The 236,432-nt window shown below is 40.3% G+C and overlaps 5 protein-coding genes and 1 long non-coding RNA gene across 23 annotated transcripts; 4 read left to right on the top strand and 2 right to left on the bottom strand.

Moving 5' to 3' along the window:
• Positions 1 to 4,333: 4,333 nt before the first annotated feature.
• On the top strand, positions 4,334 to 17,395 carry LOC310887106 (bile acid receptor-like). 3 transcript variants are annotated; one of them, XM_083812604.1, is made up of 13 exons: positions 4,334 to 4,531; positions 4,861 to 5,051; positions 7,876 to 7,978; positions 9,548 to 9,674; positions 10,942 to 11,307; positions 11,872 to 12,012; positions 12,870 to 13,009; positions 13,100 to 13,204; positions 13,302 to 13,401; positions 14,543 to 14,671; positions 15,176 to 15,292; positions 15,691 to 15,804; positions 15,901 to 17,395. In XM_083812604.1, the coding sequence occupies exons 4-13, from the start codon at positions 9,611 to 9,613 to the stop codon at positions 16,137 to 16,139; spliced, it is 1,515 nt and encodes a 504-aa protein (XP_083668730.1). In that variant the 5' UTR covers positions 4,334 to 4,531; positions 4,861 to 5,051; positions 7,876 to 7,978; positions 9,548 to 9,610; the 3' UTR covers positions 16,140 to 17,395. The 3 variants fall into 3 exon arrangements, with proteins under 3 accessions (XP_083668730.1, XP_083668729.1, XP_083668731.1); XM_083812603.1 differs by lacking the exon at positions 4,334 to 4,531 and having other exon boundaries at positions 4,769 to 5,051; XM_083812605.1 differs by lacking the exons at positions 4,334 to 4,531; positions 7,876 to 7,978 and having other exon boundaries at positions 4,769 to 5,051.
• Positions 16,347 to 45,897, top strand: SYCP1 (synaptonemal complex protein 1). Of its 8 annotated transcripts, none has more exons than XR_014575657.1 (30): positions 16,353 to 16,485; positions 17,474 to 17,558; positions 17,713 to 17,759; positions 19,082 to 19,246; positions 20,071 to 20,138; positions 20,326 to 20,399; positions 21,702 to 21,760; positions 22,871 to 22,940; positions 23,957 to 24,030; positions 25,026 to 25,134; positions 26,526 to 26,620; positions 26,753 to 26,937; positions 28,023 to 28,090; positions 29,264 to 29,325; positions 30,316 to 30,420; positions 31,430 to 31,533; positions 32,138 to 32,255; positions 32,480 to 32,550; positions 33,238 to 33,328; positions 34,011 to 34,073; positions 34,406 to 34,468; positions 35,302 to 35,364; positions 36,574 to 36,690; positions 37,323 to 37,433; positions 38,207 to 38,299; positions 39,221 to 39,295; positions 41,610 to 41,786; positions 42,252 to 42,415; positions 42,745 to 42,831; positions 42,918 to 42,967. XR_014575657.1 is itself a non-coding variant. In XM_083812596.1 (30 exons), exons 1-30 carry the CDS (start codon positions 16,378 to 16,380, stop codon positions 43,059 to 43,061), a joined length of 2,889 nt encoding a protein of 962 aa, XP_083668722.1. In that variant the 5' UTR covers positions 16,353 to 16,377; the 3' UTR covers positions 43,062 to 45,895. The 8 variants fall into 8 exon arrangements, 7 of the variants coding, with proteins under 7 accessions (XP_083668726.1, XP_083668728.1, XP_083668722.1 ...); XM_083812596.1 differs by having other exon boundaries at positions 42,252 to 42,389; positions 42,918 to 45,895; XM_083812597.1 differs by having other exon boundaries at positions 33,238 to 33,319; positions 42,252 to 42,389; positions 42,918 to 45,894.
• A 6,070-nt stretch (positions 45,898 to 51,967) lies between these two features.
• TSHB (thyroid stimulating hormone subunit beta) lies at positions 51,968 to 204,205 on the top strand. Of its 3 annotated transcripts, none has more exons than XM_083812556.1 (11): positions 51,968 to 52,100; positions 52,978 to 53,140; positions 53,935 to 58,854; positions 59,167 to 59,344; positions 90,022 to 90,111; positions 131,167 to 131,354; positions 176,422 to 176,492; positions 199,884 to 200,070; positions 200,150 to 200,245; positions 200,465 to 200,571; positions 201,205 to 204,205. In XM_083812556.1, exons 2-3 carry the CDS (start codon positions 52,979 to 52,981, stop codon positions 54,175 to 54,177), a joined length of 405 nt encoding a protein of 134 aa, XP_083668682.1. In that variant the 5' UTR covers positions 51,968 to 52,100; position 52,978; the 3' UTR covers positions 54,178 to 58,854; positions 59,167 to 59,344; positions 90,022 to 90,111; positions 131,167 to 131,354; positions 176,422 to 176,492; positions 199,884 to 200,070; positions 200,150 to 200,245; positions 200,465 to 200,571; positions 201,205 to 204,205. The 3 variants fall into 3 exon arrangements, with proteins under 3 accessions (XP_083668682.1, XP_083668683.1, XP_083668684.1); XM_083812557.1 differs by having other exon boundaries at positions 52,048 to 52,137; XM_083812558.1 differs by lacking the exon at positions 51,968 to 52,100 and adding an exon at positions 52,432 to 52,483.
• TSPAN2 (tetraspanin 2) lies at positions 62,668 to 84,727 on the bottom strand. 4 transcript variants are annotated; one of them, XM_083812552.1, is made up of 8 exons: positions 84,145 to 84,302; positions 80,791 to 80,893; positions 68,318 to 68,415; positions 67,797 to 67,871; positions 67,153 to 67,251; positions 65,910 to 65,984; positions 65,069 to 65,152; positions 62,668 to 63,377 (listed from the first exon to the last, which is right to left on the bottom strand). In XM_083812552.1, exons 1-8 carry the CDS (start codon positions 84,211 to 84,213, stop codon positions 63,312 to 63,314), a joined length of 669 nt encoding a protein of 222 aa, XP_083668678.1. In that variant the 5' UTR covers positions 84,214 to 84,302; the 3' UTR covers positions 62,668 to 63,311. The 4 variants fall into 4 exon arrangements, with proteins under 4 accessions (XP_083668678.1, XP_083668680.1, XP_083668679.1 ...); XM_083812554.1 differs by lacking the exon at positions 62,668 to 63,377 and adding an exon at positions 63,384 to 64,080; XM_083812553.1 differs by lacking the exon at positions 62,668 to 63,377 and adding an exon at positions 64,087 to 64,683.
• Positions 105,418 to 155,893, bottom strand: NGF (nerve growth factor). Of its 4 annotated transcripts, none has more exons than XM_083812550.1 (4): positions 151,706 to 155,892; positions 126,253 to 126,325; positions 122,704 to 122,843; positions 105,418 to 119,492 (listed from the first exon to the last, which is right to left on the bottom strand). In XM_083812550.1, exon 4 carries the CDS (start codon positions 119,478 to 119,480, stop codon positions 118,761 to 118,763), a length of 720 nt encoding a protein of 239 aa, XP_083668676.1. In that variant the 5' UTR covers positions 119,481 to 119,492; positions 122,704 to 122,843; positions 126,253 to 126,325; positions 151,706 to 155,892; the 3' UTR covers positions 105,418 to 118,760. The 4 variants fall into 4 exon arrangements, with proteins under 4 accessions (XP_083668676.1, XP_083668675.1, XP_083668674.1 ...); XM_083812549.1 differs by having other exon boundaries at positions 126,253 to 126,320; XM_083812548.1 differs by lacking the exon at positions 126,253 to 126,325.
• Positions 204,206 to 208,755: 4,550 nt separating the features above from the next.
• LOC310887079 lies at positions 208,756 to 219,850 on the top strand. The gene is made up of 4 exons (XR_014575646.1): positions 208,756 to 212,976; positions 213,450 to 213,603; positions 213,719 to 213,797; positions 214,420 to 219,850. It is a non-coding gene; the product is annotated as an uncharacterized lncRNA (long non-coding RNA).
• The last annotated feature ends 16,582 nt before the right edge of the window (positions 219,851 to 236,432 follow it).

Below are 236,432 nucleotides of genomic sequence, written 5' to 3'. Positions count from 1 at the left end.
TTTGCAGCCTGTCTTGAGATTTTCAAAGTAGTTTAAACCAGTTTGGCTCTCTCATTAAAATTCAATGTAAGTCAAGTATTTAATTATCCTCACGATTTTTGCAACAACTTCCAAGATTAAGAAAAAATCACCCTAAGAAAATCAGAATTGTTTTTCTTCCTGGTCTGATGTGGTCTCCCATTATTTCATCCCGTTAAAGTATTTCAGAACTTAATGAGGACTTTCATCTTCTAGGCATTTTTTTCTCTACTGATTTTACCATGATAATATTTCTGATACATATGATGTAAAACAGAAGAGTCTTTATATTATTGAACACTAAACTAACATGATGAACACATGCTCTCTATCCTAAACAGGAGCTGTTCACTATGTAATAGATCTCCCTGTCACCCTTTTGGGAGAATAGCTGAATAATAACATGTTTGAAATCTGTATAAATTCAGGTTGAAAGGTACTGCCTGATTAAATTTCCTTGGCTAGTCTCACTCTCATTTCTCTGCTGAAACATATAGTTTTGCTTTATGAAGACTACTACTCCTTAATTTTTGCGAATTACTGTACTGCTTTAAAAATGTGTATGTACAAAAGATAAAAGCTTTGCAAACCAGTGCTCAAAGGAAATGACAAACAAACCTTGTTCCTTGAGGCTACAAAAATTAGTATGTTTAAAACTTGTGAAGTTGTCATACAAATAGATTTTTTTTTAAATGTTTTGCTTCATCATTGGAAGTATGACTTGGATCTTAAGCAATTCAGTCTGGCCGGGGCCCTAGCCAACGGAGGCCATATGTGTATGCAGGAAAAGATAGGCACTGACCTATAAAGATCACAAGTGAACTGACAAAGGCGATATCTCCATTGCAGGCAAAAGATGCAGATACTGACAATAAAAACAATAAAAATAAAATAATTTTTAAAAGGCATGTCAAAAAAGCAAGTCTCAAACATCTAGGTTAATTACACTTTAGGCTAATAATAACATAAATCAAACCAAGTCAAATTTGACAGACAATCCTATGCCTCTTCTGTTCTTTGCAGCCCTTCTCCTAAGTGATGGCTATGTACAGGTTAATACTGTTCCCACACAAGCTTCCTTTGCCTGACCTAATGTTTTGCATACAAAATATTGGTGAATGTGCTGAATACAAAAAGGGACAAATTCTTACTACTGTAGCTTCTGGACCTGAAATTATCTTGAAATGTGTGATCCCACAATCAGAACTACCACATACAACAGATACACATCCTATTCAAATTAAATCTTTCCCTCTGTTGAGAGCCAGAAGGGCAAGATAACACTGACATCCAAAAAAAAAAGGTCAATCATGAGGCTTTGCACTGTTTTTCAGCCAGGACTGAGGTTCATTCATGCCATGCGGGAAATTGTAACAGTGCCAGAACCACTGCACATTTTGAATATCAATAAACAATCCAGAACAGAGGGCAAACAGAAAGCTTGCAGGTTTTTCATTAATTCTTCAATAAATTCTAAATGCAAGTAGCTCTTAGAACACAACATTATTGGTATTAGTCTGCCAGTGTATTTTTTACCTCTAAATGATTTTATTTGTCAAAAATAAGTAAAGCTTGAGTTTGAGCATTTTAGTACATAAGCTTTTTGTTAATATTCTCCTTAATATCATTCAGAACAGTTTACAAGCAGGAGAGACTTAATCCTATAATGAAAATAATCTACATTTCAACATAACCTTTAACTCACATATAACAACAAATACTGTAATTAGCAATTAGTTTTTCAAAGTATCTCAGTTGTTTAGTATTTGACTCTTGCTTTCATCAGTTAATGATTTACAGTAATGAACTGGAACATCAGTATTTTGCACTGAAATGGCCAAAATAGTTGTCCAAGCATCATTGCCCTCATGTGACAGACTTCAGATGTTTTTGTGAGAAGTAAGCCAAAAGCAATAGACAATGCCATCACTTCTGTTTAATTTTTACTGAAAAACAGCAACAAAGTGACCATAATGACTTGTAGTCAGAGTCCCAGTAGCTTTTGAAGGACTGTTACTTTGTTGAGATTTTGCCCTTTGTTTAAGTTTTGTTTGACAAATGCTTAATAAATGAGCAGAAGAGGCGGTTTATGTTTCATTAATGAGGTTGATAGTGGTTAATTACTGAAGTTACGTAAACAATCCAATACCAGATCAAGCTGAATGGGTCAGTTATGTAGAGAAGACCCAGCTGGAGTAGATACAATTTCCTTTAACTATTCAAACACCAAGCAAGTTACAGAGATTGAGAATCGCTAGTTCCGATGAATGCAGAATTCTGCATATCCTGAAAATGAAATCTTTCAACAGGCACGATGTAAGCAAGATTTCTTTGGATCTGCAGTTTCAGCACTCAAAAAAATCTTAGACCTAACTGCATTAAGGCAGACATTCTATGTAGATTAGGCCATGCGTAAGTTCACAGTTTACACTAGTGAAGGAAATCAGACTCCAAAAGCAGTGCAATGTAAGGTGCTCAGGCCAGACTGATCATGCGTACACCTTATTCTCCACCTCAGTGGCACTTCTGGATTTCCACTTAGAACAGGAGCTTGTTCAGATAATATTTTCAGTCTGTATCTATGAGTAACTTTTTTTTTACTTATCTCTAGTAAAGCACATTTGAAGTATCCTATTTAAAAGGCATTAGGCACATTACTGATCAGAGACTTAGAAGACATATCAAAAATCCTTTCTCCTCTTTACAGATCAGAATAACTCTGAGAGAACAATTCTTAATTTGTGATGTAACCCAACTTGATTTTTTAAAGTCTCCAGTGATGAAGATTGTACAGGCAACTTATACTGGTGTTATTTTTGCTGCCATAAATGTTATCTCTAGTACCTAAATTAGATCTTCCTTACTCCTAAATAAGCTTTTTATTTCTTGTTGTATTCTTTAAAAGCATGGAAAAAACATTTATTTTTCTCTTCTTTGCAGCATTTCTTTTTGTGGTCAAGTGGGCTCTCAGGTCTTCCATTTTTATTGTCATGATAAGCTTTAAATAGAACTGATCTGTTAAAATAATTTAAAATATCTGTACTTAAGATGGACTAGTTCTTTGGTCTGAATCACTGTATGACTGTGCAAAATAGTTTTATTCCCACAGTTACTAAGATGGCATGTGGGTTGAAGTAAGTGGCCATGGGCTAATACTTAACGTGGCACGTTAAGTATTACGTAAACGTTAAGTAAACATTAATTTCTACTCCAAATAAGTTTTAGGTTCTTGTATACATATTTTAGCAACTTATTTTACTCCCAATCCACTAGATTTTATAGCACTGAGCAGAATCAGGATTAGATATCTTCTAAAAACCTGTTTTCCAGACTTAAGTCTCTTGAAGTCAATAGGTTTTAAATACCCACATCCCATTAGTATATTTCAATAGCTTACCAGTAAACTATCTTCTATCACAAAATAAAAACAAACAAACAACCAAAAAACTTTAAAAGTCAGTAGTACTTAAAAGCTAAAGATAACATGATAAAGCCTTGCTTGTTTTTCAGCTTTCACTAGGAAGGCTGAAAAGATGGATGAAAAAGCCAATGGTATTTGTGAAAGAAATGCTATGAAAAATATCTGTTTTAACAACTGTAAGCTCTTCATTTTTACTATTAAAGGTGGGTTTGTTTGTTATTGTTGTTGTTTTTGACATCTTAGCTGCTAAGTAAGTTTGCTTTTACTGGGAAGATAAATGCTGACAAATTACATTTGCAAGATTGTTATCTTTGTCCCTACTTCATAATCTATGCATTCCAATTCCATCACCACACATGATCAATACAAATCTTTTGAAAGCTCAAAAAAAAACCCAACAACAAAAAAAACCACCCTGTAAGATGATCAATATAGCATTTGTGAGTCAATCTTTTTTGCTCTTGCAAGCCAAGCTCAGCAATTCCACCTCCAAAGACTCAATCACAGATTCCCAAATGGTGCCAGAATACAGAGAAACAAGTAACATCACTTCTTGGGAGCCTATGGAGTACAAACACGGCTCTCCTTTGAATGGTAATGCCAGTTGGCTGTGTATTATGCCACAGATCTATGAAAACGTGTTGTCTCCAGAAGGCTATCCTAAGTGACTGCAGTAAGAAAACCAACAGGACAGGAATTTTTCCCTTTGCCATGTAAATTGTGAAGTATACAACAGAAACATTTTTTCTGGGGTTAATCAAGAATTGCTCCTATACAGAAGAAAGGTGACCTCCTCCTGGTCTTATTAACTAAACGTTTGCAACCTGCTGTGCATCATGTTAGGCGGCAAGTTTAATGACAGTGTGATTAAAACAGCATGCCCTAACCAAAAGACCACATCTTACATCTAGGACATGATGAAAACCCCAACTCCAAATCATAATGATTAAATGACTAGAAATTATTCATAATGGAAATACTTCTATTTTTTTTAAGAATAAATTTTTGCAAAATTAGTGGCCACAAAATTTGCTAACAAATCATTGCCTGTTATAGAGGCATGCAGGAATCCCGTGTTTTGCATCTGCACAGGTATGTCAGAATTAGAAGACGTAGAGCAAGGTGTTTTGTGTTTCAAAATACTGACCTAATCAACTGTTTCCTAACTCAATTACTATGTCATGTAGATATATCAAAATAATGTTATTGCAATATTTTCCCTGCCAAAGTAATGAACATCATCCATTAACACTCGGGCATGTCAACGTTAAGCAATCAAAATGGAAGAATTTTAAATTCTACCAAGAAAGCAAAATACTTTGTAATCAGACAGGGAGAACTCTGGGAAACAGTGACGTGAAGGTCCCCATGGCCCCTGTCCCTGATGACCCAGTTATTCTTTGATTTATGTGGTCTTGCAGCTGCCCTTGCTTCGACCCCAGGAAAGGCTGTGTGGGAAGTTCGTGTCTCAGAGCCGCAGCATTGCTCTGCAGAGCGTCTGGAGCCAGTGTATGCACAGAAACTGATAAATAGGGAAAAGGCCCAGTTTGCTCCAGCTGGACTCAGAGCTAGGATCACTGCTACAGCCACACGGACTTGCTCTGGAACTACCGTAAGTATTTAATTTACTTCTCGTGATGCTCTGGGATTATAAACTATTGCTATAGCCATGAATCAATTTGCCAGGTGAAAATATTTCAGGCATTGTGGATTTTTGATTTTCTTTTTAAACTACTGACTAAATTAGTTTTGAAAACATGCACTTTTAAATTAAGTATCCTAGTTGTCAAGAACTTGTTCCAACAGTATTTCATTTAACATACAGAATGAAATAACTTTTAAATTCAGTTGTTTGCCTTCTCCAAAGAACTAAGAAAGCCATAGGTTTCAAACAATCTCTCACCTCTTACTTTACAATATACATGTATATTGTAAATATATATATAAATACACCTTTGCAACAAATATTCATGAAGTAATAATTCAAAAAAAACCAACAGTTCAAGAAAATTGGAACATAGTCAATTAGTGAAATAAACCATATCTATTACAGAAAATATTCAGAAGGTTATTTTATGACAAGAAAGGAACATATTTAATGGGAAGAAAAATGGATTTTCTTAAGACAGAAGCTTTGGGGAGCTTCGTAGCACTTTAAATCTGGGAGAAACAGCTGAAATTTTAATAATGTGTATTAGCTGCATATGGGATCAATCAAGTGATCCTAGAACTTTCCCTGCAAAATCACTCTTTAATTACAGATGTAATTAGTGAATTGCTTGAGTGAAGTTGAATCTATCACCTGGCATTGCACATGGTAGCCACTGATTGTGCTCAATTTTTTTTTCAGATTTAGGTGTAAATTTCACAAATTAAAAAATAAAAATAGAAAATTAAGCTATGCTTTCCAAAAGCAAAAAAGTACTGTGATTACAACAGAGATTGAAATGTACTGCCTAGTTACACTACGTGTTCATTAACATGCCACACAGCATGTTAAATAAATATTGTAGACCTTCAGCTTGAGTTCCTAAAATTCCCTGCAAACAAGAAATTTCCCTATGACTCAACTGTCAAAATATTTATGATAGCAGTTAAAGTACTGTCAATACATACCTCTTAAAGAGCTCCTCAGAGCCTCTTATAAAAGCAGTATGTTTTGCATCCTAATAAATTTGATAATAGAGATTGATAATGTCACTTTATAATGGTATTTTATAGAAAAAAGTATAAAAATCATCTTTTTTTTTCCCCCCACAAGTAGTAGTTGTTTTGAAATTCTGTTCTACTTTAATCAATTTACTTTTTTTTTTTTCTTTAATGCCTTCCATAAAGAAGCCTAACTGAAAAGTTTCAGTTAGGACTACTAACAATCTTGATGAATTTCTGTATTAGATGGATAACTAACCCTTTGAATCAATATACATTACAGCTTATATTGAACACTATCAGTTGAGAAGACTGATCAGTGTCAGAACTAAACCTGTGAAAGTGCAACATTTTCAAAAATACTTCAGCTGCTTATACGCTAGGTTACGTCTTCAGAAGAAGGAAAAAATCTCTCAGCTTGTAAAGGCTTTTAACATAATAATAATTAAAAAGTAATCCTCAAACGATCTGGATTTCACAAATGAAAATATAGCAATTCAGAAGTAATTGTGAAGAAGGAAAAGCAGGGCACAGCGTGTCTTTATGCAGATGAAATTTACTTTCAAGTTGGTATGTCTGATAAAGGACTCAAAACTGTATTACTACTTGTGATTCTATGAAACAAGTTATTAAAAATGCAGCTTCTTTTGTTTTCAGTTATTCCCACCTTTTCAAAGAATTTTAAGCTAAAGACCTTTATGTATCATATCTGGGGATGTATTTTTTTTTCTTTCTCTTTTTAAAGCACACATACACAAAAAGTATAGCTATATTTTGAGTAAATATGAAAGACAAAAGCATAAAATATTTTGGTTTGGGAATGGCATGACTGTAATTGACCAGAACACCCAAGGCTCTTCCCCTAATCTGATTTCAATTTTGTCCAAGCTTTATGTTTTGAAAATTACAACTGGGCACGTATACTACGTTCTGTCAAGCATTCCACAACTTCACAGTGCATAACTCATCTGTGTGTGCATGGAGAATTTACTTGCTTGCATGGCAAAGGGTTACTGAACGCATATGTGGGCTGAAAAAGTGTCCTTGAGGTCATGGTTCATTTCTAGCGAGGTGTTAGGGATTAGGGATGGCTACTGAACCTTTGAGAGATTAGTATATAAAAATCACAACAGTTAAGCAATGTCTGAAGTTTGGAGGAGGTTTCCTTACTGCTGACTGACTCAAATATAAAAGAGAGAATAATTCAGTAAGGCAGAAATTGCAATATGTGATTTTGACAGCCAATCCTACAAATCACCAAAGCTTTCCTGTCCTATCTTGCTTTCTATACCTTTTGTTTTAAAAGGCTCCACGCAATTTTATATCAGAACAACAAGCTTGTTAACACTAAATTCTCAAATGTCAGAAAATGAAACGGTTAACATTTATACACATAGGTACTATGATCATTACATCTCATTTCAAGATGGTATAGCATTCCTCAAATAACCACTGGATTTAATATTAATACTGCTATAACATTCTCTTAGTTTAAGTCTCAATTTACAAAATTTCATTCTAAGCTGGGAATTCTGTGGTTGCAGCTGCTATTATTAGTCATAAAAATCAGTGAGAAGGGCTAACTCCTCAAATCCATTATCAGACAATCACCTAAGTTGAGGAAACCTTGCCTTATGAAAGTTTGATTGCAAGATTTAGGGTACTTAATTAACTGGTCAACTTGCATTTGGTAGTATGTCCTTCATACTCCCGATGTTACATTTGTGTTAGAGTGGATCAGTGTAATTTTACTGTAGCTTCTATTCTTTTATTACTTTTATTTAAAGGAACCACTGGAATCCAGAAACACATCTCTCCACACATTTCTGAGGAAAAATGCAGACTTTGCCCAGGCCAAATTGATCTAACTGATAAGGACCTCATGATTCAGTGAGTCATTTCTCTTTCAAACAAATATTTACTAGCAGAGATAACAAAAAAAAAAAAAAAAGCATTCCATCCTCACTGTATCTTTTCACCTTCTGCTGGCAACACAAAGGGAAAGTGTTTAGTTCCAAAGATATGTCCAGTTTTGGGGAAAGGGACATATGTCTTTAAGGATACAACTTCAGTTCAGACTCCCTGAAATGATACATCCATTTTCTCAGCTGTATCTAGGTATAGGTACTGCATAAAATCTAATATGTGAGTCTTTCAAGGAAGATCTTTAAACACAGTTTGCTTTAAATTCTGCAAGGGGCAGATGTAGAGAGCCCTGCTGCTAATGTAAGGATTTGATTTGCCTACTCACTTCCACATACCTACTTGCCTTTTTCATCTTTATTGTCCTTCCCATCTGCTCACGGAAAGCCTATGAATAGTTCACAGGCAAAGTGCCTTGAAAAGTCTTTAGTGGGCAGCAGATACAATATACTTTTAACCAGTGATGCTTGAACACATTCCCCACGTACAGAGGGAAAAGGGGGCAAGGAAAATAATTCCTATTTAATACCTTAACGCATACTCCAGTATCACTTGATTGCTAAAGTAATACCAGAGATTGCCTCTACTCTTATATAAGCTCAAACACAGCTTATGCTAGTGTCCATATAGACCTTCCCACCCCCTCCCCCCCACACACCCCCCAAAAAAAGATTTTTTAAAACACATTTTTAGGACCTTTCTATAAAGGGAAGTTACTGAAAAATAAGATAGTTTTGAATTCAAAACAAAATAGCTATTCTGCACCAACTGCCACTGTGACCTCTTAGTACACTTTGTTATGGTGAATGTCAAAGCATCCAACCAGGAGCTCAGGCTTCTGCAATGATGAAGGGACAGAGAAAAGCAACTCTAGCAGACAATACACCCTACCTCAGATTGATTTTTTTGACCTTCATGGGAGACTTTGAGCTCATGAAGGAACATGGGCTCTTAAATTTGGAATCTAAGTTAGGCAGTGCCTAACTGGGGCAAAACTATGTTTCAGTGCAGATGAGTATTCACCTGGGAAAGAAGAGCTATTCTGTGATGGCCTTTCCAAGCTATTTTCCTGTATTTACTTCAAATGTAGATATAAAGTGAATGAAACAAATTCACTAAAAACCTACTCTTGTGCAGAAACAGAACATCAACCACATCCACTTCAGTGCAAATGGTCTCACTCATTCTGCAAGCAATTTTTTTCTGCCTAGGGAAGGTCCTTTAATCCCTTCCTGAACTAGAAAATCTACCAATGGTTAGTTTCGTTCCCCCATGTGGTTTCACATAAAGTTGGAAGCAAGAGTTCTAAATATACTTTACCTTGGAGATTTATGAACGGATTCTATACCAAATCCCTACTATTAAGACAGTAAGCAACCTCACTGCAACTATTATGTGTCTTTACACATACCTCTAATTTTCTTATGATCTGCAAATGGTTTCATGTTCTGGAATTTCCTGGTTTTAGTTCTGTAGCTAAGCCTACCCAGCAATTCTTTGTCATGTGATGTTTCTCATATGTTTGCATTTTTCCAGGTCTCTTTCTTAAAAGTGTAGCACATAGAAAAGTGAATGAAACAGTGAAACTGGGAGCAGAACATGGCAAATACATTTGTCACTGTGCCTGATGGGTATTGTCTTGCTGAGCCCATTCAGTATTATGGTGAGTAAAGCCAAATTTTAACATCATGAGAAAGCAGTGCAGTGAAAGGAATGTCTGTGGGAATTCATATTAATTTCTTCATTTTAATTGTATCTTTACAAGCTAAGAAGCTACACATTTGACTACCAAGCCCATACAGAGAGTGCATTTCAATATATGACCTATGCTCATACAGATTTTTGCACATGGTGTGATAATGCTGACTGATCGTTTTGTATAAACATTATTGGTGCTGTCTTCTTTTGACTGGCATGAAGAAGATACATGTCTGATTACAGTATTCCAAATGCATTATAAATAGATAATGGCTATGTATCTTATATAATTATAATTGCAATAACTAATTTGATTCTGGGTAAAGGCAGAACTCAAAGTCCATTAAAAACAAAAGGACCTCCAAACTGCCTAAAAAACAAGCAAACAAACACACACCTTGTAACTTGTTTTTACAGAGATTTGAACAATCCAGAGACAAGAATGAAACACGATTCCTGTTGCATGAGCTCTTCAGTACAGCTGTGTACATTTAAGGGAGGGTGGATTAAATTAAAACACTACAACCAGAAGGGCAAGAAAAAGCTTTCCTCATAATACTGTAAATACATTTTGCCTAAAAAAATCAAAACTATAAACGACTATATACGGAAAAATATTAAATAAAACAGGCTTTTACTTTTTACTCTTCTGAATTTTAACTTGAGACTCCTGCCACAGTAAAGTAAATTTTACCACTCTGTAATTTCTGGAACATCCTTCTCAGACTCTTATTGTAACACATTTTCAAAATTATGCCTGAAATATATATCAACAACAAACATTTCACTCATTAACAAATTCACTTCCCTATGGGAAAATATTCTTCTGTAATGCAGACAGGTAAATAAAAACAACTTTAACTGTAAATCTAAAGGTAACTATACACTCGGTTGAGAACTGATATTCAATCATTTACTAACAAGAACCCAGTGGCACCCACATGACATTGCCCGAACAGTTATCAAATCATTTTTACTACATCTAAGATTTAAGTGAAATTTTAGATTTCACTTAAGAAATTTACAGACTTAAATCTTACATTTAACTTAAATCTTAGATTAGTTACAGGTAGCACCTCTTAAAAGAACGTCAGACTGCCCTTAGGAAAATGTGTTCCTCTAATATTTGTGCTTAAATGTTTAATCTATTAAACATTTTAAAACTTTACAGTTGCTGATGTCGAGATATTCCCTAGACTTTTATTTCATTTTCATTTTTTTTCTTTATCTAGATGTTTTACCAGAGCACATCAATTATCAGCTGCAAGACACTGATTTTCAGGCTGCACCTTACTGCCAATACTCAACAGTTCAAATTTCTTCTCCAGTATTACAGTCACAACCGTCACAATCCCAATACAGTACATATACCCTGGACTCCCAATACAACGATGGGCAGTATATAATCAGTAACTGCGAATTAAGTAAGCCCCCTTTCACGGCTTCCCACCTTGATGATAGTGGATATCAAGGACTTAAAAGGCCCAGATTAAACCACTCTTCTTTGAGATTGAAGGGACAGGAAGAACTTTGCGTTGTCTGCGGTGATAAAGCCTCCGGGTATCACTACAATGCACTTACTTGTGAAGGTTGTAAAGGTAAGAGGCAAATAGATTTAACAGTATCTTACCCCGCAGTGCTCAGTGTAATGTTTCACGTCTGTCTTTTAAACAAAGAAATTTCATTAATTTTTAAGGTGACATTTCTATGGAGGATTATAATTTATCTAAGGAACCCTTTATCTCACATGTTTACTTAAGGTTCACATTGTTATAACATTTTTTTAAAGAAACATTTTCACAGTATGTATTTAATAAAATCATTTCGTACAACTAATTTTTCAATGAAGTATTCACTGGTATAGTGCCTGTTTAAGCAGCTGCTGGTTTTCTCATGACCATTTATTAGAGATCTTTATTTATAATTCACTAATTATTGTTCTTAATAGTCATTAGTAAGCTATTAATTCAGTGTTATTAATGCTATATGGGAGCTGTCCTGATCAGGTAAGGAAAACTGTGATCAATACTAGTCAGAAAGAACAAGTCATGTTACATGTTAAATGAAGATAATGCTTTCATGATAAAGAAAATAATTAAACTTTATTTAAATTATGAGATAAAACTCCTTAGTTTCCTTCATAAGCTGATTCTTTTCTGTAGGCTTCTTTCGACGCAGCATAACCAAAAATGCAGTGTATCGATGTAAGAACGGTGGTCATTGTGAAATGGACATGTACATGCGCAGGAAGTGTCAGGAATGTCGCTTAAAGAAGTGTAAAGCTGTGGGAATGCTAGCAGAATGTAAGTGCTCCCTCCATGTTGGCTGTTTTAATACTCTTCATCAATAAAATCTTTTCCAAAGTCAATCCCTCATTCTCAGTAGAGCTAAGTGATAGGACACAAGGCAATGGCCTCAGGTTGCACCAGGAGAGGTTTAGATTTAAGTCAGGAAGCATTTCTTCACGGAAAGGATGGTTTGCCACTGGAACAGGCTGCCCAGAGAGGTGGTAGGGTCCCCATCCCTGGAGGTATTTAAGAGATGTGTGGGTGTGGTGCTTAGGGGCATGGTTTAGTGGTGGACTTATAATGTTAGGCAGATTGTTGGACTTGATGATCTTAAAGTTTTTTCCAACTTCAGTGATTCAATGATTCTAAGTGGTATTGGTCTAAGCTTTATTTCGCCATATGAAAAGTTAACGTTGGAGTCTGGCACCTGTAGCATCATCATCTGCAGAAACCACCAGTACTTGGAAGTATCTCCTGAAGTTAAGAGAGCTGCTCATAAAAGACATTACAAAATAAAAAGAATCTAAATATCCTGCACCTCTACAGGACAGTCATAAGCATATCAGATGCACTTTCGTATTTGGAAAGAAAAACAAAACATTTAAAAAAACGCACAAAGTTTTTGTGAAAAATTCTCATGCTCATGTCACAGAGCCATAAGCAAGATAACATAAGACGGCAAACGCTCAGGCCTTTGGTGGATATTGAACAGTAACTCACCAGTACATTGTCATGTTCTTTAGGAAGCATAGTTCCTTATAGGTGACAGCTCCTGAGATGCAAGACTCGTGTTATCCATAATAACAGTAATGATTTCAAATTGTAATCTGTTTGAAAATATATGCACTCATACATAATTCCATGCCTCACAGGTTTGCTGACTGAAGTACAGTGTAAGTCAAAGCGACTCAGGAAGAATTTCAAACAAAAGAGCAGTTTTCTTTGCAACATAAAACTGGAAGATGAGAGACTGAATAGTAAGCATGTATCATCTACAACAAGATCTGGAAAAGTGGGATATATTTCCATTTAAAATATTTTTTTTTATCATTTATGTTTGCCTTAACTCATTGTCATTTTTTTTTTTTTTTTTTTAAAACAGATTCCAGAGAAGATGGAACTTACTCCAGGGGAACATCAACTTCTTGACCACATTGTAGCAGCACACCAAAAATATATGATTCCCCTTGAGGAAGCAAAAAAGTTTGTACGTATACAGAACGATCAGCCCACATGACTGAGTTAGTATTTTCCTAAGCAATTTATCTTGGTTATATTAAATGTATAAATGCTCTTTCATGCAGCTGCAAGAAACTGCGAGTCCTGAGGAAAGTTTTCTCCGTCTCTCTGAGACGGCAGTTGTCCATGTACAAGTGCTAGTGGATTTCACAAAAAGACTCCCAGGTAAGTTTCTTTCTTTGGGAAATGTTACAGTCACCTGTTTTTTTGTTGTTGTTGTTGTTTTTTTTAGTGCATTAGAAGCCATACTGGTGGCATGAATCTGAGAAAAATATAGGCTTTAAGAAAACTCTCGTTTAACTGACTGTTAGATCTTCCAACACTAACAGTCAGGATTACCATTTATTCATTAAGAGAAAAAGTTAGAAGCATTTTCTTCAAAAGCTTATGATTAGATTTCTTTTCCCTTCCTGACATGGGACCCATTTTTCTGATAGCACTTTGACTTCAAAATGCTATCTTGAGTGAGTTACTGTTTTAACACACTGTCTGAAATCCAATTCAGTTTGCAATTTATTGGAATCAAAGATAAAATAGATGTTCCTTCAAAGGCAAAGTCAGAACAGAAGGAACAAACCAGGTGCTCCTATTCATATTTTCCTATAATACAAGAACAAGAGAACATGCAATTAAATTCACTGCATTTCAATGTAAAGTTGACAAAATAACATTTGACAGGGGGATGATAATTTATTACTCTTTAAGTTGCAAAACTCATTGACAAAAGTCAATCAACATGTAAAGCAAGTATTTGATATAATTTATTTAGTATCAGTGATAGCGCTACTGTAGAACAGGTCTGAAAGAATGGATGACTTGTTTGTTTTCTTATGTTACATTCCCCCTTTGATCAAGATTAAGAAAAGAACCAATGAAGTTCCTTTGTTCTTGAATTATATGTGCAGATAACTAATTCATCAAAAGATGAACATAATTTTAAAAAGATCAACTATCAACAGACGGGGAATATCCACAGTCACTAAGCAACATAATTGCATTAGGGCATATGACATAGATCAGATGTTACAAAGAGATTTTTTTATAAAGTTGTGCTTATTCCCCAAATTGTTACTTGTACCTTCCTGTGATTCTTCTATACACTGTACACTGACAGCAGCATTTTTTTTTCTAACGTGCAAACTAGCAAGATTGCAAGAGCAGTAGCTAGTGTTTCATTCAAATGTCTTTTAACTGTGGCTCCTCCTTTACAGTAAGTGCATTTATTAAAAAATAATTTCTGTCAGCCCATCTTTTGGGCTTAATGGCAGACACAGCACTGATTCTTAACAAGTCTCTCTCTTTGCAGGATTTGAAAGTTTAGCTAGTGAAGATCAGATTGCACTGCTAAAAGGGTCAACAGTTGAGGCAATGTTTTTGCGTTCAGCCCAGATATATAACCAAAGAATCAGTGAGTGCCAATCATCAACAAGTGAAAGTAAGTTGGACTAATAAGCTTTCTGCAAACACCAAAAGGTGTTTGGCCATTTTGAAATAACTTCCATTCATTTTAATTCAGTGAATCTCAAGTAATTCCCTATTAAAGCACAGCAGTACTTGGAATAGCATCAGTAATGCATACATACCTTCTAGAGGCATTTTTTTTACAGAGCATACAAAAAAAAATTAATTGGATCTCTGCCTCCCTCCCATTAGTTGCAAACAAAAACAAACATTTTGAGTGTTTCAACAAATGATGGGGTGGATGGATAACATGAGCTTTATTAACGACAGATTTATTGTGTCAAGTTTGACATGAGATTTTGACCAACAGGAATGTAACAAGCGAACTCAGTGCTGGATGCAAAAAAGACCAATTCTTTATTCCTGCATAGGTCTGATAAAAATATTGCACATCTTAGGTGCCTATCCACAAAGCAGATGTGGATGAACATTTAGTCATATTAAGCTCGGCTGTGAATTGTCATCTCTCTTGTTCCAGGTCATATACGGCTTCCTGATCATGGGACGTGTTGTCATGTTCAAAACCTTGATAAAAACATTTATTCCATTGAAATATCACACAACGAAGAGAGTCCAACTTCCACTACTACCACAGGTACTGGAGGCCTGACTTCAAATACTTGGAAATCCGTTGCATTGCAGGCTGCCTTCTTAGTCACTGCCACAGCGCCAGTGTGCCCACGGCCCCTGCTGCCCTGCCTGGAGCTCGCGAGGAGCCCGCTCGGGCCCGACATCTCCGCGGGGAAGGAGCTGGTGCTCCTGCTTACTTTAGATCCGAGGATAAAATCCTGAGCTATATCAGAAGCTCCACGGTAGAACTGCCATACAACTTTTTCATTACTACTTTAGTAATTAGAATCGTTGCTGCTAAGTCTGCTAGCTGTTCCACATAACGGAACTGCCTGAAACTCTAAAAGGTTAGGACGAATATTCATAATAGCAGTGCCCATCTCTAATGCAACAGTATTCTGATTGTTTTATTTCATTTTCAAGGTATAACCGAGGAGTTTATTACCGCACTGTTTTACTTCTACAGAAGCATGGGGGAGCTGAAAGTTACTGAGACCGAATACGCCCTGCTTGTAGCAACAACGGTGTTTTTTTCAGGTAAGCGGTGAGGCCGCCGGCCCTCGCCCCCCCCCAGCCGCGCCCGGCTGCAACAGCCCCCGCCCGGTAACCGCCCTGCCCCCCGGTGTTCCGCAGACCGCCCCCTCCTGAGGAACAAGCGGCACGTGGAGGAGCTGCAGGAGCCGCTCCTGGGCATCCTCTACAAGTACTCCAAGATCCATCACCCCGAGGACCCCCAGCACTTCGCCCGCCTCATCGGGCGTCTCACGGAACTGCGCACCCTCAACCACACCCACGCGGAGGTGCTGGTGACGTGGAGGACAAAGGACCCGCGGCTGACCGCCCTGCTCTGCGAGCTCTGGGACCTGCAGTAGCACGCGCCGACCCCGCGCGACGCAGCGCCGCAGACGCCTCGCGCTTGCCTCAGCGCCGTTCCCGCCCCGCGCAGCCCGGCGCGCGCTGCTCCCGCCGCCTCCCGTCCCGCTTTGAGCGCGCGCCTTCGCCTCCCGCCTTTGTGTCCTCCCTTGGCGGCCGGCTGAGGGAGGCCGGTTGGGGCGGCGGGGCGTCCGCCGTGAGGCGTCGGCTCCGAGGCCTGCCCTCCCCTCCGAGGCCATGGAAAAAGGAAAGCCGTTTAAATTGTTCGTGCCGCCGCGCCTCAGCGGCGGTCAGGTGTCTGCAGTCAAACCCCAGACCAGCGCTCGGGCCGCGGGGCTGTGTCAGGTAAATGGCGCTGCCGGGCGCCGTGCCGCTCTGCGGGCTGCGGCGGGCGGTGGGGGCTCGGCCCCGACGCGGGGCCCGTGGGCGGTGAGGCAGGGGGAGCGGTGCTCCCGGGGGGCTCCCAGGTAAAGCGCTGAGCCTCCGACGCACAAGCGTACGTATGCCTGAAAGTGTCTGCGCCGACATCGCTTTACTGGAAACTAGAGTGTTAACGTTTTCAAATTAATTTCGAAGGCTTTTACTTTTTTTTTCTGTCAAAAACGGGAAGAACCGTCTTCTCCAGCATCTGCTATGTATTTTAACTCCACACCACCGATGGCAAATAAACGTACATGTTTGATGTGGTAAATTCTGAACTGTAAGTGGCAAATACACCACTCGTACCTTTACTTGCTTTGAATTATTGGTCCCACCAGATCCAAGTGTGCAGTGAAGATGAACTGTTGCTGTGCACTGTTACGTGAATTCTACAAGATACCTTTTCGTGTTGAGGCTTCTTATTAAATACATTTAGATTCAGATACGATGCTGACAGGAAATGAGTTACAGTATTTACAAGATAAATTTCTGTGACTTTCAAAACACCTTGTGAAGTCAAATGTTCATGCTAAAACTTATCTGTTGTGTTTTAGAAGTATTATTGGCAATAAAGCAAAAATAAATGTGAAAAAAAATAGTTTGCTTTAATGAGTCCTTTACCGTACAGCTGGGAACAAGCATGCAGTAGCTAACAAATTCATAGCTGTAATCAGAAGCATCCACTTCTTTAGCCTCAGTATAGTCTATAACATAGCTACAGACCAACAGCTTGAAAAGCCACTGTGAACTAAGAAGCAAGTAGAGTTCCAAAGTCATTACTAATACTTGGGGCTTTCAAAATAGTAGGTAGTTGATTTATTAATGGGAAATCCCATTTTCACATCAGCTGTATTTGTTTTATAGTTCCTCTTTACAAATCTTCCCATAAGAAATTATTCTTAAATTTATGCAGGGTTTTAACAAGTGCCCAGATGATGATTTTAATTCACCTTTTGTAATGACGAGTACACTGAACCATGGTGAAATCACTGATTCAGGTAAGACTAGATTAAGCATCTAACTTAAAAATTTTAAAAAAGTTTTTAATATCTTGAACATTAGTCCTTAGTAGTTATGTAATTTCATAGCTGTAACACTGCTACAGTTGTACTTTTTTTTTTTGAAATTGACAAGAATTTCTTAATATTTCAGATGCAATTTCACAGCAAGTAAAACTTTGCTCTGAGATAGATGAAGAGGTCAGCTAAGTATAAAATTTGCATTTAAGTATAAACTTTGCATAACTAATTTTTTAGGGTCTCTTAATTTGTTCCTGAAACAGTGTCTAAAGCACTATTGAATAGTAGAGGAAGTAGTCAGAGGGTAGTTATCATTTTCTGTGTCTCCAGTTTAAAGCTGTGTCAGTTTGAGGAGGTATTTAATATTCAATGAACGTACCTATAGATAAATCTTCAGATACTAAGGTGATTTCCATATTAATAGAGCCTGTGAAGTCTGTGGGTTTTAATCAGAGTAAGATTTAGGCACTCATCATTGTGAACATATTTCTGAATAGCCTGAGAGAAGGCACAAGGGTTGAAGTCAATATTCTTTGGAGAATCAAAGTAGGTTATTCCAATTACCTTGTCTTTATTTATTTTATCTATAAAGCAGTGAATTTACTGGAGTGGTTTCCTCGAGCATTTGATTCTTCTCATTACCTCTTTGCCCATGTTCTTCTTTAGTGTAACTCAGTAAAGCTAATTTTTTGCAGTAGCTTCCTGTGCTTCCTAGATATGAAATACTGGTTTCTGCAAGAAAATGGAACATATTTCTTGCAGTCCTCTTAATGATTTTCATATCCCTGAGGACTGAACTTCTTTTAGCCCTAGCAGATATTAAAGTACAGTCAGAATTGTAAAGAAAAATAATCATGATGCCACCAAAACAAGGATGGCATTAGATGACATGAAACCTATCTGTAGAACTGCGTTGTAGCCTATTGTTTTACCTGCCTAAACCACTGATCAAGCATGGCTTGTATAGTGCTTTAAAGATAGTCTAAGAGTACAATGTCGGTTGTATTTTTTTCTTGCTTTGTGTATGAGTTAGCTAAAAATAAACATCACAGGTCAAGATCTCTGAAGCTTGTTTTACTTAACCCAGCAGTGTCTATTGTTACAAGAGAGGGGATGTTCTGTGAAGAGCCTTACAGAAGGAATCTTGGCTCTACTGATAATTCTAGCAAAACTTTATTGACTTCTGGTGAAGTGCAGTTAAATATATATCTATCAATTTAGCAGTGTCACTGTATTTGAGGGCATTAGGATATTTTTCACTTGTGTTTATGTCCCTTTCGCATTCCATAATGTCTGTTAATACATACATAATGTATGTTAATACATACAAGTACATGGATACATGAACTTTGTTCCCTGTATACAGAAGTTTGTGTCACCATCTGCGAGTAAAAAAAGAAAAAAATACTTTTGCTGTGATATTTCAATGAGAAATATGTGTATCTAAGATGTTATTAATTAAATAGCATTTAAGATTTAAATTGTGGAACATGTTTTAATAGCATATAGAAACAATGAATGAATTGTATTCAAAACTCTACAAAGAGGCTGAGAAGATCAAGCGGTGGAAAGTAACTGTAGAATCAGAACTAAAGCAAAAGGAAAGAAAATTGCAAGAAAATAGAAAGATTATTGAAGCACAGCGTAAAGCCATTCAAGAATTGCAGGCCAGTATTGTACAAAATATGTTGAATATGTAAATTAAAGAGAAAACTCTTCCTGGTTTAGTATGAAAGTATTATTTATACAATTAAATACTAAAGATTGTTACAGAGGTTGAAGAAATCATTTTGACCAATTCATGGGATGGCTTCAAAGAAGCTATTTGACTAGTTATTAATGACATATGGTTCTACATTTTCAAAAGGAAAAAGTATATTTTCTGTTTTAAAAAGTTGTTTACCATATTTTAACAATGCACATGCCATTATTGTATTATTTACATGCACATCATACTGTGGGGATGCAGAAACCTCCTCAAGATAGAATAAGCTTTCATCCTCCTGGTATGTGTAAACTATGCCCACGCATATTTCTATACTCAGCACATACAGGAAATGGTGGAGTCTTGCTTCATCCACATTTTTTATCTTGCTGGTAGTGATGGAGAGCTTTGTGACTGAAAAACATATTTTAAACAATTTATTGGTCCTTTTATTGTTGTTTGTTCGCATCAACCTGCGTAACCTAAGTCATCTTTGATTGTTTAACTTTTGCCTTGAGAAAATGGTTATTGTGACAAAGCACGCATATCCATAGTGTGCAAATGTATGTATGGATAACATGTCTTTAAGTGCTTAAGTTCATGGTAAATTATTTTTTATTATATTTTCATGCACACTAATGAAAGTTGTGTTGGCATGTAACGTCAGATAAAGCAGATTTCTGTCTTTGGATGCACAGAAATACATTTTCATGTGTGTTTTGAAAGTATAATTGCAGTATATTTTTCAGTAACAATATATTTTGTATTTGTCTCCCATGAAATTAGTTTGAAAATGAAAAACTAAGCTTAAAACTGGAAGATGAGATATGTGAAAATAAAGATCTTTTAAAAGAGTAAGTAATACAGTTAAATATAGATTTGTAAAAATAATGTGGTTTCTTGCTTAGAACTGCTTTGGTATGGAAAGTTAGTTATTGAATTGTAAAACTCAAGAAAGCGTTCACGTTGTTACTACAGGAATGTACGAAGTACCATGCATCCTTGTGACAACATATTATGGTATTTTTTTCCTTCTTTTAGAAACAGCACTTCAAGGCATCTATGTAACCTACTCAAGGAAACCTGTACTCACTTCACAGAGAAGTCCACCAAATGTAAATGCTCTTTATATCTTGATTTATGAAAGTATATTTACTTCTAGCTTTCTCTAAATTCATGAAGGAAAAATCTTTCATTTGGTTCTGAATTAGTTTTCTAGTTGAGATAAACTATATGTGGCTCAGTGCATCACAGTAGAGTTGAGAAGTGAAGCCAGAAGTCTAATACACGTGTACTTTGTAATGCTATATTCTGAGATTTTCTGAAGTTAATGATTGTTTGCTAAAATGTTACATGCCCGGGACCTACTTAGTTGTCTAAATACTGATCCGGGTATGACAAGTGTTAGGTACTGTAAGCAATATTGATTAGGCACTAGCAAACGCTCCAGAGGAGTACACGTCTCCTGCAATCTTGTCACACTTGTCAGTCACATCTATATACCTTGAATATATTAAGATATATTAGGTGGCACTTCTTGCCTGTTTTTAAGCAGTAGAATCTGCTTTAGCTACCATTCCCATCACTTTAAAAATAATTCTGGAGTTGGTATTCTTTTTGGAGCAGTTATAGATTCCTGGGGGGAAAAAAAGTCCAAAACCAGGACACTATGAGTAACTAGCATTCTTCTTACTAAATTGACCAAGCTGACACAAAATTTGCGTTCTTGAGGTTTTCAAATACATTCTTGACTTGGGATTTTAATCTATATGATATTAAAAATTGTGAATAGTCTTTAAAATTTGGCTGACTTGATCCTGGGTACTTAAGAAGTATCTGACTCTTTTTAGCCTTGCTTCAACAAAGTCTTGCATATACGTTTACTGTAATCCCTTGATTGCTGTGTTTCTTATTGTTATCTTCCATAATTGTTTTCTTAAGGAAAAAATAATATCAATTTGGAAACTGGAATTGTTAAAAGATGGAGATACGGAGTATTGTGACAGTTCTCTAATGTTCTGTGATCATGGACATCTCTGCTGATGGAAGGAAATTCATTGTTAAACTTTATCTTACAGTTTTTACAGATGCTAACATTTTTGATGCAGTAATATTCAACTACGTTAATACTGTCAAAATTAATATAGCTATATAAATTGATTGAGAATTATGTTCTTTGTGGAAAAAAATGAGATTGGGAAGGAAATTTGAAACGACGAGGTTGCTTGGTATTTTGATGGAATATGCATTTTCTTCAAGTCGTATAACTTTTGGTGCACCATACTTCGCAATTATTTTTTTAAATAAGAGCCTGTAATTTCTTTTTAAATTCATTATGCTGCTTAAGCTTAATGGCTTGGATAGCTGGCATTATTTTGCAAAAAGGAAAACCTTATGATACATTCTTGGTTTGATAGATGAACACGAAAGAGAAGAAACAAGACAACTACATGTGGAACTTAATAACAACATTGAAGTAAGTGAGTTAGTGTGCTAAAAACATCACATGTGATCCGAGTTATAAGCCCATCTTGAGATATCTGAGTTGCATGTATACATTGAGATATTATTCATACAAAGAACATTCTCTGATAAAGTGATTAGAAGGTTCATGTGGTATGTAGGAAGTCTGATTTTCAGTTGCTTTTCAAGACTTAATTTTGTACTGTATATCATATATTCATTGGGTAAAATGCAACACTGCTTGGGAGCACAGATTTGCATAGTGTTATCTGACTGCTATAACTGCTGTCTTTGTGCTCTATTTAACTTACCTGGTGATTTCACAGAATGACTGAGATTGGAAGGATCCTCTGGAGAAGTAAGTTCTGGTCCAACTTACCCTGCTAAAAGCAGGATCAACTAAAGCAGATTGTATAGGAGTGTGTTCAGTCAGGTTTTGAGTATGTCCAAAGATGGAGATGTGGAATGGGGTCAGGTATATTAGGATTATTTTAGTAGGTGTTTTTGTTTAATGTAAAATGCAATATACTTACATAAAGATAAACAAAGAAGATGAGTTTCAGTCTTGAATATGATACAAAACAAAAAATAATGATGGAAACTGGTAATTTTGTGTAAAATGAGAAGTATAAGGTATGAATATACCTCGACTAAATGAGCATTTTTTCCTTTTTAACTTATAAAGCAACTGTGGTCTTGTCAAAGTCATATTTTTATTAATAATTACTCCAGTGTGGAATATAAGACCCTAATATATTTATAATAGAGAAATGTGAGGCATCATTTTTTGGGATTGATGAACTTGATATTAAGCAGAGTCAGGGAGTACATGTTTTAACTGTTAAATATTAATTATCAATTGTTGTAGCAACTAAGAAATATACGACGCCTTCTCCATTATGGTAGGGATCTACAAACATGGACCAGTAAAAATATCTCATCCTTGAAATTATTTAAATCTTCAGTAGCATTCTGTTAACTCTGACTTTAGATTTTAACAATTTTTTTATCTACAAATATGAATAAGCTTATAATACTGCTTGCTTATAAACCACAAATATTGTTCTTCATTACTGGAAGCACATAGCTTTATATGAACGTACATTTCAAATTTTATTTTTAGAGAATGATAGTGGCATTTGAAGAGCTTCGTGTGCAAGCAGAGAACACCAGATTGGAAATGTGTTTCAAATGTGAGAATTATGCTTACTGTGTTTATGTTGCAGGCTTAACCATTTTGTACTTCTCAGATTTTATTGCTTGCAGTTTCATGCCAGAAAGATAGGATGTGCGAGAATGGTGAACTGTTAACACTGATATTTGTTCTGAGACTATGTCCTGGAATCTCATTACATAGTAATAGAATAGTAAATGCCTTGTACTTTAAGGGAACAGTTGTTGAAGACAGTCAGCTAAATTCAGTGACTTTGATAAGGCGATCTCTTGTCAATTATTTCTTACCTGAGTCTTATTCCTCTGAGTTACGTACTTCCTTGTGGTATGGTCTGCTTCTTCGCAGCAGGCTTAACACTACCTCGGTTTCTCTTAGTTTGGGATAGGTCTTTTTCAAATTTCCTAGAAAAGCTAAATTCACTGCAACATCTTAGGTTTCCTGACAGACACAGTTTTTTACTTCTGGTTTAAATTTTACGTCCGATGAATTGTTCCATCAGCAGCATAACTGTTTTAGCAAAGGTCTGGACCCTGCCTTACTCATGCTGCCTGGACTCTTTATTGTTTTTTTTTTTTTCTTTTTTTCTTCTAATAAATCAGATTTGAAATCTTATTTTACTAGTAGTCACTAAACTTTTAGTTTTGTCCATGAAGTACAGTCTATAGATGACTACATATTTTATGTAGCTGGTTTATTTAAATGATAGTATTCTAATTTATAGCTACAGAAATTTTAATTAAATATTTGCTTTATTTATACCACTATTTGCTTGTCTTATTTTTACATGTGCATTTCTGCTAGTTTCATATAGCAGTCTATCAATTCATATATGCAGTAATGAACTAATTCTATGGAAAGCTGGCAGAAAAGGTGTTTTGTGTGATTAGAAATTTACTTCAAAAATTACCTGAATAATTCCTTTTAAGGAAAAAAATGTATAACTGTACAATTATAAAGCAATCTTAAAATAGAAATTGCATTTAACTTGGAGAATGTTTTAGTTTATTAACTATTAATACTACTGTTTCTCAAAAGTAAAAGAAGAAGCAGAAAAAGTGGACAAGTTTGAAAAAGAATGCAAACTGGAAGTCAGTATGAAGGAGAAGCAGGTGTGCTTATTATTAAAATCTAATATGTAGAACTTTATTTTTGAAACAAATCTTGTTTCTTTAATATTTGAAGTCTGCTTTAATGAATTGCTGATATATCAAATGAAATAATTGTTTTAAAAGTGCTTGGTTGTTTGTGAAATATTTGTATTTTGGAAGGATGGAAATTGTTATTGCAAATTACCTTTTGGCAGATTGTTCATTCTGTGTTATTTGAATAAAATTTGAATTAGTCTGCTCTATCATAATAAGGGACATGTCTGTGACAGGATATAAAAGCACCACATGAACACTGAACACTTATTCTGTTTTCTGTACATAAGTTTGTCTGTATAAAAGTGACTTGTGCAGAAGCATAAAATTAACAGAACAGTCATCACTCCATATACAGAAAGATACAGTTCATATCTGGTAAGAAAGAAGGTGGAAAGAACACTTAAATGAGTATCAGACCACGGGCTCGTAGAAGAGGTTAGGAATCTGAGACTGGAGTGGGTTTTTTGTAGTGGTGTTGAGGTATCCGTGATGGAAGACTAAATTGACAAAATTAATTGTGATAGAAGTTTTTCGTCTGTAAGCAGAAGACTGAAAAGCAGGGTGTCTACCTGTATATGTTTCCAGGAAGGTGAAGAGCTGTTGTTTTTTTTCTGAGTATGTACATGACTTTGTAGAGAGGTAAGGAGTATTTTGGGACATCAGTAATGAATGAAAAATGAAAAAGATAACACCTGAGTCTGCATTTCTGTCAGATTCTGTTAACTTTAGTGATGTTCTTTTATCTGTAGTCTGTTGGTATTCATGTTCTGATTTCGAACTGAAGAGCTTTTCCATCCAGAGTAATATGACTTGATCAATGTTTGTCTAAGACCTGACCACCTTATTTAACTTGAATGACAGCAAGCAGTATGTATACTAAACATACATGATGCACAAATGAAGTTGAAAATCTGTCTTCTTTTTTAGATTTCATTGTGATACTATTTTAATTTTGTTAGATTTCAGTTCTTACCATACAGAGTGGTGAAAAAGATGATGTAATAAAAGACCTTAAGACTCAGCTGCAGGAATCAAAAAATAAGATTGCAGACTTAGAAGAAGCAAAAAGTAAGAGTCCTTCCTACTATATTAAAATGGTGGTACTTAGGGACATGGTTTAGTGGGTGATACTGGTGGTAGGGGGATGGTTAGACCAAATGATCTTGGAGGTCTTTTCCAACTTCAATGATTCTATGATTCAATGAAAATACATTTGTCTATAGAAGTATGGGAAACAGAATGATGATAATTTCATCCTGTTATTAGTCAGCAGTAGAACCTTTGGGACCTTGCAGGTCGTATTCCTGTTTGGAAATGAGCAAGATGCTGCTGATATGGGAACTGGACTTGTAGTGTACTCTCCTTATGTAAAATACAGGCCCTTATTTCATAATAAAGGTTTTCTTTTTAGGTTTAGGCTACACCCTGTTTTTGTATTGACACGAGAGTTCCATTGCGAGGAACTTTTCTCTTACTTTTCCATAAGCTTTTGGGTGAAAATAGTTATGCTACTAAAAAGGTGTCATATACCCTGTAATTTCTTTTCCATAACAGAAGTGTAGATGGATACACCAGGACATGGTACAACCCTGCCCATATTCTGAGGATTGTTCCATTTCAGTTGGTCTTGTATAGTAAACATGGCAAGACAGTAGTGTTTTTCATGGTTAGTGAGTTGATCTATTTTTCAATCAAGTTAGTAAAGTTTTTCACATCTAATAGTTGCTCAGTAGTCTATAAATAGTAGTATTCTCTGTTCAACAAGACATGTTTCCACATCTTAGCCAAATAACACCCCAGAACGTTACAGTTTTCAAATGGAATCTCGTATTTGCAAATAAGCAAAAGTAAAACTATTTTCAAAGAGTTCTTCTGTTTTAAGGGTGAGTCAGGCAATGAAAGCTTTTGAAGATTACAAGGAGAAAATATATTACTTCAGTTTTGCAAACTTAGAGTCAGGTGCAGCTGAGGAAACTTAGAGCTTTAGAACTAGGTTTTCAGTATTTTAAAAGCCATTTATATTGCAGAATATTTATGGTATGTGATGCAAGTAGCTTTGTTCTGTAGAACTGAGACAATTTTCAGCCTCTCCTTCCCTGGGGAGTGGAAAGGCAGGCTTTATTATAGAATTATAGAGTGGCTTGGGTTGGAAGGGACCTTGAAGATCATCCAACTCCCCTGCCATAGACAGGGATGCATTTAGTAACATTTTTATTCCAGATACATATGAGTGACTGCATTTTGTTAAATTTTATAAATACAAGCAATTTTACATTTTAGGTAGTTACTTAATAAGTTGAATAACCATCTTGGAGGATTTTTTCCTTAACAATTAAGTGAGTACATTAAGTAATTAACTGATAAAATTGTAGGAATATATTTATCCGTAAAACACAAATGCAAGCATATTTTAGTAAATGTTGTTTTTCTTAAATGTAAGTTTTTATCTTTTTGCTTAGGACTGGAAGGGGAAATGTTAAAAGAATCCCAGCTCAATCGAGAGTATTTGAGGGCAGAACTGGAAGAAGCCAAAGTTTCATTGCAAAAAACAGAGGTACAGCTTGTTTATAGTTTTCCAATATAAATATATGAGTAATTGCATAAATAACTGCCGATACTTTTTAGATATGGAACAATTGTAGCTGTTTGTTACAACATGTTTAGAAATGACATAATTGTTTTGTAGGCTACTCAAAAGAGCTTAGAAACTGAACTGCAGACTGCAGTGAAAGCATTAATTCAGGTCACTCAGGAGAAAGAAGCACAGATGGAAGAATGTAAAGAAACTAAGGCTTTGCATACATCCATGATAGAAGAGTTCAAGACTTCTACTTCCAATTTAAAAAGCTTGCTGCAAGAAGAACAAAATAGGTAATTTAAACAGTTTACAATCAAAGAATAATTTTATGGGTAAAATACTAGATTACTGAGCTGCTGGGAATAAAACCTAAACATCTTGTGTGATCTGGTGCAATAACTTTTTGTTTTGAATCAGTAGTAACTCATTCACTCATCATCAATGAGTTTAGCTGTAACCACTTTGGTTTTTATTTTTGTATGTCCTTTGTCCGTCTAGACCTTGAAGATGGTTGTAGAATCATAGAATGGTTTGGGCTGGAAGGGTCCTTAAAGATCATCTAATTCCAACCCTCCTCCCATGGGCAGGGGTAGGGCAGGGATACTTTCCACTAGATATCCCTGCTCATGGCTGCGCTGTTTGATTTTGTGTGGATGCAGTTCTTAACTAATAGAGTGGTCATCTCATTTGGAACTTTAAAGTTCTTTAATAATGAAACATTTAGTGCGGAAGATACTCTTCCTCACATGATAACAGTACTATTTAATACCAATCTTTATTATTCCTGTATTTCAGGCCTTCTGTATTTTTAAAAAATACGTAAATGTCAAAGAACCTATTAGCAACAAAAATTAACCTTTCTAAAAATGGGAATAGAACTGTGGATGTATATTTTAAAACATTATCACAACTGAGTTTTTTAATAAACAGTGATTTGGGGTACCTGGCATCAAGACATCTTCCAAGTAGTTGCAGGCTATGATAAACCCAAGAACAAAGGGAGATGAAATTGAAATTCATATTTTGACACACCAGTCTAAATGCAAAGAATTTAATGTATTTTTTTTAATTATGCTGGTTGATACTGGTCTATGAGAAAGTAAATCTTTGCCCTCTTGATTTTGATAAAGAAGTACAGACATATGTGTGCATATATTTGTTTACTTTTGTCTGCTGTTCAGAAGCTGTAAAAGTGGAATTTGATACATTCGATATATCATATGTATCATATATCACATATCTTTGATATGTCATCTACCTGTGGAAAAGCAATATACTTAAAATGCTTGTGGTAAGACTTTGTCTTACTGTCCATAGACTTTCAAAAGCAGTGCTGTATGCTGAACAACAACAACAAAAATAATTACAATTTTCTTAGATTGAAGAAATATGAAGAAGAGTCAAAACTGCTTACCTTGGAGCTCACAAATAAGTCTGCTGAGCTGGGTAAGATTTATAGAAAGAAGGAAAATGAGCTACATAGTAATAAGAATGTTTTCTTCTGTTTCTTGAAAATAGACTATCCCTGTGTTGTAGCTGTTGCTTGAAAAAATAAATTTACCATAGCCTATACCTGCCAGGACTGCTTAAATTTATTTTTACTCATCCTACTCCCATTTCTTTGGTAGTCATTGTATCTGGCAATAGTCGAACAGCAATGCTGTAGAGACTCAAAAGTAAGACCATACATGCATGGATGCTCCTGGAACTCATTTTGATTTCTCTGCATTATCCCAGTTAAGACTAATAGCAGGCCAGACCAGTTTCAGAGGTAGTGTTAGACTGCTGAACAATAGATTCCAAGAATTACTTCTGTAGCTTGTAGTAGAGACAAACCCACCTGCATTAAGCTTTCCTGCAGACCACTGTCCCTGCGTTGGATGTGGAACGACACCTACAGTGGTTCGCTATAAATATTGTTTTGATACCCTGTGATTTTTAGATATGCACTCCTTAGCACCCAAACCTTTGGCATTGTTTTCCCACTGTGCAGTATATGTCTATAGCCCTGATATGATAGATGAGAAATATAGTTTGATATATGTATTGAGGGAATCTAACAATAAAGTTGTTCAAAAAATGCTGATAATGTTTCTCTGGAATAAGGTGAGATGTTACCTGCGATGATAATAAGCAAAAATGAGTCTGGTGTTCAGTACTTGCAAAAAATATCAATAATGTTAATGTACACCTAGAAAACACATTTCAAAGTTACTAATAAGTGGTTTCCTTTTTCAGCATATTCAGATTTTTTTCCAGAAAAACACAGATGCATCAATGCCTTGAGACTACTGCTTTGTAAACATTCATACAGTCCACACACTAAGACTTGAAGCCACGGTTGTGGAAAATATAATAGGTTCTAAATTTTATTTCAGATGAATGATTAGATTAGCTTTTCTTCAGATATATATTCATTAATATCTTTCTGTCTCTCTTTTTTTTTTTACTCTATATTCAGATTAAGTGATAATTTGGGTTTTAGTTTATCTTTAAAATATCTGAACTTAATACAACAAGTTTTGAAAACTAGGCACTGTGAAGTGATAAATGCTTTATGTTGTCTTCTATGTATGTAATTTTTTCTGTTCAATTAATTTTACATTGTATGTGCTGTAGAAGAGATGACTAAACTAAAATGTGACAAAGAAATGCAACTTGAAGAGCTGTCAGAAACACTGGTAAATGTTTATTTTATTAGTTTCATGGCATTTACTTTTTATATGTAGTCTCTCTTGCCGTGTAAGTACCTTATATGCCATATAAACACTGTCTAATCTGTCCTACTGTTGCTTTCTTATCTACCTTTTTGACTATTTTGCTGTTTTCTTTGAAGGACTTACTTCTTTCTACTGTCTTGCTTGTTTTATTTTTCCATGTCAAGATTTTTGGTTATTTCCTCCTTCATTCACACCTATTCAAGTGCCACTCTCTATGATAGGGATTTCCTATTTTTATTTATGCCTAGTATTCATTCCTTCCTCATCCTGAACCTTTCTGAAAAATAATTTTGTGTGTGGGTGTGATGAACATTAGCTCACATCTTGTGAACACAGCATATGATATTTAAGCCTGAAGGATTAATTGACACCACTTGGAAAAGGCAGTAGAATTTGTGAAAAGGTTATGCGTGACAAAATGAGGGATCTAATAAGCAATTTCATACATTTCCTAGGTTTCTTACTTCACAAGTCTGTTGCAATTATTTTGCTGTTTGAGAGGTGTTAATTATGGTGAGGTTTCCTCCGTACTGCAGTGTTTAGTATCTAAAAAGCATTGCCTACTATGTTAATACATGTCACTTTTCAGAGAAAACAATTAGGAGTCTGAATCTGGAGGATGGTCTTACGGGTTATAACACCATTTTCCATGTATTCCCATTAGACTGGGTGTTCTTATCTCCTTATAGGGATGTTTCCTGAGGTAATCAGCTCTGATCTATGTGAACTCTACTAAACCTCAACACAGGCCCATTTTGTTATGGAAGTCTGAGTTATATGAAATACACTTCTAATACAGAATGATTTTAGTTATGATCTTGTATTTACTAGTCTAACAGGAAACTACATCAGTTCAAGTAAGGTAGTGTGAAATGAGGTTTGCGTTTACCAAGTGTATTTGTTCCTTATGCATTTAATTTTCTCAACAGCTTCATTAATGTTCTTAAACAGGGTAAAGCTGAGGAACTTCTTGAGAAAAAGAAAGATCTTGACGCAACTGTTGAAAATTTGCAGGAGAGAGGAAAAGAAATGAAAAATATTCTTCAAATTAGAGAGGTCAGAATAAAGGGTGATCCTAACATTTTTCTATAAATAGTTACACTTTATCGCTTGTATATACATAACATAAGAAACTTGATGTAGTTGGGCCAGTAGTCCACCCAGTGTAGTATTCTGCTTCTGAAAATGACAGCAAAAGGTTCTATGCAGTAGAGTAGCCTGGCTATTGTCTCTGGTCCATCCCCCTTACATTCCTACAGTAACTGTATTAAGGATGTTTGAGGACACATCCTTGTCAGTTCTCTTTGTTACCTGTTTATAGACTTACCCATGTCCAATAGTTTCATCAGTTTTTGAACATCTTCATACTATTAGCATCCATAGCCTTCTGTGATAAGAAATTCCAGAAATCCATTATATGCTGTGCTTAAAAAACTAAGTGTACATTGACACACATGCACTCTCTTTCTCCCTGTTATCAACTGCAATGTAAATGTAAATCAACTGCATGCCAGTGTATACACTGTATCACTAGTTATTCAGAGGAAATAGTATTCAAGGCATTAATGTGATGTAGTTTATAATACATAACAAAGCTTGCCTTGTCTTGTAATGACAACCAGTTTCTGAGCAGTTCAGAAGGCTTGTAGAAAGTAGTAGCTTTGTAGTTCAGAATGCATTCAAAATATGTGCTTATACTATCACGTAGGACTGGAATTCTGTGTGTTTTTTGTTTGTTTGTTTTTATATGTAGGTGAATTCAAAAGCTTATGATGTCTGAGGCAACACCGTCTTTATTTAAATGCCCATGGAAAAGTAGTTTTGTCAGTACTTTTGCAGAGCGTAGTTAGACTATAAAATAGGGGACACGTTTAACATTCATATCAGATTTCAAGATTTCACACTACCACACTACACCAGTGTTACGTAAAGATAAAGTCTGGCTAATTTATGGAGTGTCTGTAGCTTTGTTTAATCATAAAGCTTTGTATCATCAGTTCTTTTCTGATAGCTTTCATGATTTGTAATTTACATATGTATACTCACAACGTTTCTTCTTCTGCAGAAAGAAATGCATGATTTGCAAATAGAGCTGACTAGTAAAGTTGAAAAGGAACAGAGTTATATAGAACGACTTACGACACTGAATGCAGATCTTGAACGAGAGGCGTATGATGATTTTTGAAAATATAGTATCGGTTTAATCATTTTTAGTGTTACATAGAAGTTACTTTAATATACAACAAAATGATCTATGATTGTTCTTTAATGAAAATTTTGAATTCATATACACAGCATGACATCCTCTATATATTTATATTAATAATATATTGTAATATATGTATAATTATATATATTATTACATGTTATAATACATATTATTACATATTATAATACAATACAATTACGTATTATAATATATGTACTATATTATAATATATAATTGTCCCATATTTCTGTGACTTAGTTGTGTTAATATGAAGAGAAAATGTTTCTGAAATCATTGTTAACCCTGCTTTGATGTAGATGTCAAACTACATTCTTGCCAACAGCCATTATATTTATACAACAGTTGACTCATTTTTGTTCCTCCTCCTGTTGCCTTTTCACATCACTATGACTCTATATTAAATTTGTTGCAAAGATTGCATTTGCAGGTTCAGGCCTGGACTTTTTTCAGTGTGAAGTAACATTTTATAACAGATAAATTTAATTTAAAAGGAAATTTCAAACTGCACATTCTTATTTCTCTTGACCATTTATTTTAAATTAGGCTAAAGAATGAGCAACTAACAGTGCATATCAACACGCTCTTATTAGAAAAAGAGCAAATGGACCTAGAGAAAAGTAATATAGCTGCAGAACTCAGGAAACTACAAGAAATTCATGAGGTAAGTTGTAAACTTCCAACTGTTCTTAAAGGATAACATTCTTTTTAAAATATAAATCATATGGAAAACTTCAATATCACATAGTTTTGTAGAGTATCTGAACTCTGTGTTGTCTTTAAAATACAGTATATGTGCAGTTATCCTTGTGAATATAGCATTTCAAGATACTGCTTAAGATGTCACCTTGAATTTTACTTATTTTATTTATATGTGTATTTATTTAGGGTGATAGAAAAAAAGAAGAAAATACAAAGCAGTTAGTAGACAATCTGGAAGAAACAAATAGCCAACTAAGGCAAGTAAAAATAAATATCAGTGTAAAAAACGGTGTTAAAAGAAGTAGGTTTGCTTCTTTCACAGTTAGTCTAAATGTTGTGTTCATATGTTGCTTTCTGTTATATTTAGATTAATGCTTTTTTATGCATTGTAGTTAAATTATGGGCCTTTCTCTGTACAAAAGCAATTTAGTATTGGTGTTGTAAAAACTTCTACATGGCCAAGTTAGTACTACCTATTGCTATGATTTTTTTTTGCCATTTCTTCATGTTACATTTAGAGACCTATCCTGTTCTGCATTAACCTCTTAAATGTGAATAAAATGAATATAGAAGTTATGGGTTATGAATTAAATTTGAAAAAGTGAAACTGATTATGTTACATTTTGAAGTTAGTCTTAGTACCCTGACAGGCAGCCTTCGAAATTTCACAGAAGCATTATGCTATTACAGATCAGAATATAAGGGGAACATTTTTTCATACTTACAAAAAGTATGTACAGGTCAGATGTTAACTTAAGTCACTTTGCAAAATTTAAAGAACAATCCCATTGAACAGCTTATGAAATTCTTATCAATATTAGTTGTAGATAACAATCCAGCTCTTTTTAGGAAAAAAAAAGAATGGATAAATACTAAATAAAGCAGTATTGAAAATAAGTTAATATTCTTAAATATTTACTAATATTTGGTAATTTGGCATTTAGAAATGAACTAGAGTCTTTGAAGGAGAAGATGGCAAAGAAAGGTGAAGAGATTAAAAGCAAACTGGATGAAAGTGAAGAAAATGTATGCCATGTAATATGCTTTATCATTTGAAATATATAACATACATAACGTTACCTGTAGGACATAATCTAAATGTAAAATGTATATAATTTTTTTTATGCAAAGCCCTACCTAGGGATATTATCTCTTCAAACGGTTTTCTTCTTTCAGTGCTTCCATGAATTGAGTCACCATATATACGTATTTTGAGCTCTTCCAGTTTAAAAGACAAGGACATTCACTGGGATGTTTACTCTTTATATGGAAGCTTAAGAGTCCAAATTTGTTATATTTTAGGCAAACATAGAACCTCATTTTATTTATTATTTCCATTTACCCATTTAGTGATGAATAGCATCCAGATTAGCTTTCAGTAAATAATATGAGTTTGAGTTTGAATTTCTTTAAATATCTTTACTTTCATATTGTATTGTCAAAGCACACCTGCTTTTTTAACATCACAGTGGATTTCAAAATTTTATCATAAAATTCAAAGAAGATATTCAGGGCATGAGATAGTTGCTTAATTTATTTAATTTGTTTTTTTAACAAACAAATACAAAATGGGAATAAATCTAATTCTTTTTGACAGAACTGCTTTGAAATTGTAACATAGTAATTAGTAGTAATTCTATGATTATGCACTTTTCTTCTTTAAGATAGTACAAAAGTTCTGATAATGGTTTGACTAGATTTATAATTATAATTCCAGACTAAGAGTATTGAAAATGAAATTTCAAGAAAGGAAAGGCAGTTGAAGATTCTAGACAATAAGGTAAGAAATTTAATTTTTTTGTGGATTGTAGGTAATTTCATACAAGCTAATCTTTTAAATCATGAAGCTACTTTTTTTTTTCCTCCATAAGCTCAATAACCACTGAAGATCTGGTTAGCTGCTATTAAACTTGATGTCTGTTACTGGGCTAGCAGAATTCTTGTAGTACTGCATGGTCAAAACTTCAGTCGTAATGTGTTGGCATGTGTTTTAGTCCCACTGGAATTAATTGGACCTGTGCAAATGCATATTTAAGAACTTTGACAGTAATGTCTAACACATTGAGTCATTTTTAAGAGTTTATAAATTAATGTTTGAAATATCTCTTTTAGTTGAATAATTTGAAGAAACAGGTGGAAAATAAAACAAAGTATATTGAAGAGCTGCAACAGGAGGTAAATGCATTTTTTAGAAGTCTCAAATACATAAAACACAGTATTTTGAGGTTACTGTTACTATTCAAAAATTTTTGTCTGGTGTGATTTCTTCAGATACAGCTATGTAAATTAGAACGTTTCCTTTCTTACCTTACCTCTGAGCAAACTAAGGAGTTTGGAATTACTTGGTTTATAAAATTATTCTTACTTTTGTAAAATGCAATTATAGTAAACTTTTTAAAGAGTCTTTAGTAAACTTTTATTATTTTCATTTAGGATATGGTATCATCCATCCATGGTATCACACTTGGCATAATGATTTATTTTAGTTACCGATAATAGAAAAGACTTGTACATAAGGACAAATTGTCAGTAACTGTATTGTAAGAACATACACTTTTTTTTCATGACATCTGTACTTTTTCAGTTGGCAGCACTTGCCCAGAATAAAATCCCTGAATCATCTGCTTAGAATCGATTATTATATCTGTTCTTTCATTATAGCGCAGCACAGGAGTAAATTTATTTATATATAAGCTCTGTAGAACAAAAGCAAGAGGAATGATGCATCTTAGTTTTTCTTCCTATTCTGCACCCTCTTTCCTTATTTTCTGTTGTTGCCCATTAGGAGTCTTTCATAAAGTCATGAAGAGTAAGGAGCAATATTATTAAAGCAGTTGAACACTTTCGTTTGGAAAATTGTTCTAGAACCTGAACTGTACTACAATGAGAAGACATTTATTTGCTTGCTGAAAGCTAGAATTTTGAGGATTCTGACCTACTATATGAGGCTAAATCATTGCATAATACTATTAACTTGTTATAGTGATTGTTTTACTCAATTTTAACAGAACAAGGTGCTGAAAAAGAAAATGACTGCAGAAAGCAAGAAAACAAGTATTTATGAAGGGAAGGTAGGTTTAATTCATATCATGTGTAAGATAAAGGTAAAGCACAAAGACTGAATTTCTAAGTTCCTATGTAATTCATTATAAAACATGTTCAACACATTCTTCATTGCTTTATGGATCTGGGATACAGATTTTACAGAGGTAAGCACGTGATTTTTGGAAGATGCTTCATTTTCTAATAATTGGATATGAGGCTATCAGACGTGTAAGAGAGAGACTTCATGTATCAAGGAGTTAACGTTCCCAATAAGTCCCTTTGTTTTTTGGTTGATAGTATACCGAACATTACTCAGTGATGTCACTCCATTGAAAGAGAAAAACATTAAAAGAAATGCATGTATTATTTACTTTAGGCAGCTCCTTTACTGTGTTCTGCTATGGTAAGTCCTTTATTTGAATATTAGAATATTGTGTCCACTTTTGGGTACTTCAGGAAAGATGGGGACTGTTTGAGGGTATTCTCATGAGAAACTTAAAGGACGAACTAATCAAAATAAATACTTGGTAGGAAAACACATCATAAAAATGTTAAAATCTTAAATGGATTTGCAAGGCAGGAAATAAAATCTCCATCTCAATATTTTTTAAGAATACACAGCATTTAGAGTGGCTGCTCAGGAACAGGCTTTTCCTATTTTTTTCATACCAAATTCTTATTAATATCAGCAGCTAAAAGGAGTTTCTCCTTTTTTAGAATTAAATAAAATTCTGAAAATAAATTATTTATAAATAATCTGTTTCTTCATTTCACAATTTGAAAGATTTAATCATAAACATAATACAGTCCTACTCCCAGATCTTAGGAGACTATTAATTATGCTTCATTTTCTTACCTTGCATTCCATGCCAGCAATACTAAAGGGCTCTTTGTACAAAAGGCAGAATACTGTCAGATCATTAACGGGTTATTCCTTTATATCTTAATGATTCTTTGTGATTCACTTGCTCTAGTTTTAGGACTGCTTTATTGACAGTGATGCACAGAACTGCTATTATGGGCTGCCTTCCCTTTTCTGGTGTTGCTGTAGTTTCTAACTACCTTCAGACCAAAGTTCAACTCTATGATAAAAAAAACGAACATTAAATAGGAAACAGTACAGTCACATACCTGAAGAGTACAGAGTGGCTCAACTTGAAAATAAGATGAAAAATAAAGTCATTGACATATTTATTTTTGAACAAGTAACAGCAATAATTCTCCATTCTCAAAAGGTGAATAAACTACAGCTAGAGATGGAAAATATGAAAAATCAACATAAGGAAACAGTTGACATGTATAAAAGAGAAATTGAAGCAAAAAGAGTAACTGAAAATAAATTGCTTGAAGAGGTGAGAGTTGTTAATTTTTACTGCAACTTTTAGTTAGTTTTTGATGTAAGATAATTTATCAATTCTTGTTATATTTTATGAAGCTATACCAGCGAGATTCCTTGCACTTACATCGCAGTCTTGTAAACATAAATGGAACTTCTTGTGTATGCCTGTGAGCAAAGCTTTAGAATAATAGATTCTTTAGGTTGAAGCATTTGTATGTGTCTTTAAAAATAAGAACCTAAATAAAAAATCTTTTGTCAGGATATTGTCCCTAGAAATTCTATTCTTGGTATAAGTACAGAATAAGAAAAAAAAAATTATAACTTTTCTCGTATTAGTGTTTTCCTGCCCACACTTTCTTGATGATAATATCAAAAGGGCGGAGTGCTTGAAATGGCCTTCTGGTTCAAAATGGCACTTATCTGCCTTGGAAGAATGGAGGTACTTTTAATCTAGATTTTAGTTGCCCATTTTAACGAAGTGTATAAAAGATGCAGGATTTGAAAAGGATCTTGAAAGCAAATGAAGACAACACTAAATGAGACTATATAGATTGTACACACAGAGGTGGGAAGAAATGTAACTAAGATTTTTTTAATATGTTATTCTTAGTTGTTCATGAATTAAAAGAAAGTTGATACTAACAGGTAGAAAAGATGAAGTTACTTGCTGATGAAGCAACAATAACACAGAGAGAAATGGACATCCGATGTCAACACAAGATAACTGAAATGATGGCACTTATGGAAAAGCACAAAGTAAGATTTCTAATGTGTGATAGATACTATGATAAATAAAAACCTTTCAAAACCAGAATTTACAAATTAGAAAGTGAAACTTGGTAATAAAGACCTGAGTCTAGGATGATGAGGTTTAACACACTTGACTTTTCATCATCTAAAAGTAAATTCACCTTCATATTTTGAAAGCATGTTTACTGGCAGATAAATTCCATTTATATAAATTTTTGGGAATCTTAACATGATGTGAACTAGTAGCACCTTAGAATTCCCAGTAATTTTTAAGGTAAGACGTGGTGGTGGCACTGGCCTTTTGAAGATGTCTTGTAGGCTGCATTTTTTTTCATAGTATCATATTTGGAGACTGAAAAAAAGGAGCACGTAGGTTTTTGTGCTTTGCAGGTTTTTTTTTTTTTAATATTCTGACTTCATTTGATACTGTCCTAATGTAATGTTTTTCAATATCAATTTGGGCCTCTTTTTATGAGGAGATTCTTTAGTGAACTTCAGCAGTATAACTTATTTTTGTCATTTTCTACTGTGTTTTGCAGTAGAATTAGAGGATAACGTGCATAATGCTGCCTAGAAATAAAACACTATTGCCCCACAAAATAACACTGCTTGTGTATTGTCTGTTGTACAGTTTCTGCAGAAGTGTCCATGTTTGTTCATAGTGCTTTCTGAAGCTCCAGAAGAGCTTTATTTCAAAAAAATGAGTAATGTCTTAAGACTAGATAGATCTATAATTGTAACATTTAGTCAAATAACTTTTTTTTTTATTTTTAACACAGCATGAATATGATAAAATGGTTGAAGAAAAAGATACAGAGTTAAAACTATGTAAGATAAAAGAGCAAGAGCAGTTGTCATTGAAAAGAACTTTGGTAAGGCATACTCTTGAGCACTGAATAACTAAACGGAGGGGTTGCTGTCCTAAAAGGGGAATATAATTATAAATGTAATATTAGATTTTTTCCTATTTATTGCTCCTTGTTTTTTAAGTATCTGATTTAGTGTGACTGAACAATAAGGAACAACTCACCAATTTATGTGTACTATATTTTCTTACAGATTTCAATATGTACATTAAAATACTAATTTTCTAGAGCTTACTTAAAGTAGCTGTGCTTCTCTGTCTACTTTTTCTAATAGTGCATTATGTTCTAACATCACTGTCTGCTTACAAAATTTTAGCATTAAACACTTTGATTTTTTTATCCCCTTCTGACAAGTATTTTTAGTTCTTGCTTTGAACAGTTGTGGCCAAGTAACTCTTAGTAGTACTTCAGCTCTTTTTAAAAGAAACAAAACTTCAACTCTAGAGTTGTATCACTTTTTTTTTTTTTTTCCTTTCTGGGAGCCTTAGCTTTGAGAAATGTTCCGAGAGTCAACAACCCCTCAAGACTTTTATGAAAGTGTAGTTTTATAACAGCTATTTAAAATGTAGTATTTTTCTAACGTTTACCTTCACAGAATAATTCTTTACAGCGTGTTTTTATTAGACTTTTTTTATAGAAGGTGTGACACATCAAGCCAATATTTTTTTTATTCTTTTGAATTTATTTTTATATGATGAAAAATCAACTTCTTTGATCATGTGTTATTTTAGTGATTGAGTTATCTCTAAAAGTGAATTGTAAATGTCACTCAGCATAGTAACTTTATGGTTAAATTAGCTCTATTGAACAAATGGAATTTTCTTTTGTTTATAATGAATATGAAATAATGTCTCATTTGGACGATTTTCTTTTTTCCAGATTAAGCATAGCTAACCCTTTCCATTGGTTTCTTCTAATTGGTTTTAGGAAAGCGAACTGTCATGTTTGAAAAGTGAACTGTCATCCCTTAAGGAGCAGCTTAAAGTAGAAATTGAAGAGAAGGTATATTTATATATTTAAGGTAGCAGTGTGAGTGACATATTTAGCCTGGTCATACGCACTATAACAGTGATAACTGTGAAATGAGTTTCTGATTCTAGGTCTTACTGTCTTGAAATGAGAACTTGATGCTCCCTGAAGTCATTATGTATAATTTCTGGTGGTAGTGAATGTTTTACATTACTCCTGAGTAGGTAAGTGTGAGGGGAGCAAGGAGAGATTAAAACCACAAGAAGACCTGTTAATGCTTGCAGGGATAATGCTAAGAAAGCCAAGGCCAATCTTGATATAAAACTGACAATAGACATGAAGGGCAGCAAGAAAGGCTTCTGCAGGACCTGCTGCTGAATGTGGCAGGAATTCTGGTAACAAACGACATGGAAAAAGGCTATGGTACTCAGTGGGACCTGGAAAATCAGGAACAAGGTAGACTTACCCTTGGTGGAGGAGGATCAGATTAGGGAATCTTTAAACAAACTAGCCAAATGTAAGTCCATGGGACCTGGTGGGATACACCCCTAGGTGCTGAGGGAGCTGGCCAGTATCATTTTGTAATGGCCACTCTCAATTATCTTTGAAATGTCATGGTGACTAGGGGTGGGTCCTGAGGAGATGAAAAAAACAAATTTCATTCTTATCTTCAAGAAGGGCAAGACAGAGGATCTGGTGAACTATAGGCTGGTCAACCCTACCTCAATCCCTGGGAAGGTGATTGAACAAATAATCCTGGAAACTATTTCCAAACATATGAAGGACAAGGTGATTGGGAGTAGTCAGTATGGATTTATGTGAAGGGGGAATCTTGCTTAACCGACCTGATTGCCTTCTGTGGTGAGATGACTGGCTAGGAAGATGAGAACACTGGGAGTTCTTTATCTCAAGCTTAGTAAGGCTTTGGCACTGTCTCCCACAACATCTCCACAGGCAAAATGATAAAGTTTAGGCTGGATAAGTGGACAGTAAGGTAGACTGAAAACTGGGTTAACTGCTGGGCTCAAGGGACTACAATCAGTATGGTACAAAGTCCAACTGGAGGCCAGTCACTAATGATGTACCATAGGGGTTGATACTGGGTCCAATACTGTTTAATACCTTCATTAATGACGTAGGTGATGGGACAGAATTTATCCCCAGTTAGTTTGCAGATGATGCAAAACTGGGAGGTTTGATAGAGCGGATGATTTCAGAGGGATCTGGATAAATGGCTGAACAGGAATCTGATGAAGTTTTTAACAAAGGGAAATATGAAATCCTGCACGAAGGATACAATAACTCTTAGAACCAGTACAGGCTGGGGGCTGACCAACTGGAAAGCAGCTTTGCAGGAAAAGCCTTGGGGTTCTGGTGGACAGGTTGAACATGAGACAGGATGTGCCCTTGTGGTAAAGAAAGGTCAAGGGAGGTGATCTTTTTACTATATTCAGCACCGGTGAGACCACATTTAAAGCACTATTTCCAGTTGTGGGCTGTCCAGTACAAGAAAGATATGGACGTACTAAAGCAAGTCCAGCAAAAGGCCATGAAGATGATTAACAGATCGCAGCATCTGACGTAGAAAAAAGGACTGAGAGAGTTGGGATTGTTTAGCTTCAAGAAGACAAATTTCAGGGGCATATTATCAGTGTGTGTAAGTACCTGGGGGTGGGGGAGGAGGCAAAGAACATGGAGCCAGATGTTTCTCAGTGGTATCTATTGAAAGGACAAGAAACAATAGAAACAAAATGAAGTACAAAAAAGTCCATTCAAACCCAAGAAAAAAAACTTTTACTGTAACAGTAATAGAATATAGGAGCAGGTTGCCCAGGGAGGCTGTGGAGTCTTGGAGATGCTCAAAACCCAGCTGGACACTGTTGTGAGCAACCTACTCTAGTACACTGCTGTGTGCAGGGATGTTAACCCAGAGGATCTCTGGGTCCATTCCAACCTTAACTATTCTGTGACTCTGTGATTTTGTGACTGCTATATAGTATTCTTCAGCTAGCAAGAGAAATGCGAAATAGAATTAAAAAGTCAGTGAAGGAACACTAACTTCAATAAACAAAAATGTTTCTGTTTACCTGAGTGAAATAATAACTAGAAAATAAAACATTTACTACCTATCCCACAACTCTCTTTTGGAGAATTTTGCGAAAGAAACCCTCCAAAATATGGTTTCTGAAAATGAAAAGAAGCACAAGGTAGTTTTAATGTTATCGTTAAATAATTTTAAAAATTGGTAATATGTACATAAGCAATCTAGATTAAGTTCTATGATAAATAATACACGCTGGCCAAAAGACATTGAAATGCTTTTAATTTAAACCTTTTTTAATTTTAGAAAACACAGACTCATTTTACTGAGATACCTAAACCTCATTTAGATCTGGACTGTACATCTATTAATGTAAAAAAAATATTGCCTCAAAATATTCCTGTAAAAGTCAACATGACGGAAAGTAAAAAAACATCTCCTCCAGCACCTGCAAAAAGTCCCATGGGTAGTCGATTATTAAAGGTTTGTAACTCATGATAGTGAATTGTTCTTGTTTTATTTTTCCTACTATTTATTTCTCTATTTAACTTCTACTAAAAAAAATCTATTTAAGTAAAAACAATCTTATTCTTGATGTCACTCATTATCAGTGTCTTTCTGAAAACTTTTTCCTGCAAGCTTGTTTGTTTGCATTTTCATAAATGTTGGCTATAGTATGTACATAGTGACTACAGTTCAAAATAACAAATGAATTTCTTTAGATGAGCTTAAAGAGATTAGATATAGTGTGCCATAAAACTCAGTTCTTCCACGGAAGAACTTTTTTTTTAATTGATTTGTTTGGATCTTTGTTTCATGCTTTGAATGGAAAGATAATTGTTAAACAGTATCTCTCTGTTGTCTGCCTGGATATTCTGTCTGTTTAGTTTTTGATTCCATAATTACCATTGAAAATGTAATTTTAAATGCCATCTTTTTCTTTTGCAGACATATATTGTAAAGACTCCCCCAGTACATAAAATGCAAAGTGAAAGCACAAATCTGCTTTCAGAACAGAGGAAAAAGCAAAAAGTGCTTCTGCAGCTGGATGCTCAGTCAGATAGCTCTGAACATAGTGACCTCCTGGTAAAAATCTGAGAACAAATAGCATGGTTAATAATTCTTTATGCACACTAACGTATCTAAGAATGTAAATAAGGCATGTGGGCTTCTGTATACAAATCTATTTATGAGTGATTTCTTATATAATTGGTTCTTTCTGGAAATGTATTTGTATGTACATAATTAGTAACTTTATGACAGAATACTGCAATATAAAAATATATATTCAGTTTTATAATGAATTTTTACATTGTTTTTATTGGAACTGTTGAGGTTTCATAGTGATATCTTAACTTTCTTTTTCATACTGCAGTATTCCTAAGGGGAAAGAAAAGAGATTTCTGAATATAATATAATTAACTTTTATTTTTAATTTAAGAGCATAGTTTCAGAGGAAGAAATGTTTAAAAAATTATACAAAGATTATCCACAAGCTTCACAATTATATGCCATGACACCAAAAAAGGTATGTTACCTTTTCTTCACATCAAAATGAACAGTAGATCAAATTTGTTTTAGAAACTAATGGATGGCTTTATTTTTTCTTCTTAGAAACCGACTACATCAAACCTGAAAGCTCCAGGCTCTGCACTGAAACTTACAACTGTGAGAAAAATGAGAGAGGCTGGATGGACTGCAGTTTCCAAAATGGACAGGAAAAGAAAAATTAAAGAAGCTGAAAAACTCTTTACTTAAAATAAAAAAATGACTAGTGCCCAGCATTATTTGATTAGTGCAACCACAGTGTTATTATTCTTTGAGAGTTAGTACGTTGTTGCATTTTTCTGTTTTGTTCAGTATGTTTAATACTGCATTAGTTTTCTTTTTACAGATAAACCTTATAGACATAGAACTACTGCAATCTGTTGAGCATTTTAAACATTTCATTCACTATACTATAAAAAGTCTTTTTTGAAATTAGTCCAAATATGAAGAAAGCTGTTTCAAAAAAAATAAATCTGGCATTAGAAGTACTGGCTGTAACAAACTTCAGTTCTGTTATGTAAAATTTGCTGTTTTTCTCAACGTATGATTAACAAAAGGATATTATTTAGTAAATGAAACGCTGAAGCTGCTAAAATGCATGCATTTTAATGTGAAACTGTCTTTTTCTTTCATTGTAAATGTCAGAACTGTCTTTTTAGACTGTTTTGTTTGCAATAGCTACTACTTTGGTATGTTAGAACAGTTTTGGAACTTTTAAAATTGGATTTTCAATAGTATTATGGATTTTCAATAGTATTACGTAGGTATAAGATTTCAGCTTCATTAGGAACAAAATATGTACACACATTTTAAGATTGTAAACACAGTAGTAAGATGTCATTAAATTGTTAATTTGAAGCATAAACTGTGGAACCATATGTTGTTGCTTTATTTATTAGAACACGTATATAAATCACCAGACAGCTTTCCTAAGAACTAACAGCTTCTGTCATGTAAGCATAAGAATAGAGTAACATATATTTCTGCATTAATCTTTAATTAATCTTGGTTCCACAACAACAAAAACCTGCTTCAGAGCCTAAGGATAACAAGAAAACTGCAGGTACATCTTAAAAATAGTAAGAAAAATAAAAATCCTGGATTCATCTGAAGTTGGTAGCAAAACATGTATTCCATTAGTTTTGTGCAGCAGTTTTATGTATAGGCTAGTATTTCAGGTTCCTTCTGACTTACCTGTTGAGCAGTGATATTCATAATATTTTTTATGTATTCAATTCATATTAAATTATTTACTGATAAGTATTTTCCAAAGATCTGAAACAATGTACTGTTTTTTCCCTCCATGTTTGGAAATTGAATGTGCTGTGCAAGAAGATTTTCTGAGAAACTAGAATGACGTTTCCTGCTGGAAATGTATTTCATACATTTGCAGAATACTGATTTTATGATGTATCTACTTGAACAGTGTAAATTAGACCAAACAAAGAACAGTTGCTTATAAAACACAAGTTTCAGATGTCTGTTCTTTTCAAAAAAGATTATTTTACAAGAAGTAGTGTAAAATAATCCCTTTAAGCCTCTCACATGTACATTATTTATCATGTACATAGAATGTCATTGAAAGTCAGTTATTCTTCAATTCAGTTGGGGATGTCACTCACTAATCTCTCTTTACCTACTTAGCAGGAAAAAGAAAATGTACTCAAGGAAACACAACATGTATGTGCCACGTGTCATTTATTTTAATAGGGGTTGGTGTTTTATACAAGATCTAAATACCCGTCAAAGTTTGTTACTTCATTTCAAGATGGCACATTTCTAATTTTGACTGTTGCTATTGTTACCTTCAACAGATATGCAGATTTGACTCCTAAGGTAGTTACAGAGTAATCAAAAATAAAAAAGTCAAGTTATTTCAAAGTATAAGAGACTTCTGCCTAGTGTTCTCAGCTGTGGCTCACATATAGATCAGTAAGTTATAATTTTGCAATATTCAAGTTAAGATCCAAAATCCACATCAAGCTTAGCTTACACACATTCATAACTTTGCTCATTCCAGAAAATGTGGTTTGAATGACTTCCTGTGGAAAGGTAAGTAAATAAATACATGTTTATTGAGATTTTACATGTTTTTCTTGTCATCTGTCAAGCATGATTTCCTGTATAGTGGTGTATATATATACCTCGTATCTGACATTGTCCGAGAAGACATTATAAGAAACATGAGCAGTAAGAATTAAAATTCTACTGAACTATTTTAAGTTTGTACATGTTACAATGAGTCTTGTAGTACTTAAAATGTTTTGAAGGTGGAGAAAAGTCTTTTTTCGACTTGAACAATTAGAAGGGTGTATTGCCCATGTCTAGACTCAAATGTAACGTAGTCAGTTTGGACTACATTATTCTCCAGTGATGTCTTGGCAGTCTGATACCACAAGTACGCATTTTTTGTATTAATTATTTGCCAAAAATACAAAAATACCATTAATACCACTATAGAAAACTTACAGGAAACAGAAACAGGCATAGTATGAGGCAAGTACAACTCTACATCCTTCCTAGGTGACTAAATTTCCTTTAAGTTTTCTATAGTGGTATTAATGGTATTTTTGTTTTTTGTATTTACTTACAGTAAAACTGAAAACATAACATTATTTTAGGCATTAAATCAGTTTGCACAGGAAAAGCAAATGTAAATGAATCCTTCAGGTAGCACACAATTAAAAAAAAAAAAACTAAAAAGCTACCAGATAGCAGCTATTCCTAGTAGTGAATATTGATGCCTTTATTTGTGGGATTTTGTTAAAAGTTTTTAAGACTAAATTCCAATAGTAGCCATGACATTTGTTATTGGCTAGTTCTACTTACTACAAGTAAGATTTTTATATATATATGTATATGTATATATATGTGTATATATATATATATGAAAAATACGTGTATGTATATATTTATACATATATGCTTTACTGAAAACATTGGCAAGATAAGCTAATTTCTAACTGCCTTTCTAACAAGGTTTTAAAATGTGTATTAGCCTGTGACAATAAATAGTTATTATTTGAACAGACTTTCCTTTTTTTAACGCTATTTTGAGAAATAATTGTATTTTGACTAACATGAAATACAAACACATTATATATTTGTTACATTTCTTTTTTTTCTGAATCTTTACAAATAAGTTTTATGGAGGATGTGGCCTTCTCTGTCTGAGGTGTAAAATATGTTATAAGCAAGAATATAATTGATAATGATTGTGCAGATAATGATTTGTTACTTCTTGGCATGGAGGAGTACTCCTCCCTAAGCCTATGATCTACAGCAGCTTTACTGTGTTTCTATTTCCACAGTTTGTACAAAGCCTGCATGGCAATCCACTTGCATTTTTTTCCAACACCAGTGGTATTTGAGAGGCATCCAGGAAATGTTCTGCATTTAGTAGAGCAGACTTACACTAGTCTTGGCATGAAACAATCCCAACACTCACTGCCAGGTAGTGGCATATGTGAATATGTTACTGTGTTTCAGTGCTTTAATAAGCAGATTTAGAAAACTGTTGTGCCTGATGATGCGCTTGTTTTACATTTGGAAATGCAGGCTTGTCTTCATAAAACATCATTTCAAAAAAGGTTGAGCTAGCCTGTTTCAGGAGAGTATTTGTTCAGTCAATGCTGTGAGGAGCAATGCTTTTCCTGTGCGTGTTAAGAATGACTCTCTAAAAGAGGAAAAGGTGATGCTGTTGAAGGTAATAGCCGGAATGGTCCTGAAATTCCTTAGATAAGCTCCTCCTGCTAAAATAAAATTATTTGGAGGAAAAAAAAAAAGTTAATTGTATAAATCTTGGAAAACAGACAAATTCAGTCTTTAGTTTTTAATTTAACAGTAGGGAAAGATTTTCTTTTCAGTTTGTATTACAGGACAGTCTGAAAATCCAGAGCTTGGAAGCACTTTTATGTCCTAGCTACTGTATTTGCTTACTGTATTGGCCTTAAAAAGTAGATTTTTCAGAATCAGCCACTGTACAGGCAGAATTGCTTTAAACAACTTTCCCCAAACGTATGGAGGAAAGTTATTAAAATCTTAATTAAAAAAATATATATATTCTCAGGTATGTGTGATTGTTATTATAAAGGACAGCTATTTCTAAAGCACATATAATATTCCATTAAATTTCTAAACCACAAGGATCTTAAAAAAAAAAAAAAAATTGTACATGCATATTGCCAAGTCTCCATATAGGACCTTCATCAGTGAAGAGTCTGTCTAATTACCTACTGCCTGCCTATCAGATTGCCAGTCAAATCAGGAAAACATTACAACCACAATAAAATGAAAATTGTTTGGGACTTTTACCACTTAGTGTTATGATATTGTGGGGTATAGTCATTCATTCCTGATAATCCTGTAGAAGACTTCTGGCTTCTCTTTGGTGGTGGTTTTGTTGTCATTTTTTTTTAAATTTTGTCCTGCTTGTAGACATTTCATATCTTAGAATAACAGGAACTGACATCTAGCACTCTCCAATTAAATGTAACCAAATATAAAGTGGTCCACCATAGAAGCCACAACAACAAATAGGATTATGAAGTACTTTCAGACCATAAGTGGAAATTGTTGGCATATCATATGCAACAAAGAGAATTGCCCTTTTAATCTGTGCTTGACAGGATATGCTGCAGCTAATCCTAGGAAAGAAAGAGAAGAGCAGTCATCTGTGAATCTACAAATTTAAAAGATAAGAGCTCTGTTTCAAGCTATTAGAGAGAGACTCACAATAGAGAAATTAGTTTTGAAAATTCAGCAGCCACAGTCTGTTTAAATGCAAAACCTGATGGCAAAAAAACTTGTTCCTATGGCAGCATATTAGGATTTGATTTCCTTTTATCAGTGGAGGTTTACAATAAGATGGGCTTGGAAATAATTCCTCTGTCAGAATACAAATCTCGTAGAAATCTGATTTTGTCTTTTGTTGTTGTTGTTTCTGACTGTTTTTGTTTGTTTTTAATCAGCATAGCTTCTGATTTTCAGCTGTTTGGAAACATGGACATGTTTCAGTTTTAAGATGCACAATACTATATGCCTATATCACAGAATCACAGAATGTTAGGGATTGGAAGGGACCTTGAAAGATCATGTAGTCCAGTCCCCCTGCCGGAGCAGGGACACCCAGATCATGTCACACAGGAACGCGTCCAGGCGGGTTTTGAAAGTCTCTGGAGGAGACTCCACAACCCCCGTGGACAGCCTGTTCCAGTGTTCTGTCACCTGCACCATAAAAAAGTTTTGTCTGATATTTAAGCAGAACCTCCTATGTTCCAGCTTGCACCCACTGCCCCTTGTCCTATCATTGGGTGTCACTGAGAAGAGTCTGGCTCCATCCTCCTGACACTCACCCTTTACATGTTTATAAACATTAACGAGGTCACCCCTCAGTCTCCTCCAAACAAAAGAGACCCAGCTCTGTCAGCCTTTCCTCGTGAGGGAGATGCTCCACTCCCTTAATCATCCTCGTGGCTCTGCGCTGGACTCTCTCAAGCAGTTCCTTGTCCTTCTTGAACTGACACGCCCAGAACTGGTCGCAATATTCCAGATGTGGTCCCACTAGGGCAGAGTAGAGGGGGAGGAGAACCTGTCTTGACCTACTAACCACACCCCTTGTGATACACCCCAGGAAGCCATTGGCCTTCTTGGCCACAAGGGCACAGTGCTGGCTCACGGTCATCTGGCTGTTCACCAGGACCCCCAGGTGCCTCTCCCCTTCACTGCTTTCCAGCAGTGGAATCATGACTTTACCATTCTGCACTGTAAGTTAACCTGCTCATAAGATTACAAAGTTTTCATTGTGTTGTGCCACTAACAGAGTGAGTAAGAAGAATTTGTGGTAACTTATCTTCATTGTTCCTACTTTTATTTTAGGCATTGGTCAGTGATGGAGAATCATACTAAGTTATTTCTACATATAAGCTTTGGGCATGCACTGAATTTCTGTAGCCCATTTCAGAGATCCTGGGTAACAAACCCAAGAATTTTATGTTTTCTAAATTCTGTTCACAGAGAACACTTAAAACGCTTCTTACAGAACATCAGTATACTATCTTTCACTTAGTGAAAGTATAAAATAACTGATGTGACTGAATGGAATGGTTTAGTTAACAGAAAGGTTAAAGATAAATAATTAAAAGCCTAACTGGCTGTTCCAGAACACAGCTACAAAGCTGCTGGCTGTAAAAGCGCATTAAAACTTTCTATCACTGAATAGTCTGAAGGTCAGCAAGGGGGCAACGAAAGAAATAAATCCATAAGCATCAGATATTGAACTACGGATTTTAGCAAACTGTAGGAAAGAAGCTTTTTATGCACTCATAGGTTGTCACACTGTATTGCTGTTCCCAAAAGGTACTGGGATCTCAATCCCATCAAATATTTAGAGAGGTCTGTAGTGAAAGAAACCTACAGTCATATCCAGGACGCTCATGGAAAAGTTTTTCTACCAGCTTAATAGTTTGTGTAAATTACTGAAGAAATAGGAATATGTATATCACTCTGGTGATACTTAGTGCATCTCTGACAAATGGCCAGGTTAAGGTGATGCCAGGAAAGAAGAGGAAATAGGAAGGATGTTCTCTCTGTATCTGTATTAGTATGATCATAACTTGAGTACAAGGAGCAATAGTTACATTAGTCTGAAGGTCTATTCAGACTAATTTATTGTGTTTCCAGATGAAATAATTTTCATGCTTAATACTTGGTCAGATATTTCTGTAATGCACTGCAGTACATTCAGAAGTTGGGTAAAAAAAGTTTCAATGAACAAATGCACTGCTCAAATTATAGTGCCTGCTGCAGTTATGGAGAATTCCTAGCATTCAGCATACTCTGCCTAACAGTTCTAACTTTTCATGACAGTAGGGCTCTGGACAGATGGAACTAAGGACATTACATCTATGTAGTTGCCTTAACAACCAAATTCATAATCACCTCAAAGAATGAAATCAGGTTTGTGTGACATGACCTATTTTATGTAACACCATCCTGACTGGCATTAATTATGTTCTCATCCTTTAATTCTCCATTGCTCAAATCCTGTATCAACTTTCTGTTATTTTACTGGATTTATCAGTGATAGATGTCAGGCTAGCTGGTTGAGTGTTGCCTGGGTCAACATTCTCTCTTTAAATATTGGCATAATATAAGCACTTTTCTTAATGTTTTGAAATTTCCCCAGTATTCTAAGACTTGTTGAAATTAGCAGTAGCAAGCAAAAGATCCTTAGCTTTGAGGTGATAATTTTTAAATATTTGTTTTACATATTATTTAACAACTTTTATTGCAAATGTGTATGTTGGTTTGTCAGCCACCACATTTTCAAATGCACATGTAATTACTGATGACTTTGCACTTACTCTGCATCAACAGTTTGTCTTCAGCTAGTAACATCCCTTTATATTACTCTTGGCCTCTGTCCTGACAGAAGTTTATCTTTTGGTGTCCAGGTTTCTGTACCAGTTTTCTACATTTTCCCAACTTCTAATACTGATAGTTCCTTTTTCCTTCCTTTCCCTTTCCCTTTCCCTTTCCCTTTCCCTTTCCCTTTCCCTTTCCCTTTCCCTTTCCCTTTCCCTTTCCCTTTCCCTTTCCCTTTCCCTTTCCCTTTCCCTTTCCCTTTCCCTTTCCCTTTCCCTTTCCCTTTCCCTTTCCCTTTCCCTTTCCCTTTCCCTTCCCTCTTCCCTCTTCCCTCTTCCCTCTTCCCTCTTCTGTCTTCTCTCTTCTCTTCATTACTGTTGTATTCAACAATACATTGTTGTATTCTCTTTTTCATCTTCACTAAGATATTTTTTTCTTGACTATTGATCTTTTCAGACATTTCACTAAATATTCTTAAAGCAAATGCTTAATCCTTTTTTTTTTTCCTAATCCCCCCAGTCAATTACTTATTTTTCACTAATTGGAGAAATTAGCACTTTGAAGCAGCAAAGAATATATGCCTTCGTACTCTCTTCTGTCCTCTGTCTATATTCAGTGTAATTAGGGTATGTTGAGGACATGTATGCTGAGGATCATTATCTGCTTTGAAATATTCCTAAGGTTTTCCAAGAAAGAACATTCTTTTCCCAGACTAAAGTTTTAAACAACCAAACCCACACATATATATGTCATGTATATGTGTATTATATATCATTATCTACATTTGTGTTTGTATGTCTATACTTATATAGCCTGTATGTTTAACTGCATTTAAAAAAGCTCAGAAAAATATAAAACTAAGCATCATATTGGAGTAGTACCAAAATAAGTGTTATACTTCTGTTGCTAAGTCTAGCTGGACAGATGTTACTGACTGTAAAATTAACATTTTGTTCACGTCTATAAGCTAGAAACAGTTATATTTAATTCCTGAGAAGTTATATGCTAAAAATGTCATTTCCAAGTGAATAAGACATGTACACTAACTTGATCTTTTCTCACTTTTTTTCCTCCCAGGTGTTTCACAGACCCTAAACAAAAAGTGTTTTTCCCCTATCAGTAGACATCCCAGTTTCACTGAAGTTGGTGCAGTATTTTGCTTCTCATTGTGCTGCAGTGGTTTCTCAAAGTGAAACTAGATTATACCCTTGTTAATTAGTATTTCAGAGTGAATTGTTGTTCCTTTAGTATTTGCTCAGTAGGTTCAAGGCCAGATGATTTGTCTGCATGTTTTGTTTGAGTAGATAAAGTCAGGCTTTACCTAACCATGCTGTAGAGCAATTGCTTTGGTTTGAGATTTATTATTTTATGTGTGTAGCACTGCATTTCTCATTTGTGCCTGCCTGGTAATGAGCAAGCAGTGAACCAGACTTTATTAAATTTTCCAAAAACATAAGGGTAGAATTAGTCATATGTGATTCAGGATGACTCCATTTCCATGCTAGCCTCCCTGTCATGACGTTGCTGTCCTATGTAGCAATTAAATTAATCAATAACAAGTTTTTAAAAGCAGTGGTTAGTTTAAAAGCCTATGAGAGAGAATGACTGTTAAAATAATTAGATTTCCAGCTCCAGTTTCCAGGTTAGGATATTATGGACACATTTGTTCCTATCACATTTACTTTGCGGTTCAGTATGAATTTTCAATAGATGACTCTGCGATAAGAAAGCAGCAATTCAGATGCAATTATATAAACAGTAAGATCAGCCTGGAATTAGCCTGGAGAGTATAAAGCACACACAGAGCTTGTGCTGGGTCACTGCCTCTCCCAGCTCAAGGCAGAATCAGGTTCCTGTAATAGGGAAGAATTCAGCTGACAAGAGGTTGGTCTTTCCAGACTTGCATTGTTGCAGCTACAGGGTAAACCGGACTGCGTAATGACTTTTGCTATGGGAAAATGACAGCTGGAAGAGACTAGAGGGTGATGTCCATGTGTTTGTAGACACTGTCATTTAAAACTTGTAGTTTAGAAGATATAGAGTAGACCCTGGAATTGTCTTGGAGCTAACCAAATCTTTGTTCTTGGGATCCCCCAGCAGGTCTGGGAAATGAGGTCAGCACAACAGACAGATAAAGCGCGGATTCATTGATTTGATCTCTTTGCTGACGATCTTTATTGTAATTTACTTTAATCTATTATTTAATTCTTGGCAGTGTTCCCATTTCACCATGCCTCTAAGCCAACTGGAAAGTAAAAAATACAGTGGTATGTCTGATATATACAACTGTTTCTTTTCCTCTCTTGAGCATTTTATAAGATGCTTTCTTTAGAAAAGTATTTTAAACCACTAAGATTATTTCTGCATCTCTGGTTAATTCTAGAGCTCATGTTCTCTCACATATGTCACATTTTCAAATCCTTTAGCAGGGAAGGATAGGAAAACCTCCTGTTATTTTTCTGTGTCGGTATTTTATCACTCATTGGTGAAAAGTGCCATGTAATATGGTTTAGTGGGAAAAAATGATCATATGTGTTGTTATTGGCTTATTTACCCTTCTTTTCTGTTCAGTGGTTAGTACTATTTCAAATATATGTCTTATACTGAAAATAATTTGTGAAGCTGTAGCTGAAAAAGTTGAGATTACTTCTACTCTGTGACTATCATAACTGTTCTTGTCGAATTCTGAGAAAAGAACTGCAAGGCACGTCTGATTTTACTTAGGGTTTCTTTTTTTTCCCCCCCTTTTTTTCCCTTCTAGCATGAGTCCCTTCTTTGTGATGTCTCTCCTCTTTGGCCTGACTTTTGGTCAAACAGCATCACTTTGTGCTCCTTCAGAGTACACAATCCACGTGGAGAAAAGGGAATGTGCCTACTGCCTGGCCATCAACACCACCATCTGCGCTGGATTTTGCATGACTCGGGTACAGGAAGTTACTCTCTTTTAGGCAGTTGTTCCCATAAAGGCCATCGCTATAAAAGATGTGCCTATTCTTGCTGAAAAAAATGTGTGAAAGTTACTCAGGCTAAAAATGTCTGTCATAGACAGAAAAATCACATTATTGTCACAGTATCCAGTTAGCTTGTTGTGAAGGTATGGATGAGAAATGCCAAGACTCCTGAATTCTGTGGAACAACAGTGAATTCTGTGGAACAACAGTGGCATAACAACGAACTGACTGCTGCTGTTGCTGCAGAGCCTCTCTAGTCTGTTTGTGGATCAGGATGGAACAAGTGAGAAGCAGATTGTATTTGGTCACTCTTTTAGTTAACGTAAATTACTTGATTAATTTCGAGTCCAACAAATATGCCAGGTGGTGAAGGCAATGAACTACTATTGTGACAGATAGCTGTTGAGAATATCTCACATGTAGGCATGCCAAATGCTATGCTTGAGCTTCACTATTCAACATTGCATTTTAACTTCCACTCTGGTCAGTAGGTAGTCAATACAGAATACAAAGTACTGATAGCACTTTGAGCCAAACAGCACATTAGTTAAAACCACAAAAGCAAGGCAAACATTTCTAGAGGTGTAGAGATGCCCAGTCACATGCAGATTCAAAGTGAAAGGTCTAAACAGAAGTACACCAAAAATATCAGAACTAGTCTAAGTGTAAAGAGGTTAGCTTTCTGCACATATGAGAAAATGCCAAAGGAAGTTTTTCAACACTCATGTATGCTTCTGTGAAACAATGCATTTCTTTTTTCTTTGTAGGACAGCAATGGCAAGAAGCTGCTACTCAAAAGTGCTCTGTCCCAAAACGTGTGCACATACAAAGAGATGTTGTATCAAACAGCACTGATTCCGGGCTGTCCTCATCACACCATCCCTTACTATTCCTACCCTGTGGCCATAAGCTGCAAGTGTGGTAAATGTAACACTGACTATAGTGACTGTGTTCATGAGAAGGTTAGGCCAAACTATTGCACTAAGCCACAGAAGCTCTGTAACATGTAAGCTTCCAACAGAACGTGGTAGAAATGTACCTTTCTGCTCACAATTAAACATAAATAAAACTGTATTTCATAACAGGTTTGCAAACTGGTGTGCACAAAGTCTTATTCTAAAGAGGTATCACTAGAATTACTTTGATGAATTGGATGTTGTGAAATGCACAAAAATAGAATCATAGGACTGCAGATTTATATTTAGAACCGAAATCTAATTTAGGGAAGAAGGAGAAATAACTGTGTATGTATGAACCCTTGCTCATAAATTCCAGGTATTGTGCGAAGAGATGCTCAGAGACAAAACATTTGATATATCTAAGAATTACAAACTGGACAACACATACTCTCAGTATTAAACAGTTCAGTAGACTGACATATCCTTGCAGCCTTCATGTTAGCAACTGTATTTTGCCATGTATGTAATACATTTTTTGAGGACCCTAGCTTTATAGCATAGTCAGCTGGAACTAAGCACATGCAGTTATGTATCCACACTATAGTTCTGCTTTATCGCTAGCGTTGTCCAGACCTGTGTTCATTAGCATTGCTAGGCATACTTTTTCATGTCTTTGCACTAGCAGAGTAAGCCTCTCTTTTCTGTTACAGTGCACTGAAAAAGTTGTAACTCTTTCTAAGCATTGAAGAAACAGTGAAGCTTCAAATCTTGCCACTCTGTTCTATGGAATAATACTACCATAAGTTGGTATTATTATTATTGTTATATATATTATTATATTATGGTGTAATACCATCAAACTTAAAATGAAACTCAGAAAAGAACCCTCTCTTTCCCCACACAGGTCAACCGTCCCCTTCTGAGTTTCAAAGTGATCTGAGCCCCATCATATTTGCTGAACATGCACAGGTGAGAAGTGCAGACCCAGGAATTTGGAAATAAATGTAAAATAATAAACGTTTCCTTTTCTTTAGCTCTGACGATTCAGTGGCAAGTTTTGATTGTACTAGACCAACCACTGGGAATGAGAGCTGGTTTCCGCCTGGTTTAACTGATCCCAACACAAAGTAGAACATACAGAATTCAGTGGTAACTTTGCCCCTCACCTCTATTAGCTACAACAGGAGTGATGAAAACACAGTTTGATCTGTATCTGCTCAAGTAAATGTGATGCCTGCTGATCCAAGAGCACTATAGATAGACAGCAGGACTACACTGAAGACATGAATAGGGCTGACCAAAAAGAGAAATAAAACCTTAGTTATTAACCCGATTACCAAAGTTTGTGTACTTTGCATTTTAATCTGAATAATGGTAGACAAGAAATTATCAATGTGTGGCAAACTATCACTAACTTCCTAGTATTACTAGGATATATAGCATTAACACTATATAGTGATGTAAATTCATTACTTTTTTTTTTTTAATTCTACTAACGTCCATTTTTAAAGTCAAATATTGCATTCAGAAAAGCTATTAGGGTGAATCAAAGTGATTATAAACCAATTTAATTAAGATGAAAACCAAAAAGTTTGACACATACAAAACATGAATGATTTGCAATATTAGAAAAGGAATGATCCCATCCCTGGCTAAAAGTGTCTGAAATGGTCATTTCCTGTTAGTTTGACTGTACTCTCGTAAGTTACAAGGGTCAAATTTACTGTAGCACCTGGAAATACTACTGAGATGCACAGTACATTTTTTCTATTTATGCTAATTCATCTTTAGTAATATGATTGTAGCTCTCCAACAAATAACATATGCCATTCACACTTTGCTTGAAACAGTAAACAAAGGAAACAGAATTCACAGGATGCCTATCTTACCGATACGAGATTTAATTTTCTTAGAAAAATCTTGCTTTCAGTCTTGTAGTTGTCATGAATGTTCCTGGAATCTGATACTCTAACCCAAATATCTTCATTTTATTTTAACTGCCGCAAAGTCTCTGTGAAAGCCTAGAGGAATCTGCTAGGACATAATGGCAAAAGCTTTGTCCAGCACAATTGCAATAACAAGCTGACAGCATTTGCATGCTTGTCACAGATTCTGTGCAACGCATGAAAACTGTAATTGTCCTATGCATAAAGAAATGTCTTTGCAGGCAAAGTCTGAAAATTTAAATTCTCTAAAACCGTTATTTAAAATTAATAAAAAACCCAAAGGATTTTGCAGAAACAGTAGAAACCCTACTTCTGTCAGACATGTCATTCATGCCTCTGGTTTAAACTGTCCAGATATGGCTAGATATATACAAGACTACTTCTACAACAGTTGGACCAAGAGAAGCTAGCAATTAAGTTACAAAAGACTTTTTTTGGGGGGTGAAAATCTCTGGTATTTCCCAGACCCCAATGCAACTATAAAAAATGTCAAGAGACAGAATGCAAAAGAGCTATGGACTACCAAGTTCTGATAGGAAAAAAAAGGAAGTAATTATGCAATGAAACAGCAATTATATTACCTGGTAAATGGCAAAGAAACAAAAGCTTTAAGATCAGATAGTGCTTTCTAAAGTTAGCTGAAAAACCTTTAAAAAGGATATTTAGAACAGGAAAAATTAAGACATTACTATTAAGCAACATTTAGGTGAGGGGTCTGGAGAACAAGTCTTAGGAAGACCGGCTGAGGGAGCTGGCATTATTCAGCCTGGAGAAGAGGAGGCTCAGGGGCGACCTTATCACACCTTACAGGTACCTTAAAGGAGGCTGTAGCGAGGTGGGGGTTGGTCTGTTCTCCCACATGCCTGGTGACAGGACGAGGGGGAATGGGCTAAAGTTGCACCAGGGGAGGTTTAGGTTGGATATTAGGAAGAACTTCTTTACCGAAAGGGTTGTTAGGCATTGGAATGGGCTGCCCAGGGAAGTGGTTGAGTCACCATCCCTGGAGGTCTTTAAGAGACGTTTGGATGTTGAGCTTAGTGATACGGTTTAGTGGAGGACTTGTTAGTGTTAGTGTTAGTGTTAGTCAGAGGTTGGACTCGGTGATCTTGGAGTTCTCTTCTAACCTAAGTGATTCTGTGGTTTACACTTAGCAAAACCAAAAAGGTAACTATGCCTATTTATAGTAATAAGCAGCACTGCAAAATTATTGTAATGATCCCTCATTGCTGCATGTGACAGACTTGTCTTCAGTCTGAAGATATGCATGCAAAAAATAACAGTCTACTTGCATGGTTAATGCCTATGTAAACTCACTGAGAGGAAAATAACTGGAATGACCTCTTTTATAGTAAAAAAAAAATAAGACATTTCTGTGAGTGTTACTGTTTAAACATCCTTTTACATACTATCAAAGCACTTTTTCCCTTTGGCCTTTCAGCAGTATTTGTTTTCTACTTTAAGTCCAGGTCCAGCAATAGACCTTTACAGACGTGATTATTCCTTAAGGTCAGGCGCTTGTTTACATTTACTTTATGATGCCTTTTCACATAACTAACCAACAGATCTGCAGACAGCACTAAGATGTTGGGAGGAGGCAAAGATCTTAATTTTGGACAGGAAGTAACAGAAAAGCATGGGAGCACAGAATACTAAGGAGGCCTGTAGGAGCTGTGGTCAACCAGAGCCCACACCGAGGCAGGTTTGTCCTTTGAAGGTAACTGGCCCCCTCTTCCATACCGACATTGCCGTTGCATTAAACGTGAGGCCTCTCTTATCTAGAAAAGGCTTGAAAACTGGGCCATCCTCCAGCTCCAGTTGCTCTGATGCTGACCAGCTTCGAGCGAAGCCCCTGGGCGTTACCTGCCTGCCGCCACCCTGCACACGGAGCGCGGGAGCGCCGGGCTGAGCAGGGCAGGAGCGTTGCGCGCTGCCTCGGGGGCCCGCAGCGCAGGCGGCCGGCGGTGGCCGTGCTGGGCTCGGCCCTGAGAAGCACAATCCCGCACGAACCGGCACGCCCGCCGCTGGGGAGCGGGGAGGCCGCAATCCCGCTTTCCTCGGCTTCGCACGGAAAGGACGAACCCGCCTCCGCGGCTCGCCACGAGCAGGAGCGCAGCGCCGCCCGTGCGCCAGGGGGCGCCCACAGCCCCCGCCCCCCCCCCAACCCGACTGCACCGCCCGCTGAGGCGCGGTCGGCAGGGCGGGCCCGCCAGCGCCCCGGAGGAGGGGACTGAGGGGGCGAGGCGGCACCAGGCGCGCGCTGCGCGGAGTCGCCCGCAGACGGAGCCGTACCGTACCCGGCCCCGGCGCGCAGCCCCGCCGCAGCCCGGGCCGTGCCGACAGCTGGGGGGGGGGGGGGGGGGCGGGCGTGGGGCCCTGCCGTCGTCCCCGCCTCAGCCGTTGCGAGAGCGAAGCGCGGGCCGCACGCGAGTGCTGCCGGCCGCGGCGCCAGCCGCCATTGCGGAGCTGTTCCCGGCCGCGCCCCGCCCCGCCCCGCCCCGCGGGTCCCTGCGGCTCGCTGCGGGCTGGTGGCGGCCGCCGCCGCTCTGCGCCCCGCTCCGCTCCCGGCGGTCCCGCGCTCTGGCCGAGGCCGGCTCCTTGTCCTGCAGCCTGCCTGCGGCTCGGCTCCGGGGCGACCGTGGCACCGCCGAAGACGGCAGGCGCTCTCCTCCGGAGCCCGGCCCGGGGAGCCCCCCGCCGGGCGGTCAGCCGCCCGCCTCGCGGGCCTGTGACGGCGCGGCCCGCTCTCGGCTCCCCGGCCTGCGCCGTCGCCGCCTGATCGCGTGTTCGAAGGCAGGTGGCCAGCCCCGGCGTCCTGGGCGTCCTGCGCGTCGGGACCCGACAGGTGAGGCGAAGGCGGCCCTGGCCCGGCGGGAGGGTCTCCCTCAGACGTGCCGAGCGCGCGGGAGGCGGTGCGGTACCGTGCCCGGCGTGAGACTGGGAAGTTGCGGGAGACTGCTGCGGACATCGCGCGCCGGACGGCACAAAGACAAGTTCTCCCTGATAGTCTTTTATTTCAGGTTATCTTTATTAGAACGTTGCTTCAAATTCACGGCAAAACCGATAAAACACCACTTCAGAACACGTTAAGCTACAGGGAAGTGAAAGCTGATTTCAGCAACAGAATGAACGTCAGCCCTTTTTTTTTTCTTTACAGAAAGCTGCTATAGAGGTAATGCTGCTACAGACTTTGCAGTCATACACTGGTGATACCCCAGTTCTGTCCAAAATCAGAATTTGTGCTATAGAAACAAATACATTGCACTGGAAGTGGTTTGTGTTTTGGAGAACCTAGTAGTGGCAGAAGCACCAACAGAGAGGAAGATGTGGTATTGGTAAGCTTTATTTATGTACATTTCTATGAACATCATCTGATGCTGTTAATCAGTAGCCTCTAATGGCTGTAAAAGATAGTATTTGAAGGCTTAAGATAATTTAATTTTCAATACATATGAAATACGTTTTGTTATAAAACTATCACTTTCAGTATAAAGTGAAATATGAATCTTCATTGTAGGGATATTACAGGGCTGTGCTTCATCAGCTCCTGTTCAATCTCTGGAAGATATCAAAACTGGCTGAGTTTTTCCTGTAACGAGTGAAGGTCCCACTCAAGTCAGTTACTCAGAAAAAAACAGACATGGTAAATGTGAATAATGATGTTAAAAGAAATAAGGGAATCAACTACTTACATTTTTATAGGTTAGAACAAGCTGGTTGACTGGATCAGACTGGAAGAAAATGCATGTGCTCTCAGAATTATCCCCTGGAGGGTTATAGTCTTTTGTCACTTTCTTACAGCTTTGACAGAACATCTGTATTTTCTGTCCTTGAATGAGTTAAAAAAGGCCTTCAGTTACTAAGATGCAGAGAAATCTGCTGAACAGTACTGCAGATACATTATGTACCTCGCAGCAGCAGGAAACAACGAAAGAGGCTCTATCTCTGGATTCTGCTAAAAGCACTAGTAGATGGTAATACACTGATTTCCATATACCAATAACTTAGAGAATTAAACCAGTGACTGGTATCATTCTGTTCCTGATATACAGTGCAGATGTCTTACATACCCAGACAGCAGTAAAACCTAGGGTATAAGCAGTCATTATGCTCAGAAAAACAAATGCACTGTTCAGAGGAGAAAAAAACAACAACACACTGCAAGATAACACAAGACAACAACTTCAGCAGAAAGTTAGGTTGTTCAAGTCTGAATTTATAGCATATTTCTTTGTACCACTCTTTCCTGTTTTCATAAGGCACTTGGATGTTTTTGTCCTTCTGGCTGAGTGAGGGCCTTGGGAAGCAATAGAAGTCTCTGCAAACTGCCTTTTATTCAGTGCATCTGAAAAGCATGATTCATCATCTTTCAACTTAAACAAGAAACAGTAAGCAAATAAAGAAGCTGCCTCTGGTCATATCATTACATTTTGATGCTACAGATTTGAGAAATGAAAACCAAGTGGTGTATGTAGATGTGTTTTTAAAAAAAATAGTCATTACATGGGTGGAAGGTAAGAGAGGGAGACAGGAATTTACTGTAAATAAGTGGTCCATGTAGGGAAATTATTTGGGAACCCAAACCACTGGTTTGCTTTTTGTGGTATTTTTACCAATTGTCAAAAAAAAATACCAGTTGTTAAATGTTTTTACGGGAAAGCTCTCCTGCTCTGAATGGCCAAAAATGACACTATACACAAGTTTCTTCTTTCTGTCAGTCTTACCTTGGGAGAAAATACCCCAGCTGTACACTATCCCTTTTTCTCTTCAGGACAGAATCAATTGTAGGGATGGTCTCAAGCCTATCTGGGATCCAGGAAATTACTTTGTTATCAGGTATGAGAAACTTATTTTCTTAGTGTCAACTTGAGACCCTCATGGATTTGCTGCCAGCGTCATTCTCCCAGCTGAGACTTTCTTAAGAGCAGAAAGCCGATCAGGGACAGATTTCTTGGTCTGATACCTACGGAGTAAGGTCCCAGGACCTACTTTTACATGGCATCCATAGTTAATAAGCTGTGGACAGTGATACAAGCCTAACTCTTCTTTGGTATACGACACAACGTCTCCTGTCATCAGGGGACCTGAAGCTGAGCATAGAAACTACACAGTTGTCAGTGCCTGCTGCATACTCAGCTGATACTGCCTTTAGTGCACAGCTGTCTCAGTGCCACTGGATAGTCACAGTTCATGGCTGAAAAATTTGAAAAGAGAGATCTACGTAAAAACCATCAAGATGTGTCAATTAAATGGGAAACATGGAACAGCAGCACTGTTTCCAGTGCTGAAGTAATAGAAAAGTGATAGGAGTTTGAGTTTCTTTGGGAAATGAGAGATAAATATCACATGAGGGATGTATTCTGTGCAAATGTGCACTGGACTGCACACATTTCCTGAAGTCCCATCATATTCTAGTGTAATAAATTACTTGTAAATACCAAGTCCTGTTAGACATTATGGACCATTTCACTGAGATATGTAATTCAGCTGAATTCTTCCCTATCATACCCACTCTCTTAAATGGAACAACTGCATCAGAAATCTGAACTAATGCTAATCAGATGGACTGAGCTGGTATGTGGACATTGCTAACAAAGTTATTCCCTGAAATGCTGAATTACCTGCAGTAAGCCAAAAATTAACAAGATTCTGAGCCCTTGCTGTGATTTATTACCTCCTTTTGGGGATAAGCTTTCTTCCTTCTAGGCTGCTTTAAAAGGAACACATTCTTATAAATAAATATGAAAAATAGACAAAAATATGGAAACGAACTATGTAAACGCAAGCCCTGAGGTATTTCAAGAACGCTAATTTTTATACCTGACACACAATCTACAACTGCCAGTAAGAAAGTTTTCTTTATGGCTCTGTAAAAATGTCCCATTTTTCTTATCTGTCTTACGCCCACAAGAAGGGGTGAGAGGTTGAGGTAAGAGCCCCATGGAAGCTGTGATCGTCGCCGAAGCAAAACCAGAGGATATTAAAGTGCTACATGTCTTTCCCTAACCGTTTGCTGTCTTCAGTTCAGTTCCACGGACCAGTTAGATTCTACAGGGTATCTGACAAAGCTGCTGCTTTTTTTGATACAGTTTCTACTTCTGCACCAGCATTTTAGACCATATAGAGTCTTGCAGAATAAAGGGACTTCTGAATAGAGATTTTAGTGGCCCCTTTAACTCATAATTTTATTCTATCTATTTATTTATTTATTTTCGTGTCTCAGGCTAGCTTTGGAAGCTTAACCACACCGTGCACTGCAATCGCTCCCAAATGACTGTGTATCTTGCCAGCTTCCTACCTCTCTCCCTCTCTTTGTTTAGCCTGGATCTCCTTGGACATGTTTCCTCTTACAGAGCTTTCTGTATTTGCATGAAAATACAACTGGACATAGAAAAAAAAAGAATATATATAATAATTATGATCCAGTCTGTGCATGACAGTGAAGTCACAGAATCACAGAATGGTTGAGGTTGGAAGGGACCTCTGGAGGTCATCTGGTCCAACTCTCCTGTTCCAGCTGGGCCACCCAGAACAGGTTGCCCAGGACCACATCCAGGCAGCTTTTGAAGATCTCCAAGGAAGGAGATGTCACAACCTCTCTGGGTAAACTGCCAGTGCTTGTTGGGTCTATTCACGTGAAGTTCTTTGGAGCAGATCGTTAAGCATTTCTTTCCTTTTTTTTTTTTTTTTTTTAAATCAAGTCCAATTTTAATAATTTTTTTCTCTTTAGGCTTTGGAAAGAATAGTAACAAAATGGATCATAGGTCTTAGTTTTTAAAATGGCATTTCTTTCTCTGCCAATTCTTGGCAAATGGGCTTGGTATAAAAGGGTTTCAAGCAACCTGTGGGTGTGTGTACACTCTTGCATAGTGACGACTGTGGAAGAATATGCATGCAAACGTGCACACACAACGTATTTCATTTGCACATACTTACTTAAACAAGGTACCGCATATACAGATATCTGTTAAATATGCGTACGTATATGTAATGAGAGATATGCATGTGCTCATATGATGTCTGTAGATATGTGAACTCTTAATTGCACATATACAAACATTAAACGAATTAGTCTTAGATGCCATCTTTGCTTTTTTTCATTAGAAAGGACATTTTAAAACCCTTTTTGTTCACTTCAGTTTTACTGTAACTAATACAATTCATCTCCTCACCTAATGGGATATTTTCCTCTAAGTATGTTAAAACTATTTAAAATGTATTACAGTTATTAAGTTGGGTAGAAGAGTACTTCTTGTAAAGCTTAGTCTTGAACTTCTGGGACATGGTTGTGCAGTGTAAGTTTTAGATCATTTCTCTTGTGTTACGGATTGCACAGCAGAGAACCATGCTGAATATCATGCCAAAGATCTAGAAGAAAAGGAATGAAATTTAGGGATCCACTTAAAAAAAAACATTATAAAAATAGAACGCGTATCTGAACAATTTTAAGGTTCTTATTGCAGAGTAGCAAGTGATTGCTTCTATCTACAAACCTTAAGATATCAGACAATTAATGTCAAAGATATTTCACTGATACTTAAAGCCAGGATTTTACATGCCCACATTGGTTTCACTGTTCTTTGTTCTGAATGGCCAGCATAACAGCCCCCAAATGTTAATTTTAACATAAACTGCACTAACATCAATAATTGTGACTGTTGGTGTTATGCCTAGCATTGCATCAAAAGCTTCTGATTTTCAGAATGCTTGTATGTGGAATATTGTATACACATTTGATGAAGAGAAGAGAATGATTCCAGAGGAATCGCTGGTACTGGTGTTAAGCATTGTGGTTTTACAGAGAAAGCTAAGCTCTTAACAGTTGCTACTCAGGACCGAGACTATACATTAGATATAAAACTCTATTCATGTTGGGGAACTAGTTTACTAGAGAGTATGTTAAAAGCAGAGAACAGTGGGTCTCCAGAGTCTCCAGAAATTTCTTTTTGCCACAATTTTATGTTCCAAAGCAGAGTTAGCCGCTACTGCCTGAGGCTTCGCTGCGAATGATGGGAGATGTCAGTACTATTGGGCAGTTAAATCACTGAGCTCACATCCCCATCCCGCACACCTTAAGGAAAAAGGAGACAGCTGATGAGTCACACACCATAAAGTGTCAGAAACAAGCACGGAAAAATGTACTGATGTGCTTCTCTGCTGAAGAGATTATTGCTTCACAATTTCTACTATATTGGAGGTGGGAAGCCACAGATGAGATGCTCTAGCGTATTTCTAGTGTATCTTTGTTGAGCATTGTGGTTATTGGAACTCTGTCCTACCAACACTGATGTGCTGCACTTTTGAGAACACCTTCACATTTTATGCAACTTACAGCTCAAGTGATCTAGGTTTGTTTATCCACTCCAGTTACCCTTTACCCACTCCACAGTTTCCATTACATACATAAACCCTTCATCTGCTTTGAATGTCCACATAAATCCATGAACCTCCTACTCTTCAGAGCAGCTAGAAGCATATTTCTTATAAATTTTCCAGCTCCTCATGCTGTTTTGGACTGTTGATGGTTTCTGAATGTGAAGGACGTCATGGCACACGCATGCTGGAAAATGCTTTCTGTTAAAGCTGTGTTTGATGTAGACTGCCCACTCCTGCCATATATGCCTTGCAGCAGGGTGACATCTACTGGTCACAGCTCTGTCACGAAGGAGCACACCTTGGGAAAACAACAATACATACTTGTGGGAGAAGGTGGAGTGTAAGGAAAGTTTTAATGGTGCTTTAATGACATAATTCAGTGAATCGCTACCTATCACTAGGTGCTGTGTGTTTAGGAGAGAGATGCTGTTCTGAAAACTGTGCAGTTTAAATCCTGCTCCTTTAACACAGCGCATACTGATCACTGGATCCGTGACCTAGAAAATCTTTATATAAACTATACTTCACATTGAACCAATGTTACAGGCAGCATTTTCCTGAAAAGCCATTTCACAGGACACACTGAGGAATCTCACCAGCAGCTGCAAAACAAAGCTATTAATAAGGGACGGGGGACTGGACTCAAATACTGATAAAGAGAATGAGAGCATGGATTTACTCACTGTGATGCCAGCAATTGCAATTCCAACAATTCCAACTAAATGCAGATTAGCATCAAGTACATTCTGGATTTCAACCAGGCAGTTCTATTAAAAACAAAATTTTAAAATTTTTCACTCCTACAAAAATACACTCCAACTCTATTAATTCTGCTCACTAAACAACAGATGAACATTAAAAAGATTACTGCAGTCTCTGCCCTAACTCTTGTATCTATACTTTGTGTTTTGTTTGACAGCTCTCACAGCACATTCCCTGTTTTAGTGAGACATCAGTACTTGCATGTGCTATTATGTACTTCTTGCCTGTACAGGCTGACACATACAAGTCATCTTACAATCAGTTTTCCCTCAACCTAAAACTCGTTCTGTGATATGCCGTGCTAAATAAAGATGTCTGGCCCTTCAGATTGATAGAGTACTGATAAGCAGATTCATCAAATGATAGAAATAACAGTATCATTCTTAACAACAAAATGTCTACTCAGGAGTCTCTGTGCAATACTAAGACAGGCACTTGCCAAAATTCAGCTTTCATGGGGTCTTTCATTTGTGACTCCTGTTCTGCTACATCCTTCTCATCGTGCTTTTCAGATGGTGTAATATTATCATAGCTACAATGGGATGCTGCAAGCAGGCTTCAGAAATTAGGGCAGGGTACGTTCCATATGACCTCCAATTTAGTTTTGCCTCTACTTTGTTCCATTTCATACAGAATTTTCTTACTGGAATTTGTGAGGTAAAAAGGAAGTTCTTTCTTTCTTTTACTTGTAGAATGTCTCCAATTTTACTGAATGATTGACATGAAAAAGTTATTAAAACAACCAGAACAGAGGACACTTGCCTTTGGCATCTGGATATTCTCTGGACAAGGTAATCCCATTTGCTGTTCCGTATTATCTTTACCACAGCATTGGAGCTAAATGAGGAAGAGAGTGTCAAAAGAAGGGGAAATCATAGACTGTTTCCTGCTGATAGTGAGTCAATTGATAACAAAAAGTAAGAGAAAAAATAAACAGATCAAGTCATAAATTTATTCCATGTACTAACTGATACCTCTGGTAGAGTTCCAACTGCATGGGTTCTCTAAAATCAATTTCAATTGTCTGTAGCCATAACAGACAAATTCCTACTAAAAAAAACTTCCAGAAGTATCTCATAGCAAAGCAAACAAGTAGATTTTGGAAAACCAGAACCCCAAATTCCAAGGAAATAGGCATGGAGAAAGTAGAAAGTCCAAATAGCACATACATAATTAGGGGCAATGTACAAAAGCTACAACTGAGAATTTTAGAATCTATTTTTTTGACAGAATATAGTGCTGGGTTTGGAGACCATAATAAATCAGTGTTTCAGAGGGTTTGTTTTTCCTGTTTGCATGTCTCCCACAAAATGCTTAGAATTCCTCTTTGGGTCAGAAATAACAGCCATGGGAGAAGGACAAAAGGGTCTGAGGTTGTAAAATGTTTGTTCTAAAGAACGTGGGAATGCTGTGAGGAGCAACAAAGCCAGGGCTTGATCTTTGTGGGAGGCAGAGTAGATAAAGGATGCATGCAAGTGGCATTCAGGAAGTCACAGGTTCTAATGCTGATTCAGATACTAACTCTGGGTGGCCTGAATTGAGTCACAAATTATGTTCTTTTATTTTTTTTTTCTACTTGGTTCAGTCTGTGACAGTCAGTCAGTTACTTCATGTTGGTAACACTGTAGTTCCTGGGACATTGGTCACAGGTTTTTCTCTGACAAAATAGAGACTCATCTTTGTACTTCTCTCTGCATTTTTGCGTATTTATTCTTGGACTTTAAAAGATCCATAATAGTCATACCTGCTGCACAACAAAGACCAGAAGCTTTAGCTCAAATTTAAAAGCCTGGCCATTTTAACTTTCAAAAGTAGGAATAACTTGTAATCTAAAACCCAGAATTTTGACGTGGCCATCAGGAAATGGTTGTGAGCCTCTGACTCCATTTTAAGCAACATTCAGTTCTATTCTTCCGTACCTCAGTGGGAGGCATTCTGAATTTTAAATGATAATGTGATAGTAGAATGGTAGTACAAGGTATTTAAGCTCAGGAGAACTACTCACAGCTAAGTGGTAGTGATAGATAGTCCTGTTGACCTTCCCCGGGTTTTTCATATATTCATCATAAATGTCTTCATAGATTTTCTGGACTTCCTGTATTGCCTGCAGAAATCAGACTTTCCAAGTAAGAGGCAAATAAGTCTTACCCTCAGTCCAGTGCAGACTTCCAGCTTGTGCCATCAACCTCTGGCGCAGAAAATTATTCTTGGTAAACTGAGGTAGACATGATAGGAAATATGGGAGGTTTTATAGCCTGATGACAATCAGAGGTACTCTGTATGGGTCAGAATCTGCTGTTTTCTGTGCTTTGGTTAGATGTTTTTTAGTTGGATAAGCTCAATGCTTGAATTTAATCACCCTTCTCCCAAGAAATACACCCTTATCATGTAGTTCCACTTGATGATCCTCATGGATGTAACATTCGACCACACAGATAGTCTTTCCTGAGGGGGCAAAAACTGCATCCCATTCTGAAACCGGACTTGCGATAACACAAGCTCTCATTTACTCCAGATAAGAATGTTAGAGAGTCTTGCTTGCAAAAGTCTCCTGGATACTTTTCCTGTTTATGAGCCAGCCTTTAGGTCCGTCAGCCACAGGAATCTAGAACTGTCCCCTTATTACCTTAGAAGAAGCTTGCTACTCACCACTTTCTTGCCTATGAAAGCGAATACTCCAGCAGTGACCTCAGCTGCAAATATCACCAACAAGCAAGCAAAGAACTGCAGAGGGAGAAGAGAACCTTATGTCAGTTTACTCTGCACAATGCGCTTTACGTGGACTGCCACTCAGCCCCTCATTCTTGTCCAGATCTCAACAGCCGCGCAATAACTGACAGAGAAAACTGGTGAACAGGATCAGTGACAAGGGCATCAAGTCAGGCTTCTTGTAATATAAAAACAAAGGTAGAAATGGCAAAGATTTGGCTCTAATGGTAGTTTCAAGAAAGATGAGGTAATTCTAGGAAATGCATTACAGGAGGCAAGCAATGGAACTTCATGTATGGAAGCGATGCAGTAGCATGATGGCTAGAGATGCTAGATTAACCAGTAAAAGGACATAAGACATTTCAGATCTTGGACAGGAAAGATCCTTCCACTAATGACACAAGACATACGCTTTTGAATGATTTTCCAGCACTTCCAGGCCCTTGAAACCTTTTACTTACTGCTCCAAGTAAGAACTGAGACTCGCGCGCTGCTCCACAGCACCCAAAAAATCCAACCATGGTCATGAGAGCACCTGCTCCCACCAATACATAGAGTCCTGTGGAAAATCAGAATCAGACAAGAATTTAAGAAAGTTTTTCTTTCCAAAGTCTGCTAGCTATTTTGTCAAAACCACCCATTTGTAAATAGCAATGGTCTCTGTCTCTCACAAGGAACATCTGTTACACAGAAAATTTGCTCTCACCAGGAAAGGAAACTAAAGATTTCTTCAGAACTCTTGGAGAATCATGGAGACAAATGAAAAGACTTCCACCTTCCAAGTTTCCTGTTCCCAGGGTAGCTCAGTCCAGGAAGAACATACATTCTACCATCCCAAATCACTTTACAGCTCTTCAGTGAGGAACATAAGGCAACAAATCCAACACTGCTTATTTCTATGAAACCTGGGGCTGAAAACGTCCTGTGCTGCTATGCAGGGGCGGAACTCAGAAAACTACCTGGCAATCTATGTTCTACCAGTTGCCTGGCAGTACATAAAAGAGGACATTTGAAGATCTTCAGGAAAGGTACAGGTATTACAATATGATGTCTCTCTGAAATCAGTACTTTGGGTGGGGAAAAAGGTGAGTGCTGTTGGAAAGAAGAGGAAGATTGGGAGAACACCTTGAAAGCTGTTAGAGGAAGTGAATGAAACACTAAATTTGTCAGCTATGGTTCTGAGCTTGGCCACTGCCCAGAATGGAAGTTTGCCTACAATTCAGTGATTGGTAGTACGGCACCTTCCTTTTACAATAACTAGCTGTGTTACTGCCTGCTGAGAAGAAACATTCCAACATCATTAATGTACATTTTTTCCCCTCCAGTATATAGATGTAAGTATCAAAAAATGAGACAGCAGTAGCTTTTGAAGGCTAATAGTATCACTGCATTATGACAAGAAGACTTGGAAAAGTGTTGCCTGAAAATGGATAGAATCACAGGACCATACAAATCACATCAGATTTTTTTTTTTAAAAAAAGGTGATTCTGTGTTTAAGTAGTAGAGTACCTAAAACTTACAGGCCAAGAACCTTGCATGCTTGGCCTACAAACTCTGTCTCATGATGCATGCTGCCTACATCTGAACTGCAGGATACCCTCCTAAACCCCTTATTTCAGTAGGTAGCATCAGAATGGTTTTGCAGCAGCCAGTGGCAATACTGCATTGCTTTCTTGTTCTGGACATTCACAGCTAAATGTTTTGCAGTTGTTGAATTACTGACCAAAAGATATCTGCATGTGGACAAATTTAATGACATAAAGAAAAAAACAAGTGGATCATTAGATCAAATGCATTAAGAGGATAATGAAGCAATCTATGTATGAAACTGTCAACAAAGGCCAGGCCTGACCCAAGTACAGAATATGGAATATGGCAGTATAGCCCCATTCTTAGAACAACAGATCTAGGATCCCAGCTGTGTTCAGAACTTGGCAGGACAAAAACTGTAGGGGTAGGGGGATTAGCATTCATTTCTGCCATCTCTAAAGCTGCTGGAAATACTGATCTCCTTTCCTTTCCTTTCCTTTCCTTTCCTTTCCTTTCCTTTCCTTTCCTTTCCTTTCCTTTCCTTTCCTTTCCTTTCCTTTCCTTTCCTTTCCTTTCCTTTCCTTTCCTTTCCTTTCCTTTCCTTTCCTTTCCTTCCCTTCCCTTCCCTTCCCTTCCCTTCCCTTCCCTTCCCTTCCCTTCCCTTCCCTTCCCTTCCCTTCCCTTCCCTTCCCTCCCCTTCCCTCCCCTTCCCTCCCCTTCCCTCCCCTTCCCTCCCCTTCCCTCCCCTTCCCTCCCCTTCCCTCCCCTTCCCTCCCCTTCCCTCCCCTTCCCTCCCCTTCCCCCTTCCCCCTTTCCCCTTCCCCCTTCCCCCTTCCCCCTTCCCCCTTCCCCCTTCCCCCTTCCCCCTTCCCCCTTCCCCCTTCCCCCTTCCCTTCTTTTTCATACGGGCTTTATCTAGGACAAAGGGAAACCAGAGTACAGAATTTTTCTTTCCTCACTTGTAAACATGAACTGCTTGATCTGTGCTTAGGTAATACATCCTTTGTGTGTGGTGTCGTTCCTACCAGACGACAGCTGTGTTTGGGCCTTGTTTCTGGGTGCCATGCCAGACGAAGTACCAAAGACTGTGCAGCGTCATATAATTCTAGTCTTGGTCTTGTGTGGGCAACATGGAGGACACAGAGATCTGCCGTGCTGATCTACTGCTTGAAAAAACAGCTTCATTTCCTTCCCCAAGCTGTACGAGGGGACAGGAGCTATAGACTGTGCACACTAGATGGCACAGTGAGCCTTGCTCTCAGCTTTGGTTACTCAAACTTTTCATCAGAATGTTTAGTATTCTCAATTACAAATTTAAATATTTTAAAATATGACCCAAATCTTCAGGGTTAACAGAGCTGCCAGGACTTACTATTAGCAGACCTTGTGTGACCTAGACTAGAAAGCCCTACAAATGACAGTTTGCAATGATTGTTTGGAAAATGAAAAAACAAACTGCCAATATACAAGTGCAGAGGATGTAGCCATACTGCCATGCAGGTGCAGCCTTTTTGAAGAAGGCAGACTCCAACCTGCTGCCTGTTCATTAGCTGTCCAGCCACTGTATATTAGCCAGATATCCGTCCCAGCTATTGTGATTCTTCTCCTCCATCTTGTGTGCTCTGCTTCCTTTCAGGGATTGCTGCTGAGGAAAACATTCTGCTAAATAGTAATAAAACAATTATAATTAATATGGCTTTGCCAGATCTGTGATACCAGATATGTGGGATTTGCTGCTGACTCTGTTGGCAGTCCACATTATGTGTTTTCCAGATTTTTAATAGCCAGCATTTTGGGACTTAGTAGGACTGAGCATTCTTTAAGCTAATGCTTGTACACATTCACAATGCAGTGGCTTTCACTGAGGGAGGGATATACAAAGATATATGTCACTCAGGAGTAGGGATCAGCCCCTTGTTGAAGGAGAGCTGGAAAAAGCGCTAGTCTTAACTTCAGTTGCAGAACCTGCTGTTCAAGTGCCAAACACTAAAACTGCCATTTTCTGAGATCTCCATGGTAACAAATGGAGTATAATTATGGAGATGTTTCCTGGGCCCTTTTCCACATGTCACTTCCTACTTCAGTCCCTGCAATTACTTACTAGGCAACTTAGGAGACAGACTTTTTGATTAGGAAGACTCGAGAAATGTCTTCCCATTTCTTTTTGTTGCTTCGTGCTAGCAAAGACAAAGCTCTCTGAGACTCAGGGATGAGACCACTTTCAAGAATCTTTGTTTCCTCATGTCTGAGAAACAGGCTTAGCATTTCACTTGCATGACTCACAGCTAAACCGCTACCTCAGTTTAGAACTTCCCTTTTAAGGCATGCTACAGGAAGAACTTCTCACACTACTCACTAAACAAAGCTCAGTTTGCTGCGTGTCCTGGTCCCATAGTTTTGCCAGCCAGAAGTTTAAAACCACTTTCTTCCATCTTTTGTTCAGGAGAGTTAATTCCAGAGTTTGTTCTTGTTCAGCCTGGGACTAGTAATTGCTGACACTTAGAGAGTTATTTCTAGCTGAAAAATACTGAGGACATGTAAAAAAAAATACTCAGAACTAAATACGCTTTTAGGTGTCTACTATATATACGCACATGTAACCTTTCAAACAGGCATAAGACACTTGAATTGTAGAATGGACTGGAAGGGACTTCAAAGATCACCTAGTTCCAACCCCCCTGCCATAGGCAGGGACACCCACCACCAGACCAGGCTGCCCAAAGCCCCATCCAGCCTGGCTTGAACACTTCCAGGGATGGAGCATCCACAGCTTCTCTGGGCAACCTGTTCCAGTGCCTCACCACCCTCATAATTTCTTTGTGATACCTAATCTAAACCTACCCGCTTTTAGTTTAAAGCCATTAGTCCTTGTTCTATCACTGCACCCCCTGACAAAGAGTCCCTCTCCAGCTTTCCTGTAGGCCCCCTTTAAGTTGGCTCAGGTCAAGCTTTTCATCCACCAGTACCCCCAAGTCCTTCTCTGCAGGGCTGCTCTCTATTCACTCATTGTCCAGCCTGTATTCATGTTTGGGATTGCCCTGACCCATGTACCTTTAAAAGTACCTTGTAAAAAATTCAGAGAGACCAGGTTACTTCTCAGCTTGCACTGAGGTTTCCTAGCACCCAGAGGCAGGTATGATTTTAAGGAGGAATACCAGAGCAACAATTTCAGAAACATCCTACATGATGTCAGTATCTGGGACAGGGAGCTACAATTTTATTTTATTTTTTTTCCTAGTGGGCTGTAACAGCAATGTAGGCACAATCACCTCTAATTCTGTAATGGGAATAGACCTAAACTAAAAAGTGAGTCTCTCTAGAAGGGGAAGAGAAAAAAAAGAGGGTGACAATGATGCATTGTATGGCATCCCTTAGAATCACGGCTTGACCTTGTGACATTGTCCGCTGATGGCTGTCAAACTTGGCTACATAGGATCAACAAAGAAGCAGACTAGTCCAGAAATTTGGTGGTATTAATGCCATACATTGCTGTGGGGGTAGTATCACATGTCAGAAGTAACTAAGCTTCACTAAACCCTGTTCCTTTTAAAAAAAGTAGGACGGAAAGGAAAGCTTTAATCAGCTTCTATTCATAAGTGCTTCCATTGTAAAATACAAAGCCTTGACATGGCCTTCAGCTTGGCATCCACAGCTCAGCAGAGAAAGAAAAAACAAACACACTTAGTTTATAGTCACAAAATGGAACACATTTGATAGCTAGAAAATCTGACACAGAGCTTCTCCACAAAGCATGGCAAAATGAAATGTGCAAGTCAGGTCAAGGCAGATTTGAGAATACTGTCTAGCTGCAGCTTTTTGTGCAGCGAAAGTAGAAAAGTACATGGCAGAAAGGAAGCAAATGTTTTTGGCCTGTACAATGTTTTTTTTTTCTTACCTCATTTCGCCTCTGTTCATTTCCTGATTCCTAATTTGGTATCTTTTTTGATCTCTGTCTGCTAATGGAGAGGAGAGTTTGATAACTTACTAGTCGCTGAGTTCATTGTTGTACTGTTTGGCACCACAAATCCCATACAAAAGCAGACATCAGATGAAGAGAGAATACTGAAAACAGGCATATTGCTATGACATTAAAGACGGCAACCATCAGACCTATAATGACAGAAACCTGCCAACTATGTGGCTACCTGCAGCTCAAGAATATTTATTGCATACCTTCGTGCTGGAGCTAAAAAGCAAGTCACTCTCAGCCCCTGAATGCTAAAGGCATGCACTTGGACAGAGTACCAACTGTCCCTAGAACCAGAGTCCCTCTATGCTCCCATTGCAAAGAATCATGTGATAGGCAGAAGTGTGTACTGCCAATGTTTTACGAGGCAGAAAGGAAACACTGCAACACAAACCAGGCAGATAGGAACCTACTAATGTGAAAATTAAAGCCATTCTTATTTCATACAATGCATGAACTGTTATCACCACCATCAGATATAGTCTGCCAGCCTCCTAGACTCGTAGAGATCTAATTTCACAGTCTGAAGTAGATCACATTCACAAAGTTGGTTTTCTTCAAAATCTTACTGACAGCTATGAGACACAAATCTGTGCCTGCAGCATACTGCAAAGAGTCAGAGCAGACAATTGTATGCTGTCTGTCTGGCTTTATTTCACATGGGTTTCTTGTTTACCTGGCTGCTATGGTCACTTTCCATTTTAAATAGTTCTACTCTTTCTTTTTTGGGCTGAGTAACTAACACTGAACAAAATGCCAACTGTTCATACTCTACTGAGAACACAAGCAGCTCTGTTCTTGGCATAAGTGATCCAGAGGCAGTGATGACAGGAGTCCTAGAACCCAGACACGACCTGAAGAGAGTTTCCTGCAGTTATATGTGAATTACAGTGTTGGAGGCAGATGTGCTTCTCCCTAGATAGACTGAGGCTCTCAGACCCTCAGCAGAGCACCAAGGAACCTGTAGTGCAAGTGTACTGTTGGAAAAAATGAGAAAACACATGTAGGAGTTGGAAATAACAGGCCAGACAGGAACAATTGTATATGTTACATTCTGTGGCGGAGTCAGTTTTTGAAACAGGCTCGTTACTGGACATTACCATTTTTGTGTTAAAAGATTTTTAGTATAAATTTATCTGTTAAATACATTTTCAAAACTAGAGAAGAGAGGCAGAATTCTCTGAAGGAAGATGAATTTCTGGAGAACTGGAGCATACCCTTAATTTGAGCATAATGCACATACGTAATTATGTGTTGTGTGAATACAATATGGTTAATCTTCCTGGGACCACAAAAGCATTACAGATACTGGCCAGTTCGTAGGCTTCTGCTGGTACACAATTCCTGAATTTCAGTTTAAAAGCAACCTCACTGTAATAACATCCTGGTTTAATGCCTCCCCCTTCACACAGAATACCAGCATTTGTTACATATCTTGGTCACATGCATCTCACAACTCTGAATAATTATGTCCCAAATTCACATAAGCCCAAATGTATCACATATCACCTTCTCAATAGTCTTCAATGGCTCTGTCAATGTCTACTTCACCCTATACTAAGGTTCACTGAAGTAAGAGGTGTGAGATCGGTATCAGTTAGGTTCTTAAACCCAACAGGCAATTTTCAGTGGGCTTCATTAATGCCAGCAGAATTGCAGATTGCATGCAGCTTGACTAGTGACAGAAGAGCTGATATTAAATCATATTTGGAGCTGTGTGCGTTTTTTAGTATCCCTGCAAAGATGCTACAAGCTGGCTTGCTGCCTCCCAGCACCTTTGCTTATAGGAAACATCTAGCTTCTTAGTTTCTGACTGACAGTGTAATGAAAGCAATTGGCAACATAGGTACATAGTTCTGCACAGAACCATATTCTTTTTTTCAAGCATTGCTAGACTGAGGGTAAAAGATTAGTAAGTTGACATACACTCAAAGATGACAAACAGAATCAGCTGTACACAGTGTCGTACAGCCTGCTACAACTATTCACTCATGCAAGAACATTACAGCCTTTTTTGCTTTGGAGCTTTTCCTAGATAATTAAAAGTGTTGAACCTGTGGCGCTGGACTCTGGCCTGCACAACTCTGTGCTGCCTCCGCATGGGCAGTCTGACCAGAATAAGATACAACTGCTTGATCACTCACTGAGGTAGGCCATGGAATACCCTACATACTCAGTGAATCATATTGTAAGAGTTCAGCATTTGCAATGACGAGACCAGCGTGCAGACACTTAGGGTGACTTGCAGCTGCCCAGAGAAAAGAGAATAGGGTGCATCAAAGAAAGAGATGGCGAAACTGTCAGTTCAACTGTTGCTGCTGTGTGGACTGAGCTAGCTTTTTGATAGCTGCACACAGAGGGAGTAGGGTGGGAGAAAGACAAGGATAATTTACCAGGCAAAAAACATAAACTGTATTATCATGCTTAAGTGATTAATTTAAAAAACAACCCTTCTGGATCTCAGCACATGACACATATAAAACAAATAATCTGAGCTAGATGGACAGATTATTTTTATTTAATTGGCTTGTTAGAATTCTGACTTTGTGGTGGCTTTGTCTTCTAGGTAAGAACTCTGCCTGGTGTGATACTGGCTCATAGGTACTGATTGCTAGGTTTTATGATCCAGCATAGAGACTGAAGACTTTTAAACCACTTTCACTTTGAGTAAGGTAGTGTTTTTTGGTGGTGGTTGTGTAGATTTTTTTTTCTGGTAGCGGGGTGTTGATTATCATATACCAAGATGATTTCTTATGCAGTAGCTTTCATTTTCCACTCAGGATCACTATCAGCCTTTTCTAAACAAACTTTATTCATTGCAGAAAAGACTTGCACACAGGATGATAGGAAGAAAGACAGACAAACTCACTGCTTATATCTTAGGTACAGACTAAAAGCCTCTGCAAAGTCTAATGCACATGATGGCAGGAACACTCAATGGTCCTCTTGTGGTTTTGCATCACTATACAAAGGCTACTTTGTCAATAGTTCTCATTTTCGGGCTGATGGAATTTGATAGGCTATGGATTTTGGAGAGAAAATACTGCCTACTAAAGGTACAGTGTTTGACTCCAAAATACGTGAATAGAATAAAACAGAATGAGGCACAGAAGCAGAGAATTGTAGTTTACATGGATTTAACTGCTAGCCAGCTCCTGTTTGCGTGGGCACCCATTCCTATGGAGAAAAAATACTAATATCCTTCAACTCCAGACATGACTTCATATCCTAAGGCATGCACCATCTAATTGTACCTTTCAAAGCCAGAATGATCACTCATGCTCTCATAGACCCCAAGAAAAAGCCACAGCCACCCTGAAACTTCCATCCACAGCTGGTCTGGCTCTGGATTGCAGCATGGATCATGGAACATGGGCAAAGAGAGCATAATATATCAGAAAGTTTGTGATCTCTGGCTGTGCAGGAGAAGCAATGACTCAGTGCTACCCATTGTAAGAAGAATCATCCAGGTTGATCCATTCACATTCATCATTACTACCCTTATTAACAGGGCTTCATTTTAGTGCTACTGGCAGTGATGTGACCCTCTCACTTCAGTTATTAGGGGTACACAGAGTTTGTCGTCTGTGTTGTCCATGAAGCCAAAACAGATTTTCCTCTTCATCCACCAAATGCAAAGAGAGGAGAGCAAATGTCTTGAACTATCCTTTAAAAAGCCCCTGTGTTGGTTTTTACTTAACAAATGCTCAACTTGCACTCAACAGGCACTGTGTCTTCTTGTTTGTGGTTTAGGTATTTTTAAATTTAAGAGCATCACTACTACAAAGAACTAACGAAGAACCAATCAATTGCGAGATAGCAGAAGGTTCATGTCAGGTTCACACAAGCATCTTTCTTACCCTTCTGACTGTAGCAGACTTTCCTGCTCAGTAAAAAGCTCACGAGAATCTTGGCACAGAAGCCTCAGAAAGGAGGAGAGAAAGATCTTTTTTCCATTTGGTCAGTACAGTGTCACACACAACTCAGATAAAAGAGGTGACTGCCCAGCTATTGACCTTTGCTTAAAATTATTATTATTTACTGGAATACAGCTAAGAGAGGAATATATGAAATCTACCAGAGCTGAACTGCAGTAAGAAGAGGAAAGGTACGTTTTTGCCTAACTGCCCTGAAGCACATGCACAAAAAACATACTATGAGATGGAGTAACAGGAAAATATTGTCGTGCCTGCCACTGCAGTGAGAACTCCAAAAGCTGGAACTGGAATGAGAGGATGTCCAATTTTAGGAAGCTACTCCTTGTATATAGTTGAAAACTTATCTTCCACTCCAGGGTGCGGTACATTCAGTAGATTAGATGGAGACTGCGTGGGTCAAAGAGTTCCAGTTTCATCCCCTTATGTTGTAGGTTAAAAAACTTCAAGCTGCAGTGGGGAAGATGGATCACTGAACACAAAACCACAAGCAACAGAAAAGTAACACCACATATGTGCTTGACCTCAGCACTGCTGCCTGCAAGTTGTTCTGAAACCAACAAAAACATTTCAGTGGCTGGAAAAGATGAAGAGGCCTGGTTGCCAAGTCATGGCCCAAACCATTCCAAGGGGTAGAAGAGACAGCTGGACTGCTGCTAAAGAACAAGGCTATTTAGAGAAACTCATTCTGGCCTATTGGAAAATGCAAGGATATAATTATCAATTATTTTAAAATAAAACAATTTCAGATCCAGGAAAAAAAAAACACAAAACTTTATAAGGAAGCAACAGAGAGAAACTGGTTAGATTCAGCTGGCAGCTCAGTACAGGTACAAAAAGAGCAGAATGTGCTGCTCTTTGGAAGCAAGAAAATGAGATGTTATCCACAAGACGGTGATTCTAGACAGTGCCTCAACCTACAAAGCAGTGCTTCAACCTACAGACATCTAAATGCAGCTGCAGTGTCCTTCCAAGCACTGATGCAGAGCTTATCTGATCACAGGGACTTGGGTTATCACAAGGCAGCCATAACAGTGGTCAGTGGAACAAAGTTAAAGAAATTGTTTTTAAACATATGGCCATGTGTTTGTATCTCCACGTCACGTTGGTGATCTGCTTTCTCTTTCAGCCCTTTGGGCAGCTGCATGTAGTGTAATGCACAATATTCCATATTAAGAGTTGCTATGCAGAATTCTGGCTGTCACCCAAAATGCATGTTACCGTGCAAACACACAAAACCAAATAAACACACGTGCAAACACACAAAACCAATGCTCCTAGAAACTCTGTGAGATGAGTTAAATGCACAAATGTCAAGCGGGACTTAAAGTTGAAGTCTCCTACAGAGCTAAAGCACTTGAGACCATCAAGTGCAGCCTTGTCTGCTGCTTCTGTTGAAAAACAAACCAAACCAACCAACCAACCAACCAACCAACCAAACAAAAACAAAACAAACACAAAAACACACTAGTACTTATCACTGATCTTTTACTATTGCCTTAGTGATTGTTGACCTCTTCAGGTTTCTGACTGGCTGTCCCATCGGTTGTTAAGAATTCATAACAGCATTTAATGTAATTTGTAAGGAGGGAGGGGAGCATATATATTTTTTTGTTTAAGAGACATGCTCCATTCAGAGCACACTGCCTATGATAAAAAAGGGCCAAAACCTTGTCTTAGAGTTCAGCCAAAAGTGCAATTTACAGGAATTCTCAACATATTTATGTCCTGTTCCTTAGCACTTCCTCTGCTAGCAGTTACATATTACAGCATTCAGCACTATAAATATATGTAATAATCAGCCCAGTAGTTGAATGTCACAGTATACGACTAAACTTGTACAAGAACATTCCTCAGGACTTCCCAAAATGAACAACTCTGAATAGCTTTTGTAATTCTTATTCAGGACTGAAGCAGATTAAATCTTTCAAAGATTTAAATACACATGCACCAAAGAATATCTTGTTTATACAGTGTTACAGTCTGCACTGCAAAGCTGTGAAATGACTATGGTGCTTATTCACATGACAGGATTTACTGCTTTCTGGTTTCTAACAAACCAACGGTAATTGAATTTGAAGGCCAGAACATCTCTCTATCTTGTTGAATCTTCCAGCTCAAACCTAAGTAGATGAGGCAGGGAAGAGTTTCAAGCTACAGCATAGGAAATTCAGCAGGTATAAGCTGGATATGGAAATAAAGGTGGTGGTCCCATATGCTGCCAATGTAGCAGCTCAGATGTAAGAGGAAAAGTAAATCATATTTCCTTGTCCCTCTGCATCAGAGGAGATGCTACAGGGTATTTTGCAGCATCCCTCAGGCCCCAGTCAGATTTCCATCTGAATGGTCTTATTCAATCTCTTAAACTCCCAGAGAAATGTTGCTGGACATAACACTCGACCCATCTATTCCCTCAGTACTGTACAGTCAGATCTGTGCCTCTGGCCTTGTTGCATATGTCAAAGAAGCTTTGGTTTAGGACTTTGGTGTATCAGAGTCAAGGTCTCCATTAAGAAAATGGGGGTATTTAAAGTAACTGCACAGCCCAGTCAATATTCCTGTGATGGGTAACTGACTGCTAGGACATTCTGAGTCAAATTCCATTCTTGTACACCCTGCCAGGGTGGCTTGATGGCCAAGACAGGACATTCACACATGGCGTTTATAGATGGCAAAAATGATTGTACCAATTGGATTTTATTGGCTGAGTCTATATCAAGGAGTGAAAAGGGAAAAAAATCTGACCCTTCTTGCGTAAAGACAAGTTGCAACTACCAATGGATGGAGAAATGCAGTTGCTGGCAGTCCTAGACAGCTGCTATTTCAGGACTTCTATAGACATGTAACAGGTTGTGTTTCCCAAAAACCCAACTGCAAATCCTAGGGAGAAAAAAAAAAGTTAAATGCCTAAATTAGGTATGACCAATAACAGTCCTGTGGGCATGGGGAACTTGTCAATTCATGCCTAGGTTGGATAAACGGTTCTTGGGATGACTGAACATCGTGCAGTTTTCAGCTGTGGAAGGATTTGCTCTGATACTTAAAACCGGGCTAAGGGCCTCTGTGTGGAGACACAGGGAGAAATGGTGAGCAAGTCTTACTCCTCCACTGGTACGAGAAGCATTCAGAGATGACATGGTTGTTTCATTGATTAGCAGCTGCACAGAAAACTCTGGAAGGATATATTGATGAGCCCTATGTCCCAGTAGTCTCTGACCCATCTCAACTTCTACTGCAACAGCATTAGCACAATTCATTTAGGATATGTAGGAATTCAATCAAGTGTGAAAGAAGAGTTCAGTTAGGCCTAAAGAAATTAATGCCAAGCAGAGAAAGGATGAAAGCCACCACCCACATGGCACACAGCACCAGAATACCCGTTTTGTGCAGCTCAGCTCAGGTATTGTTGGCCTTCATATAATTCAATGCATGAGGTGTGTCATGTGCCCTGGGATGAAACCAAGGCTAATGGCTACTGCCATCACAGGCGCTTAAACTTACCAATGAAGAAATACTCTGGAGGCTTTTTGTCTGAAGCAAACTCTGCCATAACCCCACCAAATCGCAGCCATAGACCAAAGGCAATGACAGCCAATCCTGCCAGCTGAAAAATACATAGACTAGTCAATACTTTAATAACAAATGTCTGGAGAACATCAAAGAAGTGTCGTCAAAGAAGTGTCAATAGCAAGTCCCACAGTTCAGAATTGCACAGTCAGAAAATTCAGGAAGCTCATGGTAGTATTTGATAACAATGAATTCGGTGCAATGTATTTATTTCATTCTTTTGGCTTCTCAGTATAGTGGTGCTTATGAATTTACTAGTGGCTTTCAAACCTTTTTGTGTAAGCTCTTTTAATCATCAAAACTTGGCCTGAATCACAATGGGCAAAGGCTTGGGGCAGGGAGGGGCAAGGGTGGTGAGGGAGTCAGTGCCCATGGGAACAGACAGGATGCAAATCCAATGGGAACACTGCCCTCCTTCCTACCAGAAGACCCAGAACTGCATTGTAGCCATACCATATGCAGGAGGCTACTGAGAGCCTCGGCCTGGAGTCAAGATGCTGTTACTGCAGGAAAAACACTATCGGGGGGAGTGCTGCCAGACCAGGAGTTGAGTAGCAGTGGCATGACTCAAACCAAACTTACAGACAGAAATAACTTCATTTGCTTTTTTCAGCCCTCTAATCTGTTTTAGGGCTAAGTAACAGCCCGTTGGGCTAAGAGGTGCCCTCTTCCCCTGTATGAATCTCAGGTCCAGCTCCAGAGTCACGAGATACATGATGGTATGGAGAGACCAGCTGGACGTCAGTCACACCAAACTACAGAAGATCTTTTGGCCATTTCAGAATTGCTGCTGCTGCTCAATTGTGAGAATGGTTCTGTTTAGAGGCTTACCAGAAATAAAGGCTTATATTGTTCTTAGGGATGTGCTGAAGTAAAGTGTCTTTGGACTGATTCTGACAGGGCATTTTTCCTATATATTGGAATCCCTGTCAGAACTAGGAAATAAAATGATTATTACAGTGCACAATATCTTTAACCACAGAAATAATTAACAAAGAAGCATTGGATACTGTCAAATTCAAGGAAAAAATCCTTTTAATGCAAATGACTAGATAAAAATGACATGTCAGATGAGGGAAAACAGCTATAGACAGTGGTCCCAGACCCACAGCATGCCGGACATTTATAAACCTGCCAGGCAATGGCAAGTCTTCTGGCAGTTTTAGCATCCTGCAGGACCAAGCACAACACTGTGCAGAGAGAGTCCAAAGGAGGGCAACAAAGATGGTGAAAGGTCTGGAGGGGAAGACGTATGCAGAGTGGTCAGGGTCGCCTGGTTTGTTCAGCTTACAGAAGAGAAGACTGAGTGGTGCCAGGTCACAAGGGAGAGCAGAGGGGCAGGCGCTGATCTCTTCCCTCTGGTGACAGCAACAGGTCCCAAGGGAACGGCATGGAGCTGCGACAAGGGAAGGTCAGGCTGGGTGTTAGGAAAAGGTTCTTCACTGAGAGGGTGGTCGGGCACTGGAACAGGCTCCCCAGGACAGCGGTCACAGCACCGAGCCTGCCAGAGTTCAAGAAGCATTTGGACAGTGCTCTCAGACATAGGGTTTGAGTTTTGGGTGGTCCTGTGTGGAGACTGGAGTTTAACTTGATGATGGGTCCCTTCCAACTTGGGGTATTCTTTGATTCTATGAATGCTCCCTTACTGTACTGATGGAGGCCCAGAGCCCAGGTCTGCAGCAACCGCCCAACCTGAATGAGGTTTATAAAACACCTATTGCTTACCATATCCGTGGAAGCCTGGTAGGGTGCTTTTTGAGCCTGTCCTGCATTGCCAGGCACTTGATTCAACTAGCATAGCTACAGCAAGCAAAAAAGGCAGGCAAGCATATGGCTGAAGAGCTTGGGATCACAACTTCCTTCACAGAAGGTAAAGAACAAGATGTGCCGCATCGTAGAGTGTGAGAATCCCCTGCCACTCTGGTCATGGCATTTGTACCTCTCCTGCTTGCAGGCTTGGGCTCAGGCTGTGGACTGCTAGGGAGCAGCATGAGCCCCCTCCTACTAAGTGATTCTGGTACTTTGGATGTGTTTGAAAGGAACGCCCCCAGTCCAGCTGAGAAGATGGTTTCTGCCATTTCAGTGAAAAGACAGATAACAAAACACAAGTAATTGTCACTCCTGTGAAACAACATAAGACAAAGCTTTGTCCTTCTTACTGACTTGCAGCTGCAGCTGAGCAACATCATTCTGCTCCCAGAGCTTGAGCACAGCAGCACTGTGTACCCGGAGCTTGCAGCGCTGTCACCAAGAGGGAAAAGCATTTGGTTTAACTGTGTTTAAAGCATAAAGGAGACAAAAGCCCAAAACTGGTTGCCCCAGAAAAGCTGAACAGGATTATTTTGTGACTTTTTTTTTTTATTATTATTATTTTTTTAAACAGCAAGAAAAAGACATTTAAAAGGCCACATTTCTAATTGTTTTCTAATGTGAAACCGAAAAGTTACAGGAAGAGAGTACACAGCATAGGGGAAAGTGAAAGAAAAATGAAAGGTAACAAATTAAATTGTGCTGTGGAACTGCGAGCCTATAGAAAAGGTGTTATGATTGGAGAGTGGGCATAGCATTCTCTGATCTCTTGAGGGTGTCGCAATAAACACTGTTCTTTACCACATTATGGTAGCCCACAGCAAAGTAAGTACAATATGATGCACGGACTTTGTCTTCCAGGATGAACTTGTAAAAGTAGCAGCTGTTGGCTCACCATTTGAAATGATGTTATTAAGAGGCATCACAACGCTGTGGAGAAGGATTGTACTACATACACTGCACGGGATGCTGGGAGACCCGCTGTGGCCTCCTGTTTGAAAAGTTAGGCTTGTTGGGGAGATGCTCGCTACTTTAAATTGTCATTAAAGAAAGATACTGTCTCTTCTCAGAAGTGCCTTCATACATCAAGTATGCGTTTTTCCAGGAGGAGATGTATCCTTATGAAAAAGTCGAGGGCGCTAGCAGGGCGCTCCTGCAGCGCAGGCAGCCTGTCACGCCGCGCTCCGCTGGGGGACTTGCGGACTTCCTCTGGCGTGGGGCAGCCCCGCGGGGCTCTGGGGTGTCCGGACGCCCCGGCAGCGCGGGCAGGCGCCCGACACCGCGGCAGCCTGGCCGGCCGCAGCCTGCTGCCCGCGCGCTCCGGGGCGCCCCGCCAAGCGCGCCGGGCTCCGGCCGCTCGAGGCGCCGCGATCCGCGCCGCGATCCGCGCCCCGCCGCCCTCCTGCCCCGCCGCCGCCCGCGCCCGGCAGGTGCCGCCGCCCCGCCCCGCCCCGCCCCGCCCCGCCGGCCGGCGCTCACCCAGAAGCTCAGGTTGAAGACGAAGAGCAGCACCTTGACGCGGCGCATCTCCTCGCGCGCCGTGCCCATAGCGGGCGCGGCTCCGCTGGCAGCTCCCGCGGCGGCTCGGCCCGGCTGGGCGGTGGCTCCGCGCGGGGCGGGGCCGGGGGCAGGTGCCGGGCCGGGCGCGGCGGCGGCGGGGCCGGGGGCGAGGCCGGGGCGGCCGGGGGCGGGGCCGGGGCGGGCCGGCGGAGCGCTCAGGGTGGCGGCGGCGTCGGCAGGCGGCGGGAGGCCGAGGGTGGCTCTCCGCGACCGTGCGCGGGGGCCGGGCCCGCTGCCGGCAGGGCGCTGTTCCCCGGCGCCGGTGCGAGGAGGCCGGGCACGGGGCGTGCAGTGGGGCCCGGCCGGCAGCCGCCGCGGTGCGGGGCGCGCCGGGGCAGCAGAAGGGCCCTGCCGCCTTTCCCTCTGCGTGCGCCCGGTTAAATCCCTCTGCCCTCTCGACGTATCACAGAAGGCGTGCTTCCAGGGTTGAGAGGCTGATGTGTGAAGTCCAAGGATAGCGGGGAAATGGCCGAACTCCTTGAAATAGCTTTCCCTCACACGCTTCAACTAAGGTCCCCTAAAGTTCATCTTCCAATCACTAATACTTCCACTTTTCTTCTCAAAACTTCACCAGAAATGCTGTCTCTGTTGTCAAAATCTTAGATCTTTCTCTTACTTTTTTTTTTCAGCTGCTATTTTCTTTCAAACAGTCTTAGAAAGTAAGAGTTTGAAGCCGCTTGCAGGACTTTGACAAATGAGCTCGAAGTAAGGTAGAGTCTCTTGAGAGGTGGGGTTTCTATGCTAAGCATTTCCTCTCAGTGTTTAATGAATAGAGCGGCCATTTCCTGTTTTGTGCTGTATTACTGTGACTAGAGTTTCACCTATCCAGTTCTGTGTTTTGGAATTAGTTTTGCTCAAGATGTGTATGGAAACTTCCTAAGCCTTTTTGCACAGATGCTTAGGTTTTGTTAATGTGAATGCAATTGCACTCGTCTAGCGATTCAGTAATACTGGAAGATGTTGAAGATGGTTTCTGTTTTCCCTCACTTTGCTGTTTATTTTTGGCTGCTTTAAAGACTGGCAGCTTTTTTGGAAAACCATCCCAAATAGTTTATTGTCATTGCAACTGCTGAGTTTCATTAGGAATCTCTTGTTCCATTAGCAATGAAATATACTTTTTGTTGTTTTTAAAGAAGCATTTGACCTACTTTAAGCAAACCTCTGCCATTTTCCTTCTTTTATTTGGAGTGATGCTGTGCTAAATGGTACTGACTTACCAGGTCCATTATATTCCTCCTAAGTTACCGAAATCAGGAGTCCATTTGAAGAGACAGAATAACTTAATGGCAATTCATTATCACCTGATATTTGAATCAATAAAAAAATCTAAAAGGAGGAACAGTTTTGCATTGTCTCATGAGGGCAAAATAGATAGCTTTTGAAAAATTTCTCAATTAATTTTCATGCTTGCTCTCCCAAACGGTTTAGGAGTAGGGCATTCAGCCTTCATAAATAGTAGATCTCCATGCTGCATAAATCTTGCAGTGAATGAAATCCACTGCAAGATCCATCCGTCCAGTTGAACTGATGATAACTATATCTTCCTATGATGATAAATATGTTTATGCTAGCAGTTTCAACTGGTGCCCTGAATAGTGACTTCAATTTGATATTCATTCTACATGGCTGGGTTTTTCTGGTCACTTATTGTTGCAGATACATTTATTTTAACTTTTCATTGCTTCTGGAAGAGAAGTCATTTGCAATGAAAAGAACATATTCTCTTGATATCTAGCTCTTTTGTCTGTAGTCATGAAATGTGAGATCGCGCCATGTGGATTTGATTCAATCCTTTTGTGATTATTTTTTTCTCAAAAACATTTCAGATATGATGATTTAGGTACTTCTGCATTGTTCTTTCTCTAAACTGTGTTACCAGGGGCCCCCTATGGCAAAGGGGCCAGCAAACAGTCCATGCAGAAAATGTAAGCTTGTGAACTTAAGCATTTGTCCCACTCCCCTCACTCGGTCTCTGGACCAAAAGTTCTTGTAGAAAGAACCACAGAATGTGTCTTCTTCCTGAAAGCAGATCAAATGATCATCTGTCAAAAACTTTCCTTTAGAGTTTCACAATTTCTCATAGAGCTCTGATCAGGATTTTTAGACTCAACATCTGAATACAGCAAAATTCATTCCTAAGAGTTCGCAGGCAGTTTTCAGTAGCCAGGGAGCTGCGAAGATTTTTTTTTTTCTCAATGTAAAATTAAAAATCTGGATTTGAATAAACAGTATATGTAAATTTCTATTGTTGCAAATTGCAAGCCAGGTTCCAAGGGCAAGAAACTGAATTTACCTTTGAGTTTTAATTTAGCTGTTGATAAAACCTTTCAGTCTAGGAGGGAATGGAGAAAGGAATAGTGCAAGCAGGAAACACCTCTGCCTATATTAATACCTTTGGCTTCACTGGGTGGACATTAAACTGGGCCTTGGGAGGGTCACACTATCTATACTGAGCTCTGCCATATATCCCTGCATGACCCAGTGCAGCTCACTTAACCTGTGAGACCTGGTTTGTCTCATCTGCTTTTTGTGTGTACTCTTTGTGGCAGGGACAGTTACACAGTATGTGCATGTAGCAAAGAGGAGGAAGATCTTAATTCTGCTTGGTGCCTTTATTTTGGGTAGAGGTAACGAGGATTAAAATTAAATGTGGTCTTTCAGATAAGTTTTTTTTTTTTTTTTTTTTTTTTTTAAGAAAGTGGAGCTCATTGCAAGCTCATGATAGCAAAACAGATTCAAGAGAGCCAAGGGAGAATCTGAGTGAATATATGGGAGGAACTGTGGGGGACAGGATCCCTTTATTTTGGAGGGGAGAGCTGATTAGAACTGTTTCCTGACTAGATTCAATATTTTCTACCTTAATTACCAAAGAAAACAAACGGAGGCACAAACCAGATTTAATTAAGATAGCACTTTTTTTTTTTCCTTTCTTCCTTACCTTTCCATGTTGATCTCTACCCATGGATAATGGGTATGTGGTCACTACCCACTTGAATTCTGACAACAGTAATGCTTTTCACCACAAAGTTCTTAGCTTCTCTAGAAAATACTTGACAGCTTCCTCCTGCAGGGTCCCCATGAACAGGAAAAGTCAAGTAAGTATGAGCTGTGCTGGCAGCTCATGATGTTTTAGGACCACAAAAGATCTGTGAGCAAACTATGCAAGGTTGGCTTACAGGGCCAGACTTCTTTTGCTCTCTGTGTTGCTACCAGCTCAGTCACAGAGCCTCAGTCCCAGTCCCAGGATCTGAGCCTCAGGATGTTGTGTCACACTAAGTTGGCCCTTGTCACTAGCTAGCTTGGACAAAATGTGGGACAGAAACCAACAGTCTCTTTGCAGCCTTTTCTTCAGAACTGATGCTAATAACAAAACAGAAATCATTATTCAGGACTCACTAGGTCCACGTACCTCTCTTTATTCCATCCTCACGCAGCTGTCATTTTAGATGACTTGATGGTGCTGGTCAGATTTGCACGTCTGTGCTGCCCGTTGCATTTTACGATGCGACAGCACCCTCTTCTGGCTGTTGCCTGTTGGTCGAAACAGCCGATCAGGCAGCAAAATCAATGACAGGCAGCAGCACCAGCTCTTTGTCACAGGATCCTCAGCGCTTTGCAAAGGAAGGAATAAAAGCGAGGGCAGGAGAAGTTAGCAGGCCTGGCAAAAGGGAGAAAAAAAGGATATCTGATGTGCAATACTGCCGTCTTGATGTACCTGCAATAAGTATTTATACTGTAACAACGACTGGGAAAGCTGCCTCGCTTCAGGTATGTAGATTTCTATCTCAAATCCAATGTATTTCTTGCTCTAAAAGTAACAATATCTGTCATTCCACTTCATTTTCTCTGCTTTTTTTTTTCTTTTTTCTTTCTGATAATCAGCAGCTATGCAACCTTTATTATTATCAAGTTTGTGACTTCTAAGATTTCTATCTATGAAGTGATATTTGAGAAAAACTACAAAGGTGATTAATATTTTCATTTCATGGGTTATTATGGAACAAATCAATATCATTTTAGGTAAGGACTGACTCATGATATTTTTGTGAATAGGATTATCAAACTGTAAATATTTAATCAGCAGACAATTCACAATGTTATTTCATGAGTTGCATTAGTCAGTGATGTTTGGTGTGGAGACTGACATTTTGTTTCTATCTTTAACATGTCCAACTTCAAAATCCATGCACTGTATCTCACTCAGCTTCTGCTTTATATATTGAAGAATCTTCTGTTATGAAGTGTCTTCTGCCTTGTAGGTTTTTACATAGTATTTCTTGGATGAAACAAGCAAATGGATATTTGTAACAACTTTCTAACCTGGAAATTTATTTGCAGTTAGATTTGAAATTATATAGATCCTGGGACAAAGAACATTTCTTTTTGGTTATTTTCTCATTACAGAGTATGCTGGGAAACTTTTGAAAGAAGAAGTGTTATCCAACTGTAGCACTAGATATTTAAATACTACTAAACATGTATTTTTATTTTATTTGTAATGAGAGATGGATAAGAAGCCATTCTTGCTTTAGCAAGTGCTGTTTAATTTAATTTATTAAAAGAAAGTCTGAGACTGTAATCTCATAAAGATCATTTCTAAACTGACTTTAGAATTAAAACAGTTTAAATGTTTGCCTGCAGGCCTGAATTTTCTTCTTCTTCTAGGTCTGATCTACTCCTCTTAGTCTGTTTTTTGTTGTCTTTGAAAGTATTATTTGCTAAGCTATAAACCTTTGAGAGATTAAGATGTCACACTACTGTTTTTTTTCCTTTTTTTTTTCACGTGTTGAAATCATTCCTGTGTTTTACAAGCATGTGCTGTAATTACTTCAATTTTATGATTTATGAACAGAAAAACTTTCATGCTCATGCTTCTTAGCTGTGCACACAATTGTTCAGATTTCCTCTTTTTGAGCTTTCTATGTATGCTAAGTTCAAATTCCCCATGCAAGGTCCAAAATAGCCCTTCAGAGAAGCGTACGCCAAGGAATGAGGAGGAGTTCCCTTAAATTTTATTTTTCTTTCGTTGCTTAAATGTGTGATATAAATGGAACTACAGCTGACTTTAAATTGCAAGCAAACAGCCCAGGAACCATATTGGACTCCCATTCTGACAGGGACACTGAAACTTGCATCACCCCATTGGCATCTGTGTTGCTGTTTCCATTTCCACTGAGTAATTGCTGGAATGCTAGGCCTGGCAACACTGCATCTGTCTCACAATGAGGCTCAGGAATTTTTTACTGGGGTACAAAGGAGGTCAGAAGGCACAGTACTTTTCCAACTGAGCAAATGGCCTGCTCCTTTCTTTCCTTCCATACTTTTTAATTTATTATTTTTAGTATTTTACTTGCTTTGCATTGGGAGTTCCATGACACGTCAATCTGCAAAACTTGTATGAAACTGTTGAGAACTATGGCTGGATTCTCCGACAACTGTACTGTGCCAGTTTTCTCTACTTATGAGTGTCCAAAATTCCATGTGACTCAAATCCTGGCCTACCTCAAAGAGCTGCTTTTCAGAAAAAAAATTGTAAGTTTTTAAAATCACAGAATCCTGTAAACTATGTCATTTCTACAGCAAGTGTCATCTGGATATTATTTCTAGCATTATTTCTCCCCTTAATAGCAAAAATGGGAATGAGGATAGAAGACTATACAGTTTTTGTTTTCTGTTCTCTCTGAATAAGCAGCTCTTAATCCCATTTTGGCTTTTTGATTGCCTACTCCCAACCATCCACTGAACAGATGAGAAGCGTTATCACACTGACAGTTATCTAACACATTCTCTCTGCAGGTTCCTTATGTTCTTTGGACCTGATTTCTGTCTACTCCATTTGTGTGGGTGGCACACTTCCACTTTGATTCAAGAACACTTTCTACTAAGGTAAGTTCCTCTGCAAGGTGCAGATGAATGGTCCTTATTATTTATAAAAATGACTGTCCCATGTGTGAGTTCAGTGAACAGGATATATCTACAGAAAGACTGACAATGACGTAGTTTGCAGGCTTATGTAAGCAGTCATGGCATGCACACACTCTTACGTGTGATTGCATGTGAGCCAAATGAAGCATTTCCAATAAACTTGCCCTAGCCAAAGGAAAAACGGAAACAAGGTTCTGTATCATAGCTGAATTCCCTGCTGTCATCTGTAACTCAAAGGATGTGCTCCCCTCCAGAAAGTCAAAGTAGACAAACAGATATTTAATAGAGGCTGGAGCTGGCTTGGGGGCTGCTTGCAATCACTTTTGCAATAGAAACATCCAGTTCTCGAAAGCAGAGTGTTTCCTGGTCTTGGGATGAATCAAAGAACTGCCCAGAAATGAAATGTCTCTGATTAATGTTGCCCCTGGACAAGAAGTGACTGTTACAAAAAACAAGTTTAGTTGGTTTTGCTACACATTAAACAGTAGTATGTTGTAGGCAGTTGACACTGATAGGTCTGTGAAACAGCTATAATAAAATTTAATGAACACTCACAAAATGTTTTAATTTGGCTTCATTTCCTTTGAAGGATTAGAAGAATAAGAAGATGCTTTGTTTCCCAGGAAACCTGAGTTAAAGGGTAGTAACATTATCTGCCAAGCTGAAAAATACTAAGAAAAAATAGGTTATCAAAATTATTGCTCAAGATTTATTTAGAAGGATTTTTTCTGCTGTGTGTGATGTCTGAGATAATTTTGAGATAATCTAGCTTACTGAGTCAGCTAGAGCTGAGATGCTCTCCCTGAAGTTCAACATATTTTGTTACTGCCCATTTGCTCTTTCATACATGACCCTTAGAATCTCCCTCTGTGTTGTCTTTTGAGACTTATTGTGTTGAAGCAGTAAATATTTTTCACTGACCTGGAAGTGGACAATCTGAACATGCTGCTTTTTTTTTTTCTATTTTGTTCTTTTGTTTTCCTGTTATCTTTACTTCTATGTGACATGGTGAAAAAAATAATTGTGCCTAAGGTTCCTTCCACCACTGATAAGAATGCCCTGTTCAACCTGAACCTTATCACTCCATAAGCAAACGGTGTGGTGCTTTTCACTTTGAAACTAAAAATATGTAGAAATAAGTCACCTTACTGTATGCATTGCTGGAAAAAAAAAAACACAAAAATCCTCACCTGTACACCTCGTTATTAAGTAAGGTCATAACATTCCTGTAACATAATGTCCTAAAATACATTCTCATAGTATCCAAATCAGCTAATACTTTGGAATTGCAAAGAAAATGGCCCAAACATCAAGGATAAAAAATCATTTTATTCTTCAGATATGTTCCATTGGCCACAGTGTAGAATGTGATAAAAGTACAAATAAAAATATAGTAGGGAAGGATAGCACAGGATACAACACAGTCTGTCTTTTACCGACTTTCCCAATTCTTCCTGGACTGCATATACCAAGAAGTAAATGCACACTTGTATATACTTTTCTCCTATGTTTATAGCCTTCTTAGTGTGAAGGACTGACATTATAATTCTCATTCTTGCAGACTGAATACCTTCAGGTACTGCCAGTGCTTCTTTGTCTTAATGCCCAGTGACCCATGAAAGGGCTGTTTTTCCAGAGCTTTCAGCTTTCATTTGTTCACTTATTCTGGGCTCAGGATGGTTTCTCAGATCTATAAGGCATGTATCACAGTCAGAGTGAGGCCCCATCATGAAATAGGAGATGTTCTGGAGAGACTGGGGCTACTGGAGTGTTCCCACAATTGTGAGTTCATGAGAACTTTTCCTAGCTCAGCCTTGAGGTTTACTCTGATGTAAATCTGTTCCTCTCTTTAGGGAATTAAAGTCTAATACAAAAGATGAGTGACTTATTTCATGATGGCCTGGGAATGTCTATTAGAGAAAGCCTATAAAAAGCTTTGCTAATCTCTGTGCTGCATGCCATTATCTAGAGGAGGGTGCATAGTTCTGCTTGTTGCCTGGGTAGCAACAGGGTTCCTTTACTGTCTCAGAAGGAGAAATCTGTGGTAATGTAAGGTACTGCATGCATTTCCAGCCACTCCAGGAATACGCCTGAGGCAATTTCTTGGGGGCCAATGTAATTTCATGCAATGAGCACAGAGGTCCCGAAGGCCCCAACTCACAAGCTGCGCCACAGGATGGAACGTGCCGTTGCTGTTGTCTTGATTTGAAAATTGTTTGAGCCCAGTAGGAAAGTGAAACTGGTCCAAAGGGCAATGGAAAGTGTGTGCCTCAGGATCCAGGATGCTTACTAGACAGGTTTGAAACTACACATTTCTGTGGTACTTCAAAAATGTGTCATGACTGGAATGTGAAACAGGAGAACTGACTGGTGGAATTGGCCACATATTTTCTGCATTTCGCTTTATTGCCACAAAGGACAGTGGTGATTTGTAACATGATGAGAAATAAAATTTCCACCAGTGAGTTCTGTAAGTTGTATCAGCTCCTGGGGAGTGAACAAGCAATGTATTGCCTGGCATGCTCCCACCAACAGACTCTGGCTTCAGTTCAAACCTATTTCCAATTGCGTAATTATTCTAGGAATGGAAGATGAAGACCGTAAGCAGCAGGGATTGAGTAACACTTGTAGGGTTTGCATCTCATTATAATAGTGGATGAGGTTGCCCAGTAAGCATCAGAAATCCTTAGAGAGAAGTGTCTGCATCCACAGAACTACTTTGAGGTAGCAATTGATGCAAGTATAGACGATTTATTTTGAATTCACTGGATAATTACAGCAGCACAAGGTAATGTATGAACTGTAGAAGGTGCTCAGTATCACTGAGAAATGCTCAATAAAACCCAGGGCAGTTGGATATCTGAACATGAATTGTTTCCTGTCTTAATGTAAAATTATTAAACAGAAGAAAATAAAAGGAACTGAAAAAGTCTAGTAAGCCTTCATGTATGTATATATATATATTTCAATGAGGGCTTGACAGCTTTCATTCTTTATTAACCTCTAAATCACATAGACAATATTTTGGAGTTAAAAAGCTGCAACATTAGTAGCATTTTGTTATTGTTATGTCTGGGGGACCACCAAGCTGCCTGCTGTACCATCATTACAGAAATGTGATTTTTCTCTTGGCAGAGAAAAGCTCTACCTATGTTGTATCAGAAAAATATTTGGACATAGAGTTATCTAAGAGAAGTTTTGGTTTCTTTTACAAGGAATCTTCAGTCCAACAGGTTGATGGTAAATGACTTCATTCATTGTTGGGGAGATTTCTCTGTTCTACAGGATGATTAATGGTAATGGCTCCACTTCCAGTAGCTTGACTATAGTTAGCCACGTGAAGGACAGGCAAGAGCAGAATCGTTCTCCTCACTCATAGAGTAGATTCCTCTGCTTGGCTGCATGTTGACTTGAATGGTTTCTACACATAAGATACCTTCAGAGTGTAGGTACTTGGTAGATCTGAGGCTATAGGCAGAGATAACATTCTACTCCTTGAACCTGGCAGCTTCTTTACAAGCTTTATGAATCTTGTGGGAATTTTGTGGTTCAGAGTTTAAGCACCAACTAAATGTAGGTATTCTTGCAGGATGAGCTGTTGCTGAGAACAGAATCTCAATCAGACTGAGATGTCTAAACAGGTTTTATGAATTTTGCCCTGAGTTACTCTTCTGCTAGGACAAAATAGAAGGGAAAGGTTTAATATGAGCTTCATTCTGTCATGTAAATGCTTGCGTCTAGAATAAAATGAAACGGTGCAGAGTTTTACATTTATCTTGCATAGATGTTTGCAAGGAAGCATAGGAATGGAGAAGAGGAAGAACTCTTAAAAACGATGTATCCAAAGCTATTCTTGCCAATTTACGCAAGGTTGTTGCATCTGTAAGAACTGCTGGCATGTTAGAGATGTACAAAATGTCTTTCCAGAGCAAATGTACTCATATAAATTCAGATATATCTAGCATCTCATAAAGGTGTTCAACTGTTCATGTATCTGGGTAGGAAATACAGCTAATTTTGATTTTAAGACCGAAGTCAGTGCCGGTAGTGACTGATAATTTTCTGAAGAACTTGTCACTAAGATCAAAATGTCCTTTTTCATGCTAAGTCAAATTTGCCTGTGTTTATAATCACTAATTATTGTATGCTTAAATATACAATACTTCGATGGGTTTTATAGCCCTCCTCCCCATCCACAATTCTTACCAAGCCCTGTGAGAAACACTCATCAGGAACTGTTAAATTAAGATGTTTACAGGCTGGAAAAGGAAAATCACAGACATACTGGGACATACTTTACTATGTTGGTCCTGTTTTTTAAGGGTCTTTATTCCAAACATGATAGCATCTGATTTGCTTTTAACTTCACATGCCTTTGTGAGAACAGCTCTTCTGCTCTGTCTTGAAAATTTCACAACTCATGCCAATTTTAGGCATACCAGAAGAATGAGAAGATACTAGAGAAAGCTATTATGAACAACAGTGATGCAAACAAATTGATGCAAGGGCTTACCACTGAAGACAAGAAAAAAAATAAGATTTGAATAGTTACAAAAATGATGAGCAAGGCATGTTCATAGAATCATAGAATATCCTGAGTTGGAAGGGACCCATAAGGATCATCAAGTCCAACTCCTGGCACCACATAGGTCTACCCAAAAGTTTAGACCATGTGACTAAGTGCACAGTCCAATCGCTTCTTAAATTCAGACAGGCTTGGTGCAGTGACTACTTCCCTGGGGAGCCTGTTGCAGTGTGCAACCACCCTCTCGGTGAAGAACCTCTTCCTGATGTCCAGCCTAAATTTCCCCTGCCTCAGCTTAACACCGTTCCCGCGGGTTCTATCACTGGTGATTACGGAGAGTAGATCACCTGCCTCTCCACTCCCGCTCGTGAGGAAGTTGTAGACTGTGATGAGGTCTCCCCTCAGCCTCGTCTTCTCCAGGCTGAACAGGCCCAGTGACCTCAGCCGCTCCTCATACATCTTCCCCTCTAGGCCCTTCACCATCTTCGTTGCACTCCTCTGGACACTCTCCAACAGTTTAATGTCCTTTTTGTACTGTGGTGCCCAGAACTGCACACAGTACTCGAGGTGAGGCAGCACCAGCGCAGAGCAGAGTGGGACAATCACTTCCTTCAACCAACTAGCAGTGCCGTGCTTGATGCACCCCAGGATACGGTTGGCCCTCCTGGCTGCCAGGCCACAGTGCTGGCTCATATTCAACTTGCTGTTAATCACAACCCCCAGATCCCTCTCTGCGGGGCTGCTCTCCAGCGTCTCGTTGCCCAGTCTGTACGTATAGCCAGGGTTGCCCCGTTCCAGGTGCAGGACCCGGCACTTGCTTTTATTAAACTTCCTGTGGTTGGTGATCGCCCAGCTCTCCAGTCTGTCCAGATCTCTCTGCAAGGCCTTTCCACCCTCAGAGTCTACAACTCCTCCAAGTTTGGTGTCATTGGCAAATTTGCTCAAAACACCTCTAGCTGGGCTTTGGCCACATGAATTTTCTCCCTACAAACACGAACAGCATCCCTGTATTCCTCGTCACCTGACCCTCCTTCCAGCAGCTGTACACTTTCTTTTTTTGCCTAAGCTCCAGTAGAAGATCCCTGGTCAGCCAGGATAGCCTTTTGCCCCGCCTGCCTGATTTGCGATATTTTGGAATAGCCTGATCTTGTGCTTTTAGGAGGCAGTGCTTAAAGATTGACCAGCACTGATGGACGTCAATGCCTTCAAAAGCAGTTTTCCAGGGGACCTTGCTGACTAGTTCCCTGAGCAGCCTGAAGTCTGCTTTCCCCATATCCAGGGCTGAAGTTTTGGTGGCAGTTTCCCTTCTGTCACCATAAATTCTAAATTCAACCACTTCATGGTCACTATGACTGAGACAGCCGCCAATTGCCATGTCTCCCACAAGACCCTCTCTGTTCTCCAGCAACAGATCTAGGAGGGCACCTTTCCTAGTTGGCTCCCTTAGTGCCTGCACCAAGAAGTTCATCTAGGTGCTTGATGAACCTCCTGGACTTGTTTGTGTTAGCCGTGTGGTGATCCCAGTTGACATCTGGCAAGTTGAAATCCCCCATAAGGACAAGGGAAGTTCTCAAGGGATCTCAAGAGATCTCAAGGCATCTCTTAGTTCTGCAAAGAATAATTCATTGGCGTTGTCATCCTGGCCAGGTGGTCTGTAATAGACTCCCACAACGACATCCCCTTTATTTGTTCATCCCTTAATCCTTACCCAGAGGTTCTCAACTTTGCCATCGCCAACTTGAAGTTCCACACAGTCCAGCCCATGCTTCACATACATCGCCACCCCGCCTACCTTGCCTGTCCCTCCTGAAGAGCCTGTAACCATCTATTGCAACACACCAGCCACAGGACTCATCCCACCAGCTTTCACTTATGCCAATGATGGCGTAGCTGTGGGACTGGGACAAGACTTCTAGCTCATCCATTTTATTCCTCATACTGCGTGCGTTTGTGTAGAAGCACTTCAAGTGCGCCTCCCTACACGCAGCACCTTGTGGAGCCGACCGAAGGACCTCACTAGCACACAGTCCCTCTGATTCTAGCACACCATCCCTTAGCTCATCACCGGTGTGCCTGGTTTTATCCCCTTCCCCTTTCGACTCTAGTTTAAAGCCCTATCTATCAGCCCTGCCAACTCCTGAGCAAAAATCCTTACCCCTCTCTAAGAGAGGCGCATCCCATCTGGTGCCAGCAGGCCCAGTGTCGCGTAGACCTTCCCGTGATCAAAAAACCCAAAGATCTGCTGGTTGCACCAGTCCCAAAGCCACATGTTAATGTGATGAGTCTGCTTGTCAGCATCGGTCCCCCCTATCAGAAGGACAGAGGCAAACACAACCTGTGCCCCCGATCCTTTAAGTAGTCGCCCCAAAGCCCTAAAGTCCCTTTTGATCGCTCTTGGACTTCTCGTTGCTACCTCGTCATTACCAGCCTGAAAGACCAGTAGCGGGTAGTAGTTGGTGGGCCGTACCAGGCGCTTGACTTTCTTAGCGAAATCTCTCACCCGAGCCCCAGGGAGTTAACAGACTTCCCTGTGGGTTGGGTCCGGTCGGCATATCGGGCCCTCTGTCCCTTTCAAAAGGGAGTCCCCCATGATAATAACCCTTCTTTTTTTTTTTGACAGAAGATGTAGCAATGCAGGGGGTAGGTTGCCTTGCCTTAGGCATCCTCTCCAACTGGGACAGGCTTTCGTCTACTTCATTGTTCTGACTGTCATGTTCTAGACCCACATACCTGTTATATAAGGATAGATGGGAAGGTGAGGTGGGCAGGGACAGGGCTCGCCTACCACCCCGAACAGGAACCTGCCTCCATTCCCCCCCTTGGCCTAGGTCTCCTCCTACTGCCTGGAGGGATGAGGGAACTTTTGTCTTCTGCATAGCAGGAGACATTTGTGCTGTGGCGGGCTCATGAGTCTGTCTCAGAGAGGGCAGAGTACACCTCCACCAGTCAATTTCCCTCTCTGACTCCCTGATGCTCCTGAGCCTGCTCACCTCCTCCCGAAGCTCCGCTACCTGGCTGAGCAGTTCTTCAACCTGGGCACACCTCCCACAGGCGTACCCCTTGCTGCTGCTGTCGGATACCGACAGAAGACTCGGGCACACCCTGCAGCCCAAGACCTGGGCGGTGGTGTGTTTCCCCGAGCCCTCTGCCTGAGTAGCCACATCGGTGACTGCGGCTGGAGAGGCTGCAAGAGATGCGGAGGCCATGGTTTTCTGCCTGGTTGGTACCACGGCCAGGTTCCTCGCAAACAGGTTACAAGTACCGAAGGGAGAGACCGCTGAAAAAGCGCGGCGAGGGGCGCCGCCTGCGCGAACTGACGCCCCCCGCCCTTCTGACACGCCGCGCCCTGGTCGCCCGCGCTCCCCAGGGGCTGCTTTTGAACGGCCGGGGAGGGCGCGCTGCTGGCTCCGCCTACGCCTCGGCAGCCTCCCTCGCGGGGGCTGCCGGGTCCCGGCGGCTCCCTCGTGTGCTTCGAGTGGTCTCGATGCCGAAAAAAAGCCCTGCCCGCCGCGATCCCCCACTCCGCTGCAGAACGCGTCTGCCCCGGAGCCGATCGCCTCGGGTATGAAGCTAGAAAATAATAGGGGAACTTTAGTCTGGTACCTGGTTTGCTCATAATTTTTAAAGAAGTTAATTTTGATGAAAGAAATGTTTTAAAAGAGGAAAAAAAATCCAGCACGTTTTTATGAAAGCTTTTAAATTATTCAGCAGTAATGGATTTTTCCCATCAACAGCTGTGGGATAGCTGGGCTCTTCCTCAAAAGACCTCTAGTTATCAGAACACATATTTTTCAGAGTCATGATGTCTAAATAGTTTTCTTCAGAATTAGTCACTAGATGACCTTTAATGTTAGTTAAAATTCTTGTGCTATGGAGATTCACTTACTTCTGAACTTGAAGGGACTACAGCATGAGCAAAAATGTGTGCATAGAGATAGATAATGATGTGAGGGGAAAATATTGCTGCAGAGGACATATTAGCACATGGACGCACCTACAACGTGAAAGTGGAGTTTATGCAGGACTTCAGGGGAAAGTACATGAGGATAAGGAATTAAGACATGAAGCAGAGGAATTATAGGAAATACATTGATGCAATTATACTGTGATACTGTATGTGTACAACAAGAGAAAAATTCTGTCAGGGAGAGCTGGTGATCCTAGCTGCAGCTGCTACTTCTGATTGGAAAGTTGCCATACTTCTAAATAGATTTCAACATTTTCCCAGGTCTTAGAAGTAATAGAAAAGGCCATTAAGAGTGGAATAGGATAATGTAGTTAGCAAAAATTGAGAAAAAGCTATTGGAATTTCATTACTGCCTTTTGAACTGGAGGGCAGAATTTGAGACACAGTTCTAGCATTTAAATTTGTTTGTGTAAAGACGAGTCAAATGACAGGATTTTTCTTTTGAAATCATTCCACAGCTGGATAGGTCAGGCTGTCCTTTATTTCCACTATTCTCACTTTTTTTTTTTTCCTGTTCACTTTTTAAAACAAACATCACTGAATTCCAGAAGGCTAGTACTAGGGAAGTACTCTCCCTGTCCTTATATTGGCATTCTTATGCTGTTTCTTTAAGCATTTACTGTCAGATGCCAAAAAAGTCGATGGGCCGTTGATATGACTAGAATGTATGTTTGTATATTGGGCGTTTCTTTCAAGTCAGTTCTGAGAATTTTCACAACTCTGCAAGATGTCTGAAAGAATATTAGTCCACAGCCTGTACTCTTCCCATTTCTACCTTTAGTCTGGAAAAAATGAATCCATTTGGTGCCTGAGTTTATTATCTTTTCATGGTCATGCTACTAAATAAGAGTATTAGCTTAAATAGGAAACCTGTTTCAGAAAGGCTGTGCAACTGCACCAGAAAAGCTTCCAGAAACATATGCTATGAGGTGATCTAAGCATGCTCATTATTCAGACTGAATAGCTCTTTTAAAAGGGCCACATTTCTTGAAATTGACTCAGGTAGGAAAGTAATTCGAATAGAAAAGTAAGATTTACTTTACCATTTCAGAAAATTTTAATTGTGGCCAACAAGCTACTAAAAATGCAGTAGGTAAAAAATAAAATTTACTTTGGTATATGTATATTAAAAGTTTGGAAGGAAAAGAAACTGAAAAAGGAAGTAGAATGACTATACCTTTTTTTCCAGAACTGTGATGCTCTAAAGCCATCTATTTTAAGAAAATAAATCCAGCAACAGCATTACTTCATAAACAGATGGAATGGTCAAGAAAAATTCAGAACATAGAGTAAATGTTGCTATTTTGCATTTTGGGAATAAAACAGGTAATTGCCTGTGGAACTAGTGGTAGCTATCATTCAGCAACTTCACAAAAAAAATCACAATGACCATCAGTTTTTCAGTCAAAGCAGTTGTTCAGAGTAGCTTATGTCATAAAATTCTACAGACCTGTGGAAAAAATGTTTCAAGTCAAATGCAAAACCCCTTATTTAGTCCCAAAAAAGTGAGAAAAGCACGGGCTAGATATTCTGAAGTCACACTAGAGGGCACTTGAGCTGTTCTTCTAAAGTAATTAGAGGTCAGAATAGCAGGATGCTTTCACAGGAGCAACAGTGGACAAAACTGAGCACTGGAATTAGTAGGATTTATAAGTATCATGTTGGGAGAGTAGTTAGTGATCTTTCCCCATTGCCTACTGTGGGCAAGTTGGTATAAATTTCCAGGTGTAATTTTTTCTTATTGGTAATATAAGCAATTAGGAGGAAAAAAATAAAGATTGCTGATAGATTGCAATAGTATTTTGTGCTTGTACATGGGTAAATCACAGAAATGTGGAGTATTTTAGGAGTTCAAAATGAAATCTAGTCTGAATTAGAACTAGTTGTCCAAAGAGTTCACAGAATCACAGAATCATTTAGTGTGGAAGAGACCTCCAAGATCACTTTGTCCAACCTATGAGCTAACACTAACAAGTCCTCCACTAAACCATATCACTAAGCTCTACATCTAAACATCTTTCGAATATGTAAAAAAGTAAAAAAAAAAAAAAAAAAAAGTTAAAGTATAAAAAGTTGAGCTGCCCTGTGGAGTCTGCTCCTGTAGTACTGCTCTTGCTCCAGTTCTGTCCTTTCCCTGTATAGTATGATGCCCTTAAAACTGTTGCTATTGTAGAAATGGAACAAATGTTATTTAACAGCATTTCTGTAAAGTGTCTGTAATAATCATAGAATGCTTTGGGTTGGAAGGGACATAAAGATCATCTAGTTCCAAAACCCCCAGCCATAGGCAGGAACACCCACTACCAGACCAGGTTGCTCAAAGCCCCATCCAACCTGGCCTTGAACACTTCCTGGGATGGGGCATCCACAGCTTCTCTGGGCAACCTGCTCTCCTGCCTCACCACCCTCATAGTAAATAATTTCTTCCTCCTCTCAGTCTAAACCTACCCTCTTTCAGTTTAAAGCCATTACCCCTTGTTCTGTCACTACACCCCCTGACAGGGTCCCTTTCCAGCTTTCCTGTAGGCCCCCTTCAGGTACTGGAAGGCTGCAACAAGGTCTCCCTGGAGCCTTCTTTTCTCCAGGCTGAACAACCCCAGCTCCCTCAGCCTGTCTTTGTAGGAGAGGTGCTCCAGTCCTCTGATCATCCTTTTGGCTCTCCTCTCGACTTGCTCCAACAGGTCCATGTCCTTCTTGTGCTGGGGTATTCCAGATGGGGTCTCACAAGAGCGAAGTAGAGAGGGAGACTCAACTCCCTCACCCTGCTGGCCATGCTTCTTTTGATGCAACCCAGGCTACAGTTGGCTTTCTGAGCTGCAAGTGCACTTTGGTGGCTCATGTTGAGCTTCTCATCAGCCAACAGCCCCAGGTTCTTCTCACGGATGCTCAGTCCATTCTCTGCCCAGACTGTTGTTGTGCACCCAGATGCAGGACCTTGCACTTGGCCTTGTTGAACCTCATGAGGTTTGCACAGGCCCACGTCTCAGACCTGTCAAGGTTGTTCTGGATGGCATCCCTTCCCATCAGTGTGTCAGCTGTACCACGCAGCTTGTTGTCAATGGCAAACTTGCTGAGGGTGCACTCGATCCCACTGCCTGTGTTACCAACAAAAATGTTAAATAGCACAGTCCCAATACTAACCCCCTAAGGAACCCCTTTCAGGTTTATTTTATAATAAATGAATTCAAAAATAATTTTATAAAAATAATTTTATAAAAAATAAACTTGAAGACTAAAAAGATAGTACAGGCCGTCCAGTAGACCCCCATGCTTTGTAACTCATTACAGCATTTCAGAGGTTTGGGTAAAAAGTAAAAAGATATCGATCTTCTGCCAAGTTTGGAAAGCACATATAAATTTCTTTGGGTAAGGATTTAAGCTTCCACTTCTCTCATTCCTCAAGTATTCATTGTTCTTCAGAAATTAGTGGAATACAGTGGGCTGGGGCACATATCTACTCTTTACTACAGGCATATTGATCTAATCTATGTATCTGCTACATACCACTGTCATTAGAGTACACCAGTAGAAACCCCGATCACCTGAATCCTCCGTGTTTTTATTAGCTTTTGGAAAGCTCCTCTCACAGTTTTTTTGCTGTTCAGTTGAAATCAGAACTTAGAGCATATGGGTAATAAAAAATGTCAGATTGTAGTAACCCCATAAATGGTTATGGAGCTATATGCAGGAGAACCTGTCTGGCTGCATGCTTAACCTTCTGGATGCCGGGAGTTACCCCAAGGCCACAGGTAGGCCAATGCTGCTGTAGTTTGATTGCTCTGAGATAAAAACCCCTGTACTTCATTCAAAGCAGTGGTTAAAAAAAAAGAAGTCTGAAAGTGAATGGGACTTGTAAATGGGGATAAGGTTTAGTACCCTTTTAGACAGAGAATTGGATAAACAAAGAGGAAGGATTTACTTTTGTTGCCTTCTTGTCTTTTTTTAAAACCAGCAACTTATTTTTACCAACCTGAAACAATTAACGTAGTCCCACAAATGCCACCAGACTGAACAATAATTACTGTAATTTCACAAGACGTTTCTCTATATATTTTTCCTTGACTGTTTTGCTCTGTAATTGTACATAACCAGGTATAAAGTTTCTTGTTCCAGAAGACTGTGATCATCTCTTGGCACACCTGTATCACACTTACTAATTTCTAGAATTTATAGTTGAATATGATTGTCATATTCATTTGTGGTCAGTTAGGAACCAGATATCAGAGCTATGTAATCAAGTTCCTCAAATGTACAGCCTACAGAATACTCAGCCACAGGAGTCAGATATTTTCATTAACTCATCTCAACTTATAAAGTACTGGTTATTATTCACTGTTACTGTATTATTATATTGTGTTGATTTATTATATTACTGGACAACTCATGCCATCTGCTTGGGAAAGGGAACTTACCTTTTAGGATTTAATAGTGTTTACCTCTGTAGTGGGAGTTTTCTTTGTCTCTTATGTATGGTATTGTTTCCCTAAGCTGTGTAGCTGAAGGAAACAAGATAAATCTAAACAAAGATCCGTGATAAGTTATTAGAAGGTCTTTTTCCTTGATTTTTTTTTTCGCAGTAAAATAAGCTGCATCAATTATTAGTACTTCTTACTGCATACAGGGAAGAATCAAATGAAATAAATTAAATGGCAGTAAATCTTGTGTTAGCTGATGTTTTCTTTGACAGATGGGTAATGTAATGGAGTCTCTGTAATAAATTTATTGATGACATCAAGGTGCAAAAAGCTGCCAGAATAGTGGAAGACAGAAGTAGAATTGCTGGCAGATTAGGGGAAACCTCTAAAAGAATAGTTGTAACTTTAAAGTGACATGAGGGAACTATTTATTTATTTATTTATTTTGGAATAAGCATCGTAGCATCATCACACACTCAGGATTGGAAATAAATGTCTAGGTAAATCTGTAGTGAAGAATCAGGGAGAAACTGCAATCTGAGCAGAAAATCTTATAGGGAAGGAGGCATACGTACTGCTTATTATGGACAGATCACAGTTTGTAAGATGAGCATGATCATTAATACTCATACAGCCTTTCCTGGGTTCTGCTTCCCAGGAAAGATGGGGACTACTCAGGAACAGTCCAGACCAAGTTTCATCTCTCTTATTCCTCTTCTGAATTGTAAATATAAGATAACTCCAGAACATTTCCTTTATATGTCCTACATATGTATCAAATTGTTTCTCTGTGAACTCTGCAAACAAATACTGCAAAGAACATTAATATGGTGCAGCCTAGATGGAGTGGTATCTGACTCTGAATGTAGACAAAAAATACACAAATGAAAAAAGTAGGATGAATATAGAAGCTTACTTCCTCATAGCACTGTGCTCAAAATAGTGCTTTCTGTCTTTTTTTCTAGTTGTCTTGTTTCACTTACTTAGAAATGTAGGAAGCCTAAATTCATTTCACCAATTCTTACTGCTAGCAGTTGAAGGCCTTTTTCACAGGTGTCTTCTGCATTTCTGTACTAGTTAGACAACTTTTTGTGGATGCTTGTTCAAGGTGGTGATTCAGAATGCCTTTGAGAACATGACTTTGCTTGTGGTGTTGTTTGAATGATGTTTGATATCACAGGATTTCTCTTGCTGCTGATGTTGGCTCATATCTGGTTTTCTTTTTGACTTTCACAGGTCCTTGAGAATTAAGCATTTCTGGCTATTGCCCTGGAATTTGAGATGTTATGGGAGAGTCACTGTTCCCAGATCACCACCAGTTTATCTTTCTACTCACGTTTATGTTGAGTGTTTATGTGCCTGTCTTTTGTATACTTCACAGATGTGCCTTGTTGCAAACAGTTCAGTAGATACAGATCAGTCTTTTGTCTGACTCAATATGCTGTTTTAATGCTTTTAAGGTAAAGATGTTTTTTAGTGGTGAAATTGGGACCATCTATCATCCTTTCCTGACCTGACTACACAACTGATGACTGCCTGCTTCTCTTGATCCTGTACAGGGAAGGACATAGATAACCCATCTGAACTGTGCTTATTACTGAACATTTTGAGTTATTTTTTTTCTGAGCAGTAACTTGGGTGGTGGTTTTTTTTTTGTTTGTGATCTCCCTGAATTCTAGATTGAGCTCTGCTGTATCTCGGTGGAACCTTAAAGTTTTATGGTTGGACTAGATGATCTTGTAGATCCTTTCCAGCCTTGTGTTCCTATGATTCCATGAGAGGTGTTCTTTGGTGAAACTGTTGATCATCGTTTAAGTGTGTATTGTATCCTGCTCAAGAAGCAGCTTTCATATAATGACACCTTGTATAGCAAATGTTTTTAAAACAGTATCCTCTATTTTGCAGGGTTTGTTTCTTTCAGGATAACAGGGCCCTCCTATATTTGCAGGGGTTAGGGATTTTTGCTCTTTACAAGAGCTGCAAAGTGTTTACTAAGAATGTGGCTTCCAGTTTAGGCAGGGATACAGTAAAAAGAACCTTGCAACTGAATTTAAGATCCTCCATGGAGAAAAAAAACGTCTGGAAGCAGCTTAGTTCTTTGCATTGAACTGTTCAAGTTGAACTTCCAAGTTTCTAATCAAATTCTGAAACCAGATGGAGGGAAAATGTGAGGAGTAATACAAAAAGTATGTTGCAGAGAAGATCAAATGGAAGAAAGAAGATGAAAATATTCTCAACTGACTGCAGAGTTCCTTCACAAACAGCTTTATAGGAGCATAACCCTGTTCACAGTGCACCTTTATTTCGTCTGGAGGTGTACACATGAAACAAAATAGCTTTGTGCAGTTGGAGGGAATGCATTGCAATGTTGCTCATGTCAGCATTGAACAGCTCTTTTTTTTTTTTTTTTGTGTGTGTGTTACTGATTTAGATACAGTTAACTAACAGGCTTTCTGTGATCTCTGAAGGCTTTGTTTACGGTATCCAGCTGAGAAAAACAAGAATCGAAAGCAAGTGTCTCCTCTGCTGGTAAATTTTTTTTTTTAATTTCTTTTACTTTGAAGCAGTAGAATGACTTCTGTGCTCTTGTATGGAAGAGCAAGAGTTAGGAGATCCAACAGTTCAAGAAAGAGAAGGAAAAAAAAATGAAATCACTCAAACGAACAAGATGTGTCCTTATTCAGAGAACAGGAATACCATTCTTTCCTTCTTTGGGGAATACATGAGCAGAAAAATGAACTGAGAGACAATAACATGAGTGTCGTCAAAGTATTCCAAAAAATAGCAGAGACTTGTGCAGATGCCAAGTCTAACTTTGGCTGATTCTCTTTTAGGAATTTTGTAGAGCAATTTTCTGAATTCTATTAATACAACATGCAAATATACTTCAGACACTCTGGGTCTGCGCTGTGGAAGTAAAGTGTTTCTTGGTGATTTTCAGAGGCCAAGAACATGTATGTTTTTTGAAACACAAACTTTAATCATATATGTGAATTGAAGATGGTTAAATGTTACAGCACAGGGAAAGAATCACACAGAATCACAGAATGTTAGGGATTGGAAGGGACCTTGAAAGATCATCTAGTCCAATCCCCAAAGGGGATTGTGAAAGGGGTTGTGAAAGGGGAGTGAAAAGAATATATCGCATAAGTAGAACCAAATGTCAGACTTACGAATAATAAAATGATGAATATTGGTACTTTTTTGGACTACATGCCACAGTCGTGGACAGTAGCAAGTACCTTTGCTGCCTCTATATCCAGGATTCAGAGTTTTATATAAGCTAGTGTTCTGCCACTATTTGTATCATAACAGCATGCACCATGGTTTGTGCTGCCAGCAATGTGAATGCTGGCATTCACCATTTAAAATAGCAAAAGGTTGCCCCATCAAACACTATCATTTGTTGATAACATATTATACGTTATCATTCTTAACATACCAACTGATATGGTTTAAGGTGGTTAACAGCATATGTATCAAAGATATGGCAGGATGTAAGACCTGTGATACATGCTAATTATGATATATGACATATATGATAATGGATGATTGTAATGATACATGCCATGACAGGAAACATCATGAGAGGTGATATGTCCGTGTCTTGTGGTTGATTACTTTCTGCAGCATTTTACTTCCTGTTGCGGTAGGTGTGTGTTATGGAAGTGAATGTACATTGCTGTGTTCTTCTTTGTAATCCCTAATGACCTCTTTCCAGTGTTGAGGTGAATTTGTCTTCCCAAACATGAATTTGGGAATATATTCTCAAGCCTCAGTTCAGTTATGAAAACATGGTATTTTTGGTCATGTAATGAATAATATTGTATTCTAATTGCTTTCACTCTAAGCCTGTTCCAGAAGACAAAGATTTGTCTGAATATCTTTGATCTGTGAGTTCCAGAGGCTAATCAAATCTGTTATTGTGGGATTATGCCCATAACTTAATAAATGATAAATTGCAGTTGACTCTTGGTGACCTCAAAGCTGTCTTGATTAGGATAATTTAATATTTCAGTTGTTGGTTAGAATCTTGTTTCCTGCTGTATTCTTTGTTATTCTTCGTTTTTCATAGATTCTGAGATTTGATGGTAATTTTTTCTGCCTTCCTCCCCCCCCCCCCCCCCCCCCCTTCTGTAAAAGCATAAGAATTAGTTCTTTATTGAGTGGCAAAATACATGCTGTTGATTAGGTTCTTCAGATCTCATAGATCTGAGACCCATAGGTGTTTTACTATGTTCTTTTGTTTGGGGCTTAAATTGTATCCAGAGCTTTACCAGCTATTAAACAAGAATGTACACTAGCTTTTTTCCTTCTGTAAGTATCCAGTTTTGGCCAGAGTTGGAAACGGGACTAGTGAATCCTTTGTTCTGAGTACAACAATGTTGTTCTTTTTAATGGTCTAAACATTCTAGTAATAAACCCAAAACTTCAGTTGCATTGGCACTACGGGCAGCATGGAAGTTTCACAGAGGATTCTTCTTTCAGTTAAATCAGAGTTATATTTCTATTTTCTTTCTGCTATTGATATTATTTAACTTCAAGCAATTGCATTTTTCTCAGGAAAAGATATTGTATTTGAGTCCATCAAATGCGAAGAGGTGGTGCATTTGCATCTCATGGTGCCCAGTTTATATAAAATGAGGTCCTCAGTTGTGCTGGAATATGTTTGAGTGGATGAATAAAATCACCTCTTGGTATTATCATGAGTAGATGTTTGTTTTCAAGGGTGTAATGAAAAAAAATCTTTTACAGTGGTGAGTATATTAAAAATGTACGTTTCTCTGAAAAAGGAGAAAAAAATATTTAATGCTCTGGAAGTTGATTTATATTCATGATCCTTTCCTCCAATGTAGAATAAGTGAGATGTATAAGTGGAGCTAACTGCCTGAGTAAATTCTTTTAAGTAGCCATTGAGCTTTTACAGTTTTTACATGTTACTTATCTAGGGGTATAAAAATAGCCCATAGGGATATTGCCAAGTCATACTAACCAGCCTCAAGACCTCTGTGTAAGAATCCTCTCACGTTCACTTGTTCTCTTTGACAGTGAGAATATCGTTGGCTACACAGAGACATTCTCTGTGTGGTCAGAGCTGGCATGGTATGCTGAGGGCATTTTTTCTCCTCCAGTATAGCTCATTTTAGAGCTGGCAGTTTGGATAGTGTGGTCCAATACAAGATGCTGAAATGTTTATTTGATTCCTTGTTCATTCTCTTCTCCTGAAAGAGCATAACTCCCTCTCTTAAATTTATGCAAAAGGAAGAGGCTAAACAGAGGCTTGGATACTTTAATAGTAATGCCAAAATCCTTTTTAGGGTCTAAAAGGTGAAGAAATTGTTTTTGACAAGCATAACAAGGTTTTTGGTTTTGCTGCTATTGGCTCAAATGTCCTCTATTTTTTGTCTTGGTTTTCTTTTAATTCCTTCTCCCACTGCCATAAAATCAACCATGGATCTTTAAGTTCAGCACCTCTTTCTAGGGCTGGGTTGTGCACAAAGGCACCATCATCATCAGCTTCCTAGTTTTTGAGAAAAGTGGTCTCAGCTGTATACTGTTACTACTTCAAAGTACACCTCAGATAAAGTCTAAGCCATTGTTTGTAACATAAGTTAACATGATTTATCATGGAGAAACACCATGCCATTCTGCTTATTCCATCACACTGAGAAAATAAATATGAGACATTTCAGTTTGACCTCTGATTTAGAAATAAAGTGAATTTAAACACTGAGAATAAACATAAAATGAAGGACATGCATTTTGAGAACTAATAACTCATTCCTACATACTCTGGCTTTTTATCTTTCACCGTTGAATAAATTCTGGCTTATGAAGAACATTTTGTTCATTCATGGTAAAAGTAGGAATGAAAGTAATTAGCACTGCATCTAACAGTAATTTAACAATAATACTGGATTAGTTTATAACAATAATACTGAATTAGCATTACCTGTGGTCAGTGGCAGATAAGGAGGTTTTTCCAGATCATTTCATATTGCAGTTTCTCACATTTTATAGTTTCTAAAGGGCTTTTGGTAACATTCCAATAAACAGGGTATGAGGAAAAGCTCAATAATGGTGTCTTCTGAGGCAGAAAGGATATTCGTAAACATACTATCACAAGGGGACTGTAAGAATGTATTTTTAATGAACTTCTAACCATGTGTGTGTCACGCTTTCAGACATAAATAATTATTTCTGTGTTATGTGAATGTGTGCATATAGCAACTCTGCTATTCAGAGCAATTTGGAACAGGAAGACCGAAAACTGATAAACTCAGGTGAAGGGGCTACAACACCTATGGTAGGTACACCAAGATACAACACTATGCAACTGGCAAAGTAGTCTTTGGGCAAATTGAAGGCAAAGGCAAAAATGCCTTTGAGTGTAGAAATGTTTTGAGGGAGAAATGTTATACAGGTATGTTCACTTAAGTGGCATCTATGCAAATAGAATGATTCCAAACCACTCTAACCCAATAAGAAAGGGAAAACCAAAAGGGGGAAGGAAAAAAACCCACTGTTTGGAAGTGTTGTTCTAGACTAGTTGGTGAGAAGAAATGCAGCAGGCTAGGTTTAAGTACTGGAAATAAGGAAGGCAAAGTCTATAAGGAGCTGAATTGTAGCTAAGGAAGTTGTGTTTCTGCATTTGCTGTCTCATTGGTTCTTGTTGGCAGACATACTTCAGTAAAAGCATTGTACCATTTTGTTTTCTGTCTGTTCACAGTGGAACAACTTGTGGCCTAAGCTGGGTATCAGAGCTAAGTCTTTCTGATGTACCTGAGAAGACACCAAAGGAGCCATTAGTACCACTACAGAATTTTAAGTTGGGATGGACATAAATTCTCTCCCCCCCCAGCCTATATGCTGTGTGATTCCTGAGAGTGCAAAAAAGGGATGTAGCTGTACATTAGCTGTTCCAGCATAACTCTGCAGTGAACAGAAAGCAAATCTCAATCTGGAAGTAAAATGTGAGCACAGATGGAAATGTTTGTGGATATGAAAGTATTTAGGTGGCAGAATGGGTATGCCTGGCATTCAAATCAATTCACTCACTGAGTTCTATTTTACCTAGTAATAGTGGCCCTGTACTCTTGGTACTTCCTTGTGGTGGTCTTGACCACAACAGCCTGTCTCTTCATCTTTTTATCTTCACTGTGGAAGCCATTGTATATTGGCCAACAGTCACTTCCCTCAGCCTGCTGGTGATGCTCTGGCTAGTGCAGCACAGTAGAGATGCTTCCAATCTCATGCTGTATTTTCTCTTTCTGACTTCCAGTCCCTACATGCTTATGTCTCCTGTTTGAGCACTGAATGAGGAGTACAATCTTTTTAGCTAAATATTTCCTAAGGGCTCTTGAAAGTCAAAATCTAAGGGGTCAGGAGGAAAAATGTTTCGAGGAGCAGGTTAAGTGATAGCTTCCTCGTCTAGTGTCCACATGTACCTCCTTTTTCTTTGTTTTCTGTTTCAGGACTGTCATGATATTTGGGTTAAACAGAGCTGAACCAAATGGCTGGTGTTAGAGATCGTGATCATGACTGCATGTTTGCATGATGCTCAGTTCTTCTTGCTGAAGTCCTTTTGGAGTGTTACTTCCAGTGAATAGGCCATTCACTCTGCAAAATGCAGTCATAGCATGATGTATTTTTTTTAATGTCTTCTTGTAAACTTTCTGTTACAGGCATACCACAGGCACACCCTTCAGGAGTGTTGGTTAGTGCAGTACTTTGTCTAAACATTTTCCCACTGGATCCAATCCAGTCTGGGATTGCAACTGTCGTGAGAAGGCAACAAATCATTCTGAGAAGTATCTAAATTTGCACCCATTGGTCAGAGCAATGTTTATGAACAGCCAGAGCCACATGACAGAGGAGAGGGTACTCTTGAACCCTGCTAGTAATATGGACTAAAAAAGTACCAGAGCTCCCATTTTTTTTGTATGAGTAAACCACAGAACTACATTTTTCTTGTTTGAACAACCCCTGGTAGAATGTCATGGGAAAAAACGCCAGGAAAGCAACAGGAGTCAGCCCAGAAACATTTTTGATGCTCATAATTACTTTATTTCTTATAACAAACAACAACACAAACAAATCAACAAACAGCCTTTTCAGAAATGTGCATATTCTTTGAAAGAGTATTTCAGGGCATTACAGTGATTGAGACATAGTACCTATGTGAAAAATGCAGGTAGGAAACTGTAAAGAGTAAAATAAATGCCACGTGTATACAATATTTTTTTGCTCATTTTCAGTTCTATCTCAAAAAAAAACAAAAAAAAACACCTCGCAACATAAATCATTGTTTACTTTTTATGTAGTCACCTTTGTATCTTATTCCTACAAGATACTTGAAAAGGATCGGTCTTGCAAAGAGTTGTATTTAGCATTTTTTTCTCTCAAACAACCAGAGAAAATGAACAAGGAGGTCTCCTATCTCCTTGGGCTGCTTTGAACACTCTAGAGTGTTGCTTCTGTCCTCCATTTCTAGGTTGATTATAATTTAATGTTGTTGGTGACGCTATCTTCCGATTTCAGAAAGATGTCTCTTAATTGGATGGAAAGTTGTGCATTTGTCAGTAGCTGTGAGCTTATACAGCAGTCTGCTACTGCTGGAATGGCTGGCCTTAATTTTCATAGTGCCATTCTCCTTATGCTGACTCTGGAAGTTGTAATCAGAATAACTGATCCAACTTACAACATAGCAGAAAGCCTTTAAGATTTTTCAGAACTTTCTCCACACAGTTTTCCCTCCTGTGCAGGAAACAAAGAGGAAGCATGAAGACTTCAGCAGAAGGGTGCCAAGTTTACTTGCAAGTAAATGAAACTTTTTTTCCTTCATGTGTCAGCAATTAGTCATACTTACCTGGCAAGTAAGAAGGTGATATTATCTGTTATAGATGGCTTTCCTGCATCAGCTGGTAGCTAGCAGTCTTGTGGCAAAATCTTGCTGCTTGTTTTCTGTTTTCTTGAATAGCTTTTACAGTTCAGTGATACATTAGTGTGTAGTAATTTGAGTACTGCTGTTGGCAAATAGCAAGAGATGCACATTAGATAACTGTTGAAAATGGTGTTAGTGTGCAACTGTTCTGAGTGTAGCTTATCTATTAACTTGCTTCAGACATCTGAAAAATGGTTTGTTTCAGGATAACAATAGCCCTTGCAAAATTTTCTGTGTTTTGCTTCGTTAATCTGCTATGGGAGCACACTTTGAAAGAGAACTTGTCTTTCTAGGTTGAGAGAACTGGATTTCCATCATTAGTCAGTAAACGGTCCTAGTTTAGAAGAGCATTTTCCTATTAGATACTGCCTTTCATCACCAAAATTTATAAAATTATTAATCTCCTCTTTGCTCTTTTTTTTTTTTTTTTTTTTTTTCTTTTATAAGCTTAGGAACTAGTGGAGGACAACAGACTTCTGACACATTTTTCACATTCTTGTCACCATCAATTCTTCATCTTACCTAATTACTTACAGCTGTTCTGGTTCAGAATGTTTTTTAACCTAAGCCTCTAGTTTTACTGTTTCAAGTTTGTTAATTATATTTATGGCTAACATTTCTTATAATCAGTGTCAGTTAACAAAAAAGCTATTGATAAATTCCTATAAATTTTTTCTGGTCAGTTTTTGATTGCCTTAATAGGAAGTTGTTTTTCACAACTTCCTGAAAAGTATTGCTAACTTGGTGTGGGAAAATTGAATAACAACTTGGATCTTACAGTTCTAGGTTTGGCATAGTGAACATTGTCTAGTGACTTGAACACACTTTTTCATTGTTTACCTATTCAACTGATCATTCCTACCCCCTCCCCCCCAACCGCCCCCTTAGAGTTTAGTGCAGTCTATTCTCCTTTAAAATACCATCCCATAGAGTCTAAAGACTCACAGTGTGCATGTTTTCAGAAGCTTGAGTTCCAGTCTGCGTGAAGAACCTATAACTAAAGCAGTCATACATGGATGATGCACTGACATGAACGCTTTCTCCCACCTCATTTTTTCCTGTGCATCATAGACTCATTTAGGTTGGAAAAGACACCTAAGATCATCTAGTCCAACTTTTAATCTAGCACTGCCAAGTCCACCGTTAAACCATGTCACTAAGCTCTACATCTACATGTTTTTTGAATACCTCCAGGGATGGTGACTCAACCACTTCCCTGGGCAGCCTGTTCCAGTGCTTCACAACCCTTTCAGTGAAGAAATCTTTCCTAATATCCAATCTAAACCTCCCCTGGCACAACTTGAGGCCATTTCCTCTTGACCTATCATTGTTGCTTGGGAGAAGAGACCAATCCCCACCTTGCTATAGGCTCCTTTAAGTTAATTGTAGAGTGTGTTAAGGTCTCTCCTGAGCCTCCTTTTCTCCAGGGTAAACAACCACAGCTCCCACAGCTGTTCTTCATAAGGCTTGTTCTCTAGACCTTTACTAGCTTTGTTGCCCTCCTTTGGACATGCTCCTGCACCTCGATGTCCCTCTTCTAGTGATGGGTGCCAAACTGAGCACTGTTTGTGAGGTGCAGCATCACCAGAGCTAAGTACAGGGGGATGATCACTTCTCTAGTCCTGCTGGCCACACTATTTCTGATACAAGGCAGGATGTTGCTGGCCTTCTTGTGAATCACCACTAGGTGAGTGACAAGTTTGAAAAAGAAATATGGTGGATTTTGTGCTCTAATTCTGGCAGGCAGTATTTTATTTAAAAGTAATTCTTTAAAAGAAAAAGCTATATGCATTTTTAGCAGTAATCCATTTAACTGTTTTAGGTGTGGACATTTTTGAGGGGATTTTTTCTTCTTTTGGTGTAAAGCAAGAGATTTCTTTTCTAGAACAGTTCAGTACAAACACAGCAAAAGAACCTCCTGCCCCATCCTGGTGACTTTAATTGTATTCAGAATGTAGCGTCCCCATCACTTGAACAACAGGTAGCAAAATGATGGCTTTCCTGATCAAAGGTTGTAGTGGTTTTACCCAGCCGGGCAGCTGAGCTCCACCACAACTGCTTTCTCACTCCCCCTCCTAAAAGGGAAAGGGGGAGAAAATACAATGAAAATGATGCAAGGGTTGAAATAAGGACAGGGAGATCACTCAATAGTTATCATCGGCAAAACAGACTCAGCATAGGTAGATTAATATAATTTATTACCTATTGCTAACAAGCTAGAGCAGTGAGAAACTAAAAACAAACTAAAGGCACCTTCCCCTCATCTGCCCTCTTCTACATCCTCCCCCTGAGCAGCACAGGGGAATGGAGGCTGTGGTCAGTCCCTAATGCTGTGTTTCTGCTGCTCCTTCATGGTCACTCTCTGCCACTGCTTCAGTGTGGGGTCCCTCCCATGGGATGCCGTCCTTCCCGAACTGATCCTGCATGGGCTTCCCACAGTCAGCAGCTCTTCAAGAACTGCTCCACTATGGGTCTGTACCATGTGGAGGCTCTCCATGGGCTGCAGCCTCCTTCAGGCCAGATCTGCCTGCTCCAATGTAGGCTCCTCCACAGGCTGTGGCGTGGAGATCTGCTCCGCTGTGTTACCCCATGGGCTGCAGGGGGACAGCCTGCTTCACCATGGTCCAGGAAAACTTCTGCTCTGGCACCTGGAGCCCCTCCTAACTGACCTTGGTGTCTGCAGGGCTGTTTCTCACTCCTTGTTCTCCCAGATGTTGTGGTGCGCCAGGCTTTTTCCCTCCTTAAATCTGCTCTCACAGAGGTGCAAACAAAATCGCTTATTGGCTCAGCTCTGGCCAGCAGCAGGTCCCTTTTGGAGCCAGCTGAAACTGGCCCTTATCTAACATGGGGCAGCTTGTGGATTCTTTTCACAGTGGCCACTCTTGCAGCCCTCCACTACCAAAACATTGCCATGTAAACCTAACACAAAGGTGCACAGTAAAACTTGGTAGCTTCTTCATTCCTCTTAATTTCTTAGGGAGTTCTTGTCTTCTATTGTCATACTTGGGATGTTGTCTTCTGTTTTGTGCTGCATGTGAACCTTACCTTTGTCTGAGTCAAGGAAATACCAGAAACTATCAACTGGTTGGGCTGAGGAAGGCAGATCTCTGAACATTAGCATTAAGGATGTGCAGCCAAGGTCACCACTGTTTTAAACCATTATGAAGTTGTTTTGCTCTTTAACACCAACCTAAGCAGAGGAGCATCCATTTTTCCAGTGAGATGTTGGTCCTGTTATAATTCTCATATGCTTTTTAAAACCACTGAGTACTGCCTTCTGGCCAGATTGGAAGTTGGATAGTTCTGTCTTGTATTTTCTTAATTTCACGTCCCTCTACTGACTGCTGCTTCCAGGTGTTCTGCTGGATAGCTTTCTTTAAACTGCTTTATAATAGTTCTTCTATATTTTCTTCCACTGTGGGCAGTGACATTCAATCTTCCTTAGTTCTTGCTAGTTTCATTTTATATAGCAACTTGGATGAAGGATCCTACTGAAATGTTAATGTGCAATCTTCAGTGGTTGTACAGATTGAGTGCTGGAATTCAAGATTGTGTCAGGACCAATGATTGTTACAATGCTGGAGATACCTTGCCAGAATAGCCTATTTGTAGGAATATAGAAACTGATTTTTCTAGAGCTAAGAATACATAGTAATTTCATCATAGAATCATCATAGAATGGCTTGGGTTGGAAGCGACCTTAAAGATCATCTCATTTCAACCCTCCTGCTATGGGCAGGGATGCCACCCCTTAGATCAGGTTGCCCAGGGTTTCAACACCTTCAGGGATGGGGCATCCACAGCTTGTCTGGTCAACCTGCTCCAGTGCCTCACCACCCTCTGAGTGAAGAATTTCCTCCTAACCTCTAATCTAAGTCTCCCCTCTTTTAGTTTAAAGCCACTCCCCCGATTTCAAGCCCTACAAGCAAGCTCCCTGACAGTGCTTTTAGTTGCTCTAATGAAAGATGTTGCTTATTAAAGAAAGGCTTGTAAGGGTGCAGCATCTACGGTGCTTCCCTTTAATCACATTTGAACACTTGATTAGATAATCAAGAAGCATTGTTATGTAAGGGATGAAAGGAACCATTTAGAGAAAGCGTGACTATTTTGTAACTAGGCTCTTCCTCTGTCAATGTCAAAACTTCCTATCTGTATTGCAATTGAAATGAAAGCAATCAGGGCAAGGCCCAACAACGTATAACTTGCTTGCAGGACTGAGCATTACAATGGGCTTTTGGCATTCCGGGTTTTTGGCATCAGCTCAGCAGTGGGAATGATTACGTACCCAGTAAGATTTCAGACACATCAAAACAAAACCTGAAAATCACCACCAAAACAAAACTGGAATAACAGTGGTGACGAGAGGATGAGTTCCATGTTAGGGGATGGAAACTGATTATGGTTTTTGTGGCTCTAAGTCTGGAATACCAGATTCTGAAATTAATGCTGGGATCAAGATCCAAGTGTGAATGCACCAAACTGTCCTTTTCACGCTTCTTCCATCCTCCCTTTTGGGACCTTTTTAATTATTAGGCAAGAAACGTTAGTAATAACATATTTCACTGTCATGTATTATTAACCAATAGTCTAGTTTCAGTCTTGGAAGAACAAAATTAAAATCAGCTGAAGTGGTAAATGTGGAATAAATCACATTGATATCTGTCGGACTATAAACCTCCCTCCCCCTCAATGAACAGAATCAAAGTCCAGATTTATAATAGTAATTAATAGGTCTTGCAATAGCAACTCTTTGTCTGTCTCAGATTGGGTGTTATAGGCAAGAATGTACTTCAAGGTGTAGCAGAGGAACTCTAAGTGGTCTGGCTTATGGAAGGTATGCCAGCACCCAAGATTGCTTTAAGAAGAAAGCTAGTTTCAGGGCTCTGTGAAGAAATGCCAAGTTTTGCACATTTGGAATTATCAAATGCAATCTTGAGACACTGCTTCAGTTGCAGTTCTGTTATGTCAATGGTAAAATAATGGCATTCACCAGAAACCTAGAAATCCATGATAACTAATTGGCTTCCTTTTTTCCCTAGTCATACTGTGTCATGTATGGTAAAGAACAGATTTGTTACCTTTGTACACTGCTTTCAGGCCCCCAAAGAACACAGGCATGACTCTGCTCTGATTCTAAATTCTTCTCTGCTTCACGGTACTGTGCTTTTCACACACTGAGCTTTCCCTCCATCTCTCCTGTGTTGAGTGGCAGGTGGTTGCCACTTTTACTGTGTTCTGCTGTTGTGTTAGAGCATCTGATACCTGTGTGGCCACAGGACAATCAAGATCCTGTCCTCTCCTAGACCTTTCAGATAACTGTCTATTCATGCATATATAGCAAAAAATACTGTTGTGAAGGGGGCAAAACATTCTTATGGGAATATTGATGTCCCACGCCATAACCATCTACTAGAGGGGGCTGAAAAGTGACGTATGAGTGATTATCAGAAATGGTCTTTGCACTATTGCCTTCTATGTCACAGACCGGCAATGTCCTACTAGAAAGCATATTTTACCTAGATTTTGTTATTTTCCACTGGCAGTATTTTATGACAATACATTTTCTCTAGAGATTTACTCTCCTTTGCTGTTTAGGCTGGGGAAGCAAATGTCAGGTCTGTCTTTTTCATTAAAGAAGTACGTGTGTGAGTAAAGGCAGGGGCAAAAGTGTACCTTCTAGGATTTGGAAGAAACCAAGCTAAAAATCCTTAATGGTGTTTGTTTTGAAACAGTTTCTGCAATGGATAGCAGCTGTTCTTCCAAAGGAAACAGTGAGAGAAACTATAGTTTTATCCAGTGTGCAGTGACTTAAACACCCAGCATGAGTCTCAGTCTCCACTATGTACTTCTAGAAATCGGTGTTCTCCAAAGCACAGAAATTATGAGCCCATCGTTATTTTGGGGCTTCTTGCTAAGATACAGGCTTAGTGTTTTTTTCTATCATGCATGAGAAGATTTGCCCCTATGTCAATGCCTCATTGTCAAAATACCACCTTGAGAGAATTTTTACTTCTTAATTACAAGTCTTGTGAAGATTTTTTATTTTTATATGTATATTTACATTTACAACCCCATCACTTTAATATAGCTCTTAAGCAATGAGCTGTAAAATACCATTCCAATTCAAAAATACACGCATCTAGACTCTGCTCTTGTGTAGACAAATGTTCAAAAATAATTCAGAATGGATTATTTTTGTAATGAAAATATTTTGGCAATTTTAAATTAGAAATTTATCTAGCAACATGCAGAACTAGTGTTCTCTACCTGGAATTCACTGAGATGATTAATGATAGAAGACTAATAACTTTATGTATACTTAGTAAAACTGGAAGCACGTTTTGAAGGGTCTTTTGGTAATTGTTGGAAATATTTCAATTGAAAATAAACCTACAAGGTTTTCACTGTAAACTGGCAGGTTATATGATGAAAATCGTTTTGTTGTGGAAGAGAGGGTTACATATAAAAACTGCAAAAATGTGGTCTTTATATAGGATAGTGAACAAAGATTGTTCAATGGTCCTGTGAACGTTTCAGAGTTGTAGGGCTGAACTGAGACTAAGGTGGACATCTTCTGAAGGGTTCTGCCGGTAAGTAAATTGCAAACACAAAAGGTTTCCAAGAGAGTTTAATAAATAATGAAGTTCTTTCTGTACTGTATAAACTATAAATACACCATGCAGTCCTTTTATAACTTAAAATAATTTACAAGCTGAGGTAGGGGGGTAGGAGGATGTTGTTGTGGGGTTTAGCTCCATCTTAGGGTCTCCCTGACTTCCTGCTAAGCACACACACGCAGGCTGTGTCAATTCGAATAAACCGCCAGGCTGCTTGCTTGCCCTCCATTGTCAGTGCTTTGACAAAGGTGTGTGTTGTGGTGCAGTAAGAGTTCCAGTGCTTCGCATCAATCCCTCGGCACCCACTGGAGACTGGCTTAGGGTCCCTGCACTTGGTCTCAAAGAAGTACTGTTTAAAAATGTTGTTGTTAATGTTGACCTCTCCCAACACTGTCACCTCTTTGCCTTTGATGTCAGTGGCTGTGGTTTTGTCCCCAACCCACATGCTGACACTGTCACACACTGAGAACTCTCCCCGGTGCAATACAGGATGCGCTGTCCTCTTGGTCCTGGCAGTCCTGTTGAGAGAGACTGCACTGCTGAGCTGTCCCATATTCTGTCCTTGCCCTGACACTGGAGGGGGCCGTGTGCTGAACAGGACCCGAGGAGACCGGAAACGCTTCTTCTTAAATAAATTTGGGTCCATGGTAATATTTATATCTTCTCTTCTACCTGTCGTCCAAGTAGAGTGGCTGTGGGTTGTCTGTGGAGCTGCCTTGGAAATGTGGTGTCCGTTACTCTGGTGGGATTTGGGTTGGGAGTGTTCTGCAGGATACTCCAGTGGAGCATTGTCTTCTGACTTTGGAGCTGCCTGTGTGCCGATGAAAAAAGCTATAATCAGAGTGTAGTACAGCATGGACATTACGCTATGCACCTAGAATGAAAAAAAAATGTAGTATTACTGTAAGCCATGCTGGCAGAAACAGATGCTATTGCTGACAATAAATTTGTAAGATACCCAAGATCATGTAGATTTCATCAGCTATTCATGTGGGTGCCAGATGTTGTTCTTCCGGGATAGCTCATTCAGATGGTATAGAAGTTCTTAATAAAGTGAGAACATTAGAAAATAATAGCTAAATTGTTATTAATTCCTCTGGTATTTGTTATTAAAACACTGTTTATGAAGGACTTGTTTGGTGTTATTAATGTGGAGACCATATGGTGACAGCATGTTCCCAGGAGTAAAATCTCTAGTGATTTTTGGCAATAACCTTGTTGGTCAGGGCTGGTCTCTTGGCTGCATATACCCTCTAGAGTAGTAAGAACAGAAGCAGGACTTTGGCTAAAGTAGCTTGTCCATTTAGTTCATTTGTCTACAGGTGTGTCCTTTGGGCTAGGGTGGGGACCACCACCAAGACGTTATTTGTGTAAGTGGGGGAACCCCAGTGAATCCTGCCATTATCGCACACTCACGGCCACACTTACCTGCCATGTGGACATGCCCCAGCACTCTGGCTGGCTCAGCAGCCTCCAGCAGCCTCCATCTATCCCATCTGCCCTTTCAGGACGCACCACATTGCTGATTTTGGGCAGATAAAGCCCAGGCTCCTTCCCAGAAGAGCTCAGACATCACATGTCACAAGGGCAGATGGGATTTGTCCAAGTTCAGGCTGCCTATTAGGACAAATATGGATATTACATAGGAACACCATGTGATAGGCTGTTTCTGGTTGGTATCTTAGGTACAGCATAGCTAAAACCATTGGGGTCATAGTTCTGGGTATATAGAGAAACACCATCCTTTTTTTCAGAGTGCTGTGAACAAGAAGTTGCACAAATGTCTCTGTATAGTATATCTGAAGCCAGTGCTAGTCTTCCTTTGGGCTGGAGAATATGCACGTCTGTTTGGGTGTGGAAAAATGTAAGACAAATATCTAAAACATCTCGAAGAACAGTATTATGCTGGAAGACCAGTAGCAGTAATACCTTGTTAGGTTAATTACCATGTGCTGGCTAATTCAGCTACGTGCTAGGTAACAAACGGGCGGCAGGCATACTGGGAATAAGAGAGACTCAAAAAGGATCTCAAATTGCAGCTAAAGGCAGACATTGCATTTCCTCTCTGAAGAACTAGTAAGTAGAGACAGTATAAACAGAAAAAAAAAAAAACACCCTTCAAGCCAGGCTCCTCCCCTGGCTCGGTGCTTTGTTTTGCCTGACATGTCTCAGCTGGCCCTGAATTACACTGTGTCCAGCCAGCAGGCAGGCAGCTGCACATAAACTGGACAAACAGGGTTTATCAAAAGAGGAATTAAGTTCTGCAATTTCACTGTGATTTCCCAGCATGTTTTAATGTTTTTCCTGGGTGTGGGTCAATGACAGTTGAAGTTCCCCCTTTCTGTTCATCTTTCTTAGACTAGAATTCAAAGCATCACTAAAGCACTCACTAGGGCTTTAGCTTTGCTAGAACACAGTCTTGTAGAAAATGCAGAACCCTTAGATGTCCCATAGGATCTCATGTGGATACTTTTTATCTTGGACAAGAGCTGAAATGAAATAAACAGCTGTGTTTGTGCAGGGCTGGACAAGCATTTAAGAAATCAGCAAGAGATGCCAAACAGAGGTAGTGACTGAACAGGATAAAGATGTTACAGTCCGTCCATCAGGGGGACAAAAGGAGACGAAGTCCAAAAGCCATATTAGCAGATCTCTCTGCAACCATTAGGCTGGAAGACCTGGGAACAATATGATGATAAGGAGAGTCAAATCTCTCCCACAGAGAAAACCTTTACTTATCCAGCTATTTTAATTTACTTAAAACAAGTCTGAGGGTTGCTGCTTACCCACATGCTGCTCATGCTTGAGCAGTCATCATTATCTGTATAAGGAAATAAAGCTGGGTGTAGCTCAATAACTTGGCTATGCACAATTTAAAGTGTAACCCTTTGTTCAACAACCAAATTAAAATCAGATGGTTCATTACATCTCTAAAAAGTTAGCTTTTCCAACAGAAATGTTAATGGAAAAGGTTTGCAGAACAAACTGCAGGCACAATTTAGGCATGCCAATAGCAGCCTCAACCTATTGTGTTTATATATAAAGCCTGTTTTTATTATTTCCTTCTATAGGATAGAGGCATAGCAATGCCAGCAAAAAGCTCATTTCTGGTTTTGTGCCATACCTTTCTTCTCTGAGCTTCTTTTTTAGGTTGCATACGCTAACATTATTGTTTTAAGGCCATTAACACAAAACCAGACAGAGACAGACAAAATGTATTTGGAATACCTGATAGTTTTCCTGAAGATTCAAAATCGAGTCTTTTCATCAATTATTAAATTAGTGGAAAATGAAAACCAAACAGATTTAAAGAGTGGATTAGTCTTGATGACAACACAAGCAAAAAAATAAATAAAATTTAAAGAATATGTGTGTCTTGAGACTGTTGGGATTGTGACTTTTTCTGACATGTACAGCTATTTTAAGGGCTGTTTGGGGGGTTATTTCTAAACTTTGTCATGTGCATAGCTACTGAATCCTTTAATGGTGCTTTCTGAATGTGTTCAGAGCGCATGCCATGTGCAGCCACCTGAGCTTCCAGGAGATGCATAGCTGCCATTTTTAGTGCTGGTTGTACAATATTTGTCACATTGGCCACAAAGGTTACTACAAGCCTTTCAATACCAAAAATGCAAGAACTGTACTAAAACAGAGGGTATTTAGTGAGCGCTGTGCCATCTAAGTGGACGATCTCTCATTACACATAAACATTCCCCAGAAAAGGTGCGTCTGGAAGCAGAATAAGAGAAGAAAGAGTAAATGGAAACTCCCATTTTAGCCAGACAATAGCTAGCTAGCAGATATCAGTGAAGCAACTTGTTTAGTATTTCAAACAACTAAGCATTTCCCAAAATAAGAAAATTTCTAAAAATAATGCAAATTGCTCTCATCTTCACTCTTCAGAAGACAGATCCATATTTTTTTTAAGTTCAGAATGACAATTCTCATCCTCATTTATATGTTAGTTAAGTGTCTTGCTACCTATTTTTATGTGAACACTTCTGGTGTAGGCATTCGGGCTACTGTGTGATACTGGTAATATGTGATTTCAGTCTGCTCTGAGAAAGTGTGTGTGTTGTGCTTACCTCTGAGTATACTGCACAAAACACTGCTCCCCAGAAAGGTCTTTATTTCATCCAGATGCTGAGCTGGGCTTGGCTGCAACATGCCATCGGGCCAGTTTGGCAGCGTAGCTGAGTCTGGGAGTTGCTTACTCTGCGTTCCACTAGAAGTAGAAGTATTTGTTTCAGTAATTAGCCAGCAAATAAGTGTTTTCAGTACCCTTCCCCACTTGATAGCAGGAGTTCAGGGACAAATCCACTCGCTTGGCTTTGTGAACTGTGCTTTTTTCACTTTTATGGTGTAATAATTGTCTAAGTGCAGTTCTTGACTTTCAAAAGCATCATGTTTGTAAGGCAGAGCTACCTTTTTTAGCACCTTCCTCAGGCAGGGCCACCTAAAGCAGGTTGCCCGGACCTTTATAGTACCTGCAGGATGTGAACCTATCTGTGCCCTATCCATTCATGTGCTCTGCACACATCTTAATTATACGGTTTGTGGCCCATGCCTTCTATCCTTATGATGCCCCGAATCCTGCAAGTCCTGAAGGATCACTAAAGGACTTCCAATGCCAATTACTTGCAACTGACTGTTCAGAATGTATAGTAGGTTGCCAATGTACTAAACATTCTGAACAGTCAGTTGCAAGTAATTTCAGTTTATTCTTTAAGTTCTTGTTAACACATAGAGTGAACGTGGGTAATATTTCATACAAAATACTATCTACCAACAGGAGAGTTCCAGCTTCCCCACCCACCCCATCACTGTTTGAGTTGTGTATGAAGAAATGCTGTTGCAAAGTTCACAGGTCTGTTTTGTTATAGCATCGTTTTTAGTGAAAGTGAGTGGAGAAAAGAAGTACGCAGATCAGAGGGATGAAACATCTCACAAGTTATCCAGTGATAGTGACGGGACTCTGCTGATTGTTTGGAATCAGCACTGCTTCAGTGAAGAGATGACGCCTAAAATCTTTCATTCAGACATGGAAAAAATAAATTCTAAGGCTCTTATTCTGCCAGACCAAAAAGACACTCTGTGCTAAGAGCTAGTGAATTGGTCAACCTCAATGCTGGGTGTCTGCAGTTTTAGGAAGACACAGAAAATCAGTGTTCTGCCAAAAATAAAACTTGGAGTCCAGCTTGGGATGGTGTTATAGGGTGGGAAATAAGCATGTCCTTTACCTGATGAAACCTCTTAATCAAGACATTTGGCAAACTAGCAATAGTGAGGTAAAAAGACAGGAACCACGTTTCATTTCTGGCTGCAAGAAAATGAGTTACAGTCTTTCTGTTCTAGGCCGGCTTCCTTTTTTCAAGAGTATTCAAGCAGGAATCAGGTGAGAGGTGGAGACATACCTGAGTCTTTCTGGCTCAGGAGAGAATCTGAAGACCTTTCACAGGACAAATGCCTTAGAATTTATGTTTTTTTGGTATGTGATTCAAAGTGAGACTAAATTAGCTATTTGCCTGGGATACTCTTTTCATTGAGGCAACAGTTCTATTTAATGTTTTCATAACTGATGTAGATGATGGACTTACATGTATACTAAGTAAGTTTGCAGACAAAAGTAGGAGGAGCTGTCAGCTCCCTCAAGGGTAGAGGGGCCTTGCAGAAGATCTTGACGAATTGAAGGGCTATGCAGTCACCAGCTGTATGAAATTTAACAAGAGCAAGTACTGGATTCTGCACCTGGGATGGGGCAACCCTGGCTGTACATACAGACTGGGGGATGAGAGGCTGGAGAGCCCTGTGGAAAGGGATCTGGGGTACTGGTTGACAGAAAGCTGAATCTGAGCCATCAGTGTGCCCTGGCGGCCAACAGGGCCAGGCGTGCCCGGGGTGCCTCAGGCACCGCACTGCCAGCTGGTAAGGGAAGGGATTGTCCTGCTGTGCTCTGCACTGGTATGGCACCAGTGCAGAGCAGAATGGGACAATCATCTCCCTCGACCGAATAGCAGTGGCAGTTGGCCCTCCTGGCTGCCAGGGCACACTGCTGGCTCATATTCAGCTTGCTATCAACCACAACACCCAGATCCCTCTCTGCAGGGCTGCTGTCCAGCCCAGTCTGTACGTATAGCCAGGGTTGTCCCACCCCAGATGCAGGACCCAGTAAGGCTCAATTCTTCCAATTAGCTTTTGGTAACTGTGTGATCTGAATGTTGATTGCCACACAGTTTAGATGAATGTGAGTGTTGTGATGGGATGGAGAGCAGAAAGTGGAAAAAGACAGTGGAAAACCCTTTTCTTCATTATTCATTTGTTAGAGGTTAAAGCTTTGTCAAAGCTTTTGATGGGAGACTTGAAAGACCAGGAAAATAAAAAAAAACCTGGTGGAGCAGTCAGTAATTAATTCCATACTGCTGTGCTACAGTTCTACCAGCATGAAAGTGAAAACTGAGACCGAGCCTTGGGTTTATAACAGGACAATTCAGACACATCACATAATTGTTGGCAAAGTACTGAGCAGGTGGGACCATCCCCAGCATGCATAGAGTTTGCTGCTGCTTGAACTGAAGGAACAAAATTTTTCCAAAATGCTTTGAGAAGCCTTTTTGTTGTTGTCTGCACTGCATGATTGAAGCTCCAATTATGTATCAGTTTTATTCTAGGCACTTAGTACTTGTTGCACACATTTTTGATCACAGGCACATTGAAATTACAGTTTTCTGAGCTGAAAGTGATCTGTTTTCTTTATTCCCCCAATTACACAGAAATACCTAATTACTTGTTTCTTATTCCATGTGCAATTCACACTTTATAGGGAGACAGAATCAATGTAGAGATATTAGAGTTCAGAAATGGCAATCCTACCTACACATTAATTCTCTGAAGATTTCCATTATATGGAGTGGGAACACTATTATTTGCTTTACTTTTGTGTGCACTGTTGTGTCCACAAAAAAACTTTTGCTGATGTAGCCAATCTACAGCTGTGTATCTATACAAGAGACTACAGGATTTGTTTAAATTAGAATTAAGTTAAGTAAAAATGGCTAAGGCTTAATTTTTGGAATTGTGTAGTGCTGATTTACCATCTTTATGTATTAAATTCAATTTAAGAAATGAAGCGTTAAGGTTCGAAACGTCTTTTAATACTAAGATGTTTTCAAACCCACTGAATTAAAGTTATTTTACGTAGACTTTTTACACACATTGGAGTTCTCAAGATATAACCAGTTTGTTTAGATACGGCTAGGAGAAAAAAAAAAACACAAAAAAAAAACAGGACTCTTGAGATGAATACTATCAGCTTATACTGCAGTATTCTTAAATGAAAAATGCAAGTCCTACAATGATTTCCAATCCATGCCATTTCAGCAAAAACGACTTGCGGAACACTCAAATACGCATTTGGTAGTGAAGAGTAATTAGGCTGTTAGATCACAGGAACCAATGATAATGTGTGAGACTTACTTGTCTCGTAAGTCTTGAGGTTTGTGTTGTTTTTTTTTTTTTTACCTGACAATGTAAAGTGAAGCACTAGAATTGAATTGGTCTATTAATGTGATATTACTATCGATAAAAATTAGTAACAATGAAGTATATTTGTCTGTAATACAGAATATTTTTGGTACCTTATGTTGATGGAGGAAGCTGTACAGCTTTCTAATTGCACAGTCACCAGATTCCATTAAAGGAGCTCCTGAACTTGTAAAGGAAGAGATAAATTAATGCTCAGTTTGGCTCAAATACAGCAAATAGATACTTTTCTGAATAGAAATAACCTTAGGCAATAAACATAGGCATAGAATGTTGTAGTCTAAAGGATGATACAATTTGGAATGTTGTTTTCTGTCATTCTTAAAGTTGTTGTCGGATTTTATGGTTGTGCAAAAAAATAAACAGAAAGCAGGACATTTGAATCTTTTTGTCTTCATGATTACAGAAATGCTTATGTATTTTGAACTTATGAAATGAAGCACATTTCAGAAGTGAGCTCCCTTGTGCAAATAACATCAAAACTCTCAACTCTCATGCAGTTCATGCAGAAGGTGTGGAAGAACAAGGGAGTATGCTTGTGAGAACAGTCCCCAAAGTATCTGATAATACTTCTCCATTTCAGAGCTGAGGAGTGGTTGCTTTATACAAGAATGACAAAAGAAGAGGTTCATACTATATAGGGTTTGAACCATCAGTGAAGTTTGTGTAGTTCTCTGTAATTACACAATATGGGGAATGTGTGCTGTGCTAAGGCTACTTTTAGCTGATGATTTGCAGCTGGTAAACTGCCACTTATTTTCTGATGTTATTTGCAGTGATGGATTATATGCTTGGATGTCTATGCAGCAAATAGGATTACAGAGGTCACCAAAACAAGCAACAAGTAGTGTATTAGTTTTATATCACTGCTTCTGGTTAAAGGAAAAATGAGGGAGGCAGTTGATGCTGAGGTTGCTGTTAAAGAGGAAGTGTCTACCGGCACACCCTCACTTTGAACCGGTATCCGGATTAAGATTTTGCAATAGCAATGGAGGGAAAAAAAAATTCTGAGACCTGGAAGGCATTGAAGGGAATCCTTAAGCCATTATGACTAAGAACAGTGTCAGAGGCACTGCATTTCAACTTTCTCTTGATCTTAGCTGATGAGCAAGAAAATAAGAATTTCTAATGGACTCAAGATTTAATTCCTCTATTACATGTACTGTGACTCATCCTGTCAATAAAGAGATTTATGTTCGCTGAAGAGCCATTTGGAACTACCTGTGTCTCATGCACTTCCTTTTGTTCTAAAGGCCTCTAGTACCAAAATGCTCTGAGTATTTATAGGGAGAGCAGTACGCTGAGAAAAATGCTGCCCTGCAGCAATTATCATACATCGTGTCACCATGATCATCACCATCACAGGATGTGCTACAAACATGGACCTATCTGCTCCTAGATTTCTGATTCGAGTTTAGTCTAGGCAATGATAATAACAAGAATGCTTGATAGCCCGTGATGCTTGTGTCTATTTTGGATAGTTAAAGGAAAAGAGTGCTATGAATGATGATCTGCAGGGTGATGAGGAGACACCAAATTGGAAACTGATAACAATTTGGAAAACATTTGTACTTAAGCTTTATTTTATGCTTACTGGGGCATAAGTAATGGGAATGGCTTATCTGCAGGAGCCTAATTTTGTCACTGCTATCCTCTGGAACCAGTACATAAATGTTTCAATTGCTAGTGCCTCTGCAGAGAAGCAGCCTTCAGATAATACTATCACTGCACTAGTCTTCCCAGGGCCCACGTCAGAGGATGAATTCCCAGCAACACAGAGGTCTCCTAAAACCCCATTTTTCTTGTCCTGAAACCTCAGCCATAAGTAGTGAAACAAAGGAGTACAATTCCTTTGTTTTCTGAACATGTTTTAGGCCCCCCCAAAAAATGCTTTGGGACTTTATTGTCCATCACCTTTCTAGTTTCATTGATGAGCCAATTATTCTGTGCAGGGAGCTGAATGAAACTGTTTGGTGGGAGAGATCCAGGCTGCAGAAACAGGTGCTGGATTCTTGCAGTAGATGATGGAGACTGACAGAAGAGCACAACAATGAGAAGATTCTTGCACAGGACACACAGAGCTCAAGTTTTAAAAGGCTTATTTTGTAACTACTGAATTGTAAAACACAATAGAGACTTCTCTGACATGTAGAATATGCTTACGGGAATTTAGTCTTCAGCAGTCATTTAAAATGTGTCTTTCTTTAGAAGACATTACATGATGTGAAGGAGACCATAGCAGTAAAAACTTGCAGTGGGATACAGCTCTTTTTGTGATAGGCTGACTTGTTACACAATGATAAACATGCACATAGCCGCCCTGACAGAAGAGGAAATTCTATCATATTTAAGATAACAAACTGACATTCAGCAAATAAAAGATACCAGATCCAGATCTTTGTCAGGATAAAAATTTCTTTAAATACAGTGAAGGAAAAATGAAATAACGGTCACTTGAGAGAAATCTCTCTGAAAATAAATGACAGAAACCAACCTTAGAAGGATCATGTGAACCTGACTGGCCTGAAGTCAGTGGTCTCAATGGAATAAAACTGGTAAAAGTAAGTGAGTAAGAAATAAAAATGCTGGCTATCTGAGCATACTACAGTTGCATATAATCTATATATTATCATCTATTTAAGAAAATCCTAAAATTAAGGCTTGACATATGAGGATTGGTTTGGTACTTTCGATATGGACTGCAAACTATATATATATTTTGTAGGACACCAGGGTTTCATAAATCCTAATTCACTGGCATGAAGCAGTGACTAAAATCTCAGGCACTAACTGACGGGAAAACTACTGCAGCATAAATGGGATAAATTCATCCCACTCATATTAAGTTGGATGCATTGGAGATCTATGAAGACAGATACCTCCATCCTGCCCAACCACCTGCCAGCATGCAAGGTTGCTGCTCACCTATGCTCACCTGTCCAAACACAAGAAGATGTGTCATTCCCTTTTTGCTACAGGAAATAGGGAATCCTCAAGAACTGCATGAGGGTGGGTGTAAGAATTACACCCGCTTTTTTTTTCCTTCTCTATTTCTACAGATAATTTCTACAAATGGTTCTTGAGCTTGTTCTGCCAGGTGTCAAGCCAGGTTTTTATCTTGATATATTTGGTCCTGAGGTTTCCAATACAAAATGACTAGAAATGGAGAGGAAACCTAGATAACTAAAAAGATGTTTTATACTATATGAAAGAACTGGAATTTCAGATTCATATTTATGAAACTATCAAAATCAAACTGGAATTAATCTGAGAGAGAAAGTACAAGGGTAATCATACTACAATGTAAGCATCCCATCTTGTAGCCAAAAGTAGTTAAGGCAGAAAAATACAATGTCTTTGAGGGCCAGTGAGCTTTTCCAGCTAATGATCTTATTCCAGCTATTGAGAAGGGAATATAAATCTTGATTCTTGTCCAAACCCTGGTTAATAAGAACCAGCTGAATCCTAAGAGCAATACTAACATTTTATTTTTATTCAAGCTCATAATTTTTGGTTTTGTTATCATTTTCCATTTTTCCACCAGGATGCAAAGAAATAGGAAACCAATGAGATTTTTAGAGATTGGACACATCTTGTAGTGTAACACATAAAATGCAGTAACTCCAAAAAAGATGAAAATAAAAATAAGCTGATATATCACGAACAGATTCTCAAGTATAGATTCCATCATGTGTAATGTTTCGCTAGATTCCGAACTTGAAAAATAACATTATGTAAGTACAAATAATATGCAGAAATGATGGCCAGGATCTGCATGACTTTTAATAACTGGTGTCTGTGTGTTTTAGGCTTTCCTGTTCCATTCATTCTTTAGCTCAAAAAGGAATTTTACTATCTACAAGTTTTCCAATGCCTTCATACCGATAAAAAGCATCAAAGATATTTTAATGGGGCAAGAATTCTGAAAATGCAAAAGGGAAATTGAAGCATATCTGTATTTGGCAAGTCAAAATACATAAAGGAGGCAGCAAAAAAGGCTAGAGTTGAGAGAAACTTAAAACGTATGTTGTACCACAGCTGAGGATCTGGTTGTAGTTCATAAACGTTTTGTAGCCAGAGCAGTTCACAGTGATAGGTGGGATTTTTTCCATTAAAAAATAATGAGAAGATATAGACAAAGGATTGCAAAATAAAATTCCCATCTTACAAAATGGGTATGCTCCTGTATTCCTTAAGGGATTTCTGAGATAGTAGAGAAATAATCCATACTGAAACGGAATATTACTTTGCTATGTAGCATCTTCCATCAAAAAATGGTAAGTCATTTTAAATGGGCCTCACCACTAGCTTTTGGTCTATCAGTAGAAATTACTTTTGTAGCAAGTGAAGAACCTGAAGAGTAGCATTGAATTCTTACTGAGCAGTTTCTTTCTCTAACAACTAGCTATGTTCCTTTTCTCCCTTGTCCCCCACTGCTCCCCGCTCCTTGCTTTAAAAAAAACAAAAACCAAGCAAACAAACAAACAAAAACTTCTCAGATATTCATTCTTATTTCTAAATCAGGTCTTTTACCTTCATGAGACCTATGGAGACTTCTCAATGATTGAATTCCTTCTCTAATGATTTACTTTACTTGACTGTATGGAAATTGCTACTAGAAAACTCAAATTATAGCTTTAGAAATTGACTTCCTTACTTTGCCCATGTACTTTCATGCTTTGTATGTTTGTACTTGGTACTTACTTGACATTAAAGTATGGTTTCTCTGTAAATGTGTTAACATTATGCAAAATGCTCCATACCTGCTCCCCCCCCCCCCCCCCCCCCCCCCCCGTATGTTTTCTGGTCTGAACAGTTACCAGGCTAGAAGATTGTCTTTGTTAATTGTAAAACATTGCAAACTTGATTTCCATACCTGTTCAGGATGTGTGGAAACAGATGCTGTGTCTTCACACTGGTAACATTTTGTATTCTCTGGAATACAGTCCTGCTCCAGGTCATGCCAGGTCATGCCAATGTCTTAACATACTCTTTTGTTTGCTTTCCAGCTCCAAGCATTTAGTCTGCTGCACGTGGCTTCTGACTGTGTTCCCTCCTCTATCTGCAAGTCTCCCTACCTTCTCCTTTCAAATACTGAGATAAGCTGCCTCATGGAAAGCTGCTTCTCTACCCAGTCCTCGCTGCAGTAATGGATATCTGTTGTCTTATGCATCTCAGCTTTCATCTTTTGTGGAAGGTATTTACTCATTACTGCATTAATCAATTGCACAGCGATATGCACTGCTGCAAGGCTAGACAACTGCTGGCAACCATAAAGACAGGTAGTAACAAAACAATGGATTCTTTACATTAGCAACAAAATATATATTCAGAAAAAATAATTCAAACTGCTTTTCCGTGAACTGAATAAGAAAGCACAGTGCCTTGATTTAGGTTACCTCATTCCTATGCTCTGAGAATCTCAGCTCTGCTTTACTTGAGACCCTGACACTAAAGCTATGAGGCCAGAAAAATACAGTTCAAACTTCTTCACTGTGCAAAGCTCCCAGTGTCCTTAGTGTGTCAGGCAGCTGTTACACAAAACATCTGATTAATGCTCCCAGAGAGCAAAGATGGTTTGAATTGAGTCAGTATTTTAGCTGTATGGTGTGGTCTCCTGGGTGCAGACCCAATGAGCAGAGGGTGAGTAGGAGTTTTCTGTCTTTGTATTATGTCTGAGTTTGAGAGGAGGCAGCTGCTGTGAATGTTTTAAGACAGGAGGCTTTTCTTCTCCACCCAGACATTTAGGGTGAAATTAAATTTAAGGTGGAACCAGTGGACCTTTGGGTTTTGACCCCACTCGGACCACCCTGTAACATCATCACCTCGTGCAATGCTTGACTGATGATCAGTGCAATATGCAGAGAGAAGTGAATGATGATACAGTGTGCAAGATGTCTTCCCTTGCTGGCAGTCTGCAGCTGTCCCTGAAATGCCTGTGTCTTTGAGCAGTTCTCCTGGTTATTCTATGTACGAGGACAGTTAAACAGAAAAGTGTAAAGAAAAGAGGTGATCCTTTTTAATATTGCTGTCCATGGAAGTAGTGAAGTCCCCATTCCTGGAGGTATTTAAGAAATGTATGGGCGTAGCATTAAGGAATATGGTTTAGTGATGGGACTTAATGTCAGGTTGATGGTTGGACTTAATGATCTAAAAAGTCTTTTCCAACCTAGATGATTCAATGATTCTATGATTGTAAGAACCCTAAAATGTTCCTATGACAAGTGTATTGTGAAGTTCAGATTCATAAGAATTGTTGAGGTTGATAGGTGAGTTCAAATCCCTGTTTCCGGTTCTCAAGCAGAGGTTGCTAAAGCCTGAACTTCATTTAAACTAAGACTTTTTTGCACTTTGTTCTCTCGGTAAAGGACTCTCAGGTATACAGGAGGTAACAGTATTAAAAAGGATCATAGAACCATATGACCATTTCTTAAATACCTCCAGGAATGGGTACTTCACTACTTCCCTGGACAGCCTATTCCAATGCTTGACCACCCTCTCTGTGATAAAATTATTCCTAATACCTAATCTAAACCTCCCCTGGCACAACTTGAGATTGTTCCATTGTGTCCTATCACTTGTCACCTGAAAAAAAGAAACTGTCACCCTCCTTGCTGCAACCTCCTTTCAGGTAGTTGTAGAGAGCAATGATGTATTCCCTCAGCCTCCTCTTCTCCAGACTAAACAACACCAATTCCCTCAGTAGGGAATTGTTCTCTTGTAAGTCTTGTTCTCTGGTCTCTTCACCAGCTTTGTTGCTCTTCTCTGCACATGCTTGAGCAAGTCAAAATCCTACTGGTAGTGAGGGACCCAAAACTGAAAATAATATTTGAGGTGTGGTCTCACCAGTGCTGTGTACAAGGGGACAATCACCTCCCTAGTCCTGCTGGCCTTGCTGTTTCAGATGCAGGCAGAATGCCAATAGCCTTCTTGGCCACGTGGGCACACTGCTGGCTCATGTTCAGCTGGCTGTTGACTGGCACCCCCAGGTCCTTTTCTGCTGGGCGACTTTCTAGTCAATCTTCCCCAAGCCTATACTGCTGTATCACATTGTTATGGCCCAAGTGCAGGACCTAGCAATTACCCTTGTCAAATGAATGTTCTTACGTGTTGATTTCCTGTATTCCAACATGATCTGGTTACTGAATGCATTTTTTCCTACAGTCAAAAAGTATAATGGGGAAGATCCATCTCTTTCCTTTTAGTTGTGCTCTTGCATGTTTCCACACTTTTTCTAGAACTCTGTTTGGCCTTGTTCTCAGTCCGAACAAATTTGAATGCCTAAATTGCAAAGTGATGCTAATCATTAATGTTGTTGCACTATTCACACTTAAACTACCTTGTGGTTCATTGACTTTCCTGGTATGCAGGGTTTGAAGTGCAGTTATTCTAATAAAAATAGGCCAGGATTGGAAGATTATTGTCACTGTGCTTACCAGTGCATAATTGTTCCAAGGTCTTTTATTATATTAAGTATGAATCTTTTTCCATTTACAGAGTTAGAACTATCAGTAGATTGAATGTGTACATTCTTGGAACTGGGATGACCAAACTGCTGCAAAAAAAACAAAAATTCTCACCGTACATTCTTCAAAACAGTCTTGCAGAAACTGAAAAAACTTATTTTAGTACTGTTTCACATACCATACAAAAGTTACAGAGGAAGGAGACAAAGTGGGAGGAGGCGCTTTTGAAAATCCTGTGGTAGTAACTTGTTATAGGAATGAGAATCTACAGAATTAATAACTGGTAAATAATATTGAAAAGCTACAGCTGGTAACTGCAATACAGCTTGAAATTCAGGACATGCTTCTTACAGTTTAATAAGGGAAAAATGTTGCACACAAATGATCACGTCCCAAGCAAGATGTGAAGAACCTTTGGTTACCTAAACTATTGAGAAGGCTGGCAATTCCAAAACCTGTGAATTCATCAGTTTGAGGCAGCACTGCAGCTAAACTACAGTATGCAAATGCTGTTGATGCCCATACTACAAAATGAAACCTGCTACTCTAACCAGTGTGGATAATGAGTTATATATTCAGAGATAACACAATGCTTTGTCTAAAGTATATTCTCTGGCTTGCATGGATAAGTGCTAACTTTGTGCAAACTTTGATATTAAGAAGTGGTAGCTTGGACTCACAGATATGCTGATAATACCCGATTACTTTGCTAAAAGAAGACTTGCAATCTCTTCCCAGAATTCTGGCATTTTAATTAGAAGAATGTGGGTAAAGTCTTAATCTTGTTAATAATGATAGACAGGGATAAGGCAGAAACAAAATCCACAGCAACCTAGTCTAAACATGAACATCAACAGTTTGGAGGCTAGTAACAGCAGTGCTAGCTACAGCAACAGAACTGCTCCCTGCTCCTCTTTTACATACAAGGCCAGGCTTGACAGTGTATAACTCAGAAGAACTACATCTTCTCCTGCCTTTTAACACTTAGCTACATCACACCCAGTTAATTTTAAAACATACAGCTGAAATATAGGGAAGGGTATTTAAAATTTAAGAATAAATCCACAGATTTGTGATTAAAAAAAAAAAGAAAGTAAATGTTATAAAGACTTGTGGCATTCAAAGATCAATAAGAATCTCGACTGTAGATGATTCCGACAGATGTTAATCTGTCCCTTGGCTTTGCAGCCTGCTTGAAATAGTACTTGTTTCTTCATGTCAGGCCTCTGGCGATGCTTAGTGGAGTTAGAATTACAGTTGCCAATGAATCTCATTTTTAATGTCATTAATTTTCTAAACTCTTCCCCATAACTAGTAACCTTTCCATGTTGGGAGATCTACTTAGTTCGAAGCTGGGAGTGTGACAGTTTTTATCTGTTTAGAATCATCGTGCCTTTAGTTGATATTTGGTTAACTAGGTTCATTATGTCCATTTACCTTGTACATTTCATGACAGTGATCACATACTTTGTACTCTGGCTGCCTTTCTGTTGCGATTTACCTATTTATGAAAGAAAAACAAGCTCCATGTTTAATTAAGACGAGATTTTTACAAGTGGATTTTTTTCTTTATTTTAGTCAACTTGGTTCATAAATTCAGCAATTTTTTGGACTGAAGATTAGAGACATGGTTCATCTGTAGATTCTGTGCTATCTTCTTGTTTAGGATGTGACTAGATTTACCTAGCAAAATTCGTGTGCTCTGGTTTCAGTGGCAATTTGACAGCAGTATGAGCTACTGTCAGAACCCATAAACCATGCGCTTAAGGTTGATTTGAAATTAGGGACAAATCTTGATTGGAAAGAAACAGGAAAGGAAAAAAAAATCTCTCTCAAATGACAAGGACTTTACGGCAAACAGAAAACACAGGATGCAGTATTGTTATTTGTGTTTGTCAGTTACATAGCTGTGTAAGAGATCATAGATTACAAGTTTACTTTCCTTCTCTTAAAATGTGAGTCAGGGGTGACCAAAACTATGTGAGTTATAACATAGGCTTGACAATCATCACTTCAGCAGTTGGAGAAGCCAAACATTTACTTCTTAATAAGAAAAAGGAAAGCTGATTAGTCATCTGAGTCATCCTGCTCTAATTCAGTGTTAGTATGAACGGCATTCCCTATGGATCAGCCTACACAGAAGGAAATGCCAAACTGTAATCAAGATCTAGTGACTAAGTTCAGTCAACTGTGTCAAAATATCACCTGTGAATTTTAGATAAAATGAAAACTGGGATTTTTTTTTTCTCTCAGGCATGCATTAATTCCTTCTTGAAACTTCTATTGTTCTTTGCAATAATTTGAAGATTTTCATTAGGGCTCTCTCAGAATTGAAGAACTTTATTCCACTTTTACAGGTTTACATTAGGTTATACTGTAATGTACAGATTAACAATCTGGAACTGGAACATGGCACTTGCCCTCTCACATTCTTCTTTCTGGACAATGATGCAATGCTGCCTTGTTTCTGGGACAGATAAGTTGCAGAGACTCCATGAATTAGACTCATAGAATGAAGTAAGTTTTTAGAAGCTTTTAGAAGATAAACAATACCAACCTACATAACTTCTTGCAGATATTAGTACTAGCAGCAAAGATCCCACCTGGAAGGGAAGTGGGATATTTTGGAGTTAAGTCAGTAGCTTTTTCAGTTGTTATTTTTCAGAGGAATTAATTCCCAAAGGATATTTCTATGGGTTTTTCTTATATCCAGCAAAAACTGTTTAAATAGGAGCTGAAGACAGGTTATGTCATTTTTTTGCAAGATTCTGTCCAGTTAGAAATATGGTGGTTATTTGAATACTTGTTTGGTTCCTGATGTGCCCCAGGTTGTGTGCAGTGATGAAGAATTCATCATCAGCACATCTGTATATGAGTCATCTTTTTTCCTGCACCCACATGGTTGCACAATTTTACTGACTACTTGCATTGACGTAGAATATTGAATATTTGTCATGTGAAGCTATTCCATCACATTTATAATATTGGAAATTCCAAGCACAAATAACACCTTAACACCATGTCACAGTTAATGTATTCATAATCATCTTGTGACCGTAAACAATATGACACTGTATTCTTCTTTAATTACCAATCATATAATCATAAAACTTACAACACAAATGTCTGGCTGCAAATTGTACACCTGGAATTAAACATTTTTTTCATCCAGCTGTACTATACTACATAGCAGAGACTGTGCAAAGAAGGTGGGAGAACCTTAGGTAAGATCTGTTATTAAAAATAAGCAATTACATATCTTATTTTTTTTCACTGGATCAAAGTGATAAATTTATTACATGCCAATAAGGCTCACCCAACATAAATGCCAGAAATGGAGGATAAAGGGTTTCGCCAGAGCTCTTCACCAGACTTCAGTTGTGTTTCCTGGGCTTTGTGTCTTACCACAAGTCCATGCCATATTACTTATTTATCTGCTAGTTTGGAGCCCACCCCCTATGAGTTTTGGGAAGGTGAAAAGGAATATAAATTATCATTACAAATTCACAATGTGTCTTTTACTAACAATACATTACACACCAACAAAGTTTCACTCAGAGTTTATAATGCTAATTTTTAATTCTGTTTTTCTGTACTGGGTATCATAAACCAAAAATAATGTCTTTATCTACCTTTATGTTCAACCCTGCTAAGAACGGTGTTTGGATTTCTTAAAGAATCTAAGCAGGTTTGCTCCAACAGTCATATACTACACCAACAACCATGGTCAGCCGGGAACCTGCTGGTGATGCTCATGAGATGGTACCTTTTTTGTCTTTGTTATCTAGCCGTTAGTCACAATAGAGAAGCATAATAAGATGCATAATCATTTCCCCACATATTTATGACTCTAGTTTGTATTTCCCTTTGCTGCAGATCACTCAGCAGTGTGCAAGACACAATGAGAAAAATGTCCAGAACAAATATCTGAAAATGTTTTCTCATAATGAAAAATATATGTTGCATCCATTATGAAACACATGTATTTGCACTGTAGGTGAAGTGCAAAGTGAACGCATTCACAAATGCTTTGGCAGTCTTCTGCAGGCAGGACAGCATATTAATCCCCTGCTTACTGACAGCCACATGTCTGGTTTCTACATATTCTCTAGCTCCACAAAAAGCATTAAGAAAAGTCTGATTTTAAATCTGCACTTCCATGTTTTATGTGCCAGTATTAATGAGTTCAAATAATCCAATGTATTTGAAGTTCATTGTCATTATATCACTTAACATTGTAGGTAACCACATATTTCCTTAGGATATTTGATGTGCACCTCTTTGTATTTATTACAGTATTATCGATTAATACTTTTGTCTGATAAATCGTCAGGAACAATCATATCAGTTAATGTTTTTATGATTATTTTCTGATTTGGAAGGAAGGTAGTACGCATGAGCATATAGCAAAAAGAGACAAAAGATGGCATTTGTAGTCAAATGTGATCTATAGTATGAAAAGTGGGTACAGAGGAGGCCACAAGGATGATCAGAGGGCTGGAGCACCTCTCCTATGAAGAAAGACTGAGACAGCTGGGGCTGTTCAGCCTGAAGAGAAGGCTCCAGGTAGACTTCGTTGTGTCCTTTCAGTACTTAAAGGCGGCTTATAAAAAAATATCAACGGTGACTTTTTACACAGGCAGATTTTGATAGGTCAAGGGGGAACAGTTTTAAACTAAGAGAGGGGAGATTGAGATTTGAGATTTGATGTTAGGAGGAAATTCTTCACTCAGAGGGTGGTGAGGCCCTGGAACAGATTGCCAAGAGAAGCTGTAGATGCCCTGTCCCTGGAGATGTTCAAGGTCAGGCTGGATGAGGCCCTAGGCAACCCGCTCTAGTGGGTGTCATCCCTGCCCTTGGCAGTGGGGTTGGAATGAGGTTATCTTGGCCTCAAGGGCACATTGCTGACTCATGGTTAGCCTGTTGTCCACCAGGAATCTCAGATCCTCCTCTGGAGAGCTGCTCTCCAGCAGATTAGCTCCCAGCCTGTACTGGTACTTGGGGTTATTCCTTCCTAGGTGCAGGACCCTGCACTTGCCTTTGTTGAATTCCATGAGGTTCTTCTCGACCCATATCTCCAGTCTATCCAGGTCCCTCTGAATGGCAGCACAGCCCTCTGAGGCATCAGCCACTCCTCCCAGCTCTCGTCAATGCATATAAATATCTGAAGGGAGGGTGTCAAGAGGATGGAACCAGACTCTTTTCAGTTGTGCCCAGCTACAGGATAAGAGGCAACAGGCACAAACTGAGGCACAAGAAGTTCCATCTGCATATGAGAGGGCATTTCTTTACTGTGAGGGTGACAGAGCATGGGAACAGGTTGCCCGGACAGGTTGTGGAGTCTCCTACTCAGGAGATATCCAAAACCCACCTGGATGCTATCCTGCGCAAGGTGCTCTAGGTGATCATGCTTGGCAGGGGGGTCAGATTAGACGATCTTCAGCAGTCCCTTCCAACCATTCTGTGATTCTGTGGTTCTGTGATCTTTAAGGTCCCTTCCAACCCATGCCATCCTATGATTCCATGAAAATCATAAATGATGTTGAAGGACCAGACTCCACAGATTGTAGTCATAATTGTGGCATTAATAATAGATTTTTCTTTGGCATTTGTCTGTTTTTCCTACAATTTTCATCAGATGATGAATACCTTAATATTTTAGGTTGTCTAATACAAGGAAAATAAGCTGGAGGGAAATTTTATAAGGTATGCCTAGTAGGTTTCTGACTCGGAAATCTTTTTAAGGAAGCCTATTGTGTTTGTATTTAGCATATTTTAACTTTTCCTTGCTTTTTCTTGCATAGAATCATAGAACATCCCGAGTTGGAAGGGACACATAAGGATCATCAAGTCCAACTTCTGGCACCGCATAGGTCTACCCAAAAGTTTAGACCATGTGACTTAAGTGCACAGTCCAATCGCTTCTTAAATTCAGACAGGCTTGGTGCAGTGACTACTTCCCTGGGGAGCCTGTTGCAGTGTGCAACCACCCTCTTGGTGAAGAACCTCTTCCTGATGTCCAGCCTAAACTTCCCCTGCCTCAGCTTAACACCGTTCCCGCGGGTTCTATCACTGTTGATTACAGAGAATAGATCACCTGCCTCTCCACTCCCCCTCGTGAGGAAGCTGTAGACCGCGATGAGGTCTCCCCTCATCCTCCTCTTTTCCAGGCTGAACAGGCCCAGTGACCTCAGCCGCTCCTCATACGTCTTCCCCTCTAGGCCCTTCGCCATCTTTGTAGTCCTCCTCTGGACACTCTCCAACAGTTTCACGTCCTTTTTGTGCTGTGGTGCCCAGAACTGCACACAGTACTCGAGGTGAGGCCGCACCAGCGCAGAGCAGAGTGGGACAATCACTTCCCTTGACCAACTAGCAGTGCCGTGCTTGATGCACCCCAGGATACGGTTGGCCCTCCTGGCTGCCAGGGCACACTGCTGGCTCATATTCAACTTGCTGTCAACCACAACCCCCAGATCCCTCTTTGCGGGGCTGCTCTCCAGCGTCTCGTCGCCCAGTCTGTACATATAGCCAGGGTTGCCCCGTTCCAGGTGCAGGACCTGGCACTTGCTTTTTTTAAATTTCCTGTGGTTGGTGATCACCCAGCTCTCCAATGCTAGGTTCAAAGTAGATAATCAAGTTGTACATCTTACAAGTTAATTTTCTGCCTGCTTAAAATCAAAACCAGAAGGATTTTTGATGATTAGGTATGATTAAGAGTGCACCTAATTTCCGTGTATAATGTCAGACTTTAAATATATGACAGTGGGAAATAAGCTTTTTCAAATTTGTTTTATTTCATAGGTAGAGAGATGAACTTTATAAGTGGCCAAGAATATTAGATCACTTTCTCTGTGGTGTTGAAAACATTCTTGTCTTAGAAAGTATTTCCTTTCACTTTCAAGTGATGGCAAGATCACAGGTCAAAGAGCTGAAAACTGAATTCAAATGACTTTTGAATTATTTAAAAAACTTGAAATATTGAACAAAGGTAAGGAATTCTTCAGTTCATTAAATAGTTTCTTAATTTCTTTGCTTTGAAGTTAAAAAGAAGGCATGGAGGAAATGAGAAGGAAGGGCACCAGTGCTCTTCTCTCTCAAAACACACAGACAAAAACACCAATAATAAGGAGAGGAACAGAAAGGCTTCTTGACATGGAAAAAAAATAAACATACGTCTAGTTTCTGTGGCTTGCCATTTCTATAAATAAAACATGAACTACTATACAAGTTCAACGCATAACTGAGTAGACAGTTCCTAGTGGTCAAATAGACTTTAAAACTATCTGGGTTCAACAAAAAGCATTGCCTGTTTTTAGTCTGTTTGAATACAGAAATGACTTGTGAAACGACACTGTCAGTCTTGTGGACGCTGGACCCAATAACCCTTGAGATTGTCGAGTGTCAACCATATGTGATAAAAGGCTACATGTTTTAAAGATAATATGTTTCTAAAAGTTTCATGAAAATGGGGGATAGGTAGAGGTACTGACCAAAAGAAAAGCTATAGTCTTAGAAGTCCGTTTGATTAGAGAATTTCTATTATGGCAGTTATGTGCAGGTGTATGCCCTAAATATTATTCAGACCTCACATATGCTCACAAACTTAGTAGACATCAAAAAGTCTTACCACTGCATGCAAATCCACAGGGAACAAGGTTTCATTATTTCTGCTGCTTATCATAGTGCTTATTTTAATATGAACAAGCAAAAAAGGGACTGAAGTAAAAATATTAACCCAGAGAAGCAGAGAAGGATAGACCTTGGGCTATTTAACGTGTGTCTGTAACCTGCAGTAATTAATATTATTAGCAATTAATGCAAAAGTGAAAAATATGACAAACAAAGAAGAGTAGAAAGCTCAGTGATACAGGGGAAGATGTATGAGGAATGGCTAGGCCACTTCGTTTGTTCAGCTCAGAGAAGTCTGAGGGGTGACCTCATCATGGCCTACAGCTTCCCGATGAGGGGAGCAGACGGACAGGTGCTGATCTCTTCTCTCTGGGGACAGTGACAGGACCCAAGAGAATGGCATGGAGCTGTGACAGGGGAGGTTCAGGCTGGATGTTAGGAAAAGGTTCTTCACCAAGAGGGTGGTTGAGCACAGGAACAGGTTCCCCAGGGAAGTGGTCACAGCATCGAGTCTGCCAGAGTTCAAGCAATTTGGACTCAAGCATCTGGACAATGCTCTCAGGCATATGGTTTGATTTTTAGGTAGGAGCTGTACTTGATGAGCCTTGTGGGTCTCTTCCAACTCAAGATATTCTATGAGATCACTTGGTTTACTGAGCATCAGCAAACAACACATACTATCAAACAGCCAATGTATGGTAGTAATGTAGAGGAACGTCATCTATATATGAATAAAGAGTACCAGACATATTTACAGGATTGGAGACTTTATTATAGGAAGAAGTGAATATAACACAATCTTGAATAAATGTTAGGTAATTGACTGAAAAGTAGCTGGTTCCATGCTGCACCCACAGTAAAAGGAGTTAAAACATGATAAAGAGGAAATTTCTGTCTGTACTTTTCTCTTCCTCTTGACACAATTTGTGTACTTTTCCTTCCATGTAAAAAAAAGCAATTACTAAGAGTTGTTTTGCTGCACAAAATGAATAAAACTGCTAACAGTGTGATGAGAATAATCAGCTTGCTTCCCATTAAAGAGAACCCCTTTAAAATACTGTCAATACATAAGAATGACCATGCTAGACCAGATGCAAAGCTCATTTTGTCCTTCCTGTCTCTGACTGAGAACAATAGAAGATGCTTAAGGAATTGTATAAAAACAAGATAAGCATATAGTGGTACTTTTCCAACCACTTCCCTATCCTTCTGCAGTGTTTAGATGAGCAGCTTTCTGTGCCAGAGAGGTTTTCTGTGTTCTTAAAATTTTAAGTGTATTTCCTTTCTGTGTACCTGTCTAGCAATTCCTTGAATCCGTTTACATTTTTAGCAGCAAAATATATTGTGATTAGGAGTTAACAGCTTAACTAAACGGTGTGTGAACAAGTACTTTCTTTTGTTATTGAATCTGCCATCAGATTGTTCAACTATCTTTTGTAGTGGAAGGGACACCAAGCATATGAGCCTTCTGAATCTGCCCATGATTTTAAGTCCCTTCAGTCTTTTTACTGTTTTGCCTAGATCCAGAAACATGTCAGTGGGGAGAGCAGAAGAATTGAGCCTAGTTCCCATCACAGGAGAAAAATAGTCAGGAAAGAATCTAGCCTGTGAAAGGATAATTTCTCATAGTTGATGGAAGTACTTAATCTGGACTCTTGTTCAGAGGAAAATAGGATAAAAAGAGAAAATACCAAATCTGATGACCATGAGCTGTAGCTGGTTGGAAAGGCAAAGCAAAAAAGAAAACCCACAATGGTTGATTTCTAATATGGAACACCTTGTAAGTGTCAAACCAGTACTAAATACAGGCCACTATCACATGGTCATCATACTTCATCAGTGGAGCCAATCTGAGTCTTACCTAAGAGACTGAATGCTGTTCCTTGGTTCTGAGTTCCTTAAAAAGCTGACTGTATGGCTGTACTCTATCTCCAGCCTTCTGCATTGATCATCTCACTGCAGAAGTTTTCTTCTTGTTACTGACTACACAATCCTAGTCTTCTATTAAATGACCCTTAGTCTTCTATTAGATAGATCCCTCTTTAAGCAAGAATTTGGATCAGGTGACCTCCTGAGTTCCCTTGCAGCTTGATTTATTCTATGATGCTGCATTTGTTCTTAATACTTGCAGGCCTTCTTTCTCTCAGGGAACTCTGTATAGCTGACTTTATACTCTTTCTTTCTTTCTTTCTTTCTTTCTTTCTTTCTTTCTTTCTTTTCTTTCTTTCTTTCTTTCTTTCTTTCTTTCTTTCTTTCTTTCTTTCTTTCTTTCTTTCTTTCTTTCTTTCTTTCTTTCTTTCTTTCTTTCTTTCTTTCTTTCTTTCTTTCTTTCTTTCTTTCTTTCTTTCTTTCTTTCTTTCTTTCTTTCTTTCTTTCTTTCTTTCTTTCTTTCTTTCTCTCTCTCTCTCTCTCTTTCTCCACAAAAATTTGTGCCACTTTGAAGTATTTTCTGTGTTGAAAGTCCAATACGAAACTCAGCCTTTTTCTAGATGTGTGGAGATGATAGCAATAAAAAAGTATACATTTGTTTTTTTCTGATATTTAAGAATTTTTAGGAGATCAGAAACAAACAAAAAAACATACAAATGTGACATTTTCTGGTGATCATCAATTATAAAAGGTCTGTACCTGAAAAAAAAACTTGTCAAATACGATGCTGTAGGTGGTGTCCATAATTCTACTTATGTTCATAAATTGCTAATACATGCACACACAAAAAGACAAAGTCATAGAAAACTGAAGATATTCTCCACATTATAATTTTTGGGTACAGAATTTCCTGCTGTTTTACTGGTACATAAAGAGCATATATCCCTTAAACACAAAGGACTCTTAAGAGATTTTCTTAATTCAGACAGAAAGCTGTAACTTTTGCAATGCAAAGTGGTATTACTATCGCTGGGCAAGGTAGAAAGTAGAGAGTACTCCCTTTATTCATGTGGGGCATGTGTGCAACATTGTTCAACAAGGCTCCTGGTAAAAAATGAAAGTGAAATAAGCTGGAATTTGGAAGCTTGATATATCATTACAAAACAGAAGGAAGTTGATGGTTACTTGCGAGTCCTTTGGCTTTCTAGAGAATCCAGAAATCACTCAAATGTAATGAAATGTAGCTGTATAAAGTATCAGCCACAATTCCTATATCCACCTGCATATTTAATTTAAAAAGACTTAGCGTGTCAATATAATTCAGAATACTTAAACCCCCCTATGATTACATTCATGTATGTCGGTCTCGTAAGTTCTGAGCAATTCACGCTCTCAGTGTACTTGGTTCCTTGAGATCTGTAAACAGCCATAAAATGATAATTTGAATGGACTATGAAACTATACTAAACACGAATGATTAGAAATATTCTTTTTTTTTTTTTTCTAACTTCCTAAAAACCTTAGGACCAAATGGACAGAAATTTAAACACCAACACCACATGGACAGTTTGTTTCCTATGGACTTCCAGAAATGCAAGCAGAAGCTAATAGGGAATGGAATAGCATACTATGCTATGGAATAGCATACTATAGCTACCATACTCCTTTTTGCAAGTGCCCTATAGAAAACATTATTTGTGGGTATCTTAGTTTTTAAGTGTCTGATTTTCCATTCCTGGGATCAAATTTCCAAAGCGGTTGTACTCTCAGGCTACATATTGATTCAGAACCTGCTAAGCAAGTCCTAAATATGACACACAAATACAGTGCAACTGTAAATTAGAGGCTACTTTTGAAAAAGTTGCCCTTTCTTTCTTAGGTCATCCTACCCTGAAACAAATTGTCCTGTGAAGTCACAAAGCTCTGAGCAGCAGCTGTCTGCAGACTATGCAATGTAGTGGTCCATCTGTTGCATTTAGAAAGTATGCTTCATGGATCTCAATAAGATGAAAACTCTAAATTTTCAGAGACTGTTCTAGGCTCCCTTTCCAGTTAGTATTGAGGGACAATGACGTTGTGTGGCTGCTCTGTAGAAGTATTGGTTTTCAATCTGAAATATGAAAGCAACAGAGAATTAAGGATATGGACAGCTGCAGTCAAAAAACAGCTTGACAGTTAACTCTTGCCTACTGACCCACTGCAGCTGATGTGCCCTGCTGACTCTCCCTAAAGGGCACAATGTAATCTTTTTCCTGATCAGTGGAAGTACAGTGCTACAGTAGGGATGAATTGCGAGTTATGTTCATCAGAACTGTGAGTTTTTCTTGAAATATATTAATGAATATTTCAACTGAGCTATTCGTATGGCTGTGGTAAAGCATGCGCCTAGACACCTTGCAGGTCTGGGGCTGCTACGCAGAGTGTCTGAAAAGGATCATGAAATAATGGGCAGGAAATGATGCATTTCAGAAAATGCAGGCTGTGTCATTCACCAGTGGGCAAATCTCTTTATAAACAACCACAGTTGTTTTTTTTTTTTTAATACCTGAATCACCCAGCATATAAAGGCTTCCAAAAATAAAAGATATGGTTCAAAATAGAAAAACACATGTTCACTCAGCCAGAGCTGTTAAATATACCATAATCAAAGTAATATATAGCAACGAGGTATCTGGCAAATTTCCATCACAAAAAACTCTGAAGATACCTTTCTTTTTAAGAGCATAAATTGCACACAGTTGTATAAATAATAAAGACAATCAAAGCCAACTGGTGAACTAGATAAAAAAATCCGTCACTTTTATATACACAATACAGAGGGAAAAATATGAAATGATTGAGATTAGGGAAAAAAAATAGTAATTTTTAGACAAGCAAATCCACAATTAGCAAACAGAAAGTTGTCAAGGAAATAATCTGCTTTTGTGCTTGACTAACTTATTTATTGTAGGTAGGACTGTCAGAAACAGTCTAATCTTCTATTAGTTTTCTGAACAGTTAATAGCTAACAGAGCTAAATCAATTTTTACTCCTTAACTCAGAATCAGTTTAATTCTATCAGTTATTCATTTATTTCATTAATTTTATTCTTGGAAGGAGCTTTGTATTTGAATAACATACACAGTCATAATGTTTTTGTCAGTAATATATAAGCCAAGGCCCAAAACAAAGTCAGAGAAATTGTCTTACCTTTTATCTGTTTATCTTTTTTTTTTTTTTCTTAGTGCTTGAATCTTTTTGCACTGACAATGGCAGTTTCGATATGTAACAACTCAGTGGAAGCAGAATCTGATCTTTTATTAGAACACTGTTATGTACCCTATGGGAACAGGAAATTTGATTTTGGAGCCAAGAACATAAATTAGGGAAGGATTTTTTTTTTTTTTTGTAAACAATTTAATTGTCTATGCCGGAAAAAAATAATTCTTGAAGTACATCAAGTGGTCTGGTTACTGCAGGTACGATTTCTGAAAGTGACCAGAGCTGTGTTCAACAAATATTTGGAGGGACTGTCAGACTGAGGGGTGACCATGTTAGTGTTTGGTTTCTCACGCTCAGGCCAGGACTTTTGCTATGTGCAGTGACCATGAAAGAGTTTCTTCTAGGGGATACCACAATTAAATTTGGAAGCCATATTTATGTGATACAACTGTTCCCAGCAATAGAAAATGTGAATCTGATAGAGTATGATTGTATCTTCTGATACTGTGAACTACTATGCCATAATATCTCAAAGCTTTACTTTAAATACAAGAGCCTAGGAAAGAAAGAAGAATGTCTCTTTACTGGGAAAAACATTGCCTCCAAGGATGAGTCAAAGCTGTTTCATTCATTTAGCAGTGGCACAGAAAATTCAAAAGATATTACAGAAGCTTAGCAGTAAAACCATCCTACATGTTATTTCAAAATACCTTGTTCAGTCATTTAAATTTTGGGTTTAGATACTATGCCAGAGAAGTCTCATTCATGTATGTATGTATGTAGGTAGGGCCTGATGTCTACATATGTCTACATACATATGGTAATCTTCTTCTTAATAGCTGTATGCAAGCTCAAAATACAGGGCAGCACTTTACATGCTTTCTCTTGATATCTTTCACATGAATACAAACACACAGACATTGTGACTGTAAGTTACCAAGTACCGTATCTTTCTGCCTCTCATTCATATGAAAACATGAAAGCAACTATGTGGTATGGTGTATTTGGGTGTGCTTCAGCTGGAGCTAATGCACTCAGAGATGTGCTGACTAGTGAACAGTTGTAGTGAACTCTTTATGTCCTTGGTGACTTCACAAATCTCTGCCAATACTGCCAGTGTCTTACATATCCATTTGTGTATCCTTTAAATTTGATTTCATCCCTTCTCCCAAGTTCTCAATATGAGTTTATGAGTGCCAAGCTTTAATGCTCCAGTACAATGTAACTTATTTGTGGGTCTTTATTAATCTCAGATAATCAAGATTTGTGGGCACAAAATCTCACTTTTATGCATAGAAAGTTCTGTATAATTCCAGTGTTTCTTTATGCATGCTGCAGACTGAAAAATACATTTAATTCATCAACAGCAAGTCAGCTATACTTGGGGACAAGTTAGCAATGTCAAGTTGACATCTCACATCTGTCTTTCAACCTTAGAATATGTGAGTGGTTCTTCTCATTCAGGTTTCAGTGTTTGCATGGCCGTTCTCTGGACTGTTGCCTTTTGTGGGGTGACACAGTTCTCAGAGTGAAAGGTATAGTGACAGTGTAATTAATGATGTGATATTTCCGTGCTGTTTACTTAACTGTATGTATAATATTTTTAGTGAAAGCAGTTAGTAAAGATGCGAGTTCAGTTAGAAGTCTCAAATAAAATGTCAGCTCTAGAAATAAGCAGGCCACAAGGAACTGAGATAAAATTATATTTTCCCATTTGGAGTATACTTCACTGAATTTCACAAGATCAATGAGACGTACTTTCTTAGGCCTTTCACCAGTATCTCAGTCATAATCTGCTTACACTGATTTGTCTGAATAGTTGTACATCTCAGCATTAATCTCTTTCTCTGGTGGAAACTTACATGAACATATGCTTACACCTAATTGTTGAACACTGAAGTAAAAATAATGCTATATTTACCTTTTTTTTTTTTTAAATTTTACCAAAATCTCCATACTTTCATAGTGAACCAGCAACCCATAGAAAATATTATGTAGATACTGTTCTTCTTGCTAGGATAAGTCAAGTATTCAACAGGCTGAAACACTGAGGAGAAGGCTAATAATGTTTAGGGAGTGATGTAAGAATAGGGCAACCCTATGGGGATCATCTCCTCAGTATACTCTTCCACTCTGCAGTCATTTTTGATTCACAGATTTTCTGAAGCACAGGTAGTGCATTTGCTTTTAGTTTGTCTGATCACTTGCTGAACCCATACAAACTACAATACCCCATGGAAAGGAATTCCTCAACTTTATCATGAATGGAGAGAAGAACCGCCTTCTTTTGTTTGCCTTGAATGTGCCACATGCTATTTTCATTTCCTGCTCCTCAATTTTTGAACTGACAACAGCCACTTCCATTTAAACTTCTTCAGGACAGTTATTATTCTAAATATCTTCACTACATACCTTCTCAGCCATCTCTTTTCCAGACTTAGAAATGGTAATCTATGTAGTTTCTCTAAATATGGAAATTGTTCCAGGCCTTTCATCATCCTTGTTGCCTTCTGCACCTTTTCTTGTTACACTTTATTCTATATTTTCTGAAACGTGGATAATGACCAGAGCTACAAGCAATATTCAGGACAAGGGCATTGTACAGCTTTATATCAAGGGTCTGAGATTTTCTTTCTACCATTTATGTTACATAAGTAGTTTTACTGGAAGTGGGATCAGGCAAATGGGGTGCACATGAATCACATTAATAGATACTACAATCTCTTGGCAAAAGCAAAAATGATCTTGCTTTTCTTGGCCACATATTTTTGGGTATAAGTACACATACATGCAAATGCTTCATGAATTCAGCAGAGCTGCACAAAGGGCACTGTGTCAGGAAAACAAAACACACGCATCCCATAGGACATCCATCCCAGGGTGGGAGATCCTTCTGTTGTAGAAACTGTCTTAAATACATTGGCCTCTGTGACTGTGCTGAAGTCAAATTCAGGACAGAGATAGTATCCTTCCTACTGAGAAAGACAAGCAGTAGTAGTAGCACTGTTACATGGGCCTTTCACCCCTTTTACCATGAGGCAAGTTCTGTGAGAAGAGGTGGTATCTTACATTTCTCCAAATGTATCAGCTGATCTAAAAAATATTTTATTTTACAGTCACTTTCTGAACAAGCCTTTTAAACTTCTTTTGATGAGAGGGTAGTTGCCAGCAGAGGTCACCATTGCTGTAGCGGATTTGAAAGATACTGAGTTTCACTAGGTTTTATTGGACTAAGATTTAAAGGGTAAATAAATATTTCTAAACCCACCAATACCATCATTTGACTTTTGGTGCTAGAATGTTAAACCTTTTGGAATTAAAGCATTAATTTTACTAACTCTTTGTTTTTAACATCAAAGTTTGTTCTTTAGAACTTAGAAAATAGTAGAATGTTATCTTCTTAAAATCATGAATATTTTTTCCTCATGCCTTCAATTTAATTCAATTAATGCTAATTACTATGAATTCAATATTCTATCAGTTCCAAAAGCATATTGGAGAAACAGAAAAACAATGGAATTTGCACTTAAAGGACCATTTTTATGTCCAAAGTCATGGAGCAGTAAGTGAATTTATGGGACTGATGCTATTGATGGAAATAATCTAGCTTTTAAATGTGTTCTATCTGGCCCTTGTTCTGCGTATCCCATTAAAGAATTTTTCACTTAAAAGTGCTAATTTTAATACATATTTTATGTATTTTTCTAATCTGATGCTTTGAATTAGCATGTTACAGTGATTACATAAACTGTCTAATCATTCTATGTGATAACTGTTTACTTAGTATAAGGGTTAGAACGATCCTTTGTGCTCATTGTAATTTTCCACTGAACTTAAATGAAGACATCTGATAAGATAATTTAAGCTTTTGATTTGAGAAAATGGACACTGCTTAGCTAAGATTGTGAGAAAAAGAAAGCCACAATTACTTTCTTTGCTACCCTTTTGTCAGACTGACAGATCCCTTTAGGGTGAGTGGCTGGGATCAATCCAGATGTGAAAGTACTATTACTATACTGCACACATTTGTCAGAAAGAATTCCTCTCCAGACCTTGCTAAAATTTATTAAAATATTATTAATGTATATAAATTTTAATATATTTGAGGGACAAATAATTCTTATTATACGATGTGAACACTTGAATTTATTTGGGTCTTCATTACACCATCTTTTTTGTGAAAGTGCAAAAAATATTATAAACTTCTGAGTTGCAGACAAATGTAGAATGGTAGCTGGCAGGATAATTTTCAGGCTTTCACAAAAGCCTGCTTTCCATAATATCTGAAGCATCTCAGAAGTGCAAAGAATATGAACTTACAGGCAAATCAGCTTCCTGCTTATCTTTTTGCAGGTAATTGTCACGTTTTATTTTGGCTCAGCAAAAAAGCTTTATTGTAATACACTAACACATGAAAGCACCCATAAATTATCTGTATTACAGTTACAATGCAACTTCTAAGTTGTGACAACTTGGAAAAACCAGCCTGACAAGCATGATAACTTTCACTGTTTCTCTAAAACTTCTTGCGCATATAAGGAAAATTTAAAGTGAAGAAAGCAACTGAAGCACAAACAGTTTTTGTTCTCAGCACACAAACTCTTTGCATCTCTGTGACTGGGATCCCCGTTTTTGTCTCTGACTGATGCATTAGATAAGACAGCATTATCACCCAGTATAAATCAATAAACATTGTCAGTGTCAGTCTGTCAAGGCAGCAGGGAGTTTGTAAGCTTTTCCAGCTAGACTTCCTAGAGGATACACATAGGGAAAACAACAGCTCTCCCTATAGCTAGAAGGATTCTGCCTTGAGCCAATCATGCTTTGATTTACCAGAATTCCTATTTATTTATATCAGAAAAGAAAGGATTTCTTATCTAGAGTAGAATTATCATAAAAGAAAAAAAAAAAGGAAAGTGTTAAATAAGCCTTAATACTCAGAACTGAGACAGTAAAAAATATTCATGTAGAAGTAACTGCAGTATTATGCAAATAAAACTAAGTTTTGATTTACCTGGATAAAAACAATGAGAAGAATACTTACTTGTCTCTAAGGTTAAGCTGTTCTTACTAAAGATCTGTTTCAAACTTTGAATTTAAGCACAAATGCTTTACGAATATGTTCCAGATGTGCATGCAGTTTAACCTGCGTTAGTAAATGCAATTTTCAGTTTTATTAGACCGAGCTTTTCTGAGCAGATGTTATTTTTAAGCAATGAGGACTCCGTATTTCAAAGACATCTGATCTGTACCTCTTCAAGAGAGTGAAAATCACAGTACAGCAAAAACGCATTGGCTGATTTTGAAGATACCAAACTTCCACAAGTGGTGCAACAGCCACACTACTTGTGTTGAGAAAACTGACTGTTGTGGGGTCACTCACCTTAGAGCTGTATCACTCGACACCGGAGGAACAGGGAATCCGGAGAGTTGTCCAAGCTGTTTTGTAGTCTGTAGCACCCCAGTCCGTGGACACTTTCCCAAGCCAGAAGAGCCATTCACATTCCCTCTGTCTTTCCAGCCTCATTCAGTGCTCTCAGGACTCAGCTAGCTGCACTGACTCACAGAAATGAAGCTCCCTCTGGGTCCTAGTGCTGTAAACGTGTGGGAGCTGCACGGACTCGTAGGAATTCAGCCGTTGGCTTGGTGCCTAGTCCATGCAGTGATGCACAGATGTGCAGTGAAAGTTTCAAAGCGTGCACTGGTTGTATGACTACGCATACATAATACAGAGAAAAGCCTCTAACTTCCTGATTCCAATCCCTGAAACTCTTTCAGGGATTTTTTGTCATCAGCATTTCTACTTTACATCTTAATCCTTGCACTCGATTTAAAGAAACTTTGGGCTCCCTGATGAATAGGCTCTGTTGAAATTGATCTCTAGAGCCCTTTAGTCCTGTCATCAGTCTATAGTGTTCCTAAAGGAACACTAATAGTTAACTGGTGTAGCAGTGGACTGGGTTGTCTGCAAAAATTGTGCAGTCCTCCTTACCAGCAGCCTTTAACAGAGGTCAGCCAAACACTGATCAAGAGTAGCAAAGAAATATTTGATCCTGACTTAGGGCAGAGGAAAAAAGATGACAGAAAACCCCTTCCAGCCATAATGTTCTGTTTAACATGTTTACCTTAAGCAGCAAAGAAATATGGAAATGTTTTCCATTATTTTTGTGAAGGAGGATTAAGCACTTGTAATGAAACAACAGTGTGTTTATTAAAATTAATTTGTCATTGATAAATATAGAGAAGAAATGCAAAAGTGAAAAAGTGCATAAGATACAAAAAAAAAAACAAAAAAAAAACCCAATAGACAGTTGGCTAACTACATTGAGAACTGGAGAACTGTGAAGCAGCCACCTGGATTTCATAGTTCTCATTCTAGCAAAGTGTAACCTTTGTGATTACACAGAAACATGAGGAAAAAGAATTAGATTATCATCCACAGAAACCCAGCCCACTGCACTTTATCGATGTGGAAATAATCAAACATTTTCTCATTCTGTCCAGAAGAGGGCAGCCATCTAGAGAGACTTGTCCTTAAAATTCTTTGGGCAAGAAAAAGAATGTGGAACATACTGTATAGAGGTGTAGAGCAAGAAGGCAAAGTAGCTTTGAGATAATGTTTCTTAATTGCCAAATGGATATGTCATTTTTTGAACCTGAACCAAAAATATCTTCACATTTTATTAAAGCTAGTAGACAAATCTTACATTCCTTCCTCATAGTGCCAAAGATAACAGTGGCTTCAGTGCTAGACTCCTTCTTAGACGTGGTGTCCATTTAAAATTGCCTGAAATATCCGTAAGGAAACTGCAGCACAAAAAGATTAATGCAAGTGCGAAAACAGTTTGCCAAAACTATGCAGTTCAGATTGCTTTGTTTTTCTAGAAGAAAAATGCTTTCCACACATGATACCAGTCACAGGCCAAAGTGTGATGTCTTCATTCACACAGCCAGCCATCGGAGTTTCTGAAAGTTTTGCCTGTAAAACTTGACCGTGGTATTTGGCCTTAGCTTCATATTTCACTGCAGAAATGCCAGGCTGTTCTTGTGTTGAGTGAGCATTTGTCTCGCTTTGTTAGAATATCCTTGGATTAAGACTTTGTGCCGGAAAATTTGAAAGAGCATTATTGCCCACTGTAACTGTAGCAAACAGCATCAAACCTGATAAAAAGATATGCTTTGTTGTTTTGTTTTTAGTTAAAAGATACTGCATGCATGTATTCAGCATCTCTACAATTGATTTCTTGGCAAGAGCTGCCCGTTTTTCTTATAGTATGATCACAAAAGCTCTTCTGGGCACAGTATACAATAATGTACTGTGTTTGCAATTAATCCATAGCACTTATTTATGTCTAAAGAAGACCTCCTCTTGTACCTTATTTTTGTACCTCTTGAGTTTATACTAGCAGGCTGATATGAATGAGCAAGAAAGCTGCAACAATCTCTGGGAAAAAGCACTGGCTTGTATTCTCTCCTTTTATCTTCCCATGTACCCCAAACAAACAACTTTTCTAGCTTCTGGAGTAGGTGTGGTCCTACAGGCACACTAGCAATGCACAGAAGAATGCTTAATTCTAGCTGGAACACTATAGTCACAGCTGAGCAGCTGAAAGCATTGTACAGCAGTCATATGTCTTTTAGCAGTGGTCTGAACCACAGATTTAGAGAGAAAAGTTTTACTACATGCATGCTTCCTTAAATTTTACCCTACATGAGCTGAGGATTCTCTTGCTTTGGCAAGCCACTACATACAAGGTGTGGGACTGATAATGTTTGGCTGAGTAAGGAAACTGAAACTCTACTGCAATAGTTCCAGCTCCCCCATGGTCTCTTTTATGAGCTTTCTTAAGCAGTATTTCTGTTTCCCCTAAGAGTAAATGAATTCAACCTGTTCCTGAGAAGTACTGTCATGTAGTGCAGTAACAGCTTTCATTTCAGGGAAAGATAAGCACTCAGACCAAAATGGACAATAGCCCTTTTGAGAATGTTGATTACAGGTAAAATGGTTTGTACTCTGCTGGCTCTAGGGCTGTCTGTTCTGATAACTAGACTCAGTTTAGTGTTGCCCTAACCCCCACAATGGCAACAGTGGATTGCCACAGCCTCTTCCTCCTACATCAGCACCTTCCCAAAAAGTTGGAGAGTGAAGGACTCACAGGGTATGAAAAAAAAGTGCCTTGTGCTTATGTGTGATTAGGATTGTAAGAGGACCTGAGGACTGTAGGTGTGTTTCTCCTGGAATCAATGTCTTTTGTGCTGCTAAAAGCATGCCAGGAAAGGTATTTGAGAAGAGGTATCTGGGCTTTTCTATTTAGAAGCAACGCTCTTCAAAGAAAAAAGCTGCCAAAAAAAATTATAAACAGTCTTAATTTATTTCTGAAATCTTTATGGATGTGGAAGTAACACAGGTGAGTAGAGCTGCTGTTCCTAAAATCCTGACACTTTACAGAGGTGTTAGGATACTGAGAAAGGGGCTTACAAGCTCATGCTTTTGAGAGATACCATAAAAGTATAGGAGGATGGCATGAGGATAAATGGACTTGTTTTCTTCTGACACACATATTTGTGTGTGTGTGTGCGTGCATGCAGACAACTACATTCAATACTTCCTTGTAATACTAAGTCTCTACATGAAAAATATGTATCAAAAATAATGTCCTTCCCCTAGATGTTCGGAGGTGCTTAGATGTGAATGCAATAAAAGTCTTAAGCATCTCAAATGAGGCATTCAGCATGTTAGATAGTGTCCGTTTTACCTAAAAGAAAATTTATTATTTCCAGTTTTTAAAATGTCCAGAAAATAGAACATAGTTATCTTGTGTAAACTTGTCTGATAGCTCTTGTCCTAAGGCTAAATTGAATGTGAAGTGATAGTAAACTTTTGCCTTACCTGGAGGAAGCTTGCCCATGTTGCCAGATACATGTTAATCAAGAGGCTGGGGGGAATCATCACGATGCAAATTCTCTTTTTGTGTTAGTTAAAGATGAAAAAATTGATACAGGAATTGAATGGTCTGTTCTTAGTTTATGTATCTTTATGTGTATGGCAGAAGTTACCAGAAAAAAGCAGGTCGCTTGTGGGTCATGAATAAATAGGTCTGACAAACAAGTTCATCACTGATTACTGTAAGACTCAATCTCCTGTAAATATTTTCTTAACTGTTTCTACAATATGGCTTCTCAATTGAATCAATAACACAGCCAGAATGTAGCTTGGGCACACTGGAAAATTGATTTGTACATGATGCATTTCTGATACACTGCAATTCAAAACAAGTGGTGATTAGAAACATTCATTTATGGTGAATTATGGAAGTAATTTGCACTAGTCTTTTCTTTCTGTTTTGGTTGGTTATGTAAGGAAAACATCTGAAAAGCCCAAGCCTACTAAAAGCAAAATGTCTTGGTTGTTCAAGTGCTGTTACAGACATAGAATATAATTCTAATGGAAGTGATGTGTAGACAACATCTTGAAGCTCCGTCAGGGAGAGGTTCAGGCTGGATATCAGGAAACGTTTTTCGCTAAGAGGGTGGTTGGGCACTGGAACAGGCTCCCCAGGGCAGTGGTCACGGCACCGAGCCTGCCGGAGTTCAAAAAAGCCTTTGTAGAACAATCTCAGGCACTTTTTTTTTTTTTTTTTTTGGGGGGGGGGGATGGGGGGTGTCCTTTGTGGACCCAGGAGTTGGACTCGATGATCCTTGTGGGTCCCTATGACAAAGCAGAGCTATGAGAAAAACTTTACAGTACTCTTCAGATTCAGTAGAGGTTTTGCCTGATAGTTGTTTGGAAAGATGTAGTAACTACAAACATTTCTGCAATACGCAATTCTGTTGGAATTAACACTCAACTATTGCTTTGCAATGAGGGGCAAAAAAGAGCATATATGCTACTTAAAAATGTTAAATGAACTATGAATTTTGAAAATTAGCACTCAGATGGTTATTCCATGCTCCTCTTTAAGAAATTGAAAGTTTTAGTATACTCTGCTTAGTAGCTGTGTAGTTTTTTTTTTTTGTGTGTTTTTTTTTTTTTTTTTTTTGTCCCAGGATGTAGCTTTTTTCACTTGGCTGAACCAGAGCTGGGTTGAAGTCTGAAGTCTCTTTGGAAACCATAAAGAGTTGGTCAGACAGAATTCACTATTTGTGAGCTTTTGTATGAGGTCTCTGTTCATGGACAAAAACTGCCTTGATATAATTTTATATGGAGTACATGTGCTCTGGTGTACTGCTAATATTCGCCTTCATTATAGGAGCATTTCAAAAACTAGTCAAATGCATGCTTTTTTATTTTGTTTGTTTGTTTTGAGTGGATATATGCTACAAACACTGAGCTAGCATTAATTTTTATAAGATCCACAAAGTCTGACAGGTATATCATTTTGGGGGGAATTAGCACTGTCAGTAAAACTTATAGTTGTTTAAAGATCCGTTCACCCAATGCAAGTGAGCAATAAGACTATTTGTCAGGAAGTTTGGACATACTACCTGTTCCTGGATAGCAAGGCTATCACATGTGGATTCCCTGACAAACCTTTGCTTCAAGCTCTGTTCCTCTGCTTGCTGCAGAGGAATTCGGTACAGAGAGGAGTATTGACTGTGGCATAGAATGACTCCTGTCTCCTGTTTGATCTGTGAAACGGGCCTCATGTTTTCTCTTCTCACTCTCTACTACTCTTCTACCATTCTCTAATAGAGACTATTTCTCTTTGTCAAAGTCTGGCTTCATGATGTGTGCATAATGTGCTCTGAGATACTGAGAATAATTTGGCACTGCAGCCATACTTTGCTCATGACCTTTGGGAACTGGCAGATGCTTAAGAGATTTTATATCTACAGGGAAAGAATATTATAGTTAGTGGGCAGATGACTTATGATCCTATCAGAGTTTTCACTTCTTTCAGACTTGCAGTATTGAACCTTCCTATACAGTAGTAGGTCTCAGTAGAGGCACAGGTACATTGAATACAGTGTGTAGCAGAATCTCATCTACAGGCAATCCCCACAAGGCAGCATGTTGTAATTGTTCTTAAGGGAGGCTTGAAGGGTGCTTCATAACAAGGGGTTTTGGAACATCACAAGAACTGTGAGCACTGTGCCAAAGATTCTTCTGCAGAGATACCTTCATTTTCCAGTGTGCTCCAAGGAAATACAGGGTGCCCCTTGGCATAAACCAGACCATAAAAGAAAAACTCTGCTATCAGGAAAGATTGCCTTGTTGCTCAAAGCTTGAGGAGGAGGTGGCACAAACTTCTGCATTTAAATTGCTGGTATATATATTTTTTTTCAGTGTAAAGTTAGGCATTTCATTAAGTATCTTTAAAAGCTCAGTTTTCTGGATATGGTCTCAAGAGGTACAGCTTGCCTGGACCAACTGTTTTCCTACAAACTCTGTGTCTAAAACTTCTTTCTCAGGGGCACTGATTTCACTGAAATTTTTTAAGAGAATATTTATGCCCCAACAGAAGAAACTGAAGTATCAACTAACAAAACTTAATCAAGCTGTGGAATTGAAATAAAAAAATAATAATTTGGTAAAGTTAACAGTTATACTCTGTGACTGTCTGAAAGTTCATCTAGGATCTTTCTAAGCTCTGGTACCAGGACAAATTTTATAATATCAGCAAATTTCTTCAAACAGTTCAACCATGTAAATTTTTTGAGCTACCTGTGCTGTACTGTAAATCAGTAAACCTGATAGAGGCCATATTTCAGGGACAACCACAGATTGCCTTCCAGTCATTCAAGATTTTATTTCCTTAAGTTGAATTCAGTCTTTGAAAAAGAATCCTATCTACAGAATTCTCCCTGAGCAGTGCTTCTCTATGTTTCTAAGGGGAAGCACACTCAGGAGTAGCTGTGCAATATGCTTGTCTGCTCTTACACTCTGTTGTGTTGCAGTTAATTAAAAACAGTACTGTTGTTCACTCTTTATATATCAACACCTGAAGGCATCAGATTTGTTAGTCTGTATTCCATGGTAAAGGAACTGTTTTTTTTTTTTTTTTTTTTTTTTTTGTCGCTGAAGCTTTAAGAACAGAAAAGGGTGTTTAATGACTAGAGCAGAATTAGATTAGTTAGAAATGCATCATTGGTTTGTGTAAGTAGTACAGTACTTTGTCCCCAGAAGTGCCAGCAGGAGATCATATTTACTCATATTTTGAAGAGGGGATGTTGAAGAGTATGCCATTACCCTAACTCCTTTTATATCTGGGTCAACCTGCTTGAACCTTGATAAACTTGTCTGTGTTTTTTTTTTTTTTTCAACCTGAGGGTGTCAGTTGCTTCCACAACCTTTTGCAGCAACAATATCCACAAGTTCTGTGCCATATCTTTAAAGTATTCTTGTATATGTTCAGAACTGATCTCATGTAAGTTACAAGTGTCCACAAGTTTTAGTAGTGTCAGGTTTCTTGAACAGCAGTTCCATAATCACCTTATCCACTAACTTTATATTTTATAAACCTTCATCATATCCTACCCCACCGTCTTTGTCCCCAAACCAAGGAGCCTCAGTCTTTCTACTCTCTCCTCATCAGGCAGCTGTTCCATCATCTTAATCTCTTTATATGCCTGTCTGTGTATCTTTTGTAACTCCACCATGCCCTTCCTGAGAGTAGAACTGCTCATAGGACTCAGCACGTGGACGCAGGGAGATGCCCCAGAGTTCATGTAGGTGATTTCTGAGGCATACATGTTTTCTAAGTTCTCTGACATTTGTAAGCAGTGGTGACATCTGATAAAACCATTTTTATGTCCACAGTAGGCAAACCATCTGTTGTGCTAAATACTCACCTCTTCCCCCAAGTGAAGAAATCATTTTGATATTCTGCAAGAGTGTATTTCAGCTCATTAGCGTTGCATTATGCAAGTCCTTACAGGCTAATCACTACAGCTGCTGTTCTATCATTTGTTCTTGTCACAGGGCAATTTTATTTTCAAAATGTTGTTTTAATTAAAAAGGAAAATGTGCTTGAAGAGATTAGAATCATAGAATCATAGAATATCTTGAGTTGGAAGGGACCCACAAGGATCATTGATTACAACTCCTGGCTTCAAACAGGACCACCCAAAAATCAATCCATGTGTCTGAGAGTGTTGTCCAAATGCTTCTTGAATTCCAGCAGGCTTGCTGCTGTGACCAAGCACAGTCATGTGGTTCAGTGCCAAGACTGGCACTTTCAGACCAGTTATCCTTGGGGTACTCAGCCTCCTGACCTGGAAGTCTGGGATGGGGACCAGAATAAACCCCCCATGATTCAGGTGGAAACAGTTAGAGACCTGCTGCTCTACCTGGACAGTTACAAGTCCATGAGGCCAGATGGGATCCACCCAAGGGTGCTGAGGGACCTAGGGGATTTGATTGCCGGGCCACTTCCCACCATCTGTCAGCGGTCATGGTACAACGGAGAGGTCCCAGATTACTGGAGATTTGCTAATGTGACACTCCTCTATAAGAAAGGTTGTAAGGAGGACCTGGGGAACTACAGGCCTGTCAGCCTGACTTCCATGTCAGGAAAGGTTATAGAATATATCATCTTGAGTGCAATCACACAACATGTGCAAGACAGCCAGGGGATCAGGCCCAGTCAGCATGGGTTCATGAAGGTCAAATCCTGCCTGACCAACCTCATCTGCTTCTATGACCAGGTGACCCGCCTGTTGACGTAGTCTACCTAGGCCTTTGGCATGGTCTCCCACAGTATTCTCCTGGAGAAGCTGGCAGCCTGTGGCTTGGACAGGTACACTCTGCTGGGTTAAAAACTGGCTGGATGGTCGGGCCCAGAGAGTGGTGGTGAATGGAGTGAAATCCAGCTGGTGACCGGTCACCAGTGGTGTTCCCCAGGAGTCAGAGTCGGGGCCCATCCTTTTTAATATCTTTATTGATAATTTGGATGAGGGAATTGAGTGCACCCTCAGTAAGTCTGCAGACCAAACCAAGTTGAGGGGAAGTGTTGATTTGCTGGAGGGTAGGAAGGCCCTGCAGAGGGATCAGGACAGGTTGGATCAATGGTCAGAGGCCAATGGGATGAGGTTCAGCATGGCTAAATGCTGGGTCCTGCACTTTGGTAACAACAACCCTGTGCAACGCTAGAGGCTTGGGGCAGAGTGGCTGGAAAGCTGTGCAGAGGAAAAGGATTTGGGAGTGTTGGTCAATGCTCATCTGAACATGAGCCGGCAGTGTGCCCAGGTGGCCAAGAAGGCCAACAGCATCCTGGCTTGTATAAGGAATAGTGTAGCCAGAAGGACCAGGGACGTGATCGTTCCCCTGTACCTGAAAGGAAGTTGTGGGGAGCTGGGGGTCATCCTCTTCTTACAGAAAACTAGTGATAGGACAAGAGATAATGGCCTCAGGTTGTGCCAGGGGAGGTTCCGGTTGGAAATTAGGAGACATTTCTTCTCAGATGGAGTAGTCAGGCATTGGAACGGGTTGTCCAGGGCGGTGGTGGAGTCACCGTCCCTAGGGGTGTTTAAGGAAAGGTTGGACATGGTATTTAGGGACGTGGTTTACCAGGTAATATTGGTCATAGAGGGATGGTTGGACCAGATGATCTTGGAGGTCTTTTCTAACCTTAATGATTCTATGATTCAGAGGACATGTAGAGTTTTACAAGCTGATAGAGTGAAACTCTCCAAACCTGGAGACCAGATTCACTACAATGAAGTGCAAAATGTCTCTCTTCTGCAGTGGCTTTTATTTATTTAAAAGAGTAGTGCTATCAGGTTGTCATGCTGATTGCTAGTTTTTCTGTTGTTTCAAATTCTGCAGATATTCACCTGGCCTTTTTACTTTCACAGCAGTAAGATCAGACATTGACTGCAATTTTCCTTCGGGCATGTGAATTATGTCTCAGACTGGAAACCAATCCACCCTACTGAACACTGGTACATATTACTAAGAGTAGGTAGTTCAGTCTCTTTTGGAAGAAGCCCCTCCCAAATAGTTTTTAAAGTAGTCATCACTAATATTTTTTTTAAACTGCCTTTCTCTTATTAGATATCAGAATATGAATAGTATCTTAAAGCATGAGGGCTATCCCCTGCCTTTATATGTATTCTCTTACTATGCATATGTGTACACACACAAAGGAAATATGTCAGTGTCCAGCTATGACTGACCCTAGTTTCTGCATTCACCTGTAGTCCGTTCCATGCTATCCAAGGGAGGTACAAAGGATGTAGTAGGAAGTTCTGCTATAAAATTAGTATCATAGGCTAAACATAAAACTTGGAATGAGTTGCATTTGACTATTAAGGGTGGAAGCCTTAGCTAGTTGGACATTTCAAAATAGCTTAAAGAATGTGTTCTGTTGGAAGGATCATGTCCTGACACCAGCATACTGAAAGGATGGACTTGCTCTGCACCATTTCTGTGTCTGGTATCTTCTTGTCCTTACTGAGAAATCTTAAAGAGTCTTTGGGGAGAGGCTGAAATTAGTGCAACTAATTACATTTAGAGCAATGATGTAGAAGCATTTCATATTATACTTGTCTTCCAGGACCTGAGCTCTGTATTGTGTGACAAACAATAGAAATGGTGAAAGTGTAAAAAGCTGTGACTCCTTGCCAATGTTACAACTTGTCTTTACTACTAAAAAAGGCAGTAAACTGGGAGGGTATATCAAAGAATTAATCGCTCTGCACTTACTCTGTTTCTTGCACTTGTTTTCTACACATAGTCTTCTGTTCACTGTTGGAGACAGAACTCCAGGCCAGAGGTACCTTCGGACTGAGGCAATCTGGGAGTGCTTATGTATGTTAAGTTGTTCTGCCGTGAAAGGCATAGTTCTCTGTGCAAGAAACTGAATGAAGGCGCAGCTTTTCAGTTTTACTATGAGGAAAACCAGGCATGGAGTCAACTTCTGGCAGGATCGTAGAACTCAAGCACAGTGTTTTCCGTTCAGTAATACAGACGTTGTCTTCACTGTGATTTTATCCACTGTATTGCCAGGTAAATCTCAGATTCTGCAAAATTAAAATCTCTAAGTCTTCCTAAGCAGTCAGTTGAAGCTCTCAACTGACACCCTTTTATGTGTCCTGCACTTTCTTACATTGTTCTCTAATGTGGGACTGCAAGTATTAACAAGAAAGATAGGTGAGAAAGATGAGGGAATACAAAGCTTTAAGGAAAAACAGTGAAACAACGGTAGAAGAGATGTGGGACACTGCAAGGGATGAGGTGAAGTAGAGGTGAAAGTGCAGGTGAGAGAGGGAGAGAGGCACTCAAGAGAAGCAAAATATTCAGAAAGAGTCTAGTAGCCACATGAGTCTGTGTTGGCAGAGGGAGAAACTAAAAGTATGCATTGGTTTAATTATATTTTTGTGCTGCACAGACCTATGCGAATAATATTACTTTTCAAGGACTAGCAGAAAGAGAGAGAATCTGAGGAAAACAAAACAAAACAAAACAAACCCACCACTTTTTTGACAAATCACAATAATGGATTTTGTTTTGAAAATAGGATCGGTTATGCTTTTCAGGGACACTTTCACACATTTCCCCTCCCCTTGTTAAGAGGCCCTGTGGCACTGTCAGTAGACTTGCGGTACTATAAACTGAAAGTACATCTGTGAAAGTCAACCGTACAAATCAAAATGCAGGTTTTAAGACACGTAGCATTAGCGTTATTTGAAAATGCTGTTTGCATGCACTGGAGGAATCCAAACCAATTTGGGTTTGAAGAAAGCAGAGTTTACTCCAGGACACAGTGTTCAGTGTTTGCAGATCATTGGACAGCTCAGTCTAGTACAGATCATGCCTTTTTATGGGGACATTCCAGCTCCAAAGAAAGCAAATTCTTCTCAAACACATTGTCTTAGTTAAACTTTTAATACTTTTTGATATTGCTAGCAGCAGCTTTATATAATGCAGTTATGTAGTGCTCAGCAAAAAAATCTACCCGTATTCTATGAACTGTTGAAGAATAAGAGACTTCAGATGATGTGGGTATATTACCACTGTGAGATTTGCACAGTATTTTATACCTGGAATCAATTAATTAATTATCTCACAGGGGATGAATACCAAACAAGAAATTGGACTTCATCTGCATAGTCTTGTAGTATACACATTATAAGTGTTGCAGTGAGCTCTTAGTCACTCGTTGAAATTCCTTTAAAATCACATATAGTTAGCCTTCTGTCAAGTATTTATTAAAGAATTCTACTTGCATCTTTTATGTTTTTTATGTTTTTTTTTTTTTTTTTTTAAAGTATATACTACTTCACAAGTCTGAAAATTATCTGTGGTACACCCAGGACAGGACAGGACAGGACAGAACAGAACAGAATAGCATAGCATAGCATAGCATAGCATAGTTCAGTTGGAAGTGACCTTCAAAGATCATCAAGTCCAACTGCCTGACCGCTTCAGAGCTAACCAAAAGTTAAAGCATATTATTGAGGGGACTGTCCAAATGCCTCTTGCATACTGACAGGCATGGACCATCAACCACCGCTCTAAGAAGCCTGCTCCAGTGTTTGACCACCCTCACAATAAAGAATTTTTTTCCTAAAGTTCAGTTTGGTCCTCCTTTGGCTGAGCTTTGTGCCATTCCCATGAGTCCTGTCATCGGTTACCAGGGAGAAGAGACCAGCACCTCCCTCTCCAGTTCCCCTGCCCAAGAAGTTGTAGAGATTAATGGGGTCACCTCTCAGCCTTCTTTTTTCCAGACTAGACAACCCAGGTGTCCTCAGCCTTTCCTCACAGGACATGCCCACAAGCCTTTTTACAAGGTTTGTTGCCCTAGCAAAGAGGGTTCTTATTTTCTCTAAGACAGGAATAGTACTCCTCTCTTCCATAGTGATTGCGGTTCAGTATTTGATACCTGCCTGAAGCAAAGCTTCTATCAACCCGAACCATATAAAATTGTGGGGGACTGATATAGCTTACATCTCTTTGCACATTATGTGCCAGAAGAGACTGCCTTTGACTAATTGAACCTTTGCGTAATGGTCTCTAGTTCAAAGACATCAGGGAGAAAATGCTTTTGGACAAAGCTCTGACATGGAAGTTCTCTTTGTCTGAAGAAAGAGCCTGGAAACAATTAGGAGAATGCATGTGAGTAATGCCTAGTGAGTGTAAGAAAAACTACTGGTCTGCAAAATAGGATATACACTTGGCACAATACATCATCTTTCCATTTGTAAGTACTGAGACAAGGAGTGATCTGAAGCAGGGCGCTGAACTAGCAGCCATGCTCTTCCCATGCAAATGGAAGAGCATGGGAAAGAGAAGAGAACTTCTTGTTTGTACTGCACAGAGGTGAATGCTGCATCACAATCAATGATAAACAAGTGTCTGTTGGTATTCTGCACGAGGACAGCTGAGAGCTGGTAGTCCGCATGAGGATAGGTCCTAAGTGACCATGAAGAGATGGATTTTATTTTATGTTTTGCTCATTGAAAAGAGGAATGGGAAGACAGTAAAAAGCTGCAGAGAGATAGATTACATTAATACTATACCAAGAAAATTAACTGATATACTTTGTGGTAAGTCTCCATCCTGACTGACAATCACAGCAGTCTTTGCCCATGTTTTTAACATGCTCCTTGTGCTTTCTCCCTGGGTGTGATACTAAGTGATGAGGCATTCCTGGACCTGTCTGCTACTTTCTGGATGGAGCTAGGTTACGTATGAAAAAAAAGGATGGTTACAGGCTGGAGGGTGGTTGGTGCCAAGCTGGAGAGTGTGCAGGAATGGCATTCCTTGAGAAAGCCTTTTTGCTCTTCTGGCAGTAAACTCTGTGAAAAGAAGAGGACCTACAAACACATTTAGAAAACAAATTTAAATTATTTCTCTGTGATTGCTTAGGATGTTTTTTTGGAAGGCTAGCTGGCACTGCCTCAGGTCTGGTGAATTACACAGTGTTTCAATGAGAATGTTGTTCTGGAAGCAGTGGTAGAAAATGCATGTTTTGGCTAGCTCATCTTGAGCCTGGAGTGTGAAACTCATGTGGATCCCTTTCAGATGACAGAAGAAACCCCATGTGGACCAGATGACCCCCAAAGGAAAGACAGCTACCAGTTCTAACCTGGGGTATCTATCTTGTTTCTCCTTGATGGAATGAGCGTGTCATATCCCCCTTCCAAAAATGAAGAAGGTAACATTAGAGCAGTCATTAACATAAAAAGGTGTTTTGATTATCCACACTATGATTCCTATTTAGAAAAATGTGCAGATAATCAATACTGCTGAAGGCTCTTGCCTCATTTTATCTTCTTTCTTGTATCCTGAAAGACCACACCGTTCTGTTGGTGACTAGACATGGATGTGTAGCTGCCTTGTGGGTAGTGTTATCCCTGGCTTCTGCATGAATAGCCAAGACGTGCAATGTTGAAGGCTCAGAACTGCATGAGTTCCTGCCGTTCATCTATGTGTCTTGGCACCATTGGCCTTACTATGCTGTGGTCATTTTGAAATGCGGAACCACATCATGTCTTAAAAATATTCTTTGTTATGCAAGAAGGGTGGGTTTTCCTCTTAATATTTTCCTCACGACATTCAAATACAATTTTGTGTTGCATTTGTCATTCCATAACCCCTTCCAAAATTTGTATCATTCCAAATTGTTAGCCATCAGATGGGTAAAGTCATTCTGCTTTGAAATTAACCTAGGGATTAGAATTGTTACTATATTAAAAGCAGATCTCAAACTTACAAATCTTTTGTTGTACATATGCTTAATATTTTTCCTCTAAACAACAGGTACTAAGGAGTGCTGGAGTTCCAGGATACCTTACAGAATATTAAAAGTGCCTGCCTTATTCTTCACCTTTAATCTTGATTTTATGAGTGCAACTGTTTTGTGGGCCCAAAGTCATTGTACAAACTTTGTGGTCAACATGAAAAGTTGTGTATGCTCCTTTTTCTTTTCATTGTATATTTTCTGTTTACATAATGGCCTTTCAGTGCCCTAGCTGCTTGAACTTTTGAAAAAGTATATATCACAGTTCTCACACTGTCATTTTGGAATGAACCTGCATCTTTGTTACAGCATTTCTAAATAGGAAAGGGCATTAGTTACCTGTAGTTCGCATAGAACACTGGAGAGTAGGGAGAAATTCAAATGGAATTTATCATCCATAATCTGTGAGGATATTTGTAAATCTCAGCTGAATTCTCTTCTGAATTCTTAAAGACATTCTCCAGGTAAAGCAGGAGGAGTGATACAGGACTGTGTTCTCGAGGTGGTGGAAAACACTATTACTTAACTGAAGCTTAAATAAAGCATGGGGAAGACTTCCCAATGTTGGAGTGGAAGTGAACTGTTAATATCTATTTTTAAATGTTTCTGTTTCTCTTAGTGTTATATGTTGTAATGCCTTTATATGTCCAGCAATTATTAGCAATTGCATAGTGCCTTGATGAGAGCCTGAAAACCAAGCCAAAGAAAGTTTTTAAGAGGTGATTGACAGCAACTCGTCCCACTCTGGTATGTTTCTTCTGTGACTTCTGTGTCAAAGAGTGAGTTCTTCAAAACCTCCAGCTCCCTTAAAATTTTAACCTGCTTGCTGGGAACAAGAAAATTTCTCTTTCCCAGTATTCTCCTTTTCACATTGCCCTTATTGCAATGAAGAGCTGCATGAAAAGAAGAAAAACACAAACCAGAGCAACAAACAAAACAAAACAAAACAAAAAACACCACCACTACCACCAAAAATAAAACACACACACAAAAAAACAAAACCCACCACCACCAAAAAACAAAACAAAACAACAACAACAAAACCCCACAACCTTCATTCCAGAGTCAAATTTGCAATGAGAATCTTTGAGTCTATTTTTGTCCAATACCATTTGGACAAAATTCAAGAATTTGATTTTTCCCATTGCTTTACTTTGTACTCCAGTTGACTCTGAAAGCACAGCCTGAAATGCTGAACCACAAAATTCAATTAAAACACTGGGAGTAAACAGGGAGAAGAAATCAATGGGTGGATTATTCTATCAGCTGCTGTTCCCATGATATTCTTATCTTATGATGCACTACTAGAAGGGATGTTGGAAGTGGAGTCATTGTAAAATCAGATCAAACTGCTGCATGCTCTCAGCACATAGCAGAAAATTGGATCAATAACATGAGCCTATTCTTTAATTTGCTTGTAAGCAGCTGGACTGCTGAATTCATCCACAGTGTGGAAGCTAATCTGTTTTTTAATCCTCTGCTCTCCCACTATGAAGTTAAACACCGGTGCCTGTAACAGACATAAATCAGTGCAGATGCCAGGCTCCATAGGTGTATATCTTATTGCTGCTATATGCATCTAGCAACAAAGTCAGACATTTGGAAAATAAATGTTTATCAATCATGAAATTACATCTGTGTCTATTGATAAAGAAAATCTCAGGCAGGAAGGAAATGTTCTAAAATCACCATATTTGTCATTTGTTCCTACCTCTATCATCTGGCGTCACTTTTCCAGGTTAAGTATAATAGCAACAGTTCTGAAGTTTCACATCAAGGCTCCTAGAGATTAGTGGAAGTCAACAGAAAGAAGAAATCTTGATCAAGTATGAACTGTTGTAATAATTGCCTGTTCTTATAGGGACTTTTATTAAAATAGATTAACAGTCTTCATTTTGAAAAGACTATAAGCAAAATGTACTTTTTTCTCTGTCTTATATCACTAATTATTTTAAGTTGGTTTATTACTGATGGAAAACAAATAATGTAAGCTTCTATGGATAGGCCTAACACATGGAATGGTCAGAACACTGCAGGAAAAAGGAATTGCTGGGGACTCCCTTCAAAAAACTCAGTTATATGTATGAATTTTGCTGAAGAGCCACAGACTTCATGTGTCTTTGGTGATAAACACACTGAGCCATTTCACTCTTGAAAATGCAGTCCAGCAAGTTGTATACCTTTAATAAGTGTAATCATCATAATACCTGTTTTCTAGTTATACAATGTTAGTTTCAGTCCTTCATTTCCACTTTACACTTGGTCTCTTTGAAAGTTAATTGTTTTTAACTGTGTTCAAGTGATAGTTACCAATCTTTTACTGCTCTGGTGGAAACTGACAGGTATATACAATGCAAGTTGCAACATTATATAGTGATGTACTTCTTCCATAGACTCTCATGTGTACTCAGAAATCATGGCAATGAGAGTAACATCAATGTCTGTTTAGAAAAATAGTTGGACAAGCATAGTCAACATAAGATAGTTTCAATGGTTTCCTGATTGTTCATTGTAGGACTACATAGTCTCTTTTAGGCACCTACAAGCAACTATAAATATGTCTTCCTTTCTGCACTTCTTTCAAATGTATTTACTTCTGTAGCAAAGAGGAAGACTTGGAAAATCCTCTGTGCAGTAGCCACAGGAGTTGATCTTCCACTGAGCAGGCACATGGCCAGCTGAATGCATGGGCATATACGCAGACAGCTGAAAGGACAGATGTATCAAATCAGACTTATGAGGTCAGTTTTCCCAGCCAATGAAGTCCAGATTGCTGTCTGACCTGTTATAACCTTCCTGTGTTTAAATGGATGTGAAACAGATAATCCAGCCTTTGGCGGGAACAACACTGATAAAACACAAACATTATTTCTGTAGCCACATAAGATTATTTTTCTAATTCAGCAGAAAGTGTTGTCTTGAAGATTTTTAAAGGGGTCACAGTATTTTATACTGCTTGTGTGTGAATAAAAATTTTCTCAGTCAAGGGGAAGGGACAGAGTATACTTACTCAGTTGTTAGCAGAAATGGAATTTATATTTTATTGTAATGCAGCAATGGCAGATATGACCTGAGCAGACATATGTAAATGATATCTACTCTTCAAACACAGTAAATGAGCCCATGTTATTGTGAGCAATGTGGGCAAAATGCCAATTATAGTTTCATAAACAAAGAATAGTGGAAGAGTAAATGAAAGAACCATTTGTAGGCTGCTGCCATAATCTCAGGTGGGTCTGATTCCATCTTGCTGGGTGTTTTGAGGCTAGTATGTGTGAAATTCTAGACAGGATTATGAGACCACTGGCCTTAAATGCCACTGGTGTAAAGAATGGTCCTGAGCCCTAGAACTGGCTGGTGTTCCCTTCAGATGTGAGCCTGAAGGTTCCCAGTGCATCACCCTGTGGCTGTGACATCACAGGAAAGGGAGAATGTGACTTCCTACAAGCCTGTTGCTGAAACATTAAGGGAATTTAGGGTGGCATGGGTTTAGCCACAGCACCTAATGCTAGGCCAGGAAATGCCAGATTCATGGAAAAATGGCATGTGCACACAGACCCACATAGACTGTGTTTTGAAGGGCCAGTTGTAGTTGTTTAAGAGATTGTTCTATCAGGTGAGACAATATTTTGAGGAGTTTTCATCCTACCATGTATGGTGATAACTGAACATGTTATCTTCCCATACCTATAAAATTAAATGCAGATGTTTCATTAAGATGGTGTTGTATCAGTTATCTCCTGTTTAGACACCTGAAACATCAAGTTTCATTTTTTTTTTCTTTTGGTAGAGTAAAGCAGTTTTCCATTCTATATATTATTTTTCTCTCAGCAAATAAGCCTAAATTCTTTCAATATTGTTGTTTGAATCTTTATTTATTTATCCTATGGGAAAAAATGCAAATTACAACATGAACATTATATGCAGGACACTACAAGAAGATACTGAAACTGAAAAGTAAAAATAACTTTCTGATGGGAATATATTAAATAACATTGAACATAAAGGCTCATTGGCAGTGTCAATTGCCAGCTGCAAAAACATACAGTATTAGGATGGGAAACATACTACGAAGAAGTAGGCACTTGGGAAGAATATATTAGTAAAAATGCTATTTTTATTTAAAGGTTTATACAGTCAAAGTTCATCTTCCAGTGTTTTTTTAAAGATTAGGATTTCAGTGACATTGAAGCTTTAGGACCAAATGCATTCCTGGAGTCATTTTGTCCTCACCAGTATTGAATGAGAAGAAACTAATTCAATATATTAAGTCTTATACTTGTGCGCTTCATAAGCTACTTCGTTTTATTTTGTTTTTGTTTTGCATTGTAAAACTGCAGAAGTAAGTAATAATTAGTGTCTGCAGAAAGAAGCAGGTTATGTTGGTTGTTAAAGTCAGTAGGCCACACTGGAAAATATTAGAGAAGGCAAACAGCATAGACAAATACCCAGATTTTGAATTTTACAAAGCTGGCACTAAAGTGAATCACTGTGGCACCATCACAGTCAAAATGCATCAATTCTCCAAGCTGGACCTTGCCTGTTTCTGTTGTAGCTCACTCAGTGTGAGGAATGGATTTGACTGACATTAAAAACACTTTCATTGCCCTCCGTCTGAGTGAAACCAGACTCTTAGACAAGTTGTCTCATGCCTTCCTTTATCTTGCTGGAGGCCATGTCAGATCTGTGACAGATTCCTCACCTAAACTTGTATTTTCCTTCACCTGCTGCAAAAACAGCTTCCAACACTTTACTTTGGGAGAGTTGTCAGGTGTGACTCGTTCCAGTTCCACTGGGAAGGAGGAGCTCTGGTAATTTCTTCTGAGAGTTTTATAGTATTTATAGACCTTTTGTACTGAGATAAGAGATGTGTTAAACTGATGCATTTGTCTAACCTTTCAGTTACAGATTTAGATGTGTTTGTATTACTGTAATTAGAGTTGTCTGCATGCATTTCTGAGGCTGTGCACTAAAGCAGGCACTTTCAGAAGACCATATTCTTTCCAGCTACCATCTCTGAGTAAATCAGTAGAATAGGAAGCTTTTAAAATTGAGATGTGACTGCATAGTTTTCCCTCACAACAGGTGACACCTTTTAAGTGGTTGCACCCTATTCCCTAACTGTCAGTATTTCAAAAAAGTTGCAATGAACCTATATAAGAAAAGGGAGGTACTATTTACTCCTGCTCATTTCCTCATCTCTGAGGTTTCAAGAATGGTTCTCAGTTTAGTACTGAGTGTATTACAGTGAGAATGTTTGCAAACTAAATTAGTACCTTCATGTTAGCTCCCAAGTAACAAAAAAAGCAAGCAAGGTATGGCTTCTTATTTAAATTTAATCTTGTCCCTAAAACATAAGCCTCAGCTTCTGTTGCTCTCCTGTCCTAGACAACTGTAGGTGTTGACTTAAAGATGACACATGGATAATATTACATTTAATACCCTATTATATGTTTGATGTCTTTTTGAACTACCACTGATAAGTTTTTGCATTATGCAGGGGGTTTTGTTCGGATTTATATACTTTTTTGTAATTTTTGTCAAAGTCATAGAGGTCATTCAGTCTTCATAGTCTATGTTGAGGGTCTTCACAAAGCAACATTGCTTATTCCTTAGAGCTTAACTTCCTTTACAGGTCTGACCTTGTCCCTTCCCTTCCCCTCCCCTTCCTCACCCTCCCCACTTGTTTTTTGATTCTATATGATCATTTGCCACAATCTGAGGCTTACATATCAAAAATGCCATAAAAACCTACATATTTAAAATATGTTTAAAAATAGCCAGAAGTTTTCCAACCCCATTCTGCTCTGCTAAAGGCCTATGATGCTCTGCTACAATTTTTGTGGATGCAAGTAACAAAATGAAGGGATCCAGATGCTTAATCTGCTTACATTAAAATGTCACTTACACACTGGTTAAAAGGTTCTAATTCTAGTGTGGATTGTTTGATGTATGTAAAACATATGAAACTGAGCACCTGTTCAAAGATCTCCTGATCTTGTGAATTTTGGAAGCTGAGGATATTTTGTATGTAGGTAGGACTACACAAAATATTACAGTTTTCAGACTTCAGTGCACAGTTTTACCTCCATGAAATAAATAACATGACTGTCTTTGGACTTCATGACAGGCAGGTAAGCTTCCAATTCGCTACAAGGCAAACTCCAGTAAGTTACTATAACTTGTACTTATTAATATTTCACACTCCCACTGACAACAGTGACATAAACTGACATAATGTGAAAGGAAATAATAACAGTTGGGCCTGTTAGTTTTAAGAAGATTTTGTTCTCTGAGTACCTCTGCCTCATCACTGCTTCGTATTTAATTATATGTGGACTAACGCTGTGTTCTAGTAAAGAATGGTTGAGAATTTTTCAGAGATGAGTTAGCAGACATAATACTATAAACTCTGTATGCATCTCCAGCGCCCCACATGCACTTCAGCATGCTGCTATTTTTGCCTGAACATTTCTTGTAGTGGAAAGAGCAAGTGTTTAGAATGTGGTGCAACAGCTTCATCAAGAGAAGTCAAAAATAGTTGTCTTAGCAAACTTTAGCTAGAGGCTGAGTTTCTGGCATGTTGAAAGAGAATGGGAAATAAATCTCGTGCAGCTGGGAAAAGAATCAGTGCCAGATTCTGTGTGAGAAGGTGTTTTGAACCATAAAGGGAAAAGAGCTTCTGTCCTTTATCTTTTGTGCCTGTGGTTACAGTTATTTCATGAATTTTATGATTTAAATGTTAAGCACATGGTGAAGATGACTTAAGAAGTCTGACCTTTCAATTTTCTTATTTCCCTTCCTTTAGCTGTGTAGGGGAGGCAGTTATGGAATTGCCAATAAACCCTGTGAGGACCAGATAATAATAAGGTGATAGCACACAAATGTCAGACTTCAACAAATTAATCCCAGGACAATCACCCAGATGTGTTTATAGCAGATAATCTAAACACAAACATGATCTAATCTCTGCCATGGTGACTCAGTAACAGATGCTGAATGCATCTATTTTAACCTTAAGGCAAAGCATCAGCATCTGTTACATAGGTGTTTAGGACAATGTTTTGAAGGAAACGATTTTTTATTCATTTATTTACAATTGCAATCACATTTCACAATATTCAGCTGTCTCTTGAAATATCTAAAAGGACAGGAGGTAGTGTAAAATGTGTAGCAATTAAGTAAGTTAAGGATAGGAAAACTGATGTACAGCATTCTCTGTTTTTCTTTGGATACTGTTTCTGGTAAAGGAAAAATCTACTGTCTAGAATATACCTGTGGCTCTCCAAATATAATTAGATTGAAATGTAAATATCTGTTTATGTATCACAGGTTGCTGGTGTCTATTTCTTTTTCATCTTTTTTTTTTTTGTCTTTTTTTTTTACTGTGTGTCAAACTATTCTGTGGTCTGTAGCCTTCCAGACACAGCAACTTTTGTTCCTTTTTCTGCATACTCTGAAGTTATGCTTCTTATTTGCATACAGTGATTAATTAAACAAATTCTGCAGTGCCTTCCACTTAAAAAAAAAAACACAAAGGATCATTGTCTCTGTTTAGACTATGCACTCATCCATACAGGCAAGAAAATCATAGAATCATAGAATCATAGAATATCCCGAGTTGGAAGGGACCCATAAGGATCATCAATTCCAACTCCTGGCACCGCACAGGTCTACCCAAAAGTTTAGACCCTGTGACTAAGTGCACAGTCCAATCGCTTCTTAAATTCAGACAGGCTTGGTGCAGTGACTCCTTCCCTGGGGAGCCTGTTCCAGTGTGCGACCACCCTCTCGGTGAAGAACCTCTTCCTGATGTCCAGAAAAAGCAAAGTACAGAGTGGCATTTCTGAGGAGTTAATATGCTGATGAACAGTGATTTTCCTTCTACAAAATTAAACTGTATTGTAGCAGATCATCAGGTTCAACTTTTGATAGACTGGTATATTTTACCCATAGAATCATAGAATGGTTTAGGTTGGAAGGGGACCTTAAAGCCATATAGTATTAGCAAATAATTTCCCATAGTCACTCCTCTGAAAAGAAAGGTAAGATTCACTAACTACCACTATGAGATGAAAACAAATTCCATATAGCTCTTGAAACATTGGCAGCTAATCCACCTCTATAAAATTTATTTTCAAATAGTGTCATAGTTTCACCTTTATTGCTCATTTAATTGATTTCAAATTTTAGGCTTTAAATATGCAAAGAAGGTTAGTCTGTAGGTTCAGGGGATTACTGTCTGACAGATTCTTCAAACAGGGGAAGAAACCGAAACTTCAATTGTGTGTGTGTGGGAGGAATGACTGAATGACACAAAAAAGAAAATTCTAATTCAAATACCAAACAAAACCACGGCAGAAAGTTCTCAGACCAAGACTCCCAGAGGATATGGATACACAACTACAAAATAAATAGTAAGGAATTTTGGACATAAAGAAGTTCTTTAAAAATGTAATGCTGCCAAAAATTTCACCTCCCATACAGCCCAAATAATATGTGTCATTTTAATATGGTCTTTCATATTCAAAAGACTATAATTAAGAGCCAGATTCAAAGTTCAGGAAAATCAGAGGGCAAAGTTTGGATGCCTAATCTTAAAACAGCAATGTGGATAAAATTCTGTGCATCTACTGCACTACCATCAGCTATAATCTCAATCTGTTATTGTTAATGTTAAAGTTAATTGTAAAGTCTCTAGAGATGGAACGATCTTATTCTTAACAATGGTCGGTATGTTAGACGTCCTTATAAACTATGGGGTGGGCTTTGCTTTGCATTAGTGCCCACCTCTCTTATCAGTTTGGCAGTGAGAAGACTTTCAGAAGATGGGAGATGTGGGTTATTATGCATATACAGAAAAGAAATTCAGCTTGACCCTTCTTCCTGGACAGGTATAATAAAAACTGAGACAGTACTGGACATAAATGCAGTATGCTGCAGTTCCCCATGTGTTGCAGTACATTTACTTTTAGCACATGGTTCTGAATTCCAGAGTTGAGATGAACCACACAAAGCTTAGGTGCTTAAATCATTGATTTAAAATTGTCTGGAGAGACTTGTGCAAAGCATTTGTCACTATCCCTCATGATATTCTTGTGTCTAAATAGGAGAGACATGGATTTGATGGATGGACCACTCAGTGGGTATGGAATTGGCTGGGTGGTTGCATTCAAAGAGTTGCGGTCAACAGCTCAGTGTCCAGGTGGAGATCAGTAACAAGTGGTTCAGGGGGTCAGTATTGGAACCAGCACAATTTAACAACTTTGTCAGTGATATGGGCAGTGAAATTAAGTGCACCCTCAGCAAGTTTGCTGATGACACCAAGCTGCGTGGTGCGGTCAACATGCTAGAGGGAAGGGATGCCATCCATCAAGCCTGGACAGGCTTGAGAGATGGGCCTACGTGAACCTCATGATGTTGAACAAGGCCAAGTGCAAGTTCCTGCACCTGCGCTGGGGCAATCCCAAGTACAAATACAGACTGGGCGGAGAATAGATTGGAAGCAGCCCTGATAAGAAGGACCTGGGGGTGTTGGTTGATGGAAAGCTTAACATGAGCTGGCAAGGTGCGCTTGCAGCCCAGAAAGCCAATTATATCCTGGGCTGCATCAAAAGAAGCATGGCCAGCAGGGCAAAGAAGGTGATTCTCCCCCTGTTCTCTGCTCTTGTGAGACCTCACCTAGATTATTGCATTCAGCTCTTATGCCCCCAGCAGAAGATGGACAGACACGCACCTATTAGAACAAGTCCAGAGGAGGACCACAAAGTTGATCAAAGGGCTGGAGTATATCTCCTACGAAGACAGGCTTAAAGATTTGTGGTTGTTCAGCCTGGACAACCTTCCAACACCTGAAGGGGGCCTACAGGAAAGCTTGGGAGGGACTCTGTGTCAGGAGGTGTAGTGATAGGACAAGGCGTAATGGATTTAAACTAAAAGAGGGTAGGTTTAGATTAGATATAAGGAAGAAATTCTTCACTCAGAGCATGGTGAGGCACTGGAGCAGGTTGCCCAGAGAGGCTGCGGATGCCCCATCCCTGTAAGTGTTCAAGACCAGGTTGGATGGGGCTTTGGGCAGCCTGGTCTGGTGGTAGGTGCCTATGGAACCTATGTTCTCCCCTTCCCCTTCCCCTTTCTCTTCCCCTTCCTCTTTCTCTTCCCCTTTCCCCTTCCACCATGGTGTATTAACCACAGCTGTATGTTATGGAGGAATTTATCTTTCTCTGAGCAGACAGTATTAGTTTCCACTGACTGACAAAGCATAATTCAGAGACTGTGCAATCTGCATATTTATGAATCATCTGTAAAATCAGTTATCTTAGTCTCCCTGACTATAAGCTGGAAATTAACTACTTGTGGTAGTAAGGGACAGAGAGAATTAACCTCAACACCATGTTTTTTCTTCTTGTTTCAGGGGACTTCCAAGTAATATTTCACTTGTCCTTAGTGTGATGGCTCCATGAACTGAACTTACTCTGGTGACAGGTAGTTCATAACTACATATCTATAAATATTTAATGTTGCTATATAAACTATAATTATGTACAGTAGTATGTGTCAGTCTAATGCTAAGGCATTTAATTATGAAAGTTCTGTAAGTAGTGTAGCTATATAAATTATAACTTCAGCTACTTTTGGTTGACTAAACACTCCCTAGTTACACTTCTCTTCTGCATACTTGAATTATGGGATTGCAGTATATGGAGTTTGTCCTGCAATAGAAGCATTTAGCACTGAAGCTACAGAGCAGGAAAGAAACTATCTTGCTACCTTGCTTGCTTGGAGTAAAAGGCATATAGTTATTGCTGAACAGTCAATGTGCAAAATCCTGTTAATCCTAAAGCCTGGTAGTGGGATTTAAATATAAACTTAAAATAAACCAAATAAAAACACTATATATTTTTTCTACTCTGAAGTTATATCAAAATCATAATGAGATATTTCAGAAAGCACAGCTGAGTACTGAAAGGACTAGGCTATGATGTATATGAGAGTAGAGGTCGTTACATGTTAAAATTACTGGCTTAGAAAGTGGGCAACGAGACATAATAAAATAGTCATCTTCCAGAAAGTCCTCCATGGGTCTAGAACCCAGGATTATCAGCATTCATAAGTGGATGGGAGTGGGAAAATAACAAGGAGATGGCATTTTCACGGTAGGCTCTTGTCTTCAATCTCTCTGAAGAATTACAGGGAAACTTTGTTCCATTACATGTCTGGGTTACAACAAATGGAATAGAAGATAAAGTTCAATGTAGGAAATGTGAAATGAAGCATCAGGATTTAAAAACAAACAAACAAACCAAAAAAAAAAAAAAACAAAACACAAGTCTGCCTAATTTTACATGTTCAGTAGTTGGCTCTGAGCTTACAATTAAAACCAGAAAAATAAAATAAAATACAATAGTTACAGACGGTTTAAGATTCTTGTTTTTGAATTTTCAGTAATGGTCAAAAAAAGCAAGGTGATTGTTAAAAATTCAGAACAAATTCGTATATCACTGTAAAGTTGCTGCGGCATGCATATGTAGTTCTCATTCTACTGCTTCAGAAGGAAGATAGTAGAACTGAGAGAGCTTGAGAAAGATAATGGAGACTATGCAATTATTTTTAATGCAGAAGCAGTTTAATAAAATTAAACACTTCAGTCTGAAAAGGAATAAAATAATGGAGAAAAAGGGAGAGACTTGACAGGATTGTGGTAAGTCATGAGAAACATTGCAAAGGTAATGCTTGTGTGCTTTCTACAACATGAAAAGTAGGGGGCAACAAAAGACACTCTTAGAGTAAAGAGAAAATGACTATTTTTCACATTACAGGCAGCTCAGCTGTGAACTCTTAGCTGCAGAATATCATGGGTATGGAAAGTTAGCACTAGTTCAAGGGATAATGAACCCATTCTTGGAAAAGAAATCCAGAGAGGACCAATGCTGTCTTCCAATCTAAGAAATTCCTAAAGTGCAATTTTCTAGAGAGTGAAAGAAGATTCTGGAGCTCTTTAATATATATATGTCCTAATCTTATGTACTTCCATGGTTATCCTTTAGTAATTATTGTAGGAAGCAAGACATTTAGCTAAACAGATGTTTGGTGTGATTCACTACTTAAGGCAGTTTGTGTTGGATGGAGATTAAATATTTGATACATTTATTTGCCACAGTATAAACTGGAATTTATTGCAAAAGGAAGTCTAAGTATGGATTTTGCAGCTTTTACATTGAATGAAACATTTGACAATGGGCACTTTCTTTCCATTCAAGTTTTTGCCTTATACCTCCAAGGGCAGAGTGGAAGAGGAAAACCTTGCTTTTGTGTTGCTTATTTACAGGAAGTTTTTATAACATTCATTTCTGGACAAACAGCACACCGGCACTTAAAGCTGTGAACAGAGCACAGTTGGGTACCTGGGATACCTATGACTGTCAGTGTAAGAACAAAAAAGATTAAAAGGGTACAGAAAAATAGTGGATACTTACTATAGTGCAAGGATTTCTTAGAGTGTAAGAGTATTTTTTTTAAATCCTGTTGTATTTCTGGTGATTATTTAAGGGAAAACATTGTGATCTGTATACAGTCCCAGCCCAAAGCAGATTTGCGTTATGGCTTTTGGTTTACTTTCATAGGACATGGATGTGACATAGGATGGAATGACTGCATCAGTTGACAAGGGAAGACCAGCTGATGTCATCTATCTGGACTTCTATAACGCCTTTGACACGGTCCCTTATGATATTCTCATCTCCAAATTGGAGAGATACAGATTTGATGGGTGGACCATTCAGTGGAGAAGGAGTTGGCTTGAAGGTTTGCACCCAGAGAGTGGTGGCTCTATGTCCAAGTGGAGGCTGGAGATGAGTGGTGTCCCTTAAGGGTCTGTCCTGGGATCGTACTGTTTAATATCTTTATCAATGACATAGACTGCGGGATCGAGTGCACCCTCAGCAAGTTTGCAGATGACACCAAGCTGAGTGGTGCAGTTGATACAATAAAAGGAAGGGATGCCATCCAAAGGGACTTGGACAGGCTGGAGAAGTGGGCACATGCAAATCTAATGAGGTTAAACAAGTCAAAGTGAAAGGTGCTGCACTTGGGCCGGGGCAATCCCGGACATGAGTACAGACTGGGAGAAGAAGTAATTGAGAGCAGCCCTGCAGAGAAGAACTTGGAGGTTCTGGTGGACGAAAAGCTTGACATGAGCTGTCAGTGTGCGCTTGCAGCCCAGAAGGCCAACTGCGTCCTGGGCTGCATCAACAGAGGAGTGACCAGCAGGTCAAGGGAGGTGATTGTCCCCCTCTACTCTGTCCTTGTGAGGCCCCACTTGGAGTGCTGCATCCAGGTCTGGGGCCCCCAGCACAAGAAGGATGTGGATTTGTTAGAACGGGTCCAGAGGAGGGCCACAAAGTTGATCGGAGGGCTGGAGCTCCTCTGCTATGAAGAAAGGCTGAGAGCTGGGGCATAAAGAAGAGAAGGCTCCGGGGTGACCACATTGCATCTTTTCAATACCTGAAAGGGACTTACAAAGAAGATGGAGAGCAACTCTGCTCAGTCAGATAATGACAGAAGAATGGGAAATGGTTTTAAACTAAAAAAAAAAAAAAGAAAGAGAAATTTAGATTGGGAAATCTAAATTTAGGAGGAAATTATGGAGGAATTAGGAAATTCTTCCCTCAGAGGGTGGTGAGGCACTGGAACAGGTTGCTCAGAGAGGTTGTAGATGCCCCATCCCTGGAGGTGTTCAAGACCAGGTTAGATGAGGCCCTGAGCAACCTGATCTAGTGGGTGGCGTCCCCCTGACTATGGCAGGGGGTTTGGAACTAGATGATCTTTCAGGTCCTTTCCAACCGGAGTCATTCTATCATTCTATGACATTTTGAGACCAGGCTTTTCCCTTCTGTGTTTAAAGCACCAGCAGGAAGCAGTTCTAAATCAAACAGAGGAGATGCTGATGGTATAGATGATGGAACTGTGCTGCTGAAAGAACATTAACATGCTTCTGTTTCTGGGGCAGCATTTTCCAAACTTTCTGTGAATCCTATGATGAGAGGGCACTTTACCCATTCAAAATAATGTACCTGGAGCTCCATGCTACTGTCTGCATCCCCTCTTGCTGATGCAGGCATCAGCTGCTCACTAGGTGGTGCAAAATCTCTCTAAACCTCTGATCTTGCCTAATGTAAGAACCTGTGACAGGAATTACAAGGTGTCATACAAATTGGATGAGCACTGTTTCATAGGATTCACTTTAAAAGGCTATTTGATGACAATTAGCGAATTGAACAAAAAAATATGTGCAGTGCAGCAGGTTATTTTTAAAATCTGATTTTTAGTTTATTTGAAATTTCTCCACATTTATGACATTTACCCTGATCTGTGGTGACTTATGATAAAAGTGAGACTATACTAACAGGGATTTTTTTCAAGAAATAGTATAATTTTCCTTCAAAAAGCCTTACTTAACAATCATAACACCAAAAATTTTGGAGAAGATATTCCATTAATGTATGTTTGTATGAATGTTTTTACTTGTCATGGAGATCAGAGGGTCTCAACACTTTTTAAGTGCTGATGTTATGCAGTTCAGACGTGCTTACACATATGATTTATAGATGCATGGATCACCAGCAGAGTGTTTGGTACTTTTTCTACACCAATACAGTGCACACTGAACACTGAAAACCTAAACTAAAGGCTAGGGCTCTGCTGATAAAGTAGTGTTAGACTCTGTGGGCGTCTGGGCATTTATGCTTTGCTGTGGGAAATCGTTACTGAGTGACATATATTTTTTAACTTACTTTTTCCTTTTTGGTTTTGGTTTCCATACCTTATTGGAAGCCACTGATGAGTGGCTTGGTGGTGGCTTGGTGGAAGAAAGATTGTCCCTAGAGAAGATTTCTAATTTTGCTCCCTGGGTGAGCAGAAACTTTTAAAGAGCAGGCCGCAGGCTGATGCTGGTGGAGGAGGGCTGGGAAAGGTCAGGGACCCCTGAATCTTGGCTCTTTTTTCAGCAACTCTCTGGTAAAACCCCACAGACATTCTTCAAGGCTCTCTGCTGAAGACAAGAGACAGATCATTTCCCTCTCTAGATTTATAAGACTGTTTAAGATTGTGGCATCCTTAGGACCCTTGAGGCAGCCAAGATCTATGGAAGGAGCTGGGAAAACTGCAAACATAGAAATTAAAGATTTTTTTATAAAAGCAGTGCCAGTTTACTCTCACTCTTGGACACAAGACGCCTTCTTTGCTACAGGCATTAACTTGAGCAGTCTATACTTGGAAGGCAAGATCCTTTAAATTTTGTTTCTCTAAACTCCAAAACATTCATTTTTTACTATTTGTCTTTAAAATAATATGGTTATTTCTAAGGCACACTTAAGTAAAGTGATGCTCTTTCTGTATCTCTTGTATATAATACTAACAAATTAGCTGTCAGATTACTTAAGCAAATGTTGTATGTAGCAGAAGATTTACTATTGTCTTGTTTTGTAAATAAATTAAAAATTTTTATCTTGGAAATCAAAGTTTTCACAGCAACGTTTTTTTTTATTAAACTGGGGAGATTAAACACATAATTTGAAAAATTACCTATTCTGACAATTTTAGGAATTTATATAAACAAAACATTTCATTTTAAAGCAGAAAATCTAAATCGTGTAAGTATTGTCATCTATTTGAATACTCAGTTCAGATAGTCTTTCAGGCTAACAAAATACATTTTCTGGAATGTTGAACTTATTCAGTTTTCTTTTAAACCAGAGATAGATGAGGAAAAACACCAGATTTCTGCTAGGAAATAGAAAATTCTTATGTTTTTGTGCTGCTCTCCCCTATGCACACTCAGGGAGGGCATCTGCAATGATGAGGGATCCAGGAACCCCAGGAAGGCCTTATTTGCAATGCAAGGTTAAAACACACCACATTTAGCTTAATTTTCCATCGGTTTTTGTGAAAAGTAGAAACAGATGGTGCAGACAAAGGGATAGTAGTCACATGTCTAATGCTATCCAGAAAAAAAAACTTCTTCCCACATTGGTGCTTGTCTTCTCTTCCTGATGGGGTTCATTCTATACAATATATTATTATTATTATTATTATTATTATTATTATTATTATTAAATGATGATCATATATCTCTTGGCTGCTGGCCTGACAAACAATTACTTATGGGTGCCATTACATAATGGTTATTATCATGTGCAGTAATGGTAATGACAGTAAAAGATGCTTTCCTTGTCCATGCTTAGTCTTAACTTAATGTAGGAAAAGGAAAGACAAGTAACTGACTATGGTGGGAGTGAGCACATAGGAGTGGGAGTGGGAGTGAGCATATGGGGTGGGAGTGAGTCTGGTTCATCAGAAAATGATATTATTATTGTCTATAATTTTTTCATGTTAGAGAGGAATGTTGGTAGTTTCCTTCTTGGTAAGTGAAAGGAAAAAGTGGCAAGTGGCAATGTTCTGACCAAACCTCTACTGACACTGAAATACGTAAAAAAAGCCTATACCGCTATCAAGAACAGTGATACAATTAAGTGTCTATAATCAAGAATCAGTGAATGTATTATCATAACATATAGATAGTGTATCTGAATGACAAAAAAATCTAGTTTTTCTTCCTGAGATTTGAAAGAAATATTTTTGGCACATGCAAGGCATGTATCATAAGGAAATGTTTTTGAAAAAATACATATTTAAATGTTATGTTATACTGTTTTTCTTAACCCATCATATGGAATCACATTATTCCTCATAATATTGTGGGTCTGCTAAAATCTGAGTTCAGATTTTGTTTCAGAGGATTTCATTTTCTTTCCCTGCCTGCTTATACAGTTCAACATGTGAATAGAATTTTTCCATAGCTATAATATTTCCTGGAAATAGTTGTTCCTTTGTACCATGTGAGTACTGGCACACCAATCAGACAGATGGATTTTATCTGTTCTCATCTCCAAGGAAATTAGTATTAAGAATTCTTCATCTAAACTACTTCAGCATGCAATGTATTTCTTTCATATTTGTATTGATTTATTAATTACTAAGATCAAAGTTATGAATTAACCAAGGCCAAGACTTCCATCCTTGCTTTGCTGTCTATTTTCAGTTTTGCTTGCATCTCAGTGTTTTTATATACTTGGACTTCATTTGACCAGAAGTACTTAGCTTTGCACTTGGAAGTCATTTGATTTGACAGATTCTGTATTTGTGACATCAAAATATGTTGCTATGGAAAAAGTTACAAGATCTAATTAAAAATGCAGAGGTCACAAGTTTCCCAGAACCAGTAGGGCACAGATCCTAGGAGAAAAGTATCACAACATAAAAAATCCAGAGATATGTCAATCTGTAACTTTCCAGATCTGAAAGGAGTACAGCAAGCATTCAGAACAAACCATGAGACTGGAATTTTGATCAAGCTTCCTTGTACTCATTCAGATGCTGTATATCTCACTTTCCATTGGCACAAATTGCTTCTGGAAATCATGCAGAGCACTGATCTTTGAAATGTTGTCTTAATACACATTAGGGAGAGGTCAGAAACTTGATGGAAATTAGAAGAGTGAGAAATCAGACCTACCTGGTCATCTTTTCAAATCAAATGCCAATATTGAAATATTCTCCATGTAGTATTACAGTGTTTTGTCAGCTACATGCTTCCGTCGCTTCCTTTGAAAGTTTGTCCATGTTCAGTTATGTCTCACTGATTTTCTTTCTCTTCAATACCTTTTTATTTGTTTAACTGTTTCTACATTTCATTTTACTTTTTTTTTTTTTTAAAACAAATCCTGTGGATTTCCATTTCTTTTGCTTCAGGTTAGCCAAACTACAAGAACTGTTAGTACAAGTACAGGCTTGTGGTTGAGATGCCTGAGCTGGTGATGCCTGTGAGAAGATATGCCCACAAAATATCCAAATCAGAACTTAAGAGTAACTCAGCTGTAATGAATTTATTCATCACATGCTTAGTGCCACACTGATATGAGCACACCTAGTTTGTGCGATGTTGGAGATCTCCGCATTAGTATGTTGTGTGACATAGTCAAAGCATATCCATTTTCACTCAAAATGTATTTAGTGTTGGAGTTCTCAGTGCTTTCATTCCTTTATTACGACTATTATTATTATTATTTTATGAATAGTGTAAACGTATCTCCTAAGTTTGTGCATCTGCCTTCCAGTAGTTGGGGAAAGCAGTTTTTTTCTTTGATCTTGGTTCTGCAATTCAAAAGCAGTGATGTGCTGTTACTACAGCGCAGGGCTAACTCATTTTCAGTTTTCTCTCAGGATACCTGCTAAGCATCTTTCTGTCCTATGAAGATGGAAAGCTTGCAGTCTGATAGGTCCTGCCCACCCAAATGCTTTTCTAGATACAAAAAATTAAATATCATTTCACTGATGACTAAGTTTGCTGAAGTACAAATGTCTGTGAGCACAACACCTCATTCTCCACTGAGAAGTAGCCATTTAGTAGCAGGTCTTGTTATGATACATGCACAGCTTCTTGCAATCAGCCAAGGCTCAGACTGAGATTCACATGGCCAATACAGAATCATTCTCTTGACTGAAGTACAATCAGAAATATTTCTTGTAGGTTAGTAGACAATTGCTTTTATGTATGTTTTGATAAACCATATCATAGAATCCAAGTTAGTTAGAAGGGACCCACAAGGATCATCGGGTCCAACTCCTGGGTCCCCAAAGGACCACCAAAAAAAGTCAGAGCATGTGTCTGAGAGCTTGTCCAAACGCTTCTTAACTCCGTCAGGCTCGGTGCCATGACCACTGCCCTGGGGAGCCTGTTCCAGTGCTTAACCACCCTCTCAATGAAGAACCTTTACCTGATATCCAGTTTGAACCTCCCCTGTCACAGCTTCAAGCCATTCCCTTGGGTCATATCTCTGGTCACCAGAGAGAGGAGCTCAGCACCTGCCTCTCCATTCCCCCTTGTGAGGAAGCTGTAGACGTGACTTCAGCCGCTTCTCATACGTCTTCCCCTCTAGACCCTTTACCATCTTGCTGCCCTCCTTTGGACAATCTCTAACAGCTTTATGTCTTTCTTGAACTGTGGCACCCAACGTGCACACAGTACTCAAGGTGAGACCACACCAGCACAGAGAGGAGTGGGACAATCACTTCCCTCGACCGACTAGCAATGCCATTCTTGATGCACCCCAGGATATGGTTAGCCCTCCTGGCCACCAAGGCACACTGCTGGCTCATGTTCAGCTTGCTGTCGATCAAAATCCCCAAATCCCTTTCTGTGGGTCTACTCTCCAGCGTCTCATCCCCTAGTCTGCACGTATAACCAGGGTTGCCCCCTATATGAACTTTTGCATAAGGTTTTAGTTATCTGCTAAAGATCTTACAAAAGGTACAGCATGAGACTCACGAGGTAGACTTACCATTCCAGTGTGTAGCATGTATGTATACAGGGTCTTTTTCATTATTATTTTGGAGTTAGTTCCTGCAAGAATTTGATACTTGGCTTATTGCCAGTGTTACATGTGGCTCACTGACATGACTGTGGCCTTAGGCTACATCCCTTAAACTGAGAAGATAGAAAGTCAACTAGAATATAAGACATAAAGTGGACTTTGTTGTTAGCATAGGCCTTTTTTTATAACTACAGAAACTGGCATTAGGATTACATATTTCAAAGCCTATATGCATCATATTAGTGTAATAGAAAAAAATATAATGGATTAATTAACAGTAGATTCCCCCCTACCACTACTTTTTAGACTTTAAACTACCATGGCTAATTAAGATGAGGACTAGATGCCTTCATGACCTCGTACAAATGCTGATGTATAGTTTTGTGAATGTAGAAAATGTCATTCATCTGTATTTAATGAAACTTGTTTATATTTTTTAAGTCTATGAACAGAACTAATTACCATGAAAAAGTCTAGGCAGCTGCCCTGAAGCTGTTTCAATAGCTATTTCCTTCTTTCCTTCTTTGTTTTCTAATAAGGAAAAAAGTTTTCAGAGTTACAGAATAAATTTGGGATCAAGATCCAAAATAAATGCCTTTTTACTGAACTGAAGCAATGTCAGATCTTGGCTTCCTTACTCTAATTCTAAGCCACACTAGATGAAAGACTGTGTGAATTCAAATGGCAGTTCAGATGGCAACCATGCTTCTAACCTTATGCTTTACCCATTTCTACATTAGTCATTTATTTTATCCTTTTAAAACGTGTACAAATTAAGCTAATCATTTAAAATTCCATTCCTTCCTGCTTAATATGATATTAGAGACTTTAAATAATTTTCTTTTTTTTTTGTGTGCAGATAATACAGATTTTTTTTCTTTCATAAAGCAATCAAAAGCACGCTACTGTCATTTTACATCAGCGTAGTATTTCCATTTTCTCATGTTAATTGTTTAATTTTAATTTTCTCATGTTAACTGACCTATTTTTATTGCTGTCTGCCTTTTCTCTAAATTGATCATTTGAAAAATAAGCAAGCTACCCTAAAAGAGCAGTGTGCTTAAGGGAAACTCTGGAGATATTCTTTCCTTGACTGGAGTCTCCTGAAAAATTTCTCAGCCCTGATTTCTAAAAGGCAAGAAGCTGAAGTAAAACTGTTGCAGAGAGCATGAAGTAACAGGATAGAGTCTGTAAACTGATTTTGTACTAAAAAAACTGACTCACAGTGTTGAGTGTTGCTAAATGCAAACAAGTATTTTTCTGTTAGTTGCCAAACAAGCAGAGAGCTTTTCATATTTCTTTTCACCATTTGGAACTCTAAAAAAAGGAAGGGGAAAGAAAAATATCTCTCTAGCCTATCAGAGCCTGGTTCCCTTACCAGGCTTGGTTTAATCACATTAGTGTTTGTATAGAAAAGGTGTAAAACCAGCATCAAACCATTAGTCTTATGGTGGGAACCCATTTTATTAATGTACAAGGCAATAAAACACGGCATTCCATCTTCTAAAACAGACTAGGATATGTACTGGAAATTAACACGTAATATAAAGTAATTTGGTAGTAATTCCATGTGAACATTTTCACAGCAAAGTTGAGCCAAAGAGTTATTTCCCGTGTGCGCTGATGATTTTGATTAGTGAAGACAGTTACGTGAAAATGTTTTTACATGACTGTAGTATGCAAAAAATCTGCAAAGTCATTAGAAGAGCCATCAATTTCAGAACAAACCATATAAGGTGCACAGAATTTTACCATACTGTTATAGATGAAGCCATACAACACCTCAAAAAGAAAAAGTCCTCCCTCATTCCCATGCTCCTCTGGAAAGGAAGAATTCTGGAAGTGAAATTTTGACTTGGGTTTAGTTGAAGTGGGCTTGTCAAGCAGTGCTGCTGTTATCCCAGAGCCCTGATAGTTTTGGCTTAGAAAACTAGCCTAGTGGGAGATAGTTTGCCTTCCTAATGGAATATGTCTGAAAGGTTAAATTGCAGAAAACAGTTCTAAGAGCTGTATCAATATTTAGAGGAGGTGGCAGGTGAATTAAGACCAAGAGGTGCAGTAAGAAGACTTCCGGGCTTGGGAGAAAATGGTTGAGCACTAGCTGTTAATTCTGTTAATATAGCAAACATATTCATGCTAAAGGATGCCAAGAGCAAGTATCTGTGGCAGCATGCTCAAGTGAGAGGGCTGTTTGATGAAAAAAAGAACATCTACAATGTCTATTAAGTCTGCCTGGTTTAAGGGGTTATATGATACATGTGTATCTGTGGGCAGATTGCTTCTCTTCTTCTGTAAATTTCTAGTCAGTTGCTCACTTCTAACAGCAAACCTGCAGGTGCTCTTGTTCCAGATTGTCTCAAGTTCATTTTGTCCCTTACTGGTCAATCCTGGCAGTACGCCTTTGACCATCGAATGGAATTCAGAATCAGGAACATGAAATTGTATTGATTTCTGTGTTGTAATAGTTTGCTCTACAGGTTAGTTCCAGTGGGAGGGCTGGAATCAAAATCTGGGAACTTCTCTTATCACAATGCAAGTATGGAACCTAGAAGAATCTAGCCAGTGTCTTAATTAAACGGGCTTTTATTAAATAAGTATTTACTAAACTTTAAAAATGAAAGCATGCAGAACTGTGACTGAAACCCTGTTTTTTGTTTGTTTGTTATGAGCTAGGAGTTGATTTAGTAATGTCAGACTATAGAGTAGATATGGTTTGCCAAAAATAACTTACCTATGAAAGCAGGTCCCCATTGTTCATATGATACAAGTTTTGTCCAGATGCTGGCTAATGCTGTTGTGGTATTCCATGTTGGTTCTGTGAGTTATCAGACTGTAAGTTCATTGTAACTTAGGACAAAACAAGTGTTCTTTTACTGTGCTCTTAAATACTATCCTACCTGAGCTGACTAGCTGGTTGTGGCTGTTACTTTCAAAACACATGCTTTTGACAAACTGAACACTTGCTGGATCAGAAAAAAAAATAATATAAAAATCTTTGTATTTGCTGTCTGCTGAAGCTGATCTGGTATGCCACAGTCAGGCTGACCTTCTGGGAAATCTCACAGTTTATTCAATTGTAATCAATAATTTTAACTGATAACTAGCACAATAACCTTTGTATTCTGAGCTATGTACAAGTTAAATGTAAATCTGCAATTGACTTTCCACAAAACTTGCAATGAGAAGAGTAGTGTTTTCATTTGGGTGCTCTAGCTTTTTTCTGCCAGTGATGTTGCTTGACGTCATATGCTATAGGAAATTCTGAATAAATACATTCTTACAGGTGAACTTAACAAAAGATATATACTTGTTTACCAGTGCACACTCCTTAGTAGCACACACCAAACTCACAAAGTCCCATTGCTTTTTAGCTATGTTTTGTAACCATAACAGCATCTGGACTAAAAAAATGTATGAAGTGGTCCATAGTTGCAGTGCTTCATAAAAAATTCAGAGCCAACTCTCATGCACTAAATGTATTGAGTAGCTGTGGTCCTTTTTTTCATCAGTGTCAGTTTACTAGAATGTAATAATCTACAGTAAGAGACAAGTGTCCTTCCTTCCCTTCCCTTCCCTTCCCTTCCCTTCCCTTCCCTTCCCTTCCCTTCCCTTCCCTTCCCTTCCCTTCCCTTCCCTTCCCTTCCCTTCCCTTCCCTTCCCTTCCCTTCCCTTCCCTTCCCTTCCCTTCCCTTCCCTTCCCTTCCCTTCCCTTCCCTTCCCTTCCCTTCCCTTCCCTTCCCTTCCCTTCCCTTCCCTTCCCTTCCCTTCCCTTCCCTTCCCTTCCCTTCCCTTCCCTTCCCTTCCCTTCCCTTCCCTTCCCTTCCCTTCCCTTCCCTTCCCTTCCCTTCCCTTCCCTTCCCTTCCCTTCCTCTGCCCATTTTGGATATGCATTTACCAAATGTTCATCCCAACATTATCAACAAGAGAAGAAAATTATTGTATTGTCTTTCTGTTTCACACTTGGGAGAAGAAATAAAAAGTCATTCCTTCTTAGTTACTTTTACTTTTTTGTTTTGTTACTGCATTATTCTCTGCCAAGTTATGTCCATTCATGCTAGAGAAGAATTCAGTCCAGTGTTTATTTCCAAATAACTTGGATCAGTATGAGGTAAATGAGCTCTTCCTCTGTCATTGTCAACTGCCCAACAGCTATCTATATAATCGCCAAATTTTAAATAGTTGGCCAAATAGCTTCTAATTGTTAGGAGCCCCCCAGACACTCTACCACATGCATTGACAAATTGTGCTCCCTCATTGGATTCTGAAATAACAACTTATGGAATGGATGCAGTATGACCACTTCATTTTTTAATTCAAGGTCCTTAATTTTCAATTTGGTTATACAATGTGATGTCTCACCAGATTTCATTTGTTTTGCCTGGTTTGCAGTGAACATGAAGATATAGATAATTCCAGAACCTGTGATTTGTACAATTCCCTATCATTTTCCTGTTTGCTAGTGCCCCAAGATACAAGCATATTCCATCAAGAAAAGAACAATCCTACTGACAGGAGCCTAGACAGAGCAAAAAGCAGTTTTGCTTCTGTTACAAACAGACTTCATTCCAAACAAAAAATCTCAGCATTGATTATATGTATCAGAGTCATAGGACGGCTTGATTTGGGAGGGACCTTAAAGATCATCTTGTTCCACCCCCCCGTACCATGGGCAAGGATGCCACCCTCTAGATCAGGTTGCCCAGGACCTCATCCAACTTGGTCTTGAACACCTCCAGGGATGGGGCATCCACAGTTTCTCTGGTCAACCTGCTCCAGTGCCTCACCACCCTCTGAGTGAGGAATTTCTTCCTAACCTCTAATCTAAATCTACCCTCTTTCAGTTAAAAACATTCCCTCGTCCTGTCTCAGTCCCCCTGACTGAGAAAAAAGTTGCTCTCCATCTTTTTTATAAGCCCCCTTTAAGTATTGAAAAAGACACAATGAGTTCTCCCAAGAGCCTTCTCTTCTTTAGGCTGAACAGCCCCAGCTCTCTCAGCCTTTCTTCATAGGAGAGGTGCTTCAGCCCTCTGATCAACTTTGTGGCCCTCCTCTGGACCCGTTCTAACAGATCTACATCCTTCATGTGCTGGGGGCCCCAAACCCCCTCACAAGGGCAGAGTAGAGGGCGACAATCACCTCCCTCGACCTGCTGGTCACTCCTCTGTTGATGCAGCCCAGGACACAGTTGGCTTTCTGGGCTGTAAGCTCACACTTCTGGCTCATGTTGAGCTTTTCATCCACCAGAACTCCCAGGTCTTTCTCCGCAGGGCTGCTTTCATTAAGTTCTTCTCCCAGTCTGTACTCATGAACAGTGATGCTGTTTTGCTGTGTGCAAGAAATTAGATGAGAAGAGCAACTCCTTACTTCCACATGCTTAGGATGCAACAAAGTATGTCCCTTGTGCTTTGGGCTCTTTCATCAAGACTTTGAAACTGGACCCGTGGGATGCTTGTCAAAAAGGAGCTAGTACAAAGTAGGCAGGTTCTCACCCTGCCTGTTATTTCCTCAAAGGACAATACTTTAAATCAATCGTTGTCATGAATATAAATCTTGAATTTTCTATTGTATTTCCATGCTACTCTTTAAGGCATTTAGTAAATTAAGAAACTTACCAGTTAGTACAAAGCAGTACTTTGACTGTCATTGAAACACTGAGAGACAAAATATCACTTTACAAAGTTTTCAGCATTAGATTATTTAATATTTTATTTAATGAATGTCACAAATAGGAAAAGCTTTTCCCTCCCAGTGCCTGCTTGAGTGAAGGGATAGGGTCATTTTAACAGCAAGCAAGTGGAATTTTAAAAATAAATTGATAAGTAAATTTCTTTAATGTCTAGGAATCATCAGTCTGCAATTTGTAACATGGAGGTGAAGTGGGAGAGAAAAAGAAGCAGGGAGTGCTTCTTAAGGGGTAGAGTGAAATGCACCACAGAACTGGTATGCATTATGCTGTATCTTTGATCTGACTTTGATTATAAAAGAAAAAAAAGTCATCTAAGCATATGGAAGGTACAAAAGCTATGAATTCTACTATGCTGATTCATTTTGTCTCTAATGCAAGACTATTGCATCTAGAGTTCATGTTAAATCAAGCAATGGTATGATAATCTAAGACTGCTGCCTTTATTGGAAAAGAACTGAAAAGGAATAAATGTTAGAGGATTGGAATTAAGTTCCATTTTTAGACTAGACTTGAACAGTAAAATGGAAATATAACTTGATAAGCATATTTATCGCCATTTTTATTGTATTCAGGTCAATGAACTCAAAAGGCAACAATCATAGGAAAACAGAGACAAGAGACTTCATAAAATCATAAAATTACTTCATATCTCTTGTGTTTTATCTCAGTGCAGGATTAGTTTATGCCTGTGTCATTTCTGCATTAAAAATCAAAGCAACGACAAAACAAACAGACAAACAAATAAACAAACACCAAAACCCAACAACCCAGTACAGTGTTTGATGATGAAAATAGAGCATGAAGAATTATTTAAAAGTATCAGAATGCTTAGATGTCCTTTTTGACAAGAGAATGAAGGAAAAGACACTTCTAGCCACAGAGGATTTTTGGAAATATCTAATTAGCCAAAGTTGTTTTAAATGAATAGTTTGCACTGATGCTCTCTAAACAAAACAAGCAACAAACAACTTACTCTTCTCCTTTGATCCATCCAATCTTGTCTCCTCTCATCTTCAGTGCCAGGGAAAGTTATCTAGCAGATCATCTTGAGTGCCATCATGTGGCACATACAGGACAACCAAGTGATCAGGCCCAGTCAGCATGGGTTTATGAAAGGCAGGTCCTGCTTGACGAACTTGATCGCTTTCTATGACAAGATGATGTACTTAGTGGATGAGGGAAGGGCTGTGGATGTTGCCTTCAGTAAAACTTTTGACTCTGTTTCCCAAGCATTCTTCTGGAGAAATGGACTGCTCATAGCTTGGATGAGTGTATGCTTCACTGCGTAAAAAACTGGCTGGGTGGTCAGGCCCAAAGAGTTGTGGTGAATGGAGTTTAATCCAGAAAAGGCTGGTCACTAGTGGTGTCCCCCAGGGCTCAGTACTGGGGACAGTTCTCTTTATATCAGTAATCTGGACGAGGATATCCAGTGCAGTAAGACACAAGTGTTGATCTGTTCGAAGGTAGGAGGGCTCTCCAGAGAGATCTGGATAGGCTGGATGGATGGGCTGAGGCCAACTGTATGAAGTTCAACAAGGCCAAGTGTGGGGTCCAACCCTTGGAGCACAACCCCATGCAATGCTACAGGCTGAGGGAAGAGTGGCTGGAAAGCTGCCTGGTGGAAAGGGACCTGGGGATATTGGTCAATAGCTGACTGAATATGAGCCAGCAGGGTGCTCAGGTGGCCAAGAAAGCCACCATGATGAAAAGCCAGATGTCTTTTCCAACCTAAATGATACTGTGATTCTGTGATTCTTCTAGAATCTGACACCTCTTTCTCACATTTCTTCTACACCTCCTATAAAAAGCACTGGAAATGAGCTGAAAGAATCTACTTTCTAATACAAAACTGACTTCTGACCAGTCAATGCTGTATATTTAAGCCATGAATAGAGAATTGCGTGATGAGGTGACTGAATGCACTGTATTTATTTCCTTCCTCTCTACTCTAATCCTGTAAGGAACTGTCTTTGCTGTCAGAGTCTCATATATTTGAGGCATACCTAGGTCACATTCCTTCACAAGAAAAAGTAAATCATAATGTAGCCTGAGCCAGTGTCAGTAGGAAACTGCCTCTGTGAAAAAAAGAAACCCTTAATTCAAATTAGTGTGCTTAAGAAAAAGCACTGTTTTTTTTTATTATTTTTTTATTTCTATGGTTTGGTCAGTAGTAAGAAACAGAAATATTTACCCATCAAGTTGCCTTGAATGTCTTCATGTTTTCTGATGGCTCTTCCAGTGATATTTTGCTTTGTAAACAAAGAATGTGTTCCTAAAACTCAAACAATGTTATCATGTATATAGTTGATAAGTGATGAAACAGTGTATGACAGCAGAAACGCAGCATCTGCATCTCAAAAGAAAAGGTCAATTGCTGTGCATACAACTGAACATAAGTATTACACAGTTCAAGTAACGTGCAATTTGACTGAATAACAGATTATTAAAGAGAAGAAAAAAGTTTAACAGATCTAGGGATGTTCAGAACATCAAATACTAAAACAACAGATCTCTAGCATAGGGATAAAAACAAATCTGAACAGAATTAGGATTTAGAAATACTGGGATGGCTACAATGACATCTACCAAAAAAAGCTGGCTTTGGTCTGTAGAAGCTTTAGCAGTGTTGTGGTTTAACCCGGCTGGCAGCTAAGTACCACACAGCCGTTCACTCACCCTCCCCCCTCCCTCTCTGGGATGAACCGCTAGCTGAGTACCAATCTGCTAGGAGAACTGCTATCTAGTTGAGTACCAATCTCTCAAATGACATGAGCTTTGCTCGGAAAAAGTCCTCAGTGCAGAACAGTGAAATGAAGCTATCAGTACTTGAGTACTTTTTTGTTCAAGTGCTTCTATATGATGGACACTTGAATGCAGTCAGTGGTATCTGGGTGCATCACAAGTGTGTATTTACTTTTAAACTACTGATAGAATAGCTACTTTAGATTGGCAAAGGAAATACATCTGTGAATAGACTGTGTGCAGAAAAGTTACTAGAGATAATATTTCCAAAAAGTGTTCTTGCACTGCTATTCAATGAGAGTTGTATGCCTCCAAAATGTCATATTATCTTCCTGATTCCTTTTCTCCTTCTCTCATGAAAGAGGCACTCTCCCTCTTAGCCTCAATGAAGGCTTTGTTTTTGTCTTCAACATTCATTACAAACTTTCTGGTGATTAGCATGAAAAATACTAACACAAAGAAGATTTTTCTTCTCAGACTGCAATAAGACTGGGAATGCTGCTTACTGGCAGATAGAGCTGAGAGTCTATTGAAAGAATTTGGATAAATTGACTAGCTTTTTCCTCTACAGAGCCCGTTGTGTGTGTCGCACCAATAATGCTTTTAAAAAAGGTTATTCTGATACTATGTGCAAGATTTGAGGACTTGTCTCTTGGAAGCTTAGGTCTGTTGTATGGCATACGTTTTCTTCTCACCACACAGGAGAAACATGGAGGCAGGTTTGGTGTGTGTCCAAGGCCACACTGCATCAGCGATAGTGCTCAATAATGTTGTTGTAGTTTATGAACAGTCCAAGAAGAGGAGAGGACCAGTTTAACATTGTCATACTTGATATTACAATCTGTCACACCAATATTCAGTTTGGGATTACATGTTCAAAGATCAAGGGGACCTAATTTGGCAGATAGCAAACTGCTAAACTCCCTGCCCCTGGTAATTCATAGAAACTTGGCAGAGAAACACACAGGCACAGTTATCATATAGGGACTCCCTCAGAAGTCCAAAAAATGTCCAAAAAACAAAAAATGTTTCTCAAAAGCAGTTTCTAATAATAAGATAAATAACATGGGTGACTGTTATCAGAGTCTATACTCATGTGCTATGATGTTTAATTATCTGCAAATATAGGTTACGCAGATAATAAAGACAGACAATGGTAAGAGGCTTTCTTTTTAAATTCTGACACACTTGATTCAGCCTCAAAAACAACTATGCCTTTTGATGGTAAACAATTGGTCATGAAAATATTGCCTGAAATGAACTTACAAACATGGTAAAACATGGGCAGTTTAGGAAAAAATAAGGGCTATCTAGGCAAGGGTTCTATGTCCATCTGATGCATCTATTATAAAATGTAGAAACTGTTCATAGCAGAATATAATGATCCATTTTCCATGTGCATGCATAGGTGGAGAGAGGATCAGTGTGACCAAAAACACTGGAGGAAGCAGATATGCCTTCAGTAAAGTGATTGAACGTCAAGAACAGTAAACAATGAGAACATGGAAATAGGTAGAAAGTCAGTATTCTGAAAGTCTTAGAAGCAGATGACTAGAAGCATATATTCAATGCAGTTGATCAGATGGCTGAAAAATGGGAGAAACATCTCAAAATAGGAGCAGGGAAGACAGGAGCTTTTTGCCTTTGGATACTTCTCTTATTTCTATGTTCTTTCTAGACTAAATGCAGAATGAATAAGCTCTTCCAAACACTACCTCTGCAGCACCATCTGTTTGGCAAAAAAAGCCTGTAAACATTCACAGGGAATGTAACCATTTAGGCTCAACTTCTAATGGCAGTTGTTGAAATCAAATTAAAGAAATGCTAATTTATTATTATTATTATTATTATTATTGTTATTATTGTTATTATTGTTATTATTTTATTTGTGTGTGTGTGTATGTTTTCCCTGATACCTTCCCTCTCAACTAGAGTTCAGGACTCTCAGAAAGAAAAGTTGGGTTTACACCCATCATTGCAGATGCTTTTGGGTAATTTAGCAGGGAAGGCTAGGCATGTATTTTGTCAGAGATCCAGGAAATATTTTCTAAATTATATCACAGAAGAATGAAAACCTTCCTTGAGCTGTATGGTCTAAGAGAAAGGAGGTTATATAGGGCGTAATTTTTCTGTTCTCTAATGGAAACTATTGTCTGACTTTGCTACAGCCATAGTTTTCTAACCATTAGAAGTAATTTGTCCAGATTAATGCTCTCTGTTCAATTCATATAAAGTGACAATTTCATAACACTGCTGTCTTTATCAGTAGTCAAAATAACCCCTGGTAAACCCCAGGAGGCAAAAATGCTTGTCGCGTTTAGCTGTTGAGGGTGGATGCTGCTGCTTCATGAAGAATAAAGTAATTGTTTTAAGGAAAAAGAAACATCATAAAATTACTGGGTCTATCAGAATTCTTTGTCTTTCATCAGATGTATTATTCCGTCATAGCTTGGCTTTTATTTTTATGTTTATCACAATGCCTTTTTTGTGTCTCTGATAATACGGGAGTGCTGTGAGTCTTCCCTAAGAAGATACTACAAAGTGTTTTTTTTTAAAAAAAGAAATTCACCTATTTTTTTTTTTTGTGGGTTGAATTCAGGGAATATTGCTGATTGCAAAGATGCACATAAATTCATGGATATTTTCTACTGCAACTTCATGTTGAAAATGCCAACTTCTATAAGACCATAAAAAGTTTTTTAAAATTACTTTGCATGTTGTTCCCTGTATAGCCAGTACAGTTGTTCTCATTAGCTTTCTTTGTATTGCATGTGTAGCTGTTTGAACTAGCTATAGCTAAGGAAGTTCATGTAGTTAGGAAAGTTTTAACACTTTACTATCTTTTCTCCCTTTCTCCCTTAGGTATGGTAACATATGCTCCCAGTTCAGCCTTGCAATCCATTTAGACCACAAACAGCTATCATTCTCTAAGTCAATCAACCATCTTGCCTTTGAATAATTAGTCTGCTAAGTCTGAATGCTAAAAGCAGTCTTTGATTTTAATTAGTGTTATTTCACGTGTAATTCAGCATTGTTTTGACTTCTTTTTCCTGAGGCTGGTCATATAAAGATATTTTTAATGCCTTTATTCAGTAGAGGAAAATGTCTTTAAACATGTTAATAGTGCGTAAGATTTCTCTGAAATATTATTTCCCATCCAGAAGCTACCTTTTTGCACTCTCCCCGTGGAAAAAAAAAAAAAAAGTGCTAAAACAGCTGTAACAACATTTAGAGTTTTTTAGAGGTTTTTACCTGGCTTTACTGGTTATTGCTTACAGTTGATGTGGGTTAACCTTCTGTGCATGCTGTCTATTTCCAGAAATTTATAGCTTACAGGATAACACTAGGATATCACTATGATTGAGGGCTAATATGGCTTATCAGTCACAGTATTGGATTTAGGATTTACATTCAAGGGTTTAGCATTTTGTGGTTTGCTAAACTAAATTATAAGTTCCTGAAAGATTTGACACTTGAACTCCAAACCTTAAGTAGGACTTGTAATATTCCATCCAGGGTTCACCTCTCTGTGGTCTGATTCAAGAAGTGTTTTAGGTAGCTTCCTTACATGCACTGAAACTTCTGAGGAAATTGCTAAGTTATGAAAGCAAGCTGTGAGGAAATATATACTGTACAGCCATGTGAGATAGCAAAAGTGCATATGTGAGCCTGAAATGGGACTAGGTAGTACCTGCAAAATGACAACATAATTTGTAATGTAAAAGAGAAACAAGAATCTCAATGCTGAAAAAAGAATGTTAGAACTTACCATCGCCTCATTGTCTGTTCAGGGTCAAGGCTGAAGTCACTTTTGACGCACAGCTTCCACTTAGCATACTTTTATACTCTTAACTCAAGTAGTGGAGATATCCATCTAGCACTTGGCCTGCACAGTGTTAGTGCCAATACCCATTAAAGAAAAAAAAAAAAATGAAAAGAAGGACAACAATTTCTCTGCATAGGAGATACTGCTTTAGTCAACAGTACAGGGATCTAGTGTGAAGCACCTGTTTTAGAATCAAGTTACAGTCAGGTATTTTTAGGCTAGTACTTAGGAAATTAGGGTCTAGACCACAAAGGAGAAAAGTAACAACAGTTCAAGTGGGAGACAGGTAAAGCATTATACCCTGATACCTGCCTAATACCTCAAAGCATCAGAACAACTAGCCTGGAAGCATAGCCCCTTCCTGACTTCAGCAGCATCCCTCAGTTACTACTCCATCACTGCTCTTATAGACTTCACATCTCCTTTTGAACTGCCTCTTCCATTACATTAATTCACTTCCTTACCCTTTCCATCATCTTCCAAACAGTTCCAAACTGACAGCCACCTATTACCGTCTTGAGACACAGCCATTGTTTTACCACCCATCCTGACTTCTCTGAGATATTCTTAAACCACATGATACCTTCAAACTTTCAACACATCTTCCCTTAGAATCCCAGGTAAACCATCACAGTCCCCTCATCTTCAAAACTCTCACAAAAGACGTTTTTTATTTCTGTAGCTCTGCATGGCCGAGAGCAGCTGGGCAGACAGACTACTGAGCAGTCTGCACCAAGCCCAATATCGTGCCATAGCAAGCTGTAGGACAGCTCCTCCCCACCAGGCGACCCCAATGCCCTCCAGGCAAGGCAGTTCCTGGCACTCTGTGAACCATGGTGTAAATAAGAAAGGAAAGAGCAAGGAGGGTTTGAGAGAGGAAAGCTAACTGCCATTAGTACTGACATCTCTAAAGGCTGAGGATATAGTGGCTAAGCATTGTTTATATGAAGGTCTGAAGGGGTATAATGCAAAAGGATTAGTAAAATACCATGGTTGAACTCAAGGGTTCTCCTCAGGCCTGCAACTGGGCTTTTGATATGGTGTCCTTGTACTGAACTCAAGCACATCAGTGTGAGGAGAGTTCTGTGTGTTGGCAAGAGAGGGGTGAGTAGGGCTGGTCTGGGAGAAATACATGTAGAGGTGAATGAGAGATGGGTCTGAAGCAATAAGGGGTGTGGACTTTTCAACACTGATGAGGTTTTCATCCCTGATTCAGGGAAGGTTCAGGCTGGATATTAGGAAAAGATCTTCACTGAGAGGGTGGTCAGGTACAGGCTCTCCAGAGAAGTGGTCATAGCACCAAGCCTGCCAGAGTTCAAGAAGTGTTTGGACAATGTGCTCAAAAATATGATATAATTTTTGAGTGGTCCTACGTGGAGCCAAGAGTTGGACTCAATGATCCTTGTGGTCGCCTTCTGACTGAGGATATTTTATGTGTCCACTGGAGTCCCCTGCAATGACTTTTAAGATGATGCTTCTTCTGGGGTCCCCCACAACTTCTGCGGTGTCAACAGTACATGTAGTACTTGAAGGCACTGTCACCCACATATACTTAGAACCCCTCTGGTAGATAACCCCCACCCTGACCTCCTGCTTGTGAACTTTCTCCACACGAGCGCTCTGCAGATTCCCCTCAAACCAGCCCCCAAAGCCCCATGTCACCAGAACCTGCCCCAAGGTCACCAACAACCTCTAAGGTCCCTGGACTGCAAAACCACCCCCAAACCTGAACCACTCCACTCTTACAGTACCAGAACTACTTGTAAAGCCTGCCTAACACCTCAAATGCCTCTGACACCACCTGAAAGACCTGCTACAACCCCCACCCCCACCACCCAAATCCTTGCATAAAATCTTTAAGCCCACTGCCAAACAGTGCTCCAGTAGTCGTAGCAACTACAAACCAGCCGTGTTCCTATTCCCAAGCCTCCATGACGCCAGGTGTCTCTTTATCTCCCTTCACTGTCTGGAGTTGGCCTGGTGACTACATAGTACTGTGCACCTTTGCTCCCATGCCACAGGATAACAGGATGGATGACCGGACACTGCTGGAACTGGGGCAGAGGCCATTCAGAGGCCAAGCAGAGGACAGATCACTCCCTGGGGACCACCAGCATTTCCTTTTCCCGTTGCAGTAAGACAAGCAGAGGATAGCCCTTGCCTTACTTTTTTTTTTTATTTTTTTTTGTCAGTTAGTGCTGATGCAGTGACATTACATCAAGGTAAAAGGGAAGACTCAGCCAGATGACTTCTAACCTGTTTGGCTCCCACATCAGCCCTGCTGGAGGCTGATGCACCTCCCACCAGCTTCAAACTGTGCTGGGGTCCTCCTTGCTGCCTACAAGACTGCATCATATATGAGTTGGGATTAGCCAGAGGGTAAGTCTTCTGAGGCAGTGTTAGTGACCGAAGGAACAGTGTTACTGGTTGTCAAAATCAATTCACTCTTTGTCCGCAGGTACCACTTCCCTTAAGAAGAGACTGGTTGGTGGAACTGAGAGAACCCCAAAAATTAAGAGAATTCTTCACAGTGCAGATGAATTACTACTCACAGGTAGGTTTGGTGGCAGTACAGCTTAGTGCAATCTTAGGGACTGATTCTTGCATAGGACCTAATATGAATGGTGGCCTAAACCAAGCCTACAAAGAACAATTGAAAGGCATTTCTAACGTGTGTACCACAGTCTTCTGATTAAGGTCTCGACAGTAATAATTCCCTGTGCCACCAAGTTTTCAGCTCTGTGTTCTGATCTGAGATCTTGTTTTACTACAGTGTTGGTATGACAGTCAGACATCTGAAGTCTGACAGGCAGACAAGCTGACAGCTGTGCAAGTTCCTAGCTGGGCTCTAGTCTAGCAGTAGAACAGAAGCATAGACAGGTAAGATCATAGTTTTTTCATTTCAGATAACATAATCAAATGCTTTCCTGGGGAAAAAAAAAAAAGAAGAAAAAAAAAAAGCCGATGGGGAGGAAGCTGACAGTTACTGTCAGTGATTTACCACATCAAGATCAGCAGCCAATCTTTCCTCAGGCAGATGAACTCTGCTCTACTAAGGACTCTTAGTAGAGTATCTAAGAGTATCTAAGGATACCACATGGTCAGGGGACGGGACTGGCATTGAGCCCTGTGGCAGAGTCACTCCCACATGTTGTTTATGTGCATTCATTAAACAATTGCTTTATTCTTCTAACTCATAGCCATGGTTCCTGCAGTCCCTTTGCACCTTATTGAAAAGTGTGCTCCTTAGCTATGCGGATTGCTTCTGGGATGGGGAGAGGAAGAGTCCAAGCTTACAAACACATAGGCAAAGATGCATGCAGGGACATGTTGTGTTCTGCTACTGGGCTTTTGAGTAGACATGTTGCCCCACTCACCCATTCAGGACCATTACAGTTTTCTGTTGACTCCTGCAAAACCCTTTATTGTGTCCCTCAGTCCTCCCCTGGTTCTATAGCATCTTTTCACCCCTGTTGTATCCTGAGGACCTCTCCCGGAATTTCATTATGACAGGATTGCTCCACACATAACTCAAGTAGTGCTGCCATGATCGCTACTGCTTCCCCATGCCCAAAATACAGAACTGCAGCACCCAGCTCTGCTCATGCACAGTAGCAGTGCTGCACTCTGCAGCATGGCGGCACTAAGAAAGCATTTCATTTCAGCATCAGTGTTAGTGGCACCAGGTAAGTGTTGGGACCACCAGTGCGGCTAGCGAGACCTTTTGGTGGTGACGGGCTCAGGGGTGTCTCCTGACTGCCCCAGGATGATGTGATGGAGAGGCACCGGGGGACTGCAGGGCACAGGGTGCTGGGTGTGGGCAGGGCTTGTGGGGTAGGGGTAGCCACTGCTGGGGTCTTTCCCATGGGCTTGTGCAGCCCTGGGTGGCCATGCACACAGAGAGCCAGGAGCCCCAGAGCAGCGTGGGTGTACAGTGGCCTGTGGGCTGGGTCTGCCAGGCACACTTGCCTGGGAAAACTCTGACAGGTTCCCTGTCAATTGAAGTTGGGGCAGCCCCAGGGAATTAGTGGAGAACTGGCAGAGGGGAGGATGGGAAGAAGATAATAGTCTCTTCCACTCCCCCAACAATTACAGATGCTGAATGCCTCCCCAGCTCCTCAGGGCTTCCATGGAGACTCCCGCAACACTGGTTGCCCTGCATGGCTGCCTCTAGCTCCAGGACCAACCTTGAAGCAGGTTTGAGTCAATTCGGGGAAGAACAGTATAGAAACTCATACAGAAGGAAGGGTGCTAGCCTAAAATAGATTTGGATAATACCTGTTGATAACAGTTGTGTGTTCTCTTCCTCTCTCAGGGCTAGCAGTGAGGGCTAAGTTATACTGTCCTCTGCTGTGGATGTCACCGACTCCATCTGGCTTAGATTTGCAGGATTTTGCCTCCCTGTTGTAGTGGCATGAGTGAAACAGAATCACAGAATCACAGAATTGAAGGGGTTGGAAGGGACCTCGAAAGATCATTGGGTCCAACCCCCCTGCCAAAGCAGGTTCCTTAGAGCAGGCTGCCCAGGTAGGCATCCAGACAGGCCTTGAATATCTCCAGAGAAGGAGACCCCACAACCTCCCTGGGCATTCTGTTCCAGTGCTCCGTCACCCTCACTGTGAAGAAGTTCTTTTGCATGTTGGTGCGGAACTTCCTGTGCTTTATCTTGTGGCCATTAGCCCTTGTCCTATCCCCACAAACCACTGAAAAGAGGTTGGCCAAATCCCTCTGTCTCCCACACCTCAGGTACTTATACACATTGATGAGATCAAACGGCGAAGGTGGAGTCATTGCTCACTTTTGACAGGAACTGCTGTGGCTGAAAATAAGACCAGCAAAAAATAAGGCAGATGAAAACTGAAATGAAGTGGGTGTGGCTGGAAGCTGCCTCCACCTGCAGACAAGAAAGCTGTTGTCTGTGGGGGAAGAAGGATCCCTCTTAGCCGTCCTCAGCAGACTGGGTCACCGGCATGCATGGCATGATCTGTGTATGTCACTAAAAGTGCTGTATGGTTACATACTGAGTATGTGCGAGACACTAGTTAGCTATGAATTCTAATGTTATAAGAGTTATAAGATGCCAGTGCATTCTCTTAGGTGGATGACAGCCAAGCAACTGGATCTACAAAGGAGGAAGCCGGCAGTGAGACCAAGAAAGAAGCCTCTTCAACATCCACCGTCTCCCACTGTACCTATCCATCCATGCTTCTGGCTCCCTACTCCCCTCTCTTTCCCTTTTTCTTCCTCTATCACTGCTATCTGCATCTGTCTCATCTTCCCCTGCAAATCCCTCTGTCCTGCTGCCTGACCCATTGTTTCTTGCTATACCCACCTGTCTAGCTGGTGCTTCTCTTTTTCTCTCCTTACGCCTCTGTCCTGCTCCCTGGCCTTATTTTTCCTTCCTCCAGCCCTGCTCTACAGTCCGTGGTAACAGAAAGCAACAGGTCAGCATGGGACAGATGAGTGCTCATCCAATGCTGATTTCTGAGGTGAAATGGGGGGAAATGGGTGCATAGGGGCCATCAGACACGCAGCAGCCTCCCTCCAGGCACTGATGTGCATGAATAAACAGCTGCTTTGTTTATTGCACTCCTGACTGTGTTTGCAGTCCCTTTGCACAGAGTAAGTGGCTGTCACTATGTTCAGGGAAGCAGGTTAAATAGTGCATGTGTGGGTGTGGGAATGTATCAGGTGGTGGCCCAGCATTCCTGAAGGGTGGCAGCTGTTGGATGGGTCTGGAGGAGCCCCTGATGGAGGCAGAAGGGGATGGCCCCGCTGTGTAAAGGGGCTTTGGAGCTGTTCTCTGACAAAGGAGTAGTTGCCAGCTCTTGTGGACAGAGTCAGGGAGAAGGTGAGTGCGGTTGTGAAACATGGGATTAGAAATTAGAGAGTGATTGATTAAGAATGAATATGTAGGCAACACTCATTGCTTAATACGTGCTACATTTGCGATGTACTGTGCCTGTGCTGTGCTTAGGCCTCCAGATAACAGGAGCCCCTGAGACCCCCAAGAACCAGATCAAACCAACCTTATGGTTCGGACTGTGACCAGGGGCTCAGAGATAAGGAGGACTGTTCATAAAAGGACAAGATAAAGAATGTCAAACATGCAAGGCCTCGAGATAACAGGAGCCCCTCAGAGCCTGAGAACCGGACCAAACCAACCTTATGGCCCAGATTGTGACCAAGGGCTCAGAGAGCATGCACAAGGAGATGAGGTGAAAAGTTCAACCCTGATGAAGAGATCTTACTTCATCCTCACGACCCTCAGCACTCACCACCAGAAGGCACTGCGCAAGCGCAGACGGGAGGAGTTTATGGAAATGACTTCTTGGAGCTAATTTTAATACTAAGCGGGGACAGGTCATGCATATGTATAGGCGTACTGGGAAACTTCATGCATATGTAACTCTTTATATAACCAAAGCAAGTTGCCGCGTTAGGGTGCGCACGACTTTGGTGGGACTACCCCCCATGCTGCCCAGTGCTGAATAAACATACCTACTTTACAATTTACTGATTGTAGAGTCCGTTTCTGCGAATCAGTTGTGCTTTCATGAGACTATTGGGGGTTGTGGAGATGGCACAGGAGGCGCTGGGTCCACCTGGGGGACAGCTGTGGGACCGGCTGAACTGAGGGAAGGCTGCGAAAGAGGTTGAGAAGCTACAGAGCGGGTTGTGCCAAGATGGACACAGAGGTAAGAGGTGTCACAGCAGGTTCTGCATGGATTCCACATCTGGTAGCAAGTAATGGAGTGTGTGGGGGTGTGTGCTGCTGTAGGGTCAGAAAATGTTGAGTCCTGCAGCATGCTGGGAGTTGTAGTCTTTGGGCACCAGGCTTCCAGCCAGCCACTGTAGTTTCCAGTGCATGCCATGAGTAGTTGTCGTTTGCTTTACTGCCAGTACGTAGCCACACACGGCAAGGGGTGATTTTTCTCCTCTGAGACAGGGGTGAGAGGTGCATCTCCCACCAGCTTGGTGTCTTTTTCTGCACAGTTCCCGTTGAAATCGTTAGAAGCAGATCGGGAACCAGATAAAGTGCTGCGTGGCACGCATGCGCAGTAGCTGTTACAAACTCCCTTCTGCCACCTTGTGATCAGAAGTCGCAAACACAACATCTAACTGCGCATAGCTCTGGCGGCACAGCACTCGCTGCTCCCTCTGGTGACCAAAACGCGGCACATGCAAGAGCCAGCACGGCGTGCATGGGCGGTCGCAGACCCAGAGGCAACACGCATCGTGCAGGCAAGAACAAAGGCAGAGCGGCGAGCATGCGCGGCACTGCCCGCGCTCAGGCATGCGCGGTAAGTGCCGGTACGTGAACATGGACGGTACTGCCGACAGTCGGGCTGCGCGGTTGTGCTGCCGCGAGAGTATACACAGCAGTGCCCCGCGAGCATGTGCAGTAGCGTCCCCTCATGATTGTGCGCAGCAGCGCCACTGCTCGGGCATGAGTGGGAGCATAGCTGGGAGGTTAACACGCAGTATGCTCCGTCTCCCCCTGTCGATTTCACAGGGCTCTCCAGTGTGCTCTAGCATCCCCCAGATGCATCCCAGTGCACTCTAAAGGCCCCCGGTGCTGGCCCCCCCCCCCCCCCCCCCGCCAGATGCCTGCTCTGCAGGCATCCCAGAGCCCTCCACTGCACTCTAGAGAGCACTAGAGCGTATGCTAGGGCTCCCCCAGAAGGCTGCCAGTGGCCCCATTGTGTTCTAAAGCCTCCTGCACATCTCACAGGTCTCTCCAGTCTACTGTAGCACCACTTAGAAGTCTCTCAGTGCACTCAGAAGCCTCCCAGGGCTCCCAAGTGTGCTCTAGCACCAGCTACAGGAATCACAGAGGTCTCCAGTGTGCTCTGGACTGCCCTAAAGGCCAGCTGGTGAACACAAGAGGTCCACCATGACCCCTCATTCTTCTCTAGTGCCCCCACAGGTCTACCAGGGCACCCCAGTGAGCTCTAGCACCCCCAGAAAGCCCTGCAGGGTTCTGCAGTGCTCTCTAGGGTTGCCTATGGGCATTACAGCACCCCCTACAGGCCCCCCAACCCTCTTAGTGCACTTTGGTGTTCCCAGGATGCCTTTCAGGACATTCCCATTCCCTCTGTGACTTCCCAAAGTCCTCCTGTCCCCTTCCAATACGTTCTAGGTGTCCACAGAAGCCTCAGGGGCCCCCCAGTGCACTCTACAGTGCACTAGAGGCCTCCAAGTGTACCCTAGAGGCTTCAAGAACCTCTCAGTGTAGTCTAGTGACACCTGCAAGGCTTCCAGACCCCTGTGGTGTACCCCAGCCTGCCCTGTAGACCTTGCAGGGCTCTATGGTGTGCTCTAGAGCCCCCTAGATGTATCCCAGTGCACTCTAGAAGCCTCCAATGCTCCCCTCCCACCGCCCAGCAGTGTGCTCTAGCGCCACCTATAGGCCTCAAAGGACTCTCAAGTATGCTGTAGTGCCAACTAGAGGACTCACAGAGATCTTCAGTGTACTCTAGTGTGTCCTAAAGGCCTCTTAGTGAACACTAGATGCCTCCCATGGTCCCTCAGTTCACTTTAGTGCCCATGCAGGTCTACTAGGGACCCCAGGTGGGCTCCTGAAAGCCCTGCAAGGAGTCCAGTGTCCTTTAGGGTGCCCTAGAAGCCTCCCAGTGCAACCTTGAGGTCTTCTGTGGACCTATCATGTGCTCTAATGCCTTTTGGAGTCTTTGTCAGGCTTCCCAGTGTATTCTAGCGCTACCTGAAAGCCTTGCAAGTCTGTCCAATGCTCTCTAGGATAGTCTACAGGCATTCCCACTGTTTGGGGGGGTCTTTACAACAGAACTCCAGACAGAAATGTGACCTTCAAGGTCCTTGTTGGCTTCTTGGTGAAGCTGTGGTATTTGACCCATAACTGTATGGAGTTGCTAAATCATAGTGATAATATAGACATCCCTGGTTCAGCTTTTACCACAGTCATTGCAGCATTTGTTGATACACTGTTTGGCTCTTCTGTAAAGACGTATATCTGGGGGTGCATTATCCCAAAGGTGCTGATGTTCACCATAATGGATAAAGTGGAAGACTTTGTGGCTAGGGAAGAATGTCATGGGCATGTTACTGCTCTCCCTGTTGCACATGAATTTCAACAGTTGGGTTTTGCTGTCAAGTTGATGGAAGTGTTGGAAGAAATTTTGGAAAAGTGAGTATTGTACTTCTTTTTAAATTTATCTTTTAAAGTATTTTTTCTGCAAAATCCTGTCCATGGTTTAGGTACTTGATTTCCATGAAACAGACCCAGACCTTTCTATTAACTAGTGTCCTAATTGAAATTCCCTGTATTTGTAGAACAAGAATTACTGATGATGCTTGACAGTTTAAAATGTCTTGGCTTCTGTGAAGGCTAACTTGCCAAAATGAATAGGAAGTAGCCTAAATTTCAGCAAAGACACTGAATAAAAAGTCCTCTTCTTGATAGGAAAAGAGCTTTGCAAAACATAAACTCTATTTTGAATAGGACTCCCTATGTACTTGTTCAGTGATTGTAGGCTTTGAGTGGTCCCCTTGGGTACAATATTGCACAAATTTTGTGCTGCAGACAGTACCTTAGCTTACTTTCTGCCTCATCCTGGGTTACTTGTACCTGCAGAAAATTTAGTTCAGTGTCAAATAACCCCCCAGGGAAATGTCCCCAACTCATGCCAATAGGACAGTCCCCTTGTGGCTGGTAAAATCCAAAAATAGTATGATGCTTTGAAGAACTTACTTATTGAGGAGAAGGGCAATATCCTGTTAGGCAAGAGATTTTTGAGACTGGTTTCCCTATGCCCCTATGCATTTTGAAGGAGGGAGTCCCTAAGCCAATGCAATCTAAATGCATCTAAACTGTAGATTGTTATTTCCATAAAATAAAAATTAATATATTTTTTAAATTGACACTTGTGTGTGTGTTTGGCTTGTCCCGACACCTGATGTAAATGATTGATCACGTGACCAAAAACTACTTGTGCTGATGGATTTGTCCCTTGGTAAAGGAGTGCATCCCGTATGTTAGCTTTTCTTCCTTACTGTGTCTTATTTATTTTTTTTCTGAAAGAAAAGGTGAATTTTTCATTGTTCTCTTTGTGAGAGTATCAAATCAGGTTGCAATAAATATGTATAAGCAAGTAGGCTACAGTGTGTACTGGACAGTATTAGACTACCACTCTGCTAGCAGTGGAGACACAGATGAAGATAGCCACAGTCAAGTTGAATGGAAAGATTCTGAAGTTGAGCATCCCAGGGGATGTTTTTATTACTTTTATATATGAAAAAAGTTCAAATGGTTGTCGATGAATGGTATTTTGTTTGCTCTTTTAGACAGCTATTCCTACCGAAGATCACATCAGTTACAAAATGTAATCTTGCAGTTTATACATTTTTTAGTATCTGTAGCAAAATAAACATGAATAAATTAGCAAGTACAAATACATCTTATTCTGTAGATAAGATTAAATAACATGCAATTACTTATCTGTTTTATCTTTCAAAGACTGTTCTTGCCACGTGCCTGAGCTTTTTGCTCATGTTATCGGTGAAAGGAATGCTGTGCTTCTTCCCCCCTTACCCCTCTTTTATTCTTTTCTCCATTTATAACAGGGACTTGAAATGTTTTTCTCAGATGTCCAAATTTAAATTTACAAAATGCTAGTGGCCAACACTGACAGAATTGGGTGACATTTTCAATGTAAAGGGTAAAGAACATGGAAATTTCTAGTATGTTAATGTTACTCTGATAACAAAACTGATGTACTAGCTGCTTGCTATTTCTAGTGTTTTTTTTTTTTTTTTTTCCCTTTATTCTCCACAAAGGCTTTTGTGGACATGTTGTGTATCTTTTCTGTTCTTCCATTATTCATTTGTTATGAAAGACTACTATGAAATTCAAGGGCTGTGGACAACCATCATTGTTGCAGATGCACCCCTGTGTATTCTCTTGGTTGGGTGACAGCTGAGCCTCCGGATCCTTACAGAGCATGAAGCTGGGGGACAGAGTGAGCAAGGGGCATCTGAACTGCAAAAATCCTCCTGGCGTTGCCCAGAGCAGGAGCTGCGGTAAGCGCCAGGCCCTTGAGGCCATGTCCTCTATGTTCTGCATCTCAGGCTGCCTTTGATCCCCTTTGCATCTGCCACCCCTCCCTGTCCCGTCTTCTCTTAGCCTGTCCATCTCTTTGGCCTGCTTTGCACTCCTCTCCCCTGTCCTGCTTGTTTGCTCTCTGTATCGCCCACTTCCCATTCACATGTTTTTCTACATCCTCTTCCCTGTCCCTTTTCCTCTGTGTTGCTACCTTTCCCAGGTTCTTTCTTCTCTGTACTGCTTCTGTCCACCCCCCCCCCCCGCCTCTCTCTGCTCATCCTAGGCTTTTCCTTCTCTATCCATGTCCTCCTTTTCACGACTCTGTCTTTCCCATCTTTCTCAATTACACACCAACTCCCCCTTACTAATGTTTCACTACCTGCATCTGCCCTGCTCTTTGCTGTTGTTTTCCTTCCACTCCTTGTCCTACCCGTCTGCACATCTCTGTCCCTTGGCCTCTGCCATTGTGCCATCAAGCCCTCTGTCCAGCTTGCTCACCTTTTTCTTTCTCTCTGTGCCTCTGTCTTGCTCCCCTTCCCTTGATGCTCTTTTGCTGTCTCAGCCCTGCTCCACACTGCTCTCTCCTTTCTCATCTCTGTCCCATTCTGAGACCCCTCAGTCTCAGTGCTCCAGTGTTCTCCTCCCCCCGCCCGCTCCCTCTAAGAACTTTTCAGTTCTCCATCTCTCAGTCCTGCTGCCCCAGCAGTATTTGAGTTTTCTTAGTCTTTCTTTCCTGCTCCCTATCTCTCAATTTCTTTCTGTCAGTTTTTTCCACTTTGTCCGCCTCTGCTTTTCTGTGTTCTTGCATCCCGCTCTGCTCCACAGTTTTGGTTGCGCTTCCTTGCTCTTCACCCCTCTATTTCAGTCCATCTGTCATGCTCCCTGTCCCCTTTCCCAGTCCAACCCCATGTCCCTGTGCTGGCCTTTCTCTGCACCCAACACCTCCCATGATTCTCTCTCTCTCTCCCTCTTTCTCCTGCCTCACCCCCCTCCATTCCTCTGTCCCAGTTCCTGTCCCTTTCCTTGTCTTCCTCTGCCTTGAAGCGTAGCCTGGTTATTCCTTTGCTTACTTCTGTCTGTCACTCTGTCCTGCTTCCCCTGCCCCTGGTGTTTCCTGCTATTTCTCTGTCCCTGTGTATACTCATGTATACTCATGTGACCCACCGGGGGTCACAGGTGTGGGTCCTCCGGGGCACTCGGGGGTCCGCTGGGGGTCACCGGGGTTGGGCCTCCACGGCGCCTGGGGGAGCGCCATTGGTCACCGGGGTTGGGCCTCCGTGGCACCTGGGGGCTCGCCGGGGGTCACCGGCGGCCGTCTTCAGGGGCTTGCGGGGCCCTGCTGGGGGGCACTGGGGTTGGTCCTCCGGGCTGCCCTGGGGCCCGCCGGGAGTCACCAGTGTGGGTCATCTGGGGCTCATGTGGGCCCGCCGGGGGTTATCGGGATGGGTCCTCTGGGGCTCCTGGGGGCCCGCCAGGGGTCACCGGGGGTGGTACACCGGGTGGTACTCCAGGGCGCCCAGGGGCCCACTGGGGGTGACCGGGGTTGGTCCTTGGGGGCGCCCAGGGGCCCTCCGGGTGTCACTGGGTTTGGTCCTCATCGGTGCCCTGGGGACCACCGGGGGTCACCTGGGGGGTTCCTCCGCGGTGCCCGGAGGCCCGCTGGAGTTGGTCCTCTGGGGAGCTAGGGGGCCCGCCGGGGGGTCACCGGGGTTGGTCCTCTGGGGAGCTAGGGGGCCCGCCGGGGGCCACCGGGATGGGTCCTCTGGGGCACCCTGGGGCCTGCCGGGGGTCACTGGGGTGGGTCTTCCAGGGTGCCTGGGGGCCCGTCGGCGGTCACCGGGGTTGGTCCCCTGGTGCCCTCTGGGGCCTGGGGGGAGTCATCCGGGTGGGTCCTCTGTGGCTTCCGGGGGCCCGCTGGGGGTCACCAGGGGTGGTCCTCTGGGGCGCCCGGGGGCCCACTGAGGGTCACCAGGGTGGGGCCTCCAAGGTGCCCGGGGGCCCGGCGGGGGTCACCGGGGTGGGTCCTCCGGGGTGCCCGTGGGCCCTCTGGGGTGCCCCTGAGCCTGCCAGGGCTCACCAGCAGTGGTCATCCTAGGTGCCCGGGGCCCACTGGGGGTCACCGGGGTGAGTCCTCCAGGGGGCCCGGGCACCTGCCGGGGGTCACTGGTGTGGGTCCTCCGGGGAGCCCGGGGGCCCGCGGGGGGTCTCCGGAGACGGTCATCCATGGTGCCTGGGTGCCGGACGGGGGTCACCGGGGTGGGTGTTGCGGGGTGCCCTGTGGCCAGCCGGGGGTCACCGGGGGTGGTCCTCCAGGACGCCCGGGAGCCAGCTGCGGGTCACATGGGTGGGTCCTCCGGGGTGCCTGGGAGACCCCCGGGGGTCACTGTGGTGGGTCCTCTGGGGCAGCCGGGGGCCCGCCGGGGGTCACTGGGGTTGGTCCTCTGGGGTGCCCTGTGGCCTGCCGGAGGTCACTGGCTGTGGTCCATCAAGGCGCCCGGGGGCCCACCAGGGGTCACTGGGGGTGGTCCTCCGGGGCACCCGGGGCCCTTCTTGGTCTGTCTGAATACCTAAATGAGGATGAGGTGAAGTTCTTCTACTTCCTTGTGAGGTGATAAATGATGAGTAGTGTCCTCTGCCTTTTGGTCCTCAAGAATGCCACCTCAACAAACATACAAGGTGACAAGACTGCAGGGAGAGCAGAGGGAAGTGATGGATGCAGATCAGCTTCCTGTACTGGGGAGCAAACTCTGCTGAGTGTGCCATGGGAAAAATGACTAACTTAGTAAACAGATATTTGCAGATGGAGACTTCTTAACATTTTTACAGGAAAATTAATAAAGGTGGCAAAGTGCCTCTTGCTACAAAAATTGAACCATCTTTGCTAGGCTCCAGGTGCTCTGGCTTCACAGAGAAACCCCCAAACTGAAAAATGTACCTGCTAATATATTGGGCTCTAAATGTAGCCCTGGGTTAATTGAATAACAATCCCTGTGTAAGATTGAAGTGCAGGATGGGTTGGCTACAGTTTTAAGAGCCGGTTTGCAGAAAAGGGATTTCCCGTTAAGAAATGGCATATACTGATTGTTCTCTTCCTTGCTCTGCCAAGACCTGAAGCACATCTTGGAAGCCAGGCAGAATCTGTGGAGCCGATGGAGTTCTCAACTTCAGCTTCTTCCCAGCTAGAAGAAGCAAGGACACGCCAGCTGAGTTCCCCAGGCAACGCGCCCTTATCTGTAGACGAGGATTTTGAGATGCTACTTTGGGAAATCTCAGGCGGCAGACTGGAAGCCGAACTTGACTTGGACCCAGGGAAGGATGAGGATGACCTCCTCCTTGAACTTTCCAAGATGATTGACGATTGAACTGCATAGTCCTATGGTATGTTTTAAAAAAAAATAATTTAAAACTCTTCTTCTTGTTGGATACCCCCCGGTGATCCTTTTCCTAACTGAGGCTTTGCAATGAGACTTAAAGCACAGTTTGAACTGGTAGAAATTGTCAGGATCTGCACTCAGTTGTCCTAAGTTTTTCTGCTGGTCAGAGTTAAGGTCTTGTGCATCCGTTCTGTAACTATAGGTGGCTACCTTTGATATCAAGAGGACAAAGCACTTGTTCCTTTTGGCACAGAAAGATGTCCATCGGCACACTGTGGTGGCTGTGAGTTGACGTACTGATTGAGCGATGCTCTGAAGGCTTAAACGTAAAGCTTCTTCCTTCGTCCCCCCTTGGCGCAACTTGATGTTGGGCACGTTGTGAAGCTTGGGTGTTCTGATTTCTCGGACAGTTGATACCCAAATCTCGGAGTTACTATGTCAACTCTTGACTTTTATTTGTGTATGCCATTGTTTTGACTGTAATCTTTTCAGATGATGAGGCTGTAGGGGCGGGAGGGAGCAGAATAATTATGTTGGTGTACTGTGGGCAGGGCCAGAAGGTGCAGAAGGTGATGGTGCAGCCAATCGTATCCTTCCTGCGGCCGGGGGGCGACGGGGGAGCGGGTGGGGGGGCAGCCCGGGCCTCAGGGGTCTCGGCCCGGGGCAATGCGGTCTCGGCCCGGGCCTTGAGGCCTTGTCCCGGGGCCCTGGGGCCTTGTTCCACGGTTTGAGGCCTTGTCCTGAGGCCTTGTCCCAGGCCTGGAGCTCTTGTCCCCGTGCTGAGCCCTTAACGCAGCACCCCAGAACCTCATCTTCCGCTACCTGCAGAACGTGAGTACCGTGGGGAGAGGACGGGGAGGGGATGGGGATGGGGATTTGGGGGTGGGGTGGGGGGAGCGGGGAGGGTCCGGAGATCCCCCTTGCTGAGTTTTCGGCTCCCACCCGTTGCTCGGGGCAGGTTTGTGGGGAATGGAGAGCTGTGCGGCGTGCTGGTGGGTACAAGGAGCTGCTGTGCAGCCCGGCCTTTCCCCCTCGTGTTAACAGGAGTGGGATCGTGCAGCCGGGCATGCAGGAGTGTTCCCTTGTGACTGGAAACGTGTTCTTCAGCAAACGTGTAGTATTCACCCAATCATATAACACTCTAAAATGTCAGACTGTTAATTGAAACTGCCCCTGAGAGTTGCTCCTTGGAGTGTTTGGGAGCTATAGTGGCTATGGTTAGCGGGTATTTCTGAACACACGAGAGAGAACAAAACTGCTCGCGGTGTTTGTGTTCCAATTTACTCTCCTCCCTCATTCTGCAGAGATCGAGGATCCAGGTGTGGCTTTACGAGCAAGTGAACATGTGGATAGAAGGCTGCATCATTGTGAGCATCAGCACGACCCCGCGTTACGTCGTTAGTTTGTTTTCCCTCATTCACAATCCTATTTTTTCTTGTCAAGAAAAACTATCACAAGGTAAAAAAAAATCGTACTTCTCTAACAATTAGTCTTAATTGTCCAGCCTGGGTCAGCAAAGCTGATGATGGTTTGTGTTGTTGCTGAACTAATTGCCATTGTTGCTGATTTCTAGGGCTTTGACGAGTACATGAATTTGGTGCTGGACGACGCAGAGGAGATTCACTCCAAGACAAAATCAAGGAAACAGCTGGGTATGTCATGTGTCTGTGCAACCCGGGTGACGCGCGGTCTGAAACCTGCCTGGGTGAGCCTTCTAGATAGCAGCACTGAGAGGTACCAAACATGTGACAAGCCTTGATGTTGAAGTTCAGTGAACAATTCCTGGCTACATCTCTGTCCCTGATGATTTTTGAGCTGGTGATTTTGCTGAATGAAGGAGAATCTGTCCCTGCCTGAGACCAGTTCTGGTCTTTGAAAAGTGTAATAACAGGCGGCCTGCACTGGCTGAAGGAGTCTGGTCACAGCTCCTTTCAGCTGCATCTAAAGCCGGTGGCCCTGGGCGATTCTCACACTTGCTGTGATCTCTGAGTCGAAGCAGGGAGCCATGGTAGCGGCAGTGTTTATTTACCACCTGCTGGTGGACAGAAGCAACGATATGTGGCCAGTGCTGGGGTTTTCAGCAGGAACAGCGTGCTGCTGGAACGGGGACAGTGGCTGGAGTGGGACTTGTGAGTGTGGGGCAGCTGGCAGGAACAGGACTCTGCGTGATGGGCAAAACCCTGCTCAACCACATGAAATACTTTCTGAAAACATGAGATTATTCTCAGATTCTGGGCTCTCTCTAATCCCCTCTTTCCCTTCTCTGTGCTGCAGGTCGGATCATGTTAAAAGGGGACAACATCACTCTTCTACAGAGCGTTTCTAACTAGAATTTGCCATCCTTAGAACAAAGGTGGCTGCTGTGCTGCGGAGTGACTGAGTGCCAGGGGAACGCGGCCTCTGGTAGATAGGAAATTACTTGTAACTGGGGTTGCATGCTGAGGTAAAAAGTCCTTCCTTTGTGGGAGTGAGTTTTTTGTAGCTTGAAACAATACGTGATGTATTTCACAAATAAACATTTTTCACATTAACTGTAAATGTAAACCACAAATCTGCTTGTTTTCAGTCTCTTCCTTCTGTGAATGGAGAAGGAGGAGAAATACAGAAGTGTGAGCTTTTCTTTTTGCTGTGGATCTGATAAGTTTCAATAACGATATGTGCTTTCTTGAACATTACATCTGCATTATGTGGCCAGGGTGGACTCGTTCAGGGCACGGAAGTCCCACACAGTCCTTGAGCTAGCAGGGTGCTAAGGAGGGTGTTGGAGATTTTGCATACAATTGCAGCCCTTTGTTGCTGCAGTGACAGGTTCCTCAGATTCTTTCTAAACAGGGTTTAACTTGTTGAGAATCTTTTTGGGAGTGTTTACTGTGGATCGATCAGTAAAAGTATCTTAGTGGGCCCATGAGGGATTTGGGGCTGTGGTGCAGTAACCCAGCATTTACAAGTGTTACTGCTACGCATGCTTGTCAAATAACATCTCCAGATCAGAGAGTGAGAGCGGGCAACTCGTTTGGATTAAATCTGTCACTTCTTGCTGCTTTGGACAGAGCCTGTAGATTAAACCCTTGTGCTGTTCAATAAGCTGGGGTATCAGATGTGTCGGTTGGGTTTTTATCATTTGATTTATTTTTTTTATCCGTTTGGAGATCTGCCTGTTCTATTTAAGTTTCCCCAAGAGAGCTGAGTTGCTTGGTGCATTGACCAAAGATAAGTTCCCTGGCTGACTTGGGACAACCAGTCCCCTCGTTCTTCTGATCACAAAAAAGAAAAAAAAAAAAACTGACTGTAACTGTAACTCAGAAACTAAGATTACCTGAATGGAGAGAAATGAATTTTGAGGCACAGGCTGTGCTAGAAATCTGTTAATCAGCATTCAGTTTTTCAAAACTTCAATTTGTGTATCATCATCATGAAAATTAATAAATTCAAGGTGGGAGATCCTTTCCTGAAAGGGAAGGACAGAAATACGAGTCTTGCTGTGGGGCCTACCCCGCACAGTTCTGCCATTCCGAGAAGTAATACATCAGGAGTGTCACAGCAGACGTTCCCAGGAAGAAACCTTTGAGGGGCAGCATGACACACTTTATTGGCTAAAGCAGCTTCAGCTGTACAGCCTGCTGCCGGGATTGGTAATTCTAAATTGTGTTCAAGTTGCTGAGTCCTTTCAACACGTAGTAAAGATGTAACGTGCCGATGTCGTTTGGGAACAGGAGGCATTACGTGTCACCAGCAGTGGGCACATAGGGAACAAAATAGTATCTTATGAGGTCCTCCACATTTGCCTTTCATTTTGTCCTTGGTTTGCCAGCTGGAGCTTTCAGGAGGTGAGGAAGGAGGCTGTCCCAGTCAGTAGTTCAGGTGTTGCAGGGTATTTGTGATGCAGTGCTTGTAAAATTTACCTGCATCTCCTGTTAGAGGCAGCCCCCCTGGGCCCTGTGAAATGGGGAGCTGCTGCCCTAGGGTTAGGCCCAAGGTCCTCTGTCAGGCCAAGGGCCGCCCTTCCCCTCGCCGTGCCCTTCCCTCCCACTCCTCAGCCCTTGCTCAGGCCTTTTGGGCCGTCTGGCCGTCCGTCTGGCTGTCTGTCCATCCATCCAGCCGTCTGGCCGTCCATCTGGCCCTCTGTCCCTCCGTCCCACCGCCCTGCCCCGTCCCTGCTGTCTCCCTAGGGAAGCAAAGAGTCCCTGGGCTGCCTTCAGGGGGGAGGTTCTGCTGAGGAAATTAAAGCTTCCCCCTTAATGGGCGCCTTGCGAGTTATTTTGAGTTCCAACCTTCTGCCTTCCTTTCGTAGCAGTGCCTCTAAGGGGTGCGCTGTAAGGTAGCCGTCATCTGGCGCGCTGCTCCTCCGTTTCCCAAAGGAACTGCCTTCAGGATCTGACTAACTCTGGATGCACGCGGTTGTCACCTTAATTTCTCCGTTAGTTTGCTGAAAACAACCCGCTTGGGTGACCTTTGTGTTTGTTTCTTAAAAATTGGATCGAGGAGGTCTCTGTTTCCTTATGCTGATGTTCACGATGAAAGTGCAGAAGGGATGCTTACTTTTGCCCGGGTCAGTACTGTTGCCAGGATGGGAATGTTTAGCCTACCGGCCCTCTGGTGCTGTTAGGCTGCACTCGGAGTGTGAGCTCTGGGCCTTATTTCGAAAACACTGTGTTATTTGAGTGTACAAACCCAAGATATTCTGCGGATAGGTGATTTTCAAACCACGTCAGAACCACCGCTGTGGCGTGTGGTGGAGTCGGACGCGCGTTTGACTGATCAGGCGGAGCAGGTGAACTGAATTTGTTGCTGGATGGCGAGGTGTTCTGGGGGAAGAGCTAGTCTAAGGAAAACTTCCTCTTACTGCCCCTTCCCATCTCAAATGGCCACTGCCTGGGGAAATTGGTTCTTTATGAGATTAACTACAACGTTACAGTGAGGATGAGGAATCATCATTACTCCCATAGTTATTTGCTGCCAGACCGCAGCGTTGATTTCAGAGATTAAAAAAAAAAAAAAAAGGAAAAAGAAAGGAAGTATGTATTCTTTCACATACTCTCTTTTCCCTGAGAGTAAATGTTGTAGCTTCAGCAGTACCCTTCCTCTGGAAACGATTCCCAGTGCCTGCTCAGACACTGGGGAGGAAAATGACAGAGAGAACGATGGAGGAGAGCCACCCGATATAATTAAAGGAAAAAAGGGGTTATGGATGAAGGGAAAGCCGCTACATAAAAAATTGGTGCTATCTAAAAATTGATTAAGGGTTTGGGACCTGCAGGTGCTGCCTACACCTGCGTATGTTGCAGTCGTGCCTGTTGCCACTGCGCAAAATGGAGAGAGCTTCTTTGTCGAATGCAGCATGTTAAAGCATGTGCCATTGCCTGGAAGAAAAGCACGGCCTTCCCTCTTGTGGGACTTCTTCCTATTGATCTGTGGTTTACCTGAAGGTTTACCATTAGCTGCATAAGTTTCAAACAAGCAAACAAACAAACAAAAACCAACACCAACATTAAAGAGTGGCAAGGCAGATGCTCATCTGGGGACTCTGACTCATTGGTGACATCACCAAGCAAAGCACTGTGAGCGCTTCGGGTCGGGGCTGCTGCAGCGAGCCTCGCAGCTGGGAGGGAGAGCGGGTACGGTTCGCCTCTGGCGAAGCCCTGGTGGCTTTGTTAGCAGTGAGAGTTTGACTGCTGTGTTCTCAGCTTTCGCTTCTGCACTGACCGTGTGGCAGAGCCCGCAAGCTGCTTCCTCAGCTGGAAGAGGAAGAGGAGTGACCTCAACTGTGCCGAGGTAAAGCAGAACTGTTGAAAAGAATTGTCAAAGATGAGGGATGCGCAGCCGCTGCAGCTGCAGCAGGTCCTGGAGCACTGGAGAAGATAGAGAGGGGTTTCTTCGTGAAAAGAATGCTGTAAAAGTGTTTTCATGCCAGAAATTAGGACAAACGCTTCTGTTGTTCGGACATCCTCTATTGACCTGACACGCTGGCATTACAGCATACCTGGCACACTCTTTGTATTGTTTGTAAAAAAAAAAAAAAAAAAAATTTTAGTCAGGGCAGGCCAAAAACCTGCCTTGGCACCTCCACATCGCAGCAGTGCTTGCAGACCGTGCATCCTGGATGCCAGGCCAGGATCTAAATTGATGGTGCTGTTGGTAACGTGAAGTTCAGGAAGCACTTCTGGGTTTTTCTGCTCTTCCATGTGAATTTTTGCCCTGTGAAGGTGGTGTATTGAGCTCTTTTCTTACCAACAAATAGGTTTAAAAGCAGTTACAGTTTAACATCTACATGCTTGGGTGTTATTAACACAGCATTGCATACTGAGCTGGTGCTTGGTAGGAGAAAACATAAATCTTACCTGGGAAACTCGAACACTCTCAACTACATACTGTTACGAAGAAACTCCTCTGTAAGAGTGCACTTAAATAACACATCACCGGAGCTATTGTGCTACTGACCACTGAAGGCACCTTTTTCCAACACCGTCTTATTGGAAGTTGATACAGACTGGCAGTATGCAGTTGGTTCCCACCTATAACGTGTGACTGTACAGTGCTGTATAAGAAATTTTTTTCACAGGTTTGGAGAAAGTGAAGAAAAACACACACAACCATTGATATGTGGACCCTGAACCTGCCACAGGCTAATTAACAGTGATGCCCATTGGCTATCTACTGATACACTGCTGCCTTCTGACTGCTCCAGCAGAAGTCCAATTTTAATTAACCAGCAGGTCCCTCTGAGTGGCTTTGCTAAAACTCCTGCAGTAGGAAGTATCGTACGAGAGCCAAGTTACTAAATTGATGTGTGGTTTTCCCTTAATCCCCTCACCCCTGACTTTCTAGCTCCTGACGACACTGCCAACGTGTGCAGTGCTAGGTGCCAGCTGCCATGGTTTATATATATTGTAAAATCAGTGATTTGGGACTTGTGAGCACTGAGAACAGGTTAGCAATTGCTTAAGAGCTTTACTTTCTCGTTCTGCTAATGCACATTAAATTCTTCAGGAACTGCAGCACAAGAACCATCTTCCCCAGGATCTCTGGAAGCAGGAAATAGCTGCTCTGTGGACCTCTCTCTTCCTTTGATATGTTAAAGGCTCTTTAGAACAGCAGAAGATGGAGCAGCTCTTCCTGGGAGGGAGAACAGGGCTATTCGCAGCTCGTTCCAGTGGTCCCAGATGTCTCATGGTTGTGACATTCGTGGCTGGGGGAGACTGCTCAGTCAAGTCATTGGTCACCTCCTGGCTTTGCAGAACACAGACTTTCAGAGTAAAGGCGTCGCTGTCGCTCTGGGACTGGGAAATGGGTGAAACATCTTAGGCTTGAAACTGATTCTCTGAAGAGTGGCATGCTCAGATCTGAGCACATTGTCTTGGCCACCTTATTAGATCCCTGCTTGAGAGGTTGCTTTGAAGAATTGCTTCCTCTTCATATCGATGTGTCAAGCTGAAGACAAATCTGTGCTGAAGCACTGTCTGATCATATGAGTGCCTCAGTTCAGGATTGTTCTTTGACACCTACAGAAACACCAGGACAATCTGCGCTTTCAGGAACAGATTGATTTGATCTTGAGGTTGTCATAATCCAGGTCCCTGAAGTGGCACGTCTTCAAATGGAGTTGCTTGGGCCAGCAAGGAGCAGCTGTACCTTGCGGCTGTGGTAACTCGTGGCTCTGAGTCTCAGAGATCATGGTGAAAGGTGACCCCCCAACTCGCTGGTGGAGGAGGCTGAGGCAGCGTTCAGCTTTAACCTTTTCCTTCTTGGCTGGCATCTTTGCTCTCCTGCTGTCGGTGGGTATTGAGTGTCCTTCCCTCCAGCCTCAGAATGAGCTCTCAGTGCAGATATAGGCAGCATTTAACAGCTAGAATTCACTCATATATAAAGAGTACAAAACGTGTATTTTCTGCTTTTGCTTTGGAATTCTTAGCTTTAGGTTTTCCTACAGGTGATGAGGTTTCTCATAGCAGCAAGGATGAGCTGTGTTAGCAGGAGGCTGTTCTGTGCTTCGACCATGGGAAGATGAATGGTTTACCTATGCACCGTTAAATATAATTTGACACCTAGCACACAACACTTTCAGCCTGTGGGGTGCTTTAACAAGCAGGTAAATCAGCGGAGACTGTTTTACAGCCAGAGTGATGCTGGGTGATTAAAAAGCAGGGTCAAAACAAAGAGTTTATGGTGTTCTTTCTTGCTTGTCATCTGACTGTCCATTTACACTGTTCTAAAAAAAAAAATGGGCTAAGCATCTTTAATATCTTCATTATAAATGGAAGGCACAAAACAGGCCAGCAACAGAGACTGTCCAAGAGAAATACTTGGTGCTTTATAAACAAACAAGAAATTACTCTTAGGTAGGTGTGATAATCCTTCTCTAATGCATTTTTTGGAGTGCAAAAATATTTTGTTCCCTTCTTGCTCTTCTCTCCAGGACAAAGGCAGAATAGCCAACTGGAAAGTTAGACCAGGGAGGTCAGTTTGTTCCATACTGAGAAAGACAAGCCTGTAAAACAAACTAGACAGATTTTCTTTGTAGTATTTATCTTCCTTCAGCAAAGGCAAAGTTTATGACACTTGTTGGCATGTATTTCCAGACCCCCAGCTACCGTGACTGTAGTGCATCTGTAATTCTTTTGTACAAAAAGAGTTCAAAATCTCATAATGCAAAAACTTTACTAGCGCCCTGGAGAAAAAAGAAATCTAAAAATCTTACCAACTTCTATTACAGGCCTGCTGAGTGCACCAGAGTTACTCATTTTTATTCAGGCTTTCAGGGGCTAGTTCAGTTGGTTTCTGTTCAGCACTTGGATTGCCATGTTAGCAGATGTCAGTTTAAAAAAAAAAAGCTTTTGAGATCTGTTTTAAAATGAGAATGCTTTTTATGGCATTTAGGGCTGTGAGGTATCCTTGGTTTTTGCTTTCTTCCCATTCCTTAGACCAGGTCCATTCATAACCTGAACAGCGTTCTGGGTCTGTTCAGAAAAATGGAAGGCACCAAGCAAAACGGTGAGCTCCTTGGGCATTTGAGAGAGCTAAATCTGGAAAATTTAAAGAAGAGAAGGAAACCTTGCACTTAACTACTGTTTTTATTCCCTTTGTCAAGCAGTCAAAACCAATAACTAATATGAGAACCCAACTTTTCCTCCCTTTATTTTAGATTTGGGAAAATTCCCTGCCAAAAAAATATTTCCTGGAAAATTCACTAGTGTTTGTGTGAGTAAAAGGTTCCAACCTTTTATTATTGATTTGTAAGAACTATTTCATCCACTTTTGTCCAGAAGAGTCAGAAATAATTTGCACAGAAATGTGAAGCATTTTAATGAAAGGATTCAGAATCACTCTAATTTGAACTTTATCTGGTCTAGTTGCAGGTTTTATGACATTTAGTGTCTTAAAAAAAAAATATCAAAATATCTGACTTCACATCAGAAAAAAAAACTGCTTGTGGCTAAATAAAATCTGTTGTAGCTCTGGTCATTGAAAAATCATTGGCTGTTAAATTGGACCTAAGTCATCTTTTCTAACCTTTTGTGATCTTGCAGCAATGGATGATGATGGATATATGGATTAGGGAACAGCACATGATGGCAAACCTGTGGTATTTGCTACAGTGCAGAAAGAAAACAAATTGTTTCCAAAAAATCAAACTAATTCAAAATTCTTGGTATCATGCAGCCATGCCACTGGCAAAGTGAGCATTCCCCTTCTTCTCAAAGTTTGCTGTATCCTTGATCTGCTGTCTTCCTGCTGTTAATTGATTGCAACTCTACGTTAAATATATATATATCTGTGATGAAGGCACGGTCACAGTTACTCAGATATTTTAATAAGCGCTTGCAGGAAGATAAATTGCTGCATCTTTTAGCATTATTTAATTGTAGGGTTAGAGACATGTTGATTCAACAGAGCTGTAAAGTTTCTAAGAGGTCACTTTGAAATATACCAGCTAAATTACTGGCAAGACTGCACCCGTTCTTAAAAAAAAATAACCCCCCCAATCATCTATTTTCCTCTCACAGATAACTGAAGTAATCCCCAAAGAAGACAGTTCACTATCCAAAGGCAAGTTTTATTTTTAAACATTTTCTACATTTTATACCTAGCCACAACTTAAAAACCAGTTAACAGTCGGTGACAATCCTGTTCAGTGCTGAAAATGTCATTCTGGCATAGGAAACAAAGGACTTCATCTTCTTGCTTTACAGCTGAATGCCTTTTACATAATGTTTGGAGAAGTGAAATCTTGGAAGAGGTTTTTGAAAATTCTGCCCAGTTTGGATGATGAAGTAAATTGTCATAGTCAGTACATTCTGGCACTGACAACTTCCTTCAAGCTAAAGAGGGATTGCGATTGTTGCAAAGCATGTCTGTGTTTTGAGACAGGGACGACCACAAGTTTTAATCCTAAAATATGACATGGAGGTGAGGCTGGTTGTTCACACATTCTTGCAAACATTAATACAATCTGTCCCATTACCAAGAACAAAATTAGAGACTGAATGGGACTCCCCGGCGGGGAGCTGCAGCACCTGCCCCTGGACCCCCGGCACCACGTGCCAGACGGTGGCCTGGGGCAGCGCGTAGGGGAGGGTGGGTACCTGCGGGGGCTGCAAGGGCAGCGCCATCGCTCCGGGGAGGGAGGGCAGCAGCCACGCAGCCACCGTTGGCGGCACGGCTGGGACGATGAAGGGGGAGTTTTGCGTCTGCGGAAGCCGCGGAAGCCGTCTGGGGAAACCCTCTGTGGGAAAAAGGGCGCTGGGGTGAGATCTGGGGCGCTGGGCTCGCCAGCAGGGCCGCAGCCCCGGGAGGAGCGGGAGCCGGCTGCTGTACCTGCCATGGTGGCTGGAGAGTGGGGCGGTCGGTTGGGGAACGCGGGCAACGGCCGTTCCGTCCCAACGGCTGACCAGCCCCTCACCGCCATCTTGGTGAGGACTGCAGGTTTTGGACCCAAGCAGGCTTCCCGTCGCAAGACTTTTCCATCCCCATCAGGCTTTCCCTCCCACGCATCATTTGCCATGCCCAGGACGGTTTCACACCAACACTTCCCCGTCCCAAGCATTTCCCGTCCCAGTACCAGCTTTTCATCCTAACGGTCATTTCCCATCCTTACAATTTCACATGATAACAGATTCCCATACGAGATATTTCCCATCGACACGAAGCGTTTCTTAATCCAAAGAGATCTCATCCCAAAGAATTCCCATCTCTCTGATTACTTTTCCAAGTACTTCCTTCCCCAGTGAATGTTACCCGCCCCATTAAAGACTTCCCATCCCAATACTTCCCCATCCCCGGAGTGATTTCCCATCCCGACGCTTTTGCTTCCCAAGGATTTCAAACCCAGGGAAGATTTCCCATCTCTTTGATTTCCTAGCCCAATGGCTTTCCACCCCAAGGAAGTCTTCCCATCCCAGCAATGATTTCTTGGCCCACTCATCATTTCCCATCCCAATCATTTCCCATTTTCACCATCCAACAGACAGCTTAGCCAGCCCACAGCTGTAGAGAGATCACAACAGGGGTTTGGACGATTCTGTTAGATGCAAGGTCACGGAGACTTGGTGTGCTACCGATTGCTCTTTATTACAGATCAACACAGATCGCCAGTACCAAGGGCGCTGGGATGAGTCTGCTGAATATGCAGATACAAGGCTCTTACATTTCTTACCAGGAAATAAACAGATATGGGCATTTCTCTCTATCCACCTTAGTAAAAAGATAGGAAGGGTAGAGCAGTAATTAAGAGGAGCATGCTCAGCCACCGGCACGGAGGCTGCCCGCTCCTCAGCACCGCTAAGCAGCAGCACCTTCAGGTCTCCTCCTGCACCAGCAGCACATCAGCGTCTCTTGTTCCAGCAGCAGGACATCGGCGTCTCCCATTGCACCATGCAGACCTCCACGCCTCGAGTGCCACCAGCAGTACTCAATGCGAGCTGGACGCTCAGGGCACTTATGGCCACCCACCTTTGTGAGGTCAAAGGCTGACAGTGACTCTCTGCTGACCTCACACGGCTCTCGGGCGCCCCGATGGCAGAGGTTACGGCGCTAAGCTGACTGCCAGGAGAAAAGGCTGACATGAAGTGGCTGCTCCACCATGCCAGGAGCAAGGTCTGCTGGAATGGGGGTTCGGAGGGGAGCTCGGCCTTCGGCCTGGGAACTGTGCCTGGGAGCCAGGGACGTCCTTGGTGTGCAGCTGGACACCTGGGCCTGAGAAAGCAAGGTTTCTTTAGAGAGAATTGGAAGCATCGTCACCTAGTGGCTGTGTCAGGGGGACGAGAGAAATGCACAGCATCTCTTGGTTCCCTGAAGTGCACGTGTCCTACGCCCTTGGATGTCTCCATGATAGAAAAAGGGACTGATTTTTACCCAAAACAGAGCTCCTTTCTCTCGGGAGCTTCTCATGCTGCGTGTCCTCCTCTCTTTCTTGTATTTGGCTATGACTTTAGGCTTGTTCTCGCTACTCCTTAAGCAGACTGAAGCTTCCCCGGATCATCACGTTAACTGATTTTCACTACCTCTAAGTGCCTTTCCTCCACTTCTCATCTAATTAATTAGTGCTATCCTCTTCACGCCTGCTACAGAGGTATCTTTCCTACCTGGTAAAAGCTAGAAGAGCTTAGCAGCATCCATACGTCTCTTTCCTTTAGTCCTCACAGTAGACTTGCTCGAGGTAATTTGTGTTGAGCAGTAATCAACAGGAAGTGTCACCAAGCCAAGGCTGCATTTGCTTGTGTCTTATGGAATCCCTGCAGCTGTGTCCGCTCCCAGCTTCCTGTGTGCCCCAAGCATCCTCGCTTGCAGGGCAGTAGAAGATGCAGAAAAGTCCTGGCCTTAGTGGAAGCACTGCCCTGCAAGAGCTAAGACATCCCTCTTAGCAGCACGCTGTAGCCCCGAAATCCCAAAAAACGGCACATGCCAGCTACTGGGAAGGAAATGAACTCTGTCATTGTGATATACCCGCTCAAGGCCCTGCTCTTTGGCCCAGGTGTCTACGAGGCGGTTTTGGAAATGAATCCTGTTGTGTGACTCCGTTCTTTCTGGGTGCTCCGTCCCCATAAAGCTTGCTTTGCAAGGCCCAGGAGGGTCTGCCGGGCACTGGCCTGGGTTCCCAGCCTGACCCACCTGCTGGGAATCAGGGAGGCTCGGTCGGTGTCTTGTGTTGGGTTTACGAGGACAGGTTCTGGTAGCGGGGGGCTGCAGGGGTGTCCTCTGTGAGGAGAATGCAGCAGCTGCCCCATGTTAGATAAGGGCCGGTTCCAGGAGGCTCCAGAGGGACCCGCTGCTGCCCAGAACTGAGACAAAAAGGATGATGTTTGCGCCTGTGTGAGAGCCCACCTAAGAAAGGGAAAGAAACCTGCTGCACAGCAGCGTCTGGGTCAGGGAGGAGTGAGAAACCTCTCTGCAGCCCCCAAGGTGAGTGCAGCAGGAGGCAGGAGGTGCTCCAGGCTCACAGCAGCAGTTCCCCTGCGGCCTGGGGAGAGGCCCCTGGTGGAGCAGGCTGTCCCCCTGCAGCCCACGGGTCCCACATGGAGCAGATCTCCACGCTGCAGCCCGTGGAGGAGCCCCCGCTGGAGCAGGTGGATGTGGCCTGGAGGAGGCCACGGCCTGTGGAGAGCCCCCGCAGGAGCAGGCCCGGCCAGCACTGGAACGGGCTCTGCTGAGCCTCTTTTGCCCGTGACGATCATTGTGGAGTGATCTCCCTGTCCTTCTCTCAGCCCTTGAGCGCTTTCCATCCTATTTTCTCCCCTTTCCGTTTGAGGAGGGGCAGGGAGAGAGCGGTTGAGGTGGAGCTCAGCTGCCCAGCTGAGGAAAAACACCACACCTGCTGTTCTTCGACCCTCAGCAACCCCACAGCATCTTCCTGGAAGGGATCCCTTTCCTTCACGCCTGACAGGCGCCGCCTCCAGAGGCTTGTGCCCCGTTTCCGATCGCTTTCTCAGTGCCCCCTTCCCCAGAGAAGGATCCCAGCTGCTTGGCTTCCCTGCCCTCCGATTCCAGGCTCCCGAAGCTGTTATCCCAGCATTGCAGCAGCCAGGTGACAATGTGCTCGCCTGCATGACAGCTGAAATCTTGTGCCATGTCTCGCAGCTCGCCCAGGGATGGGGATCACCTGCTTACTGCTGCTTTTCTCTCTTTTCTATTTTATAACAGCCTCCTCTTCCCTGGGATGGCCCTACATTGGGGTCGCCTGCCTCGCCTGCCTATTGCTCCTTCCCCTTCTTCGGAGGACTTTCTTCCCTGCCTAAACGAGATGACTTCTGCATCCATTCCTTCATCTTGTGTGTATTGGCGACTGATACGGCAACGGGGTAGTCCCCGGAGCCAGCTGTAGGGCCTGTCCCAGGGTTGGAGGGGCTGGAGGGAACATCACAAGGGTTGGAGGGGCTGCAGGTAAAATCACAGGGGTTGGAGGGGCTGCAGGTAAAATCTCAGGGGTTGGAGGGGCTGCAGGTAAAATCACAGGGGTTGCAGGGGCTGCAGGTAAAATCATAGGAATTGCAGGGGCTGCAGGTAACCTCACAGGTGTCGCAGGGGCTGCAGGGTGCGTCACAGGTTTGCATCAGATCAACCAAAAGAAATTACGTCAGCTAGGGTCAACGGTTTACACATTCTTCTAGTTATATCTGCGTGGCCCTTTTGGAAGGAGCCCAGATCAGAGCGTTTCTCGTTGTGGACTTCAGGCTCCTGTCCAGGTTAAGCTGTGCAGGTCGTTATTCATGCAAGGACATAGAGAGGTGGAGGATGGACGGGAGTCGTGGAGGTGGGAGCCCCTTTCTTGGAGATGATATGTGCCCATCCATGTGGGGAGGAATTACCTTGGCCTAATAAGTACAAGGTGTTTTCACACTTTGTGTGTTCCTTCAAGGCCTCCACCAAAGGTGTCAAGGTGAATATCAAACAGACCTGAAGAGACCCAGGAACTGGGCTAAGGAGGCAGTTGCTATAGGAACAGAGTGGCTCATGGTGGATAATATTGAATGATATGTCACGTTCACAAACTCACTGCGCTGAGGCAGTGTCTCAAAGGAGGCATTAAAGCAAACCCAAGGAACAGAGAGTGAGCTGAGGCTGGGAGCTGACCTCCTGCTGCCAGCTGGTGTCAGGGCACGGGCACAGAAATGCACGTTGCATCTGTGAATTCTGGGGATCATGCACAGATTTCCTGTGTGTTAGCATGGTTGTGCTTGTGGCTGTGCTTACAGCCGTGAGGGACACACAGGGCCGTATTAGTGCTTTTCCTGGCTTTGCTTCCCTGACACGTGATATGCTAGAAAGCATGTGGCCCAATATTATGTACTTTAGCAGGGAAGTGTGATTTTCACACACAAACATAAGTAATGTCCTCAGCTGCAAGCAGATCTCTGCCACCAAAGCACAGTGTTCCTGGGGTAGCTCTTTTCCATTTGATGCATACAAAGCAGAACAAAAACTCTGATGAAGTCACCAAAGCATAGTGACTAGATTTCCAGGGGCAGTGATTTCCTTCGTATCAGGGCAGACACAGATCCCTTTTGCTCATTTTGGAAATTATGTCCAAATCTCGGGGGTCAGAGCGATGGAGGATGTCGACTTCTAATAATTCCTACAGGCTTTGTCTTCCACCATGGAGAACCGTCTTTATGTGATGCAAGTTCCCACTGAAGGGGAATTCCTGCAGATTGTAAGGCTCTAGTCCATATGAGCTGGCCCCAGATACCATGGGTAGGTCCACATCCCAGACAGAGCAGAGCAGCATACACAGCTGCAACAGGCTTGAATAAGGACGCTGGTCGGTGGATAGTAGGACTGTTGCTTGGTAGTTTTAAGCTGCTGGGCAGCTGAACTCCACCATAGTCACTCTCTCACTCCCCCTCCTCAAAGGAAAAGGGGGAAAAAATATGATGAAAAGGGCTCAAGGAATTGTGATAAGGACAGGGAGATCACTCAACAATTATCGTCCTGGACAAAACACATGCAGCACAGGGAGATTAATATAATTTGTTGCCTATCACTAGCAGACTACAATAGTGAAAAATTAAAAGCAAACTTAAAACCCCTTTTACCTCCTATCCACCCTGCTCTACCTCCTCCTGCCGAGTGTTGCAGGGGAATGGGGGATGTGGGCTGTGGTCAGTCCCTAACACTATCACCTAACACAACATCCCTAACACTATCACCTGCTGCTCCTCCACGGTCCCTCTCTGCCCCTGTTCCACGTGGGGTCCCTCCCACGGGATGCCGTCCTTCCCGAAATGAGCCTGCGGGGGCTGCTTACAGGCCACCATTCTTGAGGAACTGTTCCGATATGGGTCTGTACCACAGGGTCCGTCCGTCAGGAGCAAACTGCTCCAACCTGGGTCCCCCACGGGTGGCAGCTCCCCCCAGGCCCCCTGCGCCTGCGTGGGCTCCTCTCCATGGCTGCAGCTCTGGCCTGGGGCCTGCTCCTGCGGGGGCTCTCCACAGGCCGCGGCCTCCTCCAGGCCACATCCACCTGCTCCACCGGGGGCTCCTCCACGGGCTGCAGCGTGGAGATCTGCTCCGTGTGGGACCCGTGGGCTGCAGGGGGACAGCCTGCTCCACCAGGGGCCTCTCCCCAGGCCACAGGGGAACTGCTGCTGTGAGCCTGGAGCACCTCCTGCCTCCTGCTGCACTCACCTTGGGGGCTGCAGGGCTGGTTCTCTCTCCTTGCTCTTCCAGCTTCTGTTGCACAGCAGTATTTCCCCCTTCTTAAATCTGCTCTCCCGGAGGTGCAAACAACATCGCTTATAGGCTCAGCTCTGGCAAGCGTCGTGGCCCTTCTGGAGTTGGCTGGAGCTGGCTCTTATCTGACACGGGCAGCTTCCGCACTGTTCTCACAGAGGCCACGCCTGCAGCCCCCTGCTCCCAATCCCTATGCAGTAATTACAAAGCCTCTGTGCTTTGGGCTGTCGTGATCCTTCTGCAAGTGCAGGGTAGGCGCAAGGTTGCTTTGCATTTCCAAAAGGAGTAAGAAAGCCTCCAACCCCACTGGACCTCAGCCACTTGCAGGTTTCAAGCAACACTCCCCACTTTCAGTTATCTCCCTCCCATGCACACAGTGGAAGCAAGGTTGAGCAAACACCTGTTTTGAAAAGGTTTATATTAATGAAGAATAAAAGAATTCTACTACCCCCAATCTCTCTGTGCATCCAAGGCAAAAATCGTGGATTGTTCTGCCTCAACACTGTTTTCAGACCAAATTTGTCAAGTCATCTAGCAGAGGATTTCTCTCTTGTTCACTCACTAGCTTATTAGAGCACCAGTTTTCATAGGTGATAGAGCAAATTCCTCAACTGTCTGAAGGGACTTGATCCCAGAAAACTTCAAAACTGCAGATGACTCATGATTTTCTGGTGAAGCGTCTATTAAATTAGAGCTGTTCCCCTTAGGGCACAGTGAGACAATGTGAGAAGAACCCTGTATCGCACTGATTGAGGCTTTATAACTCTACAGAATTGTCAGCCAACAGTAAATGGAAAGTGCAGGAGAAATGTTCTTTCTTCCTCCTTGCCCTGCCATACGTTAGCGGACAGCTTGTGGTGGGGTATAGGTTCAGAGCCTCGCAGAAGAAGGATTTGAACCCAGGCTCTCCACGCTCTGCACCACTGCCTTCCTGAGGGCTTTTGTTTGTTTGTTTGTTTGTTTTGTTTTGTTTTTGCTTTTGTGGATGGTGTCTAAGTCTGGGGGAAAAAGAACCAACTGTGGGAGGAGGGAATGCTACTCCTGTCTGTGATAGTGATGATTTCCGGACAGTGGTAGCAACAGAGCTTCTGCAGGGAAGAGAAAATTACAGGCAGTCTCTGTTGTTATTCCACGTACTGTGAGTACTGTGTGCAGTTTTGGGCACCACAGTATGAGAAAAAGATATAAAACTGTTAGAGAGTGTCCAAAGAAGGGCAACAAACAGGAGGGTCTCTTTTAACAGGTGTATTGAGATTTGTGGCAAGGTTTTGGTAGCAAGGTCAGGGGCTGCACTGTGCTGGACACAGCAACAGATGCACCATAGGCCGAACTCAGACAACAAGCCAAGGTGTGTTGCCTCTGAGAATGCACAGCAAATATTGGATGGAGAGAGTTGGAGAGAACAAAAAGAATGAGGAACAACAGAGGGAACATCAAGGTCATAGGAGGAGGAGAAGTAGATGCTCCATGGTGGAGCAGATATTCTTTGAAACCTGTGGAGGATCCATGCCAGAACAGATGAATATTCCTGACAGGGTCTGCAGCCTGTGGAGGACCCACACTGGAGCAAAGTAGAAACGAGAAGAAAGGATAGGCAGAGAAGAACTGCTGCACATTAACCACAGCCTCCTCCTGTGCTGCCCATTTCCCCAGTGAATGGACTGAGGGAGATCAGCAGGTGGAAAACAGGTGCTTGGAGTGAAGTTGAGCCCAGAAGAGGAGGAGAAGTGTTTGTTACCCCTATGTGGTTTGATGTTTTTCCTTTTGCTTCCCAACACCTGAACTAGTAATTAAACTTATACAAATTAATTGGCATGAAATTAATTTCCTCAAGTTAAGAGAGATTTTTACACAACAATCATTGATAAGCAATATCCCTGCCTTTATCAAAGCCCATGAGCTTTCTCGTTCCTTTTTTTTCCCCGATTTTATCCCCTGTCCTGCTGAGGTGGGCAGGAAGTGAGCAGGCTACATTACATCCAACAGAAGCTCTAACACATTTTTCATTGGAGAAGTAGACATTGAAATGCCAAACACCTTTACATCTCTAAATATTATTTAGATACCACATGTTGTTAATTTTTACAAGTAATATTGCATGTTGTTAATTTTTCTAACATCTAGGCTATACATTCAAAATCAGTTATCTAATAAAGTCTATTTATTAAAACATATGTTAAAAAAATATAACACATATTGTGTTATAAAGCACACAATTCCCTACCAACGACAACAAAAAAATCATCTAATTGAGCATGCAGTTTTCATTAACCTGTTTTTTTTCCAAATACACAACAACACATACACATGTACGTGATGTTGGTGGTTTTTTTTTTTCATCATTTCTCACTGAAGCAATACCCATCCCGTATTGGATCTGTGTCATTACTCTAATTTTTGTTTCTAATGTACTTGAAAAATTTCTTAACTCTATTGATTGCAACAGTGGATTTTTTCCTAGTGATCTTAACTCCATTTATCAATTACTTATTCCCTTAAATTCCTGCTTTTAAGAGATCGTTAGGTATTCACCATCTCTCACTATAATTTATAGCTTTTCTTTTCTTTTTCAATAGTTCAGCCCTAGTCAACTCGGAGTTGGGGAGCAGCAGCTTCTATGGAGATACTATGCTGAAAAAAAAAAAAAAAAGATTGGCCCTGAGGGAAAGGAATGTGGGACAGAGAGATGGGGCAAGGGGGGTGGTTTGACCAGGATACCTTGAGGGTCTGGGAAGAGAAGAAATGGATGGGTGCTTAAGAGGTGAGATCGCTCTTGGCAGCATCACAGCCTGCATACTGAAGAATTGTGACAAGCAGTTTAGAAATGTGAGTTATTGGTGGTCTTCTGTTGATCTGCAGCTGTGCTCCATGGCTATAGCTGTAATTTCAGCAGTTTACTGTGTAAGCCGCATGTTGCCACTTCATTGATCAAGGCAATGCTGTTCAGTTGCAGGGAAGAGGGGCAAGACACAGGGAAGAAACAGAGGGAATGGAGAAAACTGTACAGTCTGGATATGCACAAGTAGCAATAAAATCAGTGCTGGACAGAAAGAGACAAGACAGACAGACAGACAGACAGACAGGAAGAAAGAAAAAGAAAGAAAGAAAGAAAAAGAAACTAAGAAAGAAAGAGAAAGAAAGAAAGAAAGAAAGAAAGAAAGAAAGAAAGAAAACGAAAGAAAAAGAAAGAAAAAGAAAACCCCACACTCATAAAAATGAGAAACATGAAACATCCAGGCATAAAAGAACATAAAACAAAGACAACTGTCATGATGTGGTATGATAGGATCTAGGAGAGAGCAGAAATCCAGCAATGCTGTCTTTCCTACTCCTCAAAACCAATTCAGTTGACAACTATGAATGCTTCCAGCTGGAAAAAAATGGAAGAATGAAGTGGAGGACTCCTTGCCATCACTGTGTTTCTGGAGCACACCTCTACCTTTCTGCCCAACAGGGGGTGGTTCTTGGGAGATAATTGCAGAATGTGAAAAAACATGACCAAAACCAGAGGACCCATCTCCACAACTGCATGATAAAGATAAAAGACATCTCTAGATGCAGACCTTAGAGCTCCAATTCACTATGTCCCACTATTGGAAGTTATTTTTTATGCTTTGTTTTTAAGGCCACTGGCTGCCTCCTCCCTTATGCTCCCCATTCCCCCTGTTGTCCTGTCTTCTTTCTCCTGCATTGCTTCCTTTCCTTGGTGGACCTTGATGAGGTCTTTGATATTGTGTTGTATATATATGTACGAAGGCAGTATGTCTCTTATTCTTTTACACTGCTGACTGCTACCCCATATACCTCTGCAAGTTTTCTTACAAGGGATTAAGAGAGAAAGGCCTGTGCCTGGCAGAGGGAGCAGTGAATGATGATCTAGCAAAGCAGTCTATCACAGACAGACGACACTGGCCCAGAAATCCTGCTTGAAAATTTGGTGTACATGAAACTGAGACAGAAATTGGAACTTTCGACCAAACGCTGTAGGTTAGAAGTTGTTTTAGCTGAACGTACTGGGCACGTATTTGAACGCAAAAGGTAAGGTATTGTTTTGTTCCTGTAAGATCTGAGTGTTTCACACAGCACTCCAATGTCCTCTCTTAAGTAGGGGAGGCAACCATAAAATGCAGAAGTTGGCAGATGCACAGGATGTGAGGTACTATCAGTAGAGAACTTGTTCCTAATATATATTCTAAATCTAACTTTTCAGTTTAAAGCGGTTACTCCTTGTCCTGTCACTCCAGGCCCTGATAAAGACTCCCTCCCCAGCTTTCCTACAGGTTGCCTTTCAGTACAGGAAGGCTCTCCCTGGTGTCGCAGTAAGCTCACCTGTTACCCAGGGGTCACAGTTATTTCCTGTGATAGGAATAATGACAAGGGTTAATCTACTGCATGTGATTTCATACAATTATAGAAAAGCTTTTGTTGGAAAGCACCTTAGAGGTCTCCAGATCACCCCCGTACCTCAAGCAGGGCCATTTTTAAAGCCCTGTCATATTGCTCAGGGGCTTGTACAGTCAAATTTTGAATGGCCCCAGCAAGAGACCCTACAGTCTCACTGTGTGCCTTTGCCAGTGCCTAGGCAGAGTGTGCTTCCTCTGCTGGTCCTGGTGAGATGAACTGATACAAGTTTTGAGAAAACAGAAGTTTATGCTACTGCATGAAGTACCCTTTGTAACATTTTTTTTTTTTAACCTTTACCGTTTCATATCTGAAAAATTGAAATTCATCAGGGAACTCAGCCTGGCACACAGTAAAACTGATGGCAGATACTTCACAATATTATTCGAATTTCACGTAAATAGAACAGACTAGCAACTTACTTAGGAGAAGTAATACAATTTCAGAAATATTCAAAACCAAAGGCATTCCAAACTAAGTTTAAGTTCAGAGGAAATCCAAAGAAAAAACTAATTTTGAAACTAATAATCAGAGAACATAATCTTCTACAAACGATAGATTTTCCTCCTGCATTGGGTAATTTTGATCTGTCTTTAATGATCATCTCGACATGGCTTTGACACTGAGTATTTTGCTTTGCCACTGCATTAAGTCTTCTCATGTGTGGTAAATGTCCTGCTCTCATGGGATGGGCCTAGGAGACATACGCACTGTGTCTCATGATGCTTGGCTATCATCTTAAATCTGTGAGAAGAGGAAAGGTCTCACTGCTTCCTGAACAGGGAATTGGATGTCTGCAGTTGAGAACCCTCTGTCTAATCTAGAATCGTGAAGGAAGGAGTTTGCTGGATTGCAAGTGACAGTGAAGAAAGCCACAGATGACATATCAAACTGATTGAAATGTTATTTAGCTCAGGGCATGGCTAATGATGTGGAGCTGGAATAGTTTGACGATTGTAATTACACTCACTATCGTTGTTATTTGTTTACAGGATGGTAATGCCTAAAGGTCCCGCTGGAGCCTGAAACAAGGTTGTGCTGGGTGCTGCACGTGCATATATCAGTGGCGATTTGAGAGCTAGTGATACAAACAGACAAAACAGAGATTGAAAGGAGAAACAGAGGGATAGAGATAAGAAGATCTCCCTGCAGGTCATTTAGGGTAACCAGCCATGAGTGCAGTGCATCCAGGTCTCCAGTGCTCTGCTGGCCCAGCCAGATGAATGGAAAACATTGCAGCTTTGGAAAAATAGTGTTTCTTCTAATTCTTTGGCCACAGTTTTGATGTTTTAGGACTGCTTTTTTTATTATTTTTTTTCCTTTTTTTCCTTTTCCCCATTTGTGCTAGAAAAGGCGAACTTTTCAAATACCTATTCTGAATTAAAATATCGTTTTCATTGTTATGTTTCTGTTTTGTTGGCACTATTCATAATGACTTCTACCCTTCGGTGGAAGCAAAAGCTTATCATACCATAAAATTGGAAAGATCACAGAAAACTTCGGAGCTTTTGAAGAAAGGTGAGGAAAATCCATTCCCTGTTCTAGGCAGAGAGAGTGGCTGATTTCCAGAAAGGTAAATGGGCAGGATAAGGCCGCTTCATGTTCACTGATGGCCAGTTGTATGGACTGTGAAGATAATGGACTACCAGCACAAGAGACGGTGCCAATAATCTAATCCAATACGATCTATTTCAAGTGGTGGAGACCTGATACTCTATGACAATGTGAGGAAGACCTAACTGTCAGGCAAACTTTGAGATGATCATGTTCAGGATCTAAAACTGTTATGACAAGTGTCAACACAGGAAGGGTGAAACAAAGGCATGAATGTCATACAAGTACCGATAAATCTCAGGAAGGCTGGAAACCAAGGCAAATGGATGGAATAAGATGGTGCTTTGTGTTAGCAAGAAGCAGAGGATAGAGAAATTAAATGTTATGGGTCAGCAAAAGAGTGGTTTTGTGCAAATCACTGCTAAAGATAGACAGCCTTGCTAGCCTGCTCTTTGCTCTTAGCTCCAGTCTAATAGTGAATTATCTCTGTACAGTTATCAGACACGTAAACAATAATGGGAATTATGGGAGACTTTAACTTCCCAGCAAAAGATTGAAAGATAATTACCACTTATGTTCATACAGGTATACTATGTGATGGCTTTCTTCCCAAAAGTGAAAAAATACAAGACCGTTTTAGACTTGGCTCCTGTATGGGTTTAAATGTAGTAAAATTTGAATAAAGTGTGATCATGAGCTGACTTTTCTCATTTTACATTTCAAGACAGACAAAACCAGGTTTAGAATGAAGGTTCTGAGGCTTAGAAATGCAAACCTTGAAATCTAAGGAAATGAATAATTGAGTCTGACTAAGCAGCTCTGGGACTTGAGTGCAGAGAAGGCATAGTTAAAATTCAAAATTCAAAGAGGAAGAAAGCGATGAGAAAAGGTATGTTTCAGAGGTTAAAAACTGCAGAAATAAAGTAAGAATGACCAAAAACCTCCTTCACATAGGAAATTAAACAATAATAGTAAGTGGTACTTAAGCCACAGAAACCAGGGGGAAGAAGGAGAACAAATTAGGACAGTTGCACACTTGAGGCAAAAATAGGTCAAAAGTTACTGATGTCTCAATTGCTGCAAATCTGATTTCCTGCATCTAACAGCAACAACAATGTGATATTAAGGGCAGTGACAGGACTTGCATTGAAAAGGAGGGTAGGGCACTAGGCGCAACATCATCTGGGGTGAAATAAAAATCTATAGTGATTCAAGTGAAAAATGAAAAGCTGATATCTACCTAGCCTGTTAACAGCATTGGCACGCAGAACAACAAGTCAAGTAGGAAAAATGCATAACAATTGTGCAAATCGGGGATAGTCCCCAGAATGGGAGAGTAACAAATATACTTCTGTCCAGAAGAGGGTAAAGAGTCATCCAGACAAGTGTGGGCCTGTTAGTTTGACATCAACACCGTGCAAAGTTTTGTAGCAAGAACAGATAAGACCAGGGAAGTAGGGGGTAATGTGTAATTTACAAGATAATTTATCAGAGCTAAATTGTTTCCAGATAATTTAGTAGCTTTCCTTTGTAGGACCAGTTCTTCCCTACACAGGGGATGAACTCCATCTATTTCACTTTCTGTGAGCTTCTGATACATTATCTACGGATTTGGGCTTTGGGGCTGCAAGTGAATAAAGGGAATTTGCAATTGTTCACACTGAAGAGGG

This window comes from Anser anser (genome assembly GCF_964211835.1).
Source record: "Anser anser genome assembly, chromosome: 27".
In the NCBI taxonomy this organism is placed as follows: domain Eukaryota; kingdom Metazoa; phylum Chordata; class Aves; order Anseriformes; family Anatidae; genus Anser; species Anser anser.
This window is presented reverse-complemented; position numbering and strand designations above follow the sequence as displayed.

Coding starts and splice junctions, on each gene's coding strand:
- TSHB (XM_083812556.1), top strand. CDS start 52,979: ATGAGTCCCTTCTTTGTGATGTCTCTCCTCTTTGGCCTGACTTTTGGT. Junction 53,141..53,934: donor CTGGATTTTGCATGACTCGG/GTACAGGAAGTT, acceptor TTTTCTTTGTAG/GACAGCAATGGCAAGAAGCT.
- SYCP1 (XM_083812596.1), top strand. CDS start 16,378: ATGGAAAAAGGAAAGCCGTTTAAATTGTTCGTGCCGCCGCGCCTCAGC. Junction 16,486..17,473: donor GGGCCGCGGGGCTGTGTCAG/GTAAATGGCGCT, acceptor AAATTTATGCAG/GGTTTTAACAAGTGCCCAGA. Junction 32,256..32,479: donor AACTACAAGAAATTCATGAG/GTAAGTTGTAAA, acceptor GTATTTATTTAG/GGTGATAGAAAAAAAGAAGA.
- TSPAN2 (XM_083812555.1), bottom strand. CDS start 84,213: ATGGGCACGGCGCGCGAGGAGATGCGCCGCGTCAAGGTGCTGCTCTTC. Junction 68,416..80,790: donor TCCAGAGTATTTCTTCATTG/GTAAGTTTAAGC, acceptor GATTTTCCACAG/GACTCTATGTATTGGTGGGA. Junction 67,252..67,796: donor CTTTCATAGGCAAGAAAGTG/GTGAGTAGCAAG, acceptor TGATTTCTGCAG/GCAATACAGGAAGTCCAGAA.
- NGF (XM_083812551.1), bottom strand. CDS start 119,480: ATGTCCATGCTGTACTACACTCTGATTATAGCTTTTTTCATCGGCACA.
- LOC310887106 (XM_083812604.1), top strand. CDS start 9,611: ATGGCAAATACATTTGTCACTGTGCCTGATGGGTATTGTCTTGCTGAG. Junction 12,013..12,869: donor TGTGGGAATGCTAGCAGAAT/GTAAGTGCTCCC, acceptor CATGCCTCACAG/GTTTGCTGACTGAAGTACAG. Junction 13,205..13,301: donor TTGAGGAAGCAAAAAAGTTT/GTACGTATACAG, acceptor TCTTTCATGCAG/CTGCAAGAAACTGCGAGTCC.